The 288,358-nt window shown below is 45.6% G+C and overlaps 2 protein-coding genes across 8 annotated transcripts in view; both read right to left on the reverse strand.

The window, feature by feature from the left end:
- Positions 1-4,220: 4,220 nt before the first annotated feature.
- On the reverse strand, positions 4,221-126,220 carry MBNL3 (muscleblind like splicing regulator 3). 7 transcript variants are annotated; one of them, XM_034781591.1, is made up of 10 exons: positions 126,134-126,220; positions 86,266-87,205; positions 48,193-48,357; positions 34,495-34,695; positions 32,441-32,677; positions 24,320-24,470; positions 21,646-21,681; positions 18,342-18,436; positions 16,743-16,816; positions 4,221-13,532 (listed from the first exon to the last, which is right to left on the reverse strand). In XM_034781591.1, the coding sequence occupies exons 2-9, from the start codon at positions 86,437-86,439 to the stop codon at positions 16,760-16,762; spliced, it is 1,116 nt and encodes a 371-aa protein (XP_034637482.1). In that variant the 5' UTR covers positions 86,440-87,205; positions 126,134-126,220; the 3' UTR covers positions 4,221-13,532; positions 16,743-16,759. The 7 variants fall into 7 exon arrangements, 5 of the variants coding, with proteins under 5 accessions (XP_034637482.1, XP_034637478.1, XP_034637480.1 ...); XM_034781587.1 differs by having other exon boundaries at positions 4,221-13,535; XM_034781589.1 differs by lacking the exon at positions 126,134-126,220 and adding an exon at positions 121,306-121,518 and having other exon boundaries at positions 4,221-13,535.
- Positions 126,221-191,360: 65,140 nt separating this feature from the next.
- HS6ST2 (heparan sulfate 6-O-sulfotransferase 2) overlaps positions 191,361-288,358 on the reverse strand; it is a 218,453-nt gene continuing 121,455 nt past the window's right edge. Inside the window, exon 2 of the mRNA XM_034781924.1 lies at positions 191,361-193,986. Coding sequence (XP_034637815.1) covers positions 193,287-193,986 — 700 coding nt within the window. The 3' untranslated portion in view covers positions 191,361-193,286. The remainder of the gene's footprint in view (positions 193,987-288,358) is intronic.

Consider the following 288,358-nt stretch of genomic DNA (forward strand, 5'->3'; position numbering starts at 1 on the left):
ATCTTATGATGCTGATCCTTGAATATCCCCCCAGCCCCCGACTGCAAAGGGAGAGTTGTGTGCGCACAAGGCATGCCCATCCGACCCTACAATAAATGGCAAGGGAAGTTCCCAACCATATTCCTTCCCAGGGCTTCAGAACAGGACCTCCGGGGGAGCACGCTCTGAAATGGTTCCAGTTCCATGAACAGGCAGAACTGCAGGGTCTCCATGACTGGGTAAGACTCACTGGTTTTCAGAGGAGAGATTTAGGTTTATTAGGAACTAGGGAACCTTTTGAGAAAAAAGGAGCCTATAAAGAAAGGATGGGCTCCTCCTAAACCAAAACAGAACCAGATTGCTGGCTTGTAAAATTACAAAGGCTGGAGAGGGATTTTTAAATGAAGGTCTGGGGGAAAGCTGATAGGTGTGGAGAGCACACGGTTCTGACAGACACATCCCAGAGGGGAGGATCTAGTAATGGGGATACTCTATAGCCTAGTAAAAAGGAGAGGAAAGAAGTCGATAAAGGACAGGTAGGAACTGAAGAGAAACAGTCAAATGACAACGAGTCCCGTTCAATTAGAAGGCAGACTACGAAATATTGACAAATGTTAGAAGTGCTTGTATACAAATGTAAGAAGTCTAAATACTAACTTGAACTTGAGCGCCTGGTAGTCAAGGAGGATACGGATATAAGAGGCAGAAGCTTGGTGGAATGATAATCAACAGGACACAGTTATACCAGGGTACAAAATATACAGGAATGACAGCGTAGGTCGTGCCGGTGTGGGAGCGGCACTACATGTGAAAGAAAGCAGAGAGTCACATAGAGTTAAAATCTTAAATGAATCAAAACAGTCCCATAGTATCTCTATGGGTAGAAATCCCATGCTTGAATAATAAGAGAATAGCAGCAGGAATATAGTACCGACCACCTGCCCAGGATGGTTACGGTGATCTGCTCAGGGAGATTACAGAGACTACAAAAACAGAAAACCCAGTAATAATGGGGGATTTTAATTAGCCCCATGTTAACTGGGAACATGTCACCTAGGACGGGATGTAGAGATAAAGTTTCTAGACACCATTAATGACGGCTTCTTGGAGCAGCTTGAACTGGAACCCACAAGGGGAGAGGCAATTCCTGATTTAGTCCTAAGAGGTGCACAGGATCTGGTCCAAGAAATGACTACAGCTGGACCACGTGGTAATAATGCCCATGACATAATTAAATGCAAGATCCTTGTAGGGGGAAAAATACCCCAGAAGCCCATCACAGTAGCATTTAACTTCAAAAAGGGGAATTACACAAAAATGAGGAAGCCAGAGTTAAATGGAAATTAAGAGGAACAGTCACAAGAGTGAAATGCCTCCAAGCTGCAGGGAAACTTTTTAAAAACACCATAATAGAGCCTCAAACTAAATGTACACCCCCCCCCCCAAAAAAAAAAAAACCCCAGTAAGAGGACCAAAAAATGCCATCATGGCTAAACAGAGTAAAAGAGGTACTTAGAGGTAAAAATGCATCCTTTAAAAATTGGAAGTCAGATCCCACCGAATAGAAAGGAGCATAAACTCTATTTCTATTTGAGCACTGGCCTGCCAAACCCAGGGTTGTGAGTTCAATCCTTGAGGGGGCCATTTAGGAATCTGGGGCAAAAAATAAGGGATGGTACTTGGTCCTGCTGTGAAGGCAGGGGACTGGACTCGATGACCTTTCACGGTCCCTTCCAGTTCTATGAGATAGGATATCTCCATATTTACTGTTAGAAGGCAGGATACTGGGCTAGATGGACCATTGGGCTGACCCAGTATGGCCGTTCTTAGAGTCTTATGTTCTGTTCGTAACTGTAGAAGAAGATGCATCCCCAAATCCATCTCCTCTCAGCAGCTGGGGCAGGACTGGATCCGTTTTGGAGTGTGCTGGGCAGATGCCCATGCAGTTCAGACATATCAAGAGAAGCTGGTAGCTATTTACATTCATACCAAATCCAAGTGCATTAACTTGAGTATTCTGGGACACACAAAACACGTTGAGGCCAGACGGTGTGAAGAGGCAAAATGCTTTTGATATCCATGGAACTGTAGTACTGAGGATCTGGCCCCAATACAACACAGGAAACCTTAGGCATGTGTTCAACTGAAGGGACTATAGAAAAAGGCTATTTATATAAAGCAAGAGCAGCCTCATCTCAGAGTCGGAGTGTCAGAATGCCAACTCCAACCCTGCTGTTGCTGCAGAGATGGTCCCTGTTATGGTATCTGAACTGGTACTGAATTTGCTTCTTGTCTGTTATTTGGAACAGCAGGGTCAAGGCCCATTCTGGTTCTTCTCTTCTCTGGCTTTGATCCCTCTCAGTCGTTTCCAATTCATTTCATAATTGAAACATGTTGTTTGTGGGTTTGGGATTCCAAAACTGCTCTTTTACAAAAGCCAGCAGCAGCTAACTGTGAAAATAAAGAGCTGGCGGCATTCAGCTCAGCGTTATTGAGCTTCTGGGTTGATTTGCCCAGATTCACGCATGTAGTATTTAAAATAATGTAGGTAAGATTAGTATTCAAAGGATCTGTCCTCGTCAGGTGTCTCATTGGAGGCTGGGCTTGTCCCGATTATCATGGTCAGCCTGGCACCACTGATGTTGACCCTTCCAGCAGTGCAGGCAATAGGAGAAGTGCCATTTTAGCTATTAGAGAGGTGGAAACCCTTTGCACCTTCACACTTTTAATAATTCTTGAAGAGCAAAGTTCCTTCCCACATTCTGCTCCAGCTGAGAACTTTCCTACAGAGCTGCTCAGCACAGAGATACAAGCCGTCACCCTTCCTAAAACCAAGGAAGAGCCCTCGGGCTTGGTGTCTTGTGCTGGAACCAGGTTACGTGTGTATGTGGTGGTGGGGATTGGAAATTAACATGTAATGCTCTTCTGTGACGCTGTTGCTACCAGTCCAGACCACAGAGTTCTCAATACAGGTCTGTATGAAACAACACATCCAAAAGAAGAGGGCTGAAAAATCCATCTCTCCAGACCAATTTACGGGAAAACTAACAACCCTTTGTTCCGTGTCCAAAAGTTGCATTTGTCAATCCCAGGCTATGCAGGTAACTCCTGTCCTGGCAGCACGGGCCCCAGTCTTTTCTAGAAAGCTAATCCATGTGGCAGCAACCTGGTTTGAGCTACAGTTAAATTGGCTCCTTGAACCAAATCTGGCTCAGCACTTCTTGTGCGTCAAAGTTATCATCATCTGAGGTGGCTCAAGGAGCCTGTATGAAGTGAGTGGTGGGCTCAAGCCAGTTGTTGCCAGATGTTCAGGTCACAAAAGCCACAATTGTTAGCACTGTCGGGCATTTTTTGTTGGAATTCGAGCCTCTGCCGAGGACTAAATGGGTGTGGACACTTACCAACTCACTCACTCATAAACCTTGTCTACATTACAAAAATTACCAGTAGCAACTATGGGTGTCAGCAATGAGTTAATGAGCTAACGTACACGGCTGGCCAAGACTCCATCCGTAATTCCTCTGTGTCATAGCACATGCTTCACCAGCTTGGTGGATAGCGAGAGGAATTCAGTATTCGGTGTTGTCATTCCTGAACCATACAAGATCATGGGCTACTTCAATGGGAATTTTGGATCGTGGGGTTTAGCTCTTGGAAAATGGTGGTTGAATGACTACTACACTGTGCCATTCATTGGATATCTAGCATGCATGTTAAGGGAAAAATTAATACACACATTTTTGTGCTACAAAAGGTGCAGACATTTGAATCACATTCAATTTATTCTTCATGGTTATCTTCAAATGCATAGTATCGATCTCCTCCCCAATTACATCAAAAATAGGGTCAGCAAGAAATTAAGAAAAAATACAAAACATAACACGTCATGTGTCTCAGAAGGTCTAAGGCACAAGAGAAACCAGTAGGCAGTGTCTGGAAAGTTTACTTTTATTTTTCTAAAATACAAATTTCTTTCTTGTGTTAGTAACTTCAATATGATAAGCCTAATGCATCCAATAAAACGGATGCACTAGCTACATAATTCAAAATACTGAAGGTATTTTCTGGAAAGAAATCTATTCTGTTGTTCTACGCATCGGGTATAACATTGAATCAAATTTCATTAGTTGTAATTTTTACATCAGAACCTTTAAAGACTGGGACTAAAACTGGAACTTGAAAAGTCTTTAAAGTGAACTCCTATTAATGTGTAGATATGGGTCCATAAAAAACATAACCAAGAATTTTATACACTTTATTAAAAGATCAAAAAATAAACAATAACAATATAGAAGTAACATACTAAAATGAGTAGCATTATGCACATTACTAAAGCACATACAAGCACTACAGCAATATAATGTGGCAAAAAGAAAAATAAATTCAAAGCGTACACCTTGTTGATAGCAGTTGAGGGAATGAACTATATTATGTTCTGGAACTGAAATATCACAATAGTCTTTATCTGTTGGGATTTGCTGATGATATTTTAATTTGTTACAATTCCACAGGGCTAGCAGTGTTTTTTTTTAATCTAAAACTATTTCATTAAATTAAATTGACATCTGTCTAATGATTCCCTTACTTTAAGTTTTACCAGAAGTATCTAGGAAAAGAAGAATGTGCTTCCGTATCTACTTTATACAGGACAATAATATTAATGTTCTATTTATGTAAATTAAAAATTGAAAATTTAGGAGAACATTCTCTTCCTGATTTTAGTGATTGCCTAAAATACAATTCTCTATTGTTATTTTTTAACGGGTGATCTAGTGTCAAATGACATAACAATGGATGGGTTTTTTAATGATTTAAAATAATAATAAAATCTAATTTGAAAAAAAATCCCACAAGCCTATCTAAGAATGGTCACGTCATCCCCTCATCTGCTAGGATACAAAAGCCATGGCAACAAAATCATTTGGCTTCCACCACTATCAAATAGCATTTGTGTACAGTAATAAAGAACTGGAACCTTGTAATTCTGTGTCAGGTAATTCTCTCTGTTGTGTGTTTGGATAAAAACTTAGTTTTATTTAGTAGTTGTGTTATTTTTGCATGTTTAAATATCTCATTCGAGAGGCATGTGCAGTTTTTATTTTGATGATAGAGAATATGACTGTAAAGGTCACTAGCAAAGATTTTAGCTGTGGTGTTGTGATTAAAGGGTCTTCTCTTACCCTAGTGAAAAAAAGTTTTACTGGCTGTGATTCATTTCACATAGTGCAAAGTATTTTTGTTTAATTATCCTGCAAAGGAGAACGCGCTTAATTATAAAAAAGACTTACAACAAAGGAGAGCGCTCACTGGCCTGCAGGCATGCATTGTTACACAATAATGCACTGGTGCCAACTAACTCATTACAGAAGCCAAACCTAGATTTTGATGGGGCCCATGAAAGAGCCAACAGCTCCAAAATGTTTTCCCTCATTTATTTCACTTTGAAAGACGACAGGATGAATTCGACCTTTAGTTACACTCATGTTACCCTACTGAGGTCAATGGGATTGCCTGGGTCTAAGGCCCTGATTCACCAGGATACCGGGACAACTCACCTACCTCAAAAATTAGGCACGCCCTTAAGTACCTCGCCAAACTGGGGCCTAACTGATGGCAGAAGCTGGCCCTGTGAACATCCACCGGCAGCAGTCCTACCTTCCTTAGTGAGAGACAAAACCCAGTTCTTCGAACTCCCAGGAAGGAATGAAGGCTCAGGTGCTAAAATTGACCGCTGGGGGGAAAATATCAGAACTACCAGCCACTTCTACTACACAATGCTGATCTGGGACATTTAACCCAATGTGAAGGTCTAACCCAGCCTTTTCAGAGACCCGCCAGGATTTTCTGTTCCACGATGCTATTGGTTTGAGTTGACTTTTGGTGATTGTACAATGCAGGTCTAACTAAAAATCAGGAAAAGAATCCAGGCTTTCCCCTGCCTTTGGGTCCCAGCCATCTACTATGGGGAAACGATATTTTAAACCATGGATCTTTCCCCCCCCATCATTAGTATTTTAACATTTTATTTTAGCAAATGATGCCGTTGCAATAAGGCACGGAAGGGCAAGCAGCCAGGCGTACAAATACACTTCTAGGGGCAGAGCGGTATACGGCTCTGATGGGAGTTCCTAACAGGGCGAGTTGTTATATGTTACGCTGAGAGCACTGTTCTACAATCCTTGCCCAGCCTACGCTCCCCGGGAAATCAATGGGAAGTCTGGAGCACAGGAGATGCAGGAGTGGGCCCTATTAGAAAGATCTGCTAGCCAATCAGATTTCTGTCCCTTACTGGTGAAAGTAAAGACACCTCCCAACCCAGCCTTCCGCCCATCCACAGCCTTTTGTCCTCAGCAGCGCTGCATGAACACTGAGGTTTTACGTGCTGAGTTGCCGACTAGCTGTGATGCTGTTCTGCAAGCAGTGGCTAAAGCAGATGGCAAGAGGCGAGGGAGCTCACCAACTCTAGGGGCTGGCGACACTGGTTTTGATGGTCACGTCACTGTCCCATTTGCTGGTGACAGGATTCAGCCAGCGGACGAGCAGGGGGAGAAGACGAGCTCATTTCCCCCAGCAGGCCTGGAGCGAGGCAAGCGAAAAGATGGGTGCACCTGCCGTGCACAGAGCCGGGCACGTCCCTGGGATTCCCTCCCCCGCTTCCAGACAGTCCGTCATTTACACTCCACCAGCATGGAGAAAGTGCACTAATGCAAAAGCAAAGTGCATGGCGGGTTTGGATGAATTCCGCCCCAGAACGGCCGGATGCAGCTGACAGAATTTGAGGCCATTTGAAGAGACTATGAGAGAGATTTTTTTAAACGTCAGATCTGGGTGTTATTTATCCACCTTTCCTTGCAGTAGGGAAAGCGAGAAGATGCAGGTAGGGCGTGTCCCATTCTCTCCCCGGCCCGGGAGGGGGGTGGAGCCTGTCCGGGGATGGGGAATCAGCTCACTCAAGGAGGAGAGGGTGCTGAGGAAGGGGCAGAGGGGAAGCTGAGTTCCCTGCTCTCTCCTCTACTTTAACCCATGCAACAGGCTAACACCACTGCAGTGATCAGCATTCGCATTCCAACCTCCCAGCCCACCAGGCCACAATGGAACCTCCCCCACCAAGCAATCCAGGCGGCGTGACAGAACACTGCCCTGGATCAACGGCTCTCGCGCTAACAAAACGCCAAGGCGGTTCAGCAGCAGCAGACAAGTATCCCAAGACAATCGTAAACAACCCAAGTTCCACCACTTGCTTAGAATCATAGAATATCAGGGTTGGAAGGGACCAGGAGGTATCTAGTCCAACCCCCTGCTCAAAGCAGGACCAGTCCCCAACTTTATTGCTCCCTTAAAACTTGGTACGCTCTTGAAATCTCTCCCAGCTTCCACATTCCGTGCGGATAAAAACCCCAATGAATGGCTATCGTTCAGTTTCGCGAATCTATCATAGATAAAAACAGTACTGGCTAGAAAGAAGATTAGGGGCTAGCAGAAACGCCTGTGACATTCAGGTCACAACATGATTCATAGTGAGCACAACTTCTTATAAAAACCATGATCTAGAATGTGTTTTAAAATGTAGGCTGCTATCAAAGCAATTCAAATCTTTGCTAATGACCTTACTAATTAATTAAGTACTGTTTCCCATTTTCGGTGCTGCAGGTTGAAGCTGACCTGTTATCAGTCTGCTGTATAGTAAGCTATGGCAAACTACAAAGCTTTTACAACAGCAAAGCAACATCATGCTTTCAGATAAGTTTTATAGCAAAAAACTCCTCCTTTTCAAAGCCTTAGTAATACCTATCTCTTTTACAAACTTTTCCTGTATTATTACAGACTTTTTATATTCAAAATAAGTTCCAAGGATTTCTTTCGTGGACTATGTACATAAGTGCAAAAAAGGTGTGTCTCACACATTCGTACACTAACTGAATCAGTTTAACTGCAGCATATTTGTATCTTCAACACTGTTACGGGGTCATTCCACAATATTTTTCTTATGTACAGGTTTTGCTAATATAAATTAGTATTAAAATATTCATATGTTTAATTATTTAGCCCTGATTTTAACATAATCATGTGAGTATTCAATTTCAGGAAAAATAATAATTGCAGTCAGACTACAGTACTTAAACTGGTTACTTATGAATTCACACAATGATGATCAACATGAAATGAAATAAAGACCAGTTAATGTATTGTAAATGCTGGGTGTTACGTTTTAAAACCTAAAATACTGTGGAATAACCCTAGCCACACAACAATTTCTACAAGCTATAAAACCTGACTCTAAATCCATGTGTTGTAAACTTCTTGACTGAAAAAGTGACCTAAAGACACAAATTCAGCTTTCACATGGGACTTTGGGATTTTAAAAATATTCAATCATATCTTTATCTGACAGTATCGAACTGTACCTTTAACAAGCTCATACTGTTACACATCACTTTTAATTTACATGTGAAAATTTCACAAATAATGTATACAAAGGTAGCCATGTTGTAGTTTTGTTGCCATAGCAACAACAACTTAATATAATTAGTTAACAATGAATCTATCATTGTAGGAGTTACATACAAAGTTAATTTTGTTCTTAAACTGTAAACTATACAAACTAGTTATGGACTATATTCTATACCTTATCATGCTTCAGTATTGGTTTAGAATATAACTAAATGGGTTGAATACATGTATTAAAAATCTTAAACTTTCTCTAATTCTCCTTCAAAATTAAATTCATTCGTTACTAAAGATATCAAAAAGCAATAATGAAAACCTTAAAAACTAACAGTAAAGAAATGAAAATATGTGACATGAATTAATGTGTTGATGCCTAGTAACTATGTGTTGTAGCTATATTTACATTTTGATTAGGCTATCAACTAATTTTTTTAAAGTTATTACAGTCATTAACATACAGTATATATTCTAAGGCCTTCAACAGGCACATGGTAAAATCAGGTCAATATCACACTAAATCCATTCAACAGGAATGGGAAATTAGATTTTCCTCATAAATTTCACCTTTTTCAATTTTCATGTATGTGAAATGTACAAGGGATAAAAAATGAGGACTCCAGTTTCTCAATCATTCTGTGTACTAGCATGTTCTATAGCCTATTCTACTGCATTATGAAGGAATATGTGAGTTTATGAACACATTTGATCAGATACATGCATCTCATTATCTGGCCAGATGTATCTACAACAGTCACATATTCATATACGTTGTTGTGTTTATTGTTTGTGCAGCTAGAGTATAACAAAGTCATTTTCATTGGACTCTAACCTGTGTTTTGTAGCTGACTGTATGTTGAGAGAACACCTCACAGGAACGGAGACTGTTCCATAAGCCACCCAGGGAGCGCAAAGGTTTTGTTTTGCAGAGTGCAGCCAGCCAGCACCGTCCATTTGAGACCACTCTGAGTGCAGTACGAGACGACACTTATGGCAGAGAGAAAAGTGCTTCAGAGTGCTCAGGAATGGAACGAAGCGGATGTGGCCAGAGAGGTAACGATTTCTCTAACATGGTGATGCAAAAATACAAAGACAAAAATCATCCACTAGAAATTTAAAAATAAAAAACACGGTTGATTGCAAAATCAGATTCCAATCACTAAAAACACTGAAGTTAACAAAAATAATTTTAATAGTTTTATGAATCTACTTTATTTTAAATCCCTCTTATTGTCTGCTTATGTTACAGTTTAGTAGCAGTATTTTTTTATTGAAACTACTAACAACCTTTTTATGAAAATGATCATTCTCAGCTTTCATTTTCCCTCTGCATGACCCGTTTTATCCAAGTTTCAGCATTTCTTGCATATTGTTTGCATAAGGCTGAGAGAAATGGACAAAGAGAAATAACTTTGGATAAATAAAAAATATAGGTTCATGGAAAGTGGGAAGCTTATAAAAATGTCACTAAAATTATATTGATTTAAACAAACTTACATACATCTCTTGTCAAATAAAGGACGAAATCCATGCTTTTATGACATTTCTTTAGAGTCACGAACTAGCGCGGTGACTTTGTAATAGAATGCATCTATTTAGGAAATTTATAGTCTGGCGACTGGTTTTCTTTTTTGAACAAAGAAAATTAGAGCAAATCATTGCACAACTCGTTTAAATAGTGCTACCTCAAAATGGCATTTTTGCCGAGATTGTTTTGAATTTGGTGAAGTTTTAGTGCTTCAAGCTTTGCTTTCCTTAAACTCACTTAAAAGTGAACTCTAAATCTGCCAGCAATATAAAAACTGTTGTGGCACCTAATATATCTACCCTGAACATCCCTCATTGGACCTCTTTACTAAAAAATAATCCTTAATTTTTTTTCAGTGCTTTAAATGTGACATGAAAACAGCCGTATTCTAGGTTTACATTCTATGCACATCTATGCCAGATGTTTAAGTAGTTAAATAAAATAGGAGGTTACATCAAAGTGTCAAGATATACAAAAATCCATTTAGCACTGAAAATGTTCCAACCTCCTTTAACCCATAAAGCCATACAAGCTTGAACACATCCTTTCTGGCTTACGAAGATCAGGTCTGTTCTTTGTTGAGGCACTGGCACAGGTTGTGCAAAACCCATTTTGATACACAAATAATTTCAACAGGAAGTACTCAAATCCACTTTTTCCACTAACAATGTTATGATTTTGGGAAACAGAAACTCAGTGGTTAAAAGAACAGGTATTCCATAGCCAACATATATTAGAGTTGCTAGTTTCAGGCAACACCGTATGTTTTCAATGCTGACAGCTGGGGAATGTGTAAGGACACAAGCAAAGGTTAATACGTGAGGCTGGCTAATAGATTACCATATTTTGTTCCTTAGGGCCTGATCCAAAGCCCACTGAAGTCAACAGGAAGATTCCCCTTGGTTCAGGCCCTATGTGAACTGACTATGGACTCTACATGGGTTCTTGTTTCTGAAGGAACCAAAGCTAGATCATAAAGTGATGCTCCAGTTTTGTCTAGCAGGTACCCATAACTTGCACCTGTTATTGGTAATGTTAGCAAACATCTGTAAGTGCTCAGGTGAAGGGGCCAGGTGACGGGACAGGGACATTTACTACACAATGTGAGGAATCAAAAAGGAGATAAAAATGCGTATGTCAGAAATCACACAAGACGACCACTCAGCCAATGGGAGTTCAGGGTGGCACTCGTACTTGGGGTTGTAAGGGCCCGATCCTCAGAGATGCCAAGGGCTTTCAACTCCATTGACCTCACTAGGCTCCGAGTGATCGGTGCCCTTCCAGAAGACGCTCCACACATCAGAGGCCCAGGCCCTTAAACCACCACAGAACAAGCGGCCCAGACTGCCCACATTTTCCTGGCACAAGATGGAGGGCATCGCACCTTCCCTCGGGAGGGGCAGGGGAGGGGAAGGCTCTGGTCTCTAATGTGAGAAGTTAAAAAGTGAACCTGTTAATTTTATCTCGAACGTGCGGTTGTTACCGCCGTAATATCACTGCCCCTCTGCTTTCCTCAGCAATCACCAGACTCCATTGTGTTTATAAGCAGCTCGGCCTTTGGACATACAGGGTTAGCCTCTCGGGAACTGGGTTCGTGCCTTTTACAGCAGAGGGGTAGGGATATTCCGGTGCTGCTTCAGCAGCAGCTCTCCAGCCAATACAGGAAAAACTAGCCCCTCACAGATGGCAAAGGCCAGCCAGGGTGTTTGGAGCACCCCCTCTGCCAGTGCAGGACTGTTTATAGGGGACACGTCCTCAACCCACATTGATCTCGGTTCACAGTGCCAAACTACGTCACATGGGAGGCTATTCCACGTACTAACTGATCTCGCTTTCCGGTGTTTTTTCCTGATATTTTGACCAAAGTCTCCTAATGCCCCCTTGCATGTCCTTGAACAATTACTTGCTGTTGACACTCTTCAATTATTCAGAGACTTATAGGCCAAATACATCTCTGGCATAACTCCACTGATGTCAGTGGACTTATGCTGGGGATGAACGTGGCAGCGGCATCCCTGCTTTAGCCAAGCCAAGATTTGTTTTCTGGTGAACGTAGTCAGCAGCTGGACAGAATGGCAGTGTGTGCTGGGCAGGGCGTGGGGGGTTGGTCATCCTTCAGTTTACTCATCGCTCCTGATCAAACAAAAGATGCCAAAATGCATCCACTGATCCAAGGAGTTAAATCTCTGAAAACCATCTAGGCCTGGGAAACTCAAGGGTCGTTGTCTTTGTTGCTTGTTCTTTATTTGTTTTTGCTCTTGGGGAATGTCTCTGACTTAAAGGTAAAGTACATTACGGGGGTAGGCTGATGAAATGTCAGGGAATGCCCCCACCAAATTTCCCAATGAATTCTGCTGCGCACTTAGTGGAGACAAGGGCAACTGGGTGGCACCATCTTCCCTAGGCAGAGTGTGTGTGTGGGGGTATTTTCATAATTTTAAATAAAAATTACCCATTCCAGGTCTACGTCTCTGTGTTTCAAGGGGACTACAGCTACGTTTCCTCGGGGGACTGGGGGGGGGGGTATCCTTTACCCCTCTGAATCTATCTCATCACTTACTCATCTGTTTTGTGGGAGGTTTTTTTTAATGGCACCACTTAAATAGCAAGAAAAACGGTGTGCCATTTGGAGCTAAGAATGGCACTGCAATGGACAGCAAAACTGGAGTCATTCCTTGTTTTCTGATGCTTTCTGAATAACTCTCCCCCTTCAGCTGATATCTAACTTTTTACTGAGTATGTTTTTTGTTTATTACGTAGCAAAGTTTCTCTTTTCAGGAAGCCAGACTCAACTCACTTAGTAAAACCCGTGAACTGGGCTAACAGGCCTGCTGTCCCTTCATAACACATAAATCTGACACTCTCCTTGAAGGCAAATTCCAGATCTTAAAAGGAGCCATTTAAAACAAGCAATGTAAGCTGATGAAAACAACCACACTATAGAAAAGGACAGAACATTCTTGTGTCGTGTTTTTCAAGCACATAATTCCTGTTTCCCACTGTAACATTTTTAGTAAAAAAACCAAAACCCCAAAACAAAAATTCCCCCCCCCCAACCCAGAAAACTACAGTATATGAAAACTTAAGACATAACAATAATGAAAAAAATGGTATTGAGTATACTTGATAATGATGTACACTTTAAAACAAATCCATAGACTATGATGTAAACAAAACAGTAAGATAACACTTTAAAAACAAGACAAACATTTATCCATCGATAGTATACAGTAAACCAACAGTCCACTGTGCAGATGCACTTATGATGGTAGTCATAAAATGATTAAGTGTGTTAAAGTAATGTGTTATAAAAGTCTATTATAATTGTCTACTTGTATATCTCATATAACAGAGCGCTGTTTGTTAATTGTTTCTATAGTGCTTTTTTTTTTTTTTTTTTTTTTTTTTGACATTCCCATTGATCAGTTTTTGGTTAACATGTAGGCTGCAACAGGCTTACTGTAGAGGTGGTCGAGGAAGAAATGAGGGAGGAGGGAATATATACAGAAAGGCCATGTGCAGCTTCCCACCGAGAAGTCCTGGAACTCCGTAATTTTACTCTTCAGAATTTCAACATAGTCTGCTGGAGGGGGAAGGGGGGAGAATAAACAGTGAGAAATGGGAAATCAAAAATCATGCTCATCTTGTTTTTACATTTTCTAACGGGATCTGTAGATACCCTTACTGCAGCACACAAGGACTTTCTGTCTGCGTGCTGGAGAGATGCAATGTTTTACTCACTTAATTTTCTGATTTAGGGTGAAATTGCTAACAACACACTTGGTAGCCTCCTTAATCTGTACTTAGAGCTTTCCATCCTAAGAGCGCATCGCAAAGGCTGACACTAATCTACAGAATACCCCTGTGAAATGGGAAGGCAGGGGAGTATTAGTCTGATTTCAGAGACGAGGAAGTGGGAGCAGAGAGCATAACAGCCTGGCTTGCAGAAGTGCTGGGCACCTGTACTTCCCATCGGCTTTAATGGGAACGGGAGAGGCTCAGCACCTCTGGAAATCAGGCTACAAGAGACATAGAAGGAGTCAGGGTCAGAGACAAGAGCAGAACCCAGGAGCCCTGCACTCAGACCACACCTGATCTCCTTTATGTGCTTCTGGAATTCCCACCCTTAAAGTCGGGGGCACAACAGCTAATGTTGCAGCTGGGTTAGCCAGCTTTGACAATGTCTTTGCCTCTGGCTGGGGAAGCCTCTGGGGGTACTTCAGGTGTCTGGAGAACCGAGCTACCTTCAAATCCACTGCTATGCTGTTTACCCTCCTTCCATGGCAATGACACCCCATGCAGGGCCCAGCTCTGGAGAATCATTTTGCAGCTTGGAAAATGCTGATTTAGACTCTGACCCAGCAAAGCAGTCAAGCATGTGCCTCACTTCAAGTGCTTACATTTATGCACATGCTGGCTCGGCGCCTATCCGCCTACGCCCGGGGTGACATCCCAGAAACCGAAAGGAGAGTTCATGGGGCAGTCCTTTATCCTGGGGACACACCCGAGGAAACAATCCTTGTTCACCGACCTCCAGGGCAGACTGCAAAGCCCATTTGCTTTCCCCAGCTGCCGGGGGACTGCAAGGACAAGCACGGAAATGCTTTGCTGAATAGGGATGGAATAAGAATGTGCGTAAGTGCTTTCCAGGAGCGAGGCCTCTACCTGGGCGTGCAAGTGTGGTTAGGTGTCTCACTCTTTGTCCACACAGGCTTTCCACGTGAGAAACTTCATAGAGTTTCAGAGGCTGCTTTTGAAATGAGGAACCTAAATGTTTCAAGTAGGAGACTTCCCATATCCTGGGAATGTCACAGACTTGGTCACTGTTTGAACAGCAAGTACCTGGGCCCCCTATCATGAAAAAACTTGAATCATACTGTTTTCCCTCACCTCTTAGGAAACGGTTCTCAATTACTGATAGCATAAGTCTAAGAACTCCAAAAAAATAAGTCAAAAGGGGAAAAAAGTACACTGCAATAAAGGCTCAGAAGTATTGCAAAGAGATCAAGAATGAGCTCAGGTTTTCTCTTTCAAGCCAATAACCTGCTATTGGGCGGAACACACTACTTCGCACGTGTTCGAGAAATGATTTAACACGTAAGGTGTCAAGTTAATCTGGTGTTTCTGAAAGCGATGCACAACATAAAGCAGAAAATTGTCATTACCAAGGCTATCTCGGCATTCAGGCAGATGCCGGCAGGGATGACAGACATGATGAACACTCTCTCCACATACAGTATAGTTTACTTAACTTGGTAGAAATCAGGGACAGAACCATGTGCAATTATATCTGAAATAATTGACAACTGCCTTCCAAATCCATTTCCAGAGCTTAAATGCAAGTCGTTCCCTTTCATTTTTGTCCTGGGGAAAAGCTGGCCCACATATTTGTGCAAATAAAATGGCTTCCATCATCACATTCAGTGAACACCCCTTTCTTTCCTTTAGTTTCTCAGTGGTAAAAACGCAGTGAAATCCCTATGTAAATAATAGCCTACCCATGCAAATAACAAGAAATTGAAAATAACACTGATCCCACTGTGAATTTATATCAAACAAATCCAAAAAGGGGCAACATACTCTATATTCTCACTCAGAGAGCAACAGCAGACTATGAATGCACCAGGCTTTGCAAGGTTGTGAAAGAAGGAGATTGTTTGCAGTCTTTGAGCCAATTATCATAGTGAACAAGAATCTCTGAAGGAAGAACATTAGGTGACAAGTTCTCAGCTGATGTGAATCCATATAACAACAATGAAACTACTGAAGCTATGTTGATTGACACCAGCTATCTCAGGGGTGGGCAAACTACGGCCCGCGGGCCGGCCCCGGCCCCTCAGGGCTTTGGATCTGGCCCGCGGGATTGCCCCCCGTGGCGCCGTGGACCCTGCGCCTCTCTCGGAAGTGGCCGACTCCACGTCCCTGCGGTCCCCAGGCAGGGGCGCAGAGGGCTCCGTGCGTTGCCCTTGCTTCCAGGCACCACCCTCAACAGCTCCCATTGGCCAGGAACGGGGAACTGTGGCCAATGGGAGCTTCGGGGGAGGTACCTGGAGGCGCAGCAAGGGCAGCGCACGCGGAGCCCTCCGCCCCCGCTCCCCCAGGGGCCGCAGTGCTTCCTGGAGCGGCACGGGGCCAGAGCCTGAACCCCTCCCCCCAACTCCCTGCCCTAAGCCCCCTGCCTGCACCTCACACCCCTCCTGCATCCCAACCCCCTGCCCTGAACCCCATGCCGCACCCCTCCTGTACCCCTTCCCTGAGCCCCCCATACACCCAGCACCCTTCCTGCACCCCAACCCCCTTCCCTGAGCCCCCTCGATCACCCCACACCCCTGTGCACCCCAACCCCTGCATACAATTTCCCCACCCAGATGTGGCCCTCCGCCCAAAAAGTTTGCCCACCCCTGACCTATCTGGTCCTAGTTCCTCAAGTTGAGTAAATCTGCTACTAAGTGCAAAACACAGCTTAGACTTTTTAGCTGACTCTCGCTGTCAAAATATTATTTATCCTCAGTAGCACGTGCTTCATAAGAATGAGTTACACTGGGGAATTTGCTAAGTAGTTTGGAACTGTCCAGTACATGAAACGGTCACATCAGGAGGGGTTCGGTACATTTTAAAGCAGACATTTTAGACGGTACAAAAACCGTTGTTTATCATAAGCCCTGGACTTGGGTGTGGAATTCCTGCATGCAGAGAACTGAAGGAGTAGGGTGAAGTGGCACTTTTAGAGGATTCAATACCCTTATATAAAAAAACCCAACTGTAAATGTAACAGTGAAAAGAAACTTACTGTTCTATCGGTAACTTCTACATCTGTGAAACAAACATGCTGCTACTCAGTTCATCTACTGATAACTGGGATATCTACAGTAAAAGAGATGTCACATTAATACATTTTCTTGAGATCATTCTATCTCTCCATTCATTCTTCAGTGCTCGTTTAAGACTAATCAATACATATAACCACTATTCAAGCAGTATCTTATAGAACATGAATTGATCCCAGCATTTATCTATTTTACCAGGCATAAATAACTACATAGTTATGTCATTATTAATGCCCAGTGCAGTACATGGTGATTGAACTTGGGAGACCAACTCCATAGACTGTAAGGCAGCAAAATGCCCTGTAAACTGCAGTTGGGAAGGTTTAGGTATCACTTATAAAGAGACACATAGCCATTTACGAACACTGCATAGGAATTAGTGTTTTCTTCTTGTGGCTGTCTAATTATTATTAGAACTAAAACTAGCAAAAACCAGAGAAACAAAATAATTCTAGCTAGTGTAGACAGGCAAGCACTTGCAACAGGCCAATTCTGAGTTCAGTCCTTATTCAGGCAAAATTCCCATTACACTCCCCAAGGCTTTGTGTCTGAGTGAAGCCTGGTGAAGACCTACAGGATTTGCCCTCGGTAATTATCACAGTATCGTAGCAGTAGCAGTGCCCTGTAGAATAAGGGGATACCTGCTTTTTCTTTGAGTGGCTCTGAACCGGAGCACGGTGATGAACTAAATAAAACTGCAAACATTATAATTGAAAAAAACCTACTGTTCCAAACTCTACCCTGGCCTAATCGGGAGATGTGGTGGTTTATTGGATGTAAAGAAGCATTCCTAAGATTTTGCGTATACAGTTCAGGACGGGTGCAGAAGCAGCCATCTCGGTTTAATACCTTCAGAGCAATGTTTTGCAGATAATGACGGCTAGGCAAACATGCATGAAATCCTTTATATTAATGGCACTGGCAAAACAGTACATACTATACATACAATGTAAACACTGTAGGGATGGGTGACTACTTCTGCTTTAATACACTTGAACCTCATCCATGTTGTTATTTTAGAACCCAAACTTGTTTTTTTTCACTTCCACTCCCGAGCCAGCCCAGGGCAGCCAAAATACCACAGGAGAGCCTGGTCAGTGTGGTATTTCTGGTGAGGACAGAAAGCAGGAGTGCCGTCAATCGTATGAGAAAGCCTCTTTTCTTTGTGAGTTTTACATGGCTCCGAAGGTTTGGAGAACGTGGGGACGCTTCAGAGAAGCTTCCAGGCTTATGGATGCTTCTCCAACCGACATTTGAACTCTGGTCCTTCCAAGGCTCGCTCATCCCTGGGCTATCACCACAGTTCCTTCAGAGCCACCCAGCCCAATGAGCCAGTGCCCCTGACCAATCCCAAAAGTATACATGCTGCCTTTCGAAGGGCCCGATCCTGTGCAGGGCAGAGCGCCTCGTCGGCGGTTCCGAATGCCCTCCGTCCCTCAAGGACACAAAGGGACTTAGAGGGGCTCAGTGCCTCGCAGACGGTGCTCAGCACCTTCTAGGATCGGGCCCTCGGAGTCATCTACTTCTGAACATGTGAAAGAAAGCTATTTAAAGGGCCAAACCTGATTGGCTGTAGCCGTTGCAGCGAAGGGGACGCTGGTGGCAGGTGTTGTTGCTGCAGACACAGTGGTGGGCGTAGCACCGTGCATCATGGGCACTTTCAGTAGGGAACCATGGACGCGACATACGGGAGGGTGGAGCATTTATGTAACCATGGCAACATGTGGTGGATTTGGGGGGCGTGGCAGGTATCACAGCAACAAGCCATGTGACATCGTCATGAAGGATACACCGGGACGCAGCATGCAATCACAGTGCAAAGCAAGACAGCGTTGGAAAAAAAAAATAAAAAAGAGAAAAGGGGAAAAGCCAATTATAATTAAGGAAAAAACTAAAACATTCTCAACACTTAGTACACTTATAAGCAGAACAATGATGTATTAGACTCCAAGGGCCAAGTTTCCAAAGGAGGATGGGATGGGGTGTGCTAGCAAAACACTCATGTCACTGCGTGCATGTGGGTGGTCAGACACGCAGCGAATGCAAGCTCCTTTTGTGGGTGCATTTTGGCGAGTGCACCCGTCCCAGCCGGCTTTGAAAGTTTGCCCCCAATTATGAATTAAAAGTACATGGTGCACTTCACAGCAAATTTTCCAACAAGACCTTGTCATCATGGCACATATTACAGCTACGATCCCACTGGGTAACATGGCTAGCCGCTGCAACATCCTTTTAAAGGTCTTCCCTCCCCGCTCTACAACAGGGCCCTCCCCCGGGGACAGAGCAGAGCTGATGGCACTGCGAATGAGGGACTGGCCACCTGAGTGCCGTACGTACATAGTCACCATGTTTCTTTCTATACAATTCTAGAGGATTTGGCAAAATTCCCTCTTGGGGTGAGGAGGGAAAAAAAATAATTCCAAATGTTTACAATCCACCTCAACAGAAACAGCCCCCGAAATGACAGATCGACAGTAATTCTATAGACAACCATGACACGCAGTAGAGATCTGTAATCTTTCTGTCAGACTCAGAAAGCTCTGCTTTTCCATCACGCAGCAGTTAGAGGAAGCACTGCTCACACATGCAGATTGCATTCCAATGGACAGCACTTTAGAGAGGAAGGGAGACGGCTGCTTCCTGAGGAACTGGTGGGGACTTTACAAGCTCCGACTGCCCTCGCAAACGTGTGCGATGAGCATGAAGATCTGCTCAACCCTGGCTTCTCACGCCAGAGCCCCATTAGCATCAGCGAGAGTTAGACAAGCAACTGATGGGGAGGAGAGACCCGTTCCAACTGGCTCTACGTTGGCTTGGGGGTATTCAAGTGAGTTTAATATACATTTAAGTCAGCAAAGGGGATTTCTGTTAAGAGCTTGCCGGCAGGCACTGATAATGGTGTGCACCAGTCGGTCCTGATCCCAGCGTCTGCTGTGGATTGCTAGCTGCCAGCAGCCCTGCTTACACAGATACAGACCATGGTTGTGTATGTGATTTTCTGTCAGACCCGAACAGTGTCACAGGCTCTCTGCACAGCTCTGGGGGAGATGCTGGAAGGGCTTTAGATCGGTCCTCTGCCCTAGCTGCAGTTATATAAACAGTCTTGGGGTCTAATGGTGCGGGTTAGGGATTGGGGGGGGTGCTCCACCCAGTGATGGGGGGATGGGGAACGAGGAGGGCCCTTCACCTGGCAAACGGGGGACGGGGATCAGGGAGGGCCCGCACCCAGTGACTGGGGGGGCAGGGTGGGAGGGACGGGGGGGAGGGTCCTGCACCCGGTGACTGGTGGATGGGGCAGGGCCCACACCTGGCATCGGGGTGGGGTGGGGTGGAGAGTAAAGGACCCCGCACCCAGTAACTGGAAGTGTGCATTAGGGCACGGAGGGGGGGGGCACACTCCAAAGCTGGGCCTTTGATCACTCCCTGTAGCCTGCTGACTGGAAGAGCTGTGAACCAAGGAGAACACACTTTTAGGGCAAGGTCCCATATGCTTTCTTCCCCAGCTGTCCGACAGGGACCCCGTTAGCAGGCTCCTAACTTCATTCCCCAGAGCCAGGGCGAGTTACAGGGCCTGATGCTGCTCTCAGCGCAGCCTGAGTAGACGGTAAGTGCACTGAAGTCAGTCACTCCTGAGAGAGAGGAGGATCGGGCCCAGCGCCCAGGAGATGGGCATTCCACCAGGCCTTTGTGCCGGGTGTGTGTCTGCGTTCTCCCTGCACTGCTCTCGCTTCAGCCTGGAACAGCACACAAAGCAGCAGAGCCCACCACATCCACGGGATCTGGTTGTCCAACTCTTCTGGAAGCTAGTCAATGCTGGAACCAGCGCCTGGCTCCACAGTCTGGCAACCTGCAGGTATCCAGGGCTCTGAAAGTCACGGCCACCACGGAGTGTTATGGCCTACTGGGTAGGAAAGCAATAGCTCCTAACTCATTTCTGCTAATAGGCTTTCAGATCCCTCCCGCCCCTGCCGACCTGTACTCCTGGGAGAGTCTGCGTTGGTTTTAGAACTGTTCCACCCCCCCACCCCCCCAATGGTATGGTCTGAGAGCACTGGATTGTTACTGGCCTAGCTCCATCCCAGAGTGAAGGCCCAAAGTCCGTCCTTAACCTTAAGCTGCTACATCCAGCTACGGCAGGTGAGAGGGTGAGTGAGCAGCCTCCTCTTACAGTTTGCACAACAATGTCTGATTCTTAGTATGAACCGGGCACAATTCCCCTGGGTATCTGGGTCACCACATCCTGAACCTGAACAACTGGGTTCCAGCATTGACAGCACGTCCTCCTTGGCATTTCCTTCTCGGGTGGGGGGGTTCAGTCACAGGGTCCGTGCTATCCTGACATGGGTTTGGGGGTCTGCACAGCACACAGGCCATTTCCTCAGCAGCATATTCAAGAGGCAGATCTCCAGCTGGCGCAAAGCAGTACAGCTCCGCTGACTTACAGAGCCATGCAAGATTCCGGCAGCTGAGGGGCTGGGCCTAAGGGCATCGCTGATTAGAACAATATTATTTTTTCAAAAAATCAGTGTTAAGGAAGATTAAACATTCTCAGAGGCGTGACTCAAATCCAACCTACAAGGTGCTGGATGCCTGATAGTTGAACCACAAAAATCGTCCCATGGCCATTTCCTTTCACTGCATGGCCAGATTCAGGCCACAAAGATACTTGTGCATAAAGCAGATCCTTTTGTTAGTCACATGAATTACCGCGTTGCACAGAAATTAAAGGGATACAACCATCTGAGCCATCAAGACGACCGGATAGTCAATCACACCACTCAGCCACCCACGTTCTCACGGACGCACAGTAACTCGCTGTCTCTTTCAGGTTAGGGAAAGTTGAGAAGTTTATGTAGAGAAACCTACCAACGCTTGCAGTGGGTGTCATGCACAGTACTGACCCTGCACACCATGCAGTGAAGCGTGGAAAGATGAACAAAAGGGATATTTCATTAGTGAAGCGTTAGTGTTAGAAATAACTTTAACTCAAAGCAGGTGTTCTCTTTGCGGCATTCAGTATTAAAGCACATGCAAAAACAGATTCTGCATATTGATACATAGATATATTAAACTCCGTTTTAAGATCACAGCAAACCAAAATCATTCCTGGATTCTTGGGTAGAGAACGTATTTCCCCTCCCCCTCTCGGAATTAAGTGATGAGTTGCACCATGAGAGTTGGGGACAGTCTGGATTATTTAATATCAAGCATGTCAGTTTCTTGGGGGGGGGGGGGAAAAGGGAGAATGGATATTTTAGCACAATTAACACATCACTTTGCAAATATACAAACTGATCATGTTAGAGGCAATAGTGTTTCACTTGCAAGAATTGAACCTTCTGAAGTCTTTGTCTGTTGTAAGATGGACAAGCCAGCAGGACAGGCAAAGAGGTTACTCTGCAAGCAGGTGTTGTTGGTTTAAAGTCTCTATTAAGCTGAAAGAGGCAGTTTGTCTGGTCTTGACACAGCTCTAACAGTGGTGCTATGTCAGACCTATGCAGGCTTCCCTCGTGCAGCGCCCCAAATGATCAACTGTGCACCTGACCACTGTGTAACTGACACAGGAAAAACTAATGGAAGCAAACATTTCGCCCAGCCTCATGCTGGCACAGTCTGCCTGGCTGTCACCCTCCAACCCAGAGACTGGTTGTGTCTGAATGGAGCTGAGTGCATAAAAGCAGAAGCCAAATTGCAGGGTTGCAGTGATGATGGATGTTCATATGATGGGGTGAGACGCTGCAGCCCTATGGAAAACCAACATATAGCGCAGCAGTGTGGGGTGGGAATATTTTGATGGCTAAGGTGGACTCTTCAGTTCTTTGGAGCATCAAAGAAATCTGCATTTACTGGATTTGCTTTAAAAAACCCAAACACACTTGTTCTCTGGTTGATGATTTGGTCTGGTCAGACCAATGCTAAAGCCTCCAGATACTAGCAGGTGCCAGGAAATAGCCCTACTGTGCATCAGGCGCATGTGTGACTCAATTGTCATTAATGGGAGCTGAGCCTGCATGGGTGAAAGGCATGATATGGCCATAAGAGTTAGCCCAATAACAACAGCTTTGCTGCAAGCGCCACTAATACACCTTGCTATGTAGATTGTGGTCACCGTGTCTCAGGAAGCTGAGACATGGAGCCAGGCTGATGTTAAGAAATTCTCAGCGCTGTCTGATAAGAGGCACCTCACGGACCAGACAAACCATATACCCCAGCGGAAGGAATACGTCTTTTGGCATCTGAAGGAGTTGCTGTGAGGTCAGCCCAACACTGCAAATAGTACTTTGCAGAGTACAATTAGTGATGCTTTCTACTTGGTCTCTGTCTGTCAACATGAAAAGCTACTAAACTGGAAGAACAAATCTTATCCATTCCTGAAATCTGATTATTTTGTATTTAATGTGTGAATATTCCATCTTCTCTTTGCCAAAAGTTTCAGCCTCTTTCCTTTATTAGCCAAAATCCAGAACATGCATGAAAAAGGGTTTAGGTTTCGGGAATCCAGGTTTGATCGTCTAGTTTGACAGCAGAAACTTCCTGTGGCAGGCAGATCTGGTCACCTATTGCTCTCCCAAACTGGGCCATCTCTGGCTCTGAGTTTTACCACCAACTTCATCTGGGACAGGCCCAGGCCCACGATGGATTCATTTAAAAGGTGCTGTCAGAGGGGTGTTTTTGTGTATTTCTATAAATATCATTGGGCAGGTGAATGAGGCATTCAATGTTAAAAAAAACTAGCTGCAAATTCTATGATGCTTTGGCAAGGAAAATAATATTAAAATCGAGAATGTTCCCAAATCAGCCGTGAATAATAACTTAACTGGCTAGTTGGCAGTCTTATACCCCACTACTCCAGTCAATATCTTTATTTATATATGAATAACTGAACTGCATCTTTCCGTTTTATCTGGAGACTTTAAAGGCAGAATAAAAGCTTGGGAGTTAAACTGCTTTTAAAAAGCTTAGGCCAAAAAATTGGCAAGAGGGAAACATATGCCTTTAAGAAAGGATTTATGTAATTTACATGTATTAAAATGAGCCATTTCCTCTTTAAACATTGGGGCAGCTAGAATGTTTAGAGTCACTGAGCTGTAATCACAAAGATTGGGTGGATTAGATAGATACCTGCAGTTTTAAAAGGGACACACTATTTTTCTAGAGAGGGATACAAAATATGTTAAAGTAACCTAATAGTGCTACCCAGGAGTCCAGGAAACAGTTTGGGATTCACCAACTGAACAATAAAGAAGAGCAACAAGAAGTATGAATTAGAGAAACATGTGGCCATTCGTCCTCGTTTGATTACACAAAGAATGACCAAGAAGGTACCTTTAAAAGCATGAAGCTCTGAATTGTAGTAGGTGAAAGAAAAAGTCAAACAACAAACATTAACATTCTGTGGCTTTTGTAAAAGAAACACCACACACTTTTGTTTTGTATACATTCTGCTACGGTCTATTACAAATCGACTCATTAACTCAATCTTTAGGAGAACACTTCTTGTATCAGAAAAAACAATGGAAAAAGTGACAAGAGAACTTACCTGTAGGGATAAATGTAGGCTGTTGCAACTGCATGTTAGCTAGAGCCTGTTGGTAGTGGAAAACGCTTGGGTTAAAGACTGTGGTGGCACCATTGTTTTTTTCAAGTGCTGGCCTCTTTGGTAAAGGTTGAAGTGCACCAGGCGGCAGGGCCTGTGGATGAGGGATTCGTTAAAGACAAGTAGCAAAAAAAGGGAAAACGAAATTAGACAAAGCATGCAATAAATATTATGGAGCCTGGCCTGCAAATCTCCTGCAACTGTATCAACTTAGCAAGACAAGAAACAGAAGAGCAGCTAATTACGGTAAAGTAGTAGGTAAAGTCACAGGTTTACTAGGTAAGCAGTTAGTAAAGACAAGAAGAAAGGGTCCAAAAATAAGAGCGCTAGGAATGCTAAGGAAGCTTTTCAATCGGACTGATTTATGCACACAGAAAAAAGAAGGAAGTCATTTGGGCAGGACACAACAAAAAGCAGTTGCAGGCAACAAGTATTTTAAAACTATCAACTAAGAGAAACATAGTAGACAGCAATTTTAAATGAGAAGATTAGCATAAGCGACAATGCAACAGAAAAAATGAGATGCTTGCCTCTGCTAATGTTGTTTGTTTAAATATCTGCCTGTGTGTGAGAGCATATTGACATGTCGCTTAGATTTGTATTAGGGTGGCACAGTGGTAGCAGCTGCCAGTTATACGCCTGGGTTTCTACTCTGACTAGAGATGATGAACAATACTTAATATTGGGCCTGATTCTCCTTTCACTTACAACAGCTTTACACCTGGACTTCAGCAGTTACTCCTGATCTACAGTAGTGTAAGTGACACCAGAATCAGCCCTTCATGGTTTTATGTTCTTTAGAATATAGGTATTTCTTGCTGTCAGGTTATATGGAACACGTCAAATGACAAGGTTGGGGTTTGTCTTCCTAAGCAGCAAATCTTCTCCTTTTGTTCGATCACATTACAGCACCTCCACTCAGTCAAACCTGTTTCATGATCCGACTTGGGAGAACGCTTTAACCTAGCGCAGGAGCTTTTCTTGGTAAGTTACTCATCCTTCATAAAGTGTCTCTCCTCAACACAGCTGTAAGCCAAGTTCTTAGGAAACAAGGAACATTGCTAACGATTTACAGCTGTGCATTGTAGCAAGGGAGAGAATTTCATTTCCCCCCCACATTGTGATAGGAAAGGCTGCCTTTCCGGTACTCCTACAATCCTTCTGCATGTAAGTTCCCCTTGACTTCATTGAGAATTCAGGCAAGTGGAAGCCCTACAGGATCAGGTAGTTTTTGCCTGGCTGATGGAATGTAGCAAAGCGATGGCTGGCAAATAGGATTATCTGTTTCAATCACTCCTATTTCCTCAAATGAATGCAAGCCAAGGTTCGGAAGCACAAAGAGCTTTAGCTAACAAGGGGTTAAGGCTACACTCAGAGCACTTGTCAGAAACCACACGAGGAAAGCAGCTGATAAATGGCATGAACGGAAATATACAGTAGACTCTATCCACTAAAACTTCCAACAGTTTGTTGCTGTACAGAAACAGGTTTCACTTAAGTTTTAAACGGCTATAGGAGACTGCGCATCTGAGAAATGTCAAACCAGTTACCTCCAGGCAAAATGACTGCCTTATGCCCATGTTTCCAGGGTTATTTTTGTTATGGTTTTCGTTTTAGTGCAATCAATTTACCAGAAGCAATTCTGCTTGCAAAAAATGCTCTCAGATAAGCACACAACTCCCACTGAAGCCTGCGTGCATCCGAGGGCAGAATTTGGACGAGTATCTCTCTAGACTTAGCTGGTCAGTTTTAGAGACAGCAAGCGTAAGTGGGTTACAGTTTTCAAATGTGAGTACTGAAAGGTAAGCACTTAAATCCACATTTACAGGCCTATCAAAGAGGCATCATTTATAGAGGTGCAGAGCCTGAAAATGTCATATTTCACTGATAATTATGGGATAAAGAGACTTCCTCCCTGAAGACTATATATATGGCCACCCTACATAATAGCACATGTATGTATATGCTGTTCCTCCATTCTTGAGCCCAGGCCCTCAGCTGGTATAAACAGAAGTAGCTCCACTTACTTGAAAGAAGCTATGCTGATTCACACCGACTGAAGATCTGGCCCAGGTAGGCTCATATATGAATCATGCCCAAAAGGAAAACCTTCTTTTTCAGGTATTTCCCAAAAAACCCAGACAGGAGGTCACCAATTACAGTGAAGCAGCTTGCCATGTGCCCGGCAGAGAACCTTAGACTCACTGCCCTACTGAACAACAAGGGCACATGCGGGATCAGACTGGAACTGCCCAGAGTTCAGATGTTAGAGGTGGCATCTGGGTGCCCGTCTCTGCTTCCATTTCAGAGCTGTCAGCCAGGCGATGGCCTTTGGGCTGTTCAGTCCCATGATGGCTCTCCGAGGGTGGTTGTCAGTTTGCTGGGAAGAGGCCCTGAAGACACTTCCCTGATGAGCTTGACTGCTGTCTACACTACCAGGCAGGGCAGAGATTGGGAAAAGGTAGAGGATTTGGGTGGGATACGTCCTCCTGTCAGGATGTGTGTTGTTACTCCAGGCAGTCTTCAAAGCTCCTGTGTTCTCTGTGCTGTTGAAGCCACTGGGCCCATGATTTGGCCTGATCCAGAGGGATCCTTTTACCCACCACTGGAGCGAAACACTATTTTAACAGCACACAGCAACACACTAGTGTCACCATAGATTCGTTTAGGGACAAAAGTAAAGAGCAATACCGTATCCAATTGAAAAGGCAGGGTGTGTGTGGACAGGCAGAGCTGGAATCCGGCCAGGACATTGGGGCAAACAAGACAGTCTTGTGAGAAGTGGGACAAGATCTTTAATGGCCTCAAACGGTCAGGGCCTGGGGTTCAGCAGCTCATGGGGAGGGCACATTTCCCACGCCACCATGCACTGATTCCAGCGGGAACAGCCCGCCCTGCTGAATCAGCCAAGGCGCTCCCTGCAGCACCCACACTGGGCAGCAGAGGGCTCATGCGCCACCTGTGGACGGTGAGCGCGACCTTGCTCAGGCAGGGATGTCAATTTTGTGTGATTTGTGCTCTGTGACTGGTCACCTAAACGACATGGGATAGTTTCTGCTCCCTGGCCCGATTGGCGCTGACCTGCATTTCATGCTAGTCATCCCTGCGTTCATGCGTGAATACGGGTATGGCAAAGAGAGCCATTCCTCAAAGCAGCGTGAAAAGAACCCTTTATGTCTGAATGGCTGAGTGACAGCAGATAAAAATGGGATGCTGCCCACCTGGCTGTATCCAAACGCGATTCAGAATTGGCCAACGTGTTGGTTAATAATTTCCCCTCTTACTTATGCTGTTCATGCAGGACGTTTACTAGGCACTCAAAGTTTTACTTCCACAGTAATCTCCTTGGGGCAGGGATTGTCTTTTTGTTCAGTGTTTGCTCCTGGCCATGACTGGAGTTCTTCGTGATATGGTAACACAAATAATCATTAATAATTTCAAAGGGACTGAGGAGGGCACTCCATAAATAGCAGAAGCACCCTGTACCCAATCTTTGTCAGATGATTTTTATACACCTACCCTAGGAAATTAGTTTTTTGGTGCAGGATCCAATACCAAATGTTCCAAACTCCAGGCTGTTCTGAGGACAGCAGTGTGGCTGCAGGCAGCAAACATTCAGATATTCCACGGTAGGAAGATTATTAAAGTTACTTAAGCATTTTGGGCTAGAGGCCAGATCTGTAAAGATATTTAGGTGCCGGGAGATGGAGATAGGTGCCGAGTGGAATTCTCAAAAGCGCCTAGAGCCCAGATCCACAAAGGTGCCCTATCTGCATCCTATCCTTTAGGAACCCAAATACCTTTAAAAATCTGACCCTAGATCCTCCTGTCCAGTGGTTTTTAACCCGTGTAAGATTTCCAATGGGGGCCACACCTCCATTCAAAAGGTTTTAGGGGTCTGCAAATGAAAAAAGATTGAAGACCACTGCTTTAGTCTGTTCATGTTCTGCTTCTGAGAATGGAGAGGGGAGAGCCCAGGTGAGTTCTTTTCCGCCTGCCATGTCTCTAGTACTGGGAGTGGTGGTTCTTGGGAAGTCAGGACTTCCACGGAGGGAGTTCTCAGGTAGCCAGCCATGCTGGCTTTGTGCCAGCTGACTGGCACAAATCAACTACAGCAAAAACCAGCAACAGGCCTTTGTTGTTTCCTTTTTATGTGCTCTAACTCCGATGGGGGTGAATGGAAGCTGGTGCCCTAACACGATTTTCTAGGTAGCCATTGTGCGTGTCATTCAAGGTTCTGACAGGGAAGTCTATTGCTCATTTAAACAAAAATATGAAGTCTTAAAGGGTCCTTGTCCTAAAAATTACACCTCTGTTGTAAAACATTCACCCAATGGAGGGTTTAAATAAATGTGTTATTCTCCCAACCTCTAGATTAGCTGCTCAGCCACTGACCAGAACCAACTCCCATGGAAATCAGTGGGAGCCTTCCCAAGGATGTCAATGGGCTTTGGAGCAGGTCCTAAATCTGGGCCCTGTCCTCTTCAGTGTGTCCCTTTAAGGATTATAATTACTAGCAAAAAATAGCAGTGACCGGTGAGTTTCCCGTGTCCTTCAGTGGTAAACATTTCCACTCCTCCCCCAGAGAAGTGGTTGCTTTTTCTAGGCTGTCATGGTCACTGCCTGCCGAGCTTTGGGGAAGAAGTGGGTAAAACAGTATCTCAAAGGGAGTGGATGGAAATCCCAAGTTTTTGGAAAATCTCAACAGGACTGAATAGATTCAAAAAAATCACTAGTAAAAATTAACATCCTGTCGTAAGCCCATGTACAGCACAAAAACCTCAGCCTGAAACAACTGGCAATGCTTAAATAAAGCCCTCAGTGTTGGGGTTTCTAATGATAAGGCTGCTGGACACGTGACAAGAGTGGCTTGAATGGTGTCTCCATGTCTAGACTTGGAAGGATTGGATTTTTAATCGGTAATTGTTGGTAAGCGGTGATTTCACCGTAAACACACACACACACGGATGAAAAAAATATTTCCATTGAGAACAATTGAAATTTGCAGATGAGCAAAGTAGGAAAAATGCTGCTTGAGAACGTCTGAGGGTTTGATTTAAGGCTATTTACTTGTAATTGTGGCGTGATGTTAGCAATTTGTGTTCTAGCAGTTCTAAAACTAACTTTTTTGAATCTCAGTGTCCACTGTCTTTAAATAATTATTGTCTGACCTTCCTATTGTCTGAAACGGCCCCCCATCATTTCCTGCAACTGTGAACATTTAAATCAATACAAATTTTTAAAAAATTTAAAACCTATAATTTTGTGTAACTGTCCAAATTTAAATTGATAAACATTGAAAAAAATGCTTAAAAACAACATCAGTATTATCCCTCGAAATGATCAAACACAAAATGACAGAATTCTGCTAAGCCTATCTATATTGTATTCCCAGGGTTCTCCGACACATTCAATGCCTTTCAGAACTGAGGTGTGAAAGACATCCTACTATGCCCCGTGTTTCACAATGCCACAGATGCTGGTGTTTGAAAACAGGCTGATTAAAAACAGCGTGATAATTAAATGGCTCCAGAAATGCATCTGGGTTTCCTGAAGAAAAGCCCGGATCATGAATCGTTTCCAAAGGCCTACACAGAGAAATGCCCCGTTTTGGCATGGACTGTCGGGTCTGAAAGAACGTTGTAACATTTCAGCGCAGGATGGGCAGTCTCCTCAAGGCGCAACACAAAGTAACCAATGAAAAGGTATTCATGCAGTCTAAGATGGTCACATGCAAAGCAAGAAGGTGAAAGGTCCAAGTACCAGGTCAAAGGTTGCCTCGAGGGGTCGCTTCAGTGATCTGACAGCTGGCTGAGTCTTAATTAGCAGGCAGCGAGCACATGATGGCAATGGGCCAAAGGGGGGTTCAAGCACAACAACAAAAAACAGCAAGCAAAGGTGCGTCAAAAGGAGAGCAACGTTGTGGATAGGTGAAGAGAAAAAAAAATGAATGCATTATACAATATATTAAAAAGACTAGACATGCACAACATGGGGAGTTCGCTACAGTTAATCGGACTAACTATTAGTCAGCTTTTTCCTCTTGGCAATCTTTAAGGACAAAGCAATCCCCTCACAGATCACAGAAAGCATTTGACCTAAACTAATTTCACTGCGGCTCCCAATGTATCAGCCTATAGCTACTTGAGAATTAGCTGGTGGAGCTGGGGTTTTTTTAACCATGTTTTTCATGCTTTAGTCAATGATCTGGCTCGGCATGCCAGACTCAGAGCTTGAATCTGCAGCGACACAGCACACGGGAGGGAGAAAGGAAGGCGTGCCTGCTCAGGAAGGGTGCTCCGGCACATGCTTAAGTGCTTTTCTGAATCGGGGCCCAAAGGCCTGATCCGAATCCCACCGACTTCAGTGGAATTGGATCAGGCCCCAAGTGAGTAAAGTTACTAGTGCATTAAGTGCCTGCAGGATGGGCCCTTCAGATGATCTTCCTGAGCTTTTAGGAGATGAATGGATCCAAAATCTACTTGACAGGGGCTGGTTCAGATGCTTTGCATCATATGTGATTCTTGATGAAAGGTCAGAAGCCATTCTTTTCTTTTTTAAATTATTCTCCTCACCAGATACAAGAAATGCATCAAACCTCCAAAAGTGAATGAATAATGGAAACTGTTTTGGTAGTAAGTGTGCTGCAACAAGCAATCAATAAATATTGTAAAGGTACTAGTTAATGGCATACAAATAGGGTTAATTACTTTTATGACAGGAGCTGGCAGCATGAATAAAACATGCATTGGCTTTAATTTAGTATAAGTGTCCTAGGAAACTAGTAAAAAGTAAAGCTTCATTTTGTAAAAAAAAACAACAACAACAAAAAAAAACCACACACGAGTTTACATTTCTCCGAGTGAAGTAGAGCTGTTCTTTCAACAACAAAAATAATAATGAAGAATTGCTACTCCCCTTCCCTTTTTACAAATAAACTGTGTAGGGCAAATAAATACTGTAATATAAATTGTTTCCTCATATACATCCTTCCATGGATTCTACTAGAGGACAGCTGTTTTATTTATATAATCCAGGGCACAAATGTAATATTGCTTAGTGCCTGAAGGATAATTGCTTCCAGTTTTTGCATTATGTTTCATCATGAATGGAAAGTACCCTCTCTTGCTATCTGCGGGGAAAGTTGCTCCATAAAAGCCAATTAGTCTTAATTCATTAGCATTTCTAAATCAGCAAAAGAAGTAAGAACCCCTTTTTCAATATTAATTATCCATACAAGAATGTACAATAGCAATAACTCCTCCTCCAGACACACTACTTCACCTCTGCAACTGGGCTTTGCTCCCTTTTGAAATGTACTTATGGTACCATACCCTCAGCTGTGTAAATGGATGCAGCTCCACTGAAGTGAAGAGAGCTGCATCCATTTACCCCCTGGCCCATGAGTACTAAAGCTCCCTTGGCTTGTTTTTAGACCTTTATTTATCACTATGCTGCTTTGGGATGCAAAGACTCCAATTAAAATGCACTCAGGGCTTGATTCTGCCTGGTGCTGAGCGCCTCCTTCTAGCTACAGAGCATCTTCAATCTCCCTTTGACTGGGGGGAATCATCGCCTCACAGGACTGAACCTTAGTAACAGCACAATGCTGCTTCATTTTCTAGAATCAGCAGATGAAATTCTGGCTCCACTGAAGTCAACAGTTTTGCCATTGACTTGAATGAGGCATGTATATTACCCATTCAGTCTGTAATCAAATTTGCTTTGCACACTAGCTTTGCACACTATTCAGACTAAAATGGTAGCCAAGGCTTGCACAGGGAAAAGTTTGTGTTCATTGTTAGTGACGTCGTATTAACATTTGATGCATTTCACTCCATAACGTCATGTCGGAAGACCATGTGCTTTTGCCATCACGTCCCCAAACAATGAGATACGATGCATCATGCTACACTGATTACAATGAAGGGATGGAGAGATGGACACACTCTCAGCTCATCACTTAAACTTTTCCAAATACTTAGCATCACTTTTCTACTTCCTGCATATATAAAATCGTTTCAGACTGGCTCTAAGGTTTGATACGGCAGGTCGTGCCCTTACCATTGCAGTTGCAGCTGTCTGGTTCACCTGGTGTTGAGCTGCCTTGATTTTGGCTTGCAGGTGTGCAGGGGGATGAAAGTACTTGCATTTCTCCCTAGAGCATCGGCCTTTGATGTAATCCATGCAAACTGTAACAGTGTTTTCGTTTGTGTCTATCATTGCAATATCTATGGGGTGAGCGTAACGGCAATCATTCTCACCACGAGTGCAATTTCCACGCTGAAACTCTCGGCAAACCTGAAAAGAAAGTCACCTAGTTGAGCATGACATTGAGTCAGCCTTCTCTCAGCACGTTCAACCAGGGATGGCAGTCGAGTGGGCTGCATTACACTCAGGAGAGCTGTGGTTCTGATTCCACACCCTTCAACCTTTGACAGTGTTATTCCCCACCAGTCCGGGTGCAGAATCATGATCGAGCTATCTACAATATTAACAATGGTAACAGAAAGCGTGGAACAGGACACGTGCAGAATTTACACTTCCCAGGGCAAATCTTGGCCCCACTGAAGTCAATGGGAGTTTTGGCATTAACGTCCAGGGGCTAGTATTTTACCCCTACCTTTAAGCTACATTATATTTTAATATTGTTGCCATTTTTGCCTTACTGAGATCTGAGTTTAAAAATATTCAGCAGAAAATCATTCTCTCAAGCAATACATTTAATGTACAAAGAGTAAGCTACTAACATTTGCAACAAGTCCTGCCTAAAATGGGCTGATTAATTTCCCCCAGAAAAACTCTGACCCACCAGTTACATGACAATGTGTCTGATGACAATGAGTTAAAACCCAGTAATGTGCTCTGAAGGCACGGCCGGAATTGCCATCTTAGTGAAGGACAAGCCGTTCCTTATATATTATGAATAACAAAACGTCAAAGGCACAGAGCCACATTTCTGTAAAATGGATCTTCAAGGTTTCCTTGATCTGGGGAATTTAGAAAAATCGCTAGCTGATATATTGGGTCAAAATTCAGATGTCCTGATGCTAGTGGTGTCAGTTACACTCAGTTATATGCTTAGGGATGGGTCAGAAGGACTGTAGCAGGAAAAGCAATCCCCCAGAGGGCGTAAAGGTGGAAGACAAAGAAGGGTGACAGCTGAAGGATCTGAGTGACATTTTTTACACTGACATCCTGAGAGATAATTTACACGAATCTTTGTGGCTCCCTTGGAATTTGGGCCATCAGCCCTTCATTCCTAAAACGTACTTTCTGTCTAAACTCAACCCTTCTTTAGGTTTTCAATATACATACAGTATTAACACTCCCTGCGGTGCCCCCTAAATAAACACTGACTACACCGAGGGGAGTGGTCTTACTGGAAAAGACGCCTTTATGCTCAAAATGTTTATTCAATATTATACTTAAACTCTATGACCACCAACCTCCTCCCCGCCAAACATGGCTTCCCTAGAAGAGTGACACTGTAAGTCTGAAGGGAAACAAAACTAACACTGTGACCTCAGCAAGTGCCATTCGCATAGGGCCTGATCCAATTTCCCTGGAACTCAGAGTCTTTGCATCGACTTCAACAAGAACTGGATTGGGCCCAACTTGAAAAGAGGGAAGAGGCTGTCACCTCCTGTCCAGATTCTTATTCGAAGCACGTCTAACCTAACTCGTCACTAAGGAAAGTTCTGCCTTAGATGCGAATGGGTGACCTCGCCTAAGCCTGGCAAGTGTAACACTCATAGAAACTGATTTTATCGAATTGTGACCTAACAGAAAAAGGTAGGGCCTGCCCCCAAAGTGCATTGAAATCAAGGGAGAGATCAAGCTTACAAGCCTCCAGTGACTTCAGCTCGGGCCCACAATGAACAACCTGTTGCAGGGTGTAGTAGCACCAACAACTTAAAAACTTCTTAACTCAGAGCAAGGTCTCAAAATAGCTTGCCTTGCAAAAAAAAGCGGGTCAGATTCTGCCCCGACTGACACCTGTGCATTGAAGGCTACAATGCTGTTCTGGATTTACACTGATGCAATGGGGAGCAGAATTTGGGCCAATGTGCCCCTTAAATCCCCTACCATAATATTGTGTTTTACAGTCCACATACCTCCAGTTTATCTGTACGCATCAGTTTCTGAGCAACAGAGCCTCCCGGTACTGTAACAGTAGGATTCCCGGAAACCAAGACAGGCGTATTTGGTAAAAGTTCTGCAGGAACCAAGCCCATCCCAGGAGAAACATGACTTAGGTAGGGACTAAAAGCCATGGTGGGACTAGTTGCAAGTGATGGAGTCACAGGAAACGTAGTCTGCATGTAAGAAAAAGGAAAGAAATAGGTTACCACAATGCTCGGTCATGGATTAGGGCGGTCAAAGATGCTTATAACCTGATAGACAGCGTGGTTAGCAACATCAAAATGCTTTGATTTTCAGTCTATTAATTTACTGTCATTTACTTGTGATCCATTTGTTTCTATTGACTCATATGTACGTGACACATTCTAAACAAAAGACTTCTTCATTTGTAAGAACAAAGAGTATCGATGATCTTTATAGTTTAATGACATAATTAAGAATGCAGGCCAGTAATCAGAGCAGGCGCAAATTAACCAGTCATCTCCCTCCCAACCAGTTTCTCCCAAATGAATTTCTCCTTTACCTGACCCCACGATGGGCCCCCTCCTATAATATGCTAAGCATCCCGCAAGGTTGGGATCCATATAATTACCAACTTCTATGCCCCTCACACTGCAGCTATTATTGGCACATATATCTGGCATTGTATTGGACCTGTCTGAATGAGAAGACCATTATGTGAGGCTCACTAACCCTACAGCTAAGTCACCTTGTGCCATGATCTTGTCAGATCTCCCAAGAGTCGGCAAGATCAGGTAGGTTCAGTATTTGGAAGAGAAATGACCAAAGAACACCCAGGTGACTTGGTAGGTGGTACTCTTCTCTCTGGGCCAGAACTAAACCAGTGCCCCGGGATGGCATTAGGAGGTACTGGGATACTAGAGGTGTCATGTTCTGGATAAGACATAAAAGCTCTTGAGTCTGGACCACATGTGATCATTAAAGATCCCATGGCAGTTTGGTAAGAGCAGCTGAGTTGTTATCCAAGTGTCCTGGCCAGTTTCCATCTTGGCAACTCCCCCAGCAATGTCAGTTGGATAAGAGAATTTTCACTCTCTCTTTTGGCCCAGATCTAGCAAAGCACTTAAGCAGATCCTTAACTTTAAGCATGTGACTAGTCCCACTGAACTCAATGGGACTTTTGATGTGTTTAACATTAAGCAAGGGGCTGGGGACTGGACTAGATCCCTTGAGCTCCCGTCCAGCCCTCCACTTTTATAATTCTGTATGCTTAAGTGCTTTGTCAGATCGGGACCCTAAACGATTGCTGTGCATTGGGGAACCACTGCTATGTTTCAGGCCAGAAGTGACACTCTCAGGAATGGGTGAGATGATGTGTGTGTGTAGTCAGTTTGTACTTTGTAACGTGCTTTGGGAAGGAAGACGCTACCATGCTGAACACAAGACTGTCCACCATTGCTGTCTTAGTAGTCAACGCTTCTTCTGGAGAATGTCGAAGTCACAGAAGTGATGGAATTTAAGGCCAGAAGGGAACACCTGATCACCTAGTCTGAGTTCCTGTATACCATAGGCCGCCGGTGCCACTTAGCACCCACACACTAAACCCAATAACCGATACCAGACCAAGCTGTGGCAGCCTTCAGATTTCCCTCAACTGCAAATGAATCTCTCCACTACAGCTGTAGTCAGTGCCTATGTAGCTGCAGTAGGAACACGTGAATTAGTGCTGCTTCAAAACAACGGTCAGGCCAAATCTCACTCCTGATCTGTGAAAAATGCCAACTGATACAGAAAGAAGCTGCATGCACAGTGGGCCCGACGTAAAGCCTGTTGAAGGCAATGGGAATCGATCGATTTCAATGGGTTTTGGATCAGGCCCAGCGTGAGGTGAGCATGGGGGCTCGTAATCATCATCGTTATCCTTCTCCATGACATCAGTCACCTTCAATGTAAAATTTTGGTTATGACAAAACCCTATTTACACACTCGCAAATCTCCAATTCTACTGCAGGCAGCTAGACTCCCTGCTCAGCAACGAAAACAAGCCTATTGCAAGAAAATCACAAGCGCATGCACGCAGATGTGTGCACACAAACGCACGCTCATGGACACATGCGTGCACGGACGCGCTCATTCACAGACACATGCACACAAATACATAGACATACGGTCGTGCGCGCACACACACACACACGCACCCAGGTTTACGTTTGCTTTTTTATACCCAAAATTCTCTTTCGATGGTGCAGATTTCGGAAAACCCACATGGGTATATTTTGTTTCTTGCCAGTTCCCTCACACTAGCCCTTTCACATACTAGCAAACACCTTGACTGTTGTGAATTGGAATACGTTATCTACTCTCCTTTGCCCAAGGTAATGTCAACCCAAGTACATCCCACGTTCTTGACTTAACAGCGATCTAGAATGACTCCACTTTTGCACAGTTGTGGTGACAGCCAGCAGCATCTTACTTGTCTCTAGGACCATGGTAGGGTTAGGTGTGCAAGGCCATTTCCCAAATACATCCCGCTGTGTGTCTCAGAATGAGTCGAGACAGGATGCTCAATCAGTGAAGCAGACACTGTCAATCTGGCAGAGCTAAAAAATCCTCTCTCTCCAAGAGCCGCTTCCAGGTTTCCTCCCTTGGGTCCACACCACATTGGGGCCTGATTCAAGACCATCAGAGTGGATGGGAGATTTTAAATATTACAACCGAGCGATTTCACCACACCGCTCTTTAATAAATCACTTTCTTTCCTATTTCAATTCTCTCCGGCTCCCAGCCACACTACATCTTCTGTTGTTAGAAAAACTCTTTGAGGGTCCTGAAATATGTGGCTCCCAAAACCACGTCGCAGGTCAGTGGAAGGCAGCAGCGCACAGACTGGTTTTATTTTTTAGAAGCACTAGTAGTTACAGTGGCGCCTGTTAAATGTCTGTTGGCGTTTCCATCGTTAATCCTTTTTTAAAGATGCTTATAACCTGGTCAGTTCTAACAGCATCGGGCTGGAACCTGACGCAGCCCTTGCTTTATGGACACACTCATCCACTGTGGCCCAAACTTTCCCGCCCATGTGTGCTTAGGTGTGTGCACAAGCGGTGCCGACCTACTTTACACCGGCTGCTCACGACCCCTGGGAGTCGAATGGCCGTCCTGGCCAGGAGGGAGTGCGCCGGAGAAGCTCTTATGTCACCCAGGCAGGGTAAACCCTTGAGGAGAGCCTTTAAGCCAAGTTTACAGCTGACTACGGCTGCTGTGTGCCTCAGCGGAGCCAAGGGTGTGCCCCACAGAGGCCATGGTTCAGAGATGAAGGAAGGATGTTTCTCCTGGATGCTCCTGCTGCTTCCGGATGGAGCAGGGCAGGGAAAGCCAGCGGGCCTGGAGCCCTGCGCAGGTGCTCGTGGTTCGGGAGGGGAGGCAGTGGGGACTGGAACACATGGCAGTAGCTGGAAGGAATATATCTGAGCAGGGTGAAATATTCCCAATGAAACACCAAACCATCAAGGCTTTTGGGTTTCTTTAGGAACTGGAAGATGGGCCCAGATCCCTGAAAAACTCACAACTTCCTGCAGATCCTTCACTCATACCAGGCCCTTCTCTAGTGGAAAGCAGCCGATTTCCAAACAAATATTGGTGCATTCTGAGCAAAGGGGCCTCGGGCATGGTGAAGATTACATCTTCTCAACGTGAAAAACAGCCGTCTCCTGGAATTGCATGGAAAAGCAAAACTGAGGGGTCCAACATGTCTAGAATAAGGCAGTGGGAAACGTCCAGGCAAAATGATTCAGACACACCATCCCCAGTTTTGCGCAACTCATGTTCTCTCTCTCACTCTCCCACACATAGGGCCAGATTCTCTGCTCCATTATGGCCCCTTTGCACTGCTCCAATGGCAAATTTGCAGCTAGCTTACGCGGCTACCCAGAGATTCCCCCAAAGTACTCAGCATTCCCGGGGGGGTGGAGCTAACCTCGCTGTCTTTCCATCATGTGCCTGCCATCCCCCAGTGTGTTCCAGGACTAGGGGAACTCAAAGGTGGTGTCACATCACCTCTGCCCAACCCTCATCTTCCTGGTCCTGAGCACAGCAGAGCGTGGCTGGATTGAAGAAATACATGCACACACGTGTGTACACACACACACGGGCACGTGCAATGGGACATGAGAGTCTTTTAATTGCTGCAGGTGACACGCACATTGGTTTACCCAGTTCTCAGGAGGGCATCAGCCGCACAGTCCTCAAGGTTTCATAACAATGGCTTCTGCTTGTCTAAATTCCACACTCCAGTGCTGCCGACTGAAAATCCCCACCCTGCCCTAGGGCTCAGACTGAAACTCATAAGCTTCCCATTCATCTTCACTTGGACGGCTGGAAGTTCCCACTCCTGCCCTGCCACAGGCAGCCAGCTACTGCTCATGAAAATGAGCAATTGAGGTCATTAGCCCTGGCCACGTACACTGCAGCCCAGCATCTCGCAAGCTTCTCCAGCAGCCTGTCCAATGAACCTCAGTCTGGACTTACAGCACAAATCCTGTCCTTGGCCTCTCCTTCCAAGAGCCTGTTCTACAGAAACGACTGGAGCAGCCGTTGATATTGCCAATTCGTTTAATTTGTGCCCTACGTCGAAGCAGACCATTAAATGGCCTGGGGAGGGTCTGGATTTATTGCGGTTTGCAAGTAAAAAGATGGCTTTCCTAATTGCCTGGCTCCTGAATCATTACCAGTAACAAAGACTCTGCTGGCCACATTCTGTCCTCCTGGAAATCTGTGCAGGCTCCCCAGGCCAGATTCCTTCCTGACATAAATGCAACAAACTCCTCGTAGACAGTCAATTCCTGCTCAGCACAACTGAACTGTTCCTTGAGACCATCAATGACAGCCTAATCCTGGTCCCCTCGCTCATGTGAGCAATCACTAACAATACTTATCTAGCGCTTTTCATCAGTCGATCTCAAAGCGCTTCACAACGGAGGCAAGCATCATTACCCGCATTTTAGAGACGGGGAAATGGCACTGTCTGCTTTGTGTGGGGAATGGGATCTGGCCCCGAGGACGTTTCTACGGGCTGGCAATGTTTTAGGGGCAATGTAACTGTGGGCTGTATCCTCTCATGCCCCTTAAGTGTACGGCCTGGGAGCTTCTGGGAACCTGTAGCTCTGAGACCCCAGGAGAGGTAAAGTTTCAGTGTAATACACACAAGGACAGAGCTCAGACTCTCCCTACCGTCAACGGGAGCCACTCACACTGCTCCCAAACAGCAGGCTGAAAACGCTTCCCCCTTTAGATTGTTTTAAAGCTTATGAGAAGTCCCTCTAAGCTGTAAGTTCCCTCTAAGCTGCACGGCCGTTCAGCAGGCTATAAAGGGCCACACAGACAGTGCAGGGGGCAGCGCCCCTCGTAGACATTTGTGTTTTTACATATAGCCCACGTGGGCACTACCAGAAGTCCTGAATCTAAGGGAAATCGGTGACAATCTGGTGTCAGGGCGCTACAAATTGACAGCAGCTACCAATATGGGTTCATCAATAAATAAACGCACTGACAGCGAAGTCAAGAACAGCAGGGCTGAAGCAGCTGATGGGCAGGAGGTTCTCGATAGGGAGGCGGACGCAGCACCCTGCTTCTTTGGGAGCTGTTGAGTGAAGCGTACCGCGAATAGATTGAGTGGGGAGAGCAGCTTAAATTAGCAGCTAACCTAACTAGATGGAATGAAGGAGACAATCTAAATTTCCTTGTTCGCTGACTGAAAACAAAATGTGCGCTGCACAAGAAACCTCCCCATCTCAGGAGGGTGGTGAAATAAAAGCCTTAAAAGAGGCTCTCAAAAGACCATGATGGCCTGGCACAGCCACACATGCAAACCGCTTGGGCAAAGGGAATACGGAATGGCAAGCGAACCGGGCCGGCTGACACACAGGGGATGGGGTAGCTAACCCGAGGGGCAGTGCTTTACCTTACCCAGAAGGGACCAGGGGGCGTATTGCTGGGATCAGAGTAACGGGACTCTGTGGATGCCAGGGGAGGAATAACCAGTGCAGGAAGTGACAGGGGGCCAGTGGGGAAAAGCGGCACAAATGCATCTTCACAGAGAAAGCCTCAATTGTCCAGCCAGCCAACAGCACTGCCCACCCCATCCAGAGCGGCAGGTCTGTGGGCTGTTCAATGTCCAATGTTCCTTTGTGCAGCTTTCACCGAGGCGTGAAACACTGTGGAGGGATGAGCCCAGTGGCAGGACAAAGCAGGGTGGGAGCAGGCGTCAGGCAAGCAGGCAATATCCGTGTCTGTTCCGCACGCTGCATTTGGCCCAGGACTTTGGTCTGGGCCTAGCAAAGGGTTAACTCTCCTAACAGATTTGGAGCTGTGCTGAATTTCCCTAATAGAAAACGTGCTAAGGCTGGTGCATAACACTGTGGGTGTGAAGGGGAGGCGCTGTTTTGATAAGCAGCACTATAACGAGTCCCATCTAAGACAGAAATGCTCGTTACTGATCCGAGCAAAGGCATTGCCTCTGATTCTGCAAGTCTAAATCAGAATCATAGAATCATAGAATATCAGAGTTGGAAGGGACCTCAAGAGGTCATCTAGTCCAACCCCCTGCTCAAAGCAGGACCAATTCCCAGCTAAATCATCCCAGCCAGGGCTTTGTCAAGCCGGGCCTTAAAAACCTCCAAGGAAGGAGACTCCACCACCTCCCTAGGTAACGCATTCCAGTGTTTCACCACCCTCCTAGTGAAATAGTTTTTCCTGATATCCAACCTGGACCTCCCCCACTGCAACTTGAGACCATTGCTCCTTGTTCTGTCATCTGCCACCACTGAGAACAGCCGAGCTCCATCCTCTTTGGAACCCCCCTTCAGGTAGTTGAAGGCTGCTATCAAATCCCCCCTCATTCTTCTCTTCTGGAGACTAAACAATCCCAGTTCTCTCAGCCTCTCCTCATAAGTCATGTGCTCCAGACCCCTAATCATTTTTGTTGCCCTCCGCTGGACTCTTTCCAATTTTTCCACATCCTTCTTGTAGTGTGGGGCCCAAAACTGGACACAGTATTCCAGATGAGGCCTCACCAATGTCGAATAAAGGGGAACGATCACGTTCCTCGATCTGCTGGCAATGCCCCTACTTATACAGCCCAAAATGCCGTTAGCCTTCTTGGCAACAAGAGCACACTGTTGACTCATATCCAGCTTCTCGTCCACTGTGACCCCTAGGTCCTTTTCAGCAGAACTGCTACCTAGCCATTCGGTCCCTAGTCTGTAGCAGTGCATGGGATTCTTCCGTCCTAAGTGCAGGACTCTGCACTTGTCCTTGTTGAACCTCATCAGGTTTTTTTCTGCCCAATCCTCTAATTTGTCTAGGTCCCTCTGTATCCGATCCCTACCCTCTAGTGTATCTACCACGCCTCCTAGTTTAGTGTCATCTGCAAACTTGCTGAGAGTGCAGTCCACACCATCCTCCAGATCATTAATAAAGATATTAAACAAAACCGGCCCCAGGACCGACCCTTGGGGCACTCCACTTGAAACCGGCTGCCAACTAGACATGGAGCCATTGATCACTACCCGTTGAGCCCGACGATCTAGCCAGCTTTCTATCCACCTTACAGTCCATTCATCCAGCCCATACTTCTTTAACTTGGTGGCAAGAATACTGTGGGAGACCGTATCAAAAGCTTTGCTAAAGTCAAGAAATAACACATCCACTGCTTTCCCCTCATCCACAGAGCCAGTTATCTCATCATAGAAGGCAATTAGGTTAGTCAGGCATGACTTCCCCTTCGTGAATCCATGCTGACTGTTCCTGATCACTTTCCTCTCCTCTAAATGTTTCATAATTGATTCCTTGAGGACCTGCTCCATGATTTTTCCAGGGACTGAGGTGAGGCTGACTGGCCTGTAGTTCCCCGGATCCTCCTTCTTCCCTTTTTTAAAGATGGGCACTACATTAGCCTTTTTCCAGTCATCTGGGACCTCCCCCGATCGCCATGAGTTTTCAAAAATAATGGCTAATGGCTCTGCAATCTCACCCGCCAACTCTTTTAGCACCCTCGGATGCAGCGCATCCGGCCCCATGGACTTGTGCACGTCCAGTTTTTCTAAATAGTCCCGAACCACTTCTTTCTCCACAGAGGGTTGGTCACCTTCTCCCCATGCTGTACTGCCCAGTGCAGCAATCTGGGAGCTGACCTTGTGCGTGAAGACAGAGGCAAAAAAATCATTGAGTACATTAGCTTTTTCCACATCCTCTGTCACTAGGTTGCCTCCCTCATTCAGTAAGGGGCCCACACTTTCCTTGATTTTCTTCTTGTTGCTAACATACCTGAAGAAACCCTTCTTGTTACTCTTAACATCTCTTGCTAACTGCAACTCCAAGTGTGATTTGGCCTTCCTGATTTCACTCCTGCACGCCTGAGCAATATTTTTATACTCCTCCCTGGTCATTTGTCCAATCTTCCACTTCTTATAAGCCTCTTTTTTGCATTTAAGATCAGCAAGGATTTCACTGTTTAGCCAAGCTGGTCGCCTGCCATATTTACTATTCTTTCTACACATCGGGATGGTTTGTTCCTGCAACCTCAATAAGGATTCTTTAAAATACAGCCAGCTCTCCTGGACCCCTTTGCCCTTCATGTTATTCTCCCAGGGGATCCTGCCCATCTGTTCCCTGAGGGAGTCAAAGTCTGCTTTTCTGAAGTCCAGGGTCCGTATTCTGCTGCTCTCCTTTCTTCCTTGTGTCAGGATCCTGAACTCGACCATCTCATGGTCACTGCCTCCCAGGTTCCCATCCACTTTTGCTTCCCCTACTAGTTCTTCCCTGTTTGTGAGCAGCAGGTCAAGAAAAGCTTTGCCCCTAGTTGGTTCCTCCAGCACTTGCACCAGGAAATTGTCCCCTACACTTTCCAAAACAGCATTGGTCAGTCCACAGCTCAAAACTGCCCCGGAAAAGGTTCTGCAATAGTGCGACCAAACCCAAGGCTATTGAAAAGCAGGATGTGAAAATGTGACAAATGAATGTTGAGGGCATTCCTCATGCTGCGGGACTCATTGCAGATAAGCTCTGGGATCTCTAGCATGGAGGCTAAGCACATGGAGATGAATGCAGCTGGCTCGAGACACCTTAGGCCTGATGAAAACAGATGGTCTTTTAATGGAAGAGAAACCGTTGGCTCAAAGACGACCTTGTTTACTGGCATCAGTGATGTAAAGCAAGGGGGTAAAATCTCATGCGGCCGGCTGCTCAGCAGACATGATCTCCAGTGCTTGCACAGAAGGACACTAGATCTATTATTATTCATTTGTATTGTATTACGGTTTGGCCGAGAGGCCCCGATCACGATTGGGCCCCTATTGCAAGGAAGGACAAACTAGTTTGGGAACTGGCCTGAGATTCAGGTTCAAATCTCTGCTCTCCCACAGATCAACCATGTGACCTTGGGCGAGTCCCTGCGGGAGCATCTCCACGTGGAGCTGGAAGTGTAGTTACCAGCTCGCTAGCCACGATCAAGCAAGTGTGCAAAAAACAGCCGCACGGCTGCTGAGGAACAAGCAACGGGATGACCCCACCCAGGACCATAGGAACGTAGCCCATCCCACTGCCCGCGGCGTGGAGGGACTGGTGTTCTCAGCACGTTGGCTCGGTCAAAGCTAGAACGCCTAGCCAAGCTGGGAACAACACATCCAGCTCTGAGAGTAGCTGTACCCTCAGCTCATCTGGGACTCAGTTCCCCCTTTGTAAGCAGGGATAACAATGCCGCCCTGCCTCGCGGGGTGGAGGGTGGGAAAAATGTATCAAGGCTTGGATACTACAGAGATGGGCGTCATACAAGTACCTGAGATGGGTGTGCGAGATACTGTAAATATACTGGGAAAGAGAGAGTCCCACCCTGAAAGAACTTACGGTCTAAAAGGACCATACAGACGAAGAGCTCAAAGGAAAACAAAGGCCCAGAGAGAGATGAATGGACTTGCCCAAGGCCACAGGGCTGCTCAGTGACAGAGCTGGGATGGGAATTGAAGACAGATGTCTTGACAGTTCCTGTGCCCAATCTGCTGGCACCTCCATATCGATGGTTAGTGGGGCCTGACATCTTTGTCACGGTCTTGGTGACTAGGAAGACATCTGTTTTCCTGGATTCGCTGAGCTTTGTGGAATGTTGCAGCAGTTCAGCCTATCAGCGAGGGAGCAATGTCACACAGGACAGGTAGCCATGGTGTTGGAGTCGATGTAAGGGTTCCTGTGATACATCACATCACTCTATTCAGCTGGGTATCCACAAGTCATGCGTAGCTGCATCTGCTCCACACAATATTCAGCTACTGAATATACAAGTGTTATTACAGATGTTTGCAACACCGATGCTGATGCACCCCAGGTTGTACGTTAGTTTCTGGATTATGTTGGCTCTCGTTTTTATCTTTGCAGCTACCGTCTCAAGAAAGTCATGGAAGGAGCGGGTGCGGTCACGTTTCACTCCGAGATATGTTGGAGTGTAATGATGTTGCACATTTTTACCACATAAAGCTACTTTCAGTATGTTTTTGGCACTCTTATTATCAAGATGAAATGCACTTACTATTGTTTTTCCAGGGTTTGGTTTGAACCTCCACTTCTGGAAACATTGCTCCATATTTTGGAGGTCCTCAGTTAATGCCTTCTCAATGTCATGGAGGTTTGATGCTTGGATTGTCATGGCAAGATCATCTGCACATGCAGTTATTGGTTAGAGCTATTTACATACACTGCACCAAATCCAGGCTCTGGCGAACATCCCAGTGAAGCAGACATGGTGTTTGTCAGCTTGCCGATCACGTGGGATTTCTTCTGTTGTTGCAGCTAATATAATCCTTCCGGCTTTGAAGAATTTAGTTTGCGTCCAGCAGGTGGACCCGCCCTTCTTCTGACAGGAAAAATTATCCAAGTTTGCTCTATTGTCAATGTCTTTGGGAATGCCAGGGCCAAGGAAAAGGCACGCTCCTGCTTTTCCTGAAGTGGAGTAGCTGGAATCAGCATGAGAACTGAATTTAGCTTTGTGAGCGGAGTGAAGGAAAGGAGGAAGGGGGCAGTTTTCATCGCAGGCCTTCTGGGAAGCAGTGAACCAATATAACATCTTCCCAAGTATAGTCCAAAACCTGAGCACACTTCTCATCAGTTATGGCTACTTCTGAAACAAAGCATCTACTGGACATCAGCTTGGTGTAACTTCACTGAAATCAATGGCTTTACACTAGGGATGAATTTGGCCCACAGATTTTATAATGGGAAGATGCGAATTTTCCAAAGAGGAAATCCCGAAGCTATTCTGAGTTGCTGAGATGACAACATCTTATCATTGGGAACTCCCCACGGAGGAAAACCCCGGCTCGGGACACATTGCACTGAGTAAAGTGTTAGGAATGAAACGGGAACATTTTCAGGATTTCTTTCGATGGAGACCTGTCCTCTGCTGTTAGAATGGCGATTCTTTTGGTGTGAGCCCGTCTTGTCAAAGGGGAGCTCGCTCAGAGGCTGTTTCTCCTTAAAATTAACCTTCCTGGTGCAAGGACTCAGCAGATCTGGGTTCAATCCCACTCTCCTGGGGCAAATCATTCCCTCTCTTTGTGCCTCAGTTACTGCTCTGTGAAATGGGGATAACCACATTCCCTACACTGCAGGGTGGGGTGAGGAGAAGTTCATTAAACCCTGTGAGGTGCCAAATACCATGGTGATGGGCATCAACGAAAAGTTGCTCTCAAGTCACGCATGCACCTCGAAGGGCAGAATTTGGCTCGGTCTTTAATAAACAATTTTAATAAAGCTGTACAGTGTCACCAACGCACCAAGCAACCGTACAGAGAGAACAATAGCCAAGTTCCCCTGCTGAAACATGATCTCATCGAGTAAACATGTTGTTTGGAATAAGGCTTTAACAAAAGTTATCCTTCTGCCCGGGAGAAACGCCACCCATGTCGCTGGGAGGATACACGTCTGCTTTATCCGCTACAAAAATCTCAGGGCTCTCCAAGCTGGTCACAGAGCCACAGGGCCATGTCTTGAATTAAAACCCCATTTTGCACTGAGGCACCAGCATTCCAAGCCCAAGACAGGATTTCACAGCGTCACAGACTGTAAGGACCGACCATGGCGGTCATCTGGTCTGACCTGCTGCAGAACACAGGCAGACAAGCTCATTGCGGTGTCATGCCTGTCACTTCTGGCTGCGCGAGAGCAGGGCTTTTACACGGCCCTGGGCAAGCTGTTCCCATGATTAATCACCTTCACTGTTGAAAATCTGCACCTCATTTATTTCGATTTCTAATGCTGTCAATATCAAAGAGGCATGTTAGGCACCTCTGACATCAACCAGCAGCCACACACCCCATATTCCAGAGATGGTAATTAGCAGCTTAAACGACACTAATGTAGTCCTGCCCAACAGTGCCCCGCTCTGATGTATCTGGCTAATGCAAGGGCTGGGAGTGGCAGGACTACTCAGCCTCCAGACAGATGCTTCCCATCCCTTTTCCCTCACCTCTCTGGAGAAAAGCAAAACTCCCCTCATCCCACTGGATACAGACAGCATTACAATGGACTCGCATTTAATAAGCAAGGGCTAGGTTGGGCCATTTCAGCACAACCCAGTGTAGGGACAACTAAAGCAAATATTTTGATTCCTGGACATAAAACCATACAGCTCTACTTCTTAGCCTATAAGCTGGTTAGGGTGGGGCTAGCTTTGGTTATGCATGCACACCTACCACAATGGGGCCTGGAACCTTGATTAGGGCTTCTAGGAAGTCCTGCAATAAAAATAATAACCAAAACAACAACAACAGAGGCCTGCGCTGAGTACAGGACCCTCCGGCTCCTCCCCTTATATGCCATCTGTGCAGGCCAGAGATCCTACTGGCATCAGTACATTCTGGATCTCCAAAGGTGAGCTACTGGAAAAGGGAGGATCATTCCAGATACAGCATGTGAAATTAACCAACTAAACAATGGTCTGCGTGCATCCTATGTTGTGTTCCTTCCACCTTCCTCTGTGGTGCAACTGCAGGCTTGCAAACTCCAAACTGATGTTCGACTTATTCCGTCTGAGTGACGGAGCAAAGCAGTTCCAAGAGCAGAGGAGTGCTAGACCTGAGGAACAAGCAGCAGTAAGACTGGATGCATTTGGTCTTGCCCCTCTGGTTGTCCACTAACATTTCTAGTGCTCCCGGCCCCTAGAACTTCACGGATTGGGAGACTCAGAAAAGGAGGGTAAGTGGCTTTCCAAAAGCTGCACAGTGTAGAAGCCAGGACTGGTATGTTGGAGCCCCTAGAGCCCTGTTCTGTACTCAGACAACTAGACCAGGCCTTTCTCCAAGTTATGCCAATGTACAGAGAGGAGACTGAATGCCACAATCTTCACAAACGTTCTATTGGCCCTGCTCTTTTACTGATGAGACCGTGGCATCAGGCATATGACGCTCCCCACAGAATGAACCAGTATGACTCAGTGGGGCTTGCTAAGGGACCTACCCTCACCACATCTATTTCTTTGGGTCCCAACCCTGCACTTGGATCCACATGGGCAGATCCTTATCCCCGCAAGAATTCTCACAAAAATCAGTGTGGTGGCACCCAGGCACATGGGTTCACCTATACAAGTCTGAGTGCAGGATCAGGGCTGTCACACGTAACTATTAAAGCAATCTGCACCAAGAGGAACCTAAGTAATTTCTGTCACTTACAATTGGCTGTAGTTGAGCGCCGGGTAACATGAACTGCATCTGCTGTGCAAACATGGCTGCCGCGGTCTTTTGCTGGATCAGATTGTTGCGTCCATTTATTTCGAGCTGTGTTTTTAAGTGCGGGGGAGGGTGAAGATATTTGCAGTTCTCTCGAGTACACCGGCCCTAAAAAATAATGAAGCAGTATTTCAGTGAACGTTAACACTCAGAGTACTGGGAGAAAATCAATTATTGATGTGTTTGGAGAACTGTAACACAACTACTAGTTAAGTGGGGCATTCTGCTAAGCTATTTTGCCTCTTTTTTAAAACCATCTGTCGTATTTTTATATTATTGTATCAGTTATGTGAAAACAACCAAAATTCTACAATTGCTGCACCATTATAGGGATCGCATCACATTAAACTTCAGCCTAAAATACTGGTTTGCTAAACACACCAAGAGCCTTCTTCACAACCTAATACAAATAGAAATATTTTCATGAACTAACAATAAAACAACAATAACCATTTTCTCATTTTTCTGTGGCTCTGTGAACCCAAACACCAGAGCGCTGGGCTGCTATCTAACCACTGAAAGTGATACCTACTAGTATAAAAAAGTGAAACTGACCCCACTAGTCCCTGTAGAGACCTGAGTGAAACGTAAAAGTTAAACACACACCTATGGTGAAAGGTACGTTTGTTTTCAAAAAATTTTCTGTTTGAATCATTTCAGGGTATTTGGTACCACAGGGAATGGCGGAAAACAGCCCTGGTCCCTTTTAAACTATTTCCTTTTATTAAAAACAATAATACAATTGCCTTGCCATTAACTGCTTGGTTTTTCTTTTCACACAACCACAGCGAAAGGAAATGACTCCTGAGCAGTGCAAGCTTAGTGCTCTCGGGTCATTTACTATCGATTGAGATGATCACGTCTGCTTCCAAAAGGCAGTGATGAAATGTCACAACCAACAGCCTGAGCACACTGCACTAACCACCTACTTTCTGGGGCGTACAGAAAATTAGTAGCAAATTTGGTGACGCTGAAAAAAAAACGCTCCAAAAATATAAAAATAACTCCTCTAAAAATATCTATTTATTTATTCCCTCCGGTGTTACGGCTTCCTCTCTTTCTGGAGGGGGGAGGGGGGAAGTGTATGTATCTCACTGCAGAGATCGTCAGTTCTTGGGGCAGGCCCTGCCTTTTTTGTTCTGTGTTCGTACAGCCCCTGGCGCCGGGGTCATGGCAAAGAACAGTAGTAGTCATGTTAAATAATGACAACAGCAGCAATAAAACCATCCTCAGCGTTATTCATAAGAGAAAAATTCGCTAGAGCAGTTTCCTGGGATTTAGATGGCTGCTTTAGGAGCCCACGTTCGAAGCAGGATTTTCCGCTTTACCTTAAATACATTTACTTTAAGAAAAACGACAGGGCTACTCATCCAAATCATGCTCCCTGCGCGTTTGCAGGGTCAAGCTCCAAACGACGGCAAAAGGGCAGTCGCCCCAGGAGATCCACACACGCAGACTCAGGTGGACACACAGTCCAGCCTTGCCGATCCCATTGCAGTATTGGGACCAGGCCTGATTTAGGGCTGGTTTTTCACTCCACTAACCCCAGGCGCTATGTTTAGAGTTTTTAAAAACTTAACTCTGCCAGTCGACGGGTGCACAGCGAGGTCTGCTGGTCTAGTTTTCACTGGTTAGTACTCGCATCAAATAGCCAATAGGTTAGCCTCAGAGAAGTGTTTTCCCCTTAACACGGGACACATTTACCCTTCCAATAGAGCAAGGTTAAAACTTAGGCTAACCCAGGACCTCAAATCCAGGCCCTTTTAGAACGTAAGGGCCCAGATCCCTAGGGAAGCCCAGGCTCTGCTAAGCACATCTGTGGAGAGGTGAGGGCAAAGGAAGCTTAGAGCCGGCTCAGAGCTGCTCTAACTTACCAATCAGCAGTAACAGCTTCCCGGGGTCATTCCAGGGGTCAGGGATCACTGGTGTGCAGTGTTTTGGCAACACCCCTTGCATGCCCCTATGCTGGGGGGATGCTTAGAGGCAGGCCGCAGAGCTGACTTTGCCAGCTTTCCACCAGCAAATTCCCTATCCTAGGTGGGGAGCTCTGGGGACTACACCATGCGCAATGAACTCGCCCTGTGTATGCTAGAATTCAAGGCCTTACAGAGCATTTTATTCCGCCAGGAAAAGGAGGGAGGAGGAGACAGAGAATCAGTATTTCGTCTGAAAACTCATTGGCTTTGTTTCCCTGGCAAAATGGATTCTAGTTGTAGCGACACCTCCTGCTCTCTGTAAAAAGAGAGACATTGGGAATACAGACCTATAAATATTGAATCAGCTGACTGGGAAGCCTACAAAGCACTCGTGAGCTCTGGCAAATACAAAACATGCATAAAAAAAAAAAAAAAAACAGCACAAATCCGTGGCCTGCTTGAGAGACCAGCACAGCTCTGATCTAGCGGATCATGGAACAGGGCCCAGGGCCAACATATCTTCCCTGCACTGTGGCAGGCTCATAGCAGCACCACTAGCTTCGCAGATCCCACAGCCTCGGAGGTGGCTCCCTGTTCTGAGTCTGTCTAGCAGACGCCGACGGGTAAATTCCGGCATCCCAGCAGAAATACCCCCTTCTTCTAGCACCCAGGCTTGATCGCCACAGGTAGCAATCCGAGTCTTGGGCATGCCGCGGCAGGACTTAGCCTGGCTGCCCTAGCATGGGGCAGGTACATCCCCCCCAACGCTTTCCCTCCTCCTCTCCCGAGAACTCCAGTCTGGAGGTCGTTTAGGAAGCAGGGGGGTAAAGGGACCCTGTGGATCCTAGATATAGTTCTACTGCTCCCCTTAAGAAATACGAGCTGGGATCCCCGAGCGAGCAGGCAGGAGAGGCGGCAGCTCCACAGAAAGGGGGCAGGATTTGAACTATACCTTGGAAGCTGTTGCAAGTGGGCAGAAATGCACAGGCCTTTTCTTATCTGCTTTGTGATGAGAGAAGGATTAAACCATGGGTCTTGGTTCCATGATATTATTTTGAGCTGACTATTAAATGCAAGGAACTATGGGTCCAAGTCCCTCTCTCCTGTAAAAACCAGTGGGATGGGAAAACTGCTCCAAACCGTCAGTAGACTGCCCTGGCAGAGGGAAAGTGCGTGCTCCCCTCGTCCTGGGCAGCGGCTTGCTGGCTTTCTAGAGCAAGTGAAAGCTTGGGCCCTGGTGTGAGTTAATTCCTGCCGCATGGAGGACATGACTCTCCCTCCCCAGGCACCTGGTGCAGTCGTCGAGGATACCAGTGCAGTGAGTGTAAAATGGCACCATCCCCATTTGGCAGTGCTCTGACAGGCACTGGTCCCTACGGCTGCCCACGGAGCAGGGCAATAAAGAATCAGGCTCAGGGCCTGGATAGTCTCTGCTAGTTTGTCCTGTTGATTGTTCATGCCGTCCTGCTCACCTTGCCCATACATGGATGGAAAAACAAAAGCAGGAGCCCAGCCTGGAGCCGGGTAGCTCCTTTTTAGGAAGGCGCCTCTAGACACAGTACGGGAGTCAGGTTCCCAAGTCAAGCTGCTTCTCCCTGCACATCTCCCCAACACGCTGTCCCTAGATACCTCTGTAGCCCTCAGCACCAGAGAATGGGAGCGTCTCTGGTGGGCAGAATCCCTCTAGCTCTAAGCCACACCTTCCTCACCACGTGGGACCAGCCAGCCACACAGCATCAGCCCCAATGTGGCTTGAAGCCTCTGCTGCAATTTCTCCCCTTGAGCTGGGCTCAGCGCTCCTCAGTTCCAGTTCAGGATCTGGGCCTCTATTTGCACAACTGCACATAGTTACCAGCCAGCCATTCTATTAGAAGCTAATATTTTCAAGGGTTTATAAATCAGCCTTCAAAATTCCTTCCAGTTGAAACTTGGCATGCACGCCTTTGGACTGGGAAAACATTAATTTCTACCAAATTTGGAATAAATCTATGTGGATGTTTTTATATTACAGGAGGGTAAAAAATAGAGCTACTGGTTCTGTAAACAATATTTATGGCCATGTTTTGTAAATTGAAAATGGCGCTGTTATTTAAACTGAAATTTTGCAGCTCATTGATTCATCACGTAGATCAACCCAGGGGAGGTCGGAAGTATCTTTGTGAAAGCAGGAGCTAGTCACACAGAACAGGCAGTGCTCATAAATGTTCAGTATTCTGTTCCCACAATTTATACGGTAGGCCCTGGTCCTGCAACTGGATCTGTGTGGGTAGAAACACGTGCCCACGCAGATCCTGCTTGGCTTCACGGGGTCTCCATGCATGTGCAAGGGTCCATCCATGCAGATTTGATTGCAGGATTAGACTGTCAGTCTAATTCAAAACTGCTCCCGCATACGAGCTCCAAACGGGACTAGTCTCAAGTTCCTCCTCACGATCATGTCATCATAGGAGATTAAAACACCCAGCGAGACAGATTTCAAAAGCTCAGTGACATCATGACGGGTTATTCACCTTTGTCATGGATCAGACATTGGCTACTCTGGAAACGGACACTGCATTTTAGGGACCAGTGGTCTAACCTAATACAATGAAACCTATGTTCACATTTTTTAATGTCCCTAATTATTAGAGTTTTTCCTGAAAATACTTTTCAGAATGTGCTCGGGCTCTGCAGAAACGTATCCTGCACGGTTAGAAATTCTCTACAATCCCACACCTCCACGCTTTCAGCTCACTGTAAGCGCCCAGCAATAATCCACAAATAAGCAAACACTTTTATGGCCAACCTCAGCCCTGCTGGAAGGCGGTGAAACTGCATGTGGCCCTTTATTATCAAAGCATTCCAAGAACACTACCTAATTAATCCCCACAACTCACCAGTTAGGTGAATGTCATTATCCCCGTTTTGTAGGTGGGGAAACTGAGGCAACAGGGTGGGGTTAGTTTCTGGCCACCCAGTGACCCAATGACCAAGCTGGGTTTATGCCTTTCTGCCAGCACAAATCAGAGAAAGCAATCCCCTTAGCACAGAGTAGCACCGAGCTGGCATGATAATTCCACACCTCTTGGCACTAGCACAGAAGACTTGTGGGGTTTGACAGAGGGGTGAGGCAGGAGAACCTCTGCAGCGTAGCTAGTGGACAAATCAGCATAACTCAGAGCAGCCCTGGGGTTGCTCTAGCTTACACCTGGGAGTGGCCTGGTTCCTGGCTGGCTTGGGAACCCAGGGAGTCACAAAGGTGGCATACAGCCAGCTTTCCCCCAGCGGGCCCATTTCTCCCACCCACCAGGCTATTCCTGGCCTGGCCTGGCTCTCCTGAGGCAGCCATGGCCCAGGCTCAGAAGGCAGCAGCACAAGGAATAGGCAGCATGCTGGGATATGCTATTTTCAGTGCAGCACAGAGCAGTTTCCTGAAAAGCTTTCAGCGCTGACTGTCCCTTGGCAAAGAGGAAACCCGTTCCTCCTCCTCTTCCCACCTGCAGCGCGTTGGGTGCACTGATCCTGGTGCTGCATGCCCGAGTGGCAGCTGCATCCACTGCTGTTTCATTAAAATGGTTTGTTTCCTGCCTTTCCTAGCCATGCAGTTATTGATTCTAGTGGAACACGTGCCCTCCTTCCCCGTCCCAGGGCAGCCCCAGAGCCAGGAAACCGCCAGCCAGCCACAGAATCTGATGCTGGCCTTAAAAACAAGCTAAACACAGCAAGCTTTTCCAGCTCCTCACAAAATGGAGGCAGCCTCCGAAGGCAGGTATCTGCCAGCCCTGGCTGCCGGCTAAGGCTGCAGAAGATGCAGGAGAGGCACACAGCCGGCACTCCCAAAGGCGGTTCAAGCGGATATTAAGATCAAATAATTAAAAAACATTTGCAAAAGTAATCTTCTCTTCCTTCTTCCCACAGCATCTCCCCCTTCCAGTCAGCTCTTGCCTTGCAGTTGGTTTTGCACTGCCAGCTGAAGTTGTACTCTGGTGGCACAGGCTGGCATCTGATGCTGGCTAACACGGACGCTGGACAGAGAATCCTGCACTCTGGTTAATACAGCCAGCTGTTTTTTGGATAGGACGGAGAGGGGGACCTTTACCTCCAATGGAAAACCCGCACAACACATGCCTGTTTGTAACTTCAGGGGTGGCACCCCATCGTTTGCATCCCAGCTTGAAAGCATTCAAATCCAAACAGACCGGGCATCAGTGCCAGACGATAGGTTTGTAAGCAGAACCAGTGAAAACATTCTGTAGGAATTCTCTTCGCCTTGGCTACAAAAAAGAGGCTAAGGGTCCCATCCTTCAGCAACTCTAACATTTGCACCAACACTCCATGCAGTGTGTCTCCGTTCTAATTGCTTTAATTCTGCACACTGTATGTGTGTGGTTTTAATGAGCACCCTATCACTCCTTGATCACGTAAGAGTCCACACTTGTTATCTGTATTGCAGCATTGCCGAGAGTCCCCCGGGTGCTGCATGCTGCACAAATACGAAATGATAGTCCCCTCCCCAGAGGTCTTACTCTTGGGTCACGACAAGATACAAGAGGTGAAGGAGACAAACAAGGAAGGGAAATTTCTATGTTTTGCCTGTAACTGCATGCCCGAATCAGCTTGCCTGCAGGACAGCGTTTCCCTGCACGAAGCAGTTGTTTTTCCTACGGATCTCCATAGAGAATGAAGTCACACACCTAGAAAAGCTGCAGAAATACTGGTGCTGATTCACCACAGCCATTTACCGCAAAGCCAGCAGCATCCGTACACAATTACAGTCTGAGTGTGAGTGCTCCCGTCCCTTTCTGCACACCGAGCATTACAATGGTGACAGTCAAACCACAGCCATCTCCCTCACTGCTACAAGACACACCTCCAACTTCTACCATCAACGTCACAGACGGCAAGTGTGAAAAATCGGGACGGGATGGAGGGGTCATAGGTGCCTATTATAAGGCAAAGCCCCAAATAGCGGGACTGTCCCTATAAAATCGGGACATCTGATCACCTAATCCCACACCATGCAATGTTATACTGAAAACAAAATAGGATTTAGTGGCTGAATCAGCCTAACCTTTAATGAGCATTATGCACCATAGATATGTGTTCACTTCGCCAAGCTCCCACACGTTCCAGTGCAAAGACAGAGACTGTGTAACGCTAACCTGCAGCCTAATGAAATGCTCCTTATGCTATTACCTTTGAATTTGTGAACAGTACATAGTAAAACCTTGTGGTTTCCCCCAAACATCACCACCGATCCACGCTACCAGATAATCTTAGGATCTTATGTGGCCCGCATCACCCAGCACCTTACACTCTTTGCTGCATTTATCCTCACAACACCTCTGTGAGGCAGGGCCATGTTGTTACCCCCTCTGCACAGATGAGAAACTGAGGCACGATGCGGTTAAGTGACTCGCCAAATGTCAGACAGGGAGTTGAGATGGAGTCGATCTGGGTATAATATGGACCCTTCATACAGTCCACTGAATGATGTTAGAACACGAATCTTTGCTGTACTACAGACAGTGTCTGACAAGGGAAAACGTATAGTATTTTCTATTTCTTGAGGGTGACCTAGGTTAAAGTGAGGAATATCAAAGTAGATTACTAGGTATTTGGAGGTTTCAAAGTACTGTGTATGGTGTAAAATGCTACAGAGGTAAGATTAATTGAGAAAATATTGGGCAAAGACGACCCAGAGACCGAGTAACGTGAATCCTAAATGGGACTGAGTATGGATGCTATGCAAAAAGGCCGCCTATGAAAATACAGCTTGCTAAAAATAACACGCCTGGTTATACTTAAAGCGGTATGTCATCAAAAGCATATACCAGATGGATTTTGCAACAACTGGGCGAATGGTAGTTTGAAGCTTTTACTTCCTCCTGGATCCAAAGCAACTTTTCTATGATGTGAAGAAGACAGATTAGAAGGAAACTTACAAATACTACAAGTGGATTTTCAAAAGCCCTCAGTGTTGGCCTAACTCTGCTCTGGCAGAAGCGAATCGGCGGACTCCGACTGAATGGAAACAGAGTCAGACCAATGTTGAGCCCTTCTGAAATTCCAGGCCCTACGTTGCTCAAAATAGTGTTCCAAAAAAGATGATAAAATGCATCATTGAATATTTCCTACAGTTGGCGGTGGACTGAATTCAGTTAAAAAGAAGTCCTAGTGATGCTGCCTGGACTTTTTTTTACTGAATTGCACCTTTAATTTTTAGTTGTGCTCTCTCCGATTCAGAAGCAAGGTGCTGATGGCAGCACAAAGGTGTTTAGATCAGTTGTGCTAGGGCCTTCATTTACTGACAAAAAGAACATCTGATACCGTGTTCACACACACCCCACACACCCTGCAGAAAGAGAAATGCAGTGTCGCTTCCTGCGTTCCGCTGGAAGGGGCATCTCCTGCAGAGCAGCTGTATGAAACTGCTCAGTGTAGCTATGCAGAGCTTCAATGGCAAAACCTGACTATACAGCACATACACAGAAATTCAGCCCAGACCCTGGGGACTGACTTTCCACTGGCTTCCCCAGGTGCTGGGCTTTGAGCACGTCTGGATTTCATGTCGAGTAAAAGCGAGTGAACTTTGCCATGATGCATGGGTTAAGATGGAAGCAGGTGACACTCAGCAGTTATGGCAGAGTTTTGCTTTGAGTTCTTTTGAATCGGAAGCGCACACACACCCCGCCATCCTCCCCTGCAGCTGAACTTTGTCATGGACATGTGTAAGGCAGCGAGAAAACCCACAAACAAAACAAAGAAAAATCTTTGCACCAAATGCTCCGAACCGCTGCATTTTGCAGAGTTCTATTACTCGGACTGGTTTTCCTTCACATGCAGCTGTGAGGCAGAGGTCTAGGCGTCTGGCTGAGAGGTTAACGATGAAGCAATTGAAGGGATTTTAGTTCAAGTGTATTCCGTCTTCAGTTCTCCCCAGGCCTTGGAAAATCAGATCAGGGAAATAAAATCATCCTGGTCTAGTGATGCTTTTTACCACGTTCAATACGTTAGAGCAATACAAAAGGAAAGGAAAGTGAATCAAAGACAAAACTCCTTGGCTCTAGCATATTTAGCCTCCTTTTCTCACCCTAGTGTCTTCCAAACTTGGATATTTGTGCTTCAAAGGGATATGAAAGGAGCAGCAGCAGAAATAAAATGTAAGTGTAATTTTTGCGAATGTATCTGAACACAGTACTAAAACTGGCAACAACCACTTGAGAGACTAAATACCATCAAAGAGCCCAAGATACCTAAACCTGTCTACCCTACCCACTCTGTCTTTCCACTGTTCAGACCTATGTATTACATAGCAAATCTGCATGATTTATATAAACTGAGCCCCTAAGAATAATGAGATTATAACGAATTTGCTGTGTGAGCTTACATCTTTAACTCACTGAACAGACTAATGGAATTCCACATTGTAGAGTATGAGACAGGTCCCTGACCTCAGTTTGTGATTTAAAAGCCAAAAGGGGAATACGAGGAAAGTTGCAAAGTGATTCTTTTCAGAGTAGCAGCCGTGTTTAGTTTGTATCCGCAAAAAGAACAGGAGTCCTTGTGGCACCTCAGAGATTAACAAAAAAAAGCTTATGCTCAAATACATTTGTTAGTCTCTAAGGTGCCACAAGTAAAACTGATTCTTGTTCGCCACTGCGCTTTGTTACACAGACTGGGTTTGGACTGTACAGAGTGACTGTTACTTTTCACAGAGAGTCCAATGTTGCAGCCATTGCTCAAAGGGCTAGTCCCACTGACTTCAGCACAGTCACTGCACATTTACCCTGGTGCAACTGAACGGGGGGTTTGGCCCTCTGATGTCAAGGAGACTGTGGGATCAGGGACATAGGTATGAACTGACGCCACGTAAACATCATGTCCCTTTCCTATTCAACAGGACTAAAAAGAAACCGAGTAAAGCCTTTGCACAGCTAAACATCACAAGAAAACTGTCTCTTTACTACCTGCATAATGTTACCGCATTAGATTGGAAACATGGAGAGTCGACAGTCAGCCATTAGACATTTAGAACTAGAGCCTCTCAGGTGAGTGTACTGTGTGGACAAAACCTTTTTGCATCTGCTGTTCGTTTTGGACAGTATGTGTAAAATGTAAAAACCCTACTAAGTCAGTCAGATGGTTTCTCAGGACACAGATGCACTCTGCTGGGATGTAAACATGATTGCCTACTACTACTTTAAAAAGTCTTTAGCCTTCAGTATACCTCCAAATATTTGTCATGTCTGTTTGAGATAAGCAGTGTGGGGAAACTTACTGCAGAGGAAAGGTGGTGCATAATACAATCTGGTTTTAATGCTATCCTCTGTTTTGAAACCGAGTGATATATTTATGCCACCATCCTTTTCCAGTACCCTCTCTCCCCCCCCCCCCACCCCAGTCAAGAGTTACGCAAAGCTGTTAGTTACAGCTTCAAAACAATGAACTCTTCAGACTAGTCTTGTTCAGTGCAGCTCAGACTGCTTATTACCATCTGGCATAAGCATACCCAGACTAACATCTCCCAAACCCAGTGTTTTCTGTAACCAAAGGTCACATGCATTTACTGTATGCTAGCAGTAATGCAGACTCTAAATAGCCACAAGGAAGAGAGTAAATTCCCGACTCCCGATTGCACAGCAGAGTTTCTTGGAATGAAGTTTATGCATACAATTAGGTATTTAGCTGTGCCCCCGAGTAACCCCCACCAATATGGAGAATTTTCTCCCAAGTTCTTTGTTACGCTAGAGAGTTCTTACAAATTCAGAACAGTTATTTGCTAGGGGAAAAGTCCCATGATGCCTTTGTCACATTTTTATGACTGACAACTCTTTCCAGCTCTATTCTGAGCCAACCCTCCTTTTAGAGCATTGGTACAGTCTGTTATATTCAGTGAAAAACATGGATTGATTTTCACCTATTTAGGTTGTGCAATATGTTTGCTCACTCCAGCCAATGCATAGTGTTCATCTGACCCTGGAAATATATTTGGACAGCGTTGGATATTTTTTGGGGGGTGAACTTTAGAGCCAAAGACCTGAAAAGCATGTTTGTTATCAGAGAGATTACTTCCATTCCCTTGCAATGAGCAGCAAGACTATTTCCATGAAAGAGGGGAATAAAATGTTGACCAAAATCTTTTTTTTTTTTAAATGACCACCACTACATTCTGCTCATGTGGGATTTTGTGGTACATGTCAATATTTAAAATATATCTGAACTGAGGGTACAATGTATACACAGGAACTGATATGAATAAACTATACTGCAAGCTTGGAGGTATTTTACTGATCATTTTTTCTTTCTTTAAAGTCCTACTCAATTACACTCCTGGCTTCTGGGATGCTGAAAACACAGTAAAAATATCTTTCATTAATACTAAATCACACATTTTTTTTCTCGTTTTTCTCAAAGCAAATACCTTTATCGAACGTTCCTTACTGCAACATTGCTGGAGTTACTGATCAATAATAATTACGTAAGGAAGTATTAGCATCCTGTTAAGAGGGCAAAGGTAAGGCATGTTCGGCCTTATGGGCACCAAAATGTACCCAGAGGAGGACAGGAAGCATATGAAATTTTGTAGTGCTAATATTCCTAAGGTCAAGTGTTTCTGTGGGTGGACATTAGCGATCTTCCCAGTAAAGCACAGAAATCATTTTAACCGACAAAGGAAATACTGACATTTAAATGGATTTTCTTTCTGTAATAATATTGAAATTATGAAAATACACCGTTCTTTGGAGTAGTATTGCACTAGCTTGTCTACATAAAAGCTTCAGATATCTTCCATCCACCTTTGGTCTCCTTCAGTATCCTCGCTCTAAACTGCTACTCCCCAGGCTGGCTCTTGAAAATACCAAATATAGTTTGTCTTGTCCCTTCTTAAACCACTTTTTCATTGCAAATCCCATAATCCAATTCCACAACTTTCACTGGCTGATTGAATCTCTGTCAAGGTCAGATGGGAAGTTGATGCTTCTAACCACCTTCCACTGCCTACTGTCTCTGCTGAATATTACAGCTGAAGCAGGCAACTACTGTAGAGTGAACCGAGCAAAGTACATTAAAGCCCAGGAGAATTAATGTTAAAACATGACGTTCATGAATACAAATAGTGCGCACGTCCAGCATAAGGCTGTCTCGCTCCTTGGGCTCAGACTTGCTCAACGGAAGCCTGTATGAGCCACGTGCATGGCTGGTGTAACTCCACTGACTTTAATAGCATTACACTTGACCCTGGCAGTTTTGCCACAGCGGGTCAGGGTCTCAGGCTCTTTGCTCTCATCTGTTATCGACCGTTCCAGTGAATTTCTGCTCTTCGGGATGATGCTCTGTGAAAACGATGGCCTCACGGCACAACTGCTCCCACATATACATATGCTCTTCCGTTAGTCACACGGCAAGCCCCACACCCATGGGAACAACATTAAGGATTTATCTATCTGAGGCTGACAAACATGTAGAACCACCGCTACGGTCCAGGCAAAAAAAAAAAAAAGAGCCCACGGAGACAAAGAAATACAACAGCACGCAGCTTTGATGGAGCGAGGGCAACTTCTGCCCATCTCTGGGACCCGGGGGGGCCCCCCCAAAACGAAGGATGACAACATCCCAACTTGCAGGGCATGACCAGCTGTGCAGAGGGAATCTCCCAGCATGCTGCCTCCAATCCCCCAAAGCTGGCCCATGGCCAGGCTGCCAGCGGTGCTGCTAATGCCTGGCCAGCTCACTGCTGGGGTCTGTAACCCACCGGAGGGTGCTCACAGAGGTCGCAACTACTGTATTTCAAGATGCCTTACAGCTTTATCAGCATGCAGTAGCAGCCCCGGCCCAGCTGGGAGGAGCAGTGCTCCACAGCATGCATGCCCCAAGCCTCCCCTTGTCGCGCCTGGTCTCTCACTCGCATGCGGCTGTCATGGCTACGTGGAAGGGGGGGCTCTGCCCTGCATGCAGCCAGGAGCTTTGACAGCATGCAGTGCAGGTGCATGAGGGCATACAGGCCCATCGTTCAGCATCCGACTCTTAGCACCGGGTCGCGCCACGGCACCATCCTGGAAAGGGATCCGAGGGGCTCCCTCCCGCCCTCCCTCCCACACATGTGCGAGCTGCCCCTAAAAGCACTCTCAATTCTTGCCAGCTAGGGGATGCGCTCGGACCTAACTCCAGTCTTGCACTGGGGCTGCCCCTGCACCACTGCTCAGCCTGACCTCCAGGGCTTCCACTCAGAACATTAAACCTCCTTTTCCAAGTCATTTGCTTTATACTTACATATCCTCCCCTCCTTGAGCCCCTTGTGGTCACAACATAGCCTCCACAGACGGTGTCGACACAGCACCGAGCCATGGGAGGATCATGTGGCCTTGCTAGATGCTACTGCGGCTAAATGATGGGAACCCACGAACCGTGAATTGAGAATGGTCACTCATGCCAGGCAAAAAGGACAATATCTTTCACTAGAGCTGGTTGAAAAATACTATGTAAAAATCTTGAACAAAAAATTGTTTCACTGAAAAATTCCATGACAATTTTTGAGTTTTTTCACAGAACAAAAGCTGAAAAAAACAACAACAGGGGTTCTGGTTTCTGAAAACCAAAATTTTTTATTTTCAGTGTTTTCTTCCCCTTCTCTCCTGAGAGAAAAGGAACAGGGAAACACAAAACCCATAATTTAAAAGAAATCAATAAAATGCTAAATTTCAATAAAAACAATTTTTTTTCTGTGAAAATTTCAGTTGAAAACCCATTTTTCGTTAAAAAGTGTGTTGATGACAAATGTTTGACCAGATCTGGGGAAAGCAATGCTTATGTGTCTATATTCTTATTAAATTCCAAAGGAAAACTAAGCTGCTATTTAAAAAATATGAAGTTGTGTTTTACTTAGACTTGGCAAAAAAACAACCCACCATCTGAGAATTAGCCCAATTTTTGTTTGTGTTGTTGCTTAGCTCGGAAATCAACAGCTTAATGGACATAAACAGTTTCTTATTTAAGGGGGAAAAAAACAAAAAACAAAAAACAATTCCATCTGGGTTGACAACTTACATGGAGAATTTTCAGTCTGAATAAATAATGATTTGCATTTCCAGTACATTGTGTGCTTCATCCCTACATCCCAAAGGAATTCAGTAAGGTGCATAAACATCAGCCAGTTTTATAGAAGGCGAAACTGAGGCACTGTGGGGGGAAATGATGTGACCAAGATCACACACACGTAGGAGTGTTATGCTCACCACATACAAATGGAGAAGTTAGATAACAGAAAAAAACCTCTTCCTGGAAGGTTGCAACGTGACAATTTTATTGCTTAGAATTCAGAACGATATAAGAATGGCCCTACTGGGTCACACCAAAGGTCTATCCAGCCCAGTATCTTGTCTTCCGACCGTGGCCAGTGCCAGATGCCCCAGAGGGAATGAACAGAACAGGGAATCATCAAGTGATCCATCCCCGTCGCTCATTCCCAGCTTCTGGCAAAGAGAGGCTAGGGACACCATTCCTGTCCTGTCCATCCTGGCTAACAGCCACTGATGGACCTATCCTCAATGAATGTATCTAGTTCTTTTTTGAACCCTGTTATGTTCTTGGCCTTCACAACATCCTCTGGCAAGGAGTTCCACAGGTTGACCGTGTGTTGTGTGAAGAAATACTTCCTTTTATTTGTTTAAAACCTGCTGCCTATTAATTTCATTTGGTGACCCCTAGTTCTTGTGTTATGAGAAGGAGTAAATAATACTTCCTTATTTACTTTCTCCACCCTAGTCATGATGGGGGAAAAAAGCAATCCAATTTAGTTTTCATTTCAGTTGTAGTAAACAACACTTCCTTATCTACTTTCTCTACACCAGTCATGATTTTATAGACCTCAATCATATCTCCCCCTTAGTCGTCTCTTTTCCAAGCTGAAAAGTCCCAGTCTTATTAATCTCTCCTCATACGGAAACCGTTCCATACCCCTAATCATTTTTGTTGCCCTTTTCTGAACCTTTTCCAATTCCAATATACCTTTTTTGAGATGTGGCGACCATATCTGCACGCAGTATTCAAGATGTGAGTGTACCAACAGAGAAGAACCCCAAACCAGAGAGACAGACAGAGCAGGCTGCTCCCTTAAACCGAGTGTAACAACTCACTACCTTACCCTAGCCTGGCGGACTACAAAATGACTGCTGCTATGCCCAGTTCACGTACTTCTCTTCAGAGCCCCTGACTGCAAGCACGATAGGAAAACTTGAGAATTTAAATCGAGATCACAATTTTACAACCGTTTCAATCCACCACAAGGAACAGAACCCAGATCTCTGCTCTAGGGCCCAAGGTCAGTCCACTAAACCACCTCTATCCTTGGCTGAGATATGATGACCTTTCCTCTATCTCAGTGGTTCTCGCACTTTTCTGTTGGTGACCCCTTTCACACAGCAAGCCTCTGAGCGTGACCCCCTCCCTTATAAATTAAAGCCATTTCTTTATATTTAACACTATTGTACACGCTGGACGTGAAGCGAGGTTTGGGGTGGAGGCTGACAGCTCCCAACCCCCTGGTAATAACCTCATGACCCCCTGAGGAGTCCCAAACGCCCATTTGAGAACCCCTGCGACCCAGACCTTCCATGGCCTCTAATACACTGATGTCCATTACCTCTCTAGCACTCTCACTCCTCTCCTCTGCTGACTCAGTCGTTGGTTCCTTCCACTTCCAATCCCTTTGTCCCTCTCACACCACACAGTCCACCCTTCCAGCACCCGGTTCCTCCGCCACCAAATGCTTCTGAGGAAAGTCCTGGGATGCCACTGATTTGCACGGGTTCTTCTTTCTCCTCCAAATCTGCCATGCCCCTCAGCAAACAGCGCAGTCTCTCCTGCCTCCGTGACCCCCAGGCCCACAGCCCCAGCCGCTTATTTTCTGCCTTTGACTTTGGCAGGCCCAAACTGGACGGACTATTAAAGCGGACGCTTGTTTTACCCAGCCTCATTGTTCTTCTACCTATGTTTGGTTTTCAAAGCAATCTCTCAGCTCGACACAATCAGGCTTGATGGTTCCTCACACCAGAGACTTTAACTAAACCACACTCCCAGCACCCCCTGGGACACGGCACCGTGCGAGCTGGCGGCCATTTCAGCTCTCAGAAATTACATCAAGCAGAGTTTCAGCATTGCCAGCAGAACCAGTGCAGTCTGGGTCCTGCAGTGACGGAGCAGAGGAAAGGAAAGGAATCCACACAAACAAGGGCCCGATGCTAATTCAGGCCCTAGTCCCCTTTTCATGTAAACTGGCCCCCCCCAAAGACGAGATAAGCCAGGCTCCCCCGGCCGTGCCACTACTCAAACAATGTACACAGCAGGGGTGACTTGCGCTTTAACTATCTCTCCACTGTACTGGGCACAAACACGGTTTCCATCAGCATCATGCATCTATTTATTTTCCAGACAACCATATTTCCTGTGGCCAAAGCAAACACAACCCTACTTATGCCTGAGTCTCCTCCGGTCCTCACAGCCTGGGCTACCAGAACAAAAAGGTAGAGGAGATTTGCCAGCTCACCCTTTCCCCGCCCCAATTCTTTGGCACTGCCCCTCATTTATCCCCAGCATCTATAGGGCTACAGGGGCAGAGATATTTCCCCAGCTCCAACGCGGACTCTCCCCCATAGCGTTTGCACAGACCTGCCCAGTGGGAGGCTCTAGTAGCCCCTCCCTACCCCGCCTCCCCATGCTTTCCTTTCCAGCGCCTTCCCCCGCAGCACGCTGCAGCAGAGGCATGGCCCCTGGCTACTGCTGCCGAGTGACCCTGCATTCAGCAGCCCCGGCGCTGGAGGAATCTGGGGTGCTGCCCACGTTTTCTATGACTACTTCTGCTGCAATGAAATATGAAATCTGACACATGCACAAAGCAGGGCAAGGGGTACCTTCTGACACACACGACATAGGCATGCCCCCGCCCTCTCCCCGCCAATAAAACAGCACCAGGCCATGAACCCTACCACCCTGGAGCCTCAAAAGTGCATCCTTCTGGGAGCTGGATTAGACTAACCCACAAACTGGGGCACTGAGCTGCTGCACCTTTTAGCTGCCTGTGAAATCAGACTGTTTGCCGGAAGAACGGGCTATGGTGGACAACGAAATGCGAGGGCTTTACTCTTTTCCCTTTAGCATTGTTAACACTGTTCAGAGACTATTGCCCAGTTTCCCCGGAACCCTCTATGGGATGAGGTCGAAATGCCCCACGGTAACGGAAACACAGCCCGCGTTTCTCTCTGTCTGCAGGGTGAGACGGGTCTCAGTATCTCATGAACGGCCCCTGCTTATTGGGAATTTATTCCCGTCCCGAGGTCACTTGATGCTTAGGGGCTATGTGGGAGAACACGCACAGCCTATGGCAGGCAAGGCCCGGAAGAAGAAATGACGGCGGGGCTTGCTCAGAACAGGGCTGCTAGCACCCCGGCCTGTTCTATCCACCCATATCATGGAGCAGGCTCTGCGAAAGCCACTTCATCACCGCCCACACACGAGGCAGGAAGAGGTGGGAGAAGATATGGACCGGGCCAAGCCTGGCCTCCCAGCCTGCATACTTCTGCCGGTGTGCCAGGGACCGTACGCGTCACTGGCCACGGCCTGATGCAGCTTACTCCCTCCCTGGGGCAGCAGCAGTGGGGAAGGCGATTGGGAGTCTCTGAGTCACAACGCCCCACCCAGGCTGCCCCTGCGGCAGTGCACCAACATGCTGCCCCTTGTCCTGGGTTACAGCCAAGCCCCGACTGAGGCCAGAGAACAGGCTGGCCCTGTGCGACTCAGCGGCAGCCACTGAGTGCACAGTGAACTCTGACTGGATGACAGTGCTGCCTTTCAGGTTTAAAGGGATCTGGCTGCAGTATAGATCATGACCGATGGAAGCCCCCCTCGCCAAGAAAGCACGGAAATTCCACTGAACATGAGGCCTGGGCACCACTTCAGCCCTATGGGCTTATGGCCTTACTACTGCTAGCTCGGGGAGAGGGCGTCCGAACAAAGAGGGAGTTTGATTCGCAGCCTTACTTCACGCGAGAGGCACTGAGGGGAAAAACCCCCTTCACTCGGAGCAGATATTCCACCGGCGTTTGCTTTTAGAGCGCGTGTGATTTTACGACCCGCCACGCGATCGTTTGAGCAGCGTGTGCACGTTCGTGTCCGACTATTTAAGCCACACAGGGTTCAACGTGGCTTTTTTTGTTAAAAAAAAAAAAAAAAAAAAAAAAAAAAAAAAATCCCCTCGCTCTTTAAATAGCATCCGGCCCCAGGGAGCAGCTGCCTGGCCGAGCTCTGTTCCACTCTGAAGTGAACGGGAGGCTCAGGCAGTATAAATATTTGCAGTGGTTCATTCCATGGAACAGTACATGTCAGAGCATCCAGCGCACGGACTAAATCGGCTTCAATGAGAACTTTCTCTAACCCTCCAATGGCTTCTGGAAATAGAACAACACTGTAGCAATAACCAAACACACACAGCAAGCCCCTGCCCGGCCCCGCCCCACCGCCCCAAAGTCTCCCCTCGCAACCAATCCTGCAAAAAATGAAGCAAGTTTTGATGCCGGTGGGGCCACTGACCCCACACTGTTGAGTTGAATGGAAGTTTTGTCGCTGGTTCAAGAGCAGGGTCAGGCCACGTGTGAGCAAAGTTATGGACGTGCTTAAGTGCCTGGGAGGTCTGGGGCCTTGATGCACAAGTGCTGCTCCAATTCATTTTTTACACACAACATTCCATTTAAAGCGTGAAGGACAGTAGCTGTAACCCAGCAGTGCACATGATGGGCCAACATTGCCCTCAGACCCTCTGCCCGGGCAAAGGCAGAGTTTGGGCCACAACGTACAATAGCCACATGAAGTTCTGCTCAAACCAGAGTCACTCACTTTATTTAGTGCAAGGAAATGCATCCCATTGTTCTAAAACCGAGTCAGATTAAATCCAGGCAGTAACAAATCATTTGTATTAACACGAGGCGGCTAAAAGGCATGTAATGAGTATGTCTAATGACTGCTTGATATGCTCAGGCTGACCTAGAGACCTAGCAATATGGAGTATCTATGGTGATATACTGAACAAAGTCCCCAAATCTAATAAGCATGTTTTATTTTCTTTGTGTGATGCCAGAAACAGGGATTAACGTTAATACATTTTGTGGAAATCATGACTTCAGAAGCTGAAAGGTTAATTCCATGCACCCACAGATTAAATCTGTTCCCAAACCTGGCATGTAACAAAAGCTGCAAGGCTTTCCTTTGTAGGGGTGTCAACTTTCTCATATAGTCTGCAACTTCTGCAGTGCCAGAACCCCTGACCTAACCTCTGCCCACGGGTGCACTGGTGTAAACCGGAGTAACTCTCTTGAGGTCAGTGGGGTTCTGGATGCACACTGGCCCAGCTACGAGAAGAATCTGTCCCCCTAAGCCGAACAGGAATGCTACAGTCGTGGTGCTGCCTGTCTCTGAGTGAGTGTGCAGTTTGCTCAGAGTCCGTATCTAGGTTTGGGAGCCTGGAAAAATGGGCAGATGAAAACCCGTCAAGCACAGGCATAGGAACCTGTTGGTTTATTAGGGCTGCAGCCTGCAGCTTTCTAACAGCTCACATAAACCAACCGATCAAACCTGCCGTATGCCACCTCTTCCTGTATGACAGCTCTGCTTAACACCATGGCTTCCTCGCGCCCTGCTCTCAGCATTCACTGGGAGCTGCTTACCACACGCCAAGTCAGCCAAGTGATAAAGCGGTCTCGTTATTCTGCAGTCAAGGGGAGTGGAAGAATCCAAGGATTCACATTCCAGTGGAGAACAGCCTTCCAAACAGCACTTGGAAAGATCTTGAAAATGTTACTTTCTAAATTCCTTTCCTTTGATAAGCCTGCAGACACCTGACCCCTCCTAGATCTTGTTATTGGCAATTCTGCAAAACGGGGGATAGCTAGAGAGTGCAGAATTCTCTCAAAGGGCAGCCACTGAGGTCGGGGAGAGATCTTCCATGGCCTAGAACAGGTCTGTGCAGGATGAAAGCCAGCTTGTCCTGTTACCATTTATTTGTGTCCGCACAGACATGGGCCCCTTCCTGATCTGGCTAGCAACAGATTTTTCTGTCAGCCCACATGACCTTTCCTGAGGACATCTGCAGCGTCTATAGCCACATGACAGGAGTAGCTGCCATGTCATTAGCAAGTGTGGAATGCAGCATGACTGCTGTGTACGTCCGTGAATTCCGGGAGGTAAAGGGTGCGCTTCCTTGCTCTAGCGGGTAGATTTACTTCTGCTAGACCTAGCGGAAATCTCTATGCAAACGTTTGTACCTGCTCCTCTGATAAAGAAATGGGTTAAAAGATTCCTCCTAAGACTTTTTCCTTAAGAGGAGAATTCCTGCCAGGACTGTTTCCTGAAAGGATGCTTGATCTGCTTGCTCTGATTGGCCTGAATACACATCAAACTCTCCCACCCACTTCCACCCGCTTTCCAGTCCTAATCCGCAAACTCCACTCTCAGAAAGGACTTCCCGGGCTTTGTACCTTACTATGGACTACTGCACAAAACTTATTTTCATTCACATTACACCAGCCAGTTCCCACCCCTGAAGAGCTCACAATCTAAATACACAAGTTAAGAACTTGTGGGAGGGGAGACAAGCACAGAGAAGTGAAGTGAGCTCCCAGGTCAGAGCTGCACACAGGAACTAGGCAATATTATATTGTGCTCCTTGCAAATTACTTGTTCCATATTACTGACAGGCTGCAAAAGCAGATCTATGCCTACGACAAGACAGGCACGGAAAGGGATTTCACTGTTCTACCAAACGGTTTCAGGGTGTTCTGGAGGTGCACATCAGCAATCCACAGCTGTGACTGTGCTAAGAGTTGAAATTAACACAGGATTACATTCACATGACTGAACTCAGCCTCTGTCTGCAGGGGAGCATTTCCCTTTTTCCTCAAAGCCGTATTTGCTTGGGCAGAGGAATCCCTGCAAAGCGAGCCCCGAGAGTCCCCACCTTTTTGGCATTCGGGAGCTCCATGCTTTGCACCTGCATGCCGAGACGAGCACACCGAGACACTCACTACATCCCTAGGCACAGCCAGCTAAAAGCTATTCCCCTCATTTGTCACAGCCTCTTTTAGCCTCACTGAGAATAACCTAAGGATCTGTCTAGGTCCATCAGCCACCCACGCTGAGCAGCCTACCTCCCTGACTCACCTGGTCTGGTCCTCTCACTGCACACCCGGGACCTGGCAAGCCCTGCTGGCTCATTGGGCAGCAATGGGTCTAGGACAGGGAGCCAGAACATCGGGGGCTTCCAGCGGGATTGTTTCCTCATCTCCCTAGTGCCCTGGGAAGCAGCGGCATGGAAAACGGAGGAAGAGTGAATGGCTGGGAGGAGGGATGCGAGGACGTAGAGGAAAGAGCGGGGCCTGGGAACCAATAAACCTGTGAGGAGGGGAGAGAGAGGCTGTATATAGGAGTGGAAGGGAATCAGGCTGTTAGGGAGTGATGCTGAACGGGGGTCTTTGGATGGGGAGTCAGGACTCAGCAGGGTCCCTGCCGAATAAGGTACATCTGCCCCAACAGACCCGCCGTCCTGTATGAAAATAAACACCCCCAAGTGCAAAGAAATGGGATTCTCAGCATCAGAATTCAACCGCCATACAGAACAGTGCTGCGGCTGACCTAGCCTAAACCCATCCCTACCGCATCTGGCGAACACCTAAAGCTAGAAGACGACCCTATTAAGCGGTCACATCCCATGCACGTCCTGCATTCCATTCCCAGTGTCACTGGCTCCTCAAGTACTCGTACGTAGGCAGAAACTCCCAGAGATCGACTTCCACCTTCCCCTGCCCGATTCACTCGGGAATACCCCGACCTGATATTCGCAGCACCATGAGGCAGGGATTGCGGTGTCAAGGCCCGTGTTGTGACATCAGGTGAATGAATCAAGGAGGAAGGGATCTGATTGGGCAGAAGAACTCTTTGATTTACACACCAGTATCTTGGCAAGGGGCAGCAACAGAAGGAAATACAGGAGACCGTGAGAGGTTAGTAACGTTTGATTACATGCTGGGTTCTTCAAAGGACTAATCTCCGTGTGACTGTTCCCAGCCTCAACCATGCCCCTGTGGATAATGTGTACTTAGAAAACCACAATCCAATCATGCCTACGCTCTCAGGCAGGTTTCCTGCAACTTCAAGATGCCCATACGTGCCCTCGGCGCCCCCTTGCCCAGGCCCTCCCCACTCGCTCATGACAGACACTCCCCCGGGAGTGGGGCAGACTGCAGCATGCTCCTGGAAGCCAGTCAGGTTTTAGAGATGTGCCCTGGAGAACCAACGCGCATAGCTGCACAGAAGTCGGGCTGCACCCTTATTATTCTTTTGATGCTCCCACGATAAAGATCTGCAACAGGCCAATGCCATGGCAAGGCAGACAGGAAGTTAAATCCTTCGGAGAGACATTCTTTCATAATGCGATGGCGAGGTCATTAGCAGTTGTCATTTGCCCTTTCGTAACCAAGGCAATGGAAGGAGCTCTCTTCGTCTCTCCTCCACCCAGGGCCACGTTCCCAGGGATGGCAAAGCAACACGCATGGGGCCCCGTCCTCCTCTCTCCAGCTGCATGTGGGTGCCTCTCAACTCCACAGAAGCTGGGAGCAACCAACAAGCTCTCCCAAGCTGTGCCAACTCCCTCCACCTGCTGGTGAGGCTCCCTTGCATAGACCAGGCAAGCCAGGAGGTGGAGTGGAAGCAAGACCTTCCCAGTGGGGCACTGGAGAATTCCATCTGTGCCCGGGCCTGGTGGGATCATGGATCGGGAATCAGCGATGGTGCTCTGAAGAGCTAGGGGTGTGCCTGGGGGTGCTATGTAGCCTCGTACAGCGAAGGGCGCCATGGCTCTTACCCACAGCCTCTCTTAGTACCTTCTTGGGTTCTGCCACCTTCTGCTACCTGACCTGCCTTTACCATCCCTCTCCTCATCCCCCTTCTCTCCCATCACTTCCTTCACATCACCACAGAAATTCTGTAAACACGAGCTCCTTCTGCCTCTGGGGCTACTCAGCTCCCACGCGGCTGACTGAGGACGTGGTGCCTCATGTGACTGCTAATTTCTCTTTCAGAGGAGCGTGGCCACAGCACACGGGGTGAAGGGCTGGAGAGCGAGGGGAGAGAGAGAGAGGGAGAAGATCCGCTCTGTCTCAAACAGGAATTAATTTCAGGGCAGTCCTAGGACCTGTCATACACAGGAGGTCAGACCAGACCATCACAGAGCTCCCCCTTCCCCTTAGAACCTACGAAGGCAAACGCTGTACACACACGTCATGCTCTGTAACATGATTTTCAGAGGCTCTCGCACTGATCTGGGAACCAGATCAATTCTGCATGTCTGATTTCAGTAGCACTACACTGATTTCCACCAGCTGAGGATCTAGCCCAACGTGTGGGTGCACGGGATCGGGATCCTCAGCTCTGCTAGGCTGGACTGGGGTTTCTCTCTCCTGTGCAACCATGTTATGACATGTGAAAACACCTTGTTTTAAACATCTGCATTCTGCTATTGTGAAAAAAAATCCTTCTTCCCTGCAGGGTAGACTGTCACCTTGCAAACAAGGTCCACACACTGACCTTCTCTTTCACGGACGGTGACCTTATTAGTACTAATCATGTTTCTAATAATATCTGGCATTGTAAGCACACCATCTGCTGTAACATTGCTGTAAATCTTTAAAAAAGGCAAATGTGTTTGGTTTAAGCATTTTTCCTTTCCAACACATAGTGTTTCCTTCCAGGAACAAACATCTCACAATTGCTTTCAACTAAATCTTCCCCCAAAGTTGCAAACTCTGGATTGAATCCAGCTATACTGAACTACGCTGGGACCAGGTTAAAGCTCCAACAAACCAGCAAAAGCAAAAATTCAGAGCTAAAGCTGAAAATCCATCCGGCTGGAACCCCATCATTAACTCCTCTGATTGTGACAACATGTTGAGTAAAAAAAATCACAGGGGGACAACGTGGAGGCGTCAGAGTAGACAGACATCCCGGGATTGCACTGAGCAGTTCAACAATTTCTTCCTTTGTTATATACTTTCTATTTTATGGATAGGAGTAAATTTTATACTGCATTATATTACAGCAAACAGTTATATTTAAGCTGAACACTTTTACTTTTGCCTAGCTGTCCCAGAATGGAGATGGAGGATTTCCTGCCCTTTAAAAATAAATCCTTTTAAAGACCATAGTAGCCATCGCTGAAGTCTATCCATGCAGCAAGAGTTCTCTCAGAGCCAGTCTGGATAGCCTTACTCGCACTGACTTCAATAGGACTGCTATCTATGGTCCCCATTACTATCGTTTCTGAGCACCTCACAGTCTTTAAGAAGCTTGTCTTTTGCTATTTTATGGACAATAATAAACGACTTTTAATATGCAGTAGGTAAAGCTTTGCCCACGTAAGGCAACTTTCAGCGAAGCACCTCAACGCATTTATTTAATAGCCACGCAACAGTATTTATAGGGTAAGATTTTCAACGAGAGCTCTGCTCCTCTTTTGAGCATCTAGCCACTTATTTAGCTGCCTAAGTGGGAGATGTTGGGTGATGATTTCTTTTGAAAACCTGGCCTGCGTTGATTATATTTACTGATAAGCTTCCAAGCCCCTCAATTATATAGGTTTGAATTACTATTATATATATATATAGTAATTCAAACCTATATATATATGAATTACTACACACTCTTTTCAAACGGATAAGCCAGAGTGTTTTGGTCAACAAAGGGACCAGGTCAAAATGGCACCATCTTGCTGAAAAGATCTGCTCTGTAGGTTATTCAGAGTCATAGTCATTAACTTGTCTAAGTGCTTTTACTGCTTTCCACTCCTGCTAGCGCTGGCGCGAACGTAGCTATGAGAACAGGAGCTGGGTTCTCTGCTAGCTCGGCATCACCAACACAACAGGGATGTCGGGCACCAGCCCTGCAAGCTGCTCCACGCAGTGAACCCCTGTGCCTGCGTAGACCGCCCCCCCCCCACCACACACACACACACACACACACACACAGGGAGGGGTCTGTCTGTGGAGAGCAGCTTGCCGGGTTGGGGCACAACACTGATACCAGTGTGAGAGCTGGAAAAACAGAGCTTGACTTTCAGCTACTCAGTCGAAGTGAACGAAAGCATGCCTCGAAACCGGAACTCTTCAGTTCCACCGAGGGCCCATTTCACCTCTCACTCACACCAGCGTGCCGCAGGAGGGACCCCACTGAAGTCAGCGCAAAGGAGAGGTAAAAGAGAAGAAAATCATCCTGTAGATAACACTCCGGGTTCCGAATCCAGCGCTGTTTGTAACATTCGTAATCCAACAGAACGTCTCGGCCCACTGAGCATTACTCAGCATTCAGCAAACTGCAGCTCCTGACAGGCTGCACCTCCATAAACCTACACACTTAGAGTATGTTTGCACTCGCAGGGTCCTAGAGCCCAGGCTCCAACTCAAGCCCAAACATCTACACCGCAATTAATCAGCCCCCTTCGCCCGAGTCAGCCGGCACAGGCCAGCTGTAGGATTTAACTGCAGAGTAGACACGCTCAGAAACTGCTCCCTGCTCTTCAGGTGGTTTCACATATTCCCTGCTGCACCCCAGTATCTACCATGCCAAGTCAGCCTGTGGCATCATAATTCACAGAAATATAGAAAACTGAACAGATGCCCACTGCATGCAGGACCACAGGCAGGGAGGTTACGTCACTGCAGAAAAGATTACGTTAAAAATCTACTGTCTCTTTAAACAGTAGTTTCATGTTAGTGCCTGGAGACTTCCAGCATGCCTTACATCACAGAAGAACCTTTACACAGGCTGACGGGGTGGAAATGTGTGAGCAGCTGTTGAGTAGTTTAGGTCTGTGATTTTGAGACAGGATGCCCCGGTGGCAGCAGAGAGGATAGCTAAATGGAAATACGTTCTGTGCTAAATGAAAATCCAATCGATAGTTTTAGACCCTGTTGTCGAACCTTTCTGCTTAGGGAGGCCCACAGTGCTTACAGGAAAATAGGAGCAAACACTAGAAATCTGAATTTAGAGCAACTTCTGGAGAGAGGATGCAGTGCTATTGACAGAATCCATGGATTCTGCATGCTATAGTGAGAAGCGTGTATTGCCATGCTAATGGATTTTGACCAGACTGGAAGCCAGAGTGCACTGCCCTCTTATCAGAGGTTACCTTATCAAAAAGCCTTGTGAAGAGGGAGTGGTACAGGTCAAACGGCAATGTTGCATCATGTCACAAACTGAGTTCAGAGTACTTGGAAGCCTAACCGCGCACATGCACGCACTCAGCAGTGTCTGTGTAACGGCCACCGTCTCGGCTGACACGCTGGGCCTGAACTGAGGCCAGCCAGGGCTAAAAGCAGGGCTGTTTCAGTGCAAGCTAAAGAGTAGCCCCACACTCCTCTCCTCTGCAGGCCAGCACAGCAGGTAACTGCGTCTGATTTTTTCACCAGGCACAAACCTCGTCAGTGCAACTTAAGTGCCCATATTTTAATAAAATGATCCTGAGTGTCGGCGTATGCAAAGGAGACGATAGCGCTAAGCTGGGTGGGGAGTGGTGACAGGGAGAGGGAAACTACCATGGGAATTGGGGAAGGTATACAGAGTGTAATTCCTCTCCCGCTTGCTGTCACTACCCTGGGTCCTGCGCCAACAAGTGACCCTGCACGAAGCAGGAGGAGTGCCTCTGAAGTCCATTCACACGTGCTTAAAGTTATTGCCTATCACAGAATCTCAGGGTTGGAAGGGACCTCAGGAGGTATCTAGTCCAACCCCCTGCTCAAAGCAGGACCAATCCTCAGACAGATTTTTATCCCAGTTCCCTAAATGGCCCCCTCAAGGATTGAACTCACAACCCTGGGTTTAGCAGGCCAATGCTCAAACCACTGAGCTACTTAAAGTTAGGCATCTGCTTCAGTACTGGGGCCTAGCTGGGAGGCTCTGTGCTAAGTGGGAGAGAGCACGCTTGGCAGCCTGCCTAGAAAAGGTCTCCATGGGTACCCGTTCAAGCAGCGTGCAGATAATCTGAAGGGTTCAGAGTCAGACCCCAATAGAACTTTCTCTACTGCTTTTTTAGGCAAACGAAAAACGGAGTCAGCACTTCACCACCATCTACCCAGCCAGAACGCTAAGGTTACTCTTGGCTCAGGTTAACGCCGAAAATGCTGCATGCTCTGTCCCTGTGGACCACCGATTAGCCCCTGGCTCAGAAATGGGATCTGAGACCCCTCTAACCACATCCGAGGGGTAGGCTCTGCACTGCCACAGCGTGTTGGCTGGGAGAGGAGATGCTGGCAGTGGAGCATGTGGAAAAGCCCTTCCTGAAGCTGCTTTGACTCTACCACTGAGCTCCTGGCCTACCAATCCTACCAATTTCCCGGGTGCTGAAATGAACGTACGCACTGTCCGGAGGGCCCGGCTCAAGGAGAAGCTGTAATAGATCTGGGGGGCTGTGGAGAAGGAAGGCAGTTCTACAGTCACTGGTGGGTAGTTAGCTACAAACACAGCAGCACTGTGAATCTGATGCCCCCAGTACATTGGAACAGGGTTAATTAAACCATTATTTTAACATGACGAAAGGGCTAGCATAGCTCTGCACACTGCCACACCTTGCCAGAGCTGGTTCTGGGGCCGAAAGCTCCACCTTCTGAACTAAATTAAGCCCTAAAGCCAAACGATTCTTTGGGAGGGATCTTCCCCAGCTGGGAATCGACACCCATCTCTCTTCCGGGCAAATCTAAACCTGACCCAACAGCCCCTCTGACTGCTCTCCTGCACAGTGCACCATAGAACGAGGCCAATCCTGCTCTCCCGTCTGTGCGGCCTGCTGAAGTCTGCTGGGCTGCAAGGTCTGGGGAGCAAAGCTGTCCAGCCTGAGTAAAAAGACGACCCAAGCTGAGGATTTCAATAAAAACAAAGGTTACAGCTGTTTTAAGCTCTGCAGCCCCTGTACTAGTGGCAACACGCTGCACTGATATCCACGGGGCCGAGGTAAAACTCACTTGCTATCTCCCCACAGGAGTTAAACCCCAACCCAATTCAAAGAGAGACCCCTTGTTTTTGCATATCTGGGCAGCAGAAGGGTTGCAGAGACACTCCATGTCGGCAGGTGGGGGGCAGTTGGTAACTGCCATGGAGCAGTGCTCCAGAGGAGAGCAAATTCCTGTCAGGTCAGTTGGGTCCTTTACCCAGGAGCCGCAGTGCTTTGCTTGAGGGCAGGTGGCTCCCACACACCTGTCAAGTAAGAACTAGCCTTGCTTAGATAGAGGGAAACATGCAACTGGTGAATTGCTTCCCAGGAAAATAGCGCTAGACAAGAGCAAGTGCAAAACAATTGAAAACGTGACCTTCGCCGGCTCAAGAGTTTGTTTTTTAGATGCCCACCTCACTCTACAATGCAGCCTGCTCTCTTGATCTGCACAAATCCAAATCAATAGCAGGGCCGCTGCGTTTCCAAAAGGGATCGGTACAAAGCACATCAACTGACTGGAAGGAAAATACCTACGGACACTTCCTATGCACAGTCAGTGCCCAGTAGGGTGACCAGGGTCCCGTTTTATAGGACAGTCCCGATTTTTGGGTCTTTTTCTTATATAGGCTCATATTTCCCCCCACCCCACCCCCCAGTCCCGATTTTTCACACTTGCTGTTTGGTCACCCTAGTGCCCAAGTATGATCCATTAACTGCTAAATGGGCCAACATGCCAAATATACCATACCCATGTATCGGACAAGCGGCTTAAGGAAGTCCTCACTGTTGAGCTGAGTAAATAATACGCACTTTAATTCTTTTGGTAAGAATGAATTTAGTGTCATGAAAGAGGCCAGGTTGATAACTGAGGAGGCGGAGCTCAGAACAGTATAGAGGACAGCAATACAAGCCTTCCTGCGCTGCTCCTGCAACTGACCTTCACCCTAGCTAGAGGGGGTCCGAAGGGAGGTCACTCTCCCTCATCTCTCTTCTAATAATGCCCGCAGAGATGTGGGCATCTATCTATCCACTAGGAGCTGTGCTGAGACCACAGGCTACCGTGCAGCCATCTGTCATCGCGCGGAGGTCCCCACGCAGAAGATCAGCATCTCTCCACACAGCCAGGGAATGTGCAATTGGAAAGGCAAACGCCAGAGAAGTTACGTGGTGAATCCGGGAGGTTGTGCAAAAGGGAAGGGCCGAATCGGGCCCATTAGGCTCAGTCCTGTCTTGGGGCTGGCACAGAACTGTACCACCCCGGGGGAGACCAGGAAGGGAGACTGACTCAGGGAGGCACAGCTGTTCCCCAGGGCATAGATCCTGGAGCAGCCTGCTCCCAGCCAGTGGCGCTTGTGGCCCCATCCCCTCAGGGCTATTGGTATGCAGACAATGCTGTAATGATGGGACAAGTGTGAAGGGCAGAGCTGAAGAAAGAAAAGCCCCTCACTGGCGAGGAGTTAAAATTATGCTGATGAGGCTGTCCCATCTTCCCCAGGCCTGGGAGGGCGCTAACCCAGGGCCTCTCCAAATGGAACCAACCAAGAGCCCTAGGGATCCCTATTACTGCAGCTCCCTGAGTCTCAGAGATCGATCCCATGGGCGTGACTCTCCCCACGGCACCCTCCTGCCCCACACAGATGAACGCCGGGACTCTGACCAGAATGCAATGTATTACACACGGACATTAGACGAGCTAATGTTCTGATCGGCTAACAGCTGCAGCATTATGCTGGCAGAACACAGAGTTCTACTCTGCTTTTTCCCCTGGACCACATCACAAGGCATCAGTGCCACTGGTCCAGCCACGGCCCTGCTAGACGGCCACCTCCTTCCGGCCATTTCGGAACTCATTTATAACTTTTAAATATAGAAGCAAAAAGGCTTCCCACCTCCCTACGGCCCCTGGGGGCACACAGGCTCCAAGGGGGCAGGACCACGTCTCCGTCCTCCCATCCCGGCCCTGCACTTGCCAAAAGAATGAATTTAGTGTCATGAAAGAGGCCAGGTTGATAACTGAGGAGGCGGAGCTCAGAACAGTATAGAGGATGGCAATACAAGCTGGCCACATGTGAGCTATTAAGCTGAACCCCATAAATGGCACACTGCCTCCAGGCCACCCCTCCACACAGTGCTGTGCCTACAAGGCACAATCAACCTGCGTTAGGCTCAGAGAGGCTAACTAAGGAGTTTAGCCTCTCACGTGACTTCGCTGTTGCTCCCGCGAAGAGCAAGATGGCCCCAAAACCAGCCATGTGGGACCTGGCACAGCCCAGCCACGATCTCAGGAAAGCTGGGTCAGATTTAACGACGTTGTCCCCAGACTCCATCTTGGGAGGCACTTTGCACACAGATGGGCAGCCATTTGCGATTCCCAGCCTCACGGCGTCAGGTCAGCAGGGGCACAACACTCCCCAACTTCTCTAAATGCACTGACAAAGTGAAGAATCCTGGAGACCCGGGGGTCAACAGGCAGGGGCTGTCTCCAGTGCAGAACACAATGCAAAAGAAAACCTTCACACTGTGCATGCACAGGAACTCTCTGCCTGTCTCCTTATAGTCCTTGCTTGCTGCCAGGTACCCCACACCACCTGTCCTGGGAGAATGCAACTCACCAAGCTAAGATAAAACATTCTCAACTGTGGAAAGAGCCACCAGAAACAATGAGTGTGGCCCTCTCTAGAGCAACCCGAAAAACCCATCTGCTTGCTAGAGCTGCCCACCAGGAGCAGAGACAAGGAATTACTAACACTTGCAGATAAATCAATCAAGTGAAAAATCCTGGAGCTGCAAAGAGCAGAACTCTATGGACAACCCTAAATAAACCTAAGCTATTGTGTTCACTGCTGCAATGTTACAGTGAGGCGTGCGTTATGCAGATTAAAAACACAGGATATATACTCTACTCGGTACATGTCACGCACGAGCTACAGAAGTAACTTCTCCCACCACAGTAAACTGTATGAACACAACACTCTACTTATAAGTCATACGACAGAGTATTAGTGAACAAGCGCTGAAATAAGCATGCCATCTATAGTAGCTTCCCAGTTTTCAGTCTCATCTCCTCGAGTGCTCCTATGGAAGGTGAGTCTGCTGCTAGTTGCAAAGGATAAATACCAGTATCTGTGTGCTGACAAAATTATGACATTACATACCTTTTTCTATAACAGACTGAATCGTAATGCACAGAACAAAGGTAATCAGGTCCTAAGAAATGGGTGTTATTTTTAAATTTTAAGTCTATTTATTTCTTTAATTTTAACTATGGCACTGTTACAAAAAATATCCAGGAATTACAGATTTAATATATTTTCCCCTCTTTTAGGCTCTGATTCAGCAAAGCAGTTAAGCAAATGCCATAAGACACCTTAGACATCCCAAAACCTACCAAAATCTCAACAGAACGCCATTGCAAAATAAATTAATTCCTGGTCAGATACTGTCATTCTGATGTTAAGGAAAATTTGTAGTGCATTAGTAATTGCTGTAAAATAAAAACTTCTCACAAAGGCAATTTATTTCTAAATTGTTTGTCTGGTTTACTTAGGGCTTGCCTACACATGAGAGTTAATTCAGAATAAGACAGGGTGTGACTTTAAATTGGATTAACTATTTCTGATTAACTCCATGTGTGGACCCACTTATCCCAGAAATAAGAGTGCCTTATTCCGAATTAAGTTATTTCCACTGAAATAAACTAATCTGGAATAAAGCACTCCTATCCCGGAATAAGAATGTCCACACATGGAGTTAATTAGGAATAGCTATTCTGGAATAACTCCCTATGTGGACAAACCTTTAATGATGCTCTCTTTGGTTAAACTCTCTGTGATATGGTCTAAGGGCAGGTCTTCACTACGGGGGGGGATGTTGATTTAAGATACACAAATTCAGCTACGCTACGTATCACAGCCGACTTATCCCGCTGTAGGGATGGCGGCAAAATCGACCTCTGCGGCTTCCTGTCGACGGCGCTTACTCCCACCTCCGCTGGTGGAGTAAGAGCGTCGATTCGGGGATCGATTGTCGCGTCAAAAATCGATCCCCGAGAGGTCGATTTCTACCCGCCGATTCAGGCGGGTAGTGTAGACCTAACCTAAAATTCACTTACCATCCTTTTCTTTAAATTTTTAAAGAAAATATCAACTTTTAAAAAAAGAAAATGGCCATACACTGAGCTCAGCGCTGTTTAAGTTAATTCCCATAGGCTTTGAAATCTTAACACATATCAAACTCAATTCTGGTCGCACACCAGTGTAATTCAGGGGTAACTCCACTGAAAGTCAGAATAGAAGGGGGTTCAAATTTAGTATCAAGCCCATAAGGAACAACCTTGTGTGTCCTAATCTCATAAGTAGATTGAATACATTTGGATAATCAAGGTTTCAGACTGCCAGGGAAGATTTTCCATGTAAATATCAGATGTCAAGTGACACCACCCAATTGTTGAAAACAAAGTTTGGATAACTGAGTTTTGAATAATCAAGGCCTTTTCTGTATCACATCCGTTACCAACACATAATTTCACATGTAAATGTTTCAATGACCTAGTTTAGTGCTGACCAGCTTAAAAACAACAACAGACAGTAGTAGTAGTTTTATAAGGCCACAGTTTCAAATCTGACCCCCACAAATCCAAACCTGGACATCTGAGATTTTTGGCTTGCTACGTTTTGGCATCCAAAACACTTGGATTTCTTTCTGCCCTAGTACACCAAGTAAGCAAACCTGAGATTGCAAATGTTGTTTTCAAACATTAATCCATATTTTGGGTACTCAAATGGTTACAAATGTAAATCAAAGCCTCTTTGAAAGTTTGGTCCATATTATATGCACACTTAATTAGTACATTTGTATCTATGAAAGTTCCTTTGCCCAGTCACGTTACATATCAATTTGTGTTTCCAGTAACCCAACGTCTTTCTTCACCTCTTTTAAAGATGTACAGAAGCCGCCAAGGACTCAGACTCTAACAATCTGCTGTTAAGGCAATTAAAAAACCAGAAAGTCTCACAGTGGTATGGGTTATATGCTTGACTAGTTGAGGAAAGTTAACGGATAAGCACTTATTGGCGGACTGCTATAAAGCCCTGGGAGTTCTGGGCACGTTGGCAAAACCAGCTGATCAAGAGTGGCCCCCTGAAAATGCCACTGGTTTAAATGGGGTTGTATGTCAAACCTGAGCAAGGAACGTGATGAGTCTAACACTTACTTGATAGCTTGTGATGAATTTAAATGGCCTTGTTGCAGATTAATTCCCTTTCCTCAATATTACTGTTTTGTTTCCCTGGAAATGAAAACTACTGTCAATTGCTGAATGGCTGTTAAATGCTATCTAGTTTATAGTGGCATAAGTACCCTGCTATCCTTTGCTGAGATTTTATTTTCTGTTTCATAGCTTCTTAAACTAATACTTCTCCGTGAAACACAACAGATATCACTACGCCTCATAAACCACCAATACACTGGGAGGGCTTTTTTCCCTCCAGTAAAAGATAAGCAGAGTTACCCCAACACTGAACCAAATCAGAGCCCGGAGTCTTTTCTGTGAGGATGCCCATCAATTCTGCTTGCCCAGGGTAGACCTAGTAAAGGGAAAGCACTGGAAATTTGTTCTCCAAAGGTAGCAGTAAGCGGCGTATGATATTCACATCTGAATTCAAATAATCCTGCTCTTCTTAACAAACCTGAAGGAGGAAGCACAGTGTGTGTGGTGACCTGGTATACAAGCCAAACTTCTGATTAGCTTCAAAGAGCACCTTTTCTTCTTTTGATAATCAACTTGCCAGAGAAAGATTTCCTTCTCTTCCCCTCAGTTCCCCTCTCAAAAACAGCCTGAGTTCCAGGATGGGCGAGATTCAGTCCTGCACTTGGGACCACTTTTGGAACCAAAATTTTGCAACTCTTTGAGGCTCCAAAGAGGATGCATAAGGCAGCCACCCCAGACTCCTGTAAATAAAACCTTCATATCCCACCCATTATGTATCCCGTATTACTTGGAGAGAAAATACACCAAGAGAGATGCAGACACATATCCACACAGAAACGTGGAGCAGAGAGCTTGGCGTCTCCTTTGACGAGCAAGGCTACATCTGCAACCATATCTGTTTTTACTGTTCGACGGGCATGTAATAATCGAAGAATACAGAGCTGTAATAATGTTAAGAACACTGTATGAGACATGGTCAGCGAGGTGATGTGATTAATACAGGAATGTCTGGTAAGCCAGTATGCAATGTTCTGTTCTAGCATAATAAGCGGCTGTGGGAAAAACAAGCAGGGAAACAACACTCTGGGTCCAGATAAGCAACCGCGAAACAAACCGGGGTGGGGGGGGGGGCAACTGAAAGACAACGGGGAAACCTATTCACTTTGAGCATCCTATATCTTGTCTCTAACAAAGAGACGCAGCTCTTCTGCAATGCTGGGAACAGAGAGATCAAGAGAACATTAAACAGTTAAAAAGCTATATGGGCGGGGGTGGGAGGGCAATTGTCAGGGGCTGCCAGGGGGACAGGGTGGCTCTGCGAAGAGCTGGATCCTTCCAGAGCATGGGAAGCCCTAGGCAAAGGCTGCCGAGTGTCTAGACTGTTTATTGCTTTAAGGTCTGTTTTCTCTGAAATGCTTTTGTTCTAAATAAATACTGCTATTTGGTGGCGGCTGTCCTAGCTCCCGGAAGGAACAAACAGCATGTAGGCACTGCCAAGAACTCAGATCTGCTGAGGTGATCTCAGACCAGGCCTAGGTGCCAACTGTGAAGGGGAGAACCTCCACCCCAAGCCAGAGATGATGGGGAGAGGCCCAAGACCTGAGGGAGGTGCACCTGAAGAGACCAGGAGGGGTCAGAGTCCAGCGCCTGTGATAACCATTACCTCGGCCCCCACCACACCACACCACACCTCTCTTGTCTAGTCACCTGTTGACTCTTTTCTTAACTCTGAGCGTTCTCGGGCAAGAACCGTCTTTGTCTGGCTTATTTCTACAGCCCCTCACACAACGAGGTCCAGACAGCCCAGGGGCCCAGCATTGCCACATCTCACAAGATCATCACGAGTCTCAGGAGAGTTGGTGCGTTTCTTAAAAAATAAGTTTCCAGCCCTCGCAGCTGTCGAGAAACACTTGGAAACCTGACCCGAAAGGCTCAAAACCCAGAGAGCAAATCAAATGGACCCCACACTGATTACTGTTTAAAAGCTGCCTGATTTCAAAGCCGATCGCACAATTTTTAGGGCCTGGTGGATGATTCTGGAATTTGTGGGATTGGCGGCACTTGGGGTCTAACATTGCTACTCCTCTCCTGCGGTTTCCTCTCTGTGGGATGAAGCAAACGGGCCCATTGCGATGCAATGGATCCAATCAGAGCAGTCCAGGGAAAACTTCCCACTCAGACTCTGTTTTCCTGCCACTTAAACGGTCTGTACAGAGCCCGTGCTTCTATATCGAAGACCAGGCTGTAATGAGTGTGTAAATTTATTCATCACCTAATTACACATAACAAAACAGATGAAATACATGCTGAACAGGCAGCTTAAGCGAGTAGCTGACCCCTTTCAACAACAACTTCGATATCTCTTTTCTCTTCCAAACTGGATGTTCCCTGACTTCCCCCCCGTGGTTAATTGCAGCCATGTGCTATTGCCAATGGGTGAGATTTGAACCTGAGCCAACCAGTGCACATGGGGATCTGCACACTTCATTCCTTGAGTCCAGCTCTGCAGAGAACTGCCTAGGGCGGAAGCCTGGGTGCTTGTCAGGAGCTCCTTACTGAGTTGTAACCCACAAAGAGAGTGAAGCATTATGTACTGCACGTCACTTTAGTTAGCCCTGCCTACACGGCAATTTATGGGCGTTAAGTAACAGAGCCAGACTGAGTGGTTAGACTGTTTGTGGGGCGCTCCAAACTAAAATCTACTTCTGCAGCTCTCTCCCATGGTCCAGTAAATGATATATTGGACTATCACACCGCATATTTACTGTACTCCTTTTAGCTAACAAGTGAATGTTATACAATTTAAAGTAAACATATTAATCTCTTTATCCAAAATATTTGTCTCACCACTGGCTGCAGTTCAAAAGATTCAAGGGCACAAGGAACATTAACTTTTTTCTTTGCTGATAAAAATATATTTCAGTCTATCACTGTTAGCAGGTGAGTAATGTAAATTAACATTTGAACAGCGTTATATAACTAAAGAATCATCTGATGAACTTGGATTAACAAGAACAAAGCTAAATGCAACTTGGATGTCTGAACTTCCTATCAACATGGAACAAACAGGAAAAAGCTAGGAAGGTAAAAAGTGTAATAATATGGGTTAGACTCTTTCAAACGGGACCTGGACATGGTCTTTTTTTCACTAGTTCACCTAACTATTGTGCCCAAAATTTAAAATAAAGCCACGGCTTTTCAAGAAAAACTCCACGTTCAATGGGAAATTTTTAAGATCACAAAATTATCAAATTCTTTCTAGCAATTCAGACAACAGGAAACGTATCCTACTTTAGCACTACAAGCATAAGTAGTGATTTTGAGTGTCTCCGTTTTATCCAGGCCCAACTTCAGACACCCTAAAGGGAGATCACTATTCAGAAAGTGCCCTCTGAAAAATGAGACACGCCTTTAAGATGTTATGGAGGGGATGGGATGTTGATGGAGGGAAGGGTGTGACAAAGTTGCCTACAATGGTATCTGGCCCCTCCGTGACTGCTATAAGCAAGCATCTTCAATGACCTGAGATGGGACACTAGAAGGGGAGGGCTTTGAGTTACTACAGAGAATTCTTTCCCAGGTGCCTGACTGCTGGTCTTGCCCACATGCTCAGGGTCTAACTGATTGCTGTATTTAGGGTCAGGATGGAATTTTCTCCCAGATCAGATGGGCAGAGACCCTGGTGTGTTTTCGCCTTCCTCTGCAGCATGGGGCACAGGTCACTTGCTGGTTTGAACTAGAGTAAATGGTGGATTCCCTATAACTTGCAGTCTTTAAATCATGATTTGAGGACATCAGTAACTCAGCCAGAAGTTATGGGCCTATTACAGGAGTGGGTGGGCGAGATTCTGTGGCCTGTGAGGGCTGGAGGTCAGACTAGATGATCATGGTGGTCCCTTCTATGTCTCAGATTAGGCACCTCGACTTGATGCACTCAAAATCACTAGTCACGTTTGAAAAAAATTTGCTTAGGCTTTCAATGGGTGAATTAGAATAATTTTTCTGTTGTCTCCATTGCTGGAAAGAATCTGGTAATTTTGTAAACTTTAAAAAGTTTCCCAATGAACTTTAACTGTGACAAGGAATAAAGCAGCATTTACTTCCTGTGAAATTGAACTCTCAGGAATGATCACTAGCAAAAGATTTAGCTCATTAACTCACATATGATTTTCACACTCTGCATCTTTTCACATCACTTGAAATCTCCTCCTATCCCCAACTTTCTCTAGGCAGCACTCTCCAAATATTTTGGCTGCCTATAACATATTTGGTGCAGTGTATCTGCACCCTGATGCAGGCAAATACAGCTGAGACTGATCAATTATTGAAAATGGTGTCTTTATTTAAAAGCACGTTTCAGAGATCTGTCCTGAATTCAAAGCCAGCATGCTCTGGACACAAGTTAAAAGTTTTGCTGTTCTAGGGGGCTCAGTTTTGGATCTCTGCTTTTCTCATTTCACTTTCATTTACGGTCTGTAACCGGAGTTCTCCATTTCAGGCATAGCCATGACCTACAATCTCAAAACGCTCTACATAATGTGCTCTCTCTCCGATGTTCAATATTCTGTACATTTGTACCAGATGTCAAAACTGAATACAAAACATAATTGTGGCAGAGTTAAAGTTTTCCCTGTCTCTACCAACACTGCTGGTATCTTTCACAGGAAACTTCCTGATACTTCCAGTGTCTGAATCAGGCTGAATGAAACAATTGTGGGGTGCTAAATATTAGCTAAACTAGATTTTAGGGGCTATATTCTACACAAACAACATCCTCCCTGCAGAAAAATACTTGTTATACTCATCTCTCATATTCCACCCACTTGAAATGATTCAGGAAGAGAATGACAGCAAAGTGAGATTAAGCAATGCATGTGTTAGACAGTCCTCACCTTTAGAGAGTCAAAGCAGGCAATAACTCGACCATTTTCCACATGGCAACTCCGTGACGGATGGGCAAACTTGCACTCTGCATCAGATCGAGAACAAGTACCTCTCTGAAATTCTCGACATACTTCTAAAGTCAGCCATTTTGTATCACGAACCAGGGAAACGTTTACAGCCATATTAAAAACAAAAATTAAAACGCAAGCAATCACACCCTTCTTTAGGACAATGTTACTGCTGTTTTTTTTAAAAAGGGTAAAAAAGTGAATTCAAGTTAAATGTGAAGAAATAACGAACTTGTTGCTTTGGTAAAATTTCTATTCGTCAGCACTTAGGTTTTCATTTAAGTCAAATTGTGTTTGTTTCAACAAGAATTAAACATAAAGCCAATCATAAAATAGAAATCTTATCAGAATAACTGAAAATCAAATGAGAGGCCAGCTCCTAAAAGTGCAATTGTAGAAGTTAAAATATAAGTGTTATATTTTGTGCCACTGCCAAAGTTACTTGAAAATAACTGGCAGACTTTCAAAAGAATTCTGTGCTCTCCAGTTAATGGTTTAAATTATTCTTGCAAAAAGCATATGCGGCTGGCAGCGCTTCTGTTTGCGGAATGGTCTCGGTCCTTGGGCAGAAAACTTTTTTTTTTTCCCTTTTATTTCTTGATTCTAAAAATGACAATTCGCGAGTATTAAAAGGAGCGAAAGGATGTTCTCACTCAAAAATATTTGCTACATACTCGTGAAGGAAAAAAAATGGCTGAGTGAACAGAGTGTAAAAAGGAAAAAAGGGGGGGCGGGGATGGATGAGTTGCCGTTAGGGTATGAACTGCAAGCAACGCCAAATTAAAAAAAAAAGGGGGGGTTGGGGGGGAGGGGGAGAGAGAGGCAGCCTTAGACAGAAATCCAAGCAGCAGTGGCTTCAGGAAAGGCACTTTTCAGCAACCTGTAGGAAAAAGAAAAATAGAATCAGCTAAAACAATCCAATCTCCCCCTTGCCAAACTCTAGCTTTAAGAAACAACTGTGTTCATTTTAACAGGAAATCTGCAGCTACTGACAGTGCGGCATAGTGCAGTCAGCCATTGTAGATAAAAAGGGCATTTCCCACATGAAGCTGCGCATGGTAAGAGGAAGCAACCAATTAGATTTACTGTTGCAGCAGAAGGCCTGGGCAGCCACCCAATAAAAGAGATTGTTTCATATTGATCTACACTGGCAGACATTCATTTTTGTGCCCACTGCACAGAAAATACCTTAGTTTTACATGACGGCCTCTGGTGCATTCGTGATACATCTCTGCGTTTCAAATTTAAGTAGCTTAGCATAGGATTCACTTAATGGGCTGCTCCCAAGCTGAGGTTTGGGTTACATACCTGCTCCTGAAATCCAGAGGATAAGAATCACTAGGAAAGCTAACCTACTGTACGCACCAGCTGTTTATTTCTCCCTCTTTAAAGAGAACGGCTGGTGGCTGTGTGCCACAGTGAGAATGCAGCTAGACAGAGAAGCGGTAACACGCGAGACCAGGGTGGAGTATGGTTTTCAGACAAAGACGACTTAAATTGTTGTTCTGTTTTTTAAAGATAGTAAAAATCTCCCCTCACGAGGAAGCTTTCCGGCAGGAAGAGCAGATATTGCTTTCATTGTGTACAAAGCAGAAGGCACTGGCATAGTTCAGCCCTCATACGCACACTGCTCTGCGTCGGTAAGGTGTTTTATTTAACCCACTGTTAACTGGGGAATACATTTCAGCGGCTGACCGTAAGGTTACATGGAAACGAGAGACTAATTCACAGTCGTGTGTCTATAAATCTGGGCTTGACAAAATCAAAAGCAAAACCGACATGGAAACTTGAGCCACATGCACAGAGCAGAAAAAAATTAACTCATTGTTAACAACTGTGTTTTACTGCAAGGTTGAAAGGAGATTTCAATGACTGTCGTTATTCCGTTTCCAGCATCTTCAGCGTGTTGCACAATAAATGATTGTCAATAACTTTCTATCACTGATTTTCTTTTGGGGGGGGGGGGGTAACATGTTACGTCATCCCTGGAGTTTCCCACATTTATATTAGAGGCAGCTGACGGAGCTGGATAGGATTCAATTGGTTCAAGATTTCTGAGATCCACCTCTTTTTGCAAAACATAAGGGCCCAATCCTAAAAACATATACATGCGTATAAATTTACTCACATGAGCAAAAGTATGCATATGTATAAGTGTATGTAGGACCGGGACCTCACATTGCAAGAAATGGAAATTTAAATTCTTCCTATATTATAGATATATTGTCAGAACTACATTTGTTAGCAATTTATAAATTTTAACATAATTGAAAATGCACTCCAGATGTTTGGAGAAAGCACTAAAGGACAATACTGTCATTACATTTTTGGTTTTTACACTAAAAAATTAAAATTGTGCAAAGTAAATTCCAAGCATGTGCTGAACCAATTAAAGTCACAGATTTGCAAGAGAGAGTCATGCAAAAGCACATGGACTCTTACGCACAGACTTGCATCAGTGGAACAGTCTACAGTGCCAGAAGGACGTCTCATTTTCGGGTATCAGAGGGAGAAGAGAGACAGTGAATGCTAAATTTACCAGACATGATTTAACCTCTGAAGGGGAGGGGGAAGAAAGCAGAACTGGCCTAATGTCTTCTGGGTTTAGTCAGGAACAGGGAGACCGCTGCTAAACTGATCCTGATTTTGTAGGCAGGGCAATTTTGTGTTTGAATCTGGTTCACTTATGTCCAGCCTCCCAATCCTCCTTTACAGGGCATATATAAGAAGGTATGTAGATACATCTCCACAGACAGCTCGGAACAAGCTGGGTGCAGCTCCTCAAACGAGCTAGCACAGGTTGAGAATGGGTGGGGATTAGGTGAAACGCTCTTAGGAATTACTCCTAGCAGACTGAAATACAACTTTCTAGTGAACAGGGTCATCTTCCAAAGCTTTAGACTCCAGTGGAAAGGAGGGTCTGTTTCTTTGAGCCCGAATGCTATGGGCTCAAACCCGTTATATACCATTAGTGTGGACAAGTAACAATTAACTACCACCTGCCAGTTACAGGGCTCCTCTCATCCTGAAGAGTCTCAAAGCATGTGACTAACTACATGCTCTCCCTTGCTCTCTCCTATAGATCGAATATAGAATATTAGAGGTGGTTGGCATTTTTCCATTATAATTTTTTTTTGTTTTTCATCAAAAACCAGTTCCAGTACAGAAACTCTCTCTCTCTCACACACACACACACACACACACACACACACACACACACACACACACACAGAGATTCTCTCTTAGGGCACATCTTCACTACCTGCCGGAGCGGCGGGTAGTGATCAATCTATTGGGGGGGTCGATTTATCATGTCTAGTGTAGATGTGATAAAAACGATCCCCGATCGCGCTCCCCGTTGACTCTGGAACTCCAGCTCGCGAGAGGCGGAAGCGAAGTCGACGGGGGAGCGACAGCGGTCGACTTGCCGCTGCCCTCACAGCCAGATAAGTCAACCTAAGATACGCCGACTTCAGCTAAGCTATTCACGTAGCTGAAGTTGCGTATTTTAGATCACTCCCTCCCTCCCCCGCTAGTGTAGACCTGGGCTTACACATACACAATCCAGCAGTACAATGCCCCCAGAGACACTTTGCTGGGGCATCACTTTGTTACTGATTCAGAAAAGCACTGAAGCACATGCTTAACTTTAATTATGCGAGTAGTCCCGTTGAAGTAAAAGATGCTTAAATGCTTGCTGAACCAGGGCCTAAATCACCCACACTACTTCCTAGGTTTATCTTGGATGAAAGACCTCCAAGTACAGAACAGTCCCAACCCAGCTTATGCTTGCATGATTTTACAAGATCACAGCCCAAAGATGTATGAGTTAGGATTCCCTACAAGTAATCACAGACGTAACTTGCCAGTTCTGTCAATGGTTGGATTGTTGCAGATTTCCCCTCCCAAGAAGATACATCCCTGTCCATTTTAGCCATATGGCCATGGAGAAAATCTAAAACCTGTGTTCTAACATCATGCTGAGAATTTTATATTGGTGCCATGAGACTCAAATAAAACCAAAGGGGAAAGAAAAGTTCAAGCCCCACTGCTGACAGTATAAAAGTACGGCCCTTTCCCCATAATTCAATTCTCAGCAGCATACATTTTGCTTACAACAGTTTCCACATTTTTCCGGTTCTGCGTATTACCGCGGTTTTGGTACTGACTGTTCATTCTCCCGTCTATTTCAAATAAGAGGAACAAAACTGTCTCCCCCCCCTCAAAAAAAGCTCAGTAGAATGAAGTTATAAAGGAGGGTCACAAAATATTGTTTTCATTAATGTTATGCTTGTGGGAAGTTCAGTAAAGGGGGAGGGGCTGTCTTCTGAACAGGTCTGGAGCTGCTGCAAAACATGCCAGGTCTGTCTGGCAGAACCTATATCCTGGGCTACCAGATGGAACAATTTAGCCCTGACTTCAACCGAATGTCAGCGCAAAGGCAGGAGCCAAGGGCAAGCAGCGAAGTGATTGCCTTTCCTCCTTCAAGTATCAGGGGGTAGCCGTGTTAGTCTGTATCTACAAAAACAACAAGGAGTCTGGTGGCACCTTAAAGACTAACAGATTTATTTGGGCATAAGCTTTCGTGAGTAAAAACCTCACTTCTTCGGATGCATAGAGTGAAGAAGTGAGGTTTTTACTCACGAAAGCTTATGCCCAAATAAATCTGTTAGTCTTTAAGGTGCCACCAGACTCCTTGTTGTTTATGTATCAAAACGAATATCTTGAATTAGGTCTGGAAACAAATGCGGAGCTTGTGCGTCTGAAGAAGTGAGGTTTTTACTCACGAAAGCTTATGCCCAAATAAATCTGTTAGTCTTTAAGGTGCCACCAGACTCCTTGTTGTTTTTCCTCCTTCAGCAACCCAGAACCACAGAACGGAATGCCTGGCCCAGCTAGGGATCACGACTGGCTGAAATACAGGAGGTGATGGGCTTGCTGTGGAAATCAAAGGCCCCAATTTTGCTGCCACTGAAGTCAGTGGGGCCAGGATCAGTCCAATGAGTGACAGTCATGTCAAAGACACCTTTGGCAGGATTAGCATGCACTGGCCATTTGAGGTAACGTGAGGACGGAGAGCAGAGCAGGAACATACTTGCTCCATGGTCGAACTTCTTCTATGTTCCCTGTCAGTGATCCCTTTTCTGTGATCCACACACACACTTCTGATGGATGCCGACTCGTGTGCATGTTTCCTGACAGCAGAGTGCACACAGATAGTAATGTATGTGACAGGGTTGATTCAACCAGCTCCCATGTATCAATGATACTACTTCAAGGGCGGTTCTGCTCTGAAAAACGGCATGGTGGGGTTCCTTATTTATTGCATCTCAGTGATTTCCAGATCACATTTGCTCAGTTTACAAGTAAAAAGCCCTTTTATCCTAACTGCGGGCCCTACAAACCAGGACTGGTGGGATTTCCCCTCAACAGAAAACACCCACTGGGGGAAAGAAAACACATTAAAGCTTTATGAAATGAAACAACACACTCACAGTGTGATCCACTGTGCAAGCATATTTAATCCCCGATCTTGTCCAAAATGAATGAATAGCTTTAAGTGAAACACCAGAACATAATAACAGAGTCCCGATTCTACTTTAGACAGCAATAGTCATTTACCAACTTAGTGGGTTTTCCTTCAATTAAAGTTTGGACCAAAGCAATCTGAATGGGTTAACCCCATACTTGATGGATTCTGAGCTGGGTGGAGAGGGGAGCAATGCTTTTAAAAATTGACAAAATTCCCAGTTCAGCTGTCCCGTCTTTTGTTGATTCCAGTAAATGGTCACATTGTTGAATCACTGATGTTATTATTGAAAGTCCAGCTTCCAGCAGAGCTTTTGTACGGCCGTTCTTTTAAAAACGTTAAATCTAAATAAATAAGCAGCGATTTTGCCCACTCCCCATTTCCCTCCTGGCTTCTAGACACTTCGGGAATTATATCTGATCATTTTCTACTGGGTATAAACAAGCACTGGGTGATGCTCTCGGAGCCCTTCCTTTTTAATGTTTTAGAACAGTTAAACTTTTCATTCACAGGCTGAAATTAAGAGTTTAACATTTCCAGTACCAAAAACTTTCCAAATAAATCTAATATTCATGTAAATGCTTCACAGGACACAGACACTTTAAAAATGGAGGGAAACAACATACAAAAACGCCCTGGATAGTTATTTTCTAGGGGCAGGACACCTAACCACCCCCAAAAACAAACCAAAATCCACTGGAGTTTACACATCCCCCAACAACCTCAATCTGGGTCCCAAACTGGGTCCTTCCTTTCTCACGCACCCTCATCAGTAGTAAAAGCAGTGCAGGTAAAATTCTACTTTTCCCAGCACACCTGGACATCCCTAGGAGCCCTCAATGGGAACAGAAGCCAGGGTTTGACCTGAAGAATCTTGTTACTGAAATTATTGACAGTGATGGATGACAAGGAGAGAATCCAGATTTACACAGATTCCAGAGTGAGATGGTAGTTTGAACATTTGTAGGGGAAAACCCTCCTTTTTATTTGTAAACTGACATATTTGATTTGGGGTCCCTGAGACGCAAATGAACTTAGACCCCAATGGTGCCATTTTTACGGAGTCACTTCTCAGGCAAGTGAGCTATGCACCACACTAAAATACAAGGCAAGCCAAGTCTCTTCACCACTGGATCACAGAATATCATGGCTGAGGATCAGTGATTCTCAACCTAGGGTCCGCAGACTCCTGGGGGTCTGCAGACCATGTCTACAGGGTCCACAAAAGATCTAGACTGAAAACTGACTGAACAGAATTCCATAGATACAGATAATAGATTTCCAAAGGGGTCCACACCTCCATTGAAAATTGTGTAGTAGTCCACAAATGAAAAAAGGTGGAGAACTACAGGCTAGATGAGGTGGCTTCTAGCCCTACACATCTATGAGTCTTTAAAGCCCCACACTGGGGAAGAGTCTGAAGCAGTATCAATGGACACCAATGAAAAGAAGCCACACAAAAAGGGAAGGGAAATCTGTGGCCTTTAATTGTGAAGGACCAATTCAGCACAGCAGTAAAGCATATGCTCAAATGTTTTGCTGAATTGGGACCTAGGCTCCTTACAGTTCTCATGTAGACAAAATTCCCATAGTCTCTAATGGGATTGCAATACCAACTGTTAGCACGCAGGAGCACTGCACCAGCAATTAACAGCATTTGCTCCTGTGCTTAGTATAGAATAATGCCAATGGTTGGCTTTTTCATAGCGCCTCCTCTTTGTCCATGTACAGGAGGGGCTGCAGGCTCCCATCCCAAGGAGGTCAATTTATTTTCCATCACCTTCCAGAGATTTTTTTCCCTTTTAAATCAGAAAATCTATTTGCACCCAAGCCTTTATTCTGTTAAAGCAAACACTTTAAGGGCTTGATAGACACTTGGAATATTTCCTTTACGAACATTCTGTACCTGGACACTTTCTCCCTCGGGGAACAGTTTACTTAATTTAAGGTAGACCTTAGCAGCTAGAAAGAAATAAAAACCTCTTTTGTTCTTCAGCTCAGCTACCCATAAAAAGGAACAGATTTGCAATTTCTCTTCCCTGGACATGCTTGGAAAGTGTTCGTTCAGGGTCTAATCGCGGATGTTGGGGCTATGAATCACCATGGATCATACTGCGTGCCAGAGAGTCAAATCTAGCCCCCAGCTTTCAGCATGCTAAAAACAGGCCAAGTAAGAGAAATAAAACACTGTGGCAGAAAAAGCCTCATTAGTGGGATATAGGCCTATTTACACATGTGCTCGCCTAAATGGTGTGTGCCACACAGGCATTTGGATGTGCAAACTCCACATTTGAGCGTGCAAACAGCTACTAAAGCAGAGGTGGGCAAATTCCGGCCCGTGGGACCCTCCTGCCCAGCCCGAGAGCTCTTGCCCTGGGAGGCTCGCCCCCAGCCCTTCCCCTGCTGTTCCCCTTCCCCCGCAGCCTCAGCTCGCCCCGCTGCCGGCGCAATACTCTGGGCGGTGGGGCTGCGATCTCCTGGGGCAGCACGGCTGCAGAGCTGCGGCCTGTCCCGGTGCTCTGTCCTGCGCAGTGGCAGCGTGGCTGGCTCCGGTTGCCTGTTCTGGTGCTCTGGGCAGCGCGGCTGTAGTGCCGCCAACCACCGGTGCTCCAGCTAGTGTGGTAAGGGGGGATTGGATAGAGGGCAGGGGAGTTTGGGGTGGTGGTCGGGGGAGGGGGTGTGGATAGAGGGTGGGGAACAGGGGGGTTGAATGGGAAAAAGGGTCCCGGGGGGGGCAGTCAGGAAGGAGAGGAGGGGATGGATGGGGTGGCAGGGGGCAGTCAGGTGCAGGGGTTCCGGGGGCTGTCTGGGGACAGGGAACGGGGGGGGGGGGGTGGATGGATGGGGCAGGAGTCCCAGAGGGCCATCAGGGGGCGAGAAGCAGGAGAGGTTGGATGGGGGCGGGTGCCAGGCCATGCCTGACTGTTTGGGGAGGCACAGCCTCCCCTAACCAGCCCTCCATATAATTTCAGAAACCCGATGCAGCCCTCAGGCCAAAAAGTTTGCCCACCCCTGTACTAAAGCATGGTGTTGCCTGTTTTGCATGCACACTTGTGCCTCCAATTTAGGTAGCCACTTTCAAAAATGTGGGTCACCTGGGCATGAACTTTTTGTACATAGCAACAAGGGGAAAGTATTTCCTCAGAGCCAAAGGACAAAGCTCCATATTGCATCATGCATTTCAGAAACTACTGAATAAAGGCCTGGCTAAAGCTCCATATACCTGCAACACTCTTGCATGCACCCCAGGGACTGGGACCGCCACAGGGGCTATATGTGGAAGCCCTGGAGAAGATGGAGACGCAAGGCATGGCTCACATATCACTCACCCATGTGCCCTCATACGGATTATAGGGGTGCTGACATGATCAAAGGAGACCTTACGGTCCTCCTCAGAGGGAAAGGCGGCAGCTGCACAACCTAAAGATGAATGTAGCAAAAAGGGGGGAGGGGGGAGAGAAGAGATTCCAACACAGATGAGGAAAAAAACCCTGGGAATTTTATTTCCCGCCCTTACAGAAAATGCAAATATTCTGGATCCGTTTCCAACCTGCAGTAAACAGCCACAGTGACATGACAGCGCAGGATGCAGCCCACAAAATCTATCCTGTACTGTCATGTTGCTGTAGCTGTTTATTGCGGAGTAGAAGTGAATCCTGAGTATCTGCAACTCTGTAAGGGGGTGGGGGTGTGTAAAAGTTGGATGGGTCTGTTTTGCTTCCGAATTCCAGAACTCCATATTGTAGACTGTGATCCAATGGCCTGGCCAGACACGGCATTCACAGCTTGTCCTGCACCATGCTCATCCTCCTGCCTAGAAATGCTCAGTACATTAGTTCAAAAAATCACCTTCCCCCACAGGCCCACAGAAATGAATCTTCTCTCAGATATTTTCACAGACACGAGATCAGCAGCTGGTGAGCATGAGCTAATATTTTAAAAGCCATAATATATTACAGAAATTTTGCTATTTGATAACTCTCTCTCTATATATAGAAACAAACAAGAGCACAGAATCCGCTGGAGTACTTGATCCACTATTGGGTCGTATGCAGAGGATGGAACTGCAGCTCTTTAAGCTGCTGTTTTGACAGAATTTCCAGTTTGTTAAATAGGTTTATTACGAGAAAGAAAAAACAGACCAATGTTTTCATTCTTTCCCCTTTAGGGTTTCCTGCAGTCAACTGCTTTGACAGGCCTTCAAAGGGTGCAGGATTCTGAGGGCTTCCTTGACACCCAACCTAACACTCCAGTCCCCCCCTCACATGAGGAGCCGTCACCTTCAATGGGATTATTCACTCAAATCAGGGCTATTTGTTGGAGGACAGATTTGCCGGTCAGGCAGCTAAACGGTCCCACAATCGCTCCCACGTAGCTGGAAGGAACCCACCCACGTGCAGGATTCCCGCTATGAGTACACACATGCTTTGTGTAGTGGGTATGCTCTGCAAAGTCTGGGCTTCCTGGGAGAGCAGTAGGCATAAGGGCCGGTGTGGCTACCCAAGTGCAGGATTCCCCTCCTCTGCCCGTGGAAGCAGCTGCCAAAGACCCCCTCACCACACCTGACCTCCATACCCCAGCACGTTGCATCCTATTCCTTTCATCATTCCCCTGCGCAGTGTGTCTCATGCATACAACTCAGATTGTTTAAATAAACTCACATTAGGGATGAGAAAGACCAACGCCCACCAACACCCACACCCCCGTAATCCCAGGAAATAGGATCAAGGGGAGGTACCCCACATAATCTATCTGATTATCCCTGCTCAGTGCTTGAGCATAGCAAAAAAAACCCCACAGTCCTTGCTCATACAGTGTGTGTTTGTGGGGAATTCCTTTAACATGCTTCTATGGCAGCAAAAAGGATTTCAGAGAAAGATCAGGCTTAATGATTCACAGCAGAGACTACTGAAACAGGCGAATGGGAGGACTGAGATCTCTTTGCAGCTGGCCCTGCAGGAGGGAGAATATCTTTAAGCTATTGGGAGGAGGAGGATCTTTGAGGGCAAACTAAAATTTCAAAGATCTTGAAATCTTGACTTTGTCCTGTCATTGTCCCTCTGCCCAAGACCACAGAAGCTCCTGCATCCAAGCTGCGCAGTGTCCGAAATGGGAAGGGGGTCTGGGTGAATTGGAAGAACCGTTTCCCATAGTAGCATCTCTCCTCAGAGCTGTGGGATTGCCCTGCAGATTTTGACATTCAGTTTGGCAACGTCATCCCCGCCCGGGGGCTGTCCCCTGGGTGCACTGAAATTCCTCTCCTGGGGCTGCCGCTGGAAGTCTGCTGCAGAGTACCTGGAGCTGTGTTGAACCCCCGAACAAAGGACCCTGCTCTCATGACATCGGTGGGTTTAGGGGCTCTCCTCCCTTGTCTGATGGAATGGTTTGACAATAACACAGCCAGTTCAAGTGGACGTGCAGCTACCTGGCCCCAGTGTGGGCTTTCCCCGACTAGGAAACAGTCTGTCCCTTTATAAAAGGTGTGGTGTTCAGGAAACTAACCTTTCAAGAACAGCTGAGCCAAACTGATCCCTGCTTTCTATGTATTTGCCTTCAACTGATTTACAACAGTGATGAATTTAACCCATCATGTCTAATACTGTTGTGCATCTACTGAAAATGTCCATAGACACTGTAGTTTGTTTACCACACAAAAGTTACCTAATAACAAACAACTGTACACAGTCCCTTCAGAGGAGAAGAGAGGGATTTGGAAACTGTTTTGAATTCTTTCTTGGCTGGAAGAATTCAGAGAAAATTTTAAAATTGTTTGTCTCTTCAACATTCTTTGTATTGAGATTTTGGATAAGTAATAAGCAACTTGGCAGCAAACCAGCTGGTACAGATACATAACACCAGCATACAACGCTGCTGTCCCAGAGCCATTTCGCTGGTCCAGACAGTAATTGTCCCTGTCTCATGGGGCACGTCTCCAAAGTCTTTATGCCACATTCAAATCCATCTTAGGTACTGGATGTGTTAAAAGTGAGGAGTTATGCACAATAACTGAAAGAGCCACTCTATAACGCTCCATGGGATATGCAGAAAACCAAAGCACCCAGAGGGACAAAAAAGCCATATTTGTGGGAGAATTCAGGACTCATAAAACAGGAGGCACTGACTGAAACCACCTCACCCCAGTCCCATAATACCCCCCGGAAGGTGCACAGCAAATGCTGGGGTGGGCTTTTGCAACAGAGGGAAAATAAATCCCCTACAGTAAAAAAAAAAAAGTCCAAAATTCGTTGTAAAACCTTCCAAATTAAACAAACAAACAAAGGCACCAGGCAGATCCAAACCTCACAATTAATCAGAGCGCTAACACCATATACCTATCGGTGAGTACAGAAGGTCAGTGGCCTGGAGCAGCGCAGCCTGGCAGCCAACTTCCCCTGCTCTGGAGCATAGGGAGATCCCTCCTGATGCCCGCAAATAACGGGAAAATAATTGCCACGCCCAAGATGCCATGACCAGACTTCATCCCGTTGTTCTTAATTCTTGCCAATTAACAGGTTGGTATATGGAAACAACAGCTTAATTTGCTAATTCTCAGTGACAAAGAAATGACCAATTCTTCCATCTACCATAAATCCAGAGTAACTCCACTGACAGCCCCAAGACTTAAGCACATGGATAACTTTACATACACAAGCAGTCCCAGGGAGGCTCATTGGGTGGGATGGATGGTTTAGGGGCTAGATACCAAACTAAGGGTATGTCTACACTACTCGCCGGATCAGCGGGCAGTGATCGATCCAGAGGGGCTCGATTTATCGCGTCTAGATAAATCAATCCCCGAGCACTCTCCCATCGACTCCTGTACTCCACCGCCACGAGAGGTGCAGGTGGAGTCAATGGGGGAGTGGCAGCAGTCGACTCACCGCGGTGAAGACACCACGGTAAGTCGATCTAAGTACGTCGACTTCAGCTACATTATTCATGTAACTGAAGTTGCATAACTTAGATCAATCATTCCCCCCCCCACCCACCCCCAAGGGCTAAGACTCAAGAAGCCTGGCTCCTGCATGACCATAGGTAAGTCACTTAGTCTCCTCTGAGTCTCAGTTCTGTAAAATGGGATAATATTCCCCTCTCTCCCTAAGTTGCTGGGAGGATAAAATCCATCCCCAGTGACTGTAAGGCACTCAATGCTATAAGCCCCACAGAGATGCCCCTCTTTCATACCCCACAGTCATTACAATTTTAGGTGAGACACACACACACACACACACATTTGCCTTCCAACCCAATCATTGATTCAACAGCCTCCAACAGGAAAGCCAGGCCGAACAATTCATTCTTGCTTCAACAGTCAAACATCTTCCCCTGCTGAAGGGAAGTGGTGCCGCGATACGGGCAAGGGAATGGCTCTGAACTGAGAAAAGCTGCTACAGCTTCAATGCCAGTTCCAGAGCCACGCTTCTCGTGCCAAACGCGGCATATTCTGCCGGTCGCACTGTTGCTGTCTGATTCGCATGGCCAGGGAGGCAGCATGCAGCAGTACACTGGAAAGGGAAATCTCAAGACATTTCATAAACCAGCCGGAAGCAATATTTCAGCCTCTTCTGCTTCCATGTGCTTTCTGACACACCCAGCAGATCATTATTTATTATTCTACAGCTGTCCACCAGGTGTATGCATCAAGTTTCCAGAGACAGAAAATCCTTCGTGTTCCCTCTAATGCCTTTGAATCATCATGGATATCAACTAAACTCTCCAGATCTTCAATTTTCTTCTTGTCTTCCTGCAGTTGTAATGTGAAGGTTTCCAAACGTCCTCTCCATGGAAGCCAGGGCGGCCAGAATTTCTTCCAATTTCCCCTTTATGCTTTTTCAACACGTCACAAAACATCGGACTTTCTGCACGTTGACCGTCGATTCAGTCAAACCAGCAGGCTGAAACACAAATCAACAGTGCCCTTCCCACGATTCCCTTCTCCCCCATTCCCACGCTCCTCTTTCCGATACGTTTTAGGCAATTGCATGGGTGCAAATCCATCTTAGACTAGTTCTTCATCAAAATTAACTCAACAAAGCATGGACAAAAAATAGAAAAACCACCTGAAAATGATCAGACAGCATGTCACTGGAAGATGTCTGGCTCCTTAACTGCCCACAGGCCTAGGCCTCGTGGTTAGAGCAGGAGGCCGGGAGCGAAGAATCCTGGATTCTCCTCCTGGTTCTTCTTACTCGTCTCTAAAATGGGCTTGCGAATACATACAGGCCTGCCCTAGGCGCTGAGAGGCCTTACTATGTTTTTGATGTGCTTTGGAGCCTTGCATGAAAGGCACGTTTCTAACAGAAATGTTTTCTATTATCGTACTGAGGACTCTCTCGCTGTCTCTCCGCTTCTCCTTCCTCCCTCCCTGGTTGTTGTCCCTGACCATTCTGCACTTCAGTGCTGTGTATGTGTGTGTGTGTGTATATATATATATATATTTGGAGGGGTGGAATCTGGGCAGGGCGGAGGCAGCTGATGATCTGCACATTGGCTGCAGTTTGGAATGCTGGAAGCAGGCCTGGAGGAGAGGGGATTGTGGGCAGACTGCAGGTGAAGCAATCAAAGGGCCATGACAGACGTAATTTATGACACAGCTCAGCCATGTATCACCATGACCATGTATGTGGGGTATACACATGCACACAGAGAACCCTAAACAATTATTTAACTGGAAGTCTAAAAAATGCTATTATTCTGATAACCCAGGTTACTCAGTATAGTGCTACTTAAAATATTATAAAAGCTATTCATTTATATGAAGCGGGAAAGAATCAAGAAAGATATAAAGTAAATTGTTTGAAATTCTGCTAAGTGTGAAGGCCAAATTACTTACTAAATGTGTGCTAGAGAACACACACACACACACACACACCCCAAATTCAGTAGTGGAAACTTGGCTTCTTACAATTGCCTGCAATGTAGATGTATGTTTTTTCCAGAGGAAGTCTCATGCTCTTGTTTTGATTTTAGAGGGGTTCAGTGTAAATGTATGCTGGGAAACTAACAAATCTCAACAACAGAGTACAATAATTGGGGGAAACTTCACTGAATTTTATTTCTAGAATAAGAATGCTATTTAAAAGTGGGATCCAGAAGAAGTAATGGGTGTAGGCACATTTTAGCACGTGAAACTGTGTTTGAAAGTTTGGTCCTGTAAGTTTATTTTCAGCAACAATGAACTTCTGAGTGAAATCATCAGCTAAAGAGTCAAAGGTCCAACACAAAGAACAGTAAAGTGGTACTGGGGAAAGACTAAATGGCAGATGTAACAACAGCCATAGGGATTATACTAGAAGTCGGGTGGCTATTAGCCAAAAGATCAAAAAGGGGACAGGGGAGAGAGGGAGTTTAAGCCACCAAAATGTAGGGGTCCTGTATTATTTAAACAAAAAATAAAGTATCTGACACACCATGATGGAGTAAATTAAAATGGTATGAAAGACAGTGTTATGCACGCTTAAAATAAAAAGGAAGGGATTTTAATCCCTAGGGAGTGATATATGCATCGTGTGTCAGCATGACAGGGATTGACACCTTGTATTTCTCTAGGTGAGAGGCAGTGTTGGAGTAGGATACTTAGCCACCATTGGACTGCCAGTAGTAAGAGCGTTGCTGGGGCAGATGGGTATGGCAGCGTGGGGTCGACTGCCACCAAAGGCAGATGTTTCATGGAATGCTCACAGCGCATTTGGGAGCGGGGCCCGAGTGTGATCGCAGGGCATTCCTCAAGGAGAAACTGGAGGTGACTAGGAAAGAGAAATGCCAAGAAGCTGCGTTTGGTGTGGTGGAGGTCGGGAGGCCTGGCCCAGAACGCACGCTCCTTTTGATTCTCAACGCTGGCAGCTGGAGCACTGCTAGGATGATGTCATGATTACAGGGGCAACTGTAAGGGCAATTTCATCCCAACAATCTGCAACCTCTTCATTAAACACTGATTGGTTTAAAAAAAAAAAAAAAGGAATCTCATGAGTCCTCTGTCAGGTGGATAAACTATTAATATACACACCTGACCAGTGGATGAGCAGGTAGCGAGACGTTAAATGCAAAGGTGGGAATATTCCGTAGGGGCCCTGTCGCCCAGTCCCTGCTGCTAATCAGTGGGCAACACTCTCTCCCTTCCTGAACCCAATCCTGCCCTTATGGTTAGTAGCTTTCAGGGATTGGGGAGGTCTCTGCTTTTGTGGATTAATGAGAATTCCATTTCCAATAGCAGGCCACTGTCAAGAGTAAAGGTTGCGAAAATAAGGAAAGCAAACTGGAGAAGGGACTACACCTGGATTCCATTGACTTCTATGGGACTTAAAGACAGGCTTAAGTGCTTTACTGAGACAGGGCCTTAAGAAGGAGCAGCCAGTGATGTGGTAGTGAACAGGGTTGAGCTCCTGGTTAAATCTAAATAAAGGCTGCCTGTCAAACAGCAGTGAGACTACCCCCCCCCCCCCCCCCCAAATGAGAGAGCGAGAAACAATTGATCAGAATGAGATTGGGAGGATGTGGAAAGAAAAAGAACAGAACAAAGGAAAATCTGCAGAGAAAGCAGGGGGAAGCGAAATGAGAAGGGGAAGGCCGATGGGGGGGGAGGGAGAGGGGAATCTCTTCCTAACCGAGAGCAAGCAAGCTACGATCTATTCCCCAGCACCAGCAGATCTGATTGGCACCAAAGTGAGAGAGACGACAGCTTAAAGCCGTTCCTGGGGGCAGATCTCAGCGGGAGGTAAATTATCATAGCTCTATTGCTTTGCCCCAGCTGAGAATCTGTCCCATGGACCAAAACGCTACTCAATCTGAGAAGAGAGGCAGGATCTGTCCCTAAAATGAAAACACAAACTCAACCCCACCGCATAAAACAGCCAGATAACGGATAAAGAACACAATGAACTAAGTCTAGTTGTGTTTCACGGGTTAACAAACAGCAGAAAGCAAGTTGTTCCATGCTCTACATTCAGGAACAGCCCTGGCATCTGAGCCACCGTGCCTTTAGCTAGCACACACTGCTGTCTTGACCCCAGCACATGCACTGTGGTAGTAACATGGCCGCTATGGCAGGAGGGGCCATACAGAAGTGACTCAGAGCATGTATCTGCTAAAGACGGGCTGGCAAGGAACTTCCCCTTATGTTCGGCAGAGTCCTCGGACACGGGCAGGGAGGTGGGGCAGCTCTAGCGAGAAGATCTGAGGCAGTAAAGATGGCCTTCCGCACAGCGCGCAGCCTGGCTGGCGTGAGCAGACAGAATGAGGTTAGGAGATTGTTAATACAGGGGTGGGGCCGGAGCTTCAGATTAGGGAATTTCAGGGAACAGAAGCAACTGAACAAACAGCTGCGAGCGCCTCTTCTGTTTTCATCATTATTTCGTCCCTAGATGTGGTGAAGGATTGCGCAACAATATCTGCAAATGCTCACTCAGGCTGGGGTTGGGAGATACTGGGGAGGGACAGGCATCATCCCACCCCTCTTGAAGGACATCTGCTCAGGAGTTATTACAGTTTAGTGCCGAGTTCACCCTTGACGGCATGTGCAATAAATTAGGGGGTCCAGGGCACAGCAGGCTGAAATTCAGGAAGTGTGGGAGGTCTCTGGGAAGGGAAAGAGGAGCCTTCTCTACAGAAAAATCTAAATCAGAGAGGTCTGGCTGAAGCAGTTCACTCTTCAACGTAAGGTGTTATAGAGGGTCATGGTCCAACAGCACCCAGGGAAAGATTGAATCCCCAGCTTTGGGGCAGGATGGAGGTACCCCAGAGACAAGAAGCAGAAACGAACAGGGACAAATATCAGCCATTCAAGAGACAGGGACGGGATGAATAGGGAACCCACATTTTCGCTTTCTGTTTATACTGTAATTTTTGCCTCCTTCGGTGCCTTGGAAGTTCCTAGAAAAATCACTTGGTTTATTTGGACTGTGGTTGCACATGCCATAGGGAAAGAGGGTGTCTCTACAGCAATGACAGCACGAAAGTGACAAAAAGTCCTTCTTGAAACAGCCTCATTCATTGTTTGCATCTTACATTCCCTCCCTGCACGTAACCCCTGTTGGAAAAGCGACTTACTGAGAAGCTGCTTGGCACAACCAAGTGAGGCCTGGCGAACAGGAACAGGAAATGATACCCATTCTATTTACATCTGGACAGGATGTGAATTGGGTCGAAAGTCCTTTCCAAGGTACCTTGAAAAAACATTCCTGGTGTTTTATGAGTCTAAATAAAAGGGAAGGTCTCATGCTCCCCGAGAGAGTTTGGCTGTTAGGACAATCTCTGAGCCCACCGTCTCCCACAACATTCTGATGGAACACTATACACCTCGCAGGTATTAGCTCATGGTTTTGTTCCCAAGAAAATGTCTTTTTGGGAAGATTTTGCATGCGATAAGGCTGAAGTCTTCGCACTCCAAAGTTGGGCAACTGTCTTTTTCTTTGAGAGAGATGGGGATGGGAGCAGTCAGTCATCTCTCAGCCCATTTCCAACCCTTACTATTAATCCAGAGCGGCATATTTCCTATTTAAACCTTATGCCCAAGAGAAAGTCTCATAATTAAAAAATTAATAATGACCTTGCACAAAAGAGCTGGAGTTTAACTAACCCCTTTTCAGGGTTTATTACTGAGGAATCTTTCCTATGGGTTATGAACACAAAGACTTCATTCAGAGGTGGCAAAGGTTTGCTACACAGCATACATGGCAGACACTCCCTACCAAACAGTTTCATTTTTGAAGGGCCAGCCTAGGTTTAGGGCTCACACAGATGTGATTTACAATTAGGCAGTAATTAGCCCCGTATTCTGAGTCACCACCACTGAGGGATAAAGCAGATAGATACACTAAGACTTTTATCATCAGGTTTTCTCCTTACTTCATCTCTTTTTTTATTTCCTTCAGCTCATCACCTGCAAAGAAACCCCTGACACCCTAACTGCTCTATGAAGCAAAGGGCCCATGCCCTACTCTGTGTGTGGTTTGCTATGGACTGCTTACACTGCGCCAAAATGTGCCTTTAAGGCCTGACCCTCCACCAGTGGATGTTAGATTGGGCCCATACACTGTAAGAGCTTCAGGTCAGGGACCCACAGCTGCCCAGCACTGTGGCGGGATGGTAGGTTCCTACTTCGGCGTGGATTCTGAACATGACGGGTGAAATCCTGGCCTCGCTCTTCCATTGACGTCAGTGGGCCAGCATTTCATCCCAAGTTCTATGTGCCTCTCTAGAACCAGAGTGCAGAAAGCTGTGGTGCGGGGACAGAGCAGTTCTGCCTTCTTCTAGGCCTATATTAAAGGCCAGCTGGACTCTGCAGAAGTGGCTAATAAAGAGGCGGACCCATGTTTGCTAGAGGAGGCAGGGATATAAACTACTGAAATGCTTGGGTGACTCGGACTAGATTGGATATTCTGCCGATGGGAGTTCTGAGTCAAATGTTTACCTAGTTCTTTAATTGCCACTTTGTATGTTAAGAATTGGATTGACTATGTGTCTTTACATTTATTGACTAACTGCATGCCACTGAAACAGGGAGGTGATTTGTAATACATATTTTTAACCCCCTTGGTGCGTATTTTGTGGGGATGCAGTCCGTGCTTCTGAACAGTTGGGGTGGATTTTCATGCACATCTCCCTCCTTGCCCCAAGAAACAGGATTACAAACAAGGGGCACTGCAACACTCCGGGCACCTTTGGTATAATTTAAATAGATGCACCTGGATGGGTTCTATGGGTGGGAGCCTACAACGGCAGGCGGGCCTATTGTGTATGGTTCTATTAGTGGGTTTACTCCCCTCCATGCAGATGTTCAACAGTAAAGCACCAAGATTATGAAGCTTTTGTCCAGTTTTGGAGACAGGGTGCCTGTCATTCTCCTCTTACTGTGCTAAGGATTGCTTTCATGAGCTGTTCCTTTTCTCTTTACTATTGCGGTGCTCTTGGGAGTGGGGGGTGAGGTGTTCGTGTTGGGACCTTGGGGTTCTTTGTTTTTGCATCACCTACTGCATGCCATTTCCTTAACACTCAATTTAACAGTGCATGGACCAGAGGGATTAGAAATCCGAGTATTGTTCAAAAGTCTGTTTCACCCCCTCCAGAACTGACCTACGGCCTGCTTTTCCATTGCCCATTTTAATAACGTTTGGCATTTTGCATCCGTTGATGAGGTTTTCTATCCACAGGGTTACCCCATCCTGTCCTCTCCTGACAGCTAGCCATGTCCGGTAGCCCTTACTCAGGCAAAACTCACAAGCAAGTCGTGCCCCTAAAGAAACCGGCTTGCCGAGAGGAAGGTGGAGAGGCAAAGCTTTTGCCCTCAGTGTTTGCTCAGCACCTGTGAGCACAGACTACTGCACAGTGCCGAGAGATGTGTACAGTGCTCATCAATGCAAGTAAACCTCTCTGCCCTCACTGAGACTAAGGGCATGTCTACACTGCAAGTGCTACAGCACCACAGCCCTGTAGCCACTCTAGTGTAGACGCTTGCTACAGCAACAGAAGGGGTTTTTCTGTCACTGTAATAAATCCACCCCCTCTAGAAGCAGTACCAAGGTCAACATGGGTTATAGGTGTAGGCCAGGTCTAACACTGGTGAGCTGAAAGGAGGTGGAGGTGATTGGGGCAGGCAGGGCAGAGGGGCTTACACACAATCCAGTGAGTGTGATGGGCCCTATCCTGCTCCTTTCTAGGCCCTGCTGACTTCTCCTGGGGAGGGCATGGCCCGGATGGGGGTTGTAGCCATTTGCAGGATGTTCAGTGAAGCGCAGGGTCTCTCCCACGTGTGCTTCGGAGCCACACCCAGAGGAATCCGAGAGCAGGGCAGCCATGAGAACTGGCCAGTCACACATGCAGGCATGCGGGGGTCTAAGAAAACAACCTCCCACCTGCTTGATGCCTCATGACACATGCTCAACACGATGTTCTTGTCGGCCTACGTGCCTGCGCCTCTCAGCTCGCTTCCCATCACTGGACTGTAAGTCCCAGAGCCCCATGCTACACTATTCTGTTCCATACCACCCTCGTCACCCTGGGATCGGAGCGCCTTCCACCAGTGCATTAAGCGACGTGACTCACATTTGTGATGCATCTGTTCTCCCGCCCTCTCCCCAGGGGGAGAGGTGTGGGATGGGGAAGTGTCTGGCTTGGTTCCGTTTGGTTGGTTTGGTTTTTATAACTATACATGTTTGCTAGAGGAAGCAGTTCAAAGAAATGCACCTTGCTCATGGAGCAAACAGTGGGGAAGTTTGCGATGGTCCTGAATTCCTGCAGGACCCTTCTCATGGCTCAGCCCTACCTTCTCACAGCCCTCCATTCCTGCAGGATTCAGCCCTACATGTTACCTCACTGTGACACAGCCTTAGCTCGGCAGGCCACTGCTACGGCTTCTAGTCCCACTGACCTCAATGAGTCATCTGAGCAGAGGCTGCAAACTCAGAGCCTGGGACTGTAACTCTTGAAATATCAGCTGCCTCAGTAGTGATGTCAGTACATTTTTGCTGGGGATATGAGCCCTGTTTTCCTATCAGCTCTCCTTCTTGTTACCTCCAGCTCCCTGGAGAACAGCCCTCCTGTTATCAGATGAAAACTAACACACAGAGACCTGATTATAAAGGACACAGGTCACATTACCACTGTACTCAAAAAATCACAAACCGGGACTCAGCCGACACACTGGAAAAGTTCAGCTCACGCACAGCGTGGAGGACAGTACAAGACCCTGCACCCCTACATTGGGAATGGGGGACACAGAGACACTCTCCTATATGTCTGTTAGTCTATAAGGTGCCACAGGATTCTCTGATGCTCATCTAGAGATGAGTGGCTTATCCCTTGTGCCGTTCCCCATACATGTGTATGTTTTATATTGTAACGACAGTTGGAACAAGAAGATAGCATCCCTGATGCAGAAGAGAAACGTATTTGTTTCTGAACAATTCCTCCAGTATATTAAGCACAATTCATTCTTATGCAAAGACCGCCCTGTACAGCTGCCAAGGTCAGAGAGACCTTGCTTTATCTGCGGCATAAGGGGAAGTTGCACAAGTTTTAAGTTGTACACAATTTTTTTTCCTTGCATTTTCTTGGTTTTGATTTTCCTCACCACTAACACCCATGCATCTTGTTGTCAGAAGCCAGATTATTTTATCTTCCCTGGGCTGTCGATAGTGTCAGACCCGTATCTTGATGTATGGCCAAAAAATCCAGTGAACATTTTTCTTACAGCGTGTTGAATATGAAGATAGCAAGGACAATATTAAGAACAACAGAACAATTTGCAAAGGAAATGTTCTCTACAAGCACTACTAACAGCATCAACCGTAGGGCCGGACTTTCGTGCATCCTCGGCCTACTCATGCACATGGTACTTCGCCCTAACCTCTGGAGAGATGGGGTAGAGTCTAACAGCTGTGCATGCAGATGATATTTGGTGCATGTGATTGTACACATCCAAACTGTAATACCTGTAAATGCAGGTGCTGGATTATACCACCTATGTGTGGATCGTAGTGCACACACAAGTATGTGCATTTGCAAAACTGGACAGACAAATGGAGGCAGGGGTCCGAAATCAGCTGTTCTTTTTGAGGTGTAGGCCTGCAGTCATAGCCTGGTTAAGGGTATAATGGCTGCATTCCTGCACCCAGGGACAGTGATGCTGCTTGGGCAATATAATCTACCCCCAGTGTAATCCAGCAGCTGACAAGGGCCAGAAAATTAGTATTTTGTGCTTGCATAGAGTCCTCCACCCGAGACTCTCACAGCACTTCACAAACAGTAAGGAACCAAGAACTTCATGTAACTGCTTCCAGGTGAGTTCAACTTACCATACTCACTTCACAACTGGGGAAGCTGAAAGAGAGGTGAAGTGTCTCATACAAGTGAGTCAACAGTGGAGCTGGGAACTCACCCTAGAGTCCAAACTCACCACAGCCTGCTCAGTTCAGCAAATCACTGCCTCTATGCCGCCACCTCCACCCTTTTCTTCTAATAACCATCATCACGTTGGAAAGCCAACCCTGGCTCTCTCCCCCTGCTGTGAGTCAGTCAAAAGAAAGGAACTGGCAGCGTGAAATCAGACAGGACATCCAGTCGCCTTCTAAACACCAAAAATTCTCTACTTCAGAGACTGCTCCACGCTCTGGGCACAATCCTGTAAAGTGCTGAGTTTTCTCCACTCCCTCTGATCTCTTCGGCAGTTGAAGTTATTCAGCACCTCACAGAGCAGGCCCCTAACTATCTCATTCCTCCATTGCCTAGAATGGAGCAAAACCCTGGGCCTTTGCCGATGTAAACGTTTTGACAAAGACCATTAATGGCTGGAGAGCTGGGAAGGGAAGGATGTAACATAGCTCCAGTGTAGAAAGAGAGGAGAAAGGTGCAATAGAGACATATTTTAATCTTCTTCCTTCTTGTGGGGTCGCTTGTGTTCAACACCCCATGAGCTATCCGTGCAGCAGCCAGAAAAGCACACTGGCTGGCAGACTCAGGCTCTGGTTTGAACAAACACTCCAACGAGGAGGAAGGCTGGTCTTGCAGTTAAGGCACAAGACTGACACTTCACAGATCTGGGCTCAATTCCTCACTCCAACTCAAACTCCCTGTGTGACCACGGGTAAATCACAGAGTCGATCTGTACCTCTGCTCCCCATCCGTAACACGGGGAGAATAGTAACTTCTGCCCTCCCTTCGTGTAGGTCTACTCTGGCGCTAGGCGGAGTAATTTCCAGCTCAAGAGACATACCCGCGATAGCTCGCTCATAACGGAAGTGCAGCTGGGACGGCAAGAGCAGCAAGCAGGAGGGGTTAGCTAACCTGAACATGACCTGGACTGAAATCTATGGCACGCACTTGCTGCTTGCTCTGCTGTGGGCTACATGGCAATTTTCAGCATGCTGGCTTGGTCAGAGCTCGCGTGAGTATGTCTACCCAAGGCAGAAATTACAACCCCAGCTCCAGTGCAGACATAACTAGAGCCTACTTGGACTATAAACTCTTTTACTATGTGTACGTGCAACCCCTAGCCCAACGGGGCCCTGATCTCAACTGGAACCCATAAACTGTACCGTAATACAAATCAGCATTGAAGCGGAAAATAAAAACTTATTGTTTTAGTTGCATGTAGCCCAAGCCATATTGGAGCCTATAGGGAGGTTAGGCATACAGCTGAAGAGATGCTGCTGATACAGTATCCAATCACCTATGGATTTGGGGCTCTCTCTGAGGCTCTGAAGAAGGTTAGCATCATTTACCAGCAAGATCCGTCTCACTGGACATACCGTCTTTGTTAAGATGAAACCGGCTATATGGTAGAGTGGGGGTAATTAGCTACATTTTACTTTTGGGGTCCTAAATGTAAACGCTGGCTCGTGTCACATCTGAAAATGAATTTAGGGGCTAAAATGAGACCGGTGATCATTTGTTCCACAAGATCACCAGTCTCTTGGTGGAGAGGCCCAGAACTCTAGGCAGTGCTATTAGCATTTATGCTATTGTTATTTCTCAAGTATAAAAATTATGAATGGCTGGGTGTGAACAGCCATTGCAACCACTGGAGTTACTGAACTGGAGAGAATGCTTGAACTTGAACGCTGTAGCACAGCTCTCCCAATCCAACAGATCTCATCCCGTCAATGCCTTTAATCAGACAAATTCTCCACTTAGGACTTAGCGGCGTATACTCGATGACACAGGGTTGTGCAGATTATATATCTTACATAAACAGAAGCCGTCTCTGGCAGGATTTAAAATTAGATTTTCATACTGAATAGATGCAATGGGCCACATCCAGTCTTGGTGTAACTCCAATTACTGAACTGGAGAAACAACAGAGATGAATTCGGACCAATGAAGTAAAGCGTAATTTTTCCCACTTATGCCAGGGCTGAAGTTTGCCCAATAGAGCCAACCTGGCAAGGATTCTTCCCCCCCCCCCCTCCACTCCCCTCAGATTTTGCTGAATGTTTTTGTTTTCACAGACATTTTTCATTTTTCTGGTTTCCAGGGTTTTTTTTTGACAAATCCTACCAAATTTGGAAGAAAACGGACATTTTTTGCAAAAATTCTCATTGAATCAATAAAATGTTTTCTGTTTAAAAAAATGCTTTTATGGACAATTTTCAAACAGTTTGATTGCCTAAAATGTATAGAAATAAAATACAATAATCACATTTACATAGCGTTTCCAGTCACACATCTGAGAGCACTTTACAATGGCGGGCAAGTATGGTTCCGATCAGTACAACGGGCGTCTGGGGCGACAGAGCACTTCTTTAAAAGGTATGACAATTTGGGCAAATCATTTAATCTCTGTGCCTCAGTTTCCCCATGTATAGAATGGGAATAATGAATCTGACCTCCTTAGTAAAGCCCTTTTGAAATCGGCTGGAAGGCTCTGGGTAAGAAAAAGGGTGTTGCAGTAATGTTGTCTTCATATCTTTGCTTTCTGGCCTGAAGCATTAACTACAAGCACTAGGTGATGCTCCCCCAAGAGTGTCATGGTTTACTTTTTTATTCTTCTAGTACTGATGAAACACATTCTTTAACAGGGATCAGCAGCCAACATGGCACAAGCCAGGCAGCAAAGGGGCAAAGCGAACAGAGGAACGTTTTCGGACGTGGTCGGAGGCATTTAATCCTTAGCGGGACAGGCTGCTAGCTTGTGCCCAGTGCAAGGCCTTTAACAGAACTGATGGTTTTTGTGTCTTCATGACTAGCCGGGCTTTACAGAAAGCCTGAGCTTTATTTGGAAATGTCCCCTTTAGAGGCTGAAGGCCAAGACTGAACTCAAAGACTTTTGTCCAAAAAGCCAGGCACTTCAGGAGAGTGGAGAACAGTCTTTGTAGCAGGAGAGACGCACTGAGAGCTCCATGGGGGAACAACAGAAAAGCCAGTAGAGGCTACAGGCGCTTGGGAGGCCCAATGAAGGATGTGGGGGAAACAGTGATGATGGTTGTGAGGGCCCCTAATTCACAAGTGAAGGCAGAGATTTCCGGTGCCAAACTGCGAAAGCCAGGGCTACGTGCACCCCCCTGGCAGTTCCCTTTAACTCCTCTTTACCTTATGCAGCTATCCACCTGTTTTCCTTTCCAATCATGCCTGACTTACAGATGTCAGCCTCATTTCAGCTAAGTCATCAGAACTGTCACATCTAGGATGCTGTTACAGAAAAATCTTACTTACACTTTTGGCTGGATTCCACAGTCTACTTCTTGGTCTAGACCTGACCCTGTTCTTTTACGGCGAGCTTAATCCTCATGCGCTTAAGGGCATAGAGAACACACAGGGATTCCAGCGCAGGCTTGTCTAAGCTCACTCTCTCCTCCAGCTGCCAGAGTTCCCAGGCTCTCTTTTGATCATACTGTGCAAACACCGCTGTTGGTTGACTAAGGACTCTCTTAGAACCTCCCCCTCTTTTATATATATATATATTCTCTGTTGCATCTGGAGAGAGAAAAAGCAAACGAGAATTTTCGCTTGGGAGCCTGTGAGGTAAATTCCTGCCACAAAGCACAGGTAATGGTGAACCACCCTGGGAGTTTCCCATCCACAGCCCTGGCACCATGCTGAAAACAGGTCTCAAGTTCATCCATCTAACTTCAGCAAGAGGTTATTCATTCTGCAACAAGGAGCCAGGATGTCAGTGAAGTACCTGACCTAAATACTGTGGTAACTCCTTATGAAGCGTCATCATTATGCATCTGGATTACAACATCCTTTCCTCTGGCCTTGCCCAGTGCAATATTCATTCAGAATGTTGCTGCGAAGATTCCTCTCCTTACTCGTCACTTTCACCGCGTCTTTCCTTTCTTTGCATCTCTCTCCTGGCTCCCTCTTCTCTATCACATCAAACACACACTGCTTGTCATCACTCCCAAGGCCCTCCACAGGCTATCCCGGTCCACCTATCAAACCTCATTCAGGACCCATGATGTCAGCACTCGTCTTCATCACACTCTTGTTACATTTTCAAACAAGCACCTTCACTGCCCCAACAGGCATGAAGAGCTCCCTGAAAAACATCTGCAATGCTACTTCATTATCCTACAAATCCCTCCTTAAAACTTGCTTTTGCTGTAATGCTTTAACAGCAGTTGGGCCACCAGGATGATAAACCATTGCCCAGCACACTGACCAATATTGTTCATTGTTTCCTTGTAGACCACTGGCTGTCTGTATCCATCTGTTGTCTTGTGTCTTATACTTAGATTGTAAACTCCTTGGGACAGGGGCCTTCTTTCTGTTCTGTGTTTGAACAAGGCCTAGTAGAATGGGAATTGGCCCATGACTGGGATTCCTAGGCACTCTGATAATATAAATAATAAAGCAGTGGAATTATCAATGAACAAATGAGATATCTATCGAAACAGTGAGATGTCATTGGCTCTAGTTCTGGGAAGACAGGATAGCTGCAAAACTTAATACACAATAATAAGCCAGGCATTTCTCAGACAACTTTTTCAGTAGTGATGTATGTGGATATGGGGAGGGAGGGAGTGGAAACAGTGTCTAAAAATTGCATAACTAGATAAACTGTATATAGGGCCCCCATGTGATGAACTTTTAAAGTATCTGTTGTACAGTTATATTTTCCAGATCAGCTTTCTTAAAATATGCATAACCTAAAAAAAAAAAAAAAAAAGGTGGGTGTGAGGGAGGAGGCTGGATCCAACGCTCATTGAACTTAATAGGAGTCTTCACTGAGCTTTGGTTCAGGCCCTCCGTGTGTTCAGTCAATCAATCCTTTAGGGAGGCTTGTGCTTGATATTTTGGAAGGTTAACAGACAAGATAAAGGCCAGATCCTCAACTGGTATAAATCAACAGAGTTCCATCAAGTCAACAGGGCCCCATCTATTCAGACCAGCTGAGGAGCTGATCCAAATGGGGTGTTAAAAGTATTTCTGGTACCATTTTTAATCAGGAAAATAGTTATATAGCACGGCACATCTTCTCTGGTACAATGTGGAATTAATAAAGACACAAAGTTTAAGATGTAAGAGTACCATTGGCATGACATTAGTCAGGGATCCTATTAAGATACAATTTAATATGGAAACAGACACAGTGTCAAAGTCAAATTAAATAGGCTCTAAAGAACACCAGGAAAGTTAATTCCTCCAGTTAAAGAATAAAAGCTATCCAAATCACACCTGAAATTCAATAAAAAGCTTTAATCTAAACCCACAAAGATACATTCAAATTAAGACCCTGATTTAGGAAAGCACTTAAGCATGTACCAAAAATCCCTTGACTTCAGTGGGATTTAGGCATGTGCTTACACGTTTTTGTGAATTAGAGCCACCGGCAGCCATGTTTCCCTTATAAGGGTTATCAAAACCAGGGGTTAATGTAGTGTCTTTTATTATACACCACATGTGCAGCAATGCCACACACTATGGGGCTCAGTGACTATTAAAGGCGAAGCCGTTATTTATAATCAAGTTTCTTTGGCTGTCTGGATTTATACACTCTAACACTGGGGTGGGGGGGGTGGAATGTTTGTTTTCTTCCATAAAGAAGATGTCCCAAGCAAATGATCACAGCCTGCCCTCTGCCTAACCCTGCCTAACATGCAGCCCTACACCCCCTCACTTCTGCAAGGCTGTGATTAGCAGATTCAGGTCATGATCAAGCAGATTTCAGATTTTAATTCTCCCTTTCGTTTTCAGCTCGCTTTATGGGTGCCTGGGTCTTCTGCATACATCGAAATAAACGACAACGCAAACAATTACTGTCAAGAACTATGGGTTCTTTACTGCAGAAAATAAGCTGCATTATAGTGACAATGCTCCCAGCTGAAGGTGTCCTATGTTGGCCCCAAACATATCCATCCACTCCACACATTAAAGCTGCACATACTTGTGAAAATCCTCATCCCTACTCTTTCAAGAAGCAAGAATCCCAAGGTCAGTCCTGGCCTGTTTCCCAGCAAATCACCAGCAACCCTCCTATCATTACTGCACCAGGGCTGTTTGAGCCTTATTTCCCAGCTGGTATTTCTGCAAGAAATCTGCTCTGTGTCAGCGAACACATTAGATGCCAGTAATCCCTGTCCCAGCCCTTTGCTCACTGGATTCAATAGACTTGCTCTCTGAAATCACTCACCTGAGATTCCATTTGGAAAAATCCAAGAAAAGTCACAATTTTAAATGGGATTAAAAGACTAATATGTCCTGATGTCAAACTGAGGGCCTGACCCACCACTTCAACGACTGGTTTGCTTGGAAAGGACCGATCCCTTACTAAGCAAACTAAGGATACATTAATCTATTATTTATTTATGGTAGCACCACTTACTTGCCAGATGCTTTCTAAAAATATAAGGACAGTGTGTGCTTTGGGGAGCTCACAATCTAAAAGACAGAGGTCAGGGAATGGGAACAACATCGACTCTCATTAATACAGTTCCACATTAAAAAGGGAAAATATCTAGTTAAAGAGTTTATACTTTAAAAACAGATATCCTAATCAACGGTATGGAACTGCTAGAAACACTTATTAACATTTAATGTACTTTTACTATTTAGAATATTAAGTGTCGGCATTCCATTCGAGTTTCTCTTTTATTTATCGTCAGTTTCATTATCTAAGTCTCAGACACTACCACAATGACACCCTGTTTATCAGAAACACTGCAGGGGAACTTTTGTTCTTGGTGCTCTGGAATTTTTTAATTTAAACTGTTTCCACTTGAATTTCAATCCAGGTCCTCTCTTTTACTTCAGGAGCATTTGCCACATGACTGTAAAAACAAGTTCTCATAAAAATGTGTATCCATCAAGCTGGAAAGATGGCAGTGCCACCAACATCTCTTTACTCACTGCAGGATAAACTGAAAGCCCCTGCCACAAAGTGAAAGCCAGTCCCAGGTTTTATATATATCACTTGATAAGCGTGGTCATTCTGTAACATACACAAACGTCAAATAGCAGCTGGACTGAGATCACAAACTCATTTCACTAGTGACTGAAAGCAGATTGTAAATCCAGGTCACTAGTGATGAAAGTCAAGAATCTAGTTAACGCCACATTACCCCCCCTGGGAATTACTCATGTGAAAGTTGACATCAGTGAATTGCAGTGAACATGGAGTGGAGTGGAGTGACAGCAGGAAAGTCATGCCCAGAAATGCAGATTTTCTTTTTAAAAGAAAAATTAGTTTTAACGTTTCATCATAGGAAGGTCCCAAATCGATGCTGTAACCCCACCAGCCAGCATTCTACTGCAGACTGAGCAGCCCAGAGTGCTGAAATGAAGGACATCAAGAAAACAGATAACCAACCATAAGTGTTTGCAGTTGAAAAAAAAAAAAAAAAATCACAAATATTCCCACTAAACCTTCCCACACTCATTTCCATCTACAAAGAACCGGAGCCGGGACAGTTGTTATAATTTGTGACTGCACTGCACACAAACCTTCAAAGTACGGCATACCAAGTTCGGATCTCGATCCCATGTCTCTGAGTGGACTGCTGCCCCAATGCAGAGCCCTAAAGAAATCAAAGAGGCTCCATGTGGCCAGAGCCGTCTGCTCGTATGCCACACACTGAGGGATCAACAAAGCAAGGACAGGCAAACACATACATTTGGAAACCTATAGTACAGGGCTGTGTGGACGATTATTTGTGAACAGGCTATGGTGGAGCCAGTTCAGATCAGACTGACTACAATAATGCAGGATCAGTTCCACAGCTACTAAGCTGTCCACTGCATCTGTTTCAAATGTACATTAATTGCTGATAAAAAGGTATTTGACCTTCTTGCAGCTCCAGCTTCCAGCTACATTAAGCATTGTGCTTATTAATCAATAAGTTACTACACTAGTGGCATTGTTTTATGATTTCTAATTAAAAAAAAAAAAAAAACACCACCACCACCAGCTTGCACGGAATGGAACCATTGTCAATAACAGCTTGACCCTGTCCTGCGCAGAGCATTCCATCAGCCCCTGAGCACCCTTAAATGTTGCTGAAGTCAATGGAAACTGAGAGCATTCAGCACATCAGAGGAGCAATCGAGATTGATCCACCTTCTCAACTGTCTCTCTTTTCCAGAGACATGCATTCTAGCCCTAGTCACCCCCTTCCGCGCATATATGGTTCCCCCTCACTCTTACTGTTGGAAATAATTTACATCTTAAACAAAGGGAAACTGTGGTCATCCACAGGCACTTACACACAGGGGAGGACCACCCCAGCAACTTAGGTTTCCTGTATTAATAATTTGCATGTCCCCTCGTTTTGGGGTATTTGTCACCTGGCCTTCAGCAGGTGACAGGCCATGAACTGAGCCCTCAGTTAGAGGCTGTTTCCAATTCTAGTGGTTTCTGTATTTTACAATGGCATTGAGCCCTGTTTCCATCTGACGTAGGAAGTCAGGATACAGTCAATTACAAATCCCGTTGCTGGGCTGAGTTTACAAATCCCAGTGTCTCCTTAGCAGCAAACACTGGCTGCTTTTAAGTTGAAATCTGACTACACGGCACTGTACAGCAAGCAAATAAGTCAATTATTAGACCTACCAAAGACTGGCCTGTGCCTCTAAATAGATTTCAGGGTCCTTTTACAGTCACATCTTTCCACCGTCCATATGCCAAAAAACTGATGTGCTACCACTTAACAGAATCCTCATTCTAACCATCACATTTGAGCCCAAAATACTGCACATAGTATCTGTGGCACTGATACCGCCTCCTGCAGAACCCCAGTCCTGCAAATCCCTACTCACATGACATCAATGGGACTAGTCTCATGAGACAGGCCTACTTGTGTCAGTAGGGGTTTGCAGCTATCACACCTAGATTATCAGGCAGGGGCACGTGGACTCCAAAGGGCAAATTTTAAATGACGCATGGCAGCTTTGTAGTCAATTCTTTGCTCTGCAATGGGGAGGATCTTGGTGAGCTTACTGGGACTCCTCTCTCCCTCCTAAGACTGGCAGGTGCAGAACCAGCATGCTTGGAAAAATCTTGCATCACTGCAGCTCCCCACCCAAGTGAAAGTCCCTCTCCTCCCTCTAGGAGAAAAGGGGGAAAGCCTGCTTTGGCCAGCCTCATTTACATGAGTTAGAATGTTGCATACGCACAGCTCCACATGCTGGGTTAGGTTGCTTTAGTTGGAATTTGTCTGTGTTCTGATTGTATAAATGATAATAGTGATTGTGAGTGTATTCACAAAAGGGCCCAGGAATTGTACTCGCTATGCCCTGGGTCACCCTGACTGTACAGGGAGCGGACTCTCACTTGGGCATAAGACTCAAACTGAACATGGGCAGGGTTGAGGGGTCTGTCTGAGAGACCAGGTGCAGGGCACAGCAGGAATTTTTCAATGAATGTTTTTTCATCACAAATGCCAATTTGTCAAAAACAAAACTGTTTATGGGAAAGGGTCTATTCTGATTAATTTCTCATTTGGAAAATATCTAGGGGGAAAAAGTAAAAGGAAAGTGTTTGATTTTTCAGGTCCAAATACTTTTTGGTTTGAAATTTAAGTTAATTTATAAGGATTTAAAAAAAAAAAAAAAAAAAAAACACACACACACACACATCAGAAACAAACCAGAAGTTCAATTTTTTTTTTCAGATTTTCATTCATGCAAGTTTTAGATGTTTCAACTTTTCATCCCAGTTCAGGATGGGGAAAAAAATTCAGTATCTCAAAAATTCTCATGGGATGGGAAAGCTGTTTTGTGCCCAGTCTTTAGGGGGTGCTCTACTGCTAAGAGTGGGCTCTCTATCCAAGGGCCCTCTCCTCCCCACCAGGAGATTCTGAACCCTGTGGACAGACATTCTGCGGGAGTGGAGGAGGCTGGAATAGCAATGGTGTGGAGCTAACTTCACAAGACCCAACCAGACCAGCAGAGGCAGAGCTGGCCCAGGTAGGTGCACATAGCAACCGGATCTGGTAGCATAGACTTTGGACTGTATCAGACAAGTGGAGGAAAGCCAACCAATGCCTCCCTGCCTGCCAGGACCTGTAAGTGGGCTTCTAGGTGGGATGGGGATGTTGTGTGACTAAAGTTCTGGACCTCAACTAATCCGACAATTAATATCTGGAACAGTGGAGTGGCACTAACTGGCAAGCTCAGTTTGGTTTGTGGTTGTGTCGGGGATGGGAAGAACCCAGAATTTAGGAACACACAAGGTTAAATATATATATATATATGTATATAAGATGAAATATTTTATGAGAATATTTTGCAGCTGAAATTTTAAATGTCTGCATTTTTTTCTTTGTTTAAATTTAAAATTTGACAATTCTGACCAGAACCCCCAGAGCCCTTGGGCTTCCTGTAGGTAGGTCACCCAGGTGAGAAGTTGGGATTTTAACAAAGGCACAACCATCTCTTTGGAAGGTTTGTGTTTCATGATCAGTGTGACATGAAAAACTATTCAAGTCAGTTTAAATTTTGGGCCTATCATTCTTGATGGTGCCTCCTCAGAAAAGTCAGGTCCTGAGTCGAAAGAGTTCTCTATCTGGTTAGCGTGCATATCCCAAGAAGACCTCAAAGGGAGTTAGGGTACTGTACAATTTTTGGTCTAACATATTTTTAGAGAGAGACAATTTAAAAAGAGCTATCGCGTGATGTTCTCCATCTGCCTGGGGAGGTTTCCCTGTCAACAAATCTTGGAAATTTTCTCTCTCAGCATTCCAAGCTTTATTAACTACTTTAATGACCAATCCATCAACTGATCAGAAAAATAGCCATGGGCCAACAGGAGCTTTGCTTGGTGAGACCGCACAATTTGGTCCATTATTATATAATGAATTAAGTCCCATGAACCAAGCAAGTATTATCCCCATGGGGCTCGCGCCCCATCTCTCAGGGAGTCCAAAGCAAAGCCAGGAATGGAAAGGAGACCGACCTCCCGAGTCCCTTTTCCATGCCGTGGCTAAAGCCCAGCCTGGCTCTAGTGTGATTTAAACGGCTTTTAAATGAAAATATTCAGCTTTCTGCTGTTTAAAAATGCTAGTGCAACCCTAGCCCTCTAAAAGCACAAATAAAGGCTTCACCGTCCAAATTAAAGTCAGCGGCTGCATTACAGAGACTCTGAAATGTAAGAAACATGTTGTACTTGGTGTCAGATTTATTGCTGCCTTGCAGAATAAAGCCAAACATCTTTATATGGAAAAACACTGCTGCTTTTGACCCAAACAGATTGGGAACAGGAAGTAAAAACAAATTACCCAGCTGTGGCCTCACCGAGTTATGAGCCAGAGCAGAGAAACCAGCATTTCCTGTCATTGCTTGTCACAGTTCATGACTGCCCCGACTGTTCTGCACGCTGTTTTCTTAGGGCCCAATCCTGCTCCCACTGACGCGGATAGGAATTTGATACTGATGTCCAGAAGAGCAGGGTTGGATGTTTAATAAATAAAAATCACTGGCGAGAAACAGGCAAACAAACGGTGAGGCTAAATTCTTCGGAAAGAATGGTGCAAATCTCACGGGGCCAGATTCTCAGCTGGTGCAAACGGAGAGAACATGACTAGCTTCCATGCAGCTACACGGATTTACAGCAGCTGAGGATCCAACCCATTGACTCAGTATGGGCATATTTGAGAACAGAGCTGGCCTTTTCGTAACAGTACCAGCCCTGCCAACCCCAAGCATTTAAAATCATGAGTTAGGCCTCAACTAGTCATGAAGTTGGCTTAAAAAAATCATGGTGTTTGTTTTTTGTTTTTTTAAATAACTTTGGGTCCTTTTCTTTGCCGTTTGGTTCTGAGCTTTAAGGTACACTGGTCACATTTTCAAGCTTTTCTCTGCAACCCCAAGGGCTAGAAACTTTTTTTTTTTTTTAAACAAAAGCTGAGTTTCTCACTCAATCATTTGACTCCAGGACCTGGGGCTTTCAGAAAAACACCGAACAGATCACAAGACTTGCAACAAAAGTCAGGAGTGTTGGCAACATTGCGAGTGTCCCTTTTGCAAAAGGCCCTTATTGAATGCCAAACATATTGGCTTCATATGCTCACTAAAACAAATGTTCGCACTGGGGCATACATTTCAACAAAAGCTGCAATTTACGCAGACCACACACACCAAACTAAAGCCTTTTAATTCAACATTGCAACTAAAATCTTGCTTTCGCACAGACTTACACTACTATTTTATTATCAAGCAGCTATAACCTACAAGATTTGAAAAGGTTAAACACCAGGTAGTAAAATGTTTAACAAAATAGAACCAGGTTTTCTGAAGTTTAAAAAACAAATTAATGAGCCAGATTCTGGTTTTGTAATGCCAACTGAGTTACACCAAATTTATGGTGAGAGCAGAATCTCACTTCACACTCCTAATCCTTTTCTGGGTGTCTCACTAGCTTGTATAAAGCCATCCAGAATGTGCATGAGGGCGTATGAATATATATTCTGCACAATAAAATATCTGACTTTCATAAGGGCATGTGCTTTATACAGTAATTAAAGCACCCTGAGTAGCACACATGAATGTTTTCTCTCACACATGGCAATTTCAACTCCTACCTCATATTCTTCTAAATCTGTCACCTTCTCTTTCCTACAAGCTGCTTTGGCTGAGAAAGGAAACCTTCTTTGCACTCATGTTATCCTCGCATGAAATTCCCACCGCTCCCCCAAGAAGCCTCCAGAACTGAAATCCAAGTTTATCGCGCCGAGGAAAGAACAATAAATGGGAGGCGGAAAAGGCAGTCGAGTCAGTCAGAAGTGCCGCCAAAATCCAAGCCCTTGCTCAAAAAAGGCCCTCCCTTAGGAAGGCTGCCAATCAAACCTGGATCACGAGGCTGTTTTCAGAGAGTGAATAGAGTTCTTATTGACACAGCTTATGTCTGCAGCATGCAGCCCTCTGCAAGGCTTTCAAGAACAGATCGGATTACACAGGCGCATTCTCCCTGATTTTATGCGTTCAGAAGCCCTTAGACATAAAATACCATCCCCTAAAGACTACAGTTTTTCCGTTGCATATCACTGTATGTGCTCTTTGAAAGGCACATGGCCAGATTCTGCTGCCCTTACCCAGGCTGAGTGGAACCTTACTCAGTGAGACGTCCAATTTAAATCGATGGTGCTAATCACAGGGTATTACTCAAGGTGAGAGAGGAAGAATCAGTCCTGTGGTATGTCCTTCACGTCAAGCTGGAGCAAGAAAATATTTGCAGCCACTGGTTCTAATGTGGGAATACAACATCTCTTCTGAGTGTAAAACCACAACCCTTTATGGGAGTTTACCCAGAAAAATGGGAGCACATGTACCTTTTAAACAAATCACCACTGCACTGCTGCAATGTATCTGATGCAAATGAGATACTAATTCAGGAAAGCACCTTGAGCACGTGCTCAAGTCCCACTGAAGCAAGGGACCTGAGCATGCGCTTAAGCTAACCCCTGAATCAGGGGCCATGTTGGCACAAAGGCTAAGAGACTGGTGTGTGACTTGGCTAGGGGTCTACAGCACGTTTATTAAAAAGAGAGAAAGAAAATATGAAGAGGTATTTGTTTACCTGCCAGGGAAGAGGGAATAATTACCAAAGCACTACAGAATTTTCTCACTGAAATTCCACTTACGGAAAGCACATGAGCAAATCAAAAGATTTGAACTCTGGAGCTTCTACATGACTAAAGACAACAGATTTTCCAATAAACAGGATACCCGCCCCCTTCTAGGCTTATTTTCTTGTTCAGGCAAATGTTTAGAGCATGTTTTCAAATTTTCTAATGCTTTGCTAGAACACAATTTGTGATTAAGGGGGCTGGAGGGTTGGATCTGGGGAGAGGGCGTCAGATCGGTGTGATGCGGGAGCTCCTCTTTTCTGTCGGGACTTGGTTTTCAGAGTGCAGTCATAGAGCCTCTATTCATACCTATACCTTTGTAAATACAAATGTATGCAAATCCTGCCTCCGAGCACACCACTGCCCTTTCAATGGCTAGTGCAGGATTCCTAACACTCCAGTGGGTTTCCACATGTGACTACGAGCGTGGTTATGGTCAGAAAAGTGATCATGTGAAGACAGCATCTGCTCTGTGTGTGAGAGTCACACAGGTGTCTGCCCCACTGCTAAAGCTAATTTTTACTACTGCTGGAGCTAGAGGAGCTAGAGGGGAGCGAGCTGGATTCTTAATCTGCCTCGGGCATCACGGGCCATGTTGTCAGCCAAATTCTGACAGCAGAATCATTATTACTGGTGACAAAAGCAGGGGGGGGAAAAACAGCTTGATTTTCAGATCCCCGTCTGAGTTGACAGGCTGCTGCCTAGAAAATCATCCTGTGGCTTGTAAACGAAGAAAAACTGATCAGCGAAATAATGAAACTGGAACTTCACAATGCCATTTTGTGATGGTAACCCCCCCTCATTGCTTTCTAAAGCAGTGCTCAGGGGAATGGAGAGGTGGGATGGAAGCAAGGACCCGCTGGTGGCTCTGTATTCACTGTCCTTGACTAGTAATAATATTCCAGGAAGCACAGAGGGGAGGAACAGATACATACCGAGCATCCTCTTCCTTGACTTTCAGATCTGTTTAAGGTCCTGCTTAAAAGGTTCTGAGGAGATTTGATGTAATAGATGTGCACCCTACAATAACTAAAACAGGCAGAAATACTCTGTGGCTTAAGTAGCTCTGAAGCTATTCATCCTTTATTGGGCCATCACAAATTTAAAATGGCTTAATTTAAAGAGACGGGGGGAGGAGGGAGAGAGCGCAAGCGCAGGGGAATGAACACTTGTAAAATGGTTAGTGTCATAATAGCTTTGCAAAGCATTTTCAAATTGCATGTAATAATGCAATGGTTCCTACAACAGAGCAATGTAATCATACAGCAAACACAAGCTGACATGCTAGACCACATGGACTTTTACCCAACACACTGGAAGCGAGCTGAAGGTCTGACACCTATGAGTGTGGATGCCTGCAACTCCAGGATTCCTGAAGCTTAGACTACTAACCAAGCTCCATTTGTCCACAGGTTTCTTTCTTGACAAAAAGAAATGGAGCAGACATATGTATATCTTCTTACTATATGTTCCATTCTATGCACCTGATGAAGTGGGCTGTAGCCCATGAAAGCTTATGCTCAAATAAATTTGTTAGTCTCGAAGGTGCCACAAGTACTCCTGTTCTTTTTGCGGATACAGATTAACACGGCTGCTACTCTGAAACCTGTCATTATTCTTGGCAAACTAATTCCCATCCCATTGGACAAGGGGACAAGTTTGGAGACAGCATCCTGCAGTCTTTATGCTCCTCAAACGAGCAAGCATTGCAGGAGTGGGTCCCCATGTGACACCTGCAGAATCAGGCTCAAAGCCCTTTCCGAGTTTGCGTGAGCAGGATTTGAGCCCTCATTTGTAACCAAGCCAGCAGCTCTCAGGACTGCACCGTGCCATGTAAGGAACCATCCAAACTCCACAGTGGGAAGACGTGAACTACCTTAAATTGGTAGGATACCAACAGTGAGTATTCAAAGGCGGAAAACCCTGTCTCTTCAACCTCAGGGAAACTGCTGTATGGAAACTTAACTGCATCGCCTCTGCCATTGTATAATCCCAGCAGAACCAGACTTGATTTAGGCTGCTCCAACTCTGTCTGACACTTAATAGCTTTAACAGGGCATAGCCTAGTCCCTCACTCTAATTACAGGATCACATTACATGTCCAACAAGTGCTGTAATTTAATCTTGTCCCAAAGTTTCTGATCCATCATGCTATTCCCGTCCAATGTTGATAGGAGAAAGCCATAAAGAATGACTAAGAACAATTCAGTACCAGACACCAAAAAGTATTTTCTTGAAGTCAAAAATAATTTCCTGTAACAATGTCATCAAACCAATTTAACTGACTGGTTTTAAGCAAATCCCTGAGTCATGACACTTGGCCATTCGAATGCTAGTCAACACAAAACCCATGTCAGTATTATTACTACTACCCATCGCGCATATGGTGCTGCACATTTACTCAATGCTCTGCACACACAGGCCTTCATCCCACATTGAATTTTGTGGGGTTACTTGTATGAGAAAGGATTACTCCTAGCAGTAAGAGTTGCAGGATCAGGCCCATGGAGCAAGAGCAGGCCAAGTTCACTACCTCGGCGCCAGAGGATGTTCATTACGGCAGCTCATGTTTTGCCATTCAGTGTTTTAAATGTGAAACTACATCACACCTAATGTTGCTGCAAAGAGAAATGCTCCCATCCCTGTAAAATAACTCTACATCCAGAGCTTATTTAACGTTAACAGGTCTTTTACATTTTCTTCTAACATCTACTTGGGGATATTCTTCCTTGAGCGTATGCTCCGTAAAGCCATAGACCCTCAGTGATTCAGCAAAGAGGAGGAACCCTGGCTGAAGGCACACCTACTGACAACTGTCAGACCAGCAGGGCGAAAATGTGAAAATGGGAGAAGTTGCCATCTCTATCATGGCCGCATGCTTTCTGAAATGCGTATACCTGGCCTTCCAGAGCAGGAGGTTCTACCTGCAGACTGGAGAAAACAAACTGCTCCAGACGCGTCCTTAAATTAACTCTGCCTAGAAGCAAACGATGCAAACACCACACTGCTGAGCCAACTTCAACTTAGCCGGGCTTGGGCTCTTTGTTTCTAGGCAGACTACAGTGCAGTGGCAAGAATGAACAAATGCGCATGTCTTAATTGGAGTCCAAAAAAATCTCTCCCTAGCCCTCTCTGATTACTGTAGTAACATAGGAGTCCATCAAACAGTTTGCACTGTTTTTACAGAAATAAAAGGGTGCATAAACACAGCACTAAATGCCATTTTCTGCCTCCAGATTTTACAGGGGAAGACAGGGACTCGAGTACTTTAGGCAGCTTGGATCAGAGGTTTTTTTAAAAAACCAGAAAATGCAAAATAAAATACTGTTACGGCCTTATTTCAGGTTTAACAAGATAATAAAGGGCCTCGGCGGATTTTTCCCCAAAAACGTTCAGCTGGACAGAAGCAATGGGCAAGGAGTGGGAGCCGAGTCCAATATGCCTTTCAAGGGAGGCGATGCACTGACTATTAAGCACTGAGACGGTCTCCTGGTTAGGAGAGCAGTGTTCTCCCGAGCAAAACTTTATCCAGGGTTTAAAGGCTGGTCTGTCCGCCTGGGCATCCTGGGAGGCGAACAATGCCAGTCTCACACTCACACACACTCACACACACACCCCCCAGGGCACTGACACAGGGCACTCTCCCCCCAGCCCCAGCCCCACACGCCAGCCTGCTCGGAGCTCGCCCCGAGCTCCGCTCCCGCTCCCCCGCCGGGCACAGCAGCCCCGGGGTGGGTTCGAGCCCGGGCTGCGACCCCCCGGCTCGGCTCCAGCCCAGCCTTACCTGGCGCTTCCCCGCCGATGGCAAGACCCGGGCGCGGAGGGGCCGGCGCGGGGGCGCAGCATGCCAGGGGGCCGGGGCAGAAGCCGAAGCGGACCCGGGCCGGGGGCTGGCGGAGCTCCTAGCAGGGGCGCAGGCTGGATGCCGCCATCTTACAGCCAGGCAGGGCTTCCCCGACTCGCCGCCGCCGCCAGCGCCCCGCGCCAGCCCGCCCCACGCGCCGTGCGAGCAGCTCTGGGGTGGGGCGCGTCGCGCCGGAGACAACGCCGCCCATCCAGCGCGGCCCGAGCGGGGCGGGGCGGGGCGCTCAGCCCTGCCTGCCCCGCGCCTCTCCCCGCCCGCCCGCCCGCCCGGCGGAGCAGCCCCCCGCGCGCCGTCCCTTTACCTGGCAGCGCAGCGAGTCCCTGGGGGCGCCGGCTCGCCTCCCATGGGACTGGACGCGCCGGCTGCGGCTCGGCCTGGCTGCTGCCATGGCAACCCCGCTAGGCCGCCCGGCCCGGCCCGCCCGAGTCAACAAACCAATTAACGCCCCCCCCCCGCGCGTGGGGAGCGGCCCGGGGGGGCCGCGGGGGGGTGTTCGGAGCCGCTCCCCCAGGCTGGCCCCCGCTGGCCCCCCCCCCCCGCACCCCCAGATCCAGCGCCTCCGCCCGCGGGACCCCGCGCCTGGCATCCGCACACAGAGAGCGACTTGCGTGTTTGAAACAAGCGCCGACCCCCCATTGCAGAGACTGGGCCGCCGCCACTCAGTGAAGACAGGTTTAACAACACGCCCCGCAGCCTAGCTCGGCTAAGGAATTCGGGGCCAAGGCAGAGACAGGGGGCACGTCCTTAAGTGAGCCCCCCGGCCCAGGCGCTAGGGTGACCAGATGTCCCGATTTTATAGGGCCAGTCCTGATTTGGGGTCTTTTTTTTATATAGGCTCCTATTACCCCCCACCCCCTGTTCTGATTTTTCGCAGTTGCTGTCTGGTCATCCTACTAGGTGGTTACAGCAGATGCGATGCAAGATTAGCCACAGCTTTGAGATCCCTGCATGCAGGAGGAAGGAGGCTAGTGCTTGCTTTTGTCAGTCTCAGAACATTGCAATAGCGGGGTTTTTTTAATGCTATAGTGTCTTTTTAAGAACTTCACATAAGCCACTCTTCCAATGCGGTATTTTCCTAAAGAATATTAGCGTGTGTTAAAAAAAGTTCATTTCAACTGTAAACAGTGGTGCAAATGTTGTAGTCACCCTTTGATTGGAATGGTGTATAATACAGACAGTGTGACATTGTGCCCAAATTGCACATGCAAAACCCAGGCCACGACAGCAACCATTCCATTTCTCCTCTGCAGTGTGTTTCTCCTCCATGTTGTGCCATAATATTATTTGTAAAGTAATGAAATGCAGCCATGCCATGGTTTGAACACTGCCTTGTTTGTTTCAATTCCTGTTTTGTTACAAAAATTGCATTCTAGCTCACAGGAAGAGACCGCTACAGTATGAAACAGATAAGAGAGCAAATCATAAACCATAGAATATCAGGGTTGGAAGGGACCTCAGAAGATCATCTAGTCCAACCCCCTACTCAAAGCAGGACAAATCCCCAGATAGTTGGTTTTTTTTTAACCCCAGTTCCCTAAATGGGCCCCTTAGGGATTGAACTCACAAGCCTGGGTTTAGCAGGCCAATGCTCAAACCACTGAGCTAATCCTCCCTTGTAGCCATAATACATATGCTGCATACTGGAAACAAGAAGCTAATTTCCTAGTCCGGGTATCTAGGATTCCCCAATGTGGTCCCAGAACACAAAAGGGCCTGATCTTGTTAGATGTTAGGCAGCCCCAACGCTTATTGAGACCCTTGGAAAATCAGGCCCTAAATTCCATGTTTTCAAATTAATTCTTTTATAAGCTTTGTCTTGTTAACAGACAACCCCTGAGGTGACCAGCAAATACTGACCTCTGGATCACTGATTGGACTGAACTTTTTAAAATAACATTTTATAAAAAAGCAAAATTAGAGACTAACCCTTGGAACAGTTTACCGAGGGCTGTGGTGGATTCTCCATCACTGACAATGTTTAAAACTTAGAAGATTGGATGTTTTTCGAAAAGATCCGCTCTAGGAATTATTATGGGGAAGTTCTATAGCCTGCGTTAGACAAGAGCAGACTGGTTGATCTCAATGATCCCTTCTGGCCTTGGAATCTAGGCATCTATGGAAGACAACATTGCATTATTTTAGACTAACAACAAATGCAATCAGCCAAAAGCTTAAAGAGTGGAAACGGGGTGTGTGACAAACACAAACTGTCCCTTGTCTAGTGGACACTACTGGAATAAAGCACTGTTTTTCATTTTAAAATATTCTAACTAGCCGTAACTATGTGTTTTAGCACCCAGGATGACCAAGCATATTTGCACCCTCTGCTGTGGTTTTTTTCGGCATTTCTCCGCCTCATTTTTCCACCTCCATGGGTTTGCACCGTGGGCAGCTGCCCCACTTGCCCCACCCTGGTCATGGCCCTGCTAATAGAAAGAGAAGCATGGTCTGAACAATGAACTGTGAACCCTTGATAGCTAATCCCAGCTCTGACAATGACTCTCTCTGTGACCAAGGGCATGGCACTTAGCCCCTGTCCCGCTATTTCCCCCACACTGATGCGTTGCTGGAATCAGCTAGTTAATCTGTGCAAAGTCATATCAAGAGGGAAAGCATTATATATGGCTAATAAAACTGTAATGATTCCACTGTTACACATTAAGCATTTATTAATGTGTGAAATACAGAATATAATGGAATATTCCCATTGGCTTCAAGGGCAAAGGGTTAGCCCTGAAGAAGGAAGGATGGCCTTGTGGTTAAGGCATTGGTCTTGCCTGAGGCTATTCCTCTCAGGGAGGGGACCCCTGTTATTAGGAAGAGACGGGTAACAGTAATGGGGGGATTTGAATATTAGAAATATAGCTAAATGGGCTAATGGTGACTGGGAGAACTGCTTGGCAAATTGCCTGCTGGGGCAAAGACTGTGGACCTCTCGAGACTACATGCAGTGCTGGGGAGGAACCCATGGTCGTGGTACATGTAGGTACCAGTGACATTGGGAAAGGCAGGAGAGAGGTCCTGGGAGGCCAAATTTAGACCGCTAGGTAAGAGATTAAAGTCCAGGACCTCCATGGGAGCATTCTCTGAAATGCTTCTAGTTCCACACTCAGGGCCAGTTTAGACAGGCAAAACTGCAGGGTCTCAATGCATGAATGAGACAATGGTGTTCAGAGGAGAGACTGAAGTATATTAGGAAGTAGGGAACCTTTTGGGAAAAGAGGAGCCTGTAGAGGAAGGATGAGCTCCACCTAAACCAAAACAGAACCAGATCGCTGGCATGAAAAATCAAAAGCTCCTAGAAGAGTTTTTAAACCAACAGCTGGGGGAAAGCCGACAGGTGCGGGAGAGCATACTGTTCTGACAGACACACACTTTAAGGTAGGATTTATTAACGGGGTACTCTATACTCTGAAGAGAGGAGAGGATAGAAGTTGATAAAGTACACATAGGAACTGAAGAGAAACAGCCAAATGAAAAAGAGTCCTATTCAATTACATCACATGGAGGCAGACAACTAAATGCTGAAAAATGTTATAAGTGCTTGTATACAAATGAAAGAAATCTAAACACTAAGATGGGTGAACTTGAATGCCTGATATTTAATGAGGATACTGGGGGAATGAGGATACTCAAGGAACATGATAATACCAGGGTACAAAATATATAGGAAGGACAGAACAGGTTGTGCTGGTGGGGAAGTGGCACTATCTGTGAAAGCAAGCATAGAGTCAAACATAATAAAAATCTTAAATCAAACAAACAGTCCCATAGAATCTCTATGGGTAGAAATTCCATGCTTGAATAATAAGAGAATAGCAATAGGAATATACTACCAACCACCTGACCAGGATGGTGACGGAGAATATTAAATGCTCATGGAGATTAAAGAAGCTACAAAAACAGAAAACCCAATAATAATGGGAGATTTCAACATGTCACTTCAGGATGGGATGCAGAAATAAAATGTCTAGACACCATTAATGACTGTTTCTTGGAGCAGCTAGTCCTGGAACCCACAACGGCAGAGGCAATTCTTGATTTAGTCCTAAGTGGCACACAGGGTCTGGCCCCGAAAGTGGATATAACTGAACCACTCAGAAATAGCAACCATGAGTAAATGTAACATTTTTGTAGGGAAGGAAACACCAAAGAAACCCACTGCAGTAACATTGTAACTCCAAAAAGGGAACTACACAAAAATAAGGAAGATTATTCCTTTTAATTTCCATTTAACTGTCACAAGAGTGAAATGCCTGAAAGCTGCATGGAAACTTTTTACAAATACCATAATAGAGGCCCAAACTAAATGTACCAAGTAACAATAAAAAAAAGTAGCCAGAGAACCAAAAAAAGTCACCATGGCTAAACAACAGAGTAAAAGAGGTGGTTAGTGACAAAAAGACATCCTTTAAAAATTGCAAGTCAAATCCTCATGAGGAAAATAGAAAAGAGCATAAACTCTGACAAGTCAAGTGTAAAAGCATAATTAGGAAGGCCAAGAAAAAATTGAAGAGCAGCTAGCAAAAGACACAAAAACTAACAGCAAAATTGTTCTTAAGTACATCAGAAGCAGGAAGTCTGACAAACAATCAGTGGGGCCACTGGATGATCGAGGTGCTAAAGGAGCACTCAAGGAACACAAGGCCATTGCAGAGAAGCTAAATGAATTCTTTGCATCAATCTTCACTGCAGAGGATGTGAGGAAGATTCCCACACCACAGCCATTATTTTTAGGTGACAAATCAGACAAATGGGCCTAGAGTGAGGTGTCAATAGAGGAGGCTTTGGAACAAATCGATAAATTCAACAGAAATAATGCACCAGAACCAGATGGTTTTCACCCAGGAGTTCTGAAGGAACTCAAATATGAAATTGCAGAATTAACAACTGTGGTATATAACTTATTGCTTAAATCAGCCTCTGTACCAGGTGACTGGCGGATAACTACTGTAATGCCAATTCTTAAAAAAAGGGCTCCAGAGGCGATCCTAGCAATTATAGGCTAGTAAGCCTAACTTCAGTACCAGGTAAACTGGTTGAAACTATAGTAAAGAACAGAATTGTCAGACACACAGATGAAAATGTTATGTTGAGGAAGGGTCAATATGTTTTCTGTAAAGGGAAATCATGCCTCACCAATCTGCTAGAATTCTTTGAGGGGATCAAGAAACCTGGACAAGCATGAACCAGTGAATGTAGTGTACTTGAAGTTTCAGAAAGTCTTTGACAAGGTCCCACACCAAAGGCTGTTAAGCAAAGTAAGAAGTCATGGGATAAATGGGAAGGTCCTTTCATGGACCAGTAACTGCTTGAAAAACAGGAAACAAAGGGTAGGAATAAATGTTCAGTTTTCACAATGGAGAGAGGTAAATAGCGGATTCCCTCAAGGATGGGTACTGGGACCAGTGCTGTTCTACATATTCATTAACGATCTGGAAAAAGACGTAAACATTAAAGTGACAAAGCCTGTAGATGATACAAAGTTATTCGAGATCATTAAGTCCAAAGCAGATCGTAAAGAGTTCCACATGAAAGTCCATGTTGATAAATGCAAACCATAATTCCAACTATACATACAAAATGATGGGGTCCAAATTAGCTGTTACCACTCAAGAGAGAGATCTTGAATCATTGTGGATAGTTCTCTGGAAACATCCACCCAATGTGCAGTGGCAGTCAAAAAAGCTAATAGAATGTTGGGAATCATTAGGAAAGGATAGAAAATAAGACCAAAAATATCAAAATGCCCTTATATAAATCCATGGGACGCCCACGCCTTGAATATTGCATGTAGTTCTGATCACCTCATCTCAAAAAAGATACATTAGAATTGGAAAAAGTACAGAGAAGGGCTAAAAAAATTATTAGAGGTATGGAACAGCTTCCATATGGGAGAGATTAAAAATAGTAGCATTATTCATTTTAGAAAAAAGATGACTAAGGAGAGATATGATAGAGAGGTCTATAAAATCATGAATGGTGTGAAGAAAGTAAGTGTTTACCTCTATACATAACACAAGAACCAGGTTTCACCCAATGAAATTAATAGGCAGCAGTTCAAAATTAACAGAAGGAAGTACTTCTGCATACAATGCACAGTCAACCTGTGGAACTCATTGCCCGGGGATGTTATGAAGGCTAAAAGTGTAAGTGGATTAAAAAAGAATTCGATACGTTTCTGGAGGATAGGTCCATCAGAGATGCAAACCCATGCTTCAGATATCCCTAAGCCTCTGACTGCCAGGAACTGGGACTGGACGACAGATGATGGATTATTTCATAATTGCCCTGTTCTGTTCATTCCCTCTGAAACCTCTGGCACCAGCAACTGTCAGAAGACAGGATACTGGGCTAGATGGACCAGTGGACTGGCCCAGTATGGCTGTTCTTCTGAATGAGTCTCAAGAGATCTGGATTCTGTCACTGACTCACTGCATGACCCAGGGCCAGTCACTTAGGAGGACATTTTCTCAGGTAATCAGTGATCTTGGGGAACCAATCTGAGACAAAATGGGAAACAAACATGGAGGCAGCTTAAATCACTGGACACTTTTGGAAATGTTAGCCCTAGTCTCTCATTGCCTTAGTTTCCCCATCCGTCGAATGGGGAGCATTATACTTCGTACCCACCTCACAGGGAGCCAGGAGGGTAAATCCATTAATGTATGCAAGGGGCTGAGAGACATAGGAAAGCCTAGAGATACATGGGAATGGTAACAAATACATGTTAATGCCCGATAGGGCAGCACCTGACTGCCTTGCCCCACACAGGAGGTACAGCAAGAATGATGCTGGCATGGTTACTATAGTAGTGCAGTTCAGACTAGCCAGGCACACAGAGAGGAAACTTAAAATCCTGTACCAAGACGGCATCATCCAGGACCTGCTAGCAGAGCTGCATGGCCTGACTATCCAGCCTTCCATGCAGCGTCTGTACATTAGCAAAGGGTGGGCTGACAGGTTTCAGTATGCAAGGGAGTGCACGTCGGATGTTCTACCCCGAGGCAAAAACGAGAAGGGAGTCGGGGAAATAACGTGCGTCTGTACTGATGGGCCTGCACACAGGAGTAGATTCAAAGCAATTACAGTCAGATTTGAATTACACACCGCAGTGTTCCTGGCAGGGCTACAGCAACCCCACAAGCAGTGGGTGCGGGGGTTGCACAACACCAGGCTCCAGGTCCTGGAGTCATCGCAGAGGGGAGGAACCCGTTCTCAGGCCGAAGAGAGCACAGCTTTGATGCAAGGAGCACCCAGCACTCCTCCTTTCATTAATCTCATTGTCCTTTACGAGACACATCCCCCCCCTCGGAAACCTCCATGGGCATCTGCCTCCCAGAAATCTGGTGCCAGCCTGCTTTGATTAGTGTAAAGTGTTGACACCAGAAATGCTGAATCATCAAACAGAGGTTATAAACTAGGTTATTTATACCTACAGAAATGAATCCCACATCATGCAGGCGCTGGAACAAGGGACGGGGCGTTAGGAGTCTTGGGTTTCAGTCCTGTCCCGGACACTGCGTGTGACCTCAGGCAAACTACCACCCCTCTGTGCCTTAATTTACCTGGTTGTTAAGCAGGATTCAATAACAGGGACTCCAATCCCATGTTCTTTGCACACCCAAAGCTCCCTTTGAAGTCGGTGAGGTACAGGAGAGGTCTCACAATCCTGCCCTGGCACTGAGCCGCACACACAGGAGTTCGCTGCTGCCCTGCATCTTGTCTCCTCAGTTACACTTGTGCAAAATAGGACTGGCAGTGGTTTCCCAAATTTTCCTAGATTCACAGCATTTAAAGCCAGAAGGGATCATCTACTCCGAGCTCCCATACATCACAGGCCATTACATTTCACCCAGCTACTCCCCTGCTTTGAGCCCAATGACTTGTGTTTCACTGAAGTCTGAAAATGTTAAATTGGGAACATTTCTAGGCCAGAGTCACATTATACCCCCTGGCACTGGTGTGAATGGAACCAGCTCACGATTACAGGCCTCCCTCTGAGCCTGGCTTGTGCAGGAGATGAGTCTGTTACAGCCCCTATCTCAAGCTGCAGATGGTCATGTATTCAGCACGGGAGGGCCCCAGCGTGGATCTGCCAAGCAAGTGCTGTCACCTACACGACTAAAATAGTCGCAGGGAAATGATGAATCGGGCCCAAAGTCGGCGCTACTCAAAATTGTGTCCAATCTCCTCTGACCTTCTCCAGAACCAGACTGTGCTGATCCGTGAGCTCTCACCTGCAGCCCCAAAAGTACATGGGGTCCACAAAACCACCCAGCCAAGGAGAAACCAAATGGAACCAATTCTGCCCGCTCCTGCCGCTCCCTTCAGGGTCACTGGCTGGGTGCCCACCTTATGGGGGCACTAACCCACAACCACTGTCTAGGGCTAGGGGCGTTGGGAGACTGAACGTAATTAATGTTTGTGAAGCCCTCTGTGAACTGCAGATAAAAAGAGCTTCACCACACCAAACGATGATTATCCTCCCGCTACAGCCCATTATTTTCCTGGCCTCCCTCATTTTGACTCACGCCACGTCCTATACTTGGACCTTGGCAGGCTGACAGGGAGGCAGCTTTCCATGGCTAGTTTTATAGCTGCTTCACATCTGCAGGTTGCTGAATTCTTCCACAGTGTAGGAGCCGTTCTCAGCGTCACTTGCAGCAGATTTGCAGCATCAATTTATTAGGAGACACAGAGTGAGAGTTATGCAGATCAGCTCGTTTTAGCAAGTCATTGATTTGCCTTGTATTATTAGCGAAAAGCCACCAAGGGCCAGGTCCTCGGCTGGGGTAAAGGGGCACACGAAAACCCTGCAGTAGCACTGCACAGCAGAAGGGACACTGGTGCCTCAAAGGTGGGAGGGTGGTATTTACCAGCTTCAAACAAGCAGCTGCATATCAGGGATTGGGCAGATGCCACAAAATCTCTGGCTACATATATACAGTGTCCTAAACCCACCTGTGCAGGGGATGCAGGCAGATTGACTCCTCTCTTTGCCTGGGCTCTGGACTTGCAGCGCCAGAGGTTTCACCACCGCTCTGTGGTCTGGCCCTGGTTGAGGGTTTCGGTGGTGACTTTAATTTCCCTCTCCCAAACCTTTATGGCCAGACGGGAACCAGTAGATAATCTAGTCTGACCTCCTGCATATCACAGGCCACTAATTCTACTCAGCCACCCTCACAATCAGAATTAGACCAAAGAATTGCTACCCCGAGGAGGCAAAACTGTTGTGTATCGCAGGCAGAGAACTGGCAGGACCCGATGTTTTTCCTTGGTTAACTACCCCCACTGTTAAAAATTTAGGCCATATTTCCAGTTTGAATGCATCTCTCCAGGTGGCCTACAACCCCCATCAAGCATTGGGGTCTCTCTTCACATGGCAGCCAAACACACTGTGTCTCTCTTCTCAGAGGCTGGCCTGTTGGCTTGATCCCAACAAATCCTTTCACCAGAACATAAGAACGGCCAGACTGGGTCCCACCAGTGGTCCATCTATCCCGGTATCCTGTTTTCTGACAAATGACTGTGCGTTGTGTGCAGAAGTACTTCCTTATGTTAGTTTTGAACCTGCTGCCTGTTAATTTAATTGGGTGATCTCCCACTGGTTCTTGTGTTATGTGAAGGGGTAAATAACACTTCCCTATTCACTGTTTCCACACCATTTATGATTTTTTTTTAGATCTCTGTCATATCCCCCCTTAGTCATCTCTTCTTTAAGCTAAACAGTCCAACTATTTTAAATATCTCCTCATATGGAAACTGTCCCACATGCCTAATAATTTTTGTAGCCCTTCAGTGTACTTTTTCTGATTCTAAGATATCTTTTTAGAGATTGGCCAACAAGAAGTGTATGCAGTATTCAAGGTCTTGGCTTACCGTGAATTTATATAGTGTGTTATGATATTTACTGTCTTATTTTCTATCCCTTTCCTAATGATTCCTCACATTCTGTTGACTGATGCTGCACACTGAGCAGTTGTTTCCAGGGAACTATCCATAATAACATGAAGATCTCTTTCCTGAATGGTAACAGGTAACTTGCACCCCATCATTTTATATCTCTAGTTGGGAATATGTTTACCAATACTCACTACTTTGCATTTATCAACACTGAATTTCATTTGCTATTTTGTTGCCCAGTCACCCAGTTTTTTGGGATCCTTTTTAAACTCTTCGCAGTCAGCTTTGGACTCAATGATCTTGAGTAATTTTGTATCATCTGCAAACTTTGCCACTTCACTGTTTACCCCTTTTTCCAGATCATTTATGAATACGTTGAACAGCACTGGTCCCAGTACAGATCATTGGGGGACCTCACTATTTACCTCTCTTAACTTTGAAAACTCACCATTTATTCCTACCCTTTGTTTCCTATTTTTTAACCAGTTACTGATCCACAAGAGAACCTTCCCTCTTACCCCATGACTGACCACTTGGCTTAAGAGCCTTTGATGACTGATCTTGTCAAAGGCTTTCTGAAAGTCCAAGAACACTATATTCACTGGTTCATTCTTGTCCAGGTTTTTTGACCCCCTCAAAGAATTCTAATAGATTGGTGAGGCATGATTTCCCTTGACAAAAGCTGTGTTGACTCTTCTTCAGCATATCATCTGCATCTATGTATCTCATAATTCTGTTATTTACTCTAGTTTCAACCAATTTGCCTGGTGCTGAAGTTAGGCTTACCAGCATGTAGCTGCCAGGATCCCCCAGGAGCTTTTTAAAAAATCAGCATTAGACCAGTGAACTGGTGCAGAGGCTGATTTAAGTGACAGGTTACATACAACAGTTAATAGTTCTGCAATTTCATATTTGAGTTCCTTTAGAACTCTTGCGTGGCTATCAGCTGGTCTTGGTACCTTATTATTGTTTAATTTATCCATTTGTTCCAAAGCCTCCTCTATTGACACCTCAGTCTGGGACTGTTCTCAAATTGGTCCCCTGAAAAGAACAGCTCAGGTGTGGGAATCTCCCTCACATCCTGTGCAGTGAAGACCATTGCAAAGAATTCATTTAGCTTCTTTGCAACAGCTTTGCCTCCTCATTTTTGTGCACTTCCCCTTTCTGAAGTGAAATGCTAATGTGGTGGGTTTCTTTGGTGTTTCCTTCCCTACAAAAATGTTAAATTTACTCATGGTTGCTATTTCTGAGTGGTTCAGTTATATCCACTGTTGGGGCCAGACCCTGTGTGCCACTTAGGACTAAATCAAGAATTGCCTCTCCTCTTGTAGATTCCAGGACTAGCTGCTCCATGGACCGGTCATTAATGGTGCCCAGAAATTTTATCTCTGCATCCTGTCCTGAGGTGACATGTTGAAATCCCCCATTATTATTGGATTTTCTGGTTTTGTAGCCTCTCTAATCTCCCTGAGCATTTCACAGTCTCTGTCACCATCCTGGTCAGGTGGTCAGGACTTGGTAGTGTATTCCTACTGCTATACTCTTCTTATTGAAGCATAGGATTTCTATTCAGAGAGATTCTATAGGACTGTTTGATTGATTTAAGATTTTTATCATGTTTGACTCTATTCTTGCTTCCACATATAGTGCCACTTCCCCACCAGCATGACCTACTCTGTCATTCCTGTATATTTTGTACCCTGGTATTACTGTGTCCCTTTGATTATCATCATTCCCCCAAGTTTCCGTGATGCCTATTCTATCAGTATCCTCATTTAATATCAGGCATTCCAGTTCACCCCTCTTAGGATTTGGATTTTTTTCATTTGTATACAAGCACTTATAACATTTTTCAGTGTTTAGTTGTCTGCCTCCATGTGATGTAGTTGAACAGGACTCTTTTTCATTTGGCTGTTTCTCTTCAGTTCCTACCCGTTCTTGACAAACATCTATCGTCTCCTCTTTACTAGGCTATGGAGTATCCCCTTTAATGAATCCTCCATGAAAGGATGTCTCTGTTGGAACCATGTGCTCTCCTGCGCCTGTCGGCTTTCCCCAGCTGGTGGTTTAAAATCTCCTCTATGACCTTTTGATGTTTACGTGCCAGCGGTTTGTTTCTGCTTTGGTTTAGGTGGAGCTCCTCCTAACTCTGACTCCTCCTTTCGCCCAAGTTTCCCCAGTTCCTAATAAACTTAAATCCCTCTTCTGAACACCATTGTCTCATCCACGCATTGAGACCCTGCAGTTCTGCCTGTCTAACTGGCCCCATATATGGAACTGGAAGCATTTCAGAGTCTGCTAACATGGAGGTCCTGGACTTTAATCTCTTACCTAGCAGCCTAAATTTGGCCCCCAGGACTTCTCTCCTGCCTTTCCCTGTGTCACTGGTGCCTACATGTACCACAGCCTCCCCAGCACTGCACACAAGTCTGTCTAGATCTCTCGAGAGATCTGCAACCTTTGCACCTGGCAGGCAAGTCACCATGCCATTCTCCCAGTCATCACAAACCCAGCTCTCTGTATTTCTAGTAATTGAATCCCTCATTGCTATTACCTGGCTCTTCCCAATAACGGGGGTCCCCTCCCCCAGAGAGGTATTCTTAGTGTAAGAGGATACCATGGCATCATCTGGAAGGAGGGTTCCAATTTTGGGATTGTTTCCCTCCACTCCAGCTGGATGTTTTCCTTCCCCGAGACTTTCATCCTCCAACAGCACAGAGGCTGTCAAACCGGGGGTGGGACCCTCTACTGGTGTCCCGGAAAGTCTCATCTATGTACCTCTGTGTCTCCCTCAGCACCTGGTGTCAAGAGCCGTATTCGGTCTCTGAGGGCCAGGAGTTGCTTGCACTGAATGCACACATACGCCACCTGCCCACACGGCAGGGAATTGTACATGTTGCATTCAGTGCAATAAACTGGACAGCCACCACTCTGCTGTGGGACTTCTGCCCAGAGGTGCTGGAACCAGGGGGGCTAGAGGGGCAGCCGCACTCCCTGGCTTGAAGTGGTTTCCATCATATCCAGAGTTTATAGATTCGTTTAATGGCTCTCGGCACCCCCGCTATACAAATTGCTCCAGCACCCTGTGCTCTGCCTGCATTTGGTTTTATTCTGGCGTGGGCAGGGGAGGGGTGTGTGTGTTGGGGGAGGGGGGCAGTTTTTGGCTAAATTTAGAAGATGTTTGTTAGGTGTCCCCGGCTCTCCCGCTCCTGCTCTAGACTGTCTCACAAAACTCCCCTGGTTGCGGCTCCTGTTCGCTAGCTCCTCTGGTCACTTAGGCTTGGGGTTTTTAACCCCCTGTTCTCCCTGAGCAGCCCTGCCCTTGTCAAGGGATCCTAAAGGGACCAGAGATCAAAGGTTGGCAGGCCAGAGCCTCGTTAGGAAGCTCTCCGCCACACCTAGCCGGCCACTAGGCTCGGCACACAGCCCCCAAACACACCACTTTAGGAAGTTCAATCCAGCAGGCACACGGCAAGCAAACAAGCGCACAACAAGCAACAGACAACAAACTCACCCCAAGGCTCCCGTAGTCGCATTCAAGCCTATCCCCCTCAACCTGGGGCAATGAATCCCCAAATAGTGGAAAGCAGGCAATGGTCACCAACTGTACCTCCCCCGTGGAGCATCAAGACTAGCACTCACAAAAGCTGGGTCCAAAAACACAGGCCTCTTCCTCTCGCCCTGCCTCTGTTGGCTGTGTCTTCTGTAAGACAACTGGTCGGGCTGTAATGGTAACATGCAATATGGTATGATGTAATACATGTTATTACATAATAAACCTACATGCTGCCTCTGTACAGATCTGATAACCCTCCCACCAGGGGCAGTACGGACAGAACCCAAGCTGTACAGCTCAAAAATCATAGGCCTCTACCAGTTGAGCTGACAGCAGCAGTAAGGCTTTTATCCTCTCTGTGGGCAGCTACATCTTCACACACAGGTGAGCCAGAGCCACTGGCTCCTCCGCTGGGTACTGCTAATAGTCACTTTACGAGGTGGCGTGTACGCTGGGGGCATCAGGAACATACATACGTTCCCCTCGCCCACCAAACCACTCCTTTGGTAGTACCTATTACACTCAGGTGCTCAGGGACTTAGGTGCTAACGCCTATTCTTGCTATTAAAGGTTGTGTGGTTAATTCCTCATGGACAAACACTATGCTATAAACGAAAATGCAGTGATGAGGGCTGCTTGCAGTATTGTCCAGACCAAATGGAGTGCAAGGCCAGGGCTGAGAGTTTAGTTTTTAAACGAAACATATTTTTTTGAGGGTAACCTCAGTTCCTCCCCCACTTCCCACCCTGCCAGCAACTTCCTAGGTTCGATCCAGTCCCATCCTCCTGTAATCATCTAGCCAGCCCACTGCTGGAGCTGCCTAGTAGGGAGTTGACTACAATGACCATCAGCCACTAGGCAAGTCCACATCGAAAGCTCTTAAGAGAACCCTCCAAAAGCTCCACCTTGAAGCTCTATTCCAAACACTACCCAGCATATCTCTCCCCCCGCCCCCGCCCCTTCTCATACATAAAATGTTCCTCTGTTCCATTCTGATCAGCCATCTCTCGTCTGGATTATTTTCTTCAGAACTGTTTTAGCTGCACTTCTCTGGCCTAAACCTCAGGCAAGTGGTAAGGCCTGGCTCCTAGTTTCTATCCACACTGTCAGCAGTCGTCTTCAAATACAAGAAACCCAACAATAACCGTGACAGGGTCTTTCTGGCATTTGCATTATTGACCAGAAATACTGCAAGTAATTCAGTGGAGTCACACCCTGCAGCGTGGTAAATGGTGCTTTTTTAGTGGGTACCACTGGATATTAATGTTCAATATTGTAGCCAAAGATATAAGCACTAGCTTCTGTGCACAGCTTTAATCCATAAAAATAATTTAAACAATAACATATTAAAATAAATTATTTACCAATGAGGATAATTTTCACAACTTCCATCGAACAAGAACTTAGTGGAAAAAATCATCCATTTTTGGCAGATGAATGTCAGCAAACATCACATGTTAATAGTTACAAGTTACACTGCACCCCAAAATTCACTCACTGCATGTTCCTTTGGGAAGCTCTGGAACTGGTTTCTCAGCTTGCTTAGTCTGTCAAACAATGGCCGCAGCGCAGCGTTACTAAAAAGGGGGGAAAGACACAATACTGTGTCTTGGTGACATTGACAGCTCTGATGGTGTGGGCTGCACAATGACATGGTGATTTTTTATTAATATCTCTGCAGTGCAGAGATCAGCCAAAAAAAAAAAAAAAAAAAGAAAGGCAGGAATATCTGAAGGTGGCATAAATCCGGTCTATGGATCTACAAAAGAATGCAACATTTAGAGTAAAAATACTGTAGGGAAACAAAACCTCAACAATGCCCCATGTATGCCAAGAAAACCTAGAGAATGGATGAGCTCTCCAGATGTTGGCTTCATGTTGTAGGTGCAGTTATGTGGAAGCAGAGTGAGACATCTGAACACCTGCACCTGGAAATCAGATACCTAGACTTTCAATGGGGGAGGGCTAGCTCAGTGGTTTGAGCATTGGCCTGCTAAACCCAGGGTTGTGATTTCAATCCTTGAGGGGGCCAATTAGGGATCTAGGGCAAAATCAGTACTTGGTCCCGCTAGTGAAGGCAGGGGGCTGGATTCAATGCCATTCAAGGTCCCTTCCAGATCTAGGAGATAAAACAGCTCCATTAATTTGTTTAAGGGACCTAAAGTGCGCCAGGGAATAACTGAGGGTGGAAAAATGTGTCCTCAGTGGTTTGCACCTGCAGTTTGTGGGTGCACAAAGGGAGCCCACCTAGTGAACATTTCCTTAGCACCGGTTAAGACTAGAAGCCCCGTGCACTGATGTCCACAAAGCAGCTTCAGGCTGGGCAGTGGCCGATCTGGTTTCCCACAATGCCCTGCCAGTGGGTGAAGTCTGACCTAGAGAGACCAGCCCTATGGCTCAGGGGGCAGCTTGGACTCCACGGCCCACTCAGCATTTAGCTTTTCTGCTGAAACTAGCTCCAAGGTTGCTGGTGAGTCGCCCCTGGGGCAATGGTTCCAGTAACACCAACACCTCTCTGCTGTCCTTGGGACGCAGGCCAACAAACTTCCTCCCCACAGCGCTCAGTAAACTGGACTCTGCCACCCTAACCCCATTCTCCGCGACCCCCGAGGTCTCCTTTCCCCTTAATTCCAGTGTTCCCAGGGCTGCCCCAGCTCACCCGAAAAGCCCCACTGATCCCACGACTGCCACTCATGCCCCTCACGTGCCCTGCTCCTTATCTTTGGGCATCTTTTCAGGCTGGCCAGCTGGTCCACACCCTTCTTCATGTTGCAGCCAAAGGGAGAGCAACTGCCGCCGTGTCCCCCAAGGAGATGGGCACTCCAGGCGATGGGCAATGGCCTTCCCCACATCCTGCAGGGGTGGAGTCAGTCCAGCAGATGCAAACTGGTAGCATCCAGCCAGGCCAGGCCTGGCCCAGGAGATGCTGTTTTCCCATGTTGGGGAGGATGAATTTCTGGAGGGGGAGCCCTGTCAGGCCCAAGAGAGGGGCAGAGATATCAGATCTCTGCTGAGAGATGGGGTGCCTCCTGCCTCACCTTCTGCCCCTTTTTGGGGAGGGTTGGGAGGGAATCGTGTCCTGTGACACTCTCCCTGCAGCCAGCAGCCCCACACACGTCCCCACAGCCCCTGGCTGTCATAGGCCCAGCTGGCCTGCATGTGCAGCTCATGGGCCACCAGAAGCTGCAGTGGCAATAACCGAAGCAGTCGCCGAGTGGCCACTGGCTGTTCCCCCACCGGACCTGAGGGGAAGGGGCAGCTGTGAACAGGAGGGCTCAGTACTGGCCTTGGGAAGCATACCCCTCAGTCGCCATCACACACACTTCCATCTCCCCAGGCTCCAGCTTCCATACAGCTGCGCCACACTCCTCCCTCCCATTCAGACACCCTCAGAAATCCAGCTGCCCCAGCTCCTGCCCCACCGCCAGCCAGTCCCCACCCAGCACCCATCCGCCACCAAGCCCTGTGCGGCGCCATGTCCTTCCCCACCCCCGCCTGAAGTTTCTGGCCGTACACAAATTACTCATTGAGCCAGGCTGGATATTTGCAAGGAATTTGCATAAAATGTCACAAGGAGCTGTACAAAACTTTGCAGCCACAGGAAACGGAGTAGAGTGTGTGGGGGAATCAGCTCTCCCTGTCGTCTGGGGGAGAGGAATTAGAAGCACCAGTGTGGACAGGGCAGAGGCCTTGTCTACAGAGACGTGAAAAAGCCTGGGTGCTACTATCCCTGGGTACCACACAACACGCTACGTCCGGGCGCCGAGTCAGGTTTGAGCCCAAGCCCCTCTTCCATCCACACCTACGTCAGTCTGACTCAGGTCAGCAGGCCCGAGGAACCTGCGAGGGGGGTGGATCTGCGGACGAGCCCCACTGTGATGGTGATCCAAGCCCTGTCATTTCGCGGTGTGGCCGCAGCTCAAGGTGCAGATCCAAAGGGCTGCATAGCGGAGCCTGGACACGAGACCTGGATCCAGCTGTTGTAAACCCAAGTTTACAGTGTGGAGGGTCAAGCCCGGGCTTGGAAACACTGAATCCACAAGGCCGGGTCCCACAGCCCCAGGATTAGTGTGCAGTGTAGACCTGATACAGGTCTGGTCGGCTTTCGTACAACGACAGCTTTCCCCGGAAATGCAGCAGCTGTAAAGAACGAGATCATTCCCAGCTCCTGCCGAGCCCAACCAGCATCAGCTCATCACCCGGGTGCGGTGGATCAAAGTTCCAGCTTCACGTGGATGGAAACCCGTGTTGGACAGACATGGTCAGGGACAGCCGTTCTCTTCGCAGTGCCAGGCATCAGCCCTTTGTTTCTTATTAAAGAGATTTGAGGGGGGCGGTTATTGTTTGTTGTAGTTTTTTTGCTTTAATATTTTTAACTAATTGATCAGCCATCGAATCTCACCACACCTCCAGTTTTTTACAGTTTATCCCAGGTATCTGCAGAACAAATGCTCGCACCCCAGTGTAGGGTAGTGGCTGGAAGTTCTCTGGATATTATGGAGTGTATTAACATGTCTAAAGAACCCCACCCAAGACAAGCAAGTACCAGCAAAGTAAGATGACTCATTAGATCCATGTGCTAGCCTTTCAGAGTCAGAAGCCAGAGTTCAGATCTGATTTGAGCCATAAATGAGAGGATGGTGGTGATCAGACTGAGGTCCCCTGTGGACATTTGTCATCTGAAAAGCATGGCATAGAATTGCTAACTCAGCTCAGGGGAGGCTCTGAGGGGGATACGAGGTGTGTGGCAAGGCTGGATTGAGGTGCAATCACCAGAGCTATGTAGTGAATGAACCAGCATGTTCACACAGCGTCTGCCTCCAGCTAGCGCTAATAACCTGCCTTGAATTCACAAGCATTACAGCCACGGGAACTCAGAAGAGACAGCAGAATCTTGGCACCTGGCCTACCACGTGAGCCGTAATGGAAGCCCTCGTGCTTTGCTACCCGATATAGCCCTCTGGAAGAGCACGTATGAGAAACACAAGCGGATTGGAGGAGCCTCTGAAACAATCCACTATTTACAACAAAAACGCCTGTGAAAGGAGTAATCAGACTCTGCGCATTTTACTCAGGCAAGTAGGTCAAGTTAGAACGCTCAGGTCAGCCACGCGCACTGTGGTACCAAAGGGTCGCACATGAAGAGTTCCCAGCTGGATCTTCTTCTAGGGCTCAGAACCCCGCGGGCGGACTGGGGATGTGGGGAGAAGGGCCATGCAAGTCTCTCTTCAGAGCAGAGCACTGTGTTACAGCTCTGTGTTCAAATGGAGCCTGCTCACTCAGCCCATCTGTGCCAGGTGTGTAGTCAGAGTCACTTCTGAGGCCTTGACTGAAAACAGACGGTCTTTACGGCTTTAGTTCTGTCAGCCCTGCAGAGCCAACACAGCTAGGAGAGAGCAGGCTGGATTCTTTTACCGCTTGTGCATCAACAGAATTGCTAAATACATTGCAAAGGCCAGGCTACCTCTGCAAGCCCACTGTCTGCAAATTACATCCCTTTATTTGTGTGCCATCCCCATGGGAGACACTCTCTCTCTCTGTCTCTCACACACACACACACACACGCACGCGCACACACACACACACGCACGCGCACACACACGCACGCGCACACACACACACGCACGCGCACACCTCTTTCCAACAGATTTATTGGCCCTGCAGGGCTAACTGGGGTAAAAAACAGTAAAGCTATGTTTGTCCCTAAAGGCAGCAGAGGGCACTGAACTCACGTTGGGAAGCAGGTCTGCTGAGTCGCATGGAGCTGGTTTTAACCTGGACACAATTCAGAGCAGACTCTCACTTCAAGGCCACGGTTTCTGAAGACCATGCACCATTTAGTTTGTGATCAATCCTGTGTGGCATTTACATGCAAGAAGAGACGCTGGCTCCCTAAAATTCAGACCTTCCTAGTACAGAACTGGCCGGGTTTGTCTTTTCCTGCTTTTTCCAAAAGCTACACATCTCTTCTGTAATAAAAGAAGGCAAAGCAGAAAACAATGCAGTCTGTTTGTGTATTATACACTGGGAGAACAGCTGCTCCTCCTAAGCTAAAGAGGAAACGTTGGTACGAGAGCCATAAAACCAGTTACTACTTTCAGTCATTCCATCTTACCACCTCGCTGCCAATTCTATAGCTCAGGGGTAGGCAACCTATGGCACGCGAGCTGATTTTCAGTGGCACTCACACTGCCCGGGTCCTGGCCACCAGTCCAGGGGGCTCTGCATTTTAATTTAATTTTAAATGAAGTTTCTTAAACATTTTAAAAACCTTATTTACTTTACATACAACAATAGTTTAGTTCTATATTATAGACTTATAGAAAGAGACCTACTAAAAAGGTTAAAATGTATGACTGGCACGCGAAACCTTAAATGAGAGTGAATAAATGAAGACTCGACACACCACTTCTGAAAAGTTGCCAACCCCTGCTATAACTCAACTCCAGGGAGTGGCAATAATGCGTAAGGTACCACTGCAGTTTTCAGCACTCCGAATGCCTGTTTGGCTGAGCAAGCCAGCAGCATTTTTGGAACAGTTTGGAATGTATACAAAGAGGAGAAACGCACTTCCCAATGCTCCATAGCATCAAGAGAAAAATGTGTGGGTCATCAGCAGGTTTTGAACCCAGGCCCTAAAGAACTTAAAGCATGAACGTGTACTGCCTAAACTAAAGGAGTAACCCCTTTGCTTGCCCGGCTCCGTCGTTGAGTAATGGGGGTAACCGAGGGAGATACATCAGGTTGCAGCAGCACTGTTGCTACAGAGATCATTCTCTTTATCTCCAGCCTTATCCGTTCTGTGAGGTGTGTGGTGTGCTCCAAAGGTCGCTGTCTGCAGGATCACATACCGCTTCATACACCCTCTTCCTGCCATGAGCACAGAGATGGTGTGTTTAACTGTTAGCCCAACAGGAAACTGGGCACCTTGGTTATAATATATAATCAGTGAGAGAGGGCGGGAGAGGAGAGAAAGCATTCCAAAGGCAAAGCATTCCCGGAGGGACCATTCCTAAAAATAATACAGCTCAGACGTTCGGCCTCCCGAATTCAACAGGGCACTTTGTTCAACCAGCCAAGCTTTGTATTAGCGTGTGTCTCACTGCTCACTAGAAACCCTGGAACAGACGAGTTAGCTAGTGGCCGTCTGGGTGCTCTTCTCTCACCGAGGGTTGCTGGGTTTCGTTCTCCCCAGGGGACCTCTTATGGGGATTGCGTTCTCAGAGCCCATGCACCTATGGAACCTTACACAACCGGCGGCACGGAAGCAGCAGGAGAGACGTACAATAAATGGAAGACTTTTTGCTGACTGGGAGGGAGGGTTCTTTGCTTCGTTTCTGAAATTAACAGTGTTTGACAGGAGAAAACTTTGGTCCTATTTTCTGCTTTATCACAGCAACAACTTTTGACAAGACAGTTGCTTGGATGTTCATTTAATTTGGAGGGAAATATTTTTGCCCTAGTAGAAATAATGTTTCCTTACATACAAAAAGCCACCCCTTAAATGAGTTGCAATATAGAGTAGGTGCTATACAGTAGGTGAGCAATAGTGATAGAATTTGGCCCTATGGACTCCAGTATTGCATCAGAGCATGATCTCTCTGAATCCATTTATAACTCTAAACGGCTCTAATCAGCTCAAGGCATCCTAGCTGCTTGGGAATTATATTAGAATTCTGTGATATCAGATCAGAAGGAGAAAACAGAATGTATATATTAACACGTCAGGTACTGGACTTTGCAAAGAAGCAAATAGGTAAGAAAACACTTGTATTTAGAGCTGATCTGGAACTGGGGTTTCCATTCCAGGAAATTAAAAACGATCTGAATCAGAACAAAAAGCTGAAATTTCAAAATTTCCCATAGACTGAAAATTTTAAAAAAATTCCAATTTGGAGCCGTTGATTTTGGTGATGTGGATTCATTTTGTTTAGGCTACTATCTTAAAATATTACATATAATATATAGTCGGTATAGAATCTTACACCTAACATACATGTTAAATTAATATTTAATAGAATTGAAAAGTCCAAATGAAATAATCAACAATGATAATGTATACATGAAACTTTTTGACATGATTGAAATGAAACATAAAGACATTGTCCCATCAAAAATTTTGTCAGAATTGTCACATTCCCAGGGAATGTTTCAATTTTGACAAAATGGCATTTTCTGATGGAAAACTGGTCCATCGAAATTTTTGTGACCAGCTGTTTGGGATATTGATATTAGTATACCTACCAACATTTTGTGGGAAAGAAACTCAGATACAGTAATAACCTTGATAGATTTTGAAGTAGCTCCCCCTAGTGTACACAAACAGAAATGTTAACACACACAATGTTATGGAATCTGAACGATCTACCATTGTTTTAATACATCAAGCACTTAAAATATGTTTTCAGAGAAAATGTTTGCTCCACTAGAAAGTCAGTCAGTTCCCACAGAAAAATCGCCACTGACCCTGACTGACTGACTCCACATTTTGCACAGACACAAAGAACGTGGTCTAAATTCCAGTGCTTTTGGCCCAAAATTAAAAGGTCAGAAAGAATATCTGGTAATTGCAGCTCTGGCCTATTTTCCCCTATTGCTTTTTCATTTATAACATATCTTCCATGGGGACTGCTCTACCTATTAGAATAATAAGGTTATTTTCTGAGTCTAATCTAAGAAAATAAATTAAAAAGTCTAAACCTTTCATTAGATCTCAGAGAAAATAATTTCTCGGTCAAGGAGAGCTGAGACCCTTAGGAATATGTGTCCAGCAAATAGCATTGATTAATTATGCATATTCATACACTCATATGCATGGCAGACAGCCTCCACAATCAGTCTAATAATAAGTCACATGCAAACAAATGTGTTAAGTAAATGGTACTTTTATTGATATAAGCAGTAATACAGTAAAAGTTCTCACATCTGCAAGTATCCATGGAACAAAATAATAGAAATGCTATTAAAATTCAGACAAAGAGATTGCATTATTTCATCCAAATTCAACATTGAATTGGTGGTGACGTAAACATAAAAACTCCCCCCATCATCCTGAGTACCAACCACAAAACCCCAACCTACACCCCTGCTCCCCCACAAAAAAATTAGGAACATTTTAAATACTTTTGTTTCTGTGGCATTTTTAATTTTTGCACTTGATCGAAGGCCAAGAGTGTGATTACTTTGGAAACATCAGATCCATTATGGTCTCAAGTAAAGAAATTCCAAGTAACAACTTACAGCTTTCACTGCATACCAGTTTTAATCATCAGAGCGCTATCCACAAAGTGGGTAAGATTCTGATCCCATTGACACCTATGCAAGTCTCAAGTAACACCACTGAAATCAACTCTGAGCACAAATCATCATCAACAGGGCAAATCCCAGGGACATGGCCTCCTTGCAAACTGGGCGCCACCCATATCGATCTCTGGCAAAGCAGTTAATGGGATGTGGTTGTATATTCAGTTTATGTCCATCACTGGCAATCTTGTGCCACCAAAGGTTTTGACACCCAAGTGATCACCAGCTGGGTAACAGCATTCCTTGGGGCATATTCTTCAGAATTCATTGGTCTTCCGTTCTAATAATATGTCCATGCCAAGAAAACTGCTGAAACCAAACCAGCGCTAATGGAGGCCATTGCCGGGGTCAGCTTCAAATATCCTAATTTCTGATCATAATGGGACTCCCAAATGATAATGGGAGGGACTTAGTTTTATCTAGATCAGGGGTCGGCAACGTTTGGCACGCGGCTCACCAAACGTTGCCGACCCCTGATCTAGATTAATAACAAGGCTCATGTGCGCTGCTCCTTGACCAACCAATTCAGGGATCAGCTGCAGCAGTTCACCAAACTGAGCCCCCATGACAAAGTCATCCGTGTGTTCAAGATCTCCGAGCGGAATGGTGCACACCTCAACGCCGCCAACAGCTGTCGCCTCAAGATTATCCATCAGCCAATCAGTGCCAAGACTGAACGATGGTGGTAATGGAATGGGGGGAAGGGATAGCTCAGTGGTTTGAGCATTGGCCTGCTAAACCCAGGGTTGTGAGTTCAATCCTTGAGGGGGCCACTAAAGGATCTGGGGCAAAATCAGTGCTTAGTCCTGCTAGTGAAGGCAGGGGGCTGGACTCAATGACCCTTCAGGGTCCCTTCCAGTTCTATGAGATAAATAAATAAATATGTGGAGATATATCTAACACAGCCTTGCTGAACTCCCATGGAGACAGGAAACTGCTGTGTATCTGCCAGTGTCTCGAACACACCTTTCCATTCCAGTATAGAGCTCTTCTCTCAATGCCCCTATCCTCCCTGGGATGCCGAGTTGTCTTCTCAGATCCCACAAACTTGCTGGATGCACTGAATCAAAGGCCAGACAGGAGTCTATAAAAAGCGCTGCTGCTCACAACTTATTAAATTCAGTCATCTTCTCAAAAAGCTGCCTCAAGGTAAAGATCTGGTCAACAGTAGAACGCCCAGATCAAAAGTTGCATTGCGTATCCCAGCCTTTGCCACAAAGTGCATCGTTGATTTGTGACTTTCCCTGGGACTGACAACAGCGTAATAGTTGCTACATTCGACCTTATTGCCATTTTTGAGCAGAGGGAGAACACCCCCTTCTGTCAGTCACTGGGGAGGATATTAATGCACCAGGTGGTACAACAGCCACATATAACAATATGCTCACCTGTCTTCAGCAACTCATGGGTGATGTTACAAACCCCTGGTGTCTTCCATGCCTTCAGCTTATGGACTGTGATCCAGACCTCTCCTTGGTTGAAGGCAGGGGCTCGACTAGAATTTCTTGCTTTTGAAGAGGGGCTGCAGGGGATGGACAATTGAGGAGTCAATTGAAATGATTTCCCCATTGATGCCGCTAATCCTGCAAGCTCTGGCCGATGCCTGATTCTTTGCTGGACAATCAGGTGCCACCTTGCCCCACAAACATGGCAAAGCTGAATGCAGGGTGCAGCGATCGTGCCTGGTGGCACCCCGTAACTGGCTGCCTGAGTCGACCAGCAGGATTCCTTATCTTGCTTGCACAACTGACGACGACGGCGCTCTGAAGTCGAACCCATTCAGCCATAGTGGCTTGTGCTGCTTCAAACGTGTCTTTGGAGATTCGGATTGTAGCCTTGCTTTGTTCTTAGCCCCACCTGGAGTGAGCGTCTCCTCACTGATCTGTGGTTAACATTGCAAGGACTGAGGCCCCGGCACTGAGCTGGTAGCCATCAGCACTGGTGACTTGACACAAGGTTGTTCTGAGCACAAACTAGTTAACACTAGTTAATACTCCTAACTCCCCTGGGAAGTAGGTAACTATTATTGCCCCATTTTTAGAGTTGAGGAAAGTGAGGTGGAGAGGAGATGTGACTTGCCAAAGGGAAAAGAGAAGGTCAGTGTCAGAGCTGGAGTTAGAATTTTGAGATCCTGGCTCCCAGATCTGTGTTCAGGCCACTAGAGCATCATCATTCTCTCCCGTAACAAAACAAATGACTATTTCATACACATATTTACAACTTTCTTTATGGTTATTCCCGGGGTCTGGTGGGAATGTATCTGAGTTCACAGCTTCAGCTCTAGGAACAGAAAGCAGCAGACTCAGCCCTTTGGAGGGGGAGAGATGTCCAGTGTCACTGACAGGGCTGTACCTTTTCCTCCCTGACCAGATAGCTAAGTTAGCATAATTGAGAGCATAGGAGATTGGGGGAGGAACCATTGGGTGGAGAGACAAGGGTGAGATCTCACAAACAAGATACACGGCAGAAAGGAATTAATGCTACTTGGAATTTAAAGGAAATTCCAAACATTTTCAGGGCCCTTGACAGTGGAAGGCACTGAATGAGCATCCAAATGCCAATGACACGATGCAATCTGAAATCAGCATGATGAAATTCAGTAAGACAAATGCAATGGGCTACACTTAGGAATTAAAAATCAAATGCACAGCTACAAAATGGAGAATAACGGGATGGGGACAGCACTGCTGAAAAGGGTCCAGGGGTTATAGTGGATCACCAATTGAATACGAGCCAACAGTGTGGCAACAGAGCTGCAAAGAAGGCTAATATTTTGGGGTGTAGTAACAGGAGTGTTGTATGCAAGAAGCAGGAGGGAATTGTCCCGCACCAAACGGCCCTGGCGAGGCTTCAGCGGGAGTCCTGTGTCCAAGTCTAGGTGCTGCGCTTTCGGAAAGGTGAGGGTGAATTGGAGAGAGTCCAGAGGTGAGCAATAAAAAGTTTAGAAAACGTGACCTCTGAGGAAAGGTTAAACAGCTGGGCATATTTAGTCTTGAGGAAAGAAGACTGAGGCTGAACCATATCACAATTTTCACGTACGTTAAGGGCTGATTTAAAGAGGACTTTGATCATGTCACTGAAGGGGTCAGTCTGCAGCAAGGGAGATTTAGGAAAAACTTTCTAACTCTAAGGGTAGCTTAGCTCTGGGACTGGCATCCAAGGGAGGTTGTGGAATCCCCGTCACTGGAGGGTTTCAAGAACAGGTTGGACCGCGGGGGGTGGAGCTGGACTAGATGACCTCTCAAACGCTCTGATACCATGATAATCTATGCTAAATACTGGGCTCTGCTGAACAACTTCTCAAAATAACAAGATTAGCACAGAACAAGAATAGATGCAGCCTTAATCCACGCTCCTCATAGAGAGGCAATGGAAATCTAGACTAATCAGTTCCCTGGAGAACTCACCATATGTGACTGGCCAGCAAACGCTCCCCAGCCCCTGGCCAGCTAGCTAGAGTGCAGCTCAGCACATGGCAGACAGCTCGAAATAAACCAAGGGGGACGTGGGGAAAATCCAATTGCAAACTTTTGACTTCAGCAGGCTTTGGTTCAGGCCAGCCTGCAATCCCCTCCTCTCTGTCCACGCCCACTGACACACTCCCCACACCAGCCTCTCATTCTATGTCCGCAGTTTGGCATCCACACTCAACGATGGCAGTATTTAGATGCCAGTCTGGGTGCACAACTGGTAACTAGCTGTTTAAATTCTGCCCTTGGGCCTGTAATTGATCACAGGGCTAATTTACAAGAAGTGAAAAATGCAGCGCTGAACAGATAGGAATCCAGTTTTTAAGAGGAGTCTGCCAAGAAAACCACCCTTTCTTTGGGGCCCAGGAAAGCCTCTGCCTAAGGCGAGCCTGGCATCTCCCCTCCCATGCCAGCTGTTCCTTCCTTCTTCTTCCCTGTACACTTGGCAGCTGGACCCAGCCCATCTGACTCCAAACCTGGTGGCTAAAATGGAGGTTTGGGCTTTGGCTGGCCCCCGGTTACGCTGCTCCAGCTGCCCAGGGGTCTCAGGTTACCAGATGGGTGGCACAGCCCATCCCACACCCCTGAGACTGTCCACACAATGATGCTCTGTTAGTCTTCCCCAAAGAGAGGAAAGATGGAGACAAACCTACTGGAATTTGGCCCTGTGGTTCCAGGGAGTCCAAAGGGTGTGATTCTGCAAACCGATACGTGTCTCACTAGCCCTATCGGAGGCGATGGGCAATTCCTCATGTGAGTAAAGGCTGGCGTTTGCAGTACCGGGCCCCTGACAAGCACCCCGGGAACCAGAGCGCAGGTGGGTTTGATATGGCAGAGGACAGTGCGCAGTTCCAGTTTCAAGATGGGGCTATGGGCCCTGGGAAAGTTTGGGAATCTGAATTCAGAAAGTCTCCACACTAAACCCTACCCTGCAGCCCCCGGGAAAGGAGGGGAACTCTGCAAGCAGCCCAGCAGGTTTTTTGGGCAGATTCTGGATCTCAGCTTCTGCTGTTTAATTAAGAGTCGTTTGCTTATCGTAGCCTGAGCTGGAGGGGAGGATGGTGCTTCTAGAGCACCTTTCATCTGAAGCAATTAAATTGGGGCAGGAAGAGGCGCTTGGCACTCCCATAGCAGCTGACCTACCTGGATCTCCAAGGGCTTCCCAAGCACAGAATGCAGCTGGTAATTTGCCTGGCAGGAGATTCTGGCTGTATTCACCATCCAGAGGTGTAAAGGGAGACACAGAGTGGCTAACTGAATGGCCAAGATGTCACTGGCAGAGCCAGGAAGAGAACCCAGGAGTCCTGATTCCCTAGTGCCCCACTGCAACTAGAGGTGTTTTTGTAAAACTGTCTCTTCTCAAGCCTCACCCCACCCCCCGAGGTCCTCTCCTCACCCCTAGATCCCTGTTTCACTGCCACAGACTGACACCACTTACACATCGGGGTTGCCCTTTCTTCTCAGCCAGGACGGCCTCCCCTATCCCACGGGGCTGAGGGACAATGTGTGCCAGATCTTCAGGCACCTCCACCACCCGAAGCTCTTAACTCACTCTCTGTAGCTTGGTGCTTTGCTTACAGACTGAGTGTTCTCCCTGGGAGCTCCACACTGGCTTGTGCTGTGCCAAGCCACCTCTCTCACGGGAAATCTCGGGCAGTGATGGCAGCCACTAGCTTGGAACGGATTCCTCTGCACCCGCTCTCCAAGCTGTGACTCCCGCCAGGACGGAGGCTGGTGCTGACGGGGGCTGCACCCTCAGGCAGGAGCTACTCAGAGACTTGCTGCTGGCGCCAGGAAGAAACCCCACTGATGTGATTTGCTTTTATTTCCTCCGTGTGTCTAAGTGTTTCACAGCTGACTGGTCACTGACGAGCGAGGCTCCCGCCGAGCACATCAAAATCTCACTGAAAAGCAAAACGAAAGTGATGAGTTATACCCAGATCCCTTTGTTGAGCGCGTCCTGCTTAATTAGCAGCTCCGAGGTTGACTCGGATGCTTTCCCGCGTGCGAGCTAACATCACGAGGACGTGGGTATTTAACAGCTGTCGCCAGGGCCAGTCAGGGCCTTGAGGAAGGCCAGGCAGCGGCACTGCTCACAGCAGCGATACTCAGACCTCAGTGGTTCAGGGGCCAAATCAGCATCACCCAAAAGAGCCTCCGTCGTATGAATTCATTGTTTCATTTACTATAGCCCAGGGGTAGGCAACCTATGGCACGCGTGCTGAAGGTGGCACACGAGCTGATTGTCAGTGGCACTCACGCTGCCCGGGTCCTGGCTACCAGTCCGGGGGGCTCTGCATTTTAATTTAATTTTAAACTAAGCTTCTTAAACATTTTAAAAACCTTATTTACTTTACATACAACAATAGTTTAGTTCTATATTCTAGACTGATAGCAAGAGACCTTCTAAAAATGTTAAAATGTATTTGTGCCACGTGAAACCTTAAATCAGAGTGAATAAATGAAGGCTCGGCACCCCACTTCTGAAAGGTTGCCGACCCCTGGTATAGTGCTGTCTAGTCATATTGAAACAGTCTGACAGGGGAAATGTTCTGTGTCGCTGTGTGTGTATAAAAATTATTCTCACAGTAAAATCACTGCTCAAGTATTATTATTTTATCAACTACCATTGGTTAATAATACAGTCAAAGCCTCTGGATTGGTTAATAACTTAGAAAGGTTAATAATTAACTCCCACAGTGTTTTAATACCAGGTGCTGCAAAGAGCCACAGGAGACACATTGAAGAGCCACTTGTGGCTCACGAGCATCAGTCTAAGTATCGCTGGCTAGAGGAAGGCTTGGGGAGGACAATCGCCTGGATGCAGGAGGCCTCGGTTCAAATCCCTGCTCCACCACACGCTTCCCGCATGAGCCTGGTTCGTCTGTGCGTCAGTCCCCCACTTGCCTCCCTCCCAAGGGGTGTGGGTGAGGCTGCATTAAAGACTCTGAGGCACTCTGGTAATGGAGGCCGGGTCGGTCAGACTCTCTTGAAGAGCGTAATGGCACTCGGTCTATCGCAGTATTCTGCACGGTCAGCATTAAAGTTAGTGTTCACAGGGACATTAGAAAATGTGCTGAGTGAACCTCCTAAGAGTGCCCTACAGAAGGCAAATCCTCTCCTTTCCCCCTGTTGCCAACTGGGGACCTGCTCCCGCTCCTTTCCCGGAGAGGTGCTAGTGACGGACTAGGAAAGGACGCGTTTCTCTGTGGGTCTCCGTGAGAGCTTTCCCATGGACGAGTGCAGTGGTTGATTCAAAGTCCCTTGGGCAATTATCAAAATACCAGCCTTACGCAAGGGTCCCCGTGCTCCTAGCTGTGAAACGCTCTTCAGAGCAATGGCCCATTCCAGCCTCCTGGCTAATCAAAACCGCAGGGTAAGGAGGGAGCCCGGCAGCTAATCCGGTGAGGACTGATGAGCAAGAGGTTTCCTTTGTGTTAGGTACACTCAGTATCTTTGCTAAAAGGAACACATAGAGGCGCTCAGAGAAACCCTGTTTGTGCTGGACACACCTTGTCTAAGGCGAGCTGAGCCTTCCACAGAGATTCCCTTCCTGGGGTCAAGGCCACTGAGACTTTGCCTTGCAAGGCGAGCCTCTGGATCGGTTTCCCCCCGTTACATTTGGCGTATGCAAATGTGAATGTCCAGGTAGTGCACTCTCAGGCCGGAAACGGGAGAGTACGGCACTCAGAGCGCCAAGGGGACACGCCGTGTCATTGCACCGGTCAGAGGCAAAGCTCTTTCTGTTTCTATCTTCCCAGCTAGCAGGCAGCCGAAGACATCACAGTGGGGCTGGATCTGTAGTGACGGACCAGGTAGCAGCCGAGACCAGATTACGGCGCCAGGCTAGCATTTAGAACTGGCTCATTAGAAAGGGAATCAAAATGGATAAGCCCCCCAAGCAGACCACACCGCAGCTCTGGAAAGTAATATACACCAGTAGCGCTTGGCATGTACATGAGAAGGCCCCGGCCCCAGTCAGCCCAAGGCAGGAGAAGATGGTACACACCTGCTGAAGAGGCAGGGAGAGAGGCAGTCTTCACCACACACGGTTTGGAGGAGGGTCATCTTTTAAGGGGCCTAAACGAGCGATGCCTTATCAGGCCACTGAGAAACTTCCGGAGGAGACACCCGTGTGGTCTAGGAAAGCAACACAGAAACACTCGGGTGGGGCATCCTTCTGCAGGGGCGGGGAAGCAGCTCTGAAGGAGAGAGGAAATACGGGACGTATGGCTGTGCCACGCACTGGCCTGGTGCTGTTGTTCGCCTTTGTGAAACTTCTTTTTGTATTGAAATTTTGGGCCAAAAAATTCAACCCAAAGTATCCGCCTTCACACCCAGCTCTGGTTCAAAACGAACAAAAACAACCCGTTCTAGTCAGTGGGATCCAAGCCAGGAAGCCTGGGAAACCCTGTGACATGCGGCTCCTCGGTTCTGTTGCTGTAACGCCACCATATACTTATGGACTCCGACGACCCTCCAGGGAGCCGTGCGGTTCCCACCTCTCCCCACGCCATGCCAGCTGGGGGCCAGCACAGAGTGCCTTTGCCACTGGAAATGAGACAAAGCCACATCCCTTCAGCGGCTCATCTTGAGCATGGCAGAACAAATTAATCATCAAAACCCAAGGCACACACCTTCCCCTGCGGTGTACCTGACTCCAACCCAGCACAGAGACTGGCCACTTTCTCCACCACTGCCTCATTACTAAAGGATAAACACAGCCCCTCTATCTGCCAGGCACAACGAGCAAAACTTGTGTTTTCAGTCTAGAGTTACCTGCATTTTTATCTTAAGAGAAAACCAAAACAGGAACCAAAGACAAGTCCCCACCAGAGAGCTCAGAGTCTGTGGTGATACTCTGCACTGTGCAGAAAACGCGGGTCTGTCTCTGCAGACAGCCGAGTCCTTAGCGTTTGAAAGGTGCAATGTCCCGAAATAGAATAGCGGTTACATCATTCAGCACACCGCACCCTCTCCAGCTCACTGAACACATTAAGGAGCAGACTGAGCAAGATACTCAGGCTCTTAATCGGTTGATTGAAAGTTAGGTGCGCCCAGGTGCCTTGCTGAACTGAGATCTACACTAGGGCGCTTTTGGAAATGCCCTGCAGTCCAGATGCCGGGCTGGTCAGTGAACGGGAGTGACTGACCTGAAGTTCTGTAGTGGGGAGCCCCACACTGGGACATGCACTGCATGGTCGGGGGTGCTAGAGGAGGTTACAAAGATAATTGAACAGCCCCAAATGCTGTAAAGATCTAGGTTTACATTTGACTCCTATTAGCTGATGTTTCAGACCTGGGCAGCCCTCCAGGGGCCTCCGTGGTAAAACTGCCACACTCCGGCAGTTGTTCAGGTCTTGGTGCCAAACAAAACGGTGCAGTATTTGCACTACTTCTGTTAGCTCTGATTGCCTGGGAAATGCCTTTCCAGCTGAAACGGCTCCATAAATACAATGGTGATGGCTCAGAGTTGTCTCTGCATGTACCGCAGCCAACAAATACTGTAACTTTGCCTTAAAGAGACTGAACAGCATTGATAGAAGACCTGGCTCTATCCTCTCTCTATTATTGGGACCCTATTTCTTTCAACCCCAATCTTTTACCCATCCTTTCTACACCGCTCTTCTCCTGCTTGTCCTGTAAAACGAATATTGTACATTTAGAGAATGCCATGGGTACAGCATGCTCTACTCTGCAACAAGTATGTTGAATGTTCCAAGTGCTACCCAAGAAACTGATTGATCAATGAGTGAACCTTTATCGAAGTTGTCCTGGCCCTTTCAATTCCTTAAAATTCACCATCCTCACAGTTAAGAGGCAGCACTGTCAAGGAAGAAACAGCCCCCGCTCCCCAACCCAGATCCCAGGCAGGGGTGCTGGGCAGGCGGGGGGAAAAGGAGGGTGCAGGCAGAAGGGGTAGGGAGGGGCCCCCACTTGCTCTGGCCCAAGGCCCCACAAACCCCTAATCTGCCTCTGACCAAGCACCTGGGCCCTGATCCTGACTGGGGTCTCTGGGGGACAAGATAGGATAAAGATTAGACAGCCATGGTGTCCCCCTAGTGGAAATTCCAGTTCAAATGTTCAGCAAGTTCCTCCTCGCTCCATTTGGCATCGAGATTTTAGGGCAGAGACAAGGGCACATTGGGCCCCTGTTCTTTCAGCAGAGACTGGCGAACAGCGGAGACCAGGAGAAGGTTTCTAAGGGAACCTACTGGCGTTGTCATGGCAAACTGCAGACAGGTCTGAATTCCACTTTTACAACATGTGTCAGGTAAATGGCTGCACGAGACTGGCAAGCCATGGGTTAAAACTCTGAGTCAAGCATCCAGAGGCCCTGCAGCTGCCAGCAATTAAGACTTCTAAGCATTCCTTCCCTGGGCATGGAGATGAGCTAACCCTCTCTCACCCGGAGAGGTGATGAGACACACAGGGGCGGGGGTGTGGGAAGCATGTGTTGCTGCCGCACATGCCGGGCTGGCATCCCTGACTCCAGGCAGTCAGCGTTCAGCGCCCCACTGCCGATGAACACTGCACAGGTAGTTTCCCCGAACACCTGAGTGAAACCCGCCAGGGCTGCATGCGCCGCGCCGGCCACGAGTCGGCATTTCTGTGGCCTGGGACATTTAGAAATGATCAAAACAGGTTTCAAAAATGCCTTGGTGAAAATGGGCTGCTATGCTCGGAGGCTCCCAGCCTCCCCCATCAGCCAGTAGGCTTCCTGCAAGGCTCACAGGGACCTGGGAGCCAAGACGGAGCCAAGAGAATTGAAGCTTGGGAGCTGGGGTTGTCTGGGTTTCCGGACTCTAGCTCCCAGGCTCCATGGCAGGGACCCTGGAGGCTCTGGGTCTCCAGCAGCCCACCAAGCGAGAGAGGGGCCTGGCTGGGTTTCAGGTTTCAACAAACCAGCATTTTCCAACAAAAAACCATTTGGTCAGATCATTCTCAGCCAGCTCACGTTGGGAACCCGCCTCCGCTCCTGTTTCACCCATATCCTGTGTGTGTTACAGCCCCTTGCTTCAGGGTCTGGCTTTACAGACCCTGCCATGCGTCCAGCTCTGGTGGTGCCCTGTTCGGTCCCCAGCAGATTGGCCAAGATGGCAGCTGTCATATGAGCCCGTGACATTTTTAGGAATCCAGGCAATCTAAAAGGAAAATTCTAAAAAGTGGCTAATTGTCTGTCCTATTCCCACAAAGTGGCCCTAGTACACCACTTAGCAAAGTGATCTGCACTCAGCTTGGGCTGGGGCAATGAATCAAGTAGAAAAAAATCCTTACGTTTCTAAAAACTTGAGTCTGCAAAGGGCCCAGGGACTGGCTGAGTTAATCTCTTTAGCAATCTTTATTTCTCAAACCCTTGGCAGCCAAGCTGCTGACTCAAGTTTTAGACTGTGTAAAAAACTCATTACCTGGGAAGAGATTCTTAAAAGCATTTGGAAAATCAGACCCGTCAGATAACCTGCTTCCCCTTCCTCCACCACCTAGTCAGCTGAACATTATAATACCCATCACCACCCCTGTCCTGAAGATCGTGCAGCCAGAGAGTGGGAGGAAGGCAGTACTGTTATCCCCATTTTGCAGCTGGGTCACACAGGGAGACTCTGGCAGGGCCAGGAACTGCAGATCTGCTGAGTGCCTTAACCACAAGGCCAGTGTTACCCTTCCCAAACATTCATGTTTGGAGTTACCTCCTTGTCTTTCACAAGGCCCAGCAGAATTCTCCTTGGGGAATGTGCAGGTCACGTACTCTATTGCCACCGGGTTCATTGCAGCCACTGCTCTGTCTTCAGGCACCCGGAGCGTGGAATACCTGAGCATGCACATTCCTCTCCAGGGCCTGGCTGATAGCAGCGACTTGTGCAAAAGAGCTTTAACTACCGTGATGGTGAAAATGCCAGAAGCTGCCAGGGCCTGGTCTACACTAAGGGTGTATCTAGATTGCTGTCCGAGGTGGGATTATAGCTGGAGCTGACGTACCCATGCTCGCTTTAATCTCCCAAAGCATGTGTGGTTTAGTCTGATCAGTTAGGAACAGCAGCACCCTTTGCATCAAAAATCTCACGTGGCAAATGAGTTCCACAGGCCAATTTTCTAGTGCATGCCCTTTAGCCAGCTTTAATCTTGTTGCCGTTCAGTTTCACTGAGCATCCTCATTTGCTCTTTTATTACGAGAGAGCTGCTTTACCTTCTCGATGCCATGGATTTTGTTATATCCTGTGCAGCACCTTGGAGGGCCAGGCCTTACGAGATGTAGGTTCTCCAAATTTCCAGCGAAGACAGACCCAATAAAACTCAAAGCTGCAGCCTCTTAAATGCACCTCATTTCAAGAGCCATCACTCAGTCCAGCCCCCAAGTTAGCGACTGTCAAGGCTGCTTCCCCACTCTAAACTTTAGGGTACAAATGTGGGGGCCTGCATGAAAACTTCTAAGCTTAACTACCAGCATAGATCTGGTCCGCTGCCACCATTCCCAAGTGGATTCCCTTCCCTGGGAAGCCTTGAGAAACTTTTCACCAATTCCCTGGTGAATACAGATCCAAACCCCTTGGATCTTAAAACAAGGAGAAATTAACCATCCCCCCTCCTTCCTTCCACCAACTCCTGGTGAATACAGATCCAACCCCCTTGGATCTAAAAACAAGGAAAAAAATCAATCAGGTTCTTAAAAAGAAGACTTTTAATTAAAGAAAAAAGGTAAAAATCATCTCTGTAAAATCAGGATGGAAAATAACTTTACAGGGTAATCAAACTTAAAGAGCTCAGAGGACCCCTCCCTCTAGCCTCAGGTTCAAAGTACAGCAAACAGAGATAAACACTCTAGTAAAAGGTACATTTACAAGTTGAGAAAACAAAGGAAAACTAACACGCCTTGCCTGGCTGTTTACTTACAAGTTTGAAATAGGAGAGACTTGTTTAGAAAGATGTGGAGAACCTGGATTGATGTCTGGTCCCTCTCAGTCCCTAGAGCGAACGAACTCCCAAACAAAGAGCACAAACAAAAGCCTTCTCCCCCCCACAAGATTTGAAAGTATCTTGTCCCCTTATTGGTCCTTTGGGTCAGATGCCAGCCAGGTTACCTGAGCTTCTTAACCCTTTACAGGGAAAAGGATTTTGGAGTCTCTGGCCAGGAGGGATTTTATAGTACTGTACACAGGACAGCTGTTACCCTTCCCTTTATAGTTATGACAGCGACATTCCATCCAAACGTGGCGCTCCTCACTTTTATTGTTGGAAATAATTTGCATCAGAAATAAAGAACCAGGAATACCGAGGCTATCGACGGAGCCATTTACACCATAGGGACAATCCAACGGTGGTTTCCATGTGCAGCATGAATAGCATGTCCCTAACCTGGGTCTTTGTCACACATTGCTAGCTGAGAGGCTCAGAGGATCTCCTGGTTTAGAACTGGCGTGAATAACTAACTGCACTGGCAAGCACCGAAATGTCTATTTCTTTTTTCATGGATCTTAAGGCCATAAGGGACTTGAATCATCTCCTCTGACCTCTATCTCACAAGCCATTACACTTCACCCTGTTACCCCTGGGCTGAGTCCAGGCACTCGTCTTTGCTAAAGCAGGTCTTCCAGAAAGGCACCCAGCCTTCATCTGACGACATCAGGAGAGGGAGAACCCACCCCCAACCCCTTGGCAAGCGGCTCCAGCAGTTAATCACCTTCACTGGTAAAAACCTGTGCATGAACCAATAAGGGAACATTCATTATTTAGTATCATCCACTTCCTTGGCAGCAGGCGCCAGCTGCTTGTTCCACTGACAGTAATGATGCAATAATTTGAGAACCCTTGTACTTCGTTTGCAAATGTCATGGCTGAGTGTATAGATCCAGTGATCTGATTGATCCTCAAGGACACGCTGCTCCTTGGGCCGCAGCAGCAGGGTGTCGGGATGAGTCACCTTGCGATGTTCGTTTCAAACGCGGAGTTGTGTTTTAGGCAAGCCGGCACCGTCCGATGGACTTGTCAGCGGGCTGGCGTTCAGGACATGGCCAATGGATTTAGCAAAGGCCTGAAAACAGGAACTTCAGAGTGCTAAGCCTCTCTCTGTCACTGACTCATTGGAGGGCATTGGGTACCTTCCCTAATCAGCTCTCTAGGTGTTAGCTTTACAACCAGTAAAATGGAATTAATCTGTCTCACTCCAGGACCCGAGGGGGATTATGAGGATTATTTAAAATCACAGAGTGCTTCAGATGTGTGACGTCCTGGGCGAGTGCTGCGGATTATCCCAATTTGGGGGTAATCTGAGAGTCAAGGGGTTCAGCCCTGATTGATCCCTTCTAAAATATGACTCATAATTTGCACACGCAAAAGAAGCAGAGAACAATGCCCACGCTCTGCCACGAAATGGGTAGCAGAGAGCGCAACTTAGACAAATACAAAGGGCCACAAAGGAATTTTCGGCTCAATGTGATGTTTGACAGAGAGCCAGCGAGGCTCCCTCCAGACAGGAGGCAGCATTCGGAAAGGGCCTTGGAGAGAGTTAACATTCTGCAGGCAGCACTTTGCACGCACTGAGGCCAATGCAGCATTTGCTCAGCAAGGTCGTGAGACAATGCATTGCAATAGCGTAACCTAGACTCAGAAGCAGCATGTACCCCAGAGCATGAATCAGCAGCAGCCTGCGAGAGCGCTGGCTAGGTTCTGGCCACGTTCCCAGGATGAAGCGCTAAGCACGGATCAGTCCCCCCCCCCCCCCCCCGACAACGTACGTCCAGTCCCCACCACGTGCTCACACACACACCAGCAGGAGGAAATCAGAGCTGCAAGAGCATAACGTATTCTGAACGCGTTTGCACCGCAGAAAGGAAAGCCGCCATTCTTAATGATAATTGATGTGCTAGTCGTGACTGAGCCGGGAAGAGAACTGCATCACTGGTAGGGAAAGAGGAGGGCCATGCTTGTAGCAATGAACGCTCCTCACTGGTCAGAGGGCAGTATTTACCGTCTACTGATCTGAAGTCATTGGGGTTACACAGAGACTGATTTAGTACAGAATGGGGCCCAAATAGGACAGAAGTCCCATTTTTTTAGTTACTATTTGTAAAGGATTCTAGCAGAGTTCAGGAGAGGCCCAAGAGCATGGCTAGTAGTGGCTCTGGACTGGAATGGGAGTCAGAAGATGAAGACTCCATCTCCCTAGCTCTGCCACCAAATTACACTGTGGCCTGGTCATTTCACCCCTCCGTGCTGCTCTTTGCCTAGCTGTAAGTGCAGTGAGATCTCTAGACGGGAAGCACAACCTTACAGCAGAGCATTCTGATGATTACTGAAATTCAGGACGCGGATGACTGCAGTCCTCCTCTCGCCGGTTGTAGTTTCCTACGCAGGGGGGAAAGTGGGAGAGTTAACTACGTGACAGATGAGCCCAGGGACATAGACAAGCACTGGAGTCTGGTTTTTAAGCAAATAAAAGGGTTGCAGATTTCCGACTGACAGCTGATCAGAGGAATCGAAATGTCTAAGCTTCGGAACAAGGCTTTAACAGGAAAAAAAGACAGAGGAATGTTAATCACCCATCTGCCGTTTACGAGAAGCGAAGGGAAACAAACTAATATTTCACATTATTGTCTGAAACCTGGAATGCTGATGAGACCGTCACACGTTACTTGATGTGCTGAATCATTTGTCACTGTTCCAGGAAGCAGTCACCTCCCAGAAGTGCTCATCTCTGCTTAAAAGCGCGACTGTAGTCACAAACTGTGCTAGCTGACTACTAAGCACAGGAGATCAGAGCTTCATCACCAAGCCTCTGACTCATTCTGCACCATCCCTAACAACAGAAGCTCCTTCTCTCTGTTCAATTGACCTTGCAGGCCCTTGTCTAAGGGAATGTGTATAGACTCTGCGGGGCAGAATTGACTTGGTCTGCGAGGCTTCTCAAGTCATGACTTTGGTCTCTCCCCTCCCCACACCCACCTTAGTCTCATACAAATTTACTATAAGAATCATTTTCAGTTTATAAAAATACTGGTCAAAATATCAGCAGGGATTCCCAAAAAATCTTACCTTAGTATTGTACTGTGTAGCGTAGCGAGGCAACGACTCACCGCTGTGGCGCCTCCTGCTGGTTGTCCTGGGAATTAGCTCTCCAGCTCCGGAGCGCCCTCTGTTGGCCGATGTCCTGCCTGCCTTAGGCCCCCGTGTCCCTCCCGGACCCCGGTGCCCCTTACCTCGGGGATCTGCCATTTACAGTACCCCTGCAGTCTCTGGGTCTCTCCTCCCAGGGGAACCCCCAACCCTCTATCCCCACCTTGCCTCAGTGGCTACTGCCAGTCACCATCTAGCCCCCGCTCACTGGGGCAGACTGCAGTCTGTAATCCACTCATCACTGGCAACAGGAGTGTGGACCTGCTGCCTTTCCTAACCCTGGGCTGCAGCCTCTGCAACCCCATTATCTGCTTTGGGCCTTTAGCAAGGCCTGCAGCCTGGGGGTTTTCCAGGCTGGAGCTCCCCAGCTCCTCTGGCCTTCCCCCAGCCCTGCTCCACTCTAGGTACCCTGCTCAGCTCCCAGGTAGCCCTGCCTGTCTCTTTCCACAGCTAGAGAGAGACTGCCTGAGCTCCTGGCCCAAAGCCTTTTATAGGGCCAGCTGTGGCCTGACTGGGGCATGGCCCCAGCTGTGGCTGCTTCCCCATCAGCCTTGTCTTTGGCTCACAGCCCCAGCCCTCTCCCAAGGCTGGCTGTAACCCTTCAGGGCCAGAGTGGGTGACCACCCCACTACAGTAGAAACTCAGCTTTTGAGTTTGCTGGAGTACTATATAAAGACGAGGTGTCTTTAGTTAACAATAGAAATGTCTGATACATGTCATCATGGTCAAGAAAGCTTGGATGGTTTCCACTAAAAAAGTGAACTTAAAGGGATACTGTTAAGTCAACTTTGGCCTTAAATTCAGGCTGTCAAACAAGCTGAGTTTAACACCAGTAGAAAGCTTTCCGTGACATGTTCTCAAAATAGGGCTAATGGAAAACATTTTGAGTTCTGAAAGACAATTAAACTTTCCCTTGGCCTGTTTGCAACTCAAACACCGGGACACTGGAGTAGGCAGAGGCATTGCTGGATGTCACGTCGCTTCCCCCCACCTGAGAGAGCATGATGGGGGCACGACCAGAATTTTGCTAAGGCGGGGGTCCAGGTTACCCCAAATTGGAATGGCGTTGTGACCTCGGGCACGGGAAGGAGCTGTCATGAGGGGCCTTCCCCCCTCATTGTGCCCCCAGAGTGTGACCACCATTATAACAGGTGCACAACACAGGTGTGTGGTTAGCAGGGCCGGCTCAACGCACCAGCAAACCAAGCATGTGCTTGGGGCGGCACAATTCCAGGGGCGGCACTCTGGGGGGCGGCAGTTGCGCTCTCGGAGGGTGGTTTTGGTTTTTTTTTGCTTGGGTCTGCAAAAAAACCTAGAGCCGGCCCTGGTGGTTAGAACATGGGCAGCTACGGGGTGTCCAACGTCCACTGAAGTCAATGGGAGGCTTTGCGCTGACTGCAGTGGGCTTTAGACCAGGCCCTAAGAGCCGTCTTATCACCTCACCCAGAGAGAAGAGTGGACGCAGAGGCTGGTTATCCCCGTGCATCAATCACCTAGACTGTAGATTGCTGCTGTAATGGGGCTGCATCACGCAGAAACTAAAGGCAATGCTGAACGGCAGAGCCTGCTGGCTGCGGAATTTCACACTGAGAGCACATTAAACATGCCAGCCCCGGCACTAGCTTCCAGGTGGAATTCATGGGGGCGTTTTTGGCCTTCACAGTGCTAAAATGGTTTGGGCCTGGTTACCAGGGAGGCACCCTGTCCCCAGGCCGTACCAGTGCTGCTGAGAGATGCATAGACACCGGAGCCCCCTCAGGACCAACGGAAGGGGCTCACCTCAATCTCGGACGCTGCTTCCACTCCCCTTCCCTAGGTTCACTACCAGCAGGGTCTGGTAACCTGTCGATATGCTGAAACGCCCAGTGGTGCTCCCAACTTTGGGAGAGGGGTTGGGGGAGGGATTTGGGGGTGGTCTGTCATCTCCATATTAGCTGGTGAATATTTATGGACATGCCAAGGGAAGCTGAACAGCCCAAAATACTGAATCTTACCCCATGTGCTTTAATTTATGGCCCGGGTGCCCAGAGCAGGAATGGGACCTATTAAGCATCTTATACAGTTAAATAAATAAATGAAATCCTCCTCCTCCCCTCAGCAGTAACAGGAATTACATGATGGCCTCACGGCATGAACAGACCCTGCTTTCATCTGGTAGATAAGCCATGCTGGGCAAACAGAACTCACGAGGGGCGGCCATCTTCTTTCCCCCGTAGTTCACGTTAGGGCTGAATGAAGTCCCACCAGCCTCCTAGCGCTACAGCAGAAGTGAATATCCAGTTTCAAAGAGGATGAGTCTTCCTTTCTCAGCGGGTTATTATTTATTTATTGAATTATAGAGCCCCTCCCGAGTCAAGGCCCTGGGAGAACCGTCACCTCCGATCCAACACTACGGCGGCAGAGGACCTCAGCAGGGGCACCAAAACAAGAGTAGAAGGTAAGCAGAAGAGTTAACAGAGGTTTACACCTACAGCAAGGCAAGAGGGAGTGACTCCCGCCGCAGTCAGGGCTTGTCTTCACTACCCGCCTGGATCGGCGGGTAGAAATCGTTCTCTCGGGGATCGAATTATCGCGTCTCGTCGGGACGCGACAATCGATCCCCGAATCGATGCGCGTACTCCACCAGCCCAGGTAGGAGTAAGCGCTGTTGACGGGGGAGCCGCGGCAGTCGATTTGCCGCCGTCCTCACAACAGGGTAAGTCGGCTCGGGTACGTCGAATTCAGCTACGCGAATAGCGTAGCTGAATTTGCGTATCTTAAATCGATCCCCCCCTCCCTCCCCCACTGTAGACCTCGCCTCAGTGACAGTGGATTTGAGGGCCGTGATAAATCTGCCTATTCTTCCCAATAAAATTTTTGCTTCAAGAATTGCCTTGGCCTTCAGAAGCAAGGTGTGTGTAAGGTTTGACTGTTGCCCTGGGCATGCAGGTCGGAATTCTCTGTGCCATTCAAATGAAACCACTGCATTATGCCCAATCCTTTATAACAGCTGTTCCAAGAGAGAAGATACATAGCATGGACTTTCCTCTTCAAGACCATTAAAATACAATTGTCATAAAGGTGTTTCTTTAAAAGTGATTATGCTTTAAAAAGCTACCGACCCCCTTTCCTCATGTCCCAGGACTGTTCTCTCAAATGGTTCTGATGCAGTCTACCCCCATCACCTCTGTGAAAGTGTGTGCTGGAGTCGCTGCTGACTCTTCTTGGAGTGGAGGCTTTTCTGGGGTTTTTACACTAATTTAGTGTCTGAGTGCATCACAAAGCGCTGAACAAGTGTTTGTAACTTTCACCAAGTGAAAACTCAGCTTTGATAGTATCTGTGTATTATTCGTCTGGGAGTGTGGGCTCTGGGGTGGGGCCGGGGATGACATGTTTGGGGTGCAGGAGGGGGCTCAGGGCTGGGGCAGAGGGTTGGGGTGTGTGGGGGTTGAGGGCTCTAGCTAGGAGTGTGGGCTCTGGGGTGGGGCCGTGGATGACATGTTTGGGGTTCAGGAGGGGGCTCAGGGCTGGGCGGGGTGAGGGCTCTAGCTGGGGGTGTGGGCTCCGGGGTGGGGCCGGGGATGGGGTGTTTGGGGTGCAGGAGGGGGCTCGGGGCTGGGGCAGAGGGTTGGAGGGTGTGGGGGGGGGTGAGGGCTCTGGCTGGGGGTGCAGGCTCCGGGATGGGGCCGGGGAGAGAGGCTGCAGTGGGGGGGAGAGAGGACTTCTCCCAGCCCTCTCTTGCCACAGCAGCTCGGGCCAGGGGAGGGGCGCCTCTCCCCGCCTGCGCAGCCCTTGATAGCCTGCTGTGCGGCCGCACAGCTTAGAGGGAACTTGGGTTGAGAGTTTTTGATGAAATGACTACATTTTCCGTGGAAAAAACTCCCATTTTCCGACCAACTCTGGAGACCAATCAGCTCTCCCCAGAGCACTGCATGGGAACTGCGGTTTGGCTGGATCATGGCCGTGTGTGTTTAAACAGATTTCCAGACTAGCTGGAGGGGTGCTGAGAGGTGGGATTGATGGCATGCTGCTCTGGAAGAGGAAGAGACAAACCCCGCCACGGGGGCACTTCAAAGAAAATGGGACAGTGGTTTCTGTCGGGAAACTCCCCATAATAAGGCACTTTTCATAAGAAATCAAGGCCAGCCATGTGCGAGGCAACATTATCTCAGCTTCTGCTCTGCTACATGGAGCAAGGAAAACACAGGTTGCTCGCTGTGGTAATAACTCCCTTCCCTTTGCTAACACAGTTCCCTTGACGGCACTAAGGTCGCTTATCATTCAGGATTAGGAATTGGTTTGGGCCAGCTACTATCTGACTGATCCCTGCGTTTTCACCATTTCTCTAGCAGGAAAGCGAGTCCACGCGTCCTTCGTTCGGAGTGACTAATGTTTATAGGCAGAGGGCAAATACAGAGAGAGGAGGACACACGTGGGGCGATGCACTACAAATACTCTTGGAAGGATTCGATTTTTATTGGTAAATGCTGGTAAACACTGATTTCGCTGTACACCCACAGACTGACGACAAATATTTCCATCAATAATCATCAAAATTTACCTCTAGGCAAAGTAAGAAAATTGCCGCTTGAGAACTCATTAGAGTCAAAATCCCGCAATTAAGATTTGAATGAGGCTTGATACAAAGGGACTAGCGAATGAATAGTAAAAACAGATACGATTTGTTCATATAAGGATATTTGCTCTGCATATTTTGACATGTGATGTTGACAAGTTGAGTATTAACAGTGATAAAGCTTTAACTTTTTGAATCTTTTTGAATCTACTTCATTAAATAATTGTCTACTCCCCCCCCCGCAATTTCCTGAAACAGTGAAAATTTTAATCAATAAAAATTGGAGGAAAAAATGCTTAAAACCTGTCGTTCCATGGAACTGCGACAATTTAAATCTATAAAAATATAAAAAATGCCTAAAAATGAACATTGACGTTATCCATCAAAATGATACAAAACAAAAATCAAATTCTGCCCACCCCGATTCTACCTTCCTAGTGAGCAACTTGGGCTCCTCTTTCTGTCCCAGACCCCATTCGAGGTAGATCACGTTGGAAGAGCTGAGGAGAGCAAGCAGTTACCATGCCAAGAGTAGAATGTGTGTTTGCAACCACTCAAGGGACATCTCTACCTTGGGAAAGCCAGGTGGGAATTGCAGAGGGTCTGATGTAATGCCCAACGGGCAGCGTCTCCTCTTACTGGAAGCCGTCAGTGCAAGTGCTACACCTCCTGCGTGGTGAGCACTGCAAGACAAACTCCCTTGGTGTGGCAAGCTATCCAGCAGGCTGGTGTGTGAGGGAGAGATCTAATCTCACTTACTCTCTGCAAGCCAAACAATCCAGAGATGCCAGCATTAAAAAACCACCTAGCCTTTTCCAGTGTTGTTCGCTGGAGCTGGGGAGTTTGCACAGACTCTGAAATCAGCCCATCAGTTCTGGGATTTGACGTTAGTTCTGCAAACTTTGCATGGAAACAAGGGACGAGCTGGTCTGCGGGTCAGAAAGGAGCAGCTGGTGCAAGGAATATCGGTTCTCTGAGAAATCCGAGGAACAGGGTAACCTGTTGAGCAAACCACCCCGCTTTGAGGCAGAAGCTCTGGCCAGTGAAAGGGCAGCTGTGGCATTTCAGATGGAAGATTTCCAGGGACGCAGAGTGGCAGCCCACAGCAGGTGCCGTTAAAGGTCCGTTTACCATGTGGCAGCACTGCAGCTGACCTTAGTGTGATGTTTCCAGGATGCCTTCTCCTTAGAGTGGGAAATGCCACATTGCACGTAGATGGCTAATGTCAATATGTTTTTAAATGGTGCCCCCCTGTAGGCCTGAGTTTTGCAGCACCTCCCATAACAAATGAAAGACCCGCAGGTCAGACAGGACCATGACTAAGAGCAGCAAAGTTTCAATACAGTGACCCAAAGTGCTCTACAGCACTTGTTGCTATAGTGTGTGAGCACCTCACAAACAACGGTTTCATCCTCTCGGCGCCCCTGTGAGGGGAGGAAATGGGACCGTCCCCATTTCACACACAGACAAACCCGGGCACAGAGAGATTCACTGCTGCAGGGTCACCCGAGGAGTCTGGCAGAGCTGTGACCTGAGCCCCGATCACCCTGACTCTCCTTACCACAAGACTGTCCTCCTCCTTCCCAGGGGGCTTTACTGTCTGCAGAGGTCAGCAGCTGCTGCTGATCCCCTCCATTGCCAGCTGAATCAGGCCAGCCTGCCTTTGGCAGCTCTGCAATCCAGGAGCAGAAAGTTGCTTACACATTCTGTGTGTGGACAATTCTGACCTGTTCTAAAACACCCTTTCCAAACACCTACCTCAGATCTCTCCAGGGGGAAGAGCCTGGTTTTAAAGCGCGATCAAAGTTTGATTTGCCAGTTATCTCCCTTTCATCCTGATGCATTCGGAAACCAAAGAAACTGCCGTGTGAAGAGAGGGAAGACAGGTTAGCCAAAGGGGGACAAATGCTCAAACACAACTCTGAGGCTGATGGAATTATGCCAGGTGTTCAGCAAGGAATTAGCACTCTGTTTATCTAGGAGGTGAACGGCAGGTGAGAGTTGGTTTAGACACAAGAGGGATTAAACACAGCGCTCTGTGAAGATCCCCGTCAACTATAAACAGAGCTGCATGCCCAGCCCTCTGCGCTCTATGCGCCGTAGGGACAAACCGGAGTGCAGGGCCGTGACAATAAGAACTCACAACAGTATCTAACTACGGCTTGGCCCCCCGTGTGGGCACGACTGGAACCAATCTAAACATACAATGGCTCAGGCATGACCTGGGTCTGTTTGTATGATGAGTGAGTGGTGGCTTGGACAGAGGTATGCTAAGGGAGCTCACCCTTAGCTGAAGAGAACAGAGCCTGAAAGCTGTTAGATCTACAGGACCAGCGTTCTATCCCCAGCTCCCTGTGTGTGGGAGAGAGATTTAGGTCACTGAGTCTGCTGTCTGATGCACTACGACTTCCATTCCCTAGACTAGCCAGGGTTACCGTCCATAAAAAGGATTCATTTTTCTATTGGATCCACAGTCACTCACCTGTAAGAACTCCAAGGGAGAGGCTGGGGGTGCATCGCCATCGCACAAGAACATTTCCCTTCCCCCCTGTGCCCAGAATCACACGCCCCACTAGTGACATGACAGTTACCTAGTTTACCAGGCTCTGGTCCATTGGCGAGGGAGGGATGAATGGTCTGTGAAGTGACCAGATACCCACAGCCAGCAGTCATAACGGCTAATTAACAAGAGCGATGGCTCCACGGGGAATGTAAAGCTCTAATTAATTACTGTCAATCTCACAGCGGTTCCCAGAGCATTCAATCCTCTGCAAGCAGATCAGGGGGCCTGGGGAAGAGAGAAGGCAGCAGAGGTGATCCCAAGCACGGTGAAGCGAAATGTCTGTCTGAAATGGCCGAGCTTGTCCCGGAGATAGCACCTCCGTGGAATGGGGTAAGGATTTCCCCTGCTGGGGCTCCGGTTTTGGAAAGTAGAACACAAAGGTATGAAATAGGGCTGTGCGAATGGCTGTTTGACTTGTGGGAAAGTTTACAAACTCAGGATAAAAACGGTTTGGGGTCTGATTGGCAACGAAAAGGTCCAGTTTTCAGCAAATGGAAAAGTGAAAAAACACTTGTTTCAGTTCGAACGAACCGTTTCTTTTTTTTATTTCGAGCAGTTTGATACGGTTTTGAAGTTTTAAAAAATAAAATTCAAGGCAATTTCTAAACAAAAAGGTGACTGGAACTGAAAAATTGAAACGCTTTGTTCCGAAAATGATCATAGGCATGCCGTCTATACCCCTCTGCCATGTACATTGGCCAAACCGGACAGTCTCTACGCAAAAGAATAAATGGACACAAATCAGACGTCAAGAATTATAACATCCAAAACCAGTCGGAGAACACTTCAACCTCCCTGGACTCTCAATTACAGACCTAAAAGTCGCAATATTACAACAAAAAAACTTCAAAAACAGACTCCAATGAGAAACTACAGAACTGGAATTAATTTGCAAACTGGACACCATTAAATTAGGCTTAAATAAAGATTGGGAGTGGATGGGTCATTACACAAACTAAAAACTATTTCCCCCTGATAACTTTTCCCCCTACTGTTACTCACATCTTCTTGTCAACTGCTTGAAATGGGCCATCCTGATTATCACTACAAAAAATTTTTTTCTCCTGCTGATAATAATTGATTTGTCTCGTTAAAGTTGGTATGGCAACCCCCGTCTTTTCATGTTCTCTGTATATATATATCTTCCTACTGTATTTTCCACTCCATGCATTTGATGAAGTGGATTTTAGCCCACGAAAGCTTATGCCCAAATAAATTTGTTAGTCTCTAAGGTGCCACAAGTACTCCTGTTCTTTTTCCTCAAGGGATGGATTCTCTACTTCAAATCCAGAGTAACTGGAATCGGAAGTCAATGGGACTACACCAGTGTAACAGAGAGCAGAATCTGGCCCGCTGGGTTTATCATACGTTTAATCCTAGGGTGACATACAGCAGGGCTGCTACTCACCGAAACCTTTACCTACCAGGGAGAAGAGCTTTTAACTGCTATTAAAGTGCCTCATGTTTGCAATAGCAGATGCTTTAACTTCTAATATGGGAGTTGAAAGCCCCTTATCTCAGCCCAGCTGAAGAGAGGCCAGCATATGAGAAGCGGCTCTGTGCTCAGAAGCACTATTATCAGCACACCAGAGGGACAAGCTGTTCCTATTAGTTGATTGCTTTCATCCACCTCCTCTAACTTCCACAGTGATGCACTTAGGCGATAGCTACACTGTAACCTATGCCTGCAAAACGTATGTCGCTCAGTGGTGTGACTATTCCACCCCCCGTAAGCACGTGTGCACAGCGTTTCTCCCGCTGACGTAGCTTCTGCCACTCGTGGAGGGGATTTTTTGATAGCGACAGGAGAGATCTCGCTCCCGTTGGCATAGAGCGTCTTCCCCGCACGGGCTGCAGCTGTACTGGTCTAGCTGCGCTGCGGCAGCGCTGTACGTAGAGACTTGGCGTGAGAGTAGAGACGAAACCACGGGGCTAGTTACTGCTCTGGTTTACTTTCCTGTGCGACTGGGATCATTTATCAGGCTTCAAATATTAGGATCCAAATGGGCCCTCGAGGGAAAAAATGGAGCCGTGGCTGCTGCTCAGTGGGTAGGAAGGGCCGTCCAGCCCGGGACTTAGCAGACCTGGGGTCAATTCCCTGCTTTGCTATGGATTCCTTGTGTGACCTGGGGGGGAAGGATAGCTCAGTGGTTTGAGCATTGGCCTGCTAAACCCAGGGTTGTGAGTTCAATCCTTGAGGGGGCCACTAAGGGAACTGGGGTAAAAATTTGTCTGGGGATTGGTCCTGCTTTGAGCAGGGGGTTGGACTAGATGACCTCCTGAGGTCCCTTCCAACTCTGATATTCTATGATTCTATGTCAGGTAGCCTCTCTGTGGCTCAGTTTCCCACCTATACAATGCAGTTAACAGCCCTGTCCTAAGCAACAGAGGGTCCTGTGGCACCTTTAAGACTAACAGAAGTATTGGGAGCATAAGCTTTCATGGGTAAGAACCTCACTTCTTCAGATGCAAGAGTTAGATATTAGTCTTAAAGATGCCACAGGACCCTCTGTTGCTTTTTACAGAATCAGACTAACACGGCTACCCCTCTGAGCCCTGTCCTGCGTCCCAGGGGTGTCGCGAGGATAAATGCATGAAGGATGTGAGGTGTGCTGGCTCTAAAGCAGTGGTTCTCAAACTAGGGCTGCCACTTGTGCAGGGTAAGCCCCCTGGCGGGCTGGGTCAGCTTGGCTTGTTTACCAGCCGCAGGTTCGGCCGATCATGGCTCCCACTGGCTGTGCTTCGCTGCTGCTCCAGGCCAATGGGGGCTGCGGGAAGGGCGGCTAGCACATCCTGCACTGCTTCCTGCAGCCCCCATTGGCCAGGAGTGGCCCTAGTTTGAGAACCACTGCTCTAAGGGATGGGGGCATAAGAGCCATAGACAGGTAACCCTGAGACTGGCTTTCCCTTACAAGGTCAAACAAACGTCTTCTCAGCTTCAAATTTGGTACAAGTCGGGTGCGGCCAGCAGCAAACGCTGCAGTAAAACATGAGGTCATTTGGGGAAGGAATCTTACAATCTAGGGAAGGGGGGAAGAATTTTCATGATCATAAATAACGTTTATTTATTTATTCTCATGCTTCATCGGTACAAACCAGCTGGTCTGAAAGATGTCATGTGACCTTTGCTGGAAAGACCTGGGCCAGGAGCAGGGGAAAATCAGAGGGACTGCAAAGGAAATGGAATGAATACATATTGGATACTTAATATTCAGTAACAAACCAGCACACCCGGGTGCAGTAAATTTCCTGAAGGGCCTCAAGGCTGCCATGCCCCTTCGGAAGTTTGGGGAGTCACTGGTCAAAGTCACCAAGCTATGGCTCGGTCACACTGCCACGGTTTGGGAACTTCTGCCGTGATAAAAGGCCCCATCCCCTCCCGCCACTTCCCAACGTATGATAGACCAGCTCAGTCGAAGATGGCGTTCATCACCTCTTCTACCTGACGTGAGGCCTGCTCCAGAGCCCACTGACATCACCGAGAGAGTCTTTCTATGGACGTCAATCAGCCCCCGAGCGTGGAGGGAGGGGGGTGAGGCTTTACCGTCACACGGGCTAGATAGGAACAATAGCCAGATGTTGCGTCCGCTTCTCCCGGGTCAGACACGTAGCTGAGAGTCACGGGAACCTTTCCAAGAGAGCTGCAGAGAATGCCTGGGACACGGCCTATTGGATACGGGAATATCAAAACATGGAAACAGAGTTTTTGGCATTTCATCAAACCTATATCCATGTGTCATATATTGATATACCACCCCACTGGGACGCCCAGTGCTAAGTATGCCGGGCATGTGCTGGAGTGACGCTTTCACTTATTACACTTGGCATGACTGGCATCTAGTGGGTGTAACGTGCAATTACAGTATCTACGGAAACTTATTCCTACTGTGATTGAAAATCAAACTAGCAGATTTCATTGTATGTGTGAAAACAACGAGGCGTCCTTGTGGCACCTTAGAGACTAACATTTATTTGGGCATAAGCTTTCGTGGGATATAACCCACTTCATCAGACGCATGGAGTGGAAAATACAGTAAGCAGGTATAAATATACAACACATGAAATACCTGCTTACTGTATTTTTCACTCCATGCATCTGATATATATATATGGAGATATACCTATCTCCTAGAACTGGAAGGGACTGTGAAAGGTCATTAAGTCCAGCCCCCGGCCTTTACTAGCAGGACCAAGTACTGATTTTTGTCCCAGATCCCTAAGTGGCCCCCTCAAGGATTAGGGCTCACAACCCTGGGTTTAGCAAGCCAATGCTCAAACCACTGAGCTATCCCTCCCCCCTGGGAGTGGGTTATATCACCTGTCTCCCCCATATCCCCAGTTGCTCTGGTGCTGTTATTCTGTGAAAGGCAGATTCGATGTAGGCTTGTCTTGAGAGACTCCATCTTGCAAAGATGTGTGAGAGGAACTATATGCTGAGACTAATCTGCGGACGTGAGATACAGGATCAAGGCCTAAACCTAGTCTCCACATAACACACGACTAACGCCACGAGAGCACTGAACTCTCCAACTACAACCAGTTGCCACACTGAAACAGAAGGCTCTGGCTACACTTGCAGAGTTTCTGCGCTGTCAGTTTCACTGGTGATAGTGAACTGGTGAAAGTAAAGCGCTGATTGTGTTCTCACTCACTTCCACAGGCGTCAGAGAGTGTTCACCTTTGAAGCACTTCCATCACCATTAGAGCGGCGCACCAAGGTCAGCTGTCCTGCAGTGCAGCTCTCTCCATTGTGACGATAGGTCTTGCGGGAAAGGGGGGCGGGAGCAAAGGGAGGTGATCACGGAGCATCCTGGGTCCCTGCACAGCCTCCTCTCCCCAACACTGATCTGCTCCATAGCTCAGCATTGCTCCAAGCAGGGGATCCTTTGCTCTGCGGAGCAGCCATTGTCACCTGGCCAGATGATAAGTGAGCACTTGCCAAGAAAACAGGAAGTGGAGTTTGAAAGTTCCCCGGGCTTTACAGGGGGGATGGGTGGGCGTCTGTTTACCTGGCAGCAGAGCTGCTGCCCAGAGTGGTCACCCAGGCCCTGTGGGATATCCTGCAGAGGCTAAAAACTGGGTAAACAGGAAGAATCTGTCTTCACTTGCACATCACCGCAAAAGCATCAGCGGTAAGAGCTGTACACCTCTCATGGAGGTGGTTTTCTTTTTGCGGTGAAACTTCTGAGTTTCACAGCAAAAAGTCATTGGCAAGCGTAGACGCTCCCACGGTTTTTGCGCAAAAAAGGGACTTTTTCCGCTTAAATGGCCAGTGTAGACATGCCCGAAATTACATACTCGTTTAGAGGAAAACCACCATGCCGATCCCATGGCGTAGGCAGGATTAAACGCACAGGATCCAAACCACCAAGCATCTACAAAGAAAATGCAAATCTCTGCAAGCTGTTCTCCAGGCAACTGGCGAGTGAGTACAGTACATACCCCAGGCTAAGCCGGGAGGATCACCACACTTTCAGAAAGCAAGGTGATCAAAGCTGTACCGTATGTGAGCGCTTGAACACTGTAATCTGGGATAAACGGCTTTTCATTTGCTGCAGGGGTTTGCAATAAGAGGCTGTTTAATCAAATTAATTTCACTTGGCTCCTAGGTTAACAGCGAACTCCAGTAAAAAAAAAAAACCTGTCCAGTTTAAGAAATTTACATATTGTTAAGGCATATTGACACATGTTGCATGCTAATCAAACTAACCTGTTGGTCAAGGACTGGGTGCCTACTTTGTACAGACCCCTTGGGGAAGCCCCGGCCTGTAAGTGGTGTAGACAGGCTGTATTTAATCAGGTAAAAACTCTCCAATTCCACGAATAATACCTTTTAAATATCCTCACTGACGCATGCTTGGGCCAGAGCGTACAAAATATTTCAGGCAAAGGAACAACAAATTGCAAAGCCAGGTCCACTGCTAACTAAAATTAGGTTTATTACAAAAAGTTGGTGTCATTTCTATGTCAAACCCCGCACATTAAGTAGAGGGGCTGCAAGAACTGGAGAGAGCTCTCTACTGCATTCCCAGACCTCCTTCCTGCTAATTTTTTCTTGGCAGACAAAATTATGAGGACGGGCTCATTTTTTTCAGGATTGAGAAATCACTGAACTTTTCAGTGTCGTTTTTTCCTGGTGCATTCTGAGTTTTGCGCCAGATGTTACAGGAGCAGGGTTGCCACTCCTCCCCTCCAGGATTATCTTGGAGTTTCCAGGAATTAAAGATTAGTCTTTAATTAAAGATTGTCATGTGATGAAACCTCCAGGAATACATCCAACCAAAATTGGCAATGCTATAGGGGAATGATATATAAAAGAGATATACCGGTATATGTGTGTGTGGGTATACATAGATAGCTAATATAAAGAGAGCCACCTATTGGCATTGGGAATAAGTAGCCTCACTGAGAAATTAGTAGGGTCAGTAAAGCTGTTATTCTGCACTGAGAACAGCTCCCAAGTCTAGCTCTTAATCCTGGAATCCCGGGGTTTTGTCACAGCGTATTGACTGAAGTGCCCCCATTACGCTCACGGGGGTCAGCGGCTGCCATTTTGAGTTCTCGCTGTCCTGTTTGGAATGGAGGGTGGCAGATGTTCCACAGGATGCCAGAACAGTCAGCAGGCCTGCTAGCTGCCGTAGCAACCCAATGGGTTTCTGGTGATGGATGAGCCTTTGCTTTCCCAGTACCCTGGAAGTGTTGTGTGTATAGGGGTGGGGTTTGAAGGCAGAGAGAGTTGGACCCACAGTGGGGCAGGAGCAGACATTTCGCTGTGGGGGTTTTCCTGGAGATGAGCGAGAGGAGGGTGACCCACCGCCAGATACCTGGGCCGTGGTGGCCCCACCTCTTCCCATCCCTGCTTCATCCCTTCCCCGAGGCCGCCACAGCTGCTGCCTGGTGAGTCCTTGCCTCTCACCACATCCCGAGCCCCTCTGCCCCTTCCCCCCCCCACCACGAGGCCACCCCTACCTGCCGCGTCCCACCTCTCCTCCACACACACACCCCCCGTCCCTGCAGGGGAGCAGGGCAGGGAGGGGGATCAGGGGAGGAGCAAGGGTGGCAGAGGTGGGACAAGGAGCTAGCCTCTCTCAGGGGAAGCTTCACCTGCCGCCCCTGGTGCCAAGCGTAAAGGCTTGATGGATTGAAGGGAATCGTGTGCCGGAGGCTAGATTATCCAGAGTCGTTAAGGGGATGGCAGGAAGGTTAAATGCAGTGGAGGGGAACGATCCTGGTTAGGGACTAGACGGTGCAGGCTGGCTCCCACCGACTCCATCTCTGCCCTCGTGTCACATGCGGCGCAGGCGTCGGCTGTGGTGGAGTGGAGCACAGCGCTGGTGGCAGGGAGGTGGAGACTAGGGCTGGGTCCCGGGCAAGTGGCCACATTCCCCTGTGTGTTTGTGGTCTACAGAGGATACGGGTCTGTCCCAGCTCTGCTGGAGAGCTTGGTCCTATAGTTCAAGCTGTAGAGACTCATGTTTTCAGCTCTGCAAATCCCTGGTTCTGATCCTGTTTACATCCCCATGAGAAGTAAAAGGAAACGTAGTCGGTTAAGGAGCCTGGATGGAAGCTGACTAGGGAAGAGAACTGTAATAGAAGGTCATCCCCAGGGAGGTAACACAGTACATGGCACTTCCCATGAATAACTGTGAAATTAGAAAACAAGGAGTTTTAATAACAGGCAGAGCAATGCTTGCTCTCACCCCTGCAGTGGAATAACGCAGGGAATGGTCCTGATTTCAGAACAATTGGTTTATTGTTGCTTTAAAAAAAAAAACACACATACACCACATTCCTAGGGCTCTCTCCATCCCTAATTAAAAACTTTGTAATAAAAACGATTGTCTCTGAGGATATATAGGGAAATATAGCCTAGATGGTCCTATTGTAAGGTGGGTGCACAACTGGCTGGAAAATTGTACTCAGAGTAGTTATCAGTGGTTCACAGTCAAGCTGGGAGGGCACCTTGGGTGAGGTCACGCAAAGATCTGTCCTGGGCCCGGTTCTGTTCAGTATCTTCATAAATGATTTAGATAACAGCAGAGAGAGAGAGAGAGAGAGAGTGTGAGTGTACTCTTTTAAAGTTTGTGGACGATACCGAGCCGGGAGGGGTTGCAAGTGCTCTGGAAGACAGGATTAGAATTCAAAATGATCTGGACAAACTGGAGAAACGGTCTGAATTAAATAGGATGAAATTCAATAAGGACAAATGCAAAGTACTCCACTTCGGAAGGAATAATCAATTGCACAAATGCAACATGGGAAATGACTGCCTAGGAAGGAGTACTGCAGAAAAGGCTTTGGAGGTTAGAGCGGAGAGCAAGATAAATATGGCTCAACAATGTAATACTGTTGCAAAAAAAGTGACTATCATTCTGGGCTGTATTAGCAGGAAGGTTGTAAGCAAGACACAAGAATTAATTGTTCCACTCTACTCCACACTGATAGGTCCTCACCTGAAGTACTGTGTTTGGTTCTGGACACCAGACTTGGGGAAAGATGTGGACAAATTGGAGAAAGTCCAAAGGAGAGCAACAAAAATGATCAAAGGTCTAGAAAACAACTGGTAAGGAATGATTGAAAAAAAATTGGATTTGTTTAGTTTGGAGAAGAGCTGACTGAGGGGGGACATGATAACAGTCTTCAAGTACATAAAAGGTTGTTAAAAAGAGGAGGGCGATAAAGTGGGACAAGAAGCAATGGGCTTAAGTTGCAGCAAGGGAGATTTAAGTTGGACATTAGGAAAAACTTCCTGTCAGGGTAGTTAAGCACTGGAACAAATTACCTTGTAAAATTGTGGAATCTCCGTCTTTGGAGGTTTTTATGAACAGGTTGGACAAACACCTGTCAGGGATGGTCTAGATACTACTTAGTCCTGCCTCAGTGCAGGGGACTGGACTAGATGACCTATCGAGGTCCCTTCAAGGCCAACATTTCTATGGGATTCTATGATATTTGGTAAAATGTGGCTCTCCTAGGAGCTGACCATTTTCTTCTCCTGACCTCGTGAGAGCTATAAACGCTAAGGAGATACTATTAGCTCCGTAGGTTATTGCAGTATACACAAGGAGACACCGATACACAGTTCACCTGGCGGCAGACCTTGCTGACATGGGGGTGCGGTCAGGATTCCAACCGTCTGGACATTAATAACACGTATCAAAAATATATGGAGGAAACATAAATCTTCCATTATCACACTCCCCCGAGGCCTCTCCTCTGCCTTTTGGGTCAGGGCCCCTTTATAGCTGTGCTGCAGAACTGTAAATCAACAGATTGCCTCCCGGAGGTCCCAGTGTCGGCAAAAATGACAATGTCACACTGGGCTGAACACACCTTTATGGGAGAGCGCTGAAGCCGGGCTGCCACTCCAGCCCACATTGCTGTTTTCCAGGCCCTTACAGCATACCTTGCAGAAAAGCAAATTTGGGGGGAGGGGGAAGAAGGGGGGGCAATTTAAATCAGACTGGAAGGTTTGGTATTTTTTGCAGTAGGTCTCCTGAAAAAAATACCAGCCATCGCTTTCACAGAGCGCCACTACCAGGACTCTGCCCCGCCCTCCGCAGTGCCGGAGCCAGAAATGCTCTGTGGGTTAGCCCAGGGCAGCAGCAATACTTCATCTCTGCCTGCCCCAGTCCTGGCGAGGTTCCCAGCTCAGGCCGTCAGTGTGACTGACAGGTGATGGAGAGGGCTCCGCTCTGGAGGGGTGGAGTCGCCCTCGGAACTCATAGAATCATAGAATATCCAGGTTGGAAGGGACCTCAGGAGGTCATCTAGTCCAACCCCCTGCTCAAAGCAGGGCCAATTCCCAACTAAATCATCCCAGCCAGGGCTTTGTCAAGCCTCACCTTAAAAACTCGCATGACTATGCATTGAAGCAGTCGTACGGTTCATCACTCTGCTGCCAGGAGCAGGCAAAAGTGTGACCATTCCTCCTGCCAAGGTGAATCGTCACAAACAGAGCGACGTTATCTATGTTTGTACCGCACCCAGCACAAGGAGGCACCCATGCCTCCTTCAGGCCGTTGAGCTCTGCTGCAATAGAAAAGTTTACTACTGCTGCTAATTTTGAAACAGAATCAAAATGTGACCAGCGTTCTTGGCAGTCATGTCTTCAAAATATTTCACCCAGAGATGTCCCTCGCTCGCGCCCACCTGCTGAGAATATAGGGATGGATTTTCTTCCCCAAAATGAACTACTTGCCCCACTCCAGCTGGAAGCAGGACACGCATCCCAGACGAGGATTTCCCGGTCAGTGGCATTGCCCGCTACTGTACCACTGACCCCATGAAACGCCTGGTGGAGAGGGATGGCTACTCGGGCTGGTGGGCGGCCTCTAGGGGGCGCTATGAGACAGGCCAGCCTGCTCTAAAATAGTTGGGGCTGCCAAAAACCAAAAAAAAACCCAGACCCCAGACTCAGGGAGCAGGAACCAGCCCCTTTTCTGCCTCACCCCCACTGCACCATCCCCGCCACCAACTCTGCTGCTCTCAGAAACACTGGCTGACATGTTGTTCCCTGCAAAGAAAGAACCCGCTGCTTACACTTCTATAGCAAACAGGATTGGCATTGGGTTTCCATGCATGGGTTCGTTTCCAGGAGGGCTTCAAAATGACCATTCCAGGTGCAGCATTATCCGTGCTGCGTGAGCCTCAAAAACCCCCTGTGGTGCCGGTGTGGGAGAGGCGGAGACAGTGGAGGAGGAAGACATCAAAGCAATAACAACGGTAGCAGAAGAGGAGTAAACAGTAGCAGGGCTATAAAGATGCTTGCATGAGGTTAGCAAATATGTTTTCCATGCCAGGGAGTGGCAATTGCCCCTCCCTCCGTAGGCTCCGGCAGTAAAATAACTCCATTCTTTGGTCTCATTTTACCACCGCTGAGCCTACGCACAGCCACTAGTTATAGTCACTCAGGAAGATGGCGAGACAATGGCTAATGCCCGCTGCATCTTGAGTCCTGGGATAGAAACTGGTCCTTTCCATTGATCGGATGTCCTGCAAAAGTTGTGCTTCCTTTGCATGCTCTGTTGCCAGGGCCGGTGCTACCATTAAGGCGAACTAGGCGGTTGCCTAGGGCACCAAGATTTGGGGGCGCCAAAAAGCAGTGCCCCCAATTTTTTTTTTTACAGCGTTCCTCCCCAAGCGTGTGGTCACCTCTCCACTTCTCCCGCCTCCCAGGCTTGTAGCGCCAATCAGCTGTTTGGCGCCGCAAGCCTGGGAGGAGAATTAGAGCGGGGGCAGCGTGCTCGGGGAGGAGGCGGAGCAGAGGTGAGCTGGGGTGGGGAGCTGCTGCATGGCTCCCCCGGGGGGAGCTGCCAAGGTAGGGGCGCCTCAGGGCGGGAGAGGGGCGGGGAGCTGCTGCAGGGCTGTGGGGGGCGCGCGCAAGGTGGAAGTTTCGCCTAGGGTGCGAAACTTTCGTGCACCAGCCCTGTCTGTTGCAGACACAACGCTTCTTTGCCCCCTTCTCCCCTTTGAAGTCTAGTTAAATTGGTTCTACGATAAACTCTCAGATTATACCCAGGGCTAACATTACCAGATGGTTCATAACTGATCATTAGGAAGTGTTAACGCAGTTGATGCTGTGTAGGGTGCCTTAGCCTTTTTGGCTAGCTTTATTCATCAGTAATTAGGCAGGCCATGGCTGGCATCCAGGTTAATCGCGTTTTTAATTATTTTGAAACTACGCGTGATTTCCCCAGCATTAAACATTATGTACGTGGCTTGCTGATGTCACGGCAATTATTCTAATGTGATGTCTGTTAATACGCTTCCCCACTCTCCCAGCCCAGAGAGGAAATTCCTAGCTTTCTCCCATTGAGCACGTGGCACCAATGCAATCTATCCTCTCCCGCAATGTGAGAACCCTTCCCAAAGGCATTGTATTGTATAAAAAAAGTCTGCCATTTATTATACATAACATTACTCGTACTATGTCGCTCTTACAGAAACAGCTTCCGTCCCCAGATGGCAAAGGAAGGCCAGAGTAAGTTAAACCCATTGTACAGATGTGCGTGACCTTGGGCAAGTCACTTCGGGCCAGATGTTTAACGGTACGGGAGTCAGGTGCCTAAATCCCTTTAAAACCTGCTTCTTAGTCTGATTGTGGCTCAGTTCCCCGCCTGTACCGGGGGGAGAATCACGGGGGGGTCGTGAGGGTAACCCATTCAACTCAGTGAGGTGCACAAATGCTCCGGCAATGGGGACCACACCAGTCCGATCGATTGTAGAGAGAGAAATGGCCCCCGGCGTTTCACGATGCTGTTATTAACGCTTGCATGATTCTCACAGCTCTGGAGGAATCCTATTACCTGTCTGTTAACACCGGTTCAGCAGCTTTCCCCGGAAGTCCAGAGACATTTCACTTGCAGATATCCTGGGCAACATTGGATCCCGGCAACATTATCACCTCTTTCCTCCCCTTTTTCACAGTTTTAAAATTTCCCCAGCGATGGGCACAGACCCCTCCCCGCCCCCAAGCAAGTCACCTCTAGTTGCACAAAATGCTAATAGAAATGATCGGAAAGGAGATAAATACAATAGAAATCCCTAGTCCTCCTCATGCAGACACCGTGGAGGGCCAGTTTGCTTCTGAGCTCGAGCTGAGTAGAGACAGCTAGCAGGCAGTGCAGAGGGAGCTGCATTGGAGGACAGCGCTCCCACTAACAAACATTTCTCAGCCGTGCAGTAGAAGCAGTTACATGAGCACTCTCCTAACTGTCTCTCGCTACGGTACGCGTGGGCTGCGGGGGCCTGGAAATGCAGTGGTTGTGCTTGTGCAGTCTATGCCGTCTGTCCTAACGAATCAGGCCGCCACATCTTCTCAGGGAAGCAAAGAAAACAACTAACAGCTATAATGCAACTTGCTCAGCAACAATAACAAAAGTTTTAAAAACTTGTGAACCAGCACTTTGAATCTCTATGGCTGGTGCTGCCCGTGTCATTCGGTTGGGGGTCTGATCAGTGCTTCGTTCATTTCATCCCCCAGGACTACCCAGTGCCTGGACGATGGGAACAGAGAGTTGTACATGTGGCAAACTTTATTTTTAAAATGATGCAAAGACACGTATTGAAATCCACATATAGCAAGCAAATAATGGGTAAAAGGGTAAGGAGACGAGCTCTAGGCAAATGTCAAACTCTAGCTAGCGCAGAGGCCCAGAAATGAATGTTACCGTGCGTACAAGAAAAAAATCCACATCTTGCTGTGAGACAATCCTTTCAGTACAGCCACCAAAACCAGCCATGATTCCCCCTTCCCCTTGACGGGATGGGCGGCTTTTAAACACAGCATTCACTAACAGAACTCAGCTGTAAAGGAGCCAGGCTTTCAAGTTCGCAAGCTCTCCCAGGCCAGAGCTATTTCCAAGGCGTCTGCGCCCTCCAGTGGCCATTCGAAGGCTGCTTTTGACTCAAGTGTGTCCAGATCACATCCCAAGCAGGAGCCATCACCCCTTTCTGTCTGCACAGTCCCGCTACGCTCTCTGGTGAAGTCCGCTCTGCTCTGACTGGTGAGGTTAAGTAAGAGAAAGTGACACTCAGAATAATCAACGGGTGGTAGTTCTGCTCCCGGATTGGATGACCGAAACTTTTATACACAGAGCGAGGATGAGCTGTGGTCCCCTTCCCTCCCCCCTCCACCCCAAACCATAGAGTGGTACAAAATCATACATAAACCATTGATAGAGTTAATACAGTATGGTCCCCAAAGATATTGCGTGTGATTGCAGTATCTATCACCAACTGAACTCACATTTTTTATGTGATTGAATATTCAGCTCTCGTTAGGAACCCTTGCTTTGCATAGTTTGTGTCAGCATTTTGGTTTTTGTTTTCAAACACAAAGAGCTATATCATTAATGCCTTACCTGTCCGACATAACGTGTTCATGGCTTTCCAGACTTCACCACCCAACTTCCGAGTAGAGATGGAGTAATCTGGTGAATAGATCCCCTTGAAATTTAGAAGCCAAATTATATTAAGGGGCTCAAATTGGCCACTCATTCTGTAGAGATAATAAAGCAGGACAATATTAACATCACAGTAGTACGGCTGAAGACCATCAAGAAACAGACTAAATGAAATTAATGAAATTAGCCACTTCCATGATGAGGCTGCAGGAACAGGAAGATTGCCTTAGGAAATCCTGATTGAATTTCATACTTACTAATTCAGATGTTTTGCTTCTCAGTAATTAGGGTTTATTATTATTATTATTACTTATCTACCATGTATTGGTTTAAACTGATGGGCTAAACTGACCCCTGGTGTAAGTTACCAGTATAAACTCCACTTTGAGGGTACTAAAACTGTGTTTCACACGAAAGTAGTCGAGTAGCAGTAGAGATTTACTCTAGGAGGCCAGCGCTTACCTGGCAAATATTACCCCCTCCCTAGCTGGGGATTAGTGGCAGGACATCCTTCACACTCAGCCTCGCCTTGCAACAGGAATAAGGTGTCCCTGCATTGTAACCTGAGCTTCCCAGCCCTGCTCGGAGCTAGGCTGTTCGTATTCTGCAGGCGCTCTGCGAATACAAGAGCATCGTTTCTGTACCTGTGCGTGTAACTGGGGTTCTTCCCAGAGACGCTACGGCTGGCTGCAAGGATCCTGAACCTGTACCGAGAAAAAGAAAAAAGACGACATAGAAGGAAAGTAAAATATCAAAGCAAACAAGATGACATCTGCCGGGAAGCTGGGCCGCACTCTGCCATCAGTCCAGCAGACAGAACAAGCCACCTCCCTCGGTTGCGAAAGACACAGTGAGGAGACCACCCCACCCCCCTTTTTCTCTGATCAAGCTAAAGTAAAGCTGCATGCTGAGAGCCTGAAACTGCAATGGCCATCTTTGTCCAGGGCAAAAGAAAAAAAAGTAAAACAAGAAACGTCTAGGCAGCCATCTTGGATGTGGGCAACAGTGCATCGACTGAACAGACTGAAGTGGAAAACAGGCCATAAAAATCTCTATTGACAAAGGAACATAGAGCTAAAAAAGAAAACGCACCGATAAGCTCCATAACTGTTCGAAAGAAAAACTGAAATCCCATTTCTCTTTTGCAGCTCAGCTTAAAGCCAACCCGGCCTTTCACGCTACTTGACCCCTCACATAATTCTATTGCGTTGTATAGCCTTAGCCATCGGAGAAAAACAACTCGGTCCCTAGCTCTCGGCCCAGCTCAAAGGCGACGATATCACTGTCAATTGCAAAACTCACATCTAGGCCGTGCTCCTGCAAATAGTTATTCTGCGTGGCCAGATCCCTGTGCCTACGTGGGAGCTCCATTTAAGTCTTCATGAGCCCACCCAGAAAGCAATGAGTGGGCTCTGCCCCTTAGTGTTACATTGGAACTTGGAGGCCGTGCCCGCCACATCGCTAACATTGTATTTTAAGTAATATTGGGCATTTACTCAACTTCAGAATGAAAAAGGCTCCTGCTTTGAGCAAACTGAAGTCGTTTGCATTTCCCTGGGGGAAATATGCAATGGTGCTGCTAAGGGCAATAGCGCAACACAATGTAAAGCGATTCCCAGACAGAAATATAAGCTTTGGGCAGAAGACAAGAACAATGGCAGGATAGCAGAGCAAGGGAGGTGAGAAATGCTGTGTCTGGCCCCACTAGCTGCCTGACCAGGGCCTTGGAACAACTCAAGACAAGAATTCCCCTAGGGACCCACCCCAGGTTTTTCATTCTGGGACAGGATTTTGGGCATTTACTCAGCCCAGACCTAGTCAGCAAAAGCTCCCGTTCTATGCAGATCTCTCTGCGGTGGCTCAGGGCTTTGACCTGAGGGGTCGCAGTCACTGCGATGGCAGCACGTCTGCAAGGAAGGGAATTCGGAAAAGCCTCAGGAGCTCAACTTCTAGTTTTTAATGATTTTTATCCGTGGGTTTTCATGTTTTCCTTGCCACCACATCAGCCTGTCAGGGCACAAGAGCGGGCAGGGCAGATAGGAGGCCGACAGTGGACATGGTGAAACCTCTTAGCTGAGGTCTAGAGGGCAGTTCGGCATCATGAAGCTGAGATGGCAGGTGCTGGTAACTGGGGGTGATACAGCTTCCCCCAAACACTCTGGATGACCCCCACAATCCCGTCCTCTCCCGCTCCCATCTCCACATGTCCTCTTCCCCCTGCCCTTCTGCTTCCCTTTCGTTTGCTCCCTACTCATTCTCTCTCCATTGAGCCTTCGGCAGCCGTGTTTTGGTGTGTCGCCAAGAACCTAAAAGCAAGTGTGGTAGGAAATGGTTGGGGCGCGGGAGAGACAGGGTGTGGGTGGGCAATGTGACAGATGGTGGTAGGTGACACCCACTCCTCACATCACTACCATTCTGCCCTGTGGGTATAGGATCCCCAGTGCCCCATCTCCTAGTGAGAGTCTAATGCCTAGTATGTTCCATAGCCCTCAAAGAACTTTACAAAGGAGGGTCAGGATCATTAGCTCCATTGTACAGGTAGGGAAATTGAGGCACAGAGAGATGAAACGACTTGCCCAAGGTCACCCAGCAGGCTAGTGGCTGAGGTGGGAATAGGAGTCTGGTCTCCAGTCCCAGTCTAGTGCTCTACCCTTTAGTGTGAGGAGCTAATAGAAGGAAGTGTATTTGCAGGCCAGTTCTCACCCCATCCCCCCACATCAGCACCAGCATGCAGAGGCCATGCCTAAAGATGGGAAGGGGCTGCTTTCATCTCAGCCGAGAAGAATCAGATGTCTAAGGAATGTCTGGTCCTCAGGGGATGCCCATGTACCAAGGCCAATATGACCCTCCAAAGCAACCCTGGTGTTTGCCTTCTCTGCTGCCTTGGTTATTGCTGATCGTGAGTCAGATGGGGATGTGACCAATCGCACGCAGCCCCAGATGCAGATGAAACCAGAGCTAGTTTAAATGCTGGGACTGGAGGACGGAGAGGAGAAGCAAACAGAAGGCAGCTCTTGTGGATGGAACCTACCCTCGCAATTTAGGGCCTGAACCTCCTCTCCCGCATGGGGTTAGACCAGGAGCGACTCCGTTGAAGCCAGGTGAGCTGCACCAAGATGTGAACGGTATGAAAGGACAATCAAGCCCACAGGGGGCTAGTCGGAACCAGCCTATTTTTGAGGGTTTTTATAGACATGCCCAGCTCCATTTAATCACCTTGGTGACGGGGTATTTTTAATCTGAAAAATTTAATAATATATAAACAGCCTGGGAAATATTTTCACTATAGAAAGACTGTTCCCTAAGGACCTGCTCTCCTTTTGGCCTCCCTTCATCACTCTTTGCTGCAAATGCTCAACGCCAATCAACGGCCTGGGCGCATAAATTAGGGTGAATTTTCCATCAGCTTGAAGGATTTCCTCAATTGTTTTATGTTTCTACCAAAATTTAAAAGAAGGGCGTTTGTCAGTTTGCCTGCTCCGTCCCTCGCTAATGCGATTAATGGGAGCACTGATAGCACTGGCATTTATCAGCTCCTAGGCACATTTCTGATCAGTGATTTTTGTATAGTGTTTGGATTTTTAAGAAGTAATTACACAGTAAAGAAAATGGATTAGTTCATTATTATTTAATAACAGCACATAGCAATCAAATATGTATGATGCTGTTTTAAAAAGTATCAACAGAATAAATGGGCTGTGAAACTCATTAACAGAAATCAATTGAGCAGTTAATCTTCAACATCCCTTACATATCAATGTGTTAATAGTTTTAATACACACTCTGATCAATATAAAATATTAGCTGAAAACACAACACCCTGTAAAAGGCTGCTCAGATTTTATGGTTCTGAAATGTTCAAACTTTATTTTTAGTTAAATTCGAAGTCTCACAGGATTGCAAACAAATCCTCATTTTTATAAGAAGCCGGTTCCATGTAACCTAAGCACAGTAAAGCTTTCAAAGCCAGATCTATGAAGAAAGGAATTTGGGAGTTTTCCTATGAACTTTTCTTTGGGAAAATATAGCCCCATGATATTGACTAGTTGTGTACTGTTGAGCATCCAGTTTTTAATCTACGGATATTTATCAATTTAGCTGTTTACATGTCAATCATGGTCAAGTGGTTCTGCTCCACTTGGACCTTTGAAAGTCCACACACAAAATGTTGGGGCCAGATTTCAGAAGATTTCTCCTGTTACATCTTTACGTGTCCATTCTTCTTTGAGCCATCCGATGATCTGAGGGCAATGTGCTTCCGAACTCTGGATTCTAGACTGAAGTTCCTCTATTCACACACCCCACATCCTTCTTCCTCTAAGCTATAAGATGTTTTGTTCAACTGTCAAAACACCTCTCTTTGGCAGTCAAATAAATAAATAAATAAATAAAAGCCTAGTTTTGTGCCACACTTCATTGCTGGGTTGCTTTTTAGTAGGGCACGGAAGCATTTTTTGCAACTGGCATCTATTAACAGGTCCACTGGGGGTATTCACCATACCAATGGGCCTCTGTGTAAAGCCGAAGCAGTCAGATGCGGCTCCCTGGGCTACTGCCTGATTTTCTCCCCCTAGCACTAGTCTTGACCCCAAGACCCCGTTCTTTACCTTTACATTGGATTGGGAAGAAAGCGGACGTTCCCCAAAGGAATTTGTGTAGGCCAAGGGCCACATCCTGCTCTGATTTACATGCCATGCTGGCTTCAAGGAGGCTGCACTGGGTATATCTGTCAGAGCAGAATTGGACACCTAGATGCATTTGCAGAACGGGGCTGAAGGGTTTTGGAGAGACCTGGGACCAGTAGTTTCTGGCTGGCAGCCAGATTGTGGATTTCTTGGTTTCTGTAAGCAACCCACAAGACTCTTTGGTAAGCACATGTTAGGAATGTGATGAAGCCACCGACCCAAATAGAAATAAGCAGTTTTGCTGGTCAATCCTGAACCATGTTCCTATTTCCCTCTGCTTGTCACAGGGCCCGAAAAATTCTGACCAATCCCTTTTGTGGCCCACAGTTCCAACGACAATAAAGGCATTCTCCCTATCACTGAAATCTTTATAGGACTGAAGCCAATGGACTGACTGGCTCATGATTTAGCAGGATTAGCCCCCAAGTAAAAACAGTGGGTATTGTTAAAAAAAAGTGCAGGCAGCCACAACTGTGTCGGAGCTAACAGAAGCTGTGGGTGCTCAGCCACTTCTGAAAAGCAGAACAAAAATCTTCACCGTGGTTCAAAACCTCATTGACTACAGGAAGTATTGTGGGCTGGGCTTGGAATACATTTCAAGAAGGCCATAGCTTTAATATCACATGCTTGGCTACTTCATTCTTGTCAAAATTATCATGGTCTCTTAACTGCACAATTCCCAACAAGGGTTTCCAGATAAAGAAAGAATGAACTAAGAGCAAAGACTTAATTAAATTTTATTTATTGGTTCTATTGTTAAATTACACAATCAAAGTCAGTGGATCGGTTTGTAAATCTACACAATAAGACAGCAGTCTACAGTGGAAACCAGTAGAATTTATATGTTTATGACAAAACCTTATATCCTTATATTCATACATCCCCTATATACAATAAACAGTATACACAAAGAAAATGCAACTAGTCTTTGTAAACCATGCACGCCACAGCATAAAAACAAAATGCATCTTCTGCAACAGGCCTTCCAACTGGCTTGGCTTTAAGTCCTGTTTACAGCAATGCCTTTCAGTTTTAAGAGTGGCTTATTTTCCCCCATAAAAACCAAAATACAGTGGAGACACCATATTGGCGAATGGACTTCTCGTTAGAAAGAATGCACAGCACATGAAGTTATTTTATTTCCCACATTGCTAAGATAATTCATTTTATTCTTTTCCAGTTTTCCCAGTCAGCACCACCACCCGAATGTCAGATGTAACAGGAGCTTTAGACAACTTAGGCCTGGAGCCATCGATGTGCGTTTTAAAGCCTTCTAATTTGTATGCCTCCTGGTGCCCTACTGGTGCATTCACCATTACAGATGAAAGGATATAGTGGAAATGAGCATTGTAAGCATCATACATATTGGAACAAGGAAGGCCATGTGTGGATAGCTTCCCTCACTCACCAATAACAAGGGGGTCAGTCAAGTTAACACAAGTCTACACAAAATATAACAAGCACATTAATTGAACTTGCCAGTTAGTACAATGCTTGAGAGCATGGTGGGCTACATATAAAATTTCTAAACTTGCCTAATTTATAACTGGAATCTTTACAGTTGTTTTGCATAGAGATTTGTACGATCAAATCACATTTCTTGTCCTTACCCCTCACGTTATAACCCTGTTGCTTTCAAGTTAAATGGTCGAAGTGTTATTGCCAGCAAAAGGCATCTTCGAGATCTGCTCCGGGTGAGACTGCCTGACAGGAGTACTTTCAGAATAATCTCTAAATCTAGAGCCTCGGTAATACTCTTTCTTGGGTTAGGTACTCATCCCATTTTACCGCACAACCTTCTTTTACTGTATAACTATGGCTATATACTCATATTGTTGCAATCTCTTATAATTGTCTATAATCTGTCAGCACTAAAAAGGGCTCTAAAGCATTAGAAAAGAGTCTGATTTTTACATTCTGCAGTTAAGATTTACCAAAAGCAAATCATAATTCAAGTGTAAATCTACTTCACCTCCAATTGGTCACGAATAACCAAAGCAATTATTTGAAAAATGTTGCCAGGATTAGAGATGGGGTTTTGTTGTTGTTTTTTTTTTTTAGACAGACACTATACAAACATTCAGAAGATAATTTCTTAGAAAGACTCTCCTGTCTTAAATCACCAAATATTCAGCATGTGGTAAATGCAACATGTATTCCAATATATAAGAAAAACTGTTAAAACTGGATACTATTATAAGAGTATAATTTTGAGAAGATATCATGAAACGAAGATGTGACATAATTTTTCCAGAATGTTTAAAATTATACCGCCCTGAAAAATTCTGAAAATAGTGTCCTTAACATTGACTTTCAGTTCAGAAAAGTGTAGTGTTGCTTTTTTATTCTGAGATAGACCAAGCTTAAAACTCTTTGCAGTAGGTAGAAAAAGTTTAAAATATTAAATATTTATATAACTAGTCAAATTACTTCTATTTTTTTAAAAGCCAATATTATATACAAAAGGAGTCAATTTTTTTCTTCTAAACCTTTATTGTTCGTTTCACTGTCTTGTAATTTGGTAAATATCGCAAGCAGTTGGGGGTGTTAGAAATACATAATTAAAATTTAAAAAAAAAAATCAAAGAGGAAAGGTTTTGCAGGGATGCTTTATTGTGTTCGTGTGTTAAATGCTCATTACTAGAAAATCAATTTGCTTTCGAGGGAGGTTTAACAGTGCATCACGTCACATTTCCAACACCCCGTTTCATACTGAGAACTAATTTAAGGATTTTTTTTTTAAATGTCCAAGCAACAATTTCCGGAGAGCCTACCTGGCTTGTGTTTCATAAATAATCCAACAAACCTAAAAAGGACAATTTAATTACACAGTAAGGTTAAGTTTTCCACATACAGTACAACATTTAATGCAAAGGCAACTGCAAAGGCAACATTTTAACCTCTTTTGCTTCAAATATTTAAGAAGCGTAATTTGTTTGGACTAATATTGTCGTCTATGAGTTGTATGGTTTTTGTTTATGGTCTTCAACTAGTCTAACTTAAAAGATTTCAGTCCCCATTATCGCCACCGTTCCACATTCCCTATGTAATCAGTAGTTGAATTATCATCACTCTGTTCTTTATTGTGGGCTTGTTTTGCCTTCAGGATCTTCCGTTGCTCTTGGCGCTTCCGCCTGGCTTCTTGGTGTTCTTTCTGTCGCATGTACTGATACCTTTGCAAAAAAAGGTCTTTTGCATAATCATACAACTCCATGTCTAAAAAATTGAGGGTCTCGATGTGTTTTTGAGTCTGCTCGTCTATTTCCACACTAGAGGCCCTTGTGCTATTGTACTGTGTGAACGGCGCGATGAAGTTCATGTTAAAAGTTTTTTCAAACAGATACTGAGTCTTCCTTTGAAACTCAGTAAGGCCAAAGAAAGCCATACGTTTCAGGTTCTCTTTTGCACTGTCTAGAAGAACCTTATTTCTTTGCTCTTCTGGCATGACAGACAAGTTGTAACATCCAACCAAGCTTAGGTCAGACAGCATGCGGACCTGCCGATTATTGGCTAGATTGTACGGACAATCCATAAATTCCTTAAGGGAACAGCCTGACCAGTCGTCCCCTGTGTAACAACTGGGTAACTCTTCAGTAGTTGGAGATCTTCCATCACACACGTGTAAGGAAGCCTTCCACGTTGCTCCTCTCTGGACATGTCTCCATTCACTCAAATATCGGGACACAGGGTCGCGCAGGATTGTAATATAGTAAAAGTTCCTGGGAAGGGGAGAAAAGAAAAGGCAAAGTGTGTTTAACCAGGTAGATCTCTGGCATACATTGCTTTAGCAGTCAGAATCTATGGATGTTTGGGTAAGCTTAGTTAATAAGCTTTAGAAACTCTAGTGAAAAGTATTTTGCAATATAATGTACCTAAATCCCTGAAGGGAATATAACAGCTATAGGGCATATCTTCTCTGCACCTAATCTCCCTGCTTACTGTGAGATTTGCATTTACAGGCAAAGTATAAACTGAAAATATAATTTATTTTGACTTTACTAACAGACTTTACTGACTGATAGCCCGGAGACTAAATTCCTTTTCATTGTCCACTGACACATACAAAAATGTGCCTTTCCCTGATCTAGAGGGACTCGCTTTGCTATGGTTGTGTCTACACTGGGGAACGTTACCAAACAAATTGCCACTGGTGCTGCCATTGGTGGGAACCTTAGCGTAGACAAGACTCTGGTGACTTTTGAGTTTTCCACCGCCATGTCAATTCAAGATGGCAGCCCAGCGTGCTCTACTCCAGGAAGGGGTGTAGCAGCAAGTGTAGTTCCCTTATGCACAGAGCTACAGGAACCGTTCTCGGGCACGCCTCCCAGAGGTCTCAGCTGCTCCTAATGCTGACCAGACTTAACATGGTTGTATTCATCAGTTTCAGAGGCACTGGGGAGCTGACAGGACTAAGTAAGAACTGGTCAGACCCTCAGCCCAAATCATCTTCGTTCAGTCCTGGAGAAAAATGTGCTTCCCTAACCTCTAAAAGGCCTCATGCTGCCTGTGCTGAACCCCTTCCTGGGGGTCGGTCATTTTCAATGGGGTTTGTGCTGCCTTCCGATGGCCCAATCTCAGGGGAGGGTGGGAGCAATGCATTCTTGGGCCTGGATTTTCCGATGTGAGGAAACCCTGGTAATTGTGAAATTTGATGCCAGGAGCCAGCCAGAGCCTAACGGCACACTGGGAGGGGGTGGGAAAACGAAAGGGTGACTCCAGCATGGTCAGAAAAGAACCGAAAAGGCTTTGGGCCTCATCTAAGCCCAACGTCCAACCCTTCTGAGGGGCCATCACCGGAGATGATGGGTCAGACCCTTCACTGACCAATCCCCATTATGGAATCTCACTGATTAACAGGATCATCTGGGGTCGCCAGACAGAATCTGGCACCATCCATGTTACCAGCAAAATGCAATATTCAGTGTTTGCACAAGTGAAAATGTGTTTGGGATCATTACAAACATGCAGCTTGGGGAGAACGTTAAATTAAGTTTTAGTTTTTAGTCATTTACTTCTTTCTTTAATGACGAGTGCCCTTACTCTCATTTGCTCTGGCTGAGCGTTGGTCATTCATTCAACTCAAGTAACTATATATCCGTGACAGACTAATGCACCACATATTTTCAATTCAAATACACGTGTTCCTTGTACAACAGTGACATCTTCTGGTACTATGCAGGGCAGCTGTAGCCGTGTTGGTCCCAGGATATTAGAGACACAAGGTGAGTGAGGTTATATCTTTTATTGGACCTACTTCTGTTGGTGAGAGAGACAAGCTTTCAAACCACACAGAGTGAAAGAAGAGCTCTGTGTAGCTCGAAAGCATAGCTCTCTCACCAACAGAAATTGGTCCAATAAAAGATATAATGTCACCCACCTTGTCTCTCTAATCTTCTGATACTGTAAGTTATAGTCCACAAGATGCTGCCTTGGACTACATTTCCCAACGGACTCTGAGAGCCCAGTAGTATGAATCTGTCATTAAAAGATTAGGCCCCTAAGGAGAAACAACCTGGCTCCTTTCCCCAATCAAGACAAGCAGGTGTGTTCTCACCAGCCCTTAATCTAACTGAAGTGAAATGAGCCGACAATCAGGACTTCAATAGATGAGTCACTGCACAATCCCGGCTTTATTTATTTTTTGTGTCTGATACCAGTGCACAAAAAGCAAACAGGAAAGATAAGTAAATAACAGGAAATTAAATGATGCATTACAATATGATTTTATAGCAGAAGGATTTCCGGCTGGAACACGGGTTTCTGTCTCGAGCATCATCGTAATGAATATGTGTAGAAAAAAAATGGTGCATAAGAAGCACAAGCTCCTGCTTAAACATATATTTTGTTAAGTACTAACAAGAATGGTGTAAATCGCACGAAAGAGCAGTTTTAGGTGCTGTGCTGTAACAGCAGCAGCAGCAAAGTGCTACCGGCTGAATTTACAGGAGACTTTATCTACAGTGCACTTTAAAACCGAGTGGGAAGAGAGATTTTTCTAGTTCGCTCATGATGGATGTGTCATTGCCCTCATGGAAGTGCACAGAGCTGGATTTAAGCTGTGACGCCTCAGGGACAAGCTACGCACAGTGTAAACATATGTACTGAGATGTCAGCGATAACAGCAGAGGGGGAGCGCTTTATAATAGACACACAAAGAGGAACCGCAGGGCAGGTGGCGAAGTGACCCCTCTCCAGAGCCCTGCTAGCACAAAGACCAGGCCTCTTTTCATACAGTAACGCGGCGTGCACTGCGTAGACACTGAGGGGCTGCGTAAAGACTCCTGTAGCAAGCTCGGATTCAAACTGGGTTGCAGCCAAGGTAAATAATCTTTTACTTAACGGATGGTGTCCTTCCTGTCAAACATTTATTCTGTTTTATGCCTTTTGCTTTTTATTTGCCTAAACCAGGGGGACAAACGAGCAAAGGCAACACAATCATACAGCTTGTATGTACTGAACAATTCCCAGAGCTTTTGGTCCACAGAACTTCAGCCAGGGACATGTCCACAAAAGTTCCCCCGCAGCAGGAATGCTTGTTGGAACGGGCATCTCCAATGGGCCTCGGTGTGAAACAGGTAAAAGGTAACACTGCCTAGTGGTCTTCAGACTAAGCCTTTTCTAAAGCCAAATCAATGAGTAATTAGGGAGCTCTGGTTAGTGCAATCTCTGGCACGGGTTGGAGCACCAGCCATGGGGGCAAGGAATACCACGTGTTACTCTGCAGTCATCCTCTCTGGCTGAGTTAGGGGTGGGAGTGACGGCTCCACAGGGAGTCATCTATCCTGAAGGAAGATCTAGGCATAGCACAGCAGGCAATGGGTATGGGCAATGGTCAATGGTGGGTTCTACTATTAAACCAGAGAACCCCAAATTTATAAAAATACGAATCCGTGTATATACACGCACGTACACCTAGACACACATTACTATAAAATATGACATGTTTACTGAAAAGTGTTGGTTTATATATATAAATAAAACAGTTAAAAATGGAAAATCTGCAGGAATGGACCATATAACAGCTAAGCTGCTAAAAGCCAGCAAGTATTAGAAAAAAAATACAAGAAGGTACCAGCTGACTTGCCAAAGATAATATTGTACCAATCTTGAAGACAGGAGATCCTGACGATCTGAATAGTTAGAGGTATAAGCTTATTGGCAGTACCAGGAAAAATCATGTCAACAAATAAACGGTCAACAAATTAAGGCCAGTTTAGAGGCAGTAGTAGGCAGCTTCAGACAAGGGCAAAGTTGCATTGATCAGATATTCACACTCTGACAGTTGAGGGGAAAAAAAGTCAGAACGGGGATTAAAGATGTTGGCTGTTTTCATTGGCTTCACAAAGACAGTTGATTTGGTTTGGCAGGATTCTTTATGGAAAGTAGCAAAAGCATATGGAGTTCCAGATAAGATAACTGCAATGACTCCTGCAGTACCATAAGAATTGGTGGAAAATGTAGCAACTGGTTCAAGTCAAAGTTCGGGGGCATGCAATCACCACTGCTTTTTTTCCACGTTCTTAAGCCGGACATTAAGAATGTTAGACTAGTTGGAGGCCATGACATTGGATGATCTAGAGTTAAGCTCCTTAGTTGATGCAGGTGACATCATACATCTGGCAGTCACGTTGAGGATACTCTTCGCTACCTTGGAAAATTGGTGTAGTCCACTTGGACTTACAATAAATGCCAAGATGATGAAGTGGTGGCATCTTGGAAAAGAGATAATAGATGAAGTGTTGAAATGTAGCAATGGTGAATCCATAGAACAAATAGAATCTTATGTGTATCTAGGAAGCTTCATCAGTGCCAACAGTTCCATCAAGGACAAGTATAAAAGGAGATGTGCCTTAGCTACAAGGGCTCCACAGAAATTGATGAAATTATGACCTGATGAAAACGTTACGTTTAGTACCAAAGTGAAAATTTATCACACCAATCTAGTAACAGTATTACTCTATGATCTGGAAGCAGCTGCATTAAATGACTGCATCAGAAGACTGGAGGCAGTAGAGAAGATCGTTCTTTGAAAGATGGTATGTGTAAAGTGGAACAATTTTAAGACAAATGAAAAAGTTAGGAGCATAGGATGTGAAATCAGGGCATGGGATTGGCTACAATTGAAAAGATTTTGATGGTGAAGACACTGCAGAAGACAAAGAGATGATAGGATGCCAAAGAAAATAATGCAAGCACAACCAAGGTCAGTCCAAACTAGATGTCAACAATTGACTAGGTGGTAGGACACCATACACGGGGACATGACCAACCTGGGCTTAATGGAGGAACAAGCATAGACACGAATGAATGGCAATGATGTATTGCTTCCTGTGTCTGGAAAGAGGTTCTGGGATACGAGAGAGAAAATATATAAATATTGTAAAGCATCTTGCAGTAAAAATGGAATGTCATACTTTATAGTAGAGAGACAATGTAATAACTTTTATTGGACCGACTTCTGTTGGTGAAAGAGACAAGCATTTGAGCTACTGAGAGCTCTTCTTCTGAACAGGGTTTAGCACAAAAAAGGACTCTGTGTAGCTCGAAAGCTTGTCTCTTTCACAAACAGAAGTTTGTGCAATAAAAGATATTACCTCACCTGCCTTTTCTCCCTAATATCCTGGGACCAACAGACTATAACACTAATGCAAACACCAGATTTTATAGTAAAAATGTATGGCATTTCAGCTTTTTTACATACTGAATCCATATTCTAAATTCAAGTAATATATAGTGTTAAGAAAATGCTATGGATTGCAAATTAAAATACACCGTGCTAAACTATGTTTTTCACTTTCAGCAGTTTATGCCCGTAACCACACCCGGCCATAGAAGTGTCTGCACTTTCTTTCAATAGTGTTTGGTACATGGTGGTCAGTAAAGACACCAGAACGACATTTCCAGAGTGATCTGTTTAAGACAATGAAGGAGTTATTTAAGTAAACAAGCTTTAATGTCATGGAATTCTGTTCCTTAAGAACTGAACAAACAGGAGCAATCACTCCATAACTCTCCAATTCCAGCCTCACTACAGATTTTTTCCCATCACCACAACAGACTATAATGTTGTCATCTTTCCTACTATCATCTTTGTTGCTATCAGCATGTGGGATACTAATTTGCTCCTTAGATTCTAACGGTACCACTTGCTAAACAGCAGCTAAACCCTTATTTCGTATTGTTTCCTTCAGAAGAAAAACCACTAGGTGTCATTGTTTTACAGACAATTGTCTGTGGCTAGATCGAAAAAAGTCTAACGCCGAGTAAGCACATTAGAAGCCCAGAGAAAAAGCACGAGCCATGATATTCTCTCCTTATGTAAAATATACATTTAAAAAGAGGAATAAAAATAAAATAAAAATTTACAGAAACAAAAAAAATCAACGAGTAAAGCAAAAGACCATAGGGAGAGCAAAACAGCATCCGATTTCTGAAGCGGAGCGGGAGGAAGATTTTGGCATTATGCAGTTAGTACCACTATTCTTTGGCAGGCTTTCACCTGTTTAAAGTTCCAGAAGCCTCAGTCACAACGTCGTCCCTCTGAAATAGTTAATACTTCCAGAACTTAACCAAAGTCCTTGCAACAGCACAGAGGAAAATAGTTTTGCTAATTTTTGGTGTCACTGAATATAATCAAACACATTCATGAAGTTAGTCTTCAAATCACACACCCAAAGTGCAGCCAACCAATCATATTGCCCTTTTCAATGATGGGAGGGACTTTTCTCTAGAAGCCGCCTGTGACACTGTGTACCTCACATTAGCACCATGGAGCCCCCACATTCACCACTGTGATAGGATTACAATGTTTTGTACAAAGTCTGCCTTCTGAGGTATCATTCTATAAGTCTTGATCTGCTGAACAATAACCTGTGGAATTGTATGGACTATCATTGTATGTGAAGTTATGAATGCGTGTTACTGAAATATGCTTTGAGGTTGAGAGACACCCACAGCCAACCTTTCAATTGCAACAAAGGACCAGCCAGACAGGTGCTGATGGGCCATTAAAGGGAATCCACACTCCCAATGGCCATCCCAGAGACTTCTCAGAGAGAGCACATATGCAATGGAGACTGCCTGTCCAATGAGGGCTGCCTAACCCCCACGTCACAGCAGGGATCTTTCTAGCAAGCTGGAAGAAAATATAAAAGAGGGGAAATGCCATCATCACTTGGCTTCCCCCTGCCCCCCCAACACCTGGAGGAACATCTGGAGGACAAAGACTTTGAACTGGGGAAGGGCTGGTCCCAGGCTGGAAGGTAGTCCCAGCCTGTGTAGTGAGGAAGTGTTACCTGGCATGTACCATCTGTCAGGGTGAGAGACTGTTTGATTCAAATCCTCCTTAGTTTGTAGAACTTAATAAAAATAAATTTGCAGCCTAAGTAACCAACTTTGATCTCTATGACTGCTGCTTATAATCACTTAAAATCTGTCTCTCTGTAGTTAATAAACCTGTTTTATATTTTACCTAAAACACTGTGTTTTGGCCGAAGTATGTGCAGATGTGCGCGACCAGTAGAAACAAAAAACCTAGCTATAATATATATTTTTAAGAAGTTATCATAGGGATATTTACTCCAGCCAGGACAGGTTAGGCATTTTAGAACTCACTACTCAAAGAATTAAATTTAAGTGTAAGAGAAATAAAAATTATGAAATGCAGAGACCAGTCAAAAAACTAAAATAACACACTTTGAAAGAATAAGTCCTGCTCTGTGGAGATGGGGGGCAGGGGTAGGGGAAGGAGAACACCCTGACATCAGCAACCCCTCTATAGGGTTGGCCAAAAAAATATATTTTTTTTAATGGTGGAAAAATTTCAAACTCAAAAGTTGCTTCCAATTTGTAGGATTTGAAAATGGTTGTGAATTATATTTCATCAAAACCATTTCTGATAAACAAAAAAACTGAGAACATTTACAATTAAAAATGTTACTAATTTTCTTTTGTTTAGTTTTTCTGTAAAATTAAGTCAACAGATTTTTCGGGTTTGTTTTTTTGCTAACTATCTTCCTATCACAGGAAAATGCCTTGTTTGAGGAACAACAGATGTATTTAATGTTAGCTAATATCATTATTGTAAGTGAAAAAGGCTAAATAAAAAAAACAGTAAACATTAAATTCGTTTTGGGGAAATATGTCCAAACATAAGGATTGAAATATGGAACCCTGAGGTGTTTAGAGTTTGGTTGAACATCTGTAGAGTCAGGAAACGTGAGGGTTATCTGTCTGCAGAAGGGAACTCCAAATGTTTGCTCAGAGGGAATGGTAATTTTTGGCCTAAGCTGCACTGTGCACATCTCTAGCCAGTTTCTTGCTTATCTCTACCTAGTTTTTCTCTTACATATGGTCCTGCATGCACACTCTTCCTGAAGCCTGGATTTCCCAGTTGCATCATCCATTGAAGACATGAGCATGGAAGGTCACTTTGTTAAGCAGAAACTGGACCCAATCTTAAGTATTCTGCAGATTATTTCGAAACCCTAGTTTGGATGCGAAAACTTCACTGCAAAAAGAAATTATATCTGGGTTAGCCACAGCTCCTTTTGCTGAAGTTAAACCTTTTTACTCCATCCCTCTACCAGAGATGGATTTGACCTCGGTGTCTGAGAATGATCTGCTATAACTAGTAAGACGTGTCAGTGCTTTGTAATTATTTTTAGTACTGTATGCAACAGCTTGTTCCTTTTGCTAATCTCGACAAGAGCACCGAGCTCCTGCCCAGACTCTGAGCTGCAATGATGTACGTGCAGGCAAAGCACAGATCCTTTCTCACTAGGACGCCTCCCTCCAACTCCAGAAAGAAAGCTACGCTCATCGTAACAACAGGTGTTCAGAAACAAAGAACAAAAGAAGCTCACAGGCAGCCTAGGAACAAGGCTGACCCTGAAGCTATCAAGTACCAAGAGATGGGTTTGACATTCATTTGCTCTTGATAACTCCCTGTGCGCAATTCCACCATGGAGTAAAGTGGGGGGCTGAATGGTTTAATAGTGTAGAGAGAGCCAATTCAGCATCAACTGCTCTGCTTATCACATTATTTCAAGGTTAAGCCAGTTCATTTTCTTGAGTCAGTGAATTATTCACACACTACATCTTATCATAGATGGACCTACCACAGATTTGGAGGCTGAGTTCAAATCAACATGCATTAGTTTGGATGCTTATTCAGACTGCTGGAGTCTGCAGCACTGGGATAGAAATCACATGATAAACGAACTCTTGTGCAATGTTAGTGCTTCGGGACAGGGGCTGTCTTATTTCACATTTGTGCAGCGCACATAAAGCAGCCCTGATACTCGCTACCTTGACATGCTACCACAATACAAAGAAATAAACAATCATAAATAGCTCTGCGCTGGCTAGAAAGACGGCACAAACAACCTCTCTTGGTATTTGGATGCTTCCACTGATGGACGGAGCCAGGAAGCCCAGCTAGCTTGTTACGATGAACAGTAAAGTTTATTGAAAATGTTAGGAGTCCAGCTTTAGTTTCGGGTGAAAGTTCTAAGTCAGCTCTCATTTCCTCTCAACATACACCTTATCTCTATCGCCCCTGTGACTCACCACCACCTGGCAACGACAAGCCAGGTCTCCCTGGCCCTGCGCAGGATTATCAATGCAACTACTCAGAGATTTCTGAAGCCGGCTGATAAGATGCTGGCCACACCTCAGGAATCTGTGTGTTCAGTCTGAGAGGCGCGAGTGGAAACAGTGATTGCAGCAGGTACACTGACACCAGCCTTCAATAGCAGTGAGGGAGCAGCAGGCCGAAGACCCATTGCTGTCGTTAAACCAAAACGTTTTACCGGAGTCCTGGAAAAAGATAAAGAAAAGTAAAGACCCGTTGACCCGTGCGCTCAGCTACATGGCTGGAAACCCGGCGCAACTCCACTTGTGTCAGAGCCACCCTCGCTTGAGAGCGTCTGCCCCATTATACAGCAGCTCTCATTTTGTGTTTGTTGAGAAACATCCGCTTTATTTACTTCACTGTTGGGACCAGCCCGCTGCCGAGATACTCTGCATTTACACCAGTATGGCTGAGAAAAGAAACATGGCTCTGAATCTCTGCCGGGCTGTGATTCACTTGTGTCTCCCAGCAGCACTTCAGCGCCTTGCAGACACCGGTAAAGCCTGGTAAACTCAACCCGCCTCATAGCTCTTCGAAAAAGAGACTGCTGTGGCAGCCTGAGCCTACCAGGGCCCAGAAGGCCTTAACAGGACCCACAGACCTGCCATGATTCCCTGTTTACATTCCTATTCTAGTCCAGCCCCAGCAAATCTAAGTGCTCTCTCCTGGTTGGGAAATCCTGCTTTACGACCCCTCTCTCACTGGCTGAGGCAATCAGAGGCCTCACGAGAAGCCAAAAAGCAGATGTAATTTGCGTTTGTGTGGTGGGGGGACATCACTGCCTGAGTGGGGGTGGGGTCACAGGCTGGTAGAGGGTGGCTAGGGTGAGCTTTACAGGTGCACAGAGGGCTGCGGTCATAGGATGGTCACTCAGACAAGGCGGGACAGGGCCATTGTATTGTGTCACGTAAAACCTTAGGCCATCCCTACTGCCTCACAGGGCAGCAGCTGGGTGTTTGTTCTCTCACCTGGCAGAAGACAATGGGACAGACCCTCAGCTAGTGTAACCTGGTCCAGCAGCATTAAGACAATGGAGCGACACTGATTTACCCCAGCTGAGGATCTGGCCCATTCCCTGTAATAACTGGGGAAGGAGGCGCTCCAGAGTCACCGCTGGGTGAGTGCTCCCAGCGGGGGATTCACAGAGAGGCACCGGCTGCTGCCGGTCCCTAAGGGGGATGGAGCATTCTGCAGCCACTGCTGTGAAGGAGTGCTCTGGGGGCAGAAAAATCAACCTTTCCCACAGTTGCCATGTGGATTCTGGCCACTGCTTACTGTCTGCCACAGAGATAAAGTTGGAGAAACTCAAGGGGAAAATAAGTGATGCCTAAGATACAGGACAAGGGACCCATGCAGATTAACGGTGAGGGGAAACCACCTCATGATTTTATGCTGCATGGACCTGAAGACTTGATGTCTCTCTCACGGCGCGGGGGCCTCGTCAAGTCAAGCCACTGTGGCGAATGTCGGCTAAGCGGTATGAGGAAGCGGACTCTGCTACACGGATGCCGTATCCATGCTGTAGATAAACAGATAATTGCCATCGTCAGGGCTGTCGACCCCACCGGGGGGTTAAATGACAAAGACTTTTGAAACTCAGGTTGGAGGCAAAATCCAGGATGTCGGTACGCAGACACTGGCACCTAACGAAAAGGAGATGAGATGCGCACTCCTCCCTCGACGCTAGCAAAGCATTCGCCATCTGTGTTTCTGCACTATCACACTCGGAGCCCCAGGCATATATTTCTAATAATATTTTAATGAGTTGGATGGGACTCAGCCATACTGCTTCTCCTGCCTTAAAGCATGCAGCTCCTTTCTCTGCTATGCAGACCTTGCCGGGTGCCAGCGGCTTTGAACCAATGCAGAGGAAGGAGAGGACTCATGCCTGCGTGTGAGAACAGTGTAGCCACGGGCTGACCTCTTTCTCCTAGAAGGAGATAGAAGAATGACAGCGCAAAGGCAGTGCTGTCTGTCAGTGCAATGGCCGACCTTCGGCTGTAAAAAGACTGCTGCTTGAATAATGATTATCTTACAGGAAAACCCCCATTATCTCCCGGGCACAATCTTATAAAAACAAAGAAAAACTCAAAAGGACACATTTTTCTAAGAGATTTGTTGAGATTAAACCAATCTGCTGCATTCTGAAAGAAGAGTCTGTGGTCACAGATTCCGTCTACATCCCCCTGCTCCACCTCGGTCCAGAGAGAGGGAATCGAGGTGGGGGTGGGGGAGGAGGCCAGGGCTGACTCAGAATCCTCTTAATTTACAGTTTGAAAATATATATTTTTGCTAAACTTTTAAAATAAATACACAAATAGAAATGGAAGGAGTGTGCAAATCTGAAAGAGAGGGTGTGCGTGCGCGGAATAAACCCCTAAGCCATTATGTTCCTAGCGAAAGCTAATGAGCGCAGTCTCTTGAAAAGCAGATGGACTCAAAACACTACACAGAAAATGACAAGTTACTCCTCACTATAATCTCCAGGGCCCTGATCCAGGAGCCCATCCCTCTTCAACAAAGCATGGTCTATCCCCTGTTCACTGCTGGGGGACGTCACCATGGGCTTAAGCGATTTGCTAAGTAGGGATGGGCTTAAGCATGGGCTTAAGTGCTTTGCTGAATAGGGTCTGAGCAGCTGGTACCTTTGCTTAAGGGAATCAATCCAAATTCCACAGACTTAAGCCACTCCTCGTCTATGCCACAGTTGCCTGGTTTTGTGACATGAGTGAGTATTACCATCTGGATGCTGGTGAGGAAAGGGTTATGGTCCAACTCATTGGCATCGTGCTTGGGCAAGGTTTAGTGCTCCTGACATGCCAACAGCTTCTCTTCCATTGGAAGGAGGAGATCTGCTGAGAGACTCCGCCCCGCGAGGACAGTTGGGCAAATTCAGCTCCAGGATAAGCAGGAACAACTCTGTTGGCTTCCACGGAGCTGCAAGATTGGATTGAGCCCTCTCTTTATAGGCAGTGCTCTAAACAAAGCCCCGGGCAGAAACGGCTGGCGTGGCTTTGCTGTATACGCTAATGAAGTCCACAGGGTTACACCACAGCTGAATTTGGCTCTGTGCATTTAAGCCCCATCAGGTCAAAAGTCCTGTTGGTGCCAGCACAGCAGAGTATTGATCCCTGACAAAGGAGAGAGGGCTGCCGAGCTGCTTAATAGCTCTTTGAGGTAAAGAAAAACTAGAGGTCATCCGGTGTCAGCTGCCATCCGATAAAGGATGCAAGGCCTTTCAGCTTGGAAACCTGAGCCTCGCTTGATAGAGCTATGAGCTAAGAAGTTCGGAGACCGAAGCGGAGAGCTAAGCATCTACTATCCATTACAGCCATCCAAGTCTGCATCAGTGAGTGGGGAGCGAGAGACCCTTCCCCGTGGGTTACTGGAAAAGAAGTTAAAGCACCTAAAATGGCAAATTGCAGTATGGTGGGCCACAGGCATGTTCTCCAGCCTTTTTCTTTTCATTGGACTGAAGTGGGGTTTCGGTACCAACTAACACAGCTGTCTTCTCCCTTTTGTGGATGTTGCCACAGCTTTTTCCAGACCCAGCCCTTTGGCGAGTGCAGTCACCGCCCTGCTTGTTACACGGCGAATACAGCAGGTCAAGAAGACAAGGGAGATAAAGAAACAGCAGAGAAAATAAAAACTGTGTCCCCCCTTCCCCCCACATGGTTAATTCCACCCATCTTCAAATACCTGGGAGGAGTGAGGGGAAATCACAGACTATAAGAAACAGAATAGCGCATGTTAGGCAGAAGGTGCAGTCTGGGAAATATTCTCTGGCAGGGACCCCCATCAGGGAGGGAAATCCCCAGGAAAAGAGGTGGCAGCTGAAGGATTTTCCACACCTTTAGATTGGATTACACCTTCTTGCTAGTCTGGAGAGCCAAGCATTTGAGAAGATCTGAGAATTGCTTGGAGTTCTCAGCAGACAGGCAGGCAAGCAAGCCCCCGAGCTAGTGGCAGGCAAATGGACATGAAAGGCATGCGGTCAGCAATCAGGATATGAGCAAAGAGACCCTCTTGCCTTTATCAGCCATCTGCGTGACAGCAGTGTCTATCACTCCTCAGAGGGCGGAGACAAGAGCAAGGTAGCACGTGGAGAAGAGAAAGTGAGTCACGCAATGTCATGCGGAATATGAGGATGGGTCGGAGAGATGAGTATCTTATTTTCACGGACTGCCCAAGTCAGTCCCGTCTGACCCGCATGGAGCTTCTATGCCTAGCTAGAGAGTGGGAGAGGAGCCGTTATACACCTCAGCAGTATTAGGAGTTCTTATTTTCATTAAGATAGTGCCCAGAGGCCCCAGTCAGGAACAAGGCCCAACCGTGTTGGGTGCATCACGAATCTAGAAGACAACATGGTCCTTGTCCTGAAGAGTTGGTCCAATTAAAGGTCACAGATGTGGCCGCCGAGGCCATCTGGAGCACATGCATATTGTTCTCGGCATGCGTGTAGGAGTAGGAGCGGGGCTGTACTGGTGGGAAGAGGTGATTTATTAAAAACTCCTGAGGAAGATGTTCTCAGGCACAGAGGACCATGCACCAGGGGGAGAGAGCTCTTTACGTAACTAAAAGGATACTTTCAGGAATGGGGAATTCAGCTAGAATTGCCCAGTGGTCCAATTAGGATGGGGGAAAATCAGCAGCCTTTGCATACACCGCATAAGAAACTTCTCTGCGGTATTACCACCAGCAACCATGTAGGGACGGTATTAATCTCGGGGCTAGGTTAAGGCTGTCCAGTCCTCTAGCCTGATGCTGGAAATTGATATTTAAATATACTTGGATCAATATTTTAACAGTGGCAAGCCGCACTAGCATTGGTGGGTTTTGTATAATAAACTGTAACCTTTTCAAATAGCAGTGTAGATGAGGGTCTGGCTATGTAGATGTCTCCTGTCTTGGGAGCTTTTCCTCCAGCAATTCAGACCGCAGACTTCACAATGCGTTAATTGGCCCATCTCTAAGAGTGAGTTACAGCCCCGGAGACTAAAGACGTTTTTAAATGTTCTTGCTCCTTGAAGGGCGGGTGGTGAAGCAGAGAGGGACTGATTGACAGAAAGACAGAACTACAGACCCTTTAATCCCCGGCAGGAATTCAGAATTCCCAAGACATGAGGCTGAAATTAAAGTGGTGCTTTGGGGAATCTAGGGATGGGAATTAGAGAGAGCTAGGAGTCTAAGATTTAGCAGAGTGAGAAAAATCAGATGGTTGATGACTTGGCATCAGAAACGCTACCCTAGATAGGGCATAATCAGCCAAAATCTAGTATTTCCAGGATCATGCCTCTCTTAACATGTTTTCTCCCCATCCCGACAGCTCATGCAGCTGAATGAACATATTTATGGTTCAGTTATAATAGAAAGAACAATAATAAAAATCAGTTGACTTGATAGTCTTAGGATAGTACGTTTTTGCCTTGAATAGCTCTAAATGACAAGTATCCAACTGACCGAATCAACACAAAGACAGCCTTGTTTATAAGCAGCACTGAATCCTGTTCTGTTTACCACATACAATTACTTCAACCCTAAACCAACAGCTTTTTTGCTTGCAGCTTTCTACACTCTCCATCTGCCCTAAAACCCAGTTGGGTATATTTAGTGAAGGATTTCCTCTTTGCCTAGCTTATAGTAAAGTTGTGAAGAAAACTGAAAAGGTCAGGAATGTGGACGTACCTATTCTAATAGCAACAAATTCTAACTGAGATTACCTACCTCTGTTACTGGCTTTCTGAACCTGTGCTAGGAAATATCAGGATAGGACATTAAAGCTAAAAGCTCAGATTAGAAACTATACCTGACCCTCAGTTCCCAAGAATGTAAACCTAATGTAAACAGGCCATTGAGACCAATAATAGTGTATGTTTCCCACATCAATCAATCATTCTTACCACATGCCAATGAGATGTAAAACTCAATTATATCACACAAGCAGCCCATCACTCCCAGTAGGTGAGGTTAATTCCCATAGATCGTGACCCACAGAGAATTTGATTTGTTAATGCTGTAAATTATTCCTCAAAGAGAAACACCCCGATGCCTTACTGTTAGAGGAAGGCACCTGTTTGGATATTACCGAAAGTGGGAAGTAATGTTCATTTAAAAAATAAGTTCACAAAAATTTTATCACCCAGAGACATAATTAAAAGGAGTGAGCATGGGATTCTTGAGTTCTAATCCCTACAGATTCATTTGCATTTCCCTGGGCAAGTCATAACTAATCTGCCTCAGTTTCACACCTTCTAAAATGGGAATCCTATTTGCTTACAGGGTTATGCAGGATAGTTTACAGGATCTGGGCCTAAGGAGTTAGCTAGGTGGTTTACACTGTACTGGGAATAAGAGTCCATATTACCACATTTCCCCCAAACATGTTACAGTTATGGTAAGGCCCTGTATATTCAGTATCCAGGGAGCATTTCAAATAAAAGAGTAAGCACCATTCTTGCAGACTGTACTTGCAACTTCCGGCCTGTGTCTCTGTCCTGCTGCAGACAGTGGCTGGGAGGACGCTGTACTAATGACATCTCTGGCAGATCACAGCAGCAGCTGAGGGACAGGGTCTCAGCTGCTCTGTGAGAACAGATTATTATCGAGGCTCCGTTGCCCACCCTAAGGGGTCTGACGCAGCGGAGAATAGAGCGTACTAGGGCTGCCAGAGAGAGGTATCCCCACAGAGCTCCTGACAACCGCTCCCTGTGGTGTTAGAAGAGCGGTATTTTAATTGCTGAATGGTGCACAACCAGCAAAGTCTGACTGGTTTACAGGAATGGCAGCCTTAAAGAACAAGAGGCCTGTTCCTGATCTCATTGATGTGTGTGTAAATCAGGTGCCAGTGGTGTAAAGGGGACCGGAAACAGGCCCAAATACTGTCAAAACAACCTCCTGCCCAGCCCTCATCATCAGTGTGACTTCCCCACAATATCTCTTCCCACTGGCTTTTTTACAAATGCTGAAAATGGAAAAAAAATCCTGCTTTAAGAGCTCCTCGAAGCAGCCCTGAGGTTTATTTTTTGAATACAGAAATGATCTAGTAACACACTTTCAGAAAACGGCACCTCAACCCCCCAAAATTAAGGTAAAACATGGTTATCCATAAAGTAGAAGAGATCGTAATTGTAGCATTTAAATTAAATTCAGCTGTGGGATCCATTTCATTCCTCACAATGCTAGACGTCTGAGTGTGGGAAAGTTATTGCAGGAGCAGCTCTTAAAAATGCAGTCCAAGCCCATTTCTGTTCAGTTTCTGCAGCTCATAATGAATACACTCCTATCTAACACCACCCTTTGTTACTATGCCCAGTGGAAATTCACGGCGTCCGAGTGACACTGCTCACCTTACCTACTATTTGCAAGGTCGAGCATAAAGATTCTAAGAAAAAAGATGAAATATTGGTATTTTCTGCAGAGTTCTGTAAAACCACGCAGCACATACACTAGAGTTCTTTACTTCTACTCCAAGCAGAGCACAGGAGATTCATAGCCCAGCTGCGGCTTGCGAAGAGGCTCCATTAAGAAAGGAGAGAATTAAATTTCAGAGCTGCAAACGAAAGACTTTAGCAAATGTAAATTCAAACTTCCTCCAAGTAATCATTAGTTTTTTCTTCTATTAACGTCCAATAAATCACACTGTTACTGGAGACCACAAATGCTAGTAGTGGGGGGCCAGCATGCCACCATCTGACAGCAACCTGGTTCATTGGCAGTGGGGGAAAGAACACATATTCAACTGTCAGAAGAGCCCATAAAAAGGAGGGAGATATTTTTGCAAAAGCAGCTATGACACTAGCTCATCATCTGCAGTCAAATTACTGGACAGGAAAGATTTGCTAGAAATGGAGGACCGAGTCAGGACACAATAGAAGGTTGTGTGTGTGTGTGTGTGTGTGTGTGTGTGTGTGTGTGTGTGTGTGTCCACATACACATCTTTAAAGATTTAAATATTTTCAAATTATGCGTGTTCAAGTTTAATTTTTTCAGAGTGAGAGTTAAATTGTCCAAGCATCTCCCCCACTCTGCTTATGTCAGTAAGATTTGCCCCGCAGACTGACAAGAATGGTATTACTTTAACCACTGTTTGAATTAAGATATCTGCGGATCCCCTTGCACATAACTGATTCAGTGACTGCAGCCACATTTCTTTTTTCTTTGGTGATAAAAATACAAGCGTCCATTTGGGAATCTGCAAATTCAGTGCTGAACCCAATCCCGAAGAGCCTGATTCAGACATCCTGGGGAAGGATGGCAGGTTTCCGGTTCCAAATGGAGAAATGTGCCACTAACCTTCAAGGTACAAGACAACCTAATTTCACTATACATTTAGATCTAAGTGTCACATGCAATCAGACCAGAGAATTAAACCCCAAGCAATAAAAGAAGCAGGCAGATGAACCTATATAGAACAGAATATTATGCTTCCTTCTTGACATATCAAGAACTATAGTTAAGTCACCAGGATCCCTATTTTATAGGAACAGTCCCAGTATTCAAAGCTCTCTCTTATACAGGCACCTATTACCTCCCTACATGAGTCCCAATTTTTCACACTTGCTATCTGGTTACCCTAACTGTTAGTGCTGGTAACACAGGGTTTTTCTCAGCGAGGTACGACTGAGCTTTTCAAAATCTTTCTTCTGTAGAGAAGAAATTTTCCAATTGTGAGTATCCCTATGCAAAGAATTCAGGGGCAAATTGTGCCCTTCGTTACACCTGAACTACCCTAGTTGGCTTGTCTGGGAGTAAATGAGGGTGAAATACGGCGTTTGGAAATTAAGGCCCAAGCCCTGCAAGATACCAATGATTTTTGAATTACTGTAGTGCTGACAAGTAGACACACTCTCTACTCCATTGCGCTAGGCACTGTACAAACATACAATAAGAAAGAATTCCTACCCCTAGAGTTCACAGCTTAAGAATACCGTAAAATTCCATTGATTTCAATGGGAGCTGCATGCATGCAGCATCTCTCAGGATTAGTACCAAAATCTGGATAATATCTACCCTCTAAAGAACAGTCCCTTTTACAGATTTATTGAAAAGCACATTGCTTCTCCTAAACCAGAAACGAAAATGCCATTAGGCTACTGCAAAAGAGCCAGGGAACAGCCAGGGATCTTGCTATAAATCAGAGGAGATTTACCCCATCTAAATGCAGTTGCAGGAATTGTTTTCAACTTGTACCGTATAACTGGGCGGCATGCAAGATGTAGGTTTCCAAAGCTTGCACTCCATAAACAGTGGTTTACAGTGATGGAACTGTGGCAGTTGTTCATCTTCCAGAGTCCACTTACTCTTCCAAGAATCCTAATGCCTCATTGATTCATAATCCAGTACATAAAGATTTCATTTCTCCTGCACACGGTGATATATTATGGAGGCAATCCGGTTTGCCACTGAAAAGTTTGCTTAGTAGAAAAATTTGGAGTTTTGACATTCAGGAAATTACTGTAATCTGTAAAACACAACTGCTATGCCAAGGTCAGCATTTACATTCTACCTATGGAGCCAGAATAAGTATGTGGAAATAGATATTATACTCTACAAAATGCAGATTATTTTTGTAAAAAAAGACCCCAAAATATATTAAGTTTAAAAAAAATCTTCATTGTAGTCCTGTGTATTTTCGCTCTGTCTCAAATGTGTCATACAAAGCTTGTTATTGTACAGTGTAGGGGTAGGCAAACTGAGCACGTGAGCTGATTTTCAGTGGCACTCACACTGCCCGGGTCCTGGCCACCGCCCCGGGGGGCTCTGCATTTTAATTTAATTTTAAATGAAGCTTCTTAAACATTTTAAAAACCTTATTTAACTTTACATACAACAATAGTTTAGTTATATATTATAGACTTATAGAAAGAGACCTTCTAAAAAGGTTAAAATATATTACTGGCACACAAAACCTTAAATTAAAGTGAATAAATGAAGACTCGGCACACCACTTCTGAAAGGTTGCCTACCCCGGTGCTAGAGAAAAATACACTAATAATTTAATACAATCAATGGTCCAACAAATTGGCTGGTTTGTCCCTTAGTTTTCAAGTAGAAGGCACGTGGTTGAATGTAACAGCACGCTCAGTGCCATTAAAATGGAATACAGCAATATTAGATTGGGCCTTCCTTTCTGAACCTGTATATCTTCTTATCAAGTTTAGGGTTTCTTCAGGCCGATGAACAGTTAATTAGCTAACAAGATAGTACAGGGTAACTAGAATCAAATCAAACAAAATGATTATTATAGCCACATATTGTTCAACTGGAATGTGCAATATAAATATAATATATAAAGTTTCTAGGTTTTTTGCAAGCGGTCTAATGCAGCCTAAATTTTGTTGCCAACCTGGACGAGACGCAAGAACATGCAAACCTCTCTGATCTCAGCTTGCTATCGAAATCTCTTTTTAAAATGATTATGTGAATATGAACTTATGAACTGTGTGCTCACCCATTTCCCTAGCACTCGTTAACCGCCTCATATCCATTTACTCAACTCTTTACCAAAAATAAAATGGTCTGGATAGAAAAAACCCCAACCACCACCATTCTAGCAATACTGTAGTTAAGAAACTGACCATATACGTTAACCTAAAAATTGTTACACATTGCACTACTCGGAATTTTGTCAAGGTAGCTATTTATTAAATCCTTTGTTTCTATTCCAGAACTAAATTAATTCTCTCTAATAATATATGAAAGAAGAAAGTTTGGATTGCATTAGAAAGTGTGATGATATTAATGTCTTTTCAAATCATTTGCATAGAGAACTCCATCTTCCCACACCAACTCACTCAGGAGGCAACAACATTCATCCTTTCTGCGTCAAAAAATAGACACAAATTGATCAAATTGATTTAAAGAATGTTTTTAAAAGCCAGATCAAGAATGTGTTGCTGCTATACAACGAATCATGAACGGAGGCGATGTATATTTTGTGTAACTTAGTTACTGCACATATGGAAATCTACAAGAATCGGTTTACCAGATCTCTAAAATGATGTCATTGGGAAAAAACAATGATTACAAATATCTTGGCATTAGTAATTAATGCATTAAAACTAATACATCCTCAGCTGGATGCTGAAACATGGACTGAGCTACGGACAAAATATTTACAGCAGCAACCTGCTGCAATTTTAACTGAAGCTCCCATCGATTTCATTTAACACAGCAAGGTTACAGAATGAAGAAGTCTGTATCAACTGAAAAAAGCCAAGTTTAGTCCTTTCCCACCAAGGCTCTTTGGTGATATCGAGTAATGGAAGGGTATTCTCATTTAACTGAATTGGAAATGGAACATATATTAGCTAAGGAAACTTAATTAGGGCAATAACATTAAAACAGGGCACTTAAACTATACGGATTAAGTTACTTGCAAACATTTTTGTAATCATCACTGAGGGTTGTGGTGCTAATGATTTAAACTCACTTCTCTCCTCCAGGGAACAAAGTTGGAATTTTATCACAGACAATTAGAATATTTAAAATGCCAGCCTGTATTTTGCCAGCACATCCCTCGGCCCGCGCTGCTTCCCGCTGCCCCCATTGGCCAGGAGCGGCGAACCGCGGCCAGCGGGAGACGTGGTCGGCCGAACCTGTGGACGCGGCAGGTAAACAAACCGGCCCAGCCCGCCAGGGGCTTTCCCTGAACAAGCGATGGAACAAGTTTGGGAACCACTGCTCTACACCCTTTGTCTTAGGGGCCCAGATCCTGAGGACTCCGCCTTCATCTATCCCTGTTGGCCAAATTATGTTGGGAAACTGGGACAGCCCTGTATTTGGCTCCAGTTGGTGCTACTGGTCCTTTGGTGTCATGAGCACTAAGATCATCTACACACCACTCTGTTACTTATTACACTTAATATTTTGTAAAGTTAAGACTCCAAAGCGGCCATGGTCTTTAAATAATTTGAAGCACAAGGCCAGTTTAGTGGTTTAACTTCTATGTATGAGAAACAGATAAGACCTGAGATCATGCTAAATTTAAACAAATAAAAATACTTTGCACTCATCTAGTACCTTCTGTCTAAGGACTCCTCACTCTTGTGGGGCAGACAGTAAATCTCCCATTTTACTGATGGGAAAACCAAGGCACAAGGGAGGTCAAGTCCAAAATTTTCCAAAAACGCTCAAGAATTCTGAGACACCTATTGTCTGATTTTCAGAGGTTCTGACATCCCACACTTCCAACTGAAGTCTCTATTTGGGGGCATCACTTCAAACTAACATCCACTTCTGATCATCTGGGCCTAAGCGACCCACCCAGTTAGCCCGGCCAGAGTCAGGAAGAGAATCCAGTTTACCAGTCAGTGCTGCACTTTAACCCCTAGGACACAGAGTCATAGACTATCAGGGTTGGAAGGGACCTCAGGAGGTCATCTAGTCCAACCCGCTGCTCAAAGCAGGACCAATCCCCAACTTTTTTTTTTTTTTGCCCCAGATCCCTAAATAGATCCCTCAAGGATTGAACTCACAACCCTGGGTTTAGCAGGCCAATGCTCAAACCACTGAGCTATCCCTCCCCCCAAACTGCATTGGTTTCCACTGTGTGACCTTGCAATATAAAATTCCAAATTCTGTATTTAATCTGTCAATAGACAGACTATAAATAGCAGAGATAACACAGCATGAAGGTAGGCATGTTGTTTAATCAACCTACTGTGGACATATGGAAAATGCTTGTCTATTTTACTTGGTATCTGTTCACATAATTTAAGAATTCATCCATGTTGCATGTAGGAGATGATCATACTCCTGTGGATTTATCTCTAGTGGAGATCTGGGACTACAAGATCAGAGATCCAGTTTCTGTGGGTGTTGGATTAGCAGCACTAATTTAGTTTGAGGTCTCTCAGGAAGAGTTTCTATTTCAAAGGGGATCAGCTTTGTAGCAGAAAAACCTTTTCATGGTACATGGAGATCTTAAAAATGAGCTGATTGCAATGACTAATTTTGAACCTAACCCACAACCAGTAAAACAGACCCACATGCCTCTTGGGTGGTGGGGCACCACATGCCTCCTAGCAATTCTAACCATTTGCAAAATTAAGGACACACGGACAAGAAACAACAAATTCTAAAAAAGGCATAATTTCAGCTTTGGTGCTTTGTTAAATTCTTAGGGGTCTATTCTCGCCATGCTACATGCACATACCTCCTACTGATGCTAATGAAAAACAGACAGGCATATCTAACGAAGCATAGACCCCTTCTGTTAAAGGGCTTTCTTTACATTTCCTATAATGTCTGGAATGAACACCAATTGCACTACACCCAATGAACTGAAAAATGCATGGGTTAGTGCAATGGAATTTACAGCTTCTTCCAGAAGAATTCAGAGTTGCTATTTTTTAAAAAAAGATAGGAAAGACTCTGTAAACACTCGGCTTGCAGGAAAGCAGCAGGAAATGCTTCAAAATAACAATGCGCTTATCTGAGACCATCTTTAAAATGATTTAAAGAGCCCTACAAAGAGAGACATGTGCTATCCTTGCATGGATTATTCTAGCTAAAAACGTGTGTGACATTTTAATTATCAAGTACAAATGTTACCGCAAGCAAGCAGTGAAACAGATGGTGTCCTGAATTTTACAGGGTAGGCAGCATTTTCCAGATAAAATTTACAGTTTACTCATCAGTGCGCTTTAAATCTTGCCTTGTACTGTATTCTTCCAAGCCCTGTTTCAACCACAGCAACCAAAGAGCCTTGGATGTGAAAATAAAATCCACTGAAGAGTAAACCCTTTCCCTACAAGAGAAGGCATTGTACATGTTGGTGCTGACATGAAATTCAGTCCCTCTCTCGACACGATAACGTCACAGGGAGTGGGCGGACCTGGCTTCCTAGGAAAAAGGACTAAGACAAGAAAGTTGGCAAAGGTGGCTCCTGTCTTACTTAGACAAGATATGATATGATGTCACCTGGTGCTTTCATCCCAGTGAAAGGCTTCATTAGTGTGTTTGTTTATTGCACAGTTTTCCTCAAGGGGTCCTCCGGGTACCAGCTGCAATGCTGAGAGTTCCTTCATTTTCCCTTGCCATAACCCCTCTAGTCCCTAACCCTGGGAGCCCTATGTCCCCCAGCTGGAGAGGGCTGGATGGGTCTCCCTTTGGGGCCCATCAAGGCAGCTCCTCTGTTCACTGGGAGATGCCGAAGAACAATGCCAGGCACTTTTCCATTCCCCCGGAGGCTTAATGTTCTGCCACTCTGCCAGAAATAGTTCCAGCAGCAAGCAGCCGACCTTTTTTACATTTCGCTCTCTCCTTTGCCGTGGCAAAATCATTTAGAAACCAAAAAGTAAGAAACAACAGAATTACAGGTATCGCAGAAGCTTAGCACACGCTCTGGGGGCAGAGAGAAACACCGAATACCTTGTAATAATTTCTGCTCAAGTGGGAAAGAAACACCAGAGAGAGACTAAGAAAGGATCTATTCTGAGCAGGGGGAGAGGAAGCCCTGTGGCTATAACACCTCTGTTGAAAATAAGGGTTGGAGTATTTCAGTCACAAGAACCAGCAGATGTGTGTGATAGACGTTCCTTTCCAATTGTTACATGCACCTCTGTGCGGTCAGGAATTCTCCTGCGAGATATTGTTAGAAAGACAGAAAAACCATAGGATTCTGCAACGGAAAGCTATCTCCAACGACAACACCTGACTCTTGTTTAATATTTCAGGTGATGTAAGGAGAGTGGGTGTTCCCTGTGCTTTTAGAAAGACACAAAGAATATGGTCGCTGCCCTAAGACATTTATAGGCTAATTTAGGTGGCTAAAAGATGGCCAGCAATGGGAGTGAGCTCAAAAACTACAAGAAAAAGTCTACTTGGATTGTTGGAGAGTTAAGGACACAAAGGGGAAGCCTTCCATGCCTTCTAAGTTTCATCTAATGAGGCTATTTCCCTTTCAGGCCAAGAAATAACCACTGCCCCAACTGAATGGGCTGTGGGAAAATTTAATTTTTGTAAGCTTTCGTGATACACTTCTTCATCCATCTTCACTACCGTAAGCGTACACGCAAAGGAGAACCACTGCCTAGGCTTGTGGTGTCATTTTTCTGTAATTACTTGGAGGAAACATTTTCTGGGAACATGTCCCAGTATATAATGCACTGAGCATTCCCTCTCACTGCTCTTCGTATGTGATAATACCTTCCCTCAATGTCAGCACTAGGCGTACCGCCAGCTGCAGCTCCTGAAAACGTGCATGTTTTCCCTTCATGGCATATGAAATGCCCCATTTCCTACAATGCAGCCTGGACAACAACAGCCTAAGTAGGGAATCAACCTAGGAAAAGTCATAACCTACAATTTGCCTACAATTTACCCAGTTAAAAAAATAATGTGAATACAAATATTTTTACCAACTTTACAGGAGTTCTGTGAAGCCTGATTGCCTTGATGGATGGTTACAAAAGCCCCCGGTGACCTTTAGGTGCTAGGTACCAAAGAAGGTGAAATACTATTACCTGTATTGAAGGATTTTCCCTCCCAAATTACCTTCTTGCAGACAGCTATCTGGAAGATGAAAGCACTTGTATAAAGGGAGAGCAAGGAAAGCAGATGTGATGTGAAATTCCACATGGGCCAAAACAGTGTCATCTGGTCACTTGAACTTCAAAATCAAACATCCCAACCGCTATCCACCTGGCTCAGAAGTGCCACATGCAATGGAAACTTTCTGGAAAGATGTTCTAAGGCCCGTCCCCAGACTCACAAAGACATCTGCTGCTGCTCTGAAAGGCTTCTAAACATCTGAATCCTTCTAGGATACAAAGCGTTCTTCTGCTGAGCTTTGATTCTTGCCTGAGAATTATTTGCCAGTTTATTTAATCTGCTCTGGAATTCTCTATTCCTGAGGGACAAGGGGTTGTAAGGGCCATCTAAATCTCCCCAGTGAAACAGAATCCAGGAGTAAATTGTGGCTTTATTCTCTCCGTCTACACAGTTGCTCTACAACATTGTTTCCATCAATAAGATTCTTTATCAAGAGAGTTCTCCCCTCACTGTCCCACACGAAGCCACCTTTCCCGCTAACTCGCGCCTTGACATTGGACATATTCCTACTGACGGGCCCTAGAATTGTACTTTGAGAAAACCAGAGCTGAAACCTGGATCCACGTGCCTACCCAAGCGTTTGCTTGAGGAGGGTGGCGGAGCAGTTCTTTCCTTTCCCTGAGGGTGGGTGAGAGACACCTTTGTGATGTAGGTTTCCATTACGTATTTGTCCTGTAAGACCCGTGGTAGGCAGTGGACTTGGAACAGATTGTGTATCTAATCCCGAGGCTGTGCAACGAGCGCATATTTTGTAAGTAAATGCACCACTGAGGCTGTTGTAATGTAACTGTCCTCTGTCTCCTCCTGCTCTTCTGGCCTGTTCTGTGGATGAGATTTTAATTCCAGGGCCAAGACCATTCCTTCCACTTAGAGCGCACAATCAGAGGGGAGCCAGCTTGGGCACTACTCCCCCCGGCCACACCAGCCCTCTCCACCCTTGGATTGCTACTGGGAAACAGGGGAAGGGGTTAAGCCTGTTTGATGCAGCAGTGCCCTGGCAGAATCCACCTCTGTTGTTGCTACTACACAGCTGCAAGGAGATTCATCAACATCAGCATCGCTTCTGCTGGAGCCACGTTACCATGGGCAGGGGACTAGCAGAGCAGGATGGCTAAGGCTTTGATGGGTCAGGGTGTCCCTCCTGGCTGATTCTCTAAGGGCTGAGCCAAGGCCTACTGAAGTCAATGGGAAGCTACTGACTTCAATTGTCTTTGGATCAGGCCTGAATCTCCAGGATTTGCAGGCTCAACCCATGCCACGAGAGGGGGTGAATGCCTTGAAAAATGGGAGGTGCCCTTCAGAGTTTTTGGTCCCCTCTGGCCCGCTTTCAGATTTCCTTGGGGTGATCTGGCCGAAAAGAGATTATTCTTCCTACTTTCTGGGTTCAACTTTAAAATTAAAGTTTGAGAGGGATGCCCAGACAGTGCAGATATTAATGCCATGAAATCACAGCCGGGTGGTTTGGAGAATACCACCACAGAGACTTCTGAGCTAGCTTTGTTCTTTACATCTTACACACAATTTTGCCTAGTATAAAGCAATAATGAAAATGCACAGATCTCGGTATTACAGCGTGTCTTAGTTCAGAAGCACTCAGACCAACAAATTATGAAAATGCTGACTTGTAATTAAAACATACCATCATATCACAAAAAGTATATCATAGGTTGGTGAATACAGTACTGGCATTCACTATAGGTTTATTAATATGCTTAGTATGTGACAACAGTAATTAAAGGCCATTCATGTACATATTCTTGGAGAACAAGATATGGTAAACCTGTATATATTTCAGAAAGTGTTGTGTGAGAATGTAAGGGGTGTTACACGATGCATTTGAAAAGGTGGGGGAAGAGAGCTGAGGTTCCCAAATTCAAACCTCTCCTTGGAATGTGGGCTGCATTTAGGAACTTCCACATCTTCACACAAGTTTCCCAGTTACAGCACACCTTGTGTGCTTGCAGATACAGGACAGAAGAATTTTTTTTTATGATGCCGATAACTGAAGAGAATCACTAGCTAGCACTGCTGCTGAAAAGTGTCTATTTCAGTTTGTAGCAAATCAGTACTCCTCCATCCTAACACAATGTATGGGTGCGCGCACCAAACGGTGACTGGCTATAAACGTAATGGCTCAGATTTTGCTCTCAGTTACACAGGGCTATGTATTGTTCATATAAACTAACACACCTTAACATAAACTGGTTTACCACTGAGACACTACATTCTCTTCCTAGGTTTCCATACCTGGCTAATCTAAGGGAATGTAACTTCTTCCCAAATTGCATAAAATCCACTGGGTAACAGTGTCTTTTCCCATACAGCAGATTAAGAAAATGTGTTATACAGTATTAGCTAAACAAATCATTAATGCAAAATTACACTGGGCTTTAACTATGAAGCTGAAATAGTGTATGGGGCAATATCCTCTATTGTACAGCAAGAGGCTGCAGTAAAAACAGGTCATTTCTTTCCCTAATGCATGTAGTCTTCTAACTAATAGGCCAGTAAAGGGATGCTGCAGTGCGGTAGCAGGCTAAGAAGCAGTGATAGTAAAACAGAAAATGGCTCTAATACCAAAGATCAGGCAAAGCAACAGTGTCCCCAAATACATCTAAATAAGTCTTCCGTTAAGACAGCAGCAACTAACAGAACTCAGATTTGAACATGCTGACACTTCACATTATGTTGTTTTCAGCAAAATGGCTCTTCCACCAGACATTTAAATGCATCCTATTGTCAGAGGGAAGCGTATATTCCATCCTCATGTGAAAGGGGATATTGGGATGGGTCAATATCTGGAACCTGTTTCCTCAAACTGGCTGCTGGCTCTCTCTCTCTATTTATATACAGAGGAGAAGATTGTATAATCTCAGTTACTGAACATCTCAGAATGTGTATGTGCACGTGCGTAAACACACACACACACACACACACACACACACATATGCTTATTTTCTAATCCAGAACATTATTAAAACCCTTTACACATATAATAAAATGATTACAGAAGCAGTTGACATTCCTCTAGTTATACCTAGCTGGAGTAAAGATTAGGATGCACTTGTTCTAGTCAAGGCCCAAATTCTGCAGAAAATACCTTCTATCAAGCCCCTGATGCTGCCAGAAAAATATTAGCTGTAGATACCAAGCACCAAAGCCTGGCCCACTGGTACTTTGTGGCCAGATCTGCCTCCAGCTCACCCAGTGGTGTCCAGTTCTCCAGATACAGGGCAAAGGCTCTGTTCATGCACAGAACCTCAGGACACCGTAGACTCTACGGCGTAGAGGGTGGGGACAAGGTCCCTGGTCGCTCAGTAACTGAGGGTAGGTCTACACTGCAGGGACGCAAGTGTCCCAGCTTGGATAGGCAGACTCGTGCCAGTTTGCTCAAATGAGCTCATTAAAAAGAGCCGTGTGGAAGTCATGGCATGGGCGACGGCTTGGGCTAGCCGCCTGAATCCAAACCTGTCCCGTCCCGCCTCTGCCCCACCCCCCGGGTCTGAGCTCAGGTGGATAGTCCAAGCTGCTGACCCTGCCACCTCATCCACACTTACTATTTTTAGCACAACTGCTCGAGAGGAGCTAATTCAAGGCTCCCCATGTGGGCTGGGAGGAATGCTCAGACACCCGTAGGAAATTACCGGCTAAATGGCTTTACAATTCTTGAAGAAAACTGTGGTCCCGCACAGCAGTGGGGCCCAGAGCGTTGCAAACCTTCACAGCCATCCTGATCCCAGTTCACCCCCAGGCCTCCCATCTGCCACTCCTCACATCACATGCACGTTTAGGCAGGGAACACTGTTATGGGTGGATTGGCCTTTGTCTTGCCCAGCTTCCATCAGCCAGGGTGGCTGCTCAGGGGAACACCTGACCCTTTGCGCTGCTGCGTTGCGGCAGGCCTGGAGCCCGTCCACAGCCCCCTAGACAGGAGCAAGAGGCTAGTGTTTTCCTTAGTCCTGCCAAGGCTTTGGCTTTAAGAACCTTTACATCTGGTCTGCACTCTAAAAGTGGTGCTGGCTTTGAATCCCCTGCATGGCAGATTTGTGGAACTAGGCCAAATGCTATCTCTTCTCTCTCGTATATGATCAGCAGGCCAGATTCAATTTCCATTTTTTCCAAAAATTTGAGCCAGAGCTAATGCCCCATTTATCCCAATTGATATTTAAGGCACAGTGGAAATCTTCTGTTCCTATGTAACACTGAATCCATACAAACAGCTTTATCAGCAAGTTAAAAAGGAGACTTCCCCACTAGAACCACCTCTTACTGTTCACAGATATTTTAAGTCTGTGACTCAACGTTCAAAAATTATCTTAAAGACTCTATTTAGATAGGTATCGGGCAATGCAAGCGCCGATCCCACTTCCTTGGAATTTACATCGTAGAATTTTTATCGTGCGTTTTAAAGCTTAATAATTTAAAACAAGTTGTAACAGTGTAAGATTTAGCCTTATGTTTTCATCCTCCTCCTAAATACCCAACATTCCACTTTATAGGGGAGCCTGAAATGGTATGCAGGAGAAATCTCTCTCTCTATATCTGCAGTGCAACCAATATATCTTTCATTTATGGAATTGAATACAAGCTCATATTCAAAGTGCAGCATTTACAGTCTAATTTTGACTACAAAAAATATAGTCCTATTACAAATTCATCTTTCATTGCAAAGCTTTGTTCTTGTAGCAACATAACTTATTGCCAGATTAGAGTTCTTAGTACAGCGAAACCATTTTCCATCTCCTCCATTCCCCCAAACACGACCCAGAGAGACAGGTCAGGCTATCAACATTGTGCTTACCACACAGTAATATTTGCAACATGTCCCATTATAGGTTATGTCTGCAGAGACTGTGAGCTGAGGCCTGGCTGCCGGCACCTCCTAATGGAATTACATAATTTGGAGGCATGTCATCTAAATCTGAACAAATTGGATTCCCTTGTCATGCACTATTGAATCAAACGGAAAAGAATATCCAGTGCTGTTATCTATGGTAAGCCAAAGACAGCAAATGCAGCATCACTAATATTTTAGTAATGCAACGTGTATAAAAATGTTTCATGTAAAACATGGCAAAAGCATGGTGCATACGAAGCTTAGCTAATCAAAATAGCAGTCCAAACGCAACGCTGAGTTCACGGTTGAGGTTTCAGATGCAGAAGCATCAGGAAATTCAAAGTTATGATTTCACTCACCTTCTACACACAGCATGGAGCAATTTGTATGGTGTTAACTTAAGTACTATTGAATTTGGCTATAATGTATTAAACAGGGCCGAACGCCCAATAATTTGGCCATGTGTCACATTTACAAATACAGTATCACGAGAGGAACCATCAGTTGGAAGTAGTGAAGGAATTGTAACCTGGGAACCATCGCTTGGAGTTTCCTGCCTTGTGCACTCAGGGCACCTCTGCTTTTCCATATGTGAAAGAGTGACGACATTCATGACGCTACCAGAAACACAGACCAGTCTGCTGGAGATATATGTGCTCTCATGTGTGAATAAGGTTAACTCTGGTTGCAAAAGCAGAGGCTTTATTAAAAAAATCTGACCCTGAATAAAACATTATGGATGAGGTGTTCATGTACATGATTCAATTCTTGTTAAAAAAAATACAAACAAAACACTGGTGCCTTTAACTGACTGTGCGGCCATTATTTCTAATAAGTGCAGGCCCCAAGAACACCACCTATGGATTTCCATCCTCGGGACACCAGAACTCCTACAGCAAAGAGTGCCTCCCACGGTCAAAGTGCTCCTTAGCACACGCGTGTGTCCCGGGTCGATCACAGAGGGTTCACAGGAAATCAGACTTTCAGATGAAGGCATGTGTGTTTGAGACACTTATCACAGAACTAAAATCAAGAGGGCCTGATTCTCTTCTCAGAACACTTTTACACTAGCATAATTCTACCCAGCTCAATGCGGTTACTCCTGATTTACCCCTGGAGAGGCGAGTTGGAGAGACAAGAGAGTAGAACCAGGCTCAGGGTGTTTATTACACTCCACCTGTACCTCCATCCCTCTGTGCACTGAGAAACGTTGATGAAAATCTCACACTGCACATCTTCCAAGGGTTATAACTTCAGAATTTTAAAGAGAAAAAAGTTTCCATACAGGCGTAAGGCGCTTCACTTCCGTGTGCCCATCCCGGTCACCTTTACCCTGGCAAATGAATGCAATGACAGGGAGTTCTGCCCGAATAAAGATAGAGCCACACGAAGGATACATCCGTAGCAAGTTTGAAGTTTTTAAAAAGAAGTCATTTAGTTGTCTGAGTGCAGAGACTTCCTCAGTGTTCGCGTTCTCCTGGTCACTCTGCCGTCTCGCTTTCCTCCTCTCCACTCCACTGACATTCCTCCTGCAAAATCTTCTATTAGCTTTTCCTGGCTAAGTACGGGGTCCATCACTCGTGCTCCTCAACTGTTCAGCTTCTTCCCACCCGATCTAACATTCCATCTTCCTTGTCTCTCACTTGCTTCCTTCCCACACTCACTCTTTATTATTTGCAATACAGTAGCTCCTAGACGTGCCTGTTGAAGTAACAGTCCCATTGTGCCAGGCAATGTACGTTCGCACAGTACAAGAGAGCCCCTGCCCCGAGAACTTACAGTAAACAGACAATGGAGGACAGGAAGTACAATTATTCCCATTTTACAGACGGGGAACAAAGGCACAGACAGATTAAGTAACTGGCCCATAATCACACGTGGAATCTGCAGCAGAATTAAATATCGAACCCAGGGCTCCTGAGTATCAGTCCAGTACGTTAACTACCAGACCTTCCTTCCTCTCTAGTCATAGGCTTGTATGTTACCTGCACGCTGTCCATTTAGACTGTCTGCTCTTCTGGGCAGGGGTCTATGTCCTTCTGTGCACCTAGAGCACTCTGGGCACAGATAAAGAAAAACAGACTATCTGAGAAATGTCAGCTTGTTACACTCTGCTTTCTCAGGAACGGCCCAACAAAACGTTACTGAACTTAGATCAACATTTCCCCTTTGTGCTGAGAACAGAGAAAGTTTATTCCCAATAATTATTGTGACGTTATAAGTGCCCGGAAAGAGGGGATCATCCACAAGTATACCTGTAATGTGGTTAGCATGATGGTGTAATGTAATTGTGAAAATCATGTTACACAATTGTGTCGATAAATTGTATTTTAACTTCAAAAGCGACCAGCTGTTTCTTCCCCTCTTCACATCTCAAGAACACCACCACATATATGCAGTATATGTGCCAAATACCTATTTATATCGGGTATAAGGAAGAAATACTGTCAAATTACTAAATTATCTCACAGATTGCAAGTGGATACAATACACAGGGTGAACGAAATGCTGCTTATTTACTATCTAGTCTCGAACTGTAGACCAGGCTTGAGAGCCGTCTGGCAGAGATTCACACCGCACCACCAAGATCTATTATCCCGTGAATTCAAGTACAGTAAGACAACACCAAAACAGGACCCAATTCTGCACAGAGTTACAGCCACATACTGCCTTAACTGGAAGTCTGGACGGTCATTATTGGTCATTCGGGTGTAATGTTTTGCAAAGTCAATCCCAAAGCTTGTAGCTCTCTTAACATCAATGGGGCAAATTCTCAGCTGATGTAAATCAGTGTAGACCCATTGATGTTAAGAGAGCTTCACCTATTAAGAGTATTGCCCTAAACTAAGAAATTAGCAAAGGGGAAGTAGTTTATCACCATAAGTAAGCCACTCTCCAGCAACCTTCTTTACAAATACCATCGTCTCACATTGATGCCGGTTCAAGCAGTGATTAAAGTTTGGTCCATTAACCAGCTGCTGTGACTTTCTTATTAGATATTCGGTTCAGGAGCTACCTATCTACAACACTAATATTCTGCCACGGGACTCTTGCCCATCCGTGCACTAAACCCTGGGGTAGGGAGCCCTGGTAAAATGAAAGACAAAGCTGCCCAAGGTGGCAATCACTGTGACAAAGGGATCTGGAAAGACCAACTCTTAAACATTTACTGTCCCACAGAAGGTAGAGAGGAACGTGCCAACCAGCGAGAAGGGACAAGACAGCTGCAAATGCAGCCACTTTGTTTTAGAATAATTTACATTAATCTCCTTTGACTGCTGCAAAAACCTATAGTCCTGTCCAAAAATGACTGCCCTTTTGACTAATGCTCAAAACATAATTTCTATGTAAAAATTAAAAAAAAAATTAAAAGTTTAGTACCACCAAATATCCCGGTATTTCATGAGAAATACGTGGTCTTCTGACCATTTATACCTCCTGTTTCCAAAGCCTGCTGAGTTGTGCTAATGCCAATTGATCTTAAAAGCCTTTGAGAGAGATTATCTGGTGGCTTAAATATTTTCCATACATAATATTAACACTGGAAGGCCAGGCATGCCGATATTCTGCCTGCAGAAGCACAACAGCTTGCTAGGTAAATATATTGAAAATACACCCTCCCCATAACTCCACAATATATATTACATCTTTGGAGCAGTTACCCATCAAATCAGTAATATCACAGCTGAATTAAGCAACTTAATGTAAAGGAGGGGGAGAATGTAATCGATTGGAGCTTTCCTGATTCCTTTATTCTATTTCCTTCATCAAACTATTTTGTCATTATCTTCAACCTGAGCAGTTCTGCCATGAAGTTACCTTGCGCCCATCTGCAGAGACCAAGTTCTCCTACTTGAGGATGTGGGATTTTTTATTTATTTTTCATTAACCAAAAGATTCTCTTAAGTGAATTCAACAATCAACCTCAGGTTTTGTAAAGGCTCCAAAATCAGTCCCAAAATGATACTACACAGACCACATCTTTCAGGGGACCACTGGACAAATCAGCAAAACAAACTGATAACCAATCTCCTTCAAACACCACCCACCTAAAGAGCAAGGGAGTCTTACACCAATGACCTGGAAACGGTCACATTTAGCTGCCTTATGTAAAAAAAGCTGGGCATGGTGACATGACTGGATCCACAAATACACCCAGGCCCAGCTGGCATGCCCTGAGTGATGTAAAATGCACGCTAGCCTGCCAAAAGAAGGACTCCCCATAGGCAAATCATTCCAACCCAAACTATACCCCTGCAGAACTGACAACAATCTACAAACCTTTGAGCCGCACAAAGCAGGTGCCCCACTGCAGAGCTGCTCCCAAATGCACAGGAGGGCCTGATTCAGGAAAGCACTTTAGCAGGTGCTTGTCTCCATCCCTTTGCAAGACAGCCCTGGACCCTTTGCTTAACTTTAAGCATGTGCATAAATCCCATAGACTTCATCACTAGAGCAGCAGGACACCAATGGGACTTAAACACGGGCTTCCACTGATCAGGCCATTGCAGGTCCAGCCCCGAACCAAGACATTTCTAGAGGCTGGACACTGCGTAAAACACTGAACCTTCCAAATGTTGGGTTGTCGCAAAGGCAGACAGCGAGAGAAGACGTATTTCGAACACCGAGCATTCAGAAGATTAACAGTGGATTACTGGGTGGGCAGCTCTTATCTTCACAAGTGAAGCAAAATTATTACAATATAGACAACAAGCAATTTTCCTTTGAATCTACAACGTCACAACTTCATTGGTAAAGCACTATCCCCGATTCCTTTTATATCTCTGCAGACAAGGGTGGGGGGGGCAGATACACGAAAAAATCAGCTAGCTCTTTCAAATTATCTCTCTCTCTCACAATAAGCTACATTTCATTCTAGCCTACGTACAGCATGGAGCACAACATACCAAGTAACCTGCCGAGAACTGAGCAATGAATCTGAAGTCAACAGATTAGCAGCTCTCGGTACCTGCTATAGAATTTTACAGTATGCAATAGATTTGTTCAGATGCAATATTTTAATCACTCACAGCTTGTATTGTTCTCCAGTTGCTACTACCACATGGACTGGAGTTGGATCCACCGCCCACCAGAACAAAGCACTGCTCCCCACGAGCCACATTTTAACACTTCTTCTGGGACAGCCCTGTACTACACAGGGTTCTTCAAAAGTTCTACCCCGGTATGAATGGAGAAATGATAAATGCCCACTCTCCTATTATGTCTACTGAGCATTAACAGGACCAATTAATAATTAACATATAACAAATAACACTAATTAAGACAGAGAAGGGATCTGGGATAGGCTCACACATTCTTTTTGATTACTAGGAAACCTATCTATCGGTGCTGGTTGGGGAATTATTTTTTCTTCCCTACAAGCAAAATTTTGATGAAACCAAACTTTAGGCAAAAATCTTCTATGACATTTTTCAAGTTTTTGTTAAAGAACCAAACCAAAAATATTTCAGTTGCCAATTTTTTCCCCATTTTTTTTTATGGAAACTAAAAATTTGACAAAAACAGACTTTTTGGGGGGCTAAAATGTTCATTTTATTGAAAATCCATTTTCTGTCCAAAACATTTTGATAGAATGTTTTTTGATCAGCTCTGTTGTGAATCTATAATGCGAGAAACTCCGAATGCTGGAAAGAACAGCTGGTAACTTAAACTGGTAGCCCTCCTGGAATTTCCCAGGGAGAAAACTAAATCAATGTTATGAAATATGGTTTTCAAATATGAACCACCTGGAACTATAGGATTACAAAATCCAATCCTATTGTAAGAGTAAAAAACTCCGGTAACTTAATCAACAGAGCTCAGAAAACTGCTGTCAAATGGGCCCTCAGCCACGCCCACCCTCTCTTCACAAAGTGGGAAACCCCCTGGAGCTACACTGTTTTTTATAATCTATGTAGACATCTTCCCTAACTGTCCCTCATTCTCAGCAGGGATCTAACAGTAAGAGCCATAGAGATGTGCTGTGTTATTAAGATCTGATCTTCGCCTGACGGAACACACGGAAGAACAGCGCCACCGCTCCGTGAAGTGGGGAGGTGGAATCGTGAAAAGAGCACATGGAGAGGAAGGTCCCGTCCACGCTTTTTACTGTGTTTATTCCAAACGGGCAAAATCCTCATGCCAGAGGAGAGGAGCACCAGGCAGATACCCAGGAGAGAAGGGGTGGAGGAAAGAATCTTCTCCCAAGGGTACAAACAGAAGTGGCCTCTTTATGTACCCCGTCTGATGGAGGACCAGAGGAGCCAGTCAAAAGCGATACTCTGTAGAAACCCCTTCCCTCTAGCAGACATTGATTGTCTCTCCACCCCCCATGATCCCTGCATGCTCAGCTCCCAAAGCTTGCTCATCCTACTGCGGCCATGCAGGTGATGGTTGGATTTGCCACTCAATCACCACTCTGCAAGATGCAATAATTCGCCGCTGATCAGGGCCTTTGGGCACTATGGTAACACACATTCTTCAGAACAGTAAACGAACACCTAATTAACCAAGCGTTAAATGGTAAAACGTTGAGCTAACTGACCTGCCGCTGTGAAAAGGGGTGGGGGCTGTTTGCAGAGATGCTGTGTCAGGGATGGGTACTGGAAACTGGGCATTTACAAAAAAGAAAGGAAAAGCAGCTCTACATAGAGGAGGAAATCTGCAGGGTCATTATTCAAGGTCACTACCCACGTCCACAGAACACGGCAGCCAAGGAGCACTGACAGTTGAGTGATAAGTACAAGCTCTTGATATCGTTATGTATCATCAGAGCAGGAAACAGAGAAGTATCTATGATTCCTCAACCCTACACATGATGGGAAAAACCAAGAACTTGGAATGCAGAGAACACAGAGTTTAAGCAAATCTTTATGGAACCAGTAGTGGCTAGTGAAAAATAATCACAGGGCCCTAGAAACTGTGTAACAGGGAACACTCCTGCATTGGCAGAGACTTGGATTATATGATCTAGCGGGTCTCTTGCACCTCTCGATTCCAATAAAGGAAAACCTCCTAAGGGATATTACTTATACAACGTAGCAGCAGCATTACTTACCACTAAATTTGAAATAGTTAACCCTTGCAGTACTTGCCTAGATGACTAGATATATTTTTATGGCCCAAATTCTGCCTGGAGAGATGAGAGACACGCAAGGTGGCCCAACGTCTGCCTGTGGAAGGCACAAGCTTTTGAGCTACACGTGCACACAACTCCCAGCGCCGTCATGCAAGTGGAAATCCAGGTAACTCAGCCCCACAAGTAGAACTGCAGAAATCCAAAGGGATCCAGCGGTCTCAGGTGCTGGATAGGAACATGGGGCGCACACAAAGCATCGACTAAGGATCGTGCATGGTCAAGGCAGCTCAGCACACCATGCAACGGGGAAACTGCTTGTGCGAGAAAGACAGAGGGTGCTTCTTTTTCTTTAAGTAATGGATATCACCATGGAAGAGTGGAAACCGACGCAATCGCGCTAGCAGGGTAGGTGAAAACTCCCTGGAGAGTTCTTCCCTGACAGCTTTGTAGGTAGAGAAGAGAGCGAACACCACGGGGGGGAAATATGGGTGTCTAACTTGCGCCAGGAAACTGTGGTTGCACCTACTGAGTCTACAGACCGGCGCCCCTCAACTAACTAAGCAACTGTTACTGAATGGGTGTGCACCAATTTAAGGTCTGAAAAGGCTTTATTGGTGGGTGAAACTCCGCTGCCTGCCTTGGGGGCTGTAGCCATCCGAAAGAAAGTGTGTGTGAGCTACAGCAGTCCCCACCCAACTCCAAACGTGCTGTGAAGAGCCCAAAGGCACCCTCTTCTCCTGGTCCGGGTTCATTAACAGAAAGGTCATGCTAAAGGAACTCTCAAAGAACCTCAGACGCCTTCTCAGGCTTGGCTGCTCCTTTCCCTTAGGAAATTGCCCATTTTCACATCAGAGCGTTCTCTCCCCAGAAAGCAGCTCTGACCTGGGTGGGGTCTGAGCCCCCATTGCCCTAGTACATCAACAGGAATGATCCTCCATCAGCATGCCAAGCCCCAGTACCAGCTAGCACATTGGGGAACAGGAGACTCCTGTTACAGTCCCATATGGGGGGCAAATCTCTGATGGAGCACAGACCCTGCAAGGCAGGTACTCTGCAGAGTTCAGAGAGCACAAATGTGAACGACGGCAACTCTCTGAACTGTGCGGGCCCAACTTGTGCAACTGTTGTGAAATTATCTCAAGGGAGGAAATGCTCACCGGAGTGAGCAAAGGCTCCACAGTTGAACCCCGAGGACTACATTCTTCCCTGACATAATGCCAACGAACCTGAGTGTCTACTGTGAGCCTGAAGACAGAGGACAATATAGAGATAAAAACAACAAGGAGTCCGGTGGCACCTTAAAGACTAACAGATTTATTTGGGCATAAGCCACCAGACTCGTTGTTTTTGTGGCTACAGACTAACACGGCTACCCCCTAACACTTAACATAGAGATAGATCAAGTGAGAAGTTGCAATATTGCAGCATAAAACCACTGTGGACATTGCAAGAAAACTAGGTCAATACTTCAGTGCAGCATTTCCCAAATACACGGCAGGTCCCCACTCCCTGCATACAAAGGTTTAGTTGGGGGAGCATGGACGGACCTCTCTATTTTCCGCCAGAGTCTCATTAAAAGCAGGAGGTCTCTAGCGGTTATGATTGTGAAGGAACCCTTCAAAATGTCCTGAGTGGAACAGATGCAATGATGTCTGCCTGGGTTTGAAGACAGCCTGAAATGATTTGAGATGTGAACTGCTGCATCCGTTTCAATGGGTGCAGACTCAGAGGTCAGTGATGATACGTTAAATGGCAGCAGTGCTAGCTATGTGAAAACACACAGGAAAGGAAGTGTACGGCTATGAAATGCCACAAGATAAAACTACGGATGCTGTCCCAGAGCTGGTAAAGCTCCCGCTGCTGGACACTCACTAGGCCCTGGTTCTGGGCTCACACATGGGGTTTGTGGGCTTTTAAACTTCCTGAGCAGAGCCCAGGCACTGCGTATGGCTTTGGGCTCTAGGCACATGGATGGGGTGCAGATCCTCTGTCTAGCATCCCTTTCTGAGAGCTCAGACCCAGTGATCCTGCTGTGTGTGCCCTGTGACTAGTGCAGCTCCCCCAGGCACCTCTGTTTTTTAAGCATTCCCATTCCCACAGCTCCAGCCTTGTAGCATTGTGGTTTACAGTTCACTCCTTTGGGGACATGGGATGGACCTAGCACGTCATACACCGGTTTTGCAAAAGGTTTCCAACACAGTTACTCTTTAGGGAGCACAAGAAATAAACAGATCTAGACAAAACAAACAAACATGGATGCATTTCCCTGCCTCCTTTTCCTCACCACGCTGCAGAGTTCTTTGGGCTATGGACAAGAGATCCTTCCTCTCCCCAGTCCCTGCTGCCCATGGCGTCTCCACCAGAACAGGGAGTGTCTGCTCAGTCCTGCAGCCAGCCTTCTGCTCCTTTTTCCCTCTCTCCTAAAGTGGCTGGTGAGAGACACTTTCTTTTATAATCTCCGGTCCCCTTTGTCAGGCCATCCCCCGATCAGCCTCACCAGGTGATGTCGCTTAGTTGCCTCCACCCCGGAGTTCAGACTTGAAAAAACTGCTTTGCTCTGTACGGTAGTCAATTCCTTCCATGTGAATAAAGGACCACCAAAGGTTAACGACCCTCCACCGTTAGCCCTGCATCAACACTCCTGGGAATTTCAGTCCAACATGGTGGTAAAAAGACAACAGTGAAGGCAGAAAAGCTCTCTCATTCCCAGGGGAGTTTGCAGTCTGCCCCACACACATAAATTTCAAACAATTCTCAAGCCGCGTATGGACCGATTCCCTAAATTATCAGTCATATTTTAAAATGCAATTTAACTTCACTTAACTCCACATTTAACATACAGGTAGGCCTTTACCACATGGCAGGATTTCAGCAGGGCTAGGGGGAGAGATGTATGGGATGGTTTACTTTTTCTGGAGTGGGCTTTAGCTTTCCAAAGCGATGCCTAGGTATACCAGTTCAAAACACAATATATCGCCAGACCATGGACCAGCAGAAAGGGTAACATTTGCTGAATGTGAGCTGAACAACTTCTACTGTAATTTGAATGCATATCTGTGGGGAAAAAAAACCCTACAATTTTAAGGAAGAATTATAAATCAAAGGTATGACAGTAAACAAGTAATTTGTGAAGTCGTACTGTCTACTCAGTACAAACAAGAGATTCATCAAATAATAAAATGCTACTCTAGAAGAAAACAAGCACAATTATTTTATAATTATGGCCTCTCTAATCTTTGAGGGCAAGAAACTTTCCTACCTCCAGAGAATCATAATCAAGACTCATCAAAGTTCTGTAAAGCAAATCAATATGTGCTCTTGCCAGGATGAGTTAATTAATACGGGAGCGCTCTTCCGCATGCCTCTGCGGCTGTCAGTCTCCATGTGTTAAGTATAGTTCTTTCAAAACGCTCAATAAAAGTGTCTAGCATCACTGCCGTAAAAGTGAGTCAGAAAGGTTGCAGTGTTTTTACCTATATTGTATTGGGAGGGGAAGGGGCTGTAGAAACTCCACTTTGTAACCGGAATGGAGTTCTGGGCATTTAAAACCGGGCGAGTGCAGTCCAATCTCCGCTAATCTGGATTCTTATCGCTATCAGATCAAGTGCTTGAGGGAGAATGGCTCAGTGGATCAAGAAGTGCCAGGCAGCAAATTTTCTGGTTTATAGACCAACACATGTGGAGAGAATACAGTGATCTAGTTTTCATTGCTGCTGTAACATACCAGTAAGTCCCTGGTAACATCTGGTGAGTTAACATGCCTAAGTATTCACCAACAGATATGGCTCATGAGTGCTTTTCTTTATAAAACAAACCGTTCAGACTATCCATGCCTCCATATAGCCAGGGCGTTCGTTGGCTTGATTCAACAACATCCTAGATTCCGTGGAGACAGGTTCAATCCTGGCATTCATGACACAAGGTTTCACGCTTCCAAGATAGATCAACTGGAGTTCCACGCAATTCACTGGGTGTGTCTGTCTTTTTCAAATGGGACCTTTAATAACCATGTGAGCGCAGACAGGACCTCCATTTGTAAAGATCCCATGGCACCTTGGTAAGAATAGGAGGATTACGTCCAAGAACATGAGAGCAGCCAGATGCCCAGCGGTAGGTAGGGGTGTGTGTGTGTGCGCGCGCTTACAAAGTGCTTTGGGATGAAAGACTCAGTACAAAGGTAAATTCTTCTTATACCTGCTTTTTCGAAATGGAGCAGACACACTGGAGGAAACAGATTCAAACCATTCTGGATGCTTTCCCCTTCCTCTTGAAGTCTCTTTCCAGTTCCTCACTTGACATGGAGCTCAAATAGAAACCACTTGTGCACAGAGACGATGCATGGTATTACCCAGTAGAGTGGATAACAGCAATGTTCTGACAGGACAGTTTTTGCTTGTGTGTTCCAGTGTTTAAATTCACCAGGCAATTTCCCCTGGAATCTCTCTCTCTCTCTTCCTCTCTCCAAAGCTCTCACTCAATATTTTTTGAGTCAATGCAATAATATTTAATCATAAATACTGGCGGATGACGCAGGGACAAAGCGTGAGAAGAGCTCCGTGGAATCATAGCAAGGATCACTACTATTTATAGAACGCTGCATATGTGTACGTTGTGTGCACAAGGAGCACCCACAAAGACCAGGTCCTTACCTAGAGAAGTTCCCATTCCACCTCAAATGAAGGCTACAATATAGCATAAAGGCAATAGGACTGGATGCACCATTCTGAAGATCAATGCAGGAGGATTTAAGGAGAAAAAGGAGCGGGTTTCGTGAAGGAATTTGGTGGAGAGGATGAGCAGCTGGGACCTGGGAACCTGATGATTGCTCCAAGCACGAGAAAAGGCAGGAAACCCCACAGAAGACATCAGAAATGTAGCAGGGTAGAGGAGGACATAAGCAACAGCATTGGGGTGGGGCAGGGGAACTAGAGGACGACATGAGCACAGAAATACAGGTGTGTAGATAAGCACAAGGAGCCTGAGCTCAAAAGGCAAGGAAAGACCCAGGTAGTGGGCGGGGGAAAGAGGATTAATATAATAGATCTTGGGTTCTCAGGAAATTCAGGTGCTAGAATTTGGTTTTGGAAAGTAGCTTTTTCCTAGTGTCTAGTTTGCCACTATTCTACTACGTGGACCGAGACAGACTGCATGCTATTAACTTTCCTATGGGCTAAATGGTATTAAATTCTACGGCTGGAGTCATCAGAAATGGCTCGGCGCACGTGCTCTGCAATTGATCAGCTCTGGTTCCATTAGCAGGTTTAACAGTAATGGGAAAGTATCAGCGAGATACTCAGGGAGTAGCATACAGATGCCACTGTTTACAAAGCCAAATCCCTGAACAGACTCTTATTACAATGCACTGTTATTTCCAGTGGGACACGACTCAAACGCACACTGCATGGGTGACTGTTCCAGCTCTGCGGTGTGGGGAATTCATAAACATCCTGCTCTGTAAAATTTATGTTCAGGGAAGGGCTTCTTGGGAAACAGTCTTGCCTTTCATATGCAGCCAGCCCTTTTGTTTAAAGCAGTGAGCCCTTTAGGGAGCATGGAAAGGCAGGCACTGGACACAGAGAGAGAAACTTCTTCCCATCCTGCTTTTTTCCCTAGTCTCTACATTTTTTACTTGACTTTTTTGGCTTTTCATAGAATCCTAGAACTGGAAGGGACCTCGAGAGGTCCTCTAGTCCGGCCCCCTGACTCGTTCAAAGGGAAGTATACACAGCTGCACTGACCACTGAGAAAACATGGCAAACAGCTCGGTTTTGTCCCTCTGTAGGCAGGTTGATAATGTACAAGACAGAAGGGCACTTCCTGCTACTTTCCGCCGAGGGACAGAGATGGCATCATTATGCTATTTAGCACCGTCGAAGGGCCTTGTTTCAAACACTGCTTTGGCAGCCCTGGGTAACAGTTCAGAATCTCCAGGTACTTGACCAGCAGGAACCCTGGATGTGCGGAAAGGGCTTTAGAGATTGGCTATAAACACACCTGATTAGGAGGCACAAACTGTGCAGCAAGATAAGTCCCTGCAGAAACGGGCAGATAATGAGAGTGGCTACATTCAGTTGGAACTGTTATCCGCCTTATTAGGCATTGACTGTTAAGGCAGCAGAGAGCACCTGTCCATACAGCAAGAATGATGATGTCGTAAAACTAACCCTGCAAACCATTGGCTGTTGTTTTCTGGCCTGACTAGACATCTGCACACTCCACTGGGCTCAGCGAAGCCTTGCAGAGCAGTCTGGAATCCGAGCAGCCTCCGAGGAATTCTGCACAGTGTCCCATTCGCAGCCTTGTATTTACATGGGACAGATTGTGCTGCGAGTTCACTGCTTACGACTGAGGGCAGAACAGACGGCTCTGTGCATTCCATAGCATCTCACTCCCCGAAGAGCAAAATACAGGAGGAAAGCTGCCCATTAGCCGTTACATGTTCTTAAGTTACATTCGGTTTATGATCCAGAACAGATGAAATGCTCCAAACTGTTCTGTGTACATGCGTTGCCCACATATGCACCCACAGAGGCCCATTCAAGGTTCAAGAATAACATTTTCATAGGACTTTAGAACACAGGTGACTTTCCAGCCTTCGAGACACACCGCGAAGCCGATCTTATTGGTCTCCTTTCTCTAGTTGCTGAGGATGGAGTGGGCTGAGGGACTGTGAATGGCTATATTCATGGGTGGTCCTTCAGTATGTGTGTTCTTCTGCGTATTTTAACCTATGGTATAGGCGCCCAGATCAGGGATGGGCCCTTGTAACTATATTTTATAAATACACAGAAATAAAAATAAATAAAGGTTAACTTGCCCTAATGCACACTTGGTTTTGTTTCAACTATAAAGAATTCCAGCACTGAGTGTCATATAAGCACTGTCTTGGGTGAGGTTTGATTTCCTGGACCAGAGGAGAGGACGTAGGTTTTTCCTGCTGTCCAGTATTTCATGCATTAGGAAGAACATTAGCTGAAAGGAAAGTGCAGGAGGAGGGTAGGTTAGATTGGTTGATGGATGATAGAAGATTGGCTGAATCTCACTGATTTCAGCTGAGATAACTGTCAGGGCTTTGTACACAAACCGTTTTCTGGTCTGTAGCTTGCTTTACTCTTCCCAAAACCCTGTCTGGCAAAGGACCCATTTCCTGGTGCATTCCTATCAGGAACTAAAATATTAAAACAGCCATATGTACATACAGCAGTTACCCATGCTTCGTGAATGTGGAAGCTGAACAGCGCAGAGAATCCAAGTCTGCCAGCTCTGCTATTAGCAGGTGAGCCAAAAGGTAGCTTGCTTCCAGCCAAGAGGACAAGCTGTGCTCAGCTCGAAGTATAGGATGGAAACCACTCTCTGTATGTAGGTGAGGTGCAGTATGGAATGAAGCCAGCATGGTGGGGATAGACTTTTCAACCACAGATACATGCTCAGCTCACAGCTAGCAGAACATCTTCTGGTTAAGAACTGAGGAAGACAGATGGGGCTGCTTGGATTCTGAGAGGGAGAACAGGTTCTTTTATCTTATATACACGGAGGTGCCTTCCTCTTAGTTTGATCAAATGTGTTGCTATCACTTAAGAGCAGCTGATCTTGTTACCACCAGGGGCATCGCCGCTTGGAGAGCACACAAGGGTCAGTACTAACAGCGTCCATAAAATCACGGGGACAACACGACTTCCAGCCGCGTGTGCGCTCATCTTGGATGATCTTGTACTGCCTCAGGTTGTTCTTCCCTCTCATCTCATGCCGAGCTGGATTATACCTGGCCCTTGAGTGAAGGGATGCGGGACTGGAGAGGATAGAAGGAAAATTCCTGAAGGACAGCTGCTCCACCGTAGCTGGCCAGGTGTGCTGGGAGAAGAGCTGATGTAGTGTTTGTGCCCCTCTGCCTGCAAGGGAGCTGGGTGTGTGTGTGATTGAGTCTCTCTCCCCACTTGGGAGGGGGTGATTTCACATCCAGGGCCATATGCAACTGGCACAGAATTTTAGCCCCTCCTTTAAAAATGGTCCCTTTACTGTAACCTATAGCTCGTGACCAAATCATGCAGCAACACTTGCCTGCAGCAAGGTGAAGAGGGGACTTGAGCGTGGTCTACAAGTACTTACATGGGGCAATGATTTCTGACAGTGGAGAGTTCTGTAATCGAACAGACAAAGGCATAACGAGGTCCAATGGAGGGAAGCTGACTGGGCAGATTCAAATTAGAAATAAGGTGCAAATTCTTAAAATTGAGGGGAATTAACCATCGGAACTTCTCCCCAGGGAGGTGGCAGGTTCTCCATCACTTTCAAGTCTTTATATCAAGAGCGTGTACCTTTCGAAAAGATCTGCGATAGCTTGACCAGAAGTTATGGTCTTCATGCAGGAATTCCTGGCGAGGGTTGATGGCTGTATTATGCAGGTGGTCAGACTATATCCCCACAATGGGCCTTCTGGGGCTTTAAATCAATCCATCAATCAAAACTGATCAAAATCCAAGGGTACAGACTGTATGTCTGGCTCCTGAAAATGACCCGCTCAAATGAACAAGCCGCTGAATTCAGTGGAAGGTTCTGCTGCGTATCACCAAGTTCAAACCTGATATTTTTCAAGTGAGCAATCAGGAGTAGGGGATGCTGTAGATGAGTGAGATGTGGCAGTGTGAAGCAATGCTTGTCTCGGGGTTGTGGAGAGAGTGCTGAGGGCCTTGAGTTAGGACTTGTCTTAGGGATCTGAAAGGGGAGATAGACTTCTTTTTGAGGGGCTCTCTCACATGGGATGAACCCCTAGAGGCATCTGCTAGGAGAGAGGTATGTGCCCAGCCCTATTCTCACCCTGTCTAGAATTAAAAGGGGTCTTAGTTTAGTCTTAGTTCCTTTATGGCTAACACGTGCAAACTTGCATTCTGATCGAATAACCAAATTTAAGAACAGACTCTGGTTGATAGCCCTAGAGCCAGGAGTGGTCAAAGACTTCACAAAGCTGTATCTGCAGAATGGAGAATTTGTACTTTTGATTAAGATGCAAGTTCATGGGGCTCAGAGAAAATGGTCTTGTTATGTAAAAGGAAGAACCCATTTTTCATTTATAATCACTTTAAAGAAAATATTTCTCACTGGATAGACATTTCTCTCAGCATCTGACTTTCAGCTGGATTAACTGCCTCTATCACTATGCCAGAGACAGGCTCCGAGAATGGGAAATGCCGCAGACATTCATCTTGGGCAAGTCTCATCTTTCCTGTGGATTTGGCAATTACTGCAAACAACATAGGATGAGCTCAATAGCAGGTGAGTGAAAAATTGGATCTGACAGCACTAATTGAGTCTGAAGTCCCATTTACTGAAAATGATCTGGCATAATTAAAAATTCACAACTGGAGACTAGTTGTGGTGAACACGATACATTATGGGTTCTCTGAACTCTAGACCCGTAGCCAAAACAGCGAGTGCTGGATTGATGGAGTAATTCCAGAAGAACAGCAATCGAAGAAACCAACAGAAACTCCAAAAATAATGAAAAATGAGAGTTGTTAATTACTAGAAACACTGGGCTTTTTAGAAGGGGTCAGATTGATTCATATCTAGTCCAGGATCTTGCTTCTGGTACTGTCCATTATACCACGTTTCATAGGAAGACTGATAAAACCATAATAGCCCTGGTTTATGCAGGGTTGTACAAATGAGAAACCAAATCCTTTATGACACCTGTGACCAGGATCGGGTCCCACGCTGAAGACAAAGATTGGATTATTTTTACCACAATTTTAACTTGCATAGCTACAATAGTAAATGGCCATAAAATAATCCAATCTGTTAAAAGCCAAAGCACCTTCTCTATTTTGCTTCTTTCTGAATTCTTAGGGTGCCCTCATGGCTTTAATGCGGTAGTTTCTCAAGTTGCTCCATAAAGTCTCCCTCAGAAACCACAGTCCACTGCTAAGTCCGCACTCCAATACTTCCTGGGGAACAGGAGTCTCTCCATCTTCCTTTATGGTAACTTTATCTTCTCCATAACCTTTATTTTGCACCCAAAGTGCTCCCTCACCCATGGTAGCCTGGGTTCCTTTCAGTCAATACACAGTTTCATGTAGTATATGTTGTTTAAATGGATGTTTTCATCTATTTGCTCTGCACGCTGCTTCAGCGGGCTTCAGCATGAACCTGACTTCTCAGCGTTTGTGTTCTCTCGCGTTGACGAGAGTGGGACGGGATTTCCACTTTCCACAGAAAGTTTTAGTTCCCGAATTCCCTGTTTCTTCACCACTCTCCTGGCAGGTTCTGTGTCAGTTGCTCAGAGGCATATAAATCTTTGACACTTTAAATATGGGGGCAGATCCTCAGCTGGCACAGCTCCTGGGAAATCAGTGGGGATACGCTGATTTACACCCCCAAGGACCTGGCCCCTGGTATTTTTTCCTCTCTTTCTGCTTCCGTTTTAACTATTTCCTCGTGGTTTTTAAATCTCTCATGAAGATCATTGCTGCTGCTTTACTCTCAGGGAAATCGCTCTATTACGACACTAAACATCTTTGTTCAGGGGTCATGGCTACACAGTGCAGCGCAGACACTCCTATCCTAAACTCACCCCTTTGGGTTATCCTAAGACCATGTCAAGAGGCCACGCCTTTCTTGTAGACGCCATAAGATCTGCTTGTAAATATGGCTGCTTATAGCGCCTCTCCACACTGCTGCTATCAGCGGGTTCAACGCATATTCTCTTAACCAGCGATTTCTCGAGCACAAAACACGTATATGTAATCTGGGATACATTTTTCCCCCTTCTCCAAGGCAATTTAGGATCTAACTTAGGAATCCATCTGTTTGCAAGCTTAATTTAACCAAAGTTAACTCAGAGGAGAAGTTCACCGGCAAATGTTTTTGTTGCTGTTTTATCAGCCCCACCTCTGAGATTTCTTCATTAAATGAAACATTTTAATAAATACACTCTGATGGGGAGCACGTGGGACGCTGACTGTGGCTTCAGCTTGAGACGTGCTCACTGGGGAATAAAAACCTTGATAAACAAGGGAAACAAAGCACATTTTGTTCGGTACACAAACATACTAATCACTGTTAAATTACAGGCCCCAGCTCATTTCGAGTGGCACACAACTTTCCATTTATAAGTGTTTTTAATAACTGTGCTCATCAAACAGGAGAGATTTAACTGAGCTGGAGACGGAAGGTATTAATCTAACACTCCATCAAAGCACCTCGCCCCTGACAGGTAGAACGCTTACAGGAGAAAAAGGATAATTATTTAATCATTAGCCATTTTGAAGGCCAATATATCTGCGGGGGTAAGATTATTTTTTATCTCGACTGCTACACTGAACCCAGCTCCTATTCTTCAAGACCAGAAAGGACATTCCATGTCGCTCAGTCGTTAGTTCTATTGCCTTGTGTTTCTTTATGTCCTCTGGTAACAGAAAACATTCACGACACCAAACCCCGCTCACAACCTAAATGAGGAGAGATGCATTTTAGCCATTTGCATCAGAAAAACCACCAGGGTTGTCTTCTCAGCCACAGCACAGAAATCCTTATTGATGCAATGGCTATGTTTGCAAGAAGTGCCACCTGACCTGCCTTCTCATAACCCTCAAGACGGAAGAGCTAACGGCAGGTGCACTCACAAATATTTCCCAGGTGGAACGCAGTGCACCTAGGAGGCGACAAAGGAAGTCAGGGCCTGGCTGTTATCTAAGGATGCAAAACATAGGGACAGCTTGACAGCTTGACAGGTCAGCCGGAGCTCCCGTTGTGATGCCCACATTAACATCCAGGGGTGAGAAAGGCATTTCTACACCTAAATGCAGTCTGCTCGTATCCCAACAAGGCACCACGCCTGACAGCTTGGCTTTACATACAAACTGCTCCTAGAGCCACACTCTGCTCTCCGGGGAAAAGCAAGCCCCCTCCTGTGCAGGATCCGTGTGCAATGGAGAGGGCACAAGCTGGGTTTTGTGGGGCAGAGGGACAAGGACTACTCCAGGGCTCTGCTCCGCACATGCCCCGCAGGTGGTGTTGGGCTGGAGTGGGCCGCAAGTGCTCAACTATCTGAAGGGGAGTTCCAAAGAGGATGGATCTAGACTGTTCTCAGTGGTATCAGATGACAGAACAAGGAGTAATGGTCTCAAGTTGCAGTGGGGGAGGTCTAGGTTGGATATTAGGAAACACTATTTCACTAGGAGGGTTGTGAAGCACTGGAATGGGTTACCTAGGCAGGTGGTGGAATCTCCATCAGAGGTTTTTAAGGTCAGGCTTGACAAAGCCCTGGCTGGGATGATTTAGTTGGGGATTGGTCCTGCTTTGAGCAGGGGGTTAGAATAGATGACCTCCTGAGTTCCCTTCCAACCCTAATATTCTATGATAATATCTAGAACAACGCAGACCACAGCTAACAAACACCAAACGCACAGAAGCACCTTCAGCATGCCTGGCCCAACAAAGCACATTTATTCAGATAACAAATAACTTCTTCTAGGAGAAGGGAGCCCAAATTCTCAAAGTCCGAGTAAATATCAAAAGGCTGCCAAATCGCCCTGTACGTAAACCCTCATGGTATCCTGGGTACTGGACAGAACCAAGCCAATAGGAGTGAAGTCGATGGAAGTTCCAGAGCAGGGCTGGGCCTTAACTTACGTGTTAACACCCTGATTTGGCAAAGCATTTTGGCACATGCTTAACTTTAAGCACGTACTTGAGGTTAAAGACCTGCTGTTATGCTTAGCCAAATAGGGGTGGACTTAAGCATGTGCCTAAATTTAAGCGCATCACTAAGAGCTTTAAAGAACCAGGGACCTGAACTGGGCAGCATCAGACCCCTGCCTTTGGCAGCACATCCGGAATTCATTCTGTGGCTTAGCATGTGTTCTCAAACAATTACCCATCTAAGGGCCACCAGAAAAAGGCATTAAGAAGGAAGCCCAAGAAAGCATCAGCCCTAAACTTTCCAACCTTCAGGATGCAAAATCCCCAAACATTCTCTCACTCGTTTCTATTGTTTTCTAAATATTATGGCTTGGTTAAATCTTCTTTTATCTTGTTGCTTAGGAAAAATACCATTCATAGAATTGGTGTAGGGTCTGTTGCACCGCTCCTGCAATGATCAAAAACCTCCACTTCAGTTATCAAAAACCCACAAGCAGTTTATTGCCTGAGATACTTTCCCCATGTACATTACCCAGTCAACTCTACAAAGAAAGGAAAACAGGCAGCCCTGTTCTGATGCTATCTAGAAAATGTCACATAGCTAGCTGGAAAGGATACAGCTAATTTTCTAAATGCTGTTACTGACTAGTTCCACTATAGTCTGGATTCATTTTCTTGGGATACCTGTCTTTAAAATGTCTGGTCTTCTGTCCTGGATTGCTATTACTGCCCGTCGTTCAGCGCTCATGCTGTCCTTTATGCTGTCAGTGGCTGCAGACAGGAGAAAATCTCAGAGGATCCCATACAACCTGTCCTCATAAATTAATGGTAAGGATGCGTTTAAGTTAGCCCAGAAAGCATCTTGCTTCAAACAAATCCATATTTATAGGCTCCCCATATATTTTGCAGCGCAGGCTTATTTATTACAACAAAGGCCAATAAAACAAGAAAATATATTTCTGCACCTATACTAGATGCAGTGAATATAACAGAATTTGCATAACCTTGAAGCATAATCTCCCAAAGCAACAACTAATCTACTAGCGATTACCCTTCTGTTTGCTTTTTGCACTGTATGCTAAAATGGGATGGACATTATTGCTCTTCTAGATTTTCTTAATTACAAAGCCATATTCCAGCTAAAATAATAAGAAGTTTAGTTAGCCATGTCTTTAGGATAAGCCTTGCTTTTTATTTAACCGAAAAGAGTTATTCCGACTTGTAAAAACCAGACCTCTCCCAAGTTGCTACTTCCCAATACGTTTTATAGCCTTGAAAAGACACTTCTGAGATTCTTCCCAATCAAATGACTTTCTATTTAATAAACACTCAAAAACGGTTCAGATCTGGCGAGCTGCCACTTCATGAACCAATGGAATAACAACTATTTTTAAGCCCTCCTAGAGTGTCTAATTGGTGCACAGAGTTGGTGAAGTAAAGTGGAGAGAGCAAAAGCAAAAAAACAACAACCCTATCAAACTACATTTGCTCTGGATAAGACAAGTAAAGACTTCACAACTAGGTAGTGCAGACCCAGTCTTACAGAGTCAGGCATCACATTTCAATAATTATGCATCTGAGCTCTTAGCATTTCCATGGTTATTTGGAAAAGAATCTACATTTTTAAAAAAATTTGCAAACGGTGGGATTACCCTCCTGATAATTAGGTGAAAGGTGCATGACTCAGAGGACCATTCGTGGCATTGCAAATCCAGATGTCTAGTGTACCGTTCCCAGCTCTGACAGCAACCTGCCAGTTGAGTAACCACTGTGGGTCTGAGTTCTGCTCTTCTAGAAAATGGGGATAATAATTATAGTGAGTCTTAGTTTGTACACAGCTTTGGAAAAAGTGCTTAGTAAGAGCTGGCCGATTGGTGTCAGTGTCCCTTAAAGAATCTGCGGCATATAATGTCTGGCCCACAAGTTGCTTACAACATGACTGTACTATTCAAATCATTTGGATACCTGTCTAGGTGTCGCCACCTCCCCCCCCACACACACATTATTGTAAAAAACACTTGGGCAAATTCTTCCTGCCAAAGCAAAAACATCAAGTGAATAAACCCATCAACAACATTTAATACTGGAAAACTTACACCAGGGATCAAGAACTCAGATGCTTCCAATGAGGCTCATAGTTGGAACAGAGTTTGGAGGTTAACTGCAGTTTTTTCTAATTGGGTTCATCAATTAGCATATCTTTAGGATGGCAGTCCAGCTCCAAGGACCTCAACGGAGCTATGACAATTTACATCAGCTGAAGCTCTATAGACGCCATCCAAATTCGATCAGCTTCCATTCATTTATTTCCTCTCATATCTTCCACCATTGGCCTTTAGAGCACACCAGCCTTCTGTAAAATGGTCTTAAAATATCCATCTGGCCATGATTTAGTAATAGTTGAGCACTTTCATAATATGGAAGAACACTTCTTTCACAATGGGATAGGTATAGGGATGACATCAGTCTGGCCATGCCCACCAGTGCTTTGAAAGAAGCGCGTATGTGCCAGACTGATGTAGGTACATGGTAATATATTTTCCTAACAGCAGCTCAACATTCTCCCACCACCACCACCCCCATTTGGTTTAAGACAGAACATTAACCTTGGGCTTTGGTTTGTTTTTTAAATCTAAGTCGCTACACAGATTGACTGACCTAAGCAGCACGGCTGAGTGAATGCAACAGTTAGAGGACTTTCTAAACGAGGAGAAAGGAGCAAAGGAGGACAGTAATTGGCATGATGAGCCTAAAAGCCTGAGCTGCTCACACTGCACTCCTTGATGGAAAGGAATAATTAGTGCTAATAACTGGAATTACTATTGAGTTGCAATGTGTCTACTGGATACTATATTAACATGAGGCGCACTGTACTCGTTTAAAAGAGCATTACAGGTTTGCTTGGACCTGAAATTTAACCACTAAGCTTTAGGGAGCTTTACCCATTTTATTTATTTGTATTCTAACAGATGAAATTAAATTTCCAGCCATTTATTTGATGATTTGGAAGTCTGACTACCACACAAAGTACATAATAACTGTGCAAACATGTCCAAAAAAAGATGCTTTTTGTTTGATGCCGTGGCTTTAGTGATGCATATTGTTTAGACCAGAGAGACAGAGGTATTTGGAAAGGCCAGTCTGCATAAGTGGAGAGTGTATTTTGGAAAGTGGAGTCTATGTAGCTGGGTCCATCTGTTATTTCAGATGTATGAAATACTGCTGTTATCTCTACTAGCATAGGAGCTGTTTACACATGGGAATCTAATGAGTGCTCTAGCAGGATAAACAATGGAAATGGGATGAATATTCAGACATCACAAGGTCCATTTTTTACTGACAGATCATTGGGCAAAGGACAGCCAGTGGATTGTGGTGTCTAATAAATCAATACTCTGAGTGAATTTCATCAAAAATGACACCTCCGTATGATAACGGGATAATTGGAAGAGTCATTCAAGGTCACCGAACCTAAAGACAGATTCCGCATATAGAAAGATAACCCGACTCATATTTAGGCTGTTAAAGGTTGTAAATCAAAACAGCGTTACCAGGGAGATGCAATACCAACAGGATTACATATGAAAGATTTTTAAATTTAAACTTTTCGCCCAAGAAGCTACGTGTCAACATTCCACAGCACGTTTCTTCTCTACATTAAGTTGCTAACTTTCCCATACAGGCTTAAAACTAGCGCTAATCAATAGCAAATATGTTATTAAACATCATGCTTCCCGAAAACTGCCTGCTATCTCACGTGTGTCGGCTCATTTTTGAAGGGCGAATAATAATAAGAGCTGTTCCCGATTCCCTAATTCCATTCAGAATTATATGAAAATTTAGTACCACAATTCAACTCATTTTAAATATCTGAGTCATTATAGTAACCTAAGGGCTCCCGCTGAGATCCAAGCCCCACTGTGCGAGGCACCATACAAACATGTAAGGGGTCAGTCCCTGCTCCAAAGAGCTTCCAAACTAAATAGGCAACAGACAAAGGGTGGAAGGGCAGCCAGAAGCACAGAGAGGTGAACTGATTTGTCCAAGGTCACACAGCAAGTCAGTGATAGAGCCAGGAATATGAGCTCAAGTCTCCTGATTCCCAGGCCAGTGCTGTAACCTCGGGCCCACGCTGTCTCTCTGACATACAGCCGAATGTACAGTGATAGCGTAAGTTATCTGCTTCAGATCCAAGACTCATTTTTATCATTTAGTAACTAAAAATAAACTTCATTTCAGCTAGTTGTGCAACCCACCTAAAAACCCTTTATGACAAGGCCAGGGGAAGAGAAGAGAAAATTCATTCATGCCATAGATAGGAATGCATAATGGCATTTAACCAAGCAAACAAGAGCGCTGTTCTGCAATATAAAATCTTAGGAGGGATTATTAGCATTACAAATTACAATTAGCACAGGTAATATCAAAGAACACTCACCTGGCATCAATAAATACTCATAATAGAACCACCTTTAGCACTGAGTGTAGAAACTCGGAACTTTCATGCCAGATGATCCCAGGAGGCCACTGGGGTATTCACGTCATTCTGGTGCTACAAGGGAAGCATTTTAAGCTGTGCTAAAACAAGATTTTTGTTTGACTGGCAGCTGGGATGTCAATTATAGACTGCTATTAATGGTAATAGTAGTTTTTAGTAAACCAGCCCCACATTAGCCATATTCAGAGAGGGAGCAAGAATGGTTGAAACACTGCCTTTCTGAGTAGGAAGGATATTACATAAAAACTAAAAGCAGTGCTATCGTTACAAAGCACTGTGCCAAATGAACTCCTGCAGAGTCTGCAGCTGGTACATCTGGAACGCCTGCAGACGGCAGGAGAAGCCAAGCAAGTGTGAGCGCACCAATTTTGGAGCTCACCTGAAAACAGTGACATAGTGGAACACTGAGAGGAAATCTATAAAGACCAAGGAAACAAGTGAGGAATGAGGGACACAGGGTCCCTAACGATCTCACCCCAAGGAATAGTGTTAGGTAGGAGGAGATGTAAAGGACCTTCCCAACTTGCACTGCCGAAGCCTCTACAGGTATCTATCGGAGAGAGAGAGAGATTACATGACAATGTGCTTTGCTAATAAAGACTCACAAACAATTTTAACTCTGCCCTGTAGTGGTGCCAAGAGGGGAACAAGGGAAGAAACACATCTGTCTTTAGAAATCAGTTTCATCCAACCTAAACCACAAACACTAAAATGTCATAATCATCACGGCTGATTATTCCATGACTTATTACAGGGCAGAGTTAAGGTCCTTGGGTGCCTTGACTGTGCATTTCTATACTTTAAAATGTTTGTATTACTTTTAAGTTTAAGAGTAACTTTGAATGTCCTTGGTTTGTAATGCTTGGTTTTCAGATAACTATAGCATTCTTGTAATTATTTTTTTATAACTCTTAAATGTTACTGATATGTATGTTCAACTTAACTCTAGCTTCATGTAATTTGGGACCTTCCATTTAAAAAAAAATAATAAATTATGCAAATTAGCTGGAGAGAGTGTGACGATTGCTTGAGTTACCTCAGATGTCACAATGGCCCCACTGAAGAATGACCTCAGCTATTGCCCTGACTGTGTCTATTAGTTTATAATCATAACAATTAGATACCACAGAACAACTAAGATTAATTCCAACCAAGTTTATTCAATTGCAGCCTCTGAAGTCAACATGACAGGAAGGGTAGTTTTGAGATTCAAGCATTGGATTGGGACTCTGGAGAGCTGAGTTAAATCCCTAGCTCTGCCACAGACTTCCTGCGTTACCGGGGACAAGTCACTTAATCTCGGTCTCAATTCACCCCCGTCAAATGCTAAAGCACTTCGTAGAAGGGTATAGAGCACTTGGGCACTGTAACAGCAGCAGACCCAGCTCTGTGACGATATGGCTGCTCCAGTGCCACTGATACTCTCCAACGGTGCCTTGTTTCGGTAAATTTAATTAAGCAGAGAAGAGGGGTGGCCGGAAGCTGCAGTGACCCCGGAGTAACTCTGGAGAGAGACAGAGCCTTCCCAGTTTTCTTCCAGGAGACAGTAATTTACGCTGCCATATAGGGTTAAGGACAATTCAATTTTCAGTAGTACATTACTAACCCCACCAGGGCATGCTCAGCTTCTCTGAACAACGAGACGTGTGTGTGCGCGCGCGTGTGTGTAACCCTGTAACCAAAGCTCTGTCCCCCTTCCCCTGCCCACCTGCTCTAGGGAGGGATCAAATGAGAAAGTAGCCCCCCTGACTCCTCCCCTCTGGGATCCAATGCCAGGTAGCCCACACATGGGTGAAAAGGGGGAGGCGGGTCCTTTGCCAGAGAACGGCCCCAGTCACCACTTAGCCCACAGAGAAGGTACAAGCTCCCTTCTGCATTGCAAAAAGTATTCTCAGCACCATGCACCCCACGAGGGATAACGGCATTTCTGACCTCATGCCCCGCCAGACTTCCCTGGCGTTTGCCTTCGAGGGGAAGCGTTGCCAGGCCTGTCTGCAGCCCCTTCCTTGGGGGAAAGGGCTGGGGAAAGAAATAGGCCTTGTAGAGTGGCACCATTTGGGCACCCCAGAGGCGCCTCTGGTGAGTTTCGAAAGGTGCTCACACAGCTGACATTGCCATGCGCGGAGTCAGTTTAAAATAAAGTGAGGCGGGGCGGGGGGGAGCATACCAAGGGAACGTCTTCCTTTGCAAACGTTCTTGCCCACAGCGTTTCTGGAAGACTCTGATTGAAACACAGGTCCTGATAATTAACTCCCCCTGCACAGCCCCAGCTCTGGGGTTACCTGCCATCGCCTGCCTTGGTGGCTACACAGACAGCAAGCGCCTTCGTTCAAAGCTATTTGTAACAGCGATCAGCGCAAGATATACAAGCCTACTGCAGCTTTGCATGATCAGCTGCCCCAGTAGGGCTGCATCAGCTCTCACTCTCTGTCTGTATCACGGACGAGTGCCCTCTCTCATCTCCACAGTGATCTCTTTCTCACGATGCTAAGCAGCAAATACAGCCCTAAAGATGAGCCCACAAAGGCCTCCTGATACTTGCCTTGGCTCACAAATTCAAAATGGAATTCCTGCCACTCTAACGCTAGCTCACACAATCCAATCTCCTGTGGTTAGCTGAGCAAGACTGAATGAACTCTTCAGGGGTTACTTAGAACACAGCTTAGCCAATGAATCAGATTAAGCCAGGTTCAGCAATGGCCCAGCCGTAACGCATCACTGGAGAGAGATCTCTGGGACAGCATGCAGAGCACAAGGTGTAAGGGGAAAGGAGGTGAGGACCCACACGGACAGCGAAGAATCTGTGATCAGACCCATAACAAACAGCACAAGACGAACGTATACGGTATTACATCCATCCCACCCCCAGACAAAAAACCTATGTGAAAAAGAGTTTGCCGAGCCAAGCAGTCAGAAATCAGCAAATGCAACAAGGAGTGCAACCAGAGATTTAACTCTGGTGCAGCGCTCTAAGTATTGAAACTATACATTCATTTGTTTTGCACTGCTGGTACTTTGGGGCTGCCCACTGTGGTTTCTCCAAGTACAGACAAAATTCACCCTACGGCCTATGGCAACTAACCCTGCAATTACTTCAGTTTTTCATAATGCACCAACCTCCATTTGCAAGAGCAAAAGGCACACCCGCCTCCAAGACAGAAGCAGCGGTCCCTTGGCATTAGCCTAGCAGGCTTTCAGGAGTAACAAAATCACTGAAATAGGCAGACTGGATATCCAAGGGCTTCAGAAGCAGGATGCCTCCTCCACCCAGCCAAGCAACAACATCCCAAATGCCTCAGAGCTCTAAATAAACAGCAATACATAAAACTCATCCCTAACAAAGGGTTAGGGAGCAAAATGTCCAGGTACAGCGTGGCTGAGAGGAGCTACCACTTCCCCATGAGACACGCGTGAGGTTTGAGTCATGCTCTGAGCACGCTACCACCTCTCAGACTTGGTGTAAACCACATCAAAAGGGCTTGTCAGAAGTTTTCTGTCGGCTGTTTTACTCTGAATTCCGGGTTTTTTTTCCCTTTGTATTTTTAATTAAAACCAAAACCAGACGCTCTTAAATTGCAATGTAATGAATGTTTTACAAACTGCAGCTCTTTGATGTCAATCTGTGTTGTGACAAGCATCAAACAAGCATATTGCTTGGGTATTCCCATGATATCCTGCCACAGTTGTAGCAGACACGGAGTCATTAGAGCATTAAATTATTATTTTAATAGGCTCTGAATGCACAGGTGTTAATTTAAAAACAATAGGGCAGATAGACTGCAGGTGTATTTGTTAAAATGGTCGGTTTCTAATTTCCCCCTCCATTTCAGAAATTCTTTTAATCCAGCTCAAAAGGATAGAAATCAATAGACAATGACAAGAAAGCGTTTAATTTCACAGTGCTGAAGTCTATTTCTGTACCCTTTTCAAAACACACCCACCCCCACCCCCCTTCCCCACTGCAAGTAAGCAATGGTTGTATGTTTGCTGAGACATTTTTTTTATGCAAAGGATGCAGGTAATAATCACGCACAATAAACCAAGGTGAATAATTCCTCTGAGTTTTTAAAATCCCCATTTATTTATTGCTATTTGAAATTTCAAGTGTTCGGATCCTTCGCTATTATTCCTCGAGTTACCCCCAAATCCTACAAAATCAAAGCATCACCTGACATCTGAAAGACAGGGCTTAAAGCTCACCCGATGCCTTTGGCGTCTGTAGGCTGATAAGGTTAAAGAATTAATGGATTTTTGGGAGGGAGGGCAATACGGGAGAGCCCTGCTGAGATGAGACACAGGCTTATGAGGTTCATTATGAGCATACTGCAGGAGTGACCTTCAGCATGCAGCAAAGGAAAGCAGGATTTACTGTTCATGTCAACAGTGTAATGAAACAACTCAGGGGAAGGCCGACCTCAGCCGCAACTTTCATCCCGTTAGAGAACTCACCAAGCAAAGCCAACAAGAGGGAGTCGCAAAGACTAACAGCAAACCTTAGGCCTTTTTATTCTGAACTCCCACATTACTTAAGAAGTCATAAATAAGGCAGCCAAACATTTTGTTGAATAAAAGTTACCACAGGAAATAATTCTCAGAGTTTCACATTCAGCTTTCTGGTGGTGTCTACGCATCTGAAAAATGTTCCCAGAAGAGACAAAGCAACACAGACAAAGTCCTTCTTCGAGGCCCGGCTGGAAGAATATACTTTGAATTCAGCTAAATATGATCAAAAAGACCAAACATCACACAAGTCCTCCAGAACTATCTGGTGTTCAGAAATATCGCCCGTCGGTTGGCTTGGGTTTTGAAAATGAGGCAAGCAGTGGCTAACATGGCCGTTCTTCCAGGCTGGGGTTTTCAACGTGACCAAAGGGAGTTAGGCACCCAAATGACATTGAAAGGCAGTGGGACAGGAGTGTTTAAATAAGGCAAGTGAACATCCATTCTAAAAGTCCAAGATCAACCACCAGGCGGGACCTGATTCTGATCCTTCACCAGGCTTTACTGCAGCATGACTAATGACACTCTGCCTGACTTACCCTAGGGTAAGGGCTTATCTTCTTGGAAATATTCCAGAAGAGGTACTCCAGAATAATTACTTGGGAGAAAGCCCATGTGAACACGCTTATTCTGGAGTAAGGGAGCCTTTTTCTGATTCGGAAGTGGAGAAACACCAAATGACAATCCCCTCTCCTTCCAGCTAATGTCGACACACTACGTCACACACCATGGAAAAGCAGGGATGACAGACAGACAAAGAAAAGTTGGCTATGCCCTGCAGGGGCATGATGTTGACATGACTGCTTCCCGTCTGCCTGCTCATGTGTTTAATATGCACCTAGCGTACCGGAGAAGTTGGGGAAATCTTTCCATGTGGTCTTCCCAGAGCATTTGGGTCACGCCATTTAAGTGATAAATACAATATACTCTTAACAAGGTTATGATATTGATTAGATGCATCCTAAAGGTTAGACTCATGCAGATGTAGGCTTTATAGTTAGGGTCAGGAAGGCTGACAAGAAGGAATAGAATGAGTCACACATCTTACCTCATTCTCTACACATCTATGATCACATTTTCCCTTCCTTTTTTTCTCTCCAGGTTTTTTTGGTTTATCTTGATAATATCTCTCTTAGATACTGACATAGTGTCCATTTCCATAGTACCTGAGCACCTTGCCATTTTTAATTTAGCTTCACAACCCCCTGGTGAGATCGTCAACACCATTACCCACAATTTACAGATGAAGAACAGACACAGTCTGGGTGACTGGTGTAAAGTCACGCAGGGAGTTTGCGGCAAAGTAGGAAATTAAACCCAGCTCTCCTGAGACCCAGCTCAGCACCCTAACCCTGAGACCCAGATCAGCACGCTAACCCTGACTCTTCTGGGGACGAATCTACACAGAGTGTCCCACCTGTATGAAAGCAGAAGCATTACATTCACCTTGAATTTACAGAATGCATGTTAGTGATTTATCTGGATTTTTACAAACTACGGTAAAATCCCTCCCATCCAAAGCTCTGGGCAGCCCTAGATTAAAGGAATGATTAAAAGAATAGAAAACGTGCCACATAGTGATAGACATAAAGAGCTCAACCAACAGGTAGACAGTGCAGGTCACGGAGCGCAAGTGTAACATGCTCAGACAAATGGCACTTACACCAAATAAAATGTGGAACACTGACCAGCTACAGCTCCCACATAGCTTAGGGATTTGATGAGAGGTTACTGACCCGAGTGAAGCGTCAAGTCACTAATGATGGCAAAACCTTGCAGTCCAGCCTCAAAATGAAATACCCTCTGACTCGGGATTTTACCGGAGTAAGGTTCATGGCAGGACTGCAGGAGTTGGTCCCTTACCTGTTGGTTGCTAGGAATTCATCAAAGCAAAGCAGTGTGGATGGGCTATCCCCTGTTAAGAGTCTATCAGTGGGATCCTCATTCTGAGGACTGACCTTGATCCAGGTCAAAAGCTAACCATGTGATGTCTCACACAGACCTAGCTGCATATGTATGTCAGGTGGATGGAAACACTGGGTTCCACTCAGTTTGAACAGGATGCTAATCTTGAATGGAGAGGTGAGGTCTTCGATCAGTTATTAGCAGGGGCATTTGCTATGTCTCATCTGGAGTAGAATGGTATTTCCAGATGGAGAGGTCTGCCTGCTAGTGGCATGTTGAGTCAGTGCAGTCTGTATGATTAATTATTGTTTATTCATGTGCAGGTGTGTTGGGTAAACTAAGCTACGAGTATTTATTTTTTCATGATAGTATGGTTCTGTGTTAATGGGAAGCAGCGACAGAAGGAGGCTGGTGTGGTATGTGAGAGCCTTGGTCCCTTGGCCAGATTTAACAGCCACAGAAGATCTTTGATTCCTTGCCCCAGCAGCAGGGGTAAAACTGCAGCAGAACAATGACCGAAGCAGAGTTCTTCCGTCATACAAACAACACGATCCGGCTCTTGAGCAGTTTTAACACTTCTCCTGGCTATGTTCCCTCTTGCATAATGAGAATCTGCCACTGACATGGCAAACAGTTTGTTACACAGAAAACTCTTTGAGCCGCTCATGAGAATTATTCAACCAATCGGTTTCCTAGCCAACAAAAGAAAGACACGGAGCCTTACAAGCAACGGAGAAGTTTCTCTTCAGTACTGTTATAGAAATACAGGCTTACAGATGATATAAATCAGTCTAAAAATATGCAGAGCATATTTTTGTTTACCTAGGCCAGCACATCGCTCGCCTGCACCGCTTCCCGTCACCTCCATTGGCCCGGGACGGCGAACCGTGGCCTGTGGGGGCCGCGATCGGCCGAACCTGCCGCGTCAGCAGGTAAATAAAACTGGCCCGGCCCGCCCAGGGTGCTTACCCTGGCGAGCCGCGTGCCAAACGTTGCCGACCCCTGTCCTAGGCTTTTACATTTGTACATGCATGTAAAATACTATATTCAGAAACGATCAAAGTTCTTTTTTAAATCTGATAGGCTGGCATGTTGGGGAGTATTCGCAAATGGTTGTGGCTTTGCCATTTCTACCAGATAACATTTTGTTTCCCAAAGTTACATCTAGGGGGAAAAAAAAAGAAAAAGAAATACCTGGAAAGACTATCCCCTCAAGAGAAAGACCTTTTTCCCTGGAAAAAGAAGCCTTTATTTTTCTAACAGTGAATGAAATTGGAGGCACAACCTATTAAGCATTTCACTAAAAAAATCCTAAAAAAAACACAACAAAAAAACCCAGAGAGGCATTCAGTGTAAAGAGACCCAAACACTCTGAAGCTTCAACTCCTGCTTATATTGGGAATTTCTAAGTTACTGAAGGCTGCCTGCCAAAGATCTGAGGATTACTGAGATTGTTGGCCAAATCCTGCCGTTGATTTTTACCCAATACTTACTGACGCCGCTGGGAGATCTGCGAGTAGAACAGAACTGGGGATTGGCCCTTTGTCTCAATATGGAGAAAGGGTCAATACATCCAAAAAGTTCAGGAAGGATTAAAATCTGAATGGCCACATAGAACATTGATCTCTCCCCACAGTTATACACGCTACACTGTAACATGGAACCACGCAAGAACAAGAGTATTCTGCAAGCAGCAGTTGATTGTAAGAGTTCACCGCGTGCTCCGGTGGTGAGAATTAAAGGTGTTCAGATCTCACCCTGCCAGAGATTCTGCTGCGTGAGGAAGGGTTACGTTCACACATCTCTTTTCGTTGTTCTTTTCCATGTTCCCCCGAAGTTCAAAGCGAAGTCTCCCCTGTGACAAGCAGGCACAAAGCAGGGCTGCTCAGTGCTATTTTTGCCTGGCAAGGTGAACTATTTTCCAGACATGTCCCATCCTCTCCCCTTTTATTTAAGCTCTTCTCTGACGCTTCTAAGCATGGCCAAATTAGTAACCGGGTCAAAGCGTGGAAAGATTGCTGCCCTCTGACGAACAAAGATGAGATTGACCAAAATCTCACTGGTCTGAAGCTTGATTTCCCCTCGCTTCCCTATTCAACCACAGGCCTACGCGTACCCTTTTGTTTGTTTCATTGACACAGTCTTCACTCTTTTCCCCTTCTGCCTAATCCGATCCCCCCAGAAGGGCATCGCTGCTAACTTTGCGCTATATATCTACAGAACCAGCTTAGCTCCAAGCCCCAGCTGCTCTCCCATAAGGGCTCCCTTGTCCCTTCCCAGGAACTGCTAATGCCCCTTTACTGCCGTATAAAAGAGCGCAGGCATTCCCTTCCCAACCCACGCCACTATCCCCCTGTGCGTAATGGCAGCCACATTACCCCACTCAGGCAGGCCTTACATCAGAGCCACAGTTTAATCCATCCCTAAACACCCGGTGCTAACCTTAGCACGTGTAAAATGGTGTACCTACTTTTTAGACAAATGCGGTGATCCAGTTTATGTCCCACTTTCAGTTCGATTCATGTGCTCTAATCCAATTCACAGAGGATCACAAAAATCACCTGCTACTAATCTGGCTTCTAAACAGTGAAATCTCTGGGTAGAGAGCCACTAGAAAAAGACACTTTTGCTTCAAATGCTCATTAGAAGCCTGATCCAAACCCTCTTGTAATCCATGGAAAGACATTCATCCATTGATTTTAGTGGGATGCGAGTCAAGCCATGGAGAGCAAATACAATAGTAGACCCACACCACTGCAATGATGACTGGGAGATCAAATGAAACAATTACTGAATTTTGTGAATTATACCATAAAACAACAAGGATACTGCATCACAGTCCTTACGTATATTAATAAACAGGCCTTGCTACATTGCTGCCTCAGTTCCTAAATCTTTGCTGTGAAACAGGGAGAGGCTGTTAGTGATTTTGTGAGAACTACGGTTAAGGGGGAGCGATCAGTGGAACATGAATTTGGCCATGTTCTACAAGGAATTTGACAAAGCTTGAACAAAGTCTGTCCAGCATTCCCGCCATTAAATTCTTCCAATGCTCTTTCTTTCAAAGCAAGTAAAACAAGGGGAGATGAATTCTTCGGTATGTCTGGTGAGTACATGCTCCAGTGCAGAAGCAAATGCAAACTGAATTACTCTCATAGCTTCAGAGAGGCCATGTCGAGTCAGAATTAATGTAGTACTGACCTAATTTTATCACAGATTACATAATAAAGCAGTAAACAACATTGCAATTGCAGGAAAGCCATATAATTGGATATTGTAGTAAGAATCAGCGGTAATGCCCAAACAATGCTGATCAGTCGTCATCTATCAACAGAGAAAAAAACAGCAATAGAGGAATTCTTTAATAGTATTTGACAAAGAACAGCAAAGTTACCTGCTCGGTGTCTCACTTCAACTCAGTTAGAGGAGTTCACTCAGTATTTCTGCTGAGGGACTGGCTTCCAAATTGCTTTTATTGATAAAATTCAGATGACTGAGTGGAAGGCAAAAGTGACAGCGTTGTGTCCCTGCCTTTTGAAACCCTGCTCTGCAGTTATTTTGTATGTATCAGGAAGACAATGAAATACAAACATGCATCTTCAAAATAGAGGAAAATTTACTAGCGGACCCACCAACCAGCCAGGCAAACCAACAAAACCTACAAAATTCTCCTCGACGTGGGCAAGACTAGGTGTCGGGTATGTGTACTAGGCAGGCACAGGAATTGGCTAGCAGATCTTCCGCTGCTGTAATTGTTCATAACTCTACTGACTTCAAGGGAAGCCAAGTGAAGTGAATGGAACGATGACAGTTTACACTAGCTATGGACGTGCCCCATCTCCACCCTCTGTTTTAAACTGACAATGCCATGGTAAGGCACCACATTTATCCCTCTGGAGAGGAGACAAAAAAGACTTGGAAACAGGGCCGGCTCCAGGCACCAGCGAAGGAAGCAGGTGCCTGGGGCGGCCAATGGAAAGGGGCGGCAGTGTGTCCGTTGCCAGCGCGGCACGTCCAGGGCGGCGGGTCCTTCACTCGCTGTCTTGCTCTTCAGTGACACTTTGGCAGCAGCTCGATCGGCGGGTTCTTTTTTTTCCCCGCCGCTTGGAGCGGCAAAAAAGCTAGAGCCGGCACTGCTTGGAAAATAAATGCACGGAAAGATCCCTAGACCTTAAATATATGGCAAGTGGCATGGCACGTCAATTTTTATTTTTTGGCCAAAAAGTCAAGATGTCCCTTTAATGAAAGGGACCAAGGCCAAGTCGCACAGAAGGCAACGGTGTTCTCCATTAGTCTTCTCCTGCTCAGGAAGCCATCGTGCTAACAAACAATGACCAGTGACACGTTCTCTATCTGGAACTCTACAGTTGTTAGCAATGCTACCCCCAGTATTATGTATATAACCTAAGTGAAATCATAAAGGTAAATAGCTTCTCCACATCAAGTGTCGCTAATTTGATATACACCTTCTCTTAACTTTACAGCCGGATAAAAATGTTAGCATCTTCTCTTCAGCTTAAAGATTTTTAATCATGCAAATTCCCTTCTGTTATTGAGGCAGGTTGATTTTTTTCTAGCTCAAGTGTTAAATTACACTCCTGTAGATCAGCTTGATAGCTACACAGAACGCAGGATTTTTAAAAAAAAACATATGAAAGTAAATTGAAAGTTACTGAAATAAAATTTTATGGATAAAGTTTAAATATATGGCTATTTTAATGATGTCTATCCAACTCCTTTCTATATTTATGATTTCTCAGGCTTCAGAGAACAAATTTCCTCAGAATTAAGTAACATTGATTTAAATCTAGTTCAACGGGAAACTGCCTAAAGAAGTAGAATAGAAAATGTAAAAGCCAAGAAAATTATAACAGTGTTACTTAGGCTACAAACACTAGAGATAAAATGTTCTTATATCTATATCTATCTTATGCTATACACAGATATCCTCACACACTGTCAAATTCTCAGGGGTCTCTCCTGCTGATTTTCATAACAAATCCAAATAAGTTTTCTTTTGTACGTGTATGACCCCCCAAAACAGCTGAGCTCTACAAGATGCAACTTTATAGATCTTCAATGAAAGCTGGTCTCCAGTAAAGATGATTTGAAATTCTGTTGATGTAAATATTACAGTACAAAAACCATGGAAAAAGAACGTTATTTCGGTTGCAAAGTCAAGCACTCTAAAGCTAGGAAATGCCACATATACGGTTGCCATTGCCACCTTAATTCTGCCCCTGTGCTGTCCCATTGGTATTTCCTGCACACGGAATGAGGCTTGGGTTCTGTGGAGGAAAATAATATGCAATCGAATCATTAAAGTCTGTATCATTATGCATGCACACCAGAGGGCTGAATTCAGGTTGCACAGGCAAACATAAATGGGGGATTTCCTAACTTCTGGGGACTTGACGTTACAACCAAAATAAAGTGCTTCTAGCACAGCAGTTCTGTAAGTAAACTCCCAAGGATTTCTTTTTAAAGGAAAAAAGGTAAAAAGAATGTCTATTAACCACCTAAATAAAGGAGATGCTACCTTGCTCTTCCTAAAGTATAGTACGGTAATACCACACAGGTGCAAAATGGCATGATGTGGTTTAAATCACTCAGGGGTGGTGAGTTACACTGGTCACCCCAAACCAGTGCCAATGAAACCTTTATGCGCCAAAACCTATCACACATTCTTTATATCTATCACATATTTTACAGAAGAACTGTGAGAAATGTTCTACAGAGCTTTTAAAACTAATTGGTGCCATTTTCCCCTTATCTTTCCATTTGTAAAGCAACGGCATAGGCCTTAGAGGCCAAAGGAAAATTGTAAGTTATAAATTCTAGACACCACTAAAAAGCACCTAAAATAGCTTTTCTGCGTATGCTGAAGTCACAATTTTAAGGTCTGATTCGTTTGAGGGCTGGTGTGTCCCATTGTCACAGCCATCTCCAATCTCTCGAACAATATTCCACTATTGGCCATGAAGTTTCATGAGATACTGAAACTCGTTCCAGGTGCAGGATTCATTCCTCATCCAGCGCATTGCACCAGTCTAGTCTTTCTGAGGGAGGGGGGAATCAGGGTGTGAGGGTATAGAAGAGAAATGTCCCATTTTGAGAAGAACAAATAAAATATTTCTCTGAAAGTTGCTTTAAAAGATGGCAGCTATATGAAAGCATTCTGGAGTTTGGACATTAGGAGTGATCCCTCGTAGATGGATTAGTGATCATATAGATAAATATGGAGCTTCTTAGATAGGTGTGGTTGGGTTTTGCTATTTCATGTGCTGTTTCACAGCGGCATATGTTTTTGGCTGTGTAAAATCTGTAAAGATGTAACACTAATCTACTTTTAAAATAATAATAAAAACATCCTAGTGAAATTAAACAAAAAGAAAAAAATCACATTACCATGACATTAAAATTCTCATTAACAATATGCTGATAAGCTTAGTTATTATGAGATCTTTAACTTGCCAACATTCCAATATGGCTTACTTTGGATTACTAATTATGGAGCAGCCTTATTTATGTTGAGTAGCCCCTTCTGCCAGAGGCAGTCCCAACGGAGATCAGAATCAGGCCCTATATTGTTTAATGCAGCCTAACGTACCATCGACCCACGATCTGCTCTCAAATATCCATTCACTACTCCAGTTGCCTTCAGTGGGAGCTGCATGAATCCATCTGAGAACAATGTAATCAAGACCATTTGTGCAACATGGGTGAAGTAAGATTAGGGGTTTCAAAATATTTCCATCAAAACTGTTCTTTGATGGAAAGCTGGGTTTTTGACTAAACAAAATGCATCACAAAAACTGCCTGCTTCCTGTGGAAAATTTTGACTTTTCGTCAAAAAACGCAACACTTGAAAAACAAAGCATTCAGTCAAAAACAAAAAACAAAAAGTTGATTCAGAAATACTGCTGTGGCATCTCATGGGAGTTGTGGTTCAGGTGCCTCTTGTCCTTCCCCTCCTCTATGAGCCTGGCTCCCCAGCTTGACTAAATCTCCCAAAATGCATTGCAGTGGCTCAGTAGGAGTGGAGACCATGGTGCATCGTGGGACTGTAGTCTGGCCAGGGATCCCGGGCCATGCAAAATGGGGACACAAGGCTCCCAAACGACAACTCTCATGAGACACTGCAGCAGCATTTCCAAATCAACTCTTTAAAAATCGCAGCCAAAATATTTCAGTTGTAGATTTTTCACCAAAAAGTCAAAATTTTCAGTGGAAAAAATTTCCAACCAGCTCTAATTAAGAGGACTATGAGAACATTTGTGTGAATGCTTCCTCACTTTGTGGTGTTTAAAACTGCATCCTCAACATTACATTGTGATATGGCCGTGAAAAAAGCTAATGCGGTCTTGGGATGCATCAAGCGAGGTATTTCCAGTAGAGATAAGGTGGTGTTAGTACCATTATACAAGGCAATAGTGAGACCTCATCTGGAATACTGTGTGCAGTTCTGGTCTCCCATGTTTAAGAAGGATGAATTCAAACTGGAACAGGTACAGAGAAGGACTACTAGGATGACCCGAGGAATGGAAAACCTGTCTTATGAAAGAAGACTCAAAGAGCTTGTCTTGTTTAGCCTAACCAAAAGAAGGCTGAGGGGAGATATGATTGCTCTCTATAAATATATCAGAGGGATAAATACCAGGGAGGGAGAGGAATTATTTAAGCTTAGTACCAATGTGGACACAAGAACAAATGGATATAAACTGACCATCAGGAAGTTTAGACTTGAAATTAGACAAAGGTTTCTAACCATCAAAGGAGTGAAGTTCTGGAACAGCCTTCCAAGGGGAGTACTGGGGGCAAAAGACATATTTGGCTTCAAGACTAAGCTTGATAAGTTTATGGAGGGGATGGTATGATGGGATAGCCTAATTTTGGCAATTAATTGATCTTTGATTATTAGCAGGTAAATATGCCCAATGGTCTGTGAAGGGATGTTAGATGGGGTGGGATCTGAGTTACTACAGAGAATTCTTTCCTGGGTGCTGGCTGGTGAGTCTTGCCCACGTGCTCAGGGTTTAACTGATCGCCATATTTGGGGTCGGGAAGGAATTTTCCTCCAGGGCAGATTGGCAGAGGCCCTGGAGGTTTTTCGCCTTCCTCTGCAGCCTGGGGCATGGGTCACTTGCTGGAGGATTCTCTGCACCTTAAAGTCTTTAAACCAGTATTTGAGGACTTCAATAACTCAGCCATAGGTCAGGGGTTTGTTACAGGAGTGGGTGGGTAAGATTCAGTGGCCTGCATTATGCAGGAGATCAGACTGGATGATCATAATGGCCCCTTCTGACCTTAAAGTCTGTGACTCTACATTAAGCAATACTTGTATTTCACTATCATTCATTATTACACTACATTTCATGTATTCTCTCCAACGAGCTTTTCCTTTGAAGGAGCCAGACATACAAGAACAATGATTCCAGACAGGAAGAGGAAAAAAGGGATTCCTACTACTAACACTTGTCAGAGGCCTAAGAACTTGCTGAGCAGCCTCGAGAGATATCCTGGATTTTGTCCTCCTCGTCACCAACAATTCTCAGACACTTTTCTCCACTTCTTTCACCCTTCGCCACATAAACGTATGTTCCCTTCCCTTCCCTTTATGCTGTCAGGCTCAAGCAATGGGGCAGAGATGATGCAAAGTGGTCTGTGAAATGGTAGAACTAAGCAGTTGTGTGCTTCTTGTCTTTTCCTTTCAGAAGCGATTAAGGTAAAATTCTCATGATATCTTTGTTAAAAGAACACAGTCAATTGGGTTAGGTCCCACGGCTCTCCCATCAAGCTCAGGGTTCCACATTTGGATATCTTGGCATCTAGGCCTTTCTGAATGATATTTCAGTTGGATAGGGCCACCGGCTTCAGGATGCTCACTGAGCGCTGAACAGCTGCTAGATAGGTTACTGGAGGGGTACCAAACTAGCTCCATTAAGCTACCCACGATAAGGACTCGAATCTTTGGGAGCAGATCTAGTGTCTCCATAAAGGCAGACCAGGCTACCTCCAACAAGCTACACTTTTAAAATCCCTTCTATGTTAAAGTTCCATTAAAAATATCCGTGGAAGGCAACAATAAACAATTGTTTAGCTTTTTCCTCCAATTGAAGGGGAAATATATATACACAAATATTCGTAGAATCATAGAATATCAGGCTTGGAAGGGATCTCAGGAGGTATATTACATAGTTTGGTCAAGAAACTGACCTTTGTCTTGCATGGATATTTTAACAGAGCCCAAATCCAGCAGTCCTTCCCCTGACCACTGGAAGTGTGTTACCTGTGTAAGGAGCCCAGGATTCATCCCCCAGAGATTACATACAATGTAAATATCTCAGGAATTTTTCTGACCCTACATACACAGACAATACAAAAAGAAGTCCTTAAAAATCACATCACATGGGGTTGAAATTGAAAAGTGTCCTCCTCTCCAATGGTTATACTGGAGCAAAAAGTAGCACTGATGTGTCAGAACTGTCTATTTGCCAGCCACAACAAAAACCCTACCGATTAATTACCCCAACGCACTGCTGATTAAGATGCTGATTGGCATCAGAATTAGCTTTACCTTCTGCAGTTCATTGCCAACTGAACGCATCTCAAGAAACAGATGATGGACCCATTTATATTGCTTCACACTTCATGCCTCTAGTAAGCATTATTTATAGCCTCACATTCACCCTGTAATAAATGTGGATTGGATTAAAAACCCCTTAATAGTTCATATTTTATTAGCAGTGCAAGAGCAGCGTTGAAGACACTCATAAAAATAGTAAATTATGTAGATGCAGCTCTGCAAGCTCACTCCTTTAAATAAGATTTCGTGTTCACTAAATATTAAAATCACCTGGCTCTGAATTTGTGTTGCACTGCGTACTCCCTGCAAGCTCTCAGACAGAGCCTTTTTCAACTGTTTGGATTCTATGCATTAGGGCCCCAGTTTAGGAAAGCACTTAAGCGTGTGCTTAAAGACAACCAAATTTCTAGGGCATGTGCTTAAATGCTTTCCTGAACAAAGACGTTTTCCTCAAGTAAGTATCTTTGGGGTTCTTTGTGTTATTAACTGAACCAAGAACTGACTCGCTGGACGAATACTGACAAAAGTGGGCCTTTGATCACTGTATAACAGCTCTAAAAGATTGCAAGACGCTAATCAAGACAAATGTTTTGAAGGTTGGGCCTTGTCCGGAGCACACTTGTAGTCAGTGAACCATATGTATGTGACATTCTGTTCTCTTTGGGCCTGATTTACGGAAGTGGCCTCTGCTTTTTGGGCAGGGCCGGCTCCAGGCCCCAGCTTAACAAGCAGGTGCTTGGGGCGGCCAAGGGAGAGGGCGGCACCTGCGGCTATTCGGGAGCGGCAGGTCCCTCACTCCCTCTAGGAGCGAAGGACCTGCCACTGAACTGCCGCCGCCAATCGCGGCTTTTTTTTTTTGCTTGGGGCGGCAGAAATGCTGGAGCCGGCCCTGGTTTTGGGTCAAAGCTTTTCAACATGCAAATAATTCTAAGTGTTATAAAATGCACCCCAGCATCTAACTAGTTTGCTAATACCTGCTTGCACACAGAGGGATGTTTAATGACAAAAAAGACTTCCACAATTATTTCTGCCTACAAAAAGGCAGCCAGAGGCCTCGAATCAAAGCTAAGAGCTGTGGGTCTGAGTAAGCTTTTCTGACAAAAACAGCAAAGGTGACTGTTTTTTTTTTTGGTAACTTTCTAGAAATTTAAATTTCCACTCTAAGGGCAAATGGTGAAAAAGGGACGACAATCAACGTTTGCTTTCATGCCATAAAGCACCACCACCACACCGCCTACGAAAGTAAACACAGCTTTAACTAGGGTGCCCAGTGATGTTCCACAGTACAAGCGGGGAGCGGTTTATGAAAGACACTGGGAAGCACAGCAGTTTGCCTGACCAGAACATTGATATCCCCCATTCCAAACGTGGTTGGGTGTGAGTTACTAATGATTACTAAGTACAAATAGAAAAAGCCTGTCTCGATGTTATGTGTTAAGAGGAATGGGTGACAGGGGATGGATCACTCAATGACTGCCTGTTCTGTTCATTCCCTCTGGGGCACCTGGCATTGGCCACTGTTGGAAGACAGGATACTGGGCTAGGTGGACCTTTGGTCTGACCCAGTATGGCCATTCTTATGTGCTTAAAAGATACTTCCAGGAAACCACCATTCAGGAAATGACTCTTCAATTTAAATATTCACCCTTGCAATTTAACAACATTTTAAAAAAATAATTCAAAACACTTTGCTCAGTTGGAACAAATTTCAGTTTCCAAAATGCATGTCAAAGGGTTCTTGTGCAACAGGAGGATAAACGTACTGTACAGAATTAATACCCCAGAACAGAACTGATGTCCTAGTTGGCAAAGGTTAAAGCAACAAGTAATGTTCTAATTCCTGTGACATTTCCAGCACTTGTAAAAATGGCCTTTCCATCAAGACTTCAGTTAATCTAAGCAGATGGGAATAATCACAAGAAATCATTCTCCCTTTCCTTTTCATTCCACTTTGTAGTGTTAGGCAGCATGCTGTAGTTAAAAGGAAAAAATGATTTTTTATAATTAACATACAAGATGGACTTGTATCCCCATAAAAATTCCCCTCTTCCTAATGAACAGACGTCACGTTAGGGGAAATCTTGAGTGAACCAAGGTCCCTTACACCTTGCAAATCAATGACGCAGGCTCTTCCACCAACTGTGCCACAATTCCACTCTCACTCACACCAATGTAATTTCATTAGCTTTACTACAGTTACTCCTGATTTACACCGGTGTGGGATCAGACTCAGAACCTGTCTCACTTGCCGGATGTTCAAATCTAGAGACTTGTCAAAGCACTCCACCTGAACTCCAGTGTCATGGCTATTGAATCAACCAAGTTTCTTTCAGACATCAGGAAAACGGAGGGACCTCACAACAAGAGACACATACAGTTTTGTGACATCTGCCTACTAATGGTGTCATTCAAAGCTCAAACCTAAATGAACTCAGGTTTAGTTTTTAGGGACCTTGAAAAATTTTACACTTGGAACCTCTGCGTAAACTTTATAGAACCTGCAACTTGTTGAGAAATGGGCAGCTTGTTGGATCTTTCCTGAGTTAATTGATATAAACCACTAAAATAAAAATAAAATAGGCTTTCAAACAAAACATTTCCATAATCAACAGAAAGATGCTCTTGATCTCACACCTAAGCCAAGTATTTTCATCAATTCTTCATTAGCTAGAAGTGCTTGTGGCACTGAAAACCATTATTGCAACTCCGGTCCTAAAAAAATTCTATATTTCCTGGTCATTTAAATAAAACATCTACTGTAGTTCAAACATAATATTTTAATTGAAAAAACTCAAGTGTTTTCAGGGCCATATCCCTGCAAGTAACTAATACGGATCCCTTAAATGATCATTTGGACCAGGAGTTAGAGTTTTTACAACAAAAAAAGTAAGAAAAATATGGTTTTTTTTTTGTTTTTTTTGTTTTGTTTTTTTTTTAAGTGAGAGACAATAGTTCTGGATTGGATTTGAATCTGCTCACACTGCTTTACTGAAGGTATTTAATAAGCTGGCAAGCTTTCTGTCGTCACATGTCATTGTCCTGTATTTAAACACTTGCATTGATAGTTATTCCAGACTGCCTTAAAAATTGCACTTGTATTTGGTGACATTGTGTTGTATTTCCTTGCATACATGAATACTAATTGTAACCACATGGGGGAAACAGACCAATTCCTGAGTATCACAGTCCCTTGTCCCTCCCCCAGGCTATCAGATCTTGTAACTTAATTAGCAGGAGTTTGTGGTTTTGAAGGTGAAGGTCCAGAATTTGAATCTAGAAGTGAAATCATCCAGGTAGCGGTCATGTTTGCAAGTCATACGTATGTTACGGTTCCTGTCTACACAGCCAATGTATGAGCTGTTAAAACTGAATTGGCTCCATTTAAATAAACAGATATTATTCTGTCTCAATGGGGCATTTTTGTTATTCTTCTGCAAGTGCATTGTGGTGTCCCAATCAAAGACCTCTTTTGGTTATTATATACCTGACAATGACACTGATTAGTTGCTATGGCTACGTTGATGTTACATCACACTTATGTCAGACATTTATTCAGCTGTGTCCACACTGGAAGACCTCTCTACTGAACACACAAGCTTAGAGGCAGCATATTTCTGAAGGGCATGTCAGTTTGAAAAGTTTTTGGTTTTCAATAAAATTCAAAAAATTGTTAGTTAGTGACAATTGAAAACTGAAAATTTTCAGGCAGTCAGTGGAAACTCTCTGTAAAACCAAAGATTTTTGCCTGATGGGATGGAATTTTTTAGTTTTGCTTTTAGTTGCTGAAATTCCTGAACATCTTTAAGACATATGCTACTGCTTCCGTCAACTCACAGTTCAAGACCCTTAACTGCATGTGACATTAAGTGAGCCAGTCCATAACTGAAGTGGTCCTAGGATCCCTTAAACATACCCCTACTTCAGGATGAATTAAGAGAGGTGGATTTGAAAGGCAGTCCGAGAAGTTTCCATTCAACTGCTCCAGTTCAGCATTTCCACACGGGCACAAAGGCAACCACACATTTTCACAAATTTTAATGCTACCTAACCAATTCTCTTCCAAGTTGAATTAGTTTTGCATCCTTACCCAGGAGCATATAATTAAGTTGGAGGTTTGGAAATAGGGTTTCCCAATACAGAACACCGTTTTTTCAAGTTTCTGTCTAAGCTAGAAAATATATCACAAGCGATACATGGCAAACATAACAAATATAATCTGCAGACCTTATGAGGGCTATAGGGGAGAAAAAAGGAGACAATCGCTCTGAGAATTAATGTTCCTCCAGTCTATAGAGAAACAAATGAGTTTCTGGTGCTGAACAATTAGTTTTGCTGTTAATTATGCGTGTGGGTTAGAAATAACACCAGCCATTTGGGACAGCTTCCATTTCGATTGTTTTCTTCCTGCTTTGGATAACAAAAATATATTCAGACAGCTAAATAAATCCTTCAAAATGCTGATGGAACTTCTTGTTCATGGCAAACAGTTATGCAAATTGCTAATTACGAGGGAGAGATAATCATAATCTCGCACATTTATGCAACCACATGTACAACAGGGATAGCCAATATAATAGTTACTTTACTGGTTTAGCTGCATTTTTTAGAAGCAGGACGTTGTGATATTTCACTGCATGTTATTGCAGCCGGGCGCAGTGAGCATTATAGCCCAGGAAAAGCCAGGTCACGTGTTTTACACATTCCAAATACACATCCAAAGGGATTTACAGACTGAAAAGTTCATAATTCTAGGAATAAATAGCCACTTCAGGCACTCTCTTCCTTCTGAGGGAAAGAACTACATGTGCCAAAATAGTTCCACCATTTATAGATTGTTCATTTAAAAAAATAACACCCCCTCCCGCCCCATTTTTGAAATAGCAAACACTACTGGAGTGGCTCTCTGCCGCAGTAGTCGTCTAAGACCTGTATTATGGAGTGACGGCATTGGAGTGCACACTTTACCTTCCCGTTCGTATCACTGACTTGCCTAAAGAGGAGTGCTAGGAATTCCTGAGCTCAAACCTCTGCTCTGAGCTCCCTTTGTGACCTGGGGCACATCGCAACTTCTCAGTCTCAGTTCCCCCAACTGGTTATTTGGGGATAACACCACTTGCCCCCCGATAGGACTATTGTTCAAGATCACCAACTCCAGCTTAGAGCAACAAACACAGCTTCATAATGCACTTACTGCCTTTAATACAACACAATGCGCAGAACACCCAGCTGAAAGGGCTGAGTGAAATTTAGCAAATGCAGTCCAGGTTGGCCCATAGAAAGGGACTGGAGACTGCAGCCTCTGTAAAACACACACACTTGTTCAGAGTAACTCTCTATAATAAAATACACACAGGCATGCATGGGCCCCAAATCCATTCTTATTGCTCCCCATGAGGCCAGGCCTGGGCCCCAGGTTTCCAGCTGAATGAGGGAAGTCAATGCTGAGAGTGAAAGGCCACATTCCCACTAGCCGGGAATGGTTCCACCTCATACATAGATAGGAGAATACAGTACCATGACTTCAGTGGGAGCTGCACACACGGTAGGGTTGCAGGATATGGTCCAGAGACAACCACAACATGGCTGTGTGCTTCTATAGCATATGCCAGGGGTAAGCAATCTATGGCACGTGTGCCGAAGGCGGCACACGAGCTGATTTTCAGTGGCACTCACACTGCCCGGGTCCTGGCCACTGGTCCGGGGGGCTCTGCATTTTAATTTAATTTTAAATGAAGTTTCTTAAACATTTTAAAAACCTTATTTACTTTACATACAACAATAGTTTCGTTATATATTATAGACTTATAGAAAGAGACCTTCTAAGAACATTAAAATTTATGACTAGCACGCAAAACCTTAGATTAGAGTGAATAACTGAAGACTTGGCACCCCACTTCTGAAAGGTTGCCGACCCCTGGCATACACCATCCGAGGTGTGTGAAGTGATCACAGCTCACTGCTGAGGCTGGACAGAACTGGCTTGTACTGGTTTAACTAACAGTATGGTCTGAAACTGATTTAGTGACACCGGTGCAACTTTTGCGCACGGACTCTCTGATGTCAGTTTAAACCAGGCTAGTCTTGGTTTGACTTGTGTTGGTAAATTTACAGGCACAAGCTAAGCCGGTAAAACCAGTTCTAAGCCAACATGAGAGATCACACACAAAAGTTGATCTGGTTTAACTGGACTGATTTAAGTTAAAGTGGCACAACTTATGTGTAGACCAGCTCTCGCTATCTTCATTTTGCAGGTGGGGAATACTCTGGCACAGAAGGGAAGTGACTGGCCCAAGGTCATCCACTGGGTCAGTGGCAGAGCAGCCACATCTCCCCATTCCCAGTCCAGTTTCCTACCCACTAAGCCTTGGACACTCGAGTTAGAAGTTCGCTGCTGACTGGTACGTCTGAGACTAGGAAATATTGGGGTGACCAGACGTCCCGATAAAATCAGGACTGTCCTGATATTTAGTTGTTTGTCCCGCGTCCTGAGCGATGTTTGGTCGGGACGCCATTGATCCCAATATTTCGCACTCCGTTTTTTTCCCCTCCGCCGGCGCCCCCACGCCCCGTGTCCCAATATTTTGTTCCTCTCATCTGGTCACCCTAGGAAATATGGAAGCTGTTAAGACTGACAGGGTGCAGTCCAGAGAGTCCATTCTGCCTAAGGTGACTTCCCTAAACTGAAAACCGGACCCAGAGTAAGCAGTGATGCCAGGCGACTCAGACCAACCCTGCACAGGGATGCCTGGAGTTGCTGCTTGCTTGAGCCCCGCCAGCACTGGGCCGACAGCCCGAGCCCCGCCTGGTGTCGCTGCTCGCCTAAGCCCATGTCATGGACGTCCTGACTTTTTTGGCAAAGCTGGGCATTTGTCTCATTTGATCTTGCCCGAATGTTCCTCTGCACCGCCGTACGGCAAAAGCAAATGGGACAAATGTCCAGTTTTGCCAAAAAAGTCGGGACGTCTGGGACAGAGCTTAAAAAGGGGACCGTCCTGGCCAGAACGGAACATAATTCTGCTTTTATTGTGATAAAAAAGCTCTGAAATGCCCCCAAACCGGCAGCTCCTGGTCTTTAAGAGCAATGGGGACTTGGGATTGAGCGACTGAAGCTCGGAAATGCCAAGTCCAGGGGACGGCACCTCACAAAGAGCAAAGGAAAAACAAATGTATCTCCCCGCCAGAGAGAACAATTACCGAAATCCTGTCAATTTAAAACACAGAAAGCAAAGACAAATTTAACAGCTAAGCGCCTTGCCCCGCCAGAGGGAACGGTCGCCACCTGCTGGGAGACATGAAGTGAACCAGATTGCTCAGCTAAAACTACCTCCCCTCGCCATTTCCTACGAATTTCCTCTCGCCATCGGCTGAGAGGCGGCCATATTCTGACCCATCGCGGAAACTCTCCACAGCACCAAGCACAGGTTCCATAGGGTTAACTAACGCTTGTTTTGAGCTAGGGAGGCATCTCTGCTTTCTATAAAACACAAACAATAAAAATAGTCCCATTATCTTTTTAAATTACTCCATTCCTTAGCGGAGATGCAGGAATTCCTTCCCTCCTCATCCTTCATTAGCCCCGACGTAACAGAGCTGCCAGACTGGAGGGTAATAGAAGCTCTCACACCACGTACGAGTACAAGTTTAGACCACTCTAAGGACAGATGAGACCGTGTCATTTCTGTGACACTGAAGCCAAAACCATATCTGTGGCTCCAGCAGTGCATCAGCCCGGTACTTGAATCACATTTCTTACCCCATCTATTGTGCTGGCTTATATGGTATTCCTTGTGATTTTAATAAAAAGCTCCAGTTTTAAAGACCTCACGTTGCTTTTTTATGGTGGCAGAGAGTAGGGCAGGTTTACCCCCAAGATCAGAGCTGCCTAAAAGACAAAAGGAAGGCTGGGAACGTGTGTTTTGCTGCAATCTCAGAACAATTTTAGTTCATTTGTTCTGAACCGACGCACACTTGCCTTGCTATTTTTGTCCTGTTTCCAAGGCCTATGATTACAGCTCTGTAAAAGTGGCATTGCATTATCCCTTCTATCTAAGGCTCTGGCTTCTGAAGCTTCCACCACCTCCTAATGAACCAGCCCCATGCAAGGGAGCAGGCCCTAATTTCACACTGAGGCTGGACAGCCTCAAACCCTGCAAGGAAATCTCTCTGAGGAAGTCCTGCTCTTGTCCTAATTACCTACCATTTCAGCATGCTAACGAGTGAGAGATTCAGTGGAAGGGACCCCAATGGGCACTGTGCTTCTCGGGACCCACGCGGCGAGGGAACGCTCTGACTGGGCTCTCAACTGGAAAGGATGGATGCCGCTCACTCGCACTGTAATTAAATCTCCTTTCGCAAAGAAGAACAGCAGCAATCTGGGTTCTGACAAAGCCCTGCAGCATCATGGAAAGAGAAAAGTGATTCAATGGACCTGGGCGGAATTGCCAAGGAATTTTTCAGTCTGTCAGTGAGATATTAAAACCCAGACAGAGAGAGGGAGAGAGAGACACACAGCTGGGCTGAGACCCGGCTGCTTCGGCTAAGCAAGTGCCTGGAACTCAAAGCACACCCCGAGAAACGAGGAAGAAAACAGCCTTCGCCAGACAGGATTGCTTGTGCCCTACTCCACTCTTTGGGCTTTTATGCAAAGAGAATCATATAATTGCTGCTACTGTACACGAGTCGCTTTCTAAGCATCCTCCGCTACCTGCGAGTAATAAGCCTGGGACTACGATGCATGTATAACATGCCCCAAAGTGACAGGGAAGTCCTGCAAGGGCTTGCGACTGATCTGACAGCAGCCAACTGCTTTAGGGTACATCTACGCTGCAACAAACCAAACCCCTGCAGCAGCAAGTCTGAGAGCCCGCGGCAACGGATTCAGGCTCATGCCATGGAGCTAAAAATAGCACTGTAGATGTTCCTTCTCAGGCTGGAGCCCAGGCTCGGAGATCTGAATGTCTACACAGCAATTAAACAGTCCTTTACCCCGCGCCCCGTGAGACCAAGTCAGCTGGCACCGGCCAGCCACAGGTGTCTAATTGCAGTGCGAGCACGTCCCAATCCAACACGGTACAGACGCACGAGCCTATCTTTAAGCAACAGTCCTACTCCCTCCAACTGGATTCACACACCTAAGTACCTTGCTAAATTAGGGTTAGGGCTGGTCAAAAAATTTCCATCAAAACTGTTTTTCAATGGAAAACTGGGTTTGCAACTACACGATTTTTCACTAGATGCATTTGCTTTCCACCATAAACCTAAATATTTCAATTTGGCTATTCTGCCACAGTGTCTCATGGGAGTTGCAGTCCAGTTTCTTCAGGTCCATTCCTCTTCTCTTTCGGCTGGGTTGCCTGAAAGGACTGCAGCTCCCATGATGCACCACAGCCAGGGACTCTGATGATGCAGCACCTCTCCTCTCCATGAACCGAGACCATGGTGCGTTATGGGAAATGTAGTCTGAAAGGGAGCCTGACCTATAGAAGAGAATGGGAGCATGAGGCACCCAAACTACAACTCCCACGAGGCACTGCGGAAACAGTTCCAAATGGAAGTTTTTTCAGTTTGGGGCAGAAATTCTCTAGTTTCCAAATTTTCTATGGGAAAATAATACTTATTGTGTGTATCCATATTTATAAAATGGGAACAATAATTCCTTCCTCCAAGAGGCTAGTGATGATTGATCAGTTCATGTAGGTAGAGTACTACTCTATCAATTACCAACTTTCACCAGAACGCACAGTGAATCCAGTGTCCTGAATTCTGGCAAGCACTCACTGACGCCCGCATAAGCCGCTGGGCTCCACTTGTCCTGGAGCTCGAGACTGGTTATGGTCTGAAGATCCCACTGTGACACTGGCAGGATAAGTACCAGCGCTTGCCCAGGCTACAGGCATTAGCTAAAAACTGACAACCTCGTAGCTGGAGACCAGACCAGTTCACTTATGTGTTAGTGTTCCTCAAAACAGGTATTAGTTTTATAAGAATGTATGTAGTGTTTAGACTCTATAGAATGTTTGTAAGTTGCTGCCTGCATTAATCTTATTTGTAATGTCTGTATGCCATGTCATACAGAAATATGTACATTTTGCTTTACAACTTTGAAAATGTTTGCTCTAAACTCGTGAACTCAGATGGGAAGAAAGTTCTTCTGGGCAGGCAGGGGGAAACAATCAAAATCAAATGAGCCATCCAGGAACATTGCGATACAAAGGATTGGTGAATGACCCTTTCGCACCTTGGAAGTGCTATGTGCAAGGAAGCTCATCCGATGGAGGCCAAATGAAGGAAATTAAACAAAGACATGAAAATTTTCCATCTCTTCACTGTTTGAACTCTCACAGGGCCAGAGACACTCAACCCCTGGGTCCACCTTCAAAGACATTTTGAATGGACAGATCACTCCAAATCTACAAATCATTGGTGTGTATAGGTTTGCTTGCTTTAACTCTCTTATTCCTTTTTCCTAGATAATAAACCTTTCAATAGTTTATTACAGGATTAGCTACAAGCGTCGTCTTTGACGTAAGATCCGGGGTAAGCGACTGGTCTCTTGGGACTGAAAGCAACCTGAATATTTTATGATTTTTGGTGTAAGTGACCATTTATCACTAAATCTAGCTTGCCTGGGTGCCAAGATAGACTGGAGAGTCTAAGGAGACTGTGACTCCATGGTAAGACTGTTACCGGGATCCAGGAGTTCACATTTGTCACTGGCCTGGTGAAATCTAATGATAGAACATACCACCAGCTTGGGGTGTGTGACCTGTTTTTGACAGTCTGCCCGGAGGTAGGTACTCATGGTCATGAGCCGCTCCAGACAGCATGACACCCACCAACCCTCTTCTCCAGTTTACGTTTGAAGAAACCGGAAGCCCCCCCCCCCCCCGCCCCCGATCCCAGGCATGCACAGATAGTGGGGTTGAGGGCAGGAAGTGCAAGAATTGTATTGCAGACCTACCCAAAAATGCCCAGTCTGACTGATTAGAGGTTAACAAGCTTCCAGAGTTAAATAACTCTTCTACCTAAGGCCTGGTCCCCACTAACCCCCCACTTCGGACTAAGGTACGCAAATTCAGCTATGTTAATAACGTAGCTGAATTCGAAGTACCTTAGTCCGAACTTACCACGGGTCCAGACGCGGCAGGGAGGCTCCCCTGTCGATGCCGCGTACTCCTCTCGCCGAGCTGGAGTACCGGCGTCGACGGAGAGCACTTCCGGGATCGATCCCAGCACATCGATTGCCTGCCGCCGGACGCTCCGGTAAGTGTAGACGTATCCTAAGAAGGCCACTGCATACGTGCATTAAAACAGTGATTCTGTCAAGCCCAAAGATTACAAAATTATGAATCAGCTCCTCCTGCCCCAATCATGAGATTTTAGATGTTGGGTTAGTTTTATTTGATTTCTGAGGTTAGCATGTTTACGGTTACATTTCCACGCTTTCCCCCACAAACAGACAGTTAGCAACTTTGTTTTAAAATGAAATCTGCGATCCCCAAGTAATAACTAGATTCCTGCAGCAGGAGCATTAAGACACAAACTCCATTTCCGAGACTCACGATAAAATCCTGAGAATTAGCACCACTTACTAGGTGTCTCAATGTATCATGCTTAGAATTTAACCACTCAGCATCTGAAAGCGCTGAAGCTGGATATTGAACTAAGCGATTTGTTTTAATTCTATGGGACTGGCCTCTAAATCCAGTCCAACTGAATAGGGTATAACCTCAAAATATGAACACCAGAGTTACAGACTGACCAGTCAAATGGATACCATGGGAAACCAGAATTAACCCATCAGGCAGCAGCAGAGACCCCCCACCCCCTTCCCCCGAAGCAAGTACTGTATTGCATCTTAAAGGTAGGCACATCTGGGCTGCCTGTCCCCACCCTATCCCCACCTCCCACTTGTGGGGCAGCCACTTACAGCAAGACGCTGGGGCTGCCAGCCCACGGCAGCCGGAGCCAGCAGAAGTGGTGCTGGGGTCTGCGCAGCTTTCATACCCCCCCCGCCCTTGCTGGGAGGGGGACGTGTGCACGCACACACCCGCACACACACACGCACACTCACTCCTGCCCAGAGGGGGACAAGCTTGCAAACTCATGTGGAGGCTGAGATGAGCTGTTGCTGAAGCCTGACCTGGAGTGTCAGCTGCTGGATGTGAAGCCCAAACTGCGCTTTGTTCAGAGTTACGAACATTTCAAAGTTACGGGCAGCTTCCATTCCTGACGTGTCCGTAACTCTGAGGTTCTCCCGGATATCATGGATTGATCAACGTCATCCTTCTAACACGGGAGACACATTTTTCCTATTTTCTGAACTCCTTTATTAGAATTGGTCCAAAGACATAGGTTAAAGAAAGCACTGTCAGCAATAATTCACTTACCTTCAAGTTGATATTTCCAGAAAATTATGGAAACGTGATAAAACATTGAAGACACCAGAAGTCCAACAATTGAGGCATGGCCATCATCACAAGAGAGCCAGGAACATAGGGAGAGAAACAAAGAAGATACTGATTGGCAAAATTAAAACATTTTTGGAAACAATTTATTACTCTTAGCTCCATTACTCTAAGGGCTAATATCTTTCATTCTAATTTCTTAAATGTATATAGGGTTCACTTTAAAATGGAGATATTGATTTACAAAAATATTTCATAAGACCGGGCCTCATCTTGCAGTCATAACTCAGGCAAAATTACCATTCAAGACAACAGAAACATGAACAAGTCCATGGGTGTTTTGTCTGCTGGATCAGGTCCAACAGCTGAGAATAATTCCAAGAAAGAACCATTAAGACTACAACTGTAATTTATACCCTCTAGCAAGCAGAGCTTCCAATTCAGAGTTTGCTTTGTTTTAATAAGATTTCTGTCTGCAGCTAGAAGGTGCATTTCAAATTCATTCTTTTTCCTTGTGGAAATCAAAACAAAGCCATAAGAACTTCATTTCAGCACTGGTCTGTTTGTTGCCCATATAACTTTATGTGATCAAGCTTCACATAACTGTAATAAAAAGAACTCTGTAAAGCATTGTTTTATAATACTTGAGTACACATTTAAACAGCCGAGGAGTTTCTCTAACCGAATGGAGCACAGTGTTTTCCCATCTATTCCTAGAAGCTGAAAATCCGACAGCTTTCACAGCCCCTCTGTGACTCTCATTGTTCCCCAGAGGTGAGTTGGGAGCTCTAAGGGCAGTTGGTAGAAGCATTACCTAGCCAACAGATAAGGAGCTATTGTGCTTGGAGTAAAAAGAGGGATCTTCTTTTACAATGAATCCTAGATAATAGCTCCTTTGGTTTTTCAAACGTCTGCCTGGAATTTGGGGGGTTTATATGGTGGGTTGTTTTCTTTTAATTCCTGATTTTCATTCCTCTTTCTCTTTCATACACTAAATACATTGCAGTGAAATTAACCTAGAAAGAGAAAAGAACGATCACCCCATAAATACACAGGCAGTTCCTTATAGTGTTGCCATCTCTCACAATTTTACTGCAAGTCTCAAGATATTTGGCATTTTTCTTAAAGCCACTGCTTGCAAAATCATGTGATTACATCAGACTCTGGACGTCATTACAAAAATAGTAAATTTCTAGCCCTCATAATTACCGAGAAACGCTTGCACCTCCAGGCTCAAAGTCAAGACCCAAAAGGTAAATAAAAAGCACCCCAAATTTGGATCTGATTGAACAAAGCACTTAAGCACATGCTTAACTTTAAGAAATCAGTGGAACTAATTGTGAGCTTAAAGATCAGTACATGCTTTGGCACATTGCTGAATTAGGACCTTTACTAAGCCAATCTAATGATTTTTTTTTTAGGTCTGACTCATGATTTTTTAATGCGCGAAGTTGGCAGCATTGTGCTTGGCAACGGGTATTCAGCTGGTCTGTGCTTTGAGGAGCAGACGTATCTTTCCAGGGCTTTTGTTAGAGCACCTCGCTCACCTGGAGGTGCTATAAAAGAGTAATGGAATACCTAACAAACATTCCAAGCCTTTGCTATCACACAGTCCTTGTTCTAGCCAACTTCTGCAACACAACTAGAAAAATTCATGGTCATATACTGATTTATAGATATTCTTTCCCACCCCCTCCCAGCAATGGGGGGGGGGATAATGAATTTAATTCAGAGTGATCTTACTTCTGAAAATAATAGAGAGCTGTAGTCTTGCTAATCTATGGGATGCTTAAAAAATAGGAGGGTTATTACCTTCGCTGGCTTTAGACTAATTTCTACAGAATCCCATTAGTTTCTTAAGAACATAAGAGCGGCTATACTAGGTCAGACAAAAGGTCCATCTAGCCCAGTATCCTGTCTGCCGACAGTGGCCAACACCAGGTGCCCCAGAGGGAATGAACAGAACAGGGAAACATCAAGTGATCCATCCCGTCACCCATTCCCAGCTTCTGGCAAACAGAGGCTAGATTTCTTGCCTAAAATCTACAGACCTTTCCCATAAGGGCTGCTGTGGGCCACATTTGTTCATAGTGTAATGTCCATGAAGTCGGCAGAGTTGCACTTTCTGCGTAGATTTGGCCCCACAAAGGTAAGACTTGTATGTGCTCCAGATTCCAAGTTACAGTAACACCTAGAGTCACCTCTTCCACTGGCGGGACTATGGGAGCGTAACATGGCCTGTAAAACCAGTGCCCAGTGGGGCCCCCCCGCATATATCCCTACCAGCGATACTCCCTTCAGATCAATGGCTCTGACCTTGGTGCCCTTCCCAACTTTTCCCACCGTTTGTAGGCTACAGGTGAAGTCTCAAACAGCACGCTGTTGGCTTAATTCTGGTCCCACGGAAGTCAGTGGTGAAACTCCCATTGACTTTGGTGAGAGCAGAGGTGGGTTCATACAGGGCACTACTGAAAATCCCACCCGGTTTGTTGACTTTGGTCCTGATCCAGTGAGGTGCTGACGTCCCTCATCTCCCATTGAAATGGGAGGGTTGATGATGCTCAGTGCTCCGCAGAATCAGACTCTTGGCACACTCAGACTGGAGTATTTGCTTTCTGTCCCTGAAACATCTCCATTTGCTGTGGTTGGGTAGGAGTTTCCACAACAGCATAGGAAAGTTTAAAAATATACCCCACTCCTCGCCAAAAGATGCTGCCTCCTCTTTTCATTTTTTTTTTTAAACTGAAAATCTTTTCTGATCACACCCAGCTTTTGAAAAGGCTGCAAAACTTGGAGAACACTAATTCCATACTTGAACTCCCTAACTCAACAGGAACTATATAGATATTTATGCTTCTGTGCTTTGTTCCTAACCTACTAGAGCTTCTTACTGTAACTTTGGGGACATGGATCAGCGTTCATGTCGCACTCCCCATCAGTAGCCAGCCTGGGCCAGGGAAGCTAACCAGCGGATTTGACGATGAATCCTGGTCACGTGCCACCTGAGGCATGTTGTGCATAGGCTAAGAAGAACTGTAACCTTTAAAAGAACAATATTGGTAGCAGTCCCTAACTTGGCCAAGGAGAACAATTAAAAGGATTTCACTTATAAAAAGAACCCAATGGTTTGCCATGCAGAAAAGTAGCAAAGGGCCAAGTAATGTTTTAATGAACACATCTATCCTCACTTGTTAGTAAGACCTAACAGTATGTGAATGCTTTGGGATCTCATTAATAAACATAGTGTCTTTCTTTTCATATGTCTTGAACATTACATTCCTGAAAACTGACAGGCTTTTGATGACTGCTCACTGGTTTTCATCTCCAGAGAGTCATTTCAAGTGGACAACTGACAATAGAAAAATCAATGACATAAAAAAAAAAAAAGTATGAACCAGCAAGACAGGGACAGATCTGTCTGCTGGAAGCGAAGAGCGGTGATCATGAGGGTACTGCACAGGTAAAGAGCACTTTTCCCCCACCCTCAGACCCCACCCTGTTGGGAATATTACTTTTTAAAAGAATTGAAAGTGACATGCAAATTCTTAGTGGATCAAATGAAAGAGGCTATATGCTGTAAGAAAAATAATGAAACTGACACCATATAAAACTAAAGGAGGGTAGGAAAGAGACTGAACAAAAGTATATCGCTGAAGCACCCTAAAACAGGCCTGTGTCAATAATTAAAGTCGATTGAACCTCTGCTACAGCCTATATATATTTTTCCTGGAAGCTGCAATCATAACGAGGACAGCAGAGATACTTAAGGGACCATTAACAAAACTAAAGCATTTACAATGCTTATTTTCTAGTAGCTCTTACATTATAAGCACACATTTGCTAAAGCTCATTTCTCATGTGTTGGTTTTACCGCTTGATTTCAGTGATAAACATCAGTGGTTCTGATATCCCTTCCATTGACACCAGGAATGGATGTATATTCACCCAGAAATGTATTCAAACAAATGCACCAATCACATTTTTTAAACTCAGTGGATTTTTTGATGAGAACTGCTGAACAATAGTAGGTAATTGTTTACCTTGCCACACTGGCTGATCTACAATTCTCTGAGAGCACTTTGTTCTCTGTATTTATAGGTTTAGTCATTCTATCCCCGATTGTGAATTAGCTCAAGAAAATCCAGTCATTTCAAAACTATAATGGCGCCCTCTAGCGCTGTTCTACTTAAGGGTCTATCAGCATTTGCATTACAGGCACTGATATTCACGGTTGTACATACCTTGGTTATATATATATAAAAAAACATTCTTACATGAAGCTTTGCAAAGATTAGAAAGCCTCATCTTATGAGCTTTTTATTTATTTAAAGGAAAATATCCATTTGGCCATTTCTGAGGTACAAAACTTTAGATAACCTGCCATCTAAAAAAGAAATTTCATAAGTGATGAATCTGTGATTTCCCTTATCATATTTGGTATTTAAAACACCCAAACAAGAGCTTCCACTTATGTTAGCCAGGGGGGCACTTTTCAAATGGGTTTTATTAAGCACTAAGCATTATGTCTTTTGAGGTTTGTTATAGGTTACACAGATAATCCAGACACACAGTATACACGGTAATAATGTCTATGAAAGATGGATCGTATAAGAATATTACATAGGGCTAAATCTTCCCTTAATACTACCAGGAACTCTCAGAAGAAAAACAAACATCAAAAACTAAAATATCTGAATCCTGTAAGAACCAGGAAAGTTTGAAGTACAGGATCAGTGTAAACAAATCACATTTCTGTTTGAAACATTTTTTTTAAAACCTCCTGTGATAACACCCAAGATGACTATAATGGAGAGAGACGAGGTGTTTCCCTTCTCCCCATATTTTTACAGTTTATTTTGACAGCACTTTGTGTTCAGTCACTTTCATTCTTTCCCATTCCTCTGCGGTGCGGATCTTTCACACAGCAAGAAAGGAGAAAACAAAAAAATCTGACAGTAAACACCAGAGAAATTAGCAGGAAGTCTCAGGGAATGTGTGATATCCAAAACTACCTTTTAAAAACTGCACAGATTTCCAGCTATGTTTATCTGTCTAATCCCCGTGCTGCTGCAGGGTTTGAGAAATGGAAGAAATCTCACGCAAGGAAACCGTGGAGTGAGTGGCCTGAGAGATGAGCCTTCCCTTTGACTTGGATTTCGCAACATTCCAGGCGGCTTTTTTCGTCAAGCCCATTCATGTTATTCCCGTGCCCAGTATTTTGTGTTAATAACCCCACGTTGTTTTTGAAAGAAAGAAAAGGTTCAGTTTCGCAAAGGGCTACCGCCAGCTATAATTTTTTATGCTGACACTTGACAGCTGATGGCAAACTTCCAAAACTGGATACAACTGCTTCTCTGAAATGTTAATGTTTGGGGGGGGGGGGGGGGGGAAAACTTTTTTTTTTTTTTTAAACGTAAGAGGAGAAAATGTGGATGCTCTAGCCATGCCTGTAAATAAGAATAAACTATTACTCTAACCCTACATTTCCTCCCTTTTAAAAATACGGCTTGATTTAAATTGCCAAATCCAGCCTGAGATTATTTGCACAACCAAATCCAAGGTTAGAAGAATGTTCAAGGTTTGACCAAAACCATTCACAGTGAACATTCTGCGATCATCCCTTTCCAGAATGGAGAACAACCTAGGAATCGCTAAAGGACATACTTTGTGGCATAAATATTGACCAACTCAGATAGGGTTTTTATCATCTTTGTTAAAATATGCCAGACACACACGCACGCTCCCTTCCCGTTCCCAAGGGAAAAAATGGTTTTCAGGTGTTTTGGTCAATGCTGACTTGGAGATGATGACAAAGCTGATTCAGATGTCTTTGCCGGACCATAGATTCAAAATGCCTATAGCTTTAAGGAGGAAATTTTTCAGGAAGATAGATTTAACAAAGTCACGGTCAACTTGTACTTCTGCACATACAATTATTCCGTATGCATTATTGCTTCTAGTAGTTCCTTGGAAGCCAAAGACTCACATTTTAGCTTGTTAAAAGCAACAGAGAGTCCTGTGGCACCTTTAAGACTAACAGATGTATTGGAGCATAAGCTTTCGTGGGTGAATGCCCACTTCGTCGGATGCATGCAAGTGGGCATTCACCCACGAAAGCTTATGCTCCCAATACTTCTGTTAGTCTCAAAAGGTGCCACAGGACCCTCTGTTGCTTTTTACAGATCCAGACTAACACGGCTCCCCCTCTGATATTAGCTTGTTGCTTCTATACTAAGTCACAACTAGAATGTTGCTGCTATTAACATGACTGATCAGCTTTTATTGCCCTGTTTGTGCACATAAACTAAAGTCAATTTTAAATCTTCATCAAGGGGTGCTGAATTTACTCCAGACTTAGGCCAAACCCCACTGCAGTCAATGAGCACTGAATCAGGACTTAGATGCATGCCCAACACTGGAATACTGAAGACATGCCAGTGATTGGTCCCTTGCGATCCAATGCTGGCTTGGCAACTTACTTTTTCTCCCCCCTCTGGCATCAAGACCTAAGGGGAAGGAAGTAATTGCCTGACTCCCCCCTCCACCTCACTCACAGCACAAATACTATGGAGCATCAAATCTCTAGGACATTCTGCAGGACGAGTATAGAACATGACTTATACAAATCTTCACTTTCACAGGTTTAAACTAGTAAATTTACTTTTAAACGCTAGGGAAAACCCCCTACACACAATAGCTTTCAAATTCCGGGAAAGCCTAAAAGGTTTAGCTTGCTTGGGTTTAAGCACTGAACTACAGGAACTGTCATCTTCAGCCTTGCTCACAACGTGGGACTTGTGGTATGGGCTCTGCATGGAGAATGAGATGAGAGCAAACATCACCACTGGCTTTGTTCCCCAATCATCAGCTCAAAAATGCAGGGTGGGGAAACAGAACCATCATTCACCCGTGTGCAGTGATTTCAGAGCTGTCTTACAATCCAAGTGAGAAAAAGTTGTCGACACAATGCGGCAGCTACCGCTGTAGAACTAAGATACTACAAAAGCACTCAGTGCATTTACATCTGAAAGAGGTGCTTTAAAGAAGACTTGGAAGGTTCAGAAGAATAACACTGATTCCCTGCCTCTGAGGGGTAAGTATCAAATGGCTTTAAAAGTGCCAGTCACCAAAAACAAACCACCAAAGAGAGACACCCAGCAATTATTTTGTCGCTCCAATGTCATCCTCCAGAAGTTTGCAACTTGGAGTCAGAAGCAGATGGGTATGTTAATATATGCCAAGTGCAACTCCTAAAGCTCTAGACTGCTGCTATGTGGGGAGAAAGAAACCAGCCACAAAGAGTGGGGCTTCGCAAAGCTGATAGATGTTTTCTGCCAGTGACACTCCTAGACACACAGACAGAAAGCACTGACATGCAGAACAATGAGTCACCGACACAGCTCACCTCTCCAACTGGCATGGGGAGCTCAGTGGAGCGCCTCTGACTTAAGGAGAAAGCGGACCTTGAGACTCTGCATATGATACTTCAGATCCATTAAAGCAATGGCTGCAACTTGGCCCTGGTCACTTCTGGCCTTTCCTTCTGCACCCGTGTACACGCATAGCTTTTTGATGCTTAGAAGCCAGATGGCTCTGACGGACGTTAAAGGGAAATCGGGGCAAGTGCCGAAGACAGACGGGTAACCTACATTACAGAGCTGTTCTAACCGTAGTTCACATAACGCACACCTTCCTGATGCAATCCTATTCTGAATCAAAGTCCCGAGGAGCAAATTGTGACTTCTGATGCTTGTTTGCTAGCGCAGTTCCTGGAGCAGGGGCAGAGGATGGAAGTTAGCCACCTCTGAAGTGATGGAGCAACTGCCTTTCAAGGCCTTGGCAATTGACCTCTCAATGGAGCATGATGGGATCTGAGTGCAGGGGAAGAGGGCAGGGTTTAGTTGTGGCTGGCTAGAAGGAACTACTTAGCAGAAATATAATGTGCAAGAGAGCTGTAAATGCATGAGGGTATGTGCACAGGGAAGGTCTCAGGGTTTAACGTTGCTTTCGCAATTCCAAACCACGCCTGGGTTTGTTGAAAGGCATTACGCTGCTTCCCCCGCATCAGCCAGAATTTGGCACTCTTTCTACGTCCCCAAAGCTAAAACATTTTTCTCTATTGTAAAGACATTAGCAGAGATATGTTTATACCAAGTATTACACACACTCACACAGGACCATTAATGGCAACGTCCCTGTATCAGTATATAGCTAATGGAACATGTACTTTTATTAATTGTTCTTCGGACAGTTTTGTTTCTATTTTCTCCAATGTCTAGTCTATTTCACTTTGGTTTTATACTGTGCCCAGTTCTGTGGTATCTAATGGCTATGCTAGTGGATGGCCTTTCTGAATGTACAAGCCCTCACTCGGGTCAGTAAACGATGTATCAGGTAATATACTGGGGTGAGCACACTGACATCTTTTCTCTTTGCCACAGTAAGTGCTCTGGCAGCTCACATTAGTGATTTAAAAGCCTGCATGGAGATAGGAGGAGGATTTTCTCCCCCCGAGAACCTGCTTTAATTTCTCCCTTTGTGAAGAAGGCATCCTGGAAATGCCAAACCTATTTTGTTCCCATTGCAGTTTTCATTAAAGATATTTTGAATGTCCTGTAAATATTCAAAATTACCAAAAAAAGGAACCCCAAACCCCCACACATGTAAGACAACCTAATCAATCAAAAAAGCAAAACAATTTAACTTGGCAGCTATTTACCCTCAAGCCCCTGGATAAAACAATGCAACGGCAAGATCAAACAGACAGGACACTTTTTGTTTGTTTTTAAAGTGCAAGGAATCAATTAATTTAAATGGATTCCCTTGTAGTGCCAGAAAGCGCAGCATGGGGAGCAGCGAAGTCAAAAGCAGTGCCTCGGCAGCTTGCCATTTTGTAAGTGCACATTCCTAGACTCGATGTTTATCCCCCTTCTGCTTTGTAAAGACTTCGACGAAAGGAGACAGGCTGGAAATTCTGTCAGCTTAATCACTGCTTGTGCATATCAAACTGCTCTGTAAGCAGCAGGGTACATGGTTCAAAGGAGGGGAATAATTGCAACTCCTAGTTCTTCCTACCCTAAGGGGCAACTGCTCGCCGGGGCCACCGGAGTCTTACACAACAGCATCAGCCTCACTCAGGATTTGTGCTTCCCATTTGAAAAGCGGGCTGGAAAGACGCTGAACTGTATTTCCTGGCTCCAGTGACCCGACACAGGTCAGGATTCCAAAGGGTTAATGCCCCACCACATAGCAGGGGTCACGTGGTCACCAATTTCAGGGGCTACTGTAGCACCATCTGTGAATACTTTGGTCATTTCTTTTCAAATCCAAAACTAACGTCGGAAACCCAGTAAGGAATCTGCTATTTTGCAAAGGTCGGTTCTACGAAATACATAAGCAAAAACCACACCAAAGGGCCAGAGCTTTATTAGAATAAATCCCATCCACAAGAAGGACTTCACTTTTAATTAAACTGTTTTAAGGTTACAAATTGTTTTCTGGCCCTTATACATAATTAAATAGAGAAGTTCTCCATGCTTAATGTCAGTTTAAATTCCAGTCCACAAAAAAGTAATTTGTTTGCATGTTCAATGAACAAACCATTTCTTGTAGGTTTCAAAGAACCGGGCTCATGCATCATGTATAAAGGTTGCCTTTATCAAAGCGAAAAGGTCAAGGAAAGCAGACTGAAGACTACAGTATAGTGGAAAGACAGAAAGAGAGAGAAAGAAAAAGAGTCAAACTTTTGATTTTCCTTCACTTAAAATCCATAAGTCCCTGAATTCCCAAAGCCTCCTATTAAAGGTTGAGATATAAACACAATCACAAACACTCTCAGGATATGTCTTCACTACCGGCCGGATGGGTGGGCAGCGATCGATCTAGCGGGGATTGATTTATCGTGTCTAGTCTAGATGTGATAAATCGATCCCCGAGCGCTCTCCCGTCAACTCCTGTACTCCACCTCTGCGAGAGCGCAGGCGGAGTCGATGGGGGAGTGTCACCAGTCGACTCACCGTTGTGAAGACACCACGGTAAGTCGATCTAAGTACATTATTCACATAGCTGAAGTTGCGTAACTTAGATCGATTCCCCCCCCCCCCCCCCCCCAGTATAGACCAGGCCTTAGATTCATTTGAGTCAGTTCATGCTGTGGAAAGCAGCCCAAGAAAGTTAATGTGTCATATGCACATTTCATGGGGCAATTCGTCTAAAGATTTGGAATTACAATCCCAAGAGGTCATTTAAAGTGACATTGATGGAGATCCAGAGGCCAGGAGAGACCACTAAAACAGCTGCAAAATAAACATCCCCTCTTCCTAATGTATTTGTTTGTGTCATAACTATAAGTGATTTCCAAACTGCAGCTTATTAAAATCACCAACTGGTAACTTGTGACAAATTCAGACTGTGGAACTGCACAGTGAGGAGTAATGCCTTCCCCCCTTTCTCTTCTACTCCCCCAACGCACCTCACCTCTCCCCGAGGACCTCTGTCCTCTGAAGGCTTCTCCACCAGCAGATAGCACCATGATGGCACATACCACCATGTCGGACAATGGCATGTCCATCAAAGTAGACAGCAGCTTGGCAGGACAGACAGACAAGGTTAGCTTATTATTATGATGTGGATAACCCAAGCAGAACCCTCATAACCAGTTACAACATTCTCCCACAGTTCGTTGACTGACAGCTCTTCAACTCTCCACAAGGGATAACAAGACCCTGTAGACATCAACTGGCAATTACATGCACAGGCCAGTGAACTGGTTAGCAAAATATAAGCACCAGCCTAAACCTCAATCCAAGACCACTTGTTTTTTTAGGTTAGGAAAAGTGCAAATAATTCCTCTCTCATAAACCTTAAAAAGCCCTCGTTTACTTAAGGTCATTAGATGATTCTGTGAGGTCATGAATCATAGAACTGGAAGGGACCTTGAGAGGTCATCTAGTCCAGTCCCCTGCACTCATGGCAGGACTAAATATTATCTAGACCATCCCATCCCTGACAGGTGTTTGTCTAACCTGCTTTTAAAAATCCCCAATGATGGAGATTCCACAGTCTTCCTAGGCAATTTATTCTACTGCTTAACCATCCTGATAGTTAGGAAGTTTTTCCTAATGTCCAACCTAAACCGCCCTCGCTGCAATTTAAGCCCATTGCTTCTTGTCCTATCCCCAGAGGTTAAGAAAAAAATTTCTCCCTCCTCCTTGTAACAACCTTTTATGAACTTGAAAACTTATGTCCCCTCTCAGTCTTCTCTTTTCCAGACTAAACAAACCCAATTTTTTCAATCTTCTCTCATAAGTCATGAAGACTTGGCGCCTATGGGATCTGTATAGAGGAGTCAGGAAAGGCCAGTGGGATAGACTCAGACTCCATAAAAACATTCCCTCTCTTGTTGGAATACCTCCTAACATAGGTCTACTCTTGGCGGTGGGGAATAGGAATTTAAGCAAACTTAGGTGGAGGAAAAAGCCAGGACTTGATTAGATTTGGGGGAGACACACCCCAGGAAGTTCACATAAGCGTATTCAACTCCCAACTTCTGGGAGTTCATTCAAACGTTTTCAGCCATCAGAAGTGACAGCTGCTTCCTTCTGCGTTAAATGTACTGCTCTACTCTGAAGAGTTACTCTGTAAAAACAGCCTCATGAGGGTTCTGGTTTATTGCCTCAGAGTGACTTCCTGTGGAATTTGCTTGGGTTACAAGTAAAGAGGTTTTATTCATTTTAGCCAGACAGCTCTGAAAACGCAACCTTGCCTGCGTTTCTTTAGCATCATCGCTAATAATAAAGATTCTACAGATGAAATGATGCATTGCGCTACTTGTGCAACTTGATCATACTCAAGATATTGTCCTCACTGGAGTTACAGAGGCCTGAGTAAGTGCCCAAGTTGAAGGCGTTAGGGCAGACCTGAAATTGGACCTTCGTTAACAATTTTGTTGATTTGCACGCCAGCAAAAATCCATTTCACTCTCCATAGCTATGAGGCTTCTGCATGGCTGGCAGTAATAAAAGTAGTAAAGTCTTACTAGTTTTTATTTAAGAAAACAAACATGATTGTGAATGTCCCTGGGGAGCAGCTCACCTGTGAAAGGTGTGGGTGTCATTTCTACGTAGTCATTCTCTAGATTAGAGCCACATTTTAACTGAATGCTTCTCATTAGTCACCTAACAAGTTTAGACTAACGAGCCTGCCTAGAGTGCCATCGTTGGATGCTCGAGAAGATGCTCTCTCTACCCAGTCCAGGTGCAAAACTCATCTCTCGACTCTTCCTGTTCTGCCGAGTCTCTTGCTGTGCAATTACGAACAGTTTGAGAAACAAAAGCAATCTGAGGAATACTGCACCAGTTTGCGTCTTGCCAAGTGGTTAGTGCAATTGGGAATGAAAGATTGCAGCATTTTTCTCATTACCTACTGACTTCCAGCGTCTTCCCCTCCAGAACCGC

Source organism: Trachemys scripta, chromosome 9, assembly GCF_013100865.1.
Source record: "Trachemys scripta elegans isolate TJP31775 chromosome 9, CAS_Tse_1.0, whole genome shotgun sequence".
Lineage (NCBI taxonomy): Eukaryota > Metazoa > Chordata > Testudines > Emydidae > Trachemys > Trachemys scripta.

Coding starts and splice junctions, on each gene's coding strand:
- MBNL3 (XM_034781591.1), bottom strand. CDS start 86,439: ATGGCTGTAAACGTTTCCCTGGTTCGTGATACAAAATGGCTGACTTTA. Junction 48,358..86,265: donor CCTGCTTTGACTCTCTAAAG/GTGAGGACTGTC, acceptor ATTATTTTTTAG/GGCCGGTGTACTCGAGAGAA. Junction 21,682..24,319: donor GCCTACATTTATCCCTACAG/GTAAGTTCTCTT, acceptor CATGGTGTGCAG/GGTCAGTACTGTGCATGACA.